The sequence below is a fragment of the Zootoca vivipara genome, chromosome 8 (genome assembly GCF_963506605.1).
Source record: "Zootoca vivipara chromosome 8, rZooViv1.1, whole genome shotgun sequence".
NCBI lineage: Eukaryota > Metazoa > Chordata > Lepidosauria > Squamata > Lacertidae > Zootoca > Zootoca vivipara.
Window position 1 is genome coordinate 13,407,045 of NC_083283.1, and position 286,113 is coordinate 13,693,157.

The 286,113-nt window shown below is 45.1% G+C and overlaps 9 protein-coding genes and 1 non-coding gene across 13 annotated transcripts; 6 read left to right on the forward strand and 4 right to left on the reverse strand.

Annotated features, from left to right (window-relative positions):
• Positions 1–3,427: 3,427 nt before the first annotated feature.
• On the forward strand, positions 3,428–38,580 carry FBXO32 (F-box protein 32). The gene is made up of 9 exons (XM_060277646.1): positions 3,428–3,783; positions 15,972–16,084; positions 17,707–17,756; positions 18,850–18,942; positions 26,804–26,897; positions 28,507–28,691; positions 28,800–28,982; positions 29,668–29,811; positions 32,401–38,580. The coding sequence occupies exons 1-9, from the start codon at positions 3,659–3,661 to the stop codon at positions 32,488–32,490; spliced, it is 1,077 nt and encodes a 358-aa protein (XP_060133629.1). The 5' UTR covers positions 3,428–3,658; the 3' UTR covers positions 32,491–38,580.
• Positions 38,581–40,469: 1,889 nt separating this feature from the next.
• On the reverse strand, positions 40,470–51,901 carry NTAQ1 (N-terminal glutamine amidase 1). Its single transcript, XM_035125666.2, has 6 exons — positions 51,658–51,901; positions 50,262–50,361; positions 49,202–49,252; positions 47,375–47,523; positions 45,541–45,665; positions 40,470–43,483 (listed from the first exon to the last, which is right to left on the reverse strand). Exons 1-6 carry the CDS (start codon positions 51,765–51,767, stop codon positions 43,377–43,379), a joined length of 642 nt encoding a protein of 213 aa, XP_034981557.2. The 5' UTR covers positions 51,768–51,901; the 3' UTR covers positions 40,470–43,376.
• Positions 51,902–54,721: 2,820 nt separating this feature from the next.
• ATAD2 (ATPase family AAA domain containing 2) lies at positions 54,722–85,092 on the forward strand. The gene is made up of 28 exons (XM_035125662.2): positions 54,722–55,064; positions 57,374–57,516; positions 59,415–59,464; positions 60,024–60,192; positions 61,997–62,099; positions 62,357–62,447; positions 64,057–64,161; positions 64,516–64,633; positions 65,604–65,711; positions 66,733–66,841; positions 67,071–67,186; positions 67,596–67,770; positions 67,850–67,938; positions 68,808–68,967; positions 69,957–70,047; positions 71,121–71,432; positions 72,517–72,643; positions 73,380–73,566; positions 74,442–74,627; positions 75,409–75,544; positions 75,659–75,855; positions 76,750–76,909; positions 78,955–79,077; positions 79,383–79,535; positions 81,195–81,578; positions 82,325–82,458; positions 83,605–83,733; positions 84,929–85,092. Exons 1-28 carry the CDS (start codon positions 54,852–54,854, stop codon positions 84,959–84,961), a joined length of 4,101 nt encoding a protein of 1,366 aa, XP_034981553.2. The 5' UTR covers positions 54,722–54,851; the 3' UTR covers positions 84,962–85,092.
• A 2,916-nt stretch (positions 85,093–88,008) lies between these two features.
• ZHX1 (zinc fingers and homeoboxes 1) lies at positions 88,009–106,229 on the forward strand. Its single transcript, XM_060277647.1, has 3 exons — positions 88,009–88,453; positions 94,861–100,169; positions 100,405–106,229. The coding sequence occupies exon 2, from the start codon at positions 95,097–95,099 to the stop codon at positions 97,695–97,697; it is 2,601 nt and encodes an 866-aa protein (XP_060133630.1). The 5' UTR covers positions 88,009–88,453; positions 94,861–95,096; the 3' UTR covers positions 97,698–100,169; positions 100,405–106,229.
• Positions 106,230–106,347: 118 nt separating this feature from the next.
• C8H8orf76 (chromosome 8 C8orf76 homolog) lies at positions 106,348–119,089 on the forward strand. 2 transcript variants are annotated; one of them, XM_035125462.2, is made up of 6 exons: positions 106,348–106,520; positions 107,880–107,975; positions 110,026–110,169; positions 111,032–111,540; positions 115,881–116,013; positions 116,975–119,088. In XM_035125462.2, the coding sequence occupies exons 1-6, from the start codon at positions 106,404–106,406 to the stop codon at positions 117,146–117,148; spliced, it is 1,173 nt and encodes a 390-aa protein (XP_034981353.2). In that variant the 5' UTR covers positions 106,348–106,403; the 3' UTR covers positions 117,149–119,088. The 2 variants fall into 2 exon arrangements, with proteins under 2 accessions (XP_034981353.2, XP_060133631.1); XM_060277648.1 differs by lacking the exon at positions 106,348–106,520 and having other exon boundaries at positions 107,880–108,442; positions 109,707–110,169; positions 116,975–119,089.
• Positions 119,090–121,102: 2,013 nt separating this feature from the next.
• Positions 121,103–130,436, reverse strand: FAM83A (family with sequence similarity 83 member A). The gene is made up of 4 exons (XM_035125487.2): positions 129,954–130,436; positions 127,873–128,040; positions 125,421–125,545; positions 121,103–121,889 (listed from the first exon to the last, which is right to left on the reverse strand). The coding sequence occupies exons 1-4, from the start codon at positions 130,434–130,436 to the stop codon at positions 121,340–121,342; spliced, it is 1,326 nt and encodes a 441-aa protein (XP_034981378.2). The 3' UTR covers positions 121,103–121,339.
• Positions 130,437–134,837: 4,401 nt separating this feature from the next.
• On the forward strand, positions 134,838–134,910 carry TRNAM-CAU (transfer RNA methionine (anticodon CAU)). Its single transcript has one exon. It is a non-coding gene; the product is annotated as a tRNA-Met (tRNA).
• A 3,053-nt stretch (positions 134,911–137,963) lies between these two features.
• TBC1D31 (TBC1 domain family member 31) lies at positions 137,964–163,639 on the reverse strand. Of its 2 annotated transcripts, none has more exons than XM_035126159.2 (22): positions 163,582–163,639; positions 162,275–162,421; positions 161,609–161,724; positions 160,633–160,811; positions 160,111–160,262; positions 159,444–159,603; positions 157,006–157,206; positions 156,125–156,301; positions 154,942–155,021; positions 153,780–153,926; positions 153,463–153,596; positions 152,463–152,596; positions 152,175–152,354; positions 150,123–150,355; positions 148,411–148,563; positions 146,398–146,533; positions 144,821–144,913; positions 144,202–144,342; positions 143,165–143,359; positions 141,715–141,865; positions 139,896–140,027; positions 137,964–138,247 (listed from the first exon to the last, which is right to left on the reverse strand). In XM_035126159.2, exons 3-22 carry the CDS (start codon positions 161,700–161,702, stop codon positions 138,108–138,110), a joined length of 3,012 nt encoding a protein of 1,003 aa, XP_034982050.2. In that variant the 5' UTR covers positions 161,703–161,724; positions 162,275–162,421; positions 163,582–163,639; the 3' UTR covers positions 137,964–138,107. The 2 variants fall into 2 exon arrangements, with proteins under 2 accessions (XP_034982050.2, XP_034982048.2); XM_035126157.2 differs by lacking the exon at positions 163,582–163,639 and adding an exon at positions 163,338–163,468.
• A 1,486-nt stretch (positions 163,640–165,125) lies between these two features.
• On the forward strand, positions 165,126–178,578 carry DERL1 (derlin 1). The gene is made up of 8 exons (XM_035124554.2): positions 165,126–165,413; positions 167,708–167,819; positions 170,031–170,095; positions 171,649–171,675; positions 174,257–174,352; positions 176,029–176,081; positions 176,972–177,082; positions 178,125–178,578. Exons 1-8 carry the CDS (start codon positions 165,261–165,263, stop codon positions 178,261–178,263), a joined length of 756 nt encoding a protein of 251 aa, XP_034980445.1. The 5' UTR covers positions 165,126–165,260; the 3' UTR covers positions 178,264–178,578.
• Positions 178,257–237,947, reverse strand: ZHX2 (zinc fingers and homeoboxes 2). 2 transcript variants are annotated; one of them, XM_035124552.2, is made up of 3 exons: positions 237,453–237,946; positions 186,534–189,103; positions 178,257–184,363 (listed from the first exon to the last, which is right to left on the reverse strand). In XM_035124552.2, the coding sequence occupies exon 2, from the start codon at positions 188,942–188,944 to the stop codon at positions 186,539–186,541; it is 2,406 nt and encodes an 801-aa protein (XP_034980443.2). In that variant the 5' UTR covers positions 188,945–189,103; positions 237,453–237,946; the 3' UTR covers positions 178,257–184,363; positions 186,534–186,538. The 2 variants fall into 2 exon arrangements, with proteins under 2 accessions (XP_034980443.2, XP_060133632.1); XM_060277649.1 differs by having other exon boundaries at positions 178,257–189,103; positions 237,453–237,947.
• Between the last annotated feature and the right edge of the window lie 48,166 nt (positions 237,948–286,113).

The window sequence follows — 286,113 nt, forward strand, 5'->3', positions numbered from 1 at the left end:
TTGGCCACCAAGAGAGTAGATGCCTTTCAAAGGAGTGGGTGGCGCTGTGGTCTAAACCACTGAGCCTCTTGGGCTTGCTGATTGGAAGGTCGGCGGTTTGAATCCATGAGACGGGGTGAGCTCCCGTTGCTCTGTTCCAGCTTCTGCCAACCTACCGTAGCAATTCGAAAGCATGCCAGTGCAAGTAGATAAATAGGTGCCACTGCAGCGGGAAGGTAAAAGGTGTTTTCGTGCACTCTTGCATTCGTCACAGTTTAGTCGTGCTGTCCACATGACCCAGAAAGCTGTCTGTGGACAAACACCGGCTCCCTCAGCCTGAAAGCGAGATGAGCGCCGCAACCCCATAGTCAGGGGCGTAGGAAGATAGGGGCGGTGGGGGCGGGCCGCCCCGAGCGGCGGGCTCCAAGGGGCGCCGTCGCGGGCACCCGCCCCAAAACTCGCGCCCCGCCCCCGGAATGTGTGTCACGCCCCTCCGGGAGCCAAGGCCGTCCGGGAGGTGCGCCCCACCCCCGGAACATGTGCCATGCGCCTCCGGGAGGCACGCCATGCCCCCAGGAGGTGCGCCACTGCCCTGGAATGTGTGGCCCGCCCCTCCGGGAGGTGCGCCCCGCCCCCAGAACAGGCGCCAGCCCCGCCCCCGGTGCTGGAGCATGAAGCTCCGCCACTGCCCATAGTTGCCTTTGACTGGACTTAATTGTCCAGGGGTTCTTCACCATTATCTTAGATCAGGCATCCCCAAACTTCGGCCCTCCAGATGTTTTGGACTACAATTCCCATCATCCCTGACTACTGGTCCTGTTAGCTAGGGATCATGGGAGTTGTAGGCCAAAACATCTGGAGGGCCGCAGTTTGGTGGTGCCTGCCTTAGATGGACCATTGAACTGATTAAGCAGGCCTCTTCCTATGTTCTTATGTCCAGCCACTTTTCCACCAAGGGATTCCAAATGCCTGATTTGATTTTGTTGCACACATATGCCTATAACGTATAGTTCAACTCTGTGGCAAGTAAAGCTTTGTTCCAGGAATGCTCTGAGCAGGCACTTGAGGACATTGTAGCTGATTTATGCTTTGCTGCACAGCGCATACAAGACCAAGCTCTCATTTTGACGGCTAGCTCAAACAAAAGCAAGACGCTTGATTGACAGAAATAAATATAAGCGGTTGGGTTGGTGGCTGCTTGGGGAGAGAACCCAAAACTTTGAAAGTGTTGAGAAATACAGACTGGGTTCCTTCTTGCATACCTAAAGCGTAAGAAACAGAAAGGACAAAGGGAAATTATAAACATGAGAAGCACTTGCATTGTTAGGTATTTCAAAAGTTATGGTGGTGTTATTGTTAAATGCTTTTCAGGGTGCAATGTGACTGATTAACCTTACCTCAGCTAACCTTCTCAGCAGCCCTGTGAAGGGGGTTGGGAGAGGAGGAGGAGGAGGTCTGCTGTTACACGATCACTTGCCCTAAGGCAGTGATTTACAAACTATTTACCTTCAGGAAATTCTTTCCACGTTGGTTGCCTGCCAAAGAATTTGAGTGTCTGCTGCATATTCCCTGTGCGTAGCAGGGGATCCTGGGGGATGTTCTAGACTCTAGAACGACTGTGTGCTGGAGTGCTGCCTTGCCCCTGCAACAGAGGAATACCCAGGGCATGCCAATGTCACGCACACATGTTGAGGGGGTGTCCTGATGTGACATGCAGACACCTCATGGCCTGTGTGTAGAACTGTTTTTATGTTTGCTTTTTATTTGTAAGTTGCTTTGAGCAAGCCCTTTGTGGAAGAGAAAAACATGGGATATATATATAGGGAGGGTGGCATTCAACTCAGTTTTACTCAGAGCAGGCCCAGTGAAAATGAATGAACGTGACTAAATTAGGCTCAGTAGGTCTACTCTGAGTATAACAGTTTCATACCATCCTTGGTAAATAATCAATGGAAAACAAATTAAAGGAGCAGGGGCTAATGTGCCCTTTTAGTTTACGTGGCTAATGTGCAGGTGCTTAAGTGCAAAATTCATGCTCAGAGCATGAAACTCAGGGTTGTGGGTTCGAGCCCCATGTTGGGCAAAGGACGCCTGGACTAGATGATCCTCATGGTCCCAAATCTAGAAGTCTATGATTAGGACACCTGTATTTCCTAGGCAGGGTTTTCTCTTAGTATGCTTAGGGGTAGTTTTCCGGTCCCTCCATGTGTGTGCACTGTAGGGAAATCTCAACAGCTACTTTCATAGATGTGCTGCTGGTAGCTCAGTAGGTAGAGCATGAGACTCTTAATCTCAGGGCTATGGATTCGAGCCCCATATTGGGCAGAAGATTCCGGAATTGCAGGGGGTTGGACTAGATGGCCCTCACGGTCCCTTACAAATTCTATGATTCTATGTACACAACTGTTCTTGAGTACAGGAAGCTACTGTTGGTGGAGGGAGTCCACAATTCCATGGAGCACCAGGGATGGGGAACCTCAGGAAATTGAGAGCAAAAGGTGCCCCCCTGGGTCTTTCAATGTGGCCTCAGAAGCCACAACAGGCTTTTGCCTGCCTGGAGTGTGTTCCTGGCTATTGCTTGCTACAATGCAGGGTAGAGAAGAGTTTATGAGCACATGTAGAAATTACTGTATCCTACAAAAGCAAATTTTAAATTTGCTGCTCTGCATGCTCTCCCTCCTATGCACCCACCCAAATCTCCTTCCAGAGAAGCAAGAGGTATTTATCAGATTTGAAGGACACACTCCAGACAGTCAAAAAACACCATGAGGGAGAAAAGCAAGGTCAGTAGCAGGTGTGGCCTGGGAAGACTTACAAGGGCCAGACAGAAAGGCTTTGAGGGCCGCATTTGGCTCCCAGGCCTCAGGTTACCCACCCCTTAGTTACAGTTTAGTAACAGCTGCACCCAACAACTCAGCCTGTGCCGGAGTGTCATACTGGATACCTGGTAGCCCTGGGTTCAAATCCCCACTGAGCCATGAAGCTCACTGGGTGACCTTGGGACAGCCACTGCCTCTGGCCTACCCTACCTCACCTCACAGGGTTGTTGTGGGGGACCAGAAACGAGCAGCGACAGAGCCCCTGCCTTGCCCTCCTTGGAAGTAAAAGGTCGGACACAACAAGCGCAATTAATGCATATTCCTGCTCTTTACTTCTGCTGGGGGTCTTTGCTGTTGTTCTGTGGGTTTGTGTTTTTTATATATAATTTGGCTTGGGGACCCTATAAATAAACCGAAGCCGGGCAGCTGAGAGAGGAGACCCCGATGCCAGAGCAGAAGTTTCCATTTCCAGGGATTGCGCAACAGTCAAGGAGCAGCCTGAGCAACAACCGCCGCTCCTCCCGAGGAAAGAGCGCAGCAATAAACAAAGCCACGTGTCTCTCCTCCCTCCCCGGGCGAGAGGCGGAGCTGCAGCCGCTCTTCCGGCAACAAAGAGCCCCTGCTGCCCGCAGATAAATACGGAGGCGGCCGGAGCGAGGGCAGAGACAAGGATAGGAGTGGTGGAGCAAGGGCGAAGGAGATCATAGTAGAGGAGGGGGAGAGCGAAGAATAATAGCGATAATTTCTGTGTAGCCCTTTGGCTAGGGACATTTCCCTTCCTAGGTATCTTCGCTTGGAAGAAGAAGGCGAAAGGGAGCGCAAGGACAACTTTGGTTGCTGGATTTCTTTGGCTGGCGAGGATGCCTTTTCTGGGCCAGGACTGGCGCTCCCCGGGGCAGAACTGGGTGAAGACGGCGGATGGTTGGACGAGGTTTCTGGCCGAGAGGGAGAACAGCAGCGGCAGCTTCGCCAGCGAGCGGAACAGGTGAGACCAGCGCGGAGAGAGCCCGGGTGCCTTGCGCGCTGTGTGTGCCTTTGGAGAGGTTTGCCCCACTTGCAGGTGGTCTGTCGTCCCCCCCAACCCCGGACATAGTTGCTAGCAAATGCTGCCGCTGTTGTTGTTGTTTTTGTTGGGGCTGCCAAGTGGTAGCAGGCACAGAGATACATGGCGGATCACACACACACCGGTTCGCATCTTTGCAAAATAAAAATAAAAATGGCAAGGCTCGCTTTTTGCAAAGAACGCGCAGACATGGCGGTTGTTTTCTTAACGAGGCCGTTGTTTCCCCGAGTGCATCTCTGCCCGTGCGAGGCTGCAACGCCTCGGTTTATGTTGTTCTTGGGGTTGTGGCGTCATTGCGGGAAGGAGGATCATCTGGCGAGCTAAAAACCCTCTCCAGGAACCCGGAGGCGGAGGCAGGAGCGAGAGCGCAGCGCAGCGCCCACCTCCTGCGGCGCTACCAGGAACGTGCCGCTTCCAGCTCTCCAGATGTGATCCTCGGCCCGTTAAATGCGTTCGCGCATTTGCTCCAGTTTTTTTTTAAAGCGAAATGACCTTCTTGCGCACCCGTCTATTATATTTGGGGTTGGTTGGAGAGTGGAAGCAAATCTGTGGGAATGTGGATCAGAGAACCACCATTTTATTATCGCGATATGGAGAGAGTGGAGGGCTGTATCTTAAGGTTGGTCTTACTCGGAGCAGACCTATTAAAAATAATGGGCATTACTACCTTGGGTCCATTAACTTCATTGGGCTTCTCTGAGTATAGTTGGATGGAACTGTGTGTAAGGGTTGTTCATATAATATATGTCCCCAAGAACAAGTTGACATTAAGTGGTCAGCAGTAGGACCAGATGTTTCCAGAAATCCTGAGCCCCCCCAAAAAAAGTCTCCATAAATCTTCAGTTGTCCTAGAGCAGGCATCCCCAAACTGCGGCCCTCCAGATGTTTTGGCCTACAACTCCCATGATCCCTAGCTAGCAGGACCAGTGGTTGGGGAAGATGGGAATTGTAGTCCAAAACATCTGGAGGCCCGAAGTTTGGGGGTGCCTGTCCTAGAGGCATATTCTGGCAAAAGCAACAGCGGCTCTTTAAAAAGCAGGATCTTGGCATAAACCTTCATCAGTTCTGTTTGGGTGCTCTTCTCTCATCTTCTCCCATTCTTTCCATGAGGTTGCCACCCACCCAGAATTTTTATTTGGCCAGTTTGAATTTAATCATTGGGAATGTCAGACTCAAAGCTGGACAATAAGCCCTTGCCGGACAGTTCTTGTTGTTAGCCATCTTAGATGTCCCCTGTTCTGGTCGTGTCTTTGGCAGCATGTCGCAACCTTTGTGGCCTCCAAAGCAGGTGTGCTGTGAACATAAATGCATGCATATGACCTCTGTTGCTGTTTCGAACTCTGCCCCTTGATAAGAGAATGATGGAGGTGGTTGTCTGCAGTTGGTTTGCATGCCGTGGCTCTGTCATGGTGTGTGTGTGTGTTTCTCCTAGCTGCTGTGCAGGCACACCAGCCACCCCAGAACCTGGGCCTCTCTCCCCCATGGCCTTCTGCCAGCCATCGTCTACCTGCCTTCTTATGAACACCCAGCCCAGGGGGTTCTACTGCCTGTCAGTTTCCTCCTCCTCAGTCTCAGGTTGTCCTTGCAGAACTCAGCAGGAAGCAGGATGGGGACAGAAGAACTAGTGAACTACATCTGCCACTCATTGGCTCTGGCGCCACCTAATGTTGGTCTCCCTGCCCTCCACTCTTATCAGTCGCAGTGGGCATCAGACACCACCTGCTTGCCCTTATGCATCATCCCCAAATTCGGCCCTCCAGATGTTTTGGGACTACAATTGCCATCATCCCTGACCACTGGTCCTGTTAGCTAGGGATGATGGGAGTTGTAATCCCAAAACACCTAGAGGGGCCAAGTTTGAGATGACCTAGAACAGGCATCCCTAATCTGCTAGTCTCTGGATGTTGCGGGACTACAACTCACATCATGCCTGACCATTGGCAAGGCTGGCTGGGGCTGATGGGAGTTGGTGTCCAATAATACCTGGAGGTTTCCAGACTGCTTTGTAACAGGGATCTCATGGGAACACTACCAGCAGATGGTGCGACACCAGATTCCAAAGCACAGAAGCAAAGACTGTTTCTTGAACAGGCAAGGAAGCATTCCCTTTGGGAAAATAATTCTGTGCATGTTCAGAGACACTCAGCCATAAAGTACCTTTTTAAAATAAGCACCAGTTCTGTCCCACCTCCACCCATTTCCTCACCTCTCATACTCTATCCAACCTTTGTCTTCTGCCCCAGGTTTTGTCCAGGATGCTGCTAAGTCTCTCCATGTCCCTGGAGACTCTTTGGTCTGATGCAACAACCCCCCCCCCCGCCCCAGTTTGTGTTGCTCTGCCTCCATCCCTACCCAAGTTCCCTCAGTCACAACATACAGCTGGGCAAAAGTGCTCGAAAGTCTAATATTCTCAAAATGTTGTTGCTTTGGTTCAGGGAAGCGAACAATCCTGCAAATTGTTTTTCTCAAAAACCAACTCCTCCTAGAACTTAATGAGAATCTTAAATAATAAATTGGCACACCAAAGAGGAGTTGGAACAGCAGCAGATAGTATGTCAGTTACTGAGGAAGCAGGTTATCTGCTAAGCATGAATGCTGGATAGCTCAGTTGGTATAGCATTAGACTCTCAGGAACCTCGGGTTCCTGGGTTCGAGCCCCACATTGGGCAGAAGATTCCTGCAATGTAGGGGGTTGGACTAGATGACCCTCTTAGTCCCTTCCAACTCTACAATTCTACGATTTGTATGAAGTTTATTCATGAATTAAAATACCCACCAGCCCCCATAGCCCATCAGTGAGGATTCCTTTGACGTGGAAGCATGTGCATGTTACATTCACAGTGAGAATTTTGCTTGGCGCACAGATATTTCCCCCGTGTCTGCCTAAAATGTGCAGCAAACCAGGATTTTAGATGGATGGCTTCTGTATGAGAGCCAGATTTTTTGTTATTGGGGTTTTGGAGCTTCTTGGATGGGTTCGCTGAGCAAGCAAGAGAATGAAGAGAAAACAGATACAGCCCAGTCTGCAGCCTAGTTAGGCCACAATGTTTGGATTTAAACTGACACAAATCCCCTTCCATTTAATGGGGCTGCAATCCTTTGCAGGCCAACCTGCCTGTAGATCCCACTGAACACAGTGGAGTTTACTTCTGAGTAATGTATAGAATTGCACTGCCAAAGCTGCTCACTTGGGTGCCATAGTTAGGCTTGCTGAATTTATTTTGGAATACCTGCTTTTTGGAAACCGAGTTGCAAAACTAGATGCGAGCACTGAATTTAGTGGGACTTTTAAATTAGCATTACGTTATCTGGGAAGGAAGTATGTCAGATGTAACAAAGCAATATAGATTGAGACCCCTGCCTGATAATTTTGGAAGGCTTGTTTCCTGTAAGTTCTGTTTATGCCTTCCAGGAAAACATCAGTTTGAGTAATGTATGGGTTAGTTTTGCAAAAATCCTCAGTGGGTGGTTCTTTAGTTGAAACATAAATTTGTGGCAACGGGAACACGGCGTCCCCATGAGCAGAGTTGTGCTTCAAAACTTTTGCTCAGACGGGTGTCTGTTTAATTACAAGAAATCAATACTGACAGTTCAAGTGGCTTCAGAGCATGCAGTAGTTGAGATGTGGAACTTAACAAAATGGGTTGAGTCTATTTTTAAACTCTGAGCTTTCTTGGTTTACTGTGTTTAGTTAACAAAAGCCTTGGCTATGGCAGGGCATTCTGGTTTATTTTGTTTGGCATCTAACAGAATGTTGGCCACTTAAGCAGAGGCCTGTATTCGTTGCATGTTAAAGGCTTCTGCACGAAAAAAAGAAAAAGAAATATTGTTAAGCAATGGGCCATCGAGTTCCGGCATCCTGTCTTCAGCAGGGACTGATACTGAAATGTCACAGTGCAGGGTGTTTACATTCCTGTCTGTCCCACGAAACTAGTGGCAACTGTGAACAAGTTACATGATAGATTTGGTCGGACCAACTATTCGTTTCAGCATCTTTCAATTTGCTTGTGCTTCATGCAGAGGATTTCACAACCAAATTAAGAATTCCACTGTCAGTAAGCTGTAGCCCAAGTTTTTTTTGTCTAGGCTGCTCATTTTGCTAAAAGTTCACATTGCTAAATATCGCTACTGCTGCTGAGTACTGAACCCAGGTGTTGTTGTGTTTTGTTTTTAATTCCTGGCTTTTGAAACTGCAGTGGCAAAACTGGATGCAACCACGTTTGGATTAGACGTGAGTGGCAAGAGTATGACATAGCACATGGGAACGCTGCCCTGATCATTTCTTTGTCATTCGCTTGGCATCTCTCACTGCTTAAATATGCCATCTGCCAAAGCGTGCCTTGACACACCAGTCTTTGAGCCCTTGTGTGATGCTCCACCGACTCCCTGTGTAACAGTAGCTCATCCATATGAAATAGACTGGAAGGAAAAGCCTTGCCTTGGGGCTGTGCTCGTTTTCACAGTTAAAAAAAAGAAAACTGGCTAGATGCGGGCTCTTGCACAAGAGAAGTTAGGTGTGCAGCTGCCAGAGTATTAAATCTTGATATCAAAGTTAAGAGTACATTGTGGGGACATTGCTAGGGATGAGGGATGAATTATGGCTGGCTGTTTGGAGAGACCACTGCCTGCAGGACAGAAGGTTGCCACTGGTTCTAACCCTCCTGTAGGAACAGGCAGCTAGGTGATCTTGGACCCCTGGCAGAACTGTCAAGATTGCGCCCCCTATGGAATGTGGCACAGAAAAAAATTGGGGAAAACAGGACCTCCACATATCATATAAAGACCCTCTATTTAAAACCTTTTCTTAGGAGGCAATAATTGATATTTTTATTTATGGAAATATTTTTAGCAGATTTTGCACACACACACCCTTGCCTGCGCGCCTATGGGGGGGGGCCTTCCTCGCCACCCCCTAGCTACGTCCCTGAGAGGCAGGATTGCCTCTTTGGAAATATAGGGAAAGGAACTGTAGCTTGCGGGGTCAGTAGAGCACATACTGCATGCAGAAAACCACAGTTTCAATGCCTGGCACCTCCAACTCGGGGAATCGGGTGACATTTGTTGGGAAAGGGCTCTCCAGAGTTGCTACAACCCCAAGTAAGCAATCCTGGGTAATTGATAGACGCTGCTCAGTCTGCTTCCTGTGATTCACGTTGCTTCCCTGCGTGCGCATTGAAATCTCAGTAGAAACTTTCTCTGTAACCTCTGCAGCATAAATTTGCCCCTGGCATCTCAAGATTGGGACTGTTAACAAGTTCCAGGTCACATCACATGACGTTGGGCAATAAAGCGCTGTTGAATCATCTGATCCGGTGACACTTCTATGTCCTAGTAACGCAGCCCAGTAAACAGAGATACAGTTTCTACTGAAGATAAGGAGTGGGTGATGTTTGCTTTGGGGAAAACCCAATGAGATGAGAAGGGATGGGGGGGTAGGGTGTGGGTTCCTTGGACAACTCGGCAGAACGGTAGCTCCTTTAGGTTTCAAATAGCACCTGTTATCTTCAATTGTTCTCTATTGCTTGCACGATCAAGAGCATGCAGTTTTTAAGCCAAGCCGAACAGTATATTACTGGACACTTCCAAAAATACCTCTGCTTTCTGGGCATTTGCTGAGGAGCTGTCTGAAAACAGTGCCATTCTGGATTAGCCAGAATCCATTCCTCACACCTGTGGCGTTAGGTATTTTCTGTTCTGTATTTGATCAGATTTGACTCCTCCTGCAATTGCCTAAACGAAGGGCTGGAAATAACCCCTGAACCCGAAACACTTTATGCAGTGGTATCTTGGTTTGCGAACTTAATCCATTCCAGATGTCCGTTCTTAAACCAAAGCATTCTTAAATCAAGGTGTGCTTTCCCATAGCAGCGGGGGACTCAATTTACAAATGGAACACACTCAACAGGAAGCAAAACATGTTCTGCCTCCAAGGCAAAGTTCACAAACCAAAACACCTGCTTCCGGGTTTGCAGCGTTCTTAATCCAAGTTGTTCATAAACTAAGCTGTTCTTAAACCAAGGTACCACTGTACTGTGATCTGCATATCAGGATCTTTCCAGTAAGGAGGCCGTTTTAAGTCTGTTACTACAAGAACGGCAGAGGTCTTGATTTGAAAGACCAATGGGTTCATTGTGACATAAACTTTTGTGGAATTAGAGACCATGAAAATATATTGGACTCTGGCACCTAAGAACGGAGGTGCATATCTAGTTGTGTCCAAGGGTCAGGAATCTCTGCTATAAATGCAATGCAATTCTGGGCTGCATCAATAGGAGTATAGCATCTAGATCAAGGGAAGTAATAGTACCACTGTGTTCTGCTCTGGTCAGACCTCACCTGGAATACTGTGTCCAGTTCTGGGCACCACAGTTCAAGAAGGATACTGACAAGCTGGAACGTGTCCAGAAGAGGGCAACCAAAATGGTCAAAGGCCTGGAAACAATGCCTTATGAGGAATGGCTTAGGGAGCTGGGTATGTTTAGCCTGGAGAAGAGAAGGTTAAGGGGTGATATGATAGCCATGTTCAAATATATAAAAGGATGTTATATAGAGGAGGGAGAAAGGTTGTTTTCTGCTGCTCCAGAGAAGCGGACACGGAGCAATGGATTCAAACTACAAGAAAGAAGATTCCACCTAAACATTAGGAAGAACTTCCTGACAGTAAGAGCTGTTCGGCAGTGGAATTTGCTGCCAAGGAGTGTGGTGGAGTCTCCTTCTTTTGAGGTCTTTAAGCAGAGGCTTGACAGGCATATGTCAAGACTCCTTTGGTGGTGTTTCCTGCTTGGCAGGGGGTTGGACTGGATGGCCCTTGTGGTCTCTTCCAACTCTATGATTCTATGAAATTCATGATTCTGCCTTCCAGCAGAACAGTTGAGCTACAACCAAGGTATATAAAGTCCGGAATTCCATTCAACTTCCAAAATGTCCAAAAACCAAAGTGCGGCTTCTGATCGGCTGCAGGAAGCTCCTACAGCCAATCAGAAGTCACATAAGCCCCATCAGACATCCAGGTTCCAAAGAACGTTCGCAAACCAGAATAGTCACTTCTGGGTTTGTGGCGTTCGGGAGCCAAAACTTTCGAGAACCAAGCTGTTCGAAAGCCAAGGTACAACTGTATTGTGAATATATTTCACAAGAACAGCTACATTCTGCAACTTGTATAAATTATGCAAATAATCAGAATCACATGGAATTTCCAAATTTGCATAATTTAGTCTGCTTCCACAGGACAAGACAAGGTACGGTCTTCCTCAGGAGCTTGTGGACTCTCCTTCCTTGGAGGTATTTAAGCAAAGGTTGGGTGGCTTTTTGTCATGGATGCTTTAGCTGAGATTCCTGCATTGCAGGGGGTTGGACTAGATGACCCTTGGGGTCCCTTTTGATTCTATGATTCTATTTTTCCTGACCACTAGAAATCTAGCCCAGCCCTCCTTTCCAACCAGGCATCTGAGATTTACATTTTATGCCTTTTCTTCTTCTTCTTCAGCCTTAAGGACTAGAAGCACTGGGCTTTTCCTGTTTTTCCTTTTCTCGTTATGTATTAAGTCGTGTAATTTCTGTGCTTTTTAAACAATTCGAATAAAAATTATTTTAAACAAAAGAAGAGCCAGTACCTCCCACCATTGTCCCATGCAGTTCCGAGCTTCACGGGCTTAATGCAGAAGTGGCCTTCTGCACTGCGGCCGCCTCGATATTGTTGGGCCCCAACTCTGGTAAGCCCCAGCCAGAATGGCCAGTACTCCGGGATGATGGGAGTTGAAGTCCACAAAATCTGCACAGCCACAGCCTAAAAGAGCGTGGCCGAAAATCTAGTTGCTCCACAGATTTGTATAACGGCATTATGAAATTGGTAGCTTTATTTACAGTTCCCTTCCTAATGATCCCTAGCAGAGCATTCGCCTTTTCCACAGCTGTCAATAGATTCACTACTACGACCCCGAGGTCTTGTTCCAGGTCAGTCGCTGTACACTTCAGACCCCGTGAGCGCATATGTGAAATTAAGATTATTCCGTTGTTGCACAAACAAGCAAGATCTTAAGTATTAGGTGACTGATCTCTGTTATGCTGTACATTAGTAAAGGAGCAAGTCGTTTTCTTTGGGCATTTGTTTGTATTACTTTGAGGCAGTCAAGAATGAAATTTAATATAAAACTCCAGCTCTGGCCAGGAGATTCTGCAATAGAGGCAGCTGTCTAAAGATGACTCTGAACAGGATCTTGTTACAAATACAAGAAGGAATGTGATATCTTTCTGCAGCGGAGCATTATTTTGTTGTACTTCCCGCCCGTCCCCCTCTCCTCCGTTTAGACAACTTTTTAGAATAGTTTACGACCCAAGCATTAAGCATGGGGCAATGAAACGGGTCTCTGTGTAAATAAGTACAACTTGTGCATGTAGCTGTAAAATTGTAGATAGAACTGCAATGTGGTTACCCTGACGCAATTATTCCGCTCCGTTGGAAAGAAAAGCCATTGTGGGGGTGCTGTGTGTGTACACAGATACACGGACACACATTTTGCAGGTGGTCAGCTGAAATCCTTGGGAGCAATGCTGCAGTCGAGGCTGTGTTGAAACCTTCAGTTCGGTCACTTTATCGGCTGAGCCTAGCTTCCATTGCAGAGCAATTCTTCACTGGCTTTGTAGTATAAAGTAATAAAGTGTAATGGAAAAGCGATGCAAACTATGGGTGACTCTCTGCCCCCTTGTAACATTAATCTATGGCAGGGTTCCCCGAATGACGGTCCGGGGGCGGCCCGCGAGGCTCATTTATGTGGCCCGCGACGACCCCGCCACCTGCTGTTGCCACCCGCTCTTACCGCCGCGGCGCGGCTGCCCACTTCTGGGTTGGAAAAATGCCAGAAATAGCTTGTGTGCATGTGCAAGAGTCATTTCTGGTGCACTTCTGGGTCGGAGGAGGCCCGTGCGCATGCACACAAGTTATTTTTGGCGCTTTTCCAACCTGGAAGTGCACATGCGCATGGGCACGCACTCTGGCCCACCACATGATCAGCGCTGCGGGCACCGGCCCGAAGCCGGGTAAGTTTGGGGACCCCTGATGTACGGGGACTCCGAAGGCTGGGGTGGTCTAAGAAAAGGACATTAGATTGAGATCTACTGATTGATAATTCCACCACACACACACCCCCGATAGATGATCAGCCACAGATTGGGAAAGATTTCAGACTTCCAATTGTTCAACATTTAGGAGCAACAAACAAAATCTTCCTGCCCCACTACCCTCTGGGAAACAATCGCTGGAAATCCTTTTCTGTAGTCTCCCAGATGTAGATTTGTACTGTGAACCTCCATTTTGCATTTGGCTCACCTGTCTACAACCTTGCTTTTGTTCCCGACTCCAGGTTGGCAGGATGTTTAAGACAGCCATGCTAGGCCAGATTCAGAGAGGTGTATAGAACTTTTCATATTCCCACATTGCTCTCCTTAGCCATCCTTGACCTGCTGAATCTTCTCTCCCAACACGGTATTATTTGCAGGCCTTGCAAAATATGTCTGACAATAGACAGGTGGCTGCATCCTGTCCCTGCCTCGGGACATCTCATGACACAAGCAGGAAGCGATGACATCAGGTGAGCCAGGAGGAGGCGAAAGAAAGGGCACCCAGGTCACGAGGTTCATTATGCAACTGCCACTTAATTATGGGTGTAATTGCCTCCTCATTCCATTTTTCATCAGGACAGTCTATAAAAGTGTCACTGGAACTTGTCCTGGTACATTTCCTGAACGTGCAAGGTGTGTACAAGGAAGTTTGCTCTACGGTTCATCTTGTTTATAAAAAATAGCATTTAAATACAATTCTTCCAGATGTGTAGGACAAGGTTGGTGCCCACACATAGCAGACTGAAACAGATTTGGAGCAGACTTAATTTCCTATAGAAATCTATTTGGTCCCTTGGGGTCTAATGTACCAACTTAAAAACGGTGTATATTGCAGTAGCTGCCCAGAAGCCACTTCTCCTCTTCCCATTCTACCCCAAAAACATTTATTTACCAACTAAGTTTCTGAGATAATCTATAGGAGCATCTTTGGGTGTCCTTCTGGATTGGCGAGACTTGCCTAATGACAATACAAAATTGAGCCTTCTGCTTTGTGGCCCAGTCTTGTGGAAAGCGCTCTTCCAACAGATTCAACCAGTATCTTCAGTACTTTACCCAGTAATTTACCCAGACCCTCTTCTCTTTTTTTACTCTCAATGTGTTTATATTAGGACCCGCCTTATTTCTATGATTGTAAGTTGTTTTAAACTGCTGTTAGTACTGCATTTTAATGCTGTGAGCGTAGGGTGAGGGATGGATAAATATCAAGAACAGCAGCAGCAACAACAACAACAACTTCTAAACATTTGATGGGAAGCTTCCTTGAGTTGGAGGGTGATCTTCTGAATTTGGGAGCCTCTTTCACTCAATGGAGGCACATTGGTGTAAACCCTGGAAGGAACTAGTCCAAAATCACACAGAGAGACTGAACCTTGGGGGGGGGGGAGTGGAGAGCAGCGCAGAGTGTCCTCCTTGCCCTTCTCCCTATTTGCATGTTGCTTTTACACAGGAGTAGAACTTAAGGACCGCCTCTTTCCACATGAACCTACCCAGACCCTGAGATCATCTTCTGAGGCCCTCCTTCGTGTACTGCCACCTCCTCAAGAGGTCCAGAGGGTGGCAACATGAGAACGGGGCTTCTCTGTAGTGGCTCCCCGTCTGTGGAATGCTCTCCCTGGGGAAGTTCGCCAGGCACCTTCATCACACACCTTTTAGGTGCCAGGCAAAAACATTCCTTTTTAACCAGGCCTTTGGTTGATCTGTTTGGCATCCTATACAGTGGTACCATGTTTTGAGTCTGGAATCTGTTCCAGAGCCCTGGATGCTTGCTGAAAAGGACGCTCAACGAAGCACCACTCTGCACACGCACGCAGAGCAGTTTGTGATTCCGCGCATGCGTGAAGCGCAATTGGCAAACCTAGAAGTAACCCATTCCAGTACTTCCGGGTTTGCTGCGGACGTCCGCTGAAATGGACGCTGGACGGGGCAGACTAAAATGTGGCTCTTTTCTTGGGGGGGGGTTATTGGGTTGTTGTTGTTATTCTGATCATATATGTTGTGATCTTTTCTGTGAATTATTATTATTTATTAATATCAAACTGGCAGAGGGAAGCATAGGGGGAGGTAGCCTCCCTGGGTGCTCTAGGTGGGGAATTCTCAGAGAGCAGTTGATGTTGATCATTAAAAGGCTGCTGCTGCTTTGATGATCCTTTAATGATCTCACCCACAAAAGTGACTGGAACACAGAGCCTCACATGAAATTCTTAAGGTGTGGGAGTGTTCATGAAGGAGGACATGTTTCCTCGAGTATTTAAAACCCAAGATTTAGGGAAGGGATCTGTTCTTCCTGGGGTTGCCGGACTGCAACTCCCACCAGCAATATAGGAGCAGGGGTCCAGAAATTTCTGGACGGCTGCCTAGAGAGATGGTAGAATTTGTCCATTTTGGTTTCTCTGGGTTTTCTCATTTTTCCCAGTCTTAAATTCGGTTCTTCACATTTCTGCATCAGTTTGCAATTATTATTATTTTTTAAAGAAACCTGTTTGAAAATTCACCAGCATTTTAGAGTGACTCTCTCCTTCATATAGGCAGGTTTGTGTGCAATTTTGCCTACTAGACACATTTTGGCAAAAGCCATTTCCCCGAACGTAATACATTTTTGTATGTTAAATTTCACTTATGTGTGCATTTTGATGCACGCTTTCCCCCCAGCATATGCATTTTTGCACACATTACTTGGCTGGAAAACCATGAGAACTGTGAATTTTGAAAGCTGATTCTGTAGTGCTTCTCGTATTGTTTCAGAAAATGTGAATTAGGTAGAGCCGGCTTTCAATGTGAACTGGATCCAGTTTCTCCTCCATCCCTAGCTTTTAGAAGCTCGATCTCTTTGAAACAGACCCAAAAGTTAATAGGCTGCTGAGGCAATCTTGTATCATATATTGACTTAGCTGATGTTTGTATTCCAGGCTCCTTTTAATGGAGCTGGGGAAGAGATTAGTCAGATTGCAGAAGAGATTAAACCTTTCTCCTTCATTTTCTGGTGTCATCCCCAGTTACTGCAGAAAAGAGGACTACAATAAAGAGAATATTTTGAATAGCATGAACTATGATGTTGCTGCGAAGAAGAGAAAGAAGGACCAGCTGAACAACAAGACAAAGATTCAGTGTAAGGCTGGGGAGATATTTTTTTATTTTAATAACAATAAACAGCTGTGTTTAGAGAGGGGGCGGGAGAAAACCCAAACTTCTCACTCAGTGAATTGACCTCTGACCCTGGAGAAGCTTTGCACTTCTGCTTTGACCCTTAGCCAGAGAACTTGCATCCATTGCAATGTTGAATCTTATGCCTGGGATCTTTGCTCTGTGTTTGTCACTTGTACAGTGGTACCTCAGGTTACAGATGCTTCAGGTTACAGACTCCGCTAACCCAGAAATAGTACCTGGGGTTAAGAACAGAAATCTCGTGGCGGTGGCAGCGGGAGGCCCCATTAGCTAAAGTGGTACCTCAGGTTAAGAACGGACCTCCAGAACGAATTAAGTTCTTAACCCGAGGTACCACTGTATTTTGCAAAGGGGGAAGCGATCTGTTTCCAGCTTCTTCTCCCCCCCCCCAGCCCACTTGGCACATTCATAACCCCACAGCTTGAACCGGTCCCCTTCCCCAATGTTCTTTAACATGCACCCCCAAACCACAAGATGGTGTCTAAAAACACATGGGGGAGAGGGAATAAAACCATTCACTTGAACCCTTTCGGAGTGGGGAGACTCCCTTTCTAATCAGACTGCCTAGAGCAGGCATCCCCAAACTTCGGCCCTCCAGATGTTTTGGACTACAATTCCCATCTCCCCCTGACCATTGGTCCCGTTAGCTAGGAATCATGGGAGTTGTAGGCCAAAACATCTGGAGGGCCGCAGTTTTGCGTGGCCTAGGGATGCCTGGCCTAGAGTCTTATTTAATGGCTCGTATCCAGTTGCAGTGCTGTGCAAGGATCCCCACTTGCGCAATGGGACTTCCCCGCCCCCAACCCTCCTTGCCTCCCCAAATCTTCTCCCAGGGGTTGGGGGAATTCCAGAAAATATGATGGGGATGTATTTGAGGAGAAGAGAGGAGATGGCCCCTTGTGGAAGCGGGAATCCTTGTGCTGGCGGTATGATTATTTAGTGCTGTGTTGGATATGCGCCAGTATGTGTCTGCAATTCCTGAGAGAGCTAAATATCTTCCAGCTTTGAGCTTGGCTTAGGGAGGGTTGACTCACCATAGAGGTCAAAGCTTTTGCGCCTACAACCCAGAGTGGGTTCCCAACACACCATGCCCAAAGAAAAAGTGCTTTCAAAGACCCATGGTCTGTCTTTGAGGAATCCCAAAGCCCTGCCACCTCTCCTGTTCATCATTATTATTATTATTATTATTATTATTATTATTATTATTATTTTGTTCTTGTTAAAATGTAAGTACCGGTACCAATGGGAATTCTGCAGCTAAGGTGTTGCCACAAGGAATGCCCTCTTCTAGGCCACTACTCCTCTCCAAATTTTGAGGGCAAGGGAACTATCAAGAAGGCCCTCTCTGGCAATCTAAACACCTGAGAGGGTCTATGTGGGAGGATGTAGTGGTCTTTCAGATAAGCTTCCGATTTGATCCATTTATTAAACTCATTCGTCCATGAGACCTGATGTAACCCAGGGTGGTGGTGATCATTGGCAACCAGTGACAGACTGAAGCAAATTGGGGTGAGGGTCATCATTTGCATGGCATTAAATCAAGAAAATGTGGTTTCATTTCAACAGATTTTCACCAAGAAAAGTGGATTTACGTGCACAAAGGAAGCACGAAAGAAGTGAGTATCCCTTATTACTTGAAACGTCGTAGCTTTGCTCAAAATTATTATTTAAAACTGCCTAAAATAGCCCACTTTGCTTCCATTTACAATAAGCAAAATGGCTTAGGGCTGAGTCAACAATCATTCTTGGCATGTTCTGGGTCATTTCTCAACAAACCTAAGTATGAGTAAAGGTAGATGCGAATGTGGCCTGTTGCATTGTATTTCGAATTTTGACTTGGCAAATCTTAGAGAACTGCCCAGTGCAATGAGATTGCAACTTTACCAGTTCAGTCCAGAAACACATTATTCTCTTGGTGCCTCTGAATTGCCTTTTTATCCTATTTGCTAAAATTATAGAACATCTGTTTAAGGGTTCATCTGCAGTCCTGCTTGACCCGTGCAAGCGGTTTCCTCCTTGTCCTGCTCCTTTCCCAGTGAAAACCCGCTCTTGAGCTCTATATCGGAGCAAACGTCAACCCAGAGAGATCCCAAATTGCTGTTTGCTCCAATTGAGCACTAAAGAGTGGCTTTCCCCAGGAAGGGAGCAGAGGAACAAGAGGAAGTGTGGCTATGCCTTAAGTTCATGGACACTAGAGGCTGATGTGATGGCACCATAGCTCAGGTGCCACATGATCTGCTTGCAGAAAGCCATGGGTTCAAATCCTGAAGTCTCCAATTAAATGAATGTGTTATGCAAAAGTTCATTCAGTATCTGAGATCCTGGAGGGCCATTTCCAGTCAGAATGAAAGATACTGGGCTAAGAGGACAAATAATGTCACCCATTATAAGGTAGCTTCTATTTCTGGTTTGACTCAGAGAAGATAAGCCTCCTGGTTTATATCCGATTGCTCCAGATGTGGAGCTTGAAAGAATATCTCTGCCCTGGGAATTCTTGGACCATATTAAGGTGTTGAGAGGTGGGAAAGGGAAACACAGGTGCTTGGTCAATCTCTGGTGAGGCCAAGCAAGGAATCCTATTCCTTTGGAATCTAAACTCAGCCTGTAGTGTTAGTTTTAAGAGCATGCTGTTACTGCCTCTGTTCCAGATTCTGAGTAAAAATAAATCACTTGTGGTATTGCTCTCTCTCCCACCCACCCTCCTCTCAGCGACATGGCTATTGCACTCTTGGAGAAGCATTCAATCGGCTGGATTTTTCAAATGCCATCTTGGACTCAAGGAGATTCAACTATGTTGTACGGGTGAGTGTTGGTGAACGGCTTGGACTGCTGAATTATTAAATCTCGCCACAGCTTTCAGGTAATCCAGGAGCGAGACAGAAAACAACCTGTGTCTGCAAATCATAGCCTTTTAAATTGTGGGTGTTTTTTTTTTCCTTTTAAGAGTAGTCTCGTTGATTTTTGTGGACGCCATCCTTGATTTAAGATCACCAGTGTGCGTTTCAGACAGACTTCCCATGTGTTGAGTCTTAACTGAATTGCCACAGGCTACAATTTAAAAAATGTTTCCATTGCCACTTAATTCCATCCTTTATAACCCTTCCACTTCCATTTTACCCATTTGTAGTATGTACCTAGTGTTGTCGTTTAGTCGTGTCCGACTCTTTGTGACCCCATGGACCAGAGCAAGCCAGGCACTCCTGTCTTCCACTGCCTCCCGCAGTTTGGTCAAACTCATGTTCGGAGCTTCGAGAACACTGTCCAACCATCTCGTCCTCTGTCATCCCCTTCTCCTTGTGCCCTCAGTCTTTTCCAACATCAGGGTCTTTTCCAGTACCTAGTAGCTGAGGGTCAAACTCCATGCATCTCATGAAGTGGGTTCTAGTTAACAAAAAGCTTTTGCCCATAATAAACTGTGTTAGTCCTTAAGGTCCACAAGACTCCCTCTTGCCTTTTGCTGCAACCAACTTAACATGGCTACCTCCTGGATTTTTTAAAAATATTCATTTCTTTTTGTGTGTTATGTGAACACAACGAAGTTGCTTACAGTGGAGAACTGCACAATATATACCAAGCAGGAAATTTGCTCTCTCCCCTTGTCTGACTCACCACCTGGAAACTTGCCGTGATAAATCTTGGGATGTCCCTCTGACTCTTAACTCTTCAGTTCAACTACTGCCCTTTTTTTACTGGCATGTGATCTTTTTTAAAAATTGAGTTGGCAGAACAACAGGAAGGGCATGGCATTTTAGGAAATGGCTTACCCGCCACCTGCTTTTCAGATCAGAATTGAGCAGAGAAGATTGGGTTTGGTGTAATAAGGGAACACGCCAGCCTTTCCCAACCTGGTGCCCGCTGAATGTGTTGGACGGCAACTCCCATCAGCCCTCACAGCAATAATCCTGCCTTACATGTCTGTCTGTCCAGTTTCTTAATTCTCCAGAATATGAATTTCTCTGTGCAGTGGGACCTTGGTTCTTGAACTTAATCTGTTCCGGGAGTCCATTCGACTCCCGGAACCGTTCGAAAATCAAGGTGTGGCTTCCGATTGGCTGCAGGAGCTTCCTGCACACAAGCGGAAGTCACATCAGAAGCTCGGCTTCCGAAAAACATTTGCAAACCAGAACACTTGCTTCCGTGTTTGCGGTGTTCAGGAGCTGATTTGTTCAGGAGCCAAGCCGTTCGAGTACCAAGGTACCACTGTATTCAAATGTATAGGCTGCCCCAAAGAGCCCTCAAAATGGCTTAGAAAACCATTTTAAAAAATATTAAATCAGCAGCAGTCATAAGAAACAGAATAGTATAGCAATAGAGAAAAATTAAGCTGCAGGAAAACGTTCAGACAAGATTAAAAAACAAAACTGAGGACAATATTAGCAGCATGTAATGTGCGGAATGGATCTTGGTTTAGGGCATTTCCAAAGTCCTTTACATCTAGAAATTGCAGCATTTAAGAACTCATAAAAGTTTGTGTTTCTCCACCCAATCCTCTAACTTCCTGAGTGGTACCTAGAAGTTAAAAACTCTAATTCAAACTGGCTGTTGGTTTGGCAGAGAGAAAACGAAACCTTCCACCCAAGCACCGCAACTCAAACAAGAACACTGTGTTAAAAATGAATTGATCCTATCAGCCAAGTCCCTGGTGAATAATAGCTCACATCATAGATTCCACATAAATGGCTGAGCAGGGGGTGTGGGTGCCTGTGTGCCTGTGCCTGGAAAACCTCTGCTGTGCCTGGAGTCATTCACTTGCAAGACAGAAGCAGCAGCAAATGAGTGCTATTTTGTGACTAGTAACCCTCCTTTGGCTCAAGCCATGTCTATGGGACTATTGGGCTGGCTTTAGGGAGCCAGCATGGTGTAGTGGTTAGGAACGGTGGACTCGTAATCTGGTGAACCGGGTTCGCATCCCCGCTCCTCCACATGCAGCTGCTGGGTGACCTTGGGCTAGTCACACTTCCCTGAAGTCTCTCAGCCTCACTCACCTCACAGAGTGTTTGTTGTGGGGGAGGAAGGGAAAGGAGATTGTTAGCCGCTTTGAGACTCCTTAAAGGGAGTGAAAGGCGGGATATCAAGTCCAAACTCCTCCTCCTCTTCTTTTAGCTGTTGGGCCAGAAGGGTTTTTTATGGGGGGGGGCAGAGTTTTAAAAAGAGCAAAGTTCTGGCACTTTTTTAGTGCTTCTGGTGCAATTAGGATGAGGAGTGTGATTTGGAGGAATGCAAATGTTTGCAAATGTTTGATGGTTTTATCTCTATGCAAACCAGTTTGAAGTTTCTCTCTTTCTTTTTTTACAATCAAGTAATGTATAAATTTTATGAAATAAATAAATACATTCCCCACCCACCCCACAACTAGAAGCTGCTTCTATATATAAAGATAGATAGATAGATCATACTTATAATTCATTTGTATGTTGAGCAGGGCAATAGGGAACAGTCCATGCAAGATTTTACCACTTCAAACATGTGCCTGTCAAGTTGCATGCTTAAAAGCATTCTTACACAATTTCCCTGTGCACTCATTAATAGCAAACATATATCTTTAAAGGCCATACTGCAGGTGTTAATATTGTGCAGCTTGAAGCAGTTGGATGCATGAAAACTGACTCCTTTTGGAATAAAACTTTGTCCAAAACCCACTAGATATTATTCAAAGGTTTACTTGCAGAACTTTCTTCAAAAGAGAACAAAAGTGATCAAAGATGTTTCCAAATAATTCCATCAGACACATGCCTTCCAAGGCATAGGTTCAGCATCTTCCTAGGAATAAAATTACATATAATCAGAGCTGAGAAACATAGCTCTCTTTCACACAGGTGCCATTAGCCTGCATTCCAGCCCCAAGGCTGTGGAGCTCCTGGAGTGATTCATTTGCACATCCTTCTCCCACGGAGCCCAGGAACAAAAGACAAAGACCAACTCCCCAAGATGGTGATTTGCAATTCAATACCTCTCATGTGATTTAAGGTTAAACACTCACGTGTTAGTTAGCAGAGAACAACAGTAGTCAATTATCAAACCATCTAGGAGCCCAGAGAACTTAATTGAAAATCCCCATGTTGAACCCTTCAGTAATACACACAGGCATGCCCCATTTCAGTGTGAATTGAACAATTATACTTAACAGGCCCGGACTAAAAGATGAAAGCCTGTTTGGCAAGGTAATCACACTCCATGCATATGCACACATATGTGCCTCTCCTGTTTTGAGTCCTAGAAATAAAGCCAGTTAGTTAGAATGGAGGCCACTTTATTTGAACCGGAGCCCAAGTGTATCCTTTTATTTCCTTCTTCCTCCTGCCCTGCAAAACTGTCCCATTTCAGACAGCTTTGGCTGTCTGGGGCATTATGTATAGGCAGATGACAGTGACAGATTCCTTACTCCAGAAGAATTTGCCGTGTGATGTGCTCTTAAGCAATGTTCTGCAAGTGCTCACTCGCCCGCACTGCAAAAGCAGGAGAAAGAATGTGTGTATTAATTTACAAGGGGAAATCCAAAGGAACTTATTCCAGAGGTGTTGTGTTACGGGGAGAAGGTCCTGGCTCACTTTTTGTTTACACGTAGGCTAACACCATTCGCTTGGAGGTGTCAGCCACATACCCCGGGATCCTGTGGGCCAAATTGGCTTTTAAAGTTTTACGGTAGGACAACAGAGGCGAAGAGCCTTTTCCATAACAAGGATCACATTCCCATTTGGACAACTTTCTGGGTACCCCTGTACCTGTGATGGGCGGGGCCAGAGGCAAAAGAAGACAATGGATGGGGTCTTTATCTAGCAGAACACAATATTTGCTGCAATGATCATACAGGGTATAAGAGAGAATAAAAATCTTGTTTTCATAGAATCAAAGAATTAGAGTTGGAAGGGACCACGAGGGTGATCTAGTACAACCCCCCTGCAATGCAGGAATCATTTGCCCAGTGTGGACCTCGAACCCATGACCCTGTGATTAAGAGACTCATGCTCTACTGACTCTTGTTTAAGGTTTCCCTTTTAAAAAAATTATTAATTTTATAATAACACAACATAATCCAATAAAAACATAACACAACACAATAAACACTAACAAATGAACAATACAACAAAAACAATACAAAATTTTCTTCATTTCAAATCTCTTAACATTTTAGGGTGACTTCCTCAGATCCCCCCTTTCTGAGCTTCATTGTATCTCATCTTTAGCAATTTCTAAATCATAATTTTTACCACATTCTATATCTTATCCTTTCATTGTTTCTTTCATTATCTATTTAATTCATTTCCATAAATTTTCTTAATTACTAACCACTACTTCTACACCTATAGCCTATAACAACTTTCAAATATAAGATATCCCTTTATCCTCTCTTCGGATTTGGTGAACTTGGAAGTCTTACTGCCTTAAGAAAGTAAACATTTTTAATAAAAAAAAATAACAAACCTATAAAATTTACTAACAAAATATCAGCGAGTAGCAGCAGAAAGAACATTAAAAGGTCTGAGCAAATTTAGAGATCTTTGTGTGATATGCAAAATTAATCGGGGAGGCTCCCCTTCAAAGGCAGGCTGTCATGGCTAAAAAGGCTCTCTGCTCATCTAACTTCTGATAGCTGTGTACCTGGAGAAGGACCTCAGGTGATGATCTTGGGGCTTATCTACACCTACCTTTTGCACTAATCTTTCTAGGCAGAGGTCTGTGCTTTAAATCCCCTTGTATGAGCACCCCTTCCCCCCCTTTTTTTTGCTCCGGAGCTTTCCCCACAAAAACCTGCTCTTTAAAGCTGAATTGGAGCAAACAGCAATTTGGTTTTTCCACGACTTGCTGTTTCCCCTGATTCAGCTGTAAAGAGGGGATTTTCACAGGGAAAGCTCTGGAGCAAAAAAAAGAGAGTGGGCACTGATATCAATAGGCAGGGAGTTCCAAAGTGTAGCTGCCGCAACAGAGGCAGGACAGGTGTTACGTGGCACCTGTAATAGTGCTGATTCCCCTTATCAAAGAAGTTGATTGGGCACGCATGGGGTAAGGCAGTCTCTCAGGTAAACGGACCCCAAGTTGTGAAGGGCTGTACCGCTTTGGATACGTACGAGTGTGTGATTTCGTGTTTGAAAGCATCTCGATGTCATGCGCCTGTGTATCACTCCGCTTGTCGTGTCTCTCTGTGTGCGATTAGCTAGCCCATCCGGAGCTATTTGAAAAATGCACACCTGTGTGCGTATTCATGTGTTTTTTTATTTTTAACTTCCCTGAAATGGTGAGTCATAGAAATGAAGCCGATTAGCCGGGGTTAGACGGCTTAGCAAATTAGCCAGGGCTCCTTTCCCCCCGTCTCCCTTGGTTTTTCTACCAGTCATGTGGCCGCACAAGGTATTAATAGGATGCTCACGTAGGAGAGCCATCTGTTGACGTTCAAAGTTGGCCGGGGAGATAAACAGAAGAGTGGATCAGTCACTCTCGGCCACTTCTCTGCCTTGAGCTGACAGTCACACGGTGGTGACAGCGCTGTGTAAGAGGAGAGAGCAGCTGAAGCGATCTCTTTCTCCTGTTCTTCCCCTCCGTGCGTGCCCCCCCCTTTCCTCCTTGTCCCATGTGTTCTGACTTTATAGAAAGGCGTTGATAAGTGCAAACAAATTCTTATCATTCTTCCCACTGGGCAAAGCACTTTTCAACCCATGACTTGATGTGTTTTATCATTTTAACATGGTCGGAATTTCCTTGCCGGGTTCATCGCAAGTCCAAACTGCCTGCCGTTGTTGTTGTTGTTCCAACAACAGGCAGCAAAGTGCCAATTCAGGAACAGGACATGGAGTTTGGGGGGGGGACATGAAGGTATACTGCATCTGTACATGCAGGTTCCTTTTAGCTCTTGTAGCAGAGATCTTGCCTTTTTGACACTGGCTCAAATCCTGTTCCCTGTTTTCCACTGCAACTATCTGTGGCTGCAATAGCATCTCTGGAGGGTTAAAAGAGAGGGGAAATCCCTTCTCACTAGGGATAAGTGAATCGGTCAAGTACATTTTCTTGTTTTTCTAATCGTAGCTTCATTATCTCCACACTTCCAAATCAGTTTGCGAGTTTTTTCCTTTAAAAGGTCCTTGTGGAAATTCACCAGCATTTTTAGTGCCTTACACGGCTCAGGGTCTCAATACCTTAAGGACTGCCTCCCTCTATAAAAACTGACCCAGATCCTGCTGTTCTCATCCGAGGCCCCTCCCCGAGGGGCTCAGAGGGTGGCAACATGAGAATGGGCCTTTTTTGCGGTGGCTCCCCATCAGTGGAATGCTCTCCCCAGAGAGGCTCGCCTGGTGCCATCATTACATGTATTTAGGTGCCAGGCAAAAACATTTTTCTCTACCTAGGCCTTTAGCCATTGAATAATCTATGCCTGTTAAAGGTGTTGGGAGGGGCTGTTATTTTGATTATTTTATCATATTGCTGTCCATTACAGTACTATGCTTTGTTTTATGTCTTTGTTATTACAACGGTACCTTGGTTTGCGACCGCAATCCGTTCTGCGGAGGCAGTCGCTCGCCAAAGGCATGCTTCTGCGCGTGCACGAAGTGCCGATAGAGCGCTTCTGCGCACGTGCGCGCTGCACAGATCACTTCTGCACATGCGCAAGCTGCACAGATCGCGTCTGCGCATCCGACGCCGTGGAACCCGGATGTAAACACTTCTGGGTCTGCGGCAGTCGCTCGCCGAAGCGGTCGCTCGCCGAGGTAGGCGTAAGCCGAGGTTTGACTGTATGTTCCATAAAACATGTTTTTAATGTTGTACACTACCCTGAGATATTTTATTAAGAGGTGGTGTATAAATGTCGTTGTTAACGATGTGGATTTCTCCCAATGGGCACACTTTTTAATGCAGTTTGGGCCAATACACACATTATTGCACATTCCCTGTGTCACAAGACAAATGAGAGGACCTATGAATAGGGATGGCAGTCACCAGCATCTGATCCATGCTGGCAATGTGTGCATGCCCTGCTGAATCAGGACCAGTATCTTCCATTGCCTTGGAATATCTGACTACCCCCTTAGTCCTCCAACTGAGTTTGCATATTCTGTCACTGCATTTGGCCACAACAATCCATTGCTACACTTGTCACTCCCTCCCCATCCTGTTGCATTTCCTACTGTGAAATTCAGATTGCAAGCTCCCAGGGGGCAGGGACCCTGGTGTGCATGAAGTTATGTTTAGTGCTATAGCAAATATCAAAGGATGTTTCGGAAACGAGTGTGTCCCCCAAGTTTTTTTTTTAATGTAGCTGCCTTTGGAGGCTGCAGCTGAACCTCAAAATATAGTTGCTTGCTGTAGCAAAATCACTCAATTGCCCACATCACTCTTTGTGGTTAAGATGCTTCCATGTTCAGCAAAGCAGCTTAGATGACCACAATCTATTTTTCTCCCCTGCTGTCAGTTTTAATGACTTAGCTTAGTAATTAAGCCAACGAGAAGAGGCAGAAAGATTGCTATCGCTTAAGCTCCTGCATCTGTCTTTCCTTTCTGGCGCTCTTGTCTATCCATTCCCTCCTCCAAGAGAGAGAGAGAGAGAGAGAGAGAGTGTGTCAAGCAACAAACAAGCATCTGAACTGTTTTACTGTGCATCACATGACCAGGAAGCTAAGATTAGAAAAGTGCCTTTGTGCTCTTTAAGGCTGAATGTCTTTATTTTTATCCACAGCTGTTGGAGCTGATAGCAAAGTCTCAGCTAACATCACTGAGCGGAATTGCCCAGAAAAACTTTATGAACATCTTGGAAAAAGTAGTGCAGAAAGGTAAAGGCAACAAGCGGCGAGGTGCAAAAACTAAGGTTACCAACTTCACAAGCAATAGGCTGTGGGTTCCTCCAGATGAGCTGGCTGTTGAACATTTGATTGGTTCAAATAGAGGTCCTTCAATGATGAACATTCGTCCTGGTTTGTTCATGCTATGGTTATGTCTTCCCTTATTCATCCCACACTTCTCAGTGCATTTCCCCGGAGCCAAAGTGTTGGGAGACCACGGTTCAAATCCCCACTTGGCAGTGTTAGACATTAGCCGGGAGCATGGCATGTTTTGCAACTGGCGCGGGTCCAGTTTGCGACCATGTGGAGATCTCGGGATGCCTGGTTGGCGACGGGGAAGCAAAATGTCAGTGAAGGATCTGAAATATTTTCCTTGAAGCTTGAGTTTGTTTTGTCTGGATGGTTTTGTTTGATGTTTTAATGTGTTGTAAACTGCTGTGAGATAAAGCGGTGTAGAAATTAGATGGATAATGATCATCATCATCCCGCTGAGGGGGGAAATGGCACCTAGACATTACATTGTGGTGACTCAACCTAGGTTTAAAATGCCATTTGGCAATTAGACTATATATCTGAGTTTCAAATGCTGCCATTCGGCCATGAAGCTCATTGGGTATCCTTGGGCCATTTGCCATCTCGTAGCCTAACCTACTTCATATGTTTGTTGTGAGGGTGAACTGGGGAGGAGGAGGAGAACCATGTAGACCACACTGAGCTCCTTGGAAGAAAAGGTGGCATATGAATATAATAAATAAAAAGAAAATAGATTTCCTAACTGCGTAAAAGTCCAGTATTCATTGAGCTAGGACAACGGGACACTTTTGTCCACTTCAATTGCGCAAAGCTAATTTTCAAGTATGCGCTTGGATCCCTCCCGCAAAATACTGAGTTTAGAGGTGACCTTGCATAGATCCCATAGAAGCCAGGTCTGGCCCATGTCGTTTTGCTGCATGACAAAGGATTAAGATGACAACTCTCCCGATTCTAAGGCCAGAAGCCTACCTGACTGGCTGTTGAATCCTGGGCATTGAGCATTTGAAGCAGTATCATACCACTTTAAGTAATCATGGTTCCCCCAAAGAATCATGGGAGTTGTAGTTTAAGGATGCTGAGAGTTGTTAGGATATACCTGTTCCTCTCTCACACAGTTCCCTGGGGAGAGGTTTGGATAATTAAATCACTCTGAGAACGGTTACCTTGTAAGAGGAGGGAATAGGAGCCTCTCAGTACCATTAAACCACAGTTCCCAGGATTCTCTGGGGGAAGCCATGACGGTTTAAAGTGCTATGCTAGCACTTTAAATGTATAGTGCAGATGGGGCCTTACTTAGTCCTGGTACCTGCACTACAGGCTCCCTTAGGATGTTCAGGGCCAGAAGTGTGGGATGCACAACTGTTTTTCATGGACAAGGGAGTTCAGGAGGAAAGGCTTTGGAATAGCCATCCCCTGCTGTCTGAGGTGGAGCCACATATTCCTGGAGTCAAAGGACAATAAGCAAATATGGTCTCACTGCTAAGAACAGAATGCGTGCTTCTTTACCATTTTTCGTCTTCTTTGTGTCTAATTTCACTCCTTCTCTTTTCTTTTCCTACTCAAAAAGTCTTGGAGGATCAGCAGAATATTAGGCTAATCAGGGAATTGCTGCAGACTCTGTATCTGTCTCTGTGCACTTTGGTCCAAAGCGTTGGCAAGTCTGTCCTGGTTGGCAACATCAACATGTGGGTCCATAGGATGGAGACGATTCTTCACTGGCAGCAGCAGCTGAACAATATCCAAATCACCAGGGTGAGTGGAGTATTCTGCCTTGTTTGTTTTCTTGTCGAAAATGTTGCCTCTTTGCTCTTTCACGAAGCTCTTTTCACACCTTATTTTTTTTTGTCTTTTCCTTCCCAGCCTGCCTTTAAGGGGTTGACTTTTACAGACCTGCCCTTGTGTTTGCAACTGAACATCATGCAACGCCTGACAGATGGGAGAGACCTGGTGAGCCTTGGGCAAGTAGCTCCAAGTCTTCAGGTGCTCAGTGAGGACCGGCTGCTGTGGAAAAAGCTTTGTCACTACCATTTCACAGACAGACAGGTAATAACAGGCTGCTGTAATCTTGTAATCTGTGGGGAAAGTGGTGATCACAGAAGCAGCAGAAATACTGAAAATAAGACCAGGGTTTTGTTTAGTTTTACTGCCCGGTCGGGAAGCAGGAGAAATTAGGCGTTTAAAGGCAAACCTATGTAACACTGGGGATCCAAAGAAACAAGATATCTGCATTTTCTGCCACCAAAGAGACAAGACCTCCCACTCATTTGAAAAAGCGGCTTGCTGCAGAACTCACCATGGCAAACAACTGAATTTCCCCCCTCCTGTGTAGGATCTGCTTTAGATTCTAGATTCCTACTTAGGCCACACTTGGGTGTTTTATTTGCTTGGTTGTGGTGTATATTCTCTGTGGGGGTCCTTGGATTTGCCTGATCCTTGTTTCACTGTTGTGTGGCTCATAGGAGAATAGGAAGCTGCCATATACAGAGTCAGATCATTGGGATCCATTCAGCTCCGAATTGCCTATGATGATTGCCAACAGCTCTTTGGGGCTTCATTCAGGGTCTCCGCCTGGCCAGACCTGGAGATGCCAAGGATTTGAACCTGGGACTTTCCGCATGCAGAGCAGAGGCTCTCTCACTTGAGCTGTGGCAGCTGCCCTAAGCTTAGCCAGTCCTTGGACAAATTTCCCAGGCCTGTGGTTCCATTGTGGGACTTTCTTTCATTTCAGATTCGTAAACGGCTAATCATGTCGGAGAAGGGGCATTTGGATTGGAAGAAGATGTATTTCAAGCTTGTGAGGTGCTACCCAAGGAAGGAGCAGTACGGTGATTCTTTGCAGCTCTGTAGACACTGCCATATCTTGTCTTGGAAGGTAGGTGGCCAGTCCCAAATCCTCTGATGGCTGGAGGTTTAAGCTTGGGGCAGAGGATATGTTGCATGGACTGCAATTGCAGCATCTTGCTTGAAGGGTCTTAAAGCTTGATCTCTTGGACTCTGGGTGAAATTCAGTGCTGCACTCTCCCAGCTGTTCTGCTTGCTAGATGAAATGATCTCCCCTCTCCTCCCCCATGCTTTGTTCTGAAGGTTCTCCTGACTTCCACCAGAGCCAATTTCATGGAGGTGCAAGGAGGGGGTTGGAGAGCCCCATTGCATGAGCATAAGTCCTTCTTGCACAGGGGCTGGTTAGGTGACTCCTGTCCTCTAGTTTCTTTGCCTAGTCTGCAAAACGTCAGTTTTCACGAACCATTCCTTGGTGTTACAACGGTGGAAGTGTTTCTGTTGGGTGGAGGTCTCAGCTATGCGATAAACTGAAAGCTAGACGGATCAGTGTGAGCTGGCAATCCTTGTCATGAAATTCTACTCAATATTGATCCAGAGTACCGTATATTCCGGCGTATAAGACGACTGGGCGTATAAGACGACCCAAACTTCTCCAGTTATAGTATAGAGTCTGGGATATACTCGCCATATAAGAAATACGACCCGTCATATAATACGACCCCTGACTTTCGAGAAGATTTTCCTGGGTTAAAAAGTAGTCTTATACGTAGGAATATACAGTAGATTCCAATGTATAGTTAGCAGGGTAAAAACTTAAACACGTTGCAGGATCCCCCCAAAAATAGACCAGAGGCAATTAATATTTCATCCAGCCGAGCTTTATTGCTACTGAAGGCAAATGAACATCATGGTCACAAATGCAATACATTCAGGATTGGCAATGTCCATAAGAAATCCAGTTGCAGCAGACTTAATTTAAACTGACGATAACTTCTAATAAGTCTAAACCTTGACACTAAGCATACTATGTACAGAACAGCACACCAGAAGGTAAAGAGAGAGGAAGAGAAAGTGAAACCCAGGCTCCTTCTGGCCTTACTTTGGTAGTCGGCATGACCTTGACAGAAAGAGATAAGAGAACTACAGTGGTATCTCATGTTACAGACAGGATCCATTCCAGAGGCCCACCCGTAACGTGAAAAGCCTGCAACTCAAAGTGCTGTGTCTGTGCAGGCGCGCAGCGCGATTTGGCGCTTCTGTGCAGGTGCGAAGTGCAATTTAGCGCTTCTGCGCAGGCGCGAGCAGCAACCCTGGAAGTAATCCGTTCCTGTACTTCCGGGTTGCTGTGGGATGCAAGACGAAAACACGCAACCTGAAGCAGACGTAACATGAGGTATGACTGTGGTTTAAGGCAGCTGTACTGAGCTTCTCTGAAGGAATAACCCAAACATCATGAACCTTCTGCTTGTTTCTTTCACACAGAGAAGCTTCCGGAACGCTCTTGAATTAAGTAGAATGGGAAAGATCGCTACACATCAGATCAGTACTTTCTGCACTAAGAAATGCAAACTGACAATCCCCACCATACATTTAAGAAGTCTCATACCACTTTTAACAGTCATGGCATCCTCCTAAGAATCCCAAGAACTGTAGTTTATTAGGAGTGCTGGGAATTGTAGCTCTGCGAGGGATTTCCTAACTCCTCTCAGTGTCCTTAAACCCATGTTTGTTACTGTGATGTGGGGGGAATAGCCCACGACGACAAGACAATGTGAGAGCTTTGGCGCACTTCCTAAAACTTAAAAGACCACGGTGTGGGAAAGGGAAGCCGTGGGCATGCAGCTGTTGTTGGACTCCAAGTCCCACCAGCCCCAGCCAACGTGGCCAGTGGTCTGGGATGATGGGAGCTGTAGCCCAGAGGCTCCAAGTTCCCCATCTCTGATGCATGTGGACCAACAGCCACTTGTACAGTCATACCTCTGTTTAAGTATGCTTCGGTGTGAGTACTTTCAGTTTAAGTACTCAGCGGACCTGTCTGGAACGGATTAATCCACTTTCCATTACTTTCAATGGGAAAGTTCGCTTCAGGTGAGGTACGCTTCAGGTTAAGTACAGACTTCCAGAACCAATTGTGTACTTAAACCATACCTGCCAAGTTCCGGCCTGAGAAATAAGGGACTGGACCGGAAGCAGCAGACCGGAAGTAGCGCTGCCACCATTTTGGAACTGGGGGGAGCATGCTCAGAAGCGACTTTTGATGCTGCTCTGCCCTGTTCCAAAATGGCCGTCGCACCAGAAGTCACGCTGCAGCCATTTTGGAACTGGGCAAAGCAGCATCAAAAGTCGCTTCTGAGCATGCTCCGCCCAGTTCCAAAATGACCACCGCGCCAGAATAAACCGGGGAAAAACAAAAAAATCACTTTTTTCGGCTGGGGGCAGCTGGAAAAACGGGGGTTCCCCGGGGAATACGGGAGACTTGGCAGCTATGACTTAAACCGAGGTACCACTGTACTACTTTGATGGCCTGAGTAACTTGGCTGAGCTTGCAGCTTGTGCCTCTAGCAGCAGCAGCAAAGCTCCTGTTGCTGCAAGTAAGCTGTTTTATTGTCGCTAAGCTACCTACAGATACGCCGTCTACATCGGTACCATCTCTATACATCCAGATTTTCTTCCTTTCCAGGGCACTGATCATCCATGCACAGCTAACAACCCAGAGGGCTGCTCGACTTCTCTTTCACCCCAGGACTTCATCAACTTGTTCAGATTTTGAATCCCCAAGTCATTTCACTGTGTAAATATTTTGCTATTCTGATGGGACACTTTATACCGCCGAGCAAGCCCGCTCAACCTGTATATTGTGTGTAAATATTACGGCCGTGGAGTTCCTGAGTCAAGAGGACAAGAGGATTTTTAGGAAGCGAAGGGAGTCATTCTTCAGTGGCGTTGAACTCTCTTTGAGAATATGGCCTTCCAATTGAACTGATAAATGTGTAAACACTGTAAATATGATGCTTTGTAAGAATTTGAGTGCAAGCAACTGGGGAGAATCCTTATTCTGCTTAGGAAATTCATTTATATATATTTTTTGCATCCGTTTGAAATGTCTCTTTGGTTTCAAAGCCTAGAGAAATTAAACACCACGATTAGGCTAAAGCTGTTGAACTACTTCCCACTGGGTTTTGTTTACAATAGATATTTATACTGAAGACATTTTTAGAATCGGTAGCTTACAAGGGCATAGCCCTTTATCCTTTAAGATAAAAATCAAATGTAAAATGTACACACCACACCATTTTCTACCTCTGAAAAGCTTTGCAGCCAACCTGATATGCAATGTGAATTGTACTTGATAGAGATTTAAAGGGGGAAAGTTGATGGCAAAAGTAGACTTAACTCCTTTTTGTTACTGCTTAAGAGTCTGCTTGCTCTTTTGTTTGAAAAGCCTGGTTCTCAGAAATTTAGAAAGGCTCTACCAAAACAGTGGGCCTGTTGTGATGGCTGGTAAAACAACAAACACAAAGAATGATGGAGATTCTGGAGGCCTGCTGTTGCTGTTGCTCTCAATCTCTCTCCAATACAGTGCCCAAGTTCACATGTCACACTGAGCCCAAACTGGCTTAGCATGAATGCATGGGATTGGGAGAGATCGCAGCTGCATTTCTCCTCTGGAGTCGTTCAGCTGCTGTGCTGAACTAAACCATAGTTTGGATTAGCATGTCTTCCAAACCTAGTCTTATGGCTAAGCTCTGTCCAGACCAGGCATAGGCAAACTCGGCCCTCCAAATGTTTTGGGAATACAACTCCCATCATCCCTAGCTAACAGGACCGGTGGTCAGGGATGATGGGACTTGTAGTCCCAAAACATCTGGAGCGCCGTTTGCCTATGGTTGGTCCAGACTAACCACAAACTGTACCCTAAGGTCTGCCCTGTGATTTACAGCTTACGGGTTGTGTGGAAGAGCCTTACCACAAGCCCGGGTTCAGGCAATATGTGCAAGCAAACCATGGCTTAGCTCTCAGCGTGATGGAACAGCAGCAGCGAGGAGCAAAGGAGCCGCAATGTCGCCTCCAGCACTGGTTGACTTTGAGCACGTACAAATACACTGTGCTGTGAAAGGGGTGTAGCCAGCCTTGCTTTTTGCAAAGAGACGTCGCTTGTCTGTTCTCCGGCAAGCTCTAATGTGCAATACATTCTGCTATGTGGGTTTTAAGCTCTGTGGAGCTTGAATGTGGAAGATCCAGCTGTGGGGAGGCACAGGGGTGCCTGTGACATGAACCCACCACCTCCTCCTCCCCACACACCACCAGAAACTTCCACATCACCTGCTCTCAAACTGTAGATCCTGCTGGGATTAAACATGAGGCTTCCGGTTTGCAAAGTGGATGCCCCTACCACTGCCCTTCTCCTTCCTTGCAGAACTGGCCCAGTATTAAATTAATGGCAGGGGAAACACTAAAACTCCACCAAAGGTGGAGGACTCGCCTCTGTCCCCCTAATAAGTGTTGATGTTGGATTCTGAGAAGTGTGTGGCCTAGAGAACTATAGGTTAGCTATTACCTTTTGCTTGAATAAGACCACAGGCAGCTGTGTGCATGAAGAATCTCTAAACCCCCATGAGGCACATGTATCTGTGCTTAGCCTATGTTGGTACCACACATGGTCTAAAGGGTACAGCTGCACTCAAACAAGCTACATTATCCAAAGAACCAACATGACAAAAGTTGCCCCGTGTCGTGTCAAAACGCTTCCCCTTTGGAGCTGCTTCTCCTGTATACTGTATTGGGTTTGGTGCTGAAACACAGGAGAAATTCCTTGCACAGGGATGGAAAAGATGATCATTTTATTGGTATTATTCAAAGCAGTAAACCAAAACAACGGTACAGTCTGACAGCAGGGTGCATGCATAAAATCCCTTTTTTCCCCCGGCTAAGATTTAATACAGAAACACAGGTTTTTAATGACGCTACCGTAAGGGTTGTTTAGGGGCATTGCTGGCGCCAGGAAGTTGCGGAAATGAAGTGAGGTTGGAGCAGGGAAGTGAGAGCAGAGGCAGTGGTGGTGGTTGATGCGAGGAGTTGGTACAATATAAGTTGTTATGGAACGGATACGTTTGCCGTGTGGTTGGGTCATTCAGGAATTGAAATTAGCAGCCTATATAGTTTAGGAGAGTAGAGGATGGGTCTGAGTGTAAGCAGAAAGTGGCTTTTGGTGTTTGGACGATGCGTGAAAGAGGGGGGAAGATTCAGTGGTCCCTTAGGGTGCATGGGACGTTGTCCCACCAACATCCTGTCTTCCCTCAGCCAATGCGATCTCCTTTCTTACTTGCATCCACTGGCTATCGGCATCCTCCTCCATGGTCTCGGCATTGCCATGATAGAACTTGGTAGCGGAGAGGGTGGGGGCAAACCTATAATGAGTTAGCTGTGCCTGCCATGGGCTCTGGCGCCACCTACTGTTGGCCTCCCTGCCTTCTGCCCTACCAGTACCAATGGGCGCCAGCGACCACTAAAGGGATTGTTTACATGTGGTGTGCCGATTCGTTTTTATCATGAAGCCCATTAAAATAAAAATGGTAGGGTAACATTTCTGGACCTATTGAGCATTTCCTACATCCAAACTAGCCTTTGGCAAACAAATTCCCCTGGTTTATATTAGGATAGGACTTTATTTTTACAAAATGTGTGAGTTGTATGCTAGAGAAGCACTTATTCCACCCGTTGTTTGCGGGAGTTTTGTACGCACCTTGTATATGTTATTGTTTAGCTACTGGATGAATCGGAATCTCTTTCATGTGTCGAAAAACATGCATTTTCTACCTGAATATGTGCCCAGGAAATAGGCTCTTTATAATGGGTTCTACGGCATGTGGGCACTCGTACGGCAGAATCCTCCTTACCACATGGCAATATGGTGCAGGTGACCCAAAACCCTCAGTGGCACCACAGGTCATTTTGGGAGCAGTTTGGTTGGCAAGTATGGACTCCTCATCTGTATGACATAAAATCAGATGCTAGGACACCTGTAGGGTGGATACCTTGTGGGTATGTAGTACTGTACAACTTCAGACACTCATCCTTGAGTGCATCCCAACAGTTAACGTAACTTTGCCTCCTTATCTGACCCTGGATGGCTTAAGCTGAAACAAACCAGGATCTATCCAAGTGCAGTTAAGTCTCTCGTAAAACTGACGTGATGTTCCTGGGCTTGAAACCATCCACTTGCTGTACGGGCGGGGGAAGGGGGAGGTATTGGCACAGATTTCTGTGCAACCTGTTGCAAGGCTCATTTTAACGACCCTTCTTGCCTCTTGCCATAAACCCATATATTTAATTGAAACCACTCTTCTCACTAGCTGACTTGTTGGCAAAAACAATGATTTGCTGTGAATGTGATGCCTTTATGACTTTTAAAGTCATGCTCCTTTTTTTTTTTTGCACATGAGATTAGCTCTTTCCCCCTACACCCCCATTTTAGAAAAATTGTTAAGCATTCTGGAGTTCTGCCTATGGCATACATGAGGCAAAATACTGACAAGGTTGTTTTTTGAACCCATTTTTTAATGTAACTGCTGTCATAAAGACAAAGAGCTGCTTTAGCTCTCAGATGCTGATGTGTCTGGGAAATGCACCCTTCTCATTCCATCATCAGAACCGAGTCAACGAGCATACAGTTGCTGGATTTTCACCCATTGAACAATCTCTATCTGTAACGACATAACTCTGGGAATGTACACTTGGAGGAGTACTGCTGTAAAAATGTGATGTAATGTAGGGAAAACCTCTTGAAGGCAATGGGCTTGATCCTGATGAACTTAAGGCCCACTGATTTCAGGGTTAACGAACTTGGGTGCACAATCACATGGTTCCTCGGAGTGTCCCAAGGGCCATACAATATGGCCGATCTCGTATTCTGTGGGCAGAGAAGGAAATCTGCTCTCAATAGAGCGGGGTACTCCCAGCCACCATGGAAAGTACTGGTGCTATTGCAGGCATAGGCAAACTCGGCCCTCCAGATGTTTTGGGACTACAACTCCCATCATCCCTAGCTAACAGGACCCAGTGGTCAGGGATGATGGGAGTTGTAGTCTCAGAACATCTGGAGGGCCGAGTTTGCCTATGCCTGTGCTGTTGCTCCCCCTCCCCCCAAATTGGAGCTCTGGTGGTAAAGAGGACAAAAAGGCAGAGGCGAATTAGGGGAGGGGTGCCATGGGTCATTCTGCGGACGTGACTTTGGGACAGTGAGGAGTGTTCACTGGCCCTGCAGCTGGCTTTCCTTCTTATTGGAATCAATGGGTAGGGTTTGTTCTCTTTGATGAGAGGATAAAACCATAGGCTTCCCTTCTGTAGAACACCCAGCAAATAGAATGACAATCTCAGATCCACTTCCACAAATTTCTCCCAACGGAATTCTCTCCCTGTTCCAGGCATATTCTACTTCCCATCTCCGACCTGGAAGGCTCATCACGTTAGCAGTCCTCTCCATTCCGGCCCACTTGTATCACACGGCTTATGTGCATTCCCCCCCCCCAACCTTAACCAAAGCCGGGAATTGGAGAGCAATTCGATCCAGTTAGCATTTAAAGGTAAATTTTCCCCATCAGCAAATATCTTGAAGCAATACGTGAACTCGGAACAAAGCCATCTTTTGAAATTTGCACTTTCCTGAAATTTTGCATTGTGATGTGTGCGGAAATACATTCTGTTAAGAGGAGATTGATTAGGGGGAGGGAATGTGTGCACCTATTAGGAGAAATTAGCATGGAAATACTGGTGGGTTTTCATGAGCATTTTTTAAAAAAGCAATTGCAAAATGTTTTGGAAGAGGGGAGAACTGAATTTGAGGTGGTTTTTTTAAAAAAGGAAGAAAGAAAGAAAACTTGGGAGAACCAAAATGGACAGATTTCTCCTTCCCTGAATGGATGGAGAACAGCAACCTGAAGATACAGCCATAAGACCCTTGTAGCATTCCTACATCCAGGGGCCTCCATCCTCATGTTCAATGTATCTTTGATTTTGGGTGTTTGGGATTAGTGGGTGTTGGGGAAAGCCCTCAGAACCCTTTACTCCAGAATGACCCTGTTGGTTACCTGCAGATCTTCTCCAGAAGACTTTGGCTGGGATTTGTGGCTGTACACTAGAGATGGAGAACCTGTTATCCTCCAACATGTCAAGGATAATCCAAAATCTCCTGAAGGACCACAGGTTGCCCATCCTTGCGCTGCACCAAAGATGCCACAACAATGCATGTTGGCATCAGTGGAGTTCAGTTGCAGCCTCTGTAAAGCAGGGGGGGGTAACAGCTCTTCGTCGTAATGCCTTATAGAAATAAGAATTGTTCCATCCGTTCAGAATCATGCATTGTTTGGAAACTGAGGAAAAGGGAGAGGCATCCGTTTGGCCCTCTGGCTCCTTCTGCCCTTTTCTCTCTCGCGTACTGTCTTGACAGAAAAAGTTTTATTTCACTCTACATCATGCCAATAGGCCAGCTCAAGAATGAATTATTTTCTTTTTAAAAAAAAGAAAAGAAAACCGTGGTGGTTTTTTTTTAAAGAACTCCATTGCCATTAATAATATATAGCTGCCTATATTTGTCTAAAAGAGGAAACTTAAAGGTTTATTTTGATGTAGCTCAATGGAGTGGTTCAGAGGTTGAAAAGCATACATTGTGTATTTAAAACCCTTTTTGTGTTAAGTATAATGGGGTGCTTAAAAATCTGTTCATATAAATGTCGCACATTCTTTTCTTGCATGTTCAGCCGTTTTTGATTTTTACAACTGTTTGGAACAAGCAGTGATGTAAAAAAAATTTTTTTGTAAACTTTTTTTGACACTGAATTATAAATAAAATGTTCAGAAATTATGAATGTTGTATTTTTTCCCTGTCTGCTTGACTCAAACCTGACCCAAGTCCCAAGGTTTGCTTCACTCCCTTTTATCTCTCCCTCTCCTCCCCCCTCCCATGCTCACCTAGCTATGGGGACAACTCAAATGTATTGTGTCTCTGCATTCTTCCGACTTTTATTTAAGTCATTCCTCCCCACTTACAATATCCATGAGAATCTGGTTGGCCACTGTGAGAACAGGATGCTGGAACTAGATGGGCCTTTGACATGATCCGCCAAGGGTCTTCTCATGTTCTTACATATCAGTCCAAACATTTCACAGTTTTAGATAAGCTGAAAATCTCTAATATTGCTCTTCTGCATTTTTTTTTAAAAAAAACTTTTTTGCTGTTGAAGAAATAAACTGCTTGCTTTCACGCTTACAAAGAAATGTTTGAAGAGCTAGATCTGTCCCCAAATGTGTGAAACACTAAAAACATGCATATTATTATTATTATGATTAAACATTTAACAATTCTCTCTGGGATTTCCTCCCTAAAATAACTTGTTTTAAATCAAGTTTTACCAGCTCTTTTATTCATGCAAGAGGGGAGGGATTTCTGTCAATCTCCCCATCAGCAGTCCGCAACTCTATGAATCTGTGCGGGCAGAGATTGGAAGCCGTAATTCCTGTCCTGTTCACAGAAGAGACATTAGGATAAAAGGTATGCAGCTTCAAAGGTAACCTTTACCAACTGTGTTTCACATTCTGCAACCCTTAAGTCAGAGTTGGGGCTGTGTTATATGTGATATTTCTGCACTTGTACAAAACGCATGTGCATTGTGTCAGATGTGAAGTGCACTTTTGGGAGTTGGTGTTTGTGTGTGTGTGTGGATCATTGTCCAAACCAATGCCTAAACGTGCATTGCCCCACCCTGAAAAGTATTGACTGAATCAAGATTTTTGGTGCAGATGTGATTTAATCCAGAGTAACTATATTTAATCCAGAGTAACTGTGGTTTAATCCAGAGTAACCATAAAGAAGGCTGGTTGCCCAAGAATTGATGCTTTTGAATTGTAGGGCTGGAAGAGACTCTTGAGAGTCCCATGGACTGCAAGATCAAACCTATCCATTCTGAAGGAAATCAGCCCTTAGTGCTCACTGGAAGGACAGATCCTGAAGCTGAGGCTCCAATACTTTGGCCGCCTCATGAGAAGAGAAGACTCCCTGGAAAAGACCCTGATGTTGGGAAAGATTGAGGGCACAAGGAGAAGGGGATGACAGAGGACGAGATGGTTGGACAGTGTTCTCGAAGCTACGAACATGAGTTTGACCAAACTGCGGGAGGCAGTGGAAGACAGGAGTGCCTGGCGTGCTCTGGTCCATGGGGTCACGAAGAGTCGGACACGACTAAACAACTATATTCTACAATGCTAATCACTCTCCTGCTGAAATATCTTTTTGCAACCTCGTTGTCAACGAGGCATGCTTTGCTGCACTCATTTCAGGATTTATTTTTTTTGCAAATTAAATGTTTCTTTCCTCAGAATAACTGGCTTGTGGGGACTGGGGCGCAACCTACCATTTTCCTGTCACCGCAAGCTTCATGCTTATACATCTGCTATTTTTAACACAACGACGGGACTCAGGGTTAATGGTAGTTTGGAGATGCGTCTAGACAGTTGTGATGGAGTGGGGGAGATCTAGGGAAGTATTGCATAGGAAATACCCTGCATTGTGGAATGAATGGATATATACTGTATATTCCTGCGTACAAGACTACTTTTTAACCCAGGAAAATCTTCTCAAAAGTCAGGGGTCGTCTTATACGCCGGATCATATTTCTTATATGGCGAGGGTAAACCTCTTTCTGCTGAGTCCACAGCCTACAGGGGTGGGGGAAGCAGTGTTTTGTTTTTGAGTTGTATTTTGAAGTTGCAGGAAATATCAAAAACACACACACCAAAGGAATGCAGTCTGCAACATGTTTACTTAAGAAAAGGCTCACTAAAGGGAAGGGAGTAAGTGGCATTTCTGCAATGCACAGAGGGATTTCACATACGAACACACATTTCTGTTTTCTACTGCTGCTCCCACATGCTAATTCCTGTACTCCAGTCCCCGTGGGAAAGCTCCACTTCACTTTATTTTATTCAGTTTTTGGTAACCGAAAGGTCCAAACGCATTAAATGGTATTGTCGCATGGGAGTTCCAGGCAACCACTAAGCAGATTCCAGGAAAACAATAAAAAAAACAGGGAAGGTGATGGTTCATTGCTGGTATTACTCATTATTAATAAACAAATTGAATATTTTGTTTAATTTGCATGCAATTTTCTTTGTAGATTGAACATACATCACTCATTTATTTTTCTGCATGTAATTAATTCATGGGTTTTATCCACTGCCACAACAGTGCTCAAATCATGTACATGAGGAATGGACAGCTTTATGCAGTCCCAGTGGTGTCCAAACTTTTTCCAAAGAGGGCCAGAGTTGATGAAGTGAAGGGCCGTGGAGGCCGACCAAAGTTGTTGAGCTTTTTTAATGGTTTTTCACCAGGAAATGAACTGCCACAGGAGCCAGATTAAACCAACCGGCGGGCCGGATTAAGCCCCCGGAATGGACTTCGGACATGCCTGGCTTAGACCTTTGCTCTTTCAATAGGAGACAAACTGCAAACAGTGACACCTAGTGACAGAACACAGTATTAGTCTTCCCGTCGAGAAGCTACAGGAGACCTTGAAAAACAGCCACTTCCCAGAATTATCTATGGCAGCGAGTCTTTTTCTTGTTGTTGTTGTTTGAGGGTTGCATTCACCCTAAACCAACCCTCTGGGGGCCACATGCCAATCAGTTGCCCCTGGAAGCCTTTAAGCAAGAGGAGCACTGGATAGCTCAGTTGGTTAGCGCCTAGTGCGGATGATGCCAAGGTTGCAGGTTCGATCCCTGTATGGGACAGCTACATATTCCTGTATTGGACTGGATGATCCTCGGGGTTCCTTCCAACTCTAAAATTCTATGATTTTACACCGAGTTTTTTTTAATAGGATTTTACCCCAGAACATATACTGCCACAGGGGCCGGATTAAATCGAACGGCAGGCCGGATTAGGCCCCCTGAAACGGACTTTGGGCATGCCTGTCTTAAGCCATAAAGGCTACTAGCTACTGATCAGCATAACATGCCTTCCAAAAATGAATCATAGTTGGAAGAGACCACAGGGGCCATCCAGTCCAACCCCCTGCCAAGCAGGAAACACCATCAAAGCATTCTTGACATATGCCTGTCAAGCCTCTGCTTAAAGACCTCCAAAGAAGGAGACTCCACCACACTCATTGGTAGCAAATTCCACTGTCGAACAGTTCTTACTGTCAGGAAGTTCTTCCTAATGTTTAGGTGGAATCTTCTTTCTTGTACAGTAGAAAGAAATCCTTCTTTTAGTCTGCACTTTTCCCATTTCAAAGGTCGTCGAAGGGAGGCTGAGAAAGGTTTCCTTGCCTATGGCGTACATAATTTCTTTCCCCTGCTGTCGCTTCAAGTCACACAAACTTTACTAGCTTTTGAAACATTTCAAAAATCCGCAACCCCTAAGCACCCAAGCCTCTGGAAATCTTATAATCTGTGCTGCCCTTTGTCCAATGCTAAAAGCACCCTCTGCTGGGTAAAGGTAGATCTGCACCCAGAGAAAATTTCGAGTTGCATTCAAAATGTTAATTGTATTCAATAATAATAAAACAATTATTACCTCTTATAGTAACTCATGGTGCAGCTCAATTTGCAACACATTTTTCATATGTATGAAAATAAACAGCCTCTTTTCCAGCCTTGGGGTGTAAATGTAATATAAGAGCTCCCGGATTCTGGTTATCACCCCATCTGAGAACATTCAGATTTAAATGAGAATATCATTTGGCCACCATCAATTTGTATTGGCTTAGGCGAGATCATTTATCCCACTAAACAAGGTAGCAGGTGGGTGCACAGTTTGGTACGATCAGCTGGGAATTACTTGCATCGTTTTTCTATTGGTATCTGACCCTTCTTTTTTTTTTTGCAATTTGCTAATTTTTTTGCCACAGCATTTGCTTCATAGCTCAGCTTTCCACATACTTGCTTCGGAGATATTGTGATTGAGCCTCCCAATTTTAGGCAGAATCTGCTGATCTGGATGTTCTAAACCAGGCATTCCCAAACTTCGGCCCTCCAGATGTTTTGGACTACAATTCCCAGCTTTCCCTACCACTGGTCCTGTTAGCAAGGATCATGGGAGTTGTAGGCCAAAACATCTGGAGGGCCGCAGTTTGGGGATGCCTGTTCTTTTATATTTCCCTCTTCTCACATGCCTCTCAAAGCATCCTTACCTAGCTACCTATTGCCCACCTCTGAGTGGCTTCATATCACTTGTGTCCTACAGGGGGCTGCTCTGCCGATGGAAGATCGCCGATAGAACAATCTAGAACATGAAGGATTTCACAAGAAAAATGGCATAATGTACTGGTAGAGTATGCAGAGGTTCCCGGAGTCAAACACTGGCATGTCCGAGAGCTCCTAGTCTGAAACCCTAGAGAGCTGTTGCCAGTCAGGGTAGACAATATTGAGCTAAATGGACCAACGATCTAGTCTTCCTATGCTATTTTGGCTCCTCTCAATATATATTAATATACATTTTAATTTTTAATTTTATTAAAAAGGTTTTATTCCGTTCAGTACATTTTCTTCTATTTCCCCAAGCCCAAATGCAACCAGTACTATTAGTCCAACTTTAAACATCTGAATGCAATAAATAGGAATGGCGCCCGTCAAAAGGATTTCTTCGCTGTGAGTCAAAAATCAGTTCTGGCTGCCGAACCCTTGCACAAATTCGGGGAGAGAGAGCACAGATCCCCATCCAACATCTGGATTCATACTGATGAAGTCATCCAGGTTCATCTTGAAGTCTTTTTTTTTCAAGAGAGAGAGAGAGAGAGAGAGAGAGAGAGAGAGAGAGAGAGAGAGAGAGAGAGAGAGAGAGAGAGAAGAGAGATGATGTCAAAAGTACATTTGAGCATCCCAGAAAGCTGTCTGGGAGATGATACATAATGAAATGAAAAAAATGTTGAAAATAACTTTTCTTAAGAAACCAGAACCTTTTTTATTAGTAATTACGGCTACCGATATACCAAAGGAGCAGAAAATACTTTTTTATGTATGGAACAACAGCTGCCCGGGTGTTATTAGCCCAGAGATGGAAAGAAGATAAAGTCCCTACCAGAGAAGAATGGCAAACCAAGCTGATGGACTATGCCAAGATGGCAAAGCTGACGGGAAAACTCAGGAACCAAGAGGATAAAAACTTAATAAAAGAATGGGGAAAATGTATAAGCTATTTAGGAGACCACTGTAAACAGATGGAAAGAAGAGCAGGATTTTGACTCACTTGTAGTGTAAAAAAAACACTATGGACAATATGGTTTGATATCAAAATTAGAGTTATGTATGAATATTCAGTTGGAGATTCTTAAAATGAGACCCTATGGAAGGAATGGGGGGGGGGGGAGTCCCGAGATTCAGAGAATCTCTTTAAACCGATATATCTTTACTAGTTTGTGTTTACTGTATTTCTTCTTTGTATCTGTAAAAGCAATAAAAATGATTTAAAAGAGTGAGTATATTTGAGTGGTGCAGGTTCCTAAATAGACCCTAAAAGACCTCTAGGCAATTTGGCTGGCTGCTAGGAATGTTTCTGCATCTGACAAAAGCATCTGTCCCACGCTCAATCCCCAGCATCTCTAGCTAAGGCTGGGAGAGACCCTCGTCTGCAAACCTGGAGAGACACTGCCATTCGTTGTAGAAAACGCTGAGCTAGGCAGACCAATGGTCTGCCTCATTCTTACAGGGAGACATGGACAGGTGTGCTGGCATGCATCGGGTCCATGCTCTGTGCATACAGAGGTTAGTCCGGGACAGACCCAAACCAGCAAATATGGAGGCAAAGAGGTGGGCTGTTAAAAAAAGAAGGGAAGACTTAAGAGGGGAATTTCAGCACTGATAACGGACTCAAAAAAGGTTGTGCATGTTGCAGCCACGGGAAAACTCAATCATATCTACGTGCAGCAGGGGTATTTGGTGGAACTTTATGGCATATCTTAATAATCACCCCTATCTCTATAAAATGCCCCTCAAAGTATGGACCCACCTGGAAGCAGCTTTAAGTAGCATTTTCCGTTTGTTTTCTTTGTCAATGACTTGCCCAGTTCTTCTATTCCCCCCCCTTCTCTTACTCTTTTCCTTACAACGGGACATTAATTCTGCCTATGGCAGAATTATACTCTTCACTATACTCTCTTTGGCGCCTGCTAAAAACATTCCTGTTTATGACAGGATGCTTAGGAAACGGAGGTAATTTTAACCTGTTTTAGCATTTTTAACTTTTGCATGTTTTAAAGTAGGGTTGTTGTTTTCTTTCTTTCTTTCTTGAGAGTCCTATGGACTGCAAGAAGATCAAACCTATCCATTCTGAAGGATATCAGCCCTGAGTGCTCAATGGAAGGACAGATCCTGAAGCTGAGGCTCCAATACTTTGGCCACCTCATGAGAAGAGAAGACTCCCTGGAAAAGACCCTGATGTTGGGAAAGACTGAGGGCACAAGGAGAAGGGGACGACAGAGGACGAGATGGCTGGACAGTCTTCTCGAAGCTACGAACATGAGTTTGACCAAACTGTGGGAGGCAGTGGAAGACAGGAGTGCCTGGCATGCTCTGGTCCATGGGGTCACGAAGAGTCGGACATGACTAAACAACAACAACAACAAAGGGGACTGAGAGTGTCCTAACAGCTCTCAGACTACGGTTCTCAGGATACTTTGGTGGGAGCCAGGACTGTTTAAACCGGTGTGATATTGCTTTTGACATATAATGCAGATGCGTCCATGCCGTCAAATACATAAAAGGCTTTGAGCCTGCAAAGGGAATGTTAAGACAGCAGATGTAACGGGAGTCTTAAACAGCTTCTTACCTGCGGTCTCAATGCACGGGTATAACGGAGGCGGTTTTTGCCAGTTCCCGCTGGCATCTTTCATGTGGGATCGGTCAGAAGCAAACGTCTTCAGGTACATGTCGGCTCGAACCAATCGAACTTTTCTAAACAAGCCAAACACTTATGTGATGGGGATTGCATAGTCCGCAACGGAAACGTCAGGGCTGACTCTGCTCCTAGTATTTTCAGCTACAGCTGGACCAAACACGGATCGTTAGGCATCAAACTCCTCAAATGTAATTAACCGTGAACGGTTTTAAAAGGAAATCCACTTTAAACACGCACATTCTGCAAATTACGTTTTTGAAGTCCGGTTTAAATCGCAATGCAGTGGGGCTTAACTTTCAGGTTAAGGCAGTGCACCCTAGGGCTCCAGAGCCCTATATGAGAATAAAGCCCCACTGAACACAGTTGAGCTTACGTCCAAGTAGACATCATAGAATTGGCCTGGTATTTGGTGTTTTGGACACAGAAGCAAAAGCAACCACATGACTCTCTCTCTCTGTGGCACTTTAAAAGATTAACAAGTGCACTGCTGCAAATATTTCTGTAGGCAAAAACCTGCTTTTGTAGTTCCTGAAGGAGCATCTCCACCCCCATTGTTCAGCCCGGACACTGAGGTCCAGCTCCAAGGGCCTTCTGGAGGTTCCCTCCCTGTGAGAAGTGGTTACAGGGAACCAGGCAGAGGGCCTTCTCGGTAGAGGCACCCGGCCTGTGGAACGCCTTCCCATCAGATGCCAAGGAGATAAGAACTATCTGACTTTTAGAAGACATCTGAAGGCAGCCCTGTTTAGGAAGTTTTTAATGTTTGATGTTTTATCGTGCTTTTAATATCCTGTTCGAAGCTGCCCACAGTGGCTGGGTAAACCCTGCCAGATGGGTGGGGTATAAATAATATATTATTATTATTACTGACAAAACAGGAGCATCTAAATCTGTTGGTGCCATAGAATGCTTTATGGCAGGCATCCCCAAACTCCGGCCCTCCAGATGTTTGGGACTACAATTCCCATCATCCCTAGCTAACAGGACCAGTGGTCAGGGATGATGGGAATTGTAGTCTCAAACATCTGGAGGGCTGGAGTTTGCCTATGCCTGCTTTATGGTTATGGAAGGTATCCCATTCTTCCTTTGCCCCCAAATAGTTTACATCCACGATCTACAAAAATGATGATGAGCAGCATTGAAATATAAAAAGAGGAAAAACAAAAACATTTTATGACAACTGCACTTACCTGTATAGCATTTATGCAAACTGTAGTTTGCTAATGGTGCTGAGAGTTGTTAGGAGACCCCCCCCCTGTTCTCTTCACAGAGCTATAATTCCCAGAGTTCCCTGAGAAGAGGGACTGGCTGTTAAAAACCTGGGAACTGTAGCATCCCTGGGCACCCTTAACAGAGTAGTTCCCAGGGTTCTTTGGGGGGAAGCCATGATTTATAGTGGTATGATACTGCCTGAAATGTGAAGTGCAGAGGTTCAACAGAGGTCAACTAAACCTGTAATGCGTCATGCCAGCTTTGGGTAGGCCCAAAACTTGGTTGTTATTATAGTTGCGCTCATGAGAAGAGAAGAATCCTTGGAAAAGACCCTGATGTTGGGAAAGATTGAGGGCACTAGGAGAAGGGGACGACAGAGGACAAGGTGGTTGGACAGTGTTCTCGAAGCTACGAACATGAGTTTGACCAAACTGCGGGAGGCAGTGCAAGACAGGAGTGCCTGGCGTGCTATGGTCCATGGGGTCACGAAGAGTCGGACACGACTAAACGACTAAACAACAACAACATAGTTGCGCAGGCAGTGTTCTGCCCTCACCTTTGAAATTCTGGACGAATAATGCTGTCTGATTTAAAAGCCTTTTCAATATAGCTGTCGATGGGGCAAGGGAAAGGCAGCAACGTATCGAGGTCGTAAATGAAATTCTGGTCTCCGCTGGCCACATGAAGCAAAACAACATGGTAGTCCTGTAAGTAGACAGTATTACAACTTCTTAACTGTAAGAACCTGTGACAAATGGCTGAGAGAAGTCTTCATCTAGGAATAAAACAATTCAAAAACATATGCAATCAAATTTTTTTCTTAATTTTTTTTTAAAAAAACCTTATTGCATTTCCCCCCTCCAAGAAATCGAGTTGGTGTAGTACATACTTTGAGCCCTGTGGTCTAAACCCCCGAGCCTCTTGGGCTTGCCGATCGGAAGGTCGGCGGTTCGAATCCGCATGACTGGGTGAGCTTCTGCCAACCTAGCAGTTCGAAAGCATACCAGCGCAAGTAGATAAATAGGTACCGCTGCGACGGGAAGGTAAACGGCGTTTCCGTGCGCTCTGGCCCTCATCATGGTCAGCAGTTTTTAGTCATGCTGGCCACATGACCTGGAAAGCTCTCTGTGGATTAACGCCGGCTCCCTTGGCCTGAAAAGCAAGCCCATAGTCTCCCTTGACTGGACTTAAACGCCCAGGAGTCCTTTACCTTAACCGTACCTACTTCTCCCCCTCTCCATTTTATCATCACAACAACCCTGAGAGGTAGGTTAGGATGAAAGGCAGTAGAGTCGGAAGGGACCCCAAGGATCATCCATTCCAACCCCCTGCAATGCAGGAATCTCAGCTATTGAATACCACCCAGTGGTGTCAGAATATACATTTACCTGGAAATATCACCAGACAGACGCTGTTGAACACCAGCTCCCATCAGTCCCAGCTATGGCCAGGGATGATGGGAGTTGTAGTCTTAGCAACATCTGAAGATCCACAAGTTTCCCACCTCTGGCTAAAGGAGCATAAATTAGGATCCATATTATACTGCATTGGCCAACGTGTTGGGCATGGACACACAATACAGTACATATATTTAAATTCCTGGCAAGGCCATATTTCATTGACTGGCCTAGCGCATGTCACATATTTGAATGAGGCGCAGCCATCTTTAGACTGGGCGAATTGCATTAGAATTAAGTGCTTTAAAACAGGCCTCCAGCCTAATACTGGGTAAAATCTAGACATATCTTCAGCTTTTTAACTGTGGGTTATACAGGGAGGTTGAAATGGGGGTCACAGAATTCTCTTTCTCTAGAGCAGGGGTCCCCAAACTAAGGCCCGGGGGCTGGATGCGGCCCAATCGCCTTCTCAATCCGACCCGTGGACGGTCCAGGAATCAGCATGTTTTTTACTTGAGTAGAATGTATCCTTTTATTTAAAATGCATCTCTGGGTTATTTGTGGGGCATAGGAATTTGTTCATATTTTTTTCCAAAAGATAGCCCGGCCCACCACATGGTCTGAGGGACAGTGGACCGGCCCCCTGCTGAAAAAGTTTGCTGACCCCTGCTCTAGAGTGACACCTTTTTTTTACGCAATAGGTGCATTCAAAAAGAAAAGAAAAGTAGCAGTAACAGTTGTTAGCAGAGCGACTATGATAAAGCAGAGGAACTCCAGAGAGAGAGAGAGAGAGAGAAGAAACAGGTAATACTTTACCGAGGTAAACAGTACAAAAACAGCATATGAGAAGAAAGGAAGAGAGACGTTTGTCTTTCTTAGGTCAAGCTTACACAGGGGGGGAAACTCCTTCAAAACTACATTTCCAGCAACAGTGGAAGGGGCAATTGTAATATTACACGTAGAAAGGGAGCTCTGAATTTCCTCACCCAAATCACAGGTTGACCAACCATGCCTGCCCGCTGCTCCCAAAGGGGCACCTGTGGATTACAAGAACGGGTGACTGCATTTCAGTACGGTAAACCAACATAAGAGTGTTCAGATTACTATTGAGTTAGCCTTTAAAAAAATATCTGATGCAGCTAAGATTTTTTTTCATTGGAATACAGGATGAGACCCAAATATCCCCATGCCAAGTGCCTGAAAAGCTCTTGAAGACCCATGGAAGATTTGCTGCTCCTAACATGAACATAGTTTAGCCATTTCAAGTTTAGCATTTCACAGCGAACCTCAGGCTCAGGCCCTCCCTTCTCCACCTCCGGGGTGGCCAGGATGAGCAGTTCGAAAGCTTCTGCTCCCACTTAGATTGACCTCATTTTAGCATGTTGTCCAAACCCCTAAACTGCGGTTTGTACGTTCAAGCAAGCTAGTTTCATCATCCATGATCTGAAACTGGCTGACCTGAACAAACCATAGTCAGTCTCGACTAAAACACTGACTTGGTTTGAACAGAACACACACAGCGCATAGGTGAACTTTGGAATTTGCTCCCACAAGATGGGAGCGATCAACACCAACTTGGATGGCTTTAAAAAGAGGACTGGACAAATTCATGAAGGATAAGGCTATCCATGCTTGCATCTGTCATAGGTGCTTTAGCTGAGGTACGTGCATTGTAGGGGGTTGGACTAGATGACCCTTGGGATCCCTTCCAACTCTACAATTCTATGATTCTATCTGGTTGGCCACTAAGAAAACAGGAGGCAGGACTAATGGTCATGGGCCTGATCTTCATTGTCTTTCAAATTTTATTTCTCTTTGGCCTGTCTACTCAGAAGAAAGTCCCCTTGATTTCAGGTAGGTTTAGCCCCAAGAGAAGTGGGTATAGGACTGCAGCCTAAAACAACCGCCAGGATCCTATTCTGCATGGCAATAGCAAGTAAGCCATTTAAGTTATCGCATATATTCCACAGAACCCAGCTTCTGATGCTGCCGTGGCAAATGTCATTTTGCATTTCAGATTCAGTTCAATGCCGCAACGCAACTCACCGTCCTCCTGTCGTTGGAAATGAAAACCGCATAAAATTCTTCTAAAGGGTATAAATTCTGGTTTCGGATGTATTCACAAAGCTTCCACACATTTTCCTCACTGTAACAGAGAAAACAAAAACACAACCTACTACATTTCCATTCCACGTTCTCCCCAGTACTAAAATTTCAACATTGCATGCATTCACCGATATTATTAGGACTTTATGTTGTTTTTTAAATAGGGAACCTTTCCCAGTCTGAGAGCCCCACACTCGCTTCCAGACAAGATTTTGAGGTCCACTTGCTAGTGGGGTGTTTGGGTTCAGAGGGAAAAGTGGTCTAAGCAATGAATGTAAGATTTTCTTTTATACAGTAGGCTTTTATACAGAGTTTCCACATACAACACCCCCCCACCTCTATTCTCCAGTCAAGCACAAGCAAGAAGGAGGCACTATCAGGGTTCAAAGAAACATTCCAGCCAGGCCAAAACATTTGGGATGAGAAGCGTGGGCAGTGAGGGAGAGTTTCAAGGATCAGATTGAGGACAGCAATTGTCCCCTCAGGGCAATCGGGAGCCACAATTGCCCCAGGGTTCTTGAGGCAGTTTAAGGCACAGGGTTTATTCCTCATTCCACTTTCATGCTCTACTGTACTCTGAAAATCTTGAACCAATCACTTTTAAAAGCACTTGCTTAATGTAATCAGCAGCTATTTCTGGAGCCCTTATTTCTAACAGAAATGCTATGGTCCCTTATTTCTATGGTCCCTTATTTATGGAGCCCTTATTTCTAATGCTATGGTCCCTTATTTATGGAGCCCTTATTTCTAACAGAATGCTATGGTCCATGGGGTCACGAAGAGTCGGACACGACTAAACAACAAAATTTCTAACAGAATCTATGCCCACTCCAAACACACACCTTTGATTCCAGGTATGCTGATGGACGTTCATAACTTCCCTATGAAGTGTGGGGTGTGTGTGCAGCAGTGATCAGGTAACCTCAAGGAGAGAGATCCTGTGTCAGCAAGGCGGGGGTGGGGTGGGGCGGTATTGTCACTAATGCAGCAGTTTGACATCACCCCCCGAGGCGCGTTCCTTTGTCTCTCGAGACAGACAGACGCCAGCATCAACCAACTACAGTACAATTTCCACAACCTCCGGCCACTACGTAGCTGTCTCAACTTCCTTCTGGCGTTAAGGGGAAGATTTCTGCGGAAGCAATTCTCCAGGAATCAACTTAGGAGAGGCTTGTAATATTTTGGAGAGCTCCAGATATTCTGGAAAAGGTTACAGCTGCTGCGATCCTCTCTAGAGCTGCGATGCTCTAGAATTAAGTGGTCCTTATGTCCCTTTTCTATTAGGGGCATTGCAGCAATCGCCTCCTCTCCCCCGTGCAATTGCATGGTTTCTTACCAGTAGCAGCCGGTGTAGACGCAACCGGGCCGAGCAGGCACCGCAGGCTCATAGCCAGCCGCTGCTGCCGCTGCCGCATCTGCTGCAAGACCTGGCTCTGGCTGATCCATTCGGACTCTCACTCAGGTAGCAAGGGGGAAGGTTGTGCGGGGCTCATTTCCCGAAGAAAGGCTTGGTGCATTTCGCCGCCGCGGCTCCCGCGGCCGCTGCAGCTGCTTAGACAGACCCGGGAAGCACCGCGCGGCTTTTGCACAGACGGCTGGGTGTGTTTCAAGCAAGTCCTTCCCCGGGAAACGCGGCAGCGTTGCAAGGATTGGAAATCCGAGGGAAGTGAAGAAGCTGTGCACGGAGGGGGAAGCTTCAGCAAAAGCTGGTGGAAGGTTTCAGCAAAACCACCTTGGCGTTGCTAACCCCGATCCTTGCTTTGCATGCATGCTGTTGCTCGGGGGCCGTCCCAAACAAGTTCGTAACCAAAACTAATCTGTATGAAACTGCCCCTCAAAGATACAGTACTGCGCCCCAGGCTGCTGCCTAGTCGGTCTAGTGAGAACACTGGCCCTGGATGCAGGGCTGCAATCCTGCACCCGCTGATGAGAGGGTGGGACACACCCACCCACAATTGCACACAAGCGGATCTTGCTTCTGACGCAATGTTGAGAAGCCCAACGACGCACCATGGGAAGGGAACTCAAGGCTGCGTGCAGGTCAGCGGCTGCAGAAACAACAGAAAAGCATTATGTGGCCCTTGCCTCTACATTGCAGGGGGCTGGACTAGATGACCCATGGGATCCCTTCCACCTCTACAATGCTGTGATTCTAAATGGACTGTAGTCCAATCCAGGAAACCCGATTCCGTCGTGAATTTGCCAGCTTTTAAGATTCAACCGGGGTCTTCTTGTTTTTGCCATTTTCAGATGATGTGCGCCCAATGTTTATTCGCAACACATGATCCTTCGTTTAAGTACGGCTGGCTATAAATGGGCGTTCAGTACGCTTGTGTTTCCACCTTCTCATTTTATTAATCGCTGAGTCTTATTGGTGCTTTTACTGCTAATTTTAGAGGGGTGGAGTTGTACATCTTCAACTGTGGATATGATTTCCTACTGCTGTTTTGTACGCTGCCTTATGAGAAAATTTGTGTTGCAAGGCAGGATATCAATATTTTAATAAAAAACAACATACATTTGTATTGTGCCAGGTTTCATGGGGTGGGGAGGTAAAGACCCACTTTATCAAATAGGCATGAGACTATTAATGGAGAGCAAACTTTTTATCATGAGTAAAGGGAGGTGTGTTGTGTCCTAGTATTTTTAGAAAGCGGGGCCAAAACTGCAGGAATGAACAGCACAATTTAATCCTGTTAAGTGCATAAGATCCAATCACTGTGGATGTGGCCCATTCTGGAAGGGAGGACTATGCAGAGCATGTCAGTAAGTACCCTTAAGTACTAGATAAGAGGTCAAATTCTTAGTCGATAAAAAGATGGGGGAAACCCCGCACTCTTCCTTAAGAGAGCGAAAATCTTGCAGGTCTTGTCTGGAACGTAACCTGACTCGGGGCTGGAGAGAAGAGGCTGGTTTTCCATCCAGGGGAGGCGAGCATCTCCATTTGGGATCTGCTCCGAAAGTTACCTGGGATCTTACCGGTGAGAAAAGCTTCCCATCTTTTAATACGCTTTGGGGCAGGGCGTCCTTCGTGTTAAAGTCTAGGGGCAGGCATCCCCAAACTGGCCCTCCAGATGTTTTGGCCTACAACTCCTATGATCCCTAACAGGACCAATGGTCAGGGATTATGGGAATTGTAGTCCAAAACATCTGGAGGGCCGAAGTTTGGGGGTGCCTGGTCTAGGGCAACAGGGATGAAGGAAATGCAAGATTCCTGGGAAGAGCCACGTTTGGAAAAGCCTGCAGGATCAGGCCAATGACCCATCATCTAGGCCAGCATCGTGATCTCACAGTGGCCAATCCGATGCCCATGAGAACCCCCCCCCAAAAAAAACCAAGGCTTCCAAGTTGGTGCCCCTCTTATAGGCCCGCATTGTTTTATGACGGCGAGCATGCATTTCACATGCTCTCTTCCTATGTGCGTGAAGGGCTTGCGGTTCGCTTGCAGTCTGCCGTGCATGTTGTTGGCTTGGAAGCAAGTCCCGCTTTGCTCAAAGGAGCTTACTCGCGGGTAAGCGGAATAGGGGGGGGAAAGGGTGCTGGTTGCGCTGCTAGGCAGGGTTTTCTCTGCAGAAAAGCAACGGCCTCTTGCACCTTATTTACAGAAAAGCGTTTGTTTTCCTGCATTCGCTCCTTTGCCAACAGCTTACTTCGTAGTAGTCGGCGGCGGATCGCTCCCACACGAACAAGATCTTTTAGAAAGTAGCCTGCTGGCTGTAAAAAAATAACAAAGGTGCGGTTCCAACCCACCGTGGTGACTGCTTTAAGGCTTTACGCCGTAATGCACTTAATTAGGATATGCAATACTTTGGGCCGGTGTTGTGTGTTGCTGCAGGATACCCTTCCAGCAAAAACTCTTTAGTGGCGAGTAGAGATATAACATGCATTATTTAAAATAAAAATCGGCAACGCGTTGCATTTGCAACAAGGGCTGCGCGCGCTCCTAGTTATTGCGCAGTGTTTATTCTGTTGATATTCTTAAAGTTTGGCCCCTCCCAAACCTACGCTATGAGCGCGGTTTGTTTCCCGGGCGCCGCCGCAGCAAACTGGTTTCGGAAAGGCGCGGGATTTGAAGCGGGGGGAGCCTGCGAGGCAGAGCGGCGCGCGCCGGACCCCACCAGCCAATCGCGTTGCAGCAGCAGCAGCAGGACAAAACAACTTCGCGCGCGCCAAAACTTCCGAGGAGAAACACAGCGAAGAGAACGCCGTGTCCCTCCGCCGGTTTGGGACTACTTGTCCAGCGGCGAACTCACTAGCCCTTAGGATTTTTCCTTTAAAAAAGTGTTCTGTAGTAGAAATAGGGAAGGAATGGGAATAGTTCAGCGCCCATGAGGTTTGGCAGGGGTGTTGTATTTCCCTTTCCCCCCATGAGGTTGAGAAGCAGGCGCTGAGGTGCGGAGGGATTCGAATGGCGGTTGGGTGAAGCGGCTCCTCCCGGTTTGTGGCGCCAGAATTCGTCGGCGGCGAAGGAGCCTCGTCTGTGGCGGCCAAGGCCTCGTCCAGCTGTCAGGGCGACGCGACGGGAGGGCCATGGTGATGCTCCGAAGCGGCTCGGGCGGCCTTAGCCGTCCAGGTCCGGGCGGCGCTCCCGGCAATAGCAGCAACCCAGGCGGCGGCCGGCGGGACGCGACGCCGGGGTCGCCTTACGACGCAATGGAGTCGAGCTCCGAGTTTCTCTCATTGGACCTCCCGTCGGCTTCCCCGGCAGCGGCCGGCGGGGACTCGGCCCGGAGACCCGTCGCGGTGAGGAGAAAACTGGGAGGGGGGGAGGCTCACCTTTTGCTTTTATTAAGTCCCTTAGGGAGATTCAGGCTCCTACCTCAGGAGGGACCACCCCCAGGCGGCAGAGACTGTTTTATGTGTAATGAATTAATTGTTATTATTATTATTTATTTAAAATTGCTTGCTGCTGCTCCTTGCCACTAGACTAGAGGCCTTGGAAGCAGCTGCCAAGAAAAACCGGAGCGCGCGATAAAACCACTCCAAAATAACGCGGCTGGGCAGCCAAAGTTTCATAACAAGCGTCGAAACGCTGCATGAAAATCTTGTTTTTTCGGCCAAAAAACAAAACAACCCAACAACTATTGGATCTTGTATGCGGGTTTTTTTTGGGGGGGGGGGCGGGCGGATAGGGTGACCCAGAAGCTGGGAAGTCGTTGTTTTGTAAATACTATTTCTTGCATTTTTTATACACACCAGAAGCTACGAAGTCTTAAGCGTAGGGAAAACCGTCCTGGATTAGAAACCGAAGTTGCCCCTCTAGCCCAGCATCCTTTTCCCACTCAGCCTGCTGTTGATAGGCACAGGGAACCCAGAGCACACAGTCATTAGTTAGACGGGGTTTGTGGGGGGCAAGCTTAATAATTCCCCTTTTAAATTTGCCCACCTCAATCGCCCATATCGCATGGTAGCGAGTGCCACGGGTTTTGAACTATGTGAAATACTTTTTTTCCCATCCCGAAACTCCCCCTACGATTCAGCTCCTTACATGACAATGCCTTCCAGCAAATTGAGCAATCCGCCCCCTCGAGCTTGTCTTGGAAGCAGTTTCTTTAACAGCAGGCTGTGCGCTTGACTTGCCCAGAGGGTATATCGTTGCCTTGTTTCGTTTCCTTTGTCATGGAGAGATGTTTAGAAAGGCACTCTGCAAGTTGGGCAGTGGCCCTGTCCCTCCCCTCTTTCTCTGATTCTAGCTATCTTTCATTGCCTATACTCACCTTGGCACTCAATCGCTCCTTTAGAGGCATTCAAACATACACACACACACACTCAAATCCAGCACGGTTGCTCACATTGATCAAACTACAGAGGATGACAATAGCTTTGTTCTTGGTGATGCTGATGTGGCTGATGGTTGGGAGTGTAGCCAAGTCAGTTCCACTGTGAGCAGACCTGCTGAAATTAATGAATGTAAGTTGTTAATGCCTGTTACTTTTAGTGGGTCTATTCTGACACGACTAAACGACTAAACAACAACAACAACAACAACAACAACAATTCTGAGTAGAACTTAATACAGCCCATGATCTTCTAGCATTCAGGAGGGGTCTTGAGTACCAGTGAGTACCTACCTACCAACAACCTGCCTTGTCTGAATTGAATCTGCTTATTTGACTTCATCCTGCCTGGTGGTTTTGCATTTCTTGGGTATCTTGGCTCAGATGTAATGGAGCAATACTGTAGTTTGGTATTGTCAACACATTAATGATTCTTGACTTCTAACCTCCAAACTATAACACACTTGTATTTTAATGTACATATCATAGTGGACAGAATAGAACTGTGTGGATCACGCCATGACTATAGTGGAGAATAGACCCAATTAATTCTTCATTGGAACTTTGGGATGTGTGTGTGTATGGAACTACATATCTATCTACTGTACTTGTAAATACAGTGGTACCTTGGGTTGCGGATCCAATCCGTTCCGGGGTGCTGTTCGCAACCGCAAAGTCCGCGGCCCGAGTGACAATATAGCGCTTATGCGCAAAGTGCGCAGACCGTTTATGCGCATACGCGCAGCAGAACCCGGAAGTAAACACTTCCGGGTCCACCGCAGACGCAGCCCAATGTATGACTGTACAGCTTTTTACTATTTGTGTACAGTTGAAGAACATTCGTTGAATGCTTTCATCTCTTAGTTTTCAATTGATGTTTCATGCTCTTGTTAGTTGCCTTAATAATCCTTCCTTTTTCAGTCCACTAGAACATGCAGGTAGGTGTTTGTGAAAGCTCACTATTGTAAAGTAGTTAGTTTAATTTAGGCAGTACATTAAAACATATAATGTGTGATCTTTGCTGGAGTGCCAAGTGTAATGGAGGAGCTGATATGCAACTACTAATCACAAAATATGGAGAGGTTTTTGTCAGTTGTTAATTTATATACCACTTGAATGCCAAATTGGATTTTAAGTGGTTTACAACTATTCAAACATCCGTAATTTAAAATACACAATAATATTAAAGCATCCTTAATTAAAATATACAATAACACAAAAAATAAAAACAAAGAGTACAATATGCATGTTCCTAATTGGTTTTTATTTCTTCAGGAGTTTTCTTCAGATAAAGAATGTGAACATTTACATTCCTTAAGATCTATGAGGAAAAATAATCAACATTATTCAGACTCTAGTTTTGACAAAAGTGTGACAATGCTGAGTGAGAATGGTATTAACAGGAAACACTTTACAAGGTAATAACTTTTTCTACTTCTTGCAAATAAGTGTGTAAGATCATTTTATGTTCTACCTGTATTACTTGTAGCTTAGTTTATTAAGTCCTACACTCTAAGTACCAGAGGTTTTTTTATATACGTTCTGTGCTCCATGCAGAGTAAATTAGTGCTTATAAATCTGACTGCATGTAGAGCACCTCACATTGCAAGAACTTAAGTGGTCCCAATTATGCTGATTGCTATTTGTATCCCATGCCTTAGAAATTGTCTGCTTGAGTGAATTTGTCCTTCAGTCATTGTTAAAGAAAATTGTGGTGTAAAAACTACAGCTTTTCTGAGGTGGATTTCAACTAAAGTTCTTGGCTTGCTTGAGGATGATGACACTGGCTTATATACTTTAAGATTTAAATATCCACATCTTGGACTTTTTGAATGATCATACATTTCTACTACCATCATGTGAAAAGATTATCTCTTTCAGGGTTTCCTGTTAACTTATTGTGTATGTGAAATACATATCCGGACAGGCAGCCACTGCATTGACATATGGTGGGCCTTGACTTACGATGCACCAGTGAATTGTGCCCCATTTTGCTCCTCCCAGCTATCACTGAAAAGTAACCACAATCCATGGTGAAGTCTGAATTAGGATTGCAGTTTGTTTCACTGCAACAAACCACGTTCAGTAAGCCCAAGAACAAATATTTGCAACAGAATGTGTTTAAACATAATGCTAAGCCAGAGGTGGTGGTTTGTTTCCTAAAGCCAGGAGGAGCGATTGACTTGATTCATTCATGTGGTAAGCAATGGTTTATGACTATCACATGAGAATTTGGCCAATGCCAACCAAATAATGGATGTATAATCATCCTCAAACTAAACACCTGATTCTTGTGGAATAGGGCAACCCACTCTAGAACTGAATGAACAGTCTCTCTGAACATATGAACCACCCACCAATAGTTCCTACACCTTGGCAGAATAGAACTTCATTGAAAATATAGAAATATAGAAATATAGAAATACATTTAAAATGTATTATTTATGGACTAAATACCTCAGTATTATACTGCAGCCTGTGGAGGGCAATCTCCACAGTTAACACAGAAATGTAGTAAGACTGGAAAAATACAAATAATTTTGGTACTAGCGTGCAAAGCCCTAAACAGATTAGAACCAGGGTATCCTAAAGAGCACCTCACTCCCTATAGGCTGCCTAGGTCATAGAGCTTCGGGGCTAGGTCATAGAGCTTTGGGTGGTGGATCCCGCTCTAGAAATCAGATTTATTTTTACTCAGAAGATAGCATTTAGCATAGTAGCCCCTGCACTGTGCTACCCTTCTAGCAGAGGCAAGACCCATTGGTGGAGGTGAGAAGATTCTGACACTGGGTTTTGGCATGCCATAAAAACATTTTTATTTAATGTTTGCTTTTGTACAACCGGTAATCATGTAGATATCTATGGTTGTAAGCAATTCACAAAAAACTTTTTTAAAAAGGCTTATTGTCCAAGCAACATTACATTTTAAAATGATTTTTGCACTACCTTTTGTTAACTAGAGCTTTTAGAATTGATACTTTTATAACTGAAAATTGAAAAAATTAACAGGATTTCATAAACTAAGCAAATTCAAATTCTCAAGAACACCAGTCCTTCTGAAACTAAAACATTCCCTCAAGCTTTGCATAAGTACAATTTTTCCTTTTGGGTGGTGGGAGAGAACAAAAATAGCCTAGTGAGAACTGAGCATGTTCATTAGGAAAAACATATTGGCCGGTGGATGGGTGAAAATGGGAGCATTCTGGAAAAAGAACATATTAAGAACCCTAAAGAAGAGTTGCAGGTCCCAGAGTTCAACTCAGTTCTAGTACTGAGCCAAATAAAAATAACTTTGAATCTATTTGTTTCTATGCAGGCAGTTGGCTAGACAACAAGCAGATAAAAAGAATGAAGATTGTGAATACGGTAAATCTAGTAAAATACAAATCTTGTGAATTATAGAAATGTAGAGTTGTAAAATGATCCAGTGCACCACTGATACCATTCAACCACCTAGCCTGGGGAAGGTTGACATTTGTATACCTTTGCAGTGGAAGGACATTCCATAGCTTTCATAGGCACTGTGTTCTACTTTAGCTAGAATGATCTGACCTAAAACTATGCCACTTATCAATACCTATTACTCCTTTTGTATTTTTAGAGATAGGGTAAATGAATTGTCCTGTCAGGCACCATTTCACAGGGCCCCTCTACCCTTGGTGGCTTGCAGAGGTGACAGGGCAGCAGTAACAGAAGGTGAATGGGTCAGGATAACACTTTTGAACAAGGGGAGTTTAAGATTTTTTAGGGTTGGTACTAAATTTTAATGTTTTCTTTTGATAATGAGAGCTACCTAGGATTACTGCATAAATACTAAACTTATTTGCGAAACAATTCTCAACGCCAAAGAATAATGCGTAAAAATCTGTTCTTTATGTAAGCCAACAGACTAATGAAAATAATGTTTGTTTGTTTTAAAACATAGGAACTGTAGTTCGTGTCACTAGGTCTTTGAAAACAGAAATAAATTCGAAGTCTGGTGAACATGTTGCAGAAGAAAATGGGGATGTTGAAGTCCGCCGCAGTTGCAGAATTAGGCGAAGCCGCTATAGCACTATGAATCAGTCTGTTTTGTTTGACAAGCTTATTACAAAGTAAGGACTTTTTATAGTGCCAAAAGGCCTTGAAAAAGCATTTTCTTGAACAGCTGTGGTAGAAATGAAAATTTTGTGAAGCACATGGTATTTCCCTACTTATAATTTCTGATTGCAGCTTCTTGTATTATACTGGATAGCTCTATAACCACAGGAGTAACTGTTCAGGGATTAAAATGTTCTGTAGTGGAAAGAAGGAACTTAATACAGTGGTACCTCGCTTAACTAATGCCCTGTAAGACGAATTTTTCGCTAGACGAATGGATTTTGCGATCAGAGGTTGCCTCGCAAGACGATGAGGTTTTGTATGACCGCCGCTTTGTCTTGCGAAGCGTGGCCATAGAAAAACAAACCTCCGACTGCAAAGTCCAGCATGCAGCGAAAAATTGCCAGGGCTTTTTGCCGCCTGCCTTCCCCTTGGCTTGGGGAAGGCAGGCGGCAAAACACCGCCACACTTTGGAGGTCTCCGAAGTTGCTAAACATGAAACTGGGTGGGAATTTTTATTGAATTTTACTATTTTGATGTTGTCGTGTTTCATTATTACCATATATTTTTATTGCTGTGAAGTGTCCTGATGCCAAATATGATGGAAAATAGTATAGAAGCACTCAAAATATGCGTAAATCTTTTAGTTCAAACCTTAATGCTAAATAAAAATAAACATTCATTAACACATACGGATTCATGCTCTGATTTCCCACTCAACCAGCAACTGCAAAGGGCCTTGCCTTCCTCCCCCGACATGGAGCAACCTCCGAAGTTGCGCACCATGCCGGCTGTGCGCGGAGAGAGGCTGTGGCGGGAGAAGAACTCCCGCTGCCGCCTCCCACCTGCCTCCCCCGACATGGGAGACCTCCGAAGTTGCATCCCATGTCGGCTTTTCGCGGCGAGAAGCGGCAGCGGGGGAAGAGCTCCCGCCGCCTGCCTCCCCCGACATGGAGCGCAACTTCGGAGGTCTCCGAAGTTGCACCCCATGTCGGCATTTCGCAGCGAGAAACGGCGGCGGGGGAAGAGCTTCTCCCGCCGCCACCTCCCTCCTGCCTCCCCCGACATGCCTTCCCTCTCACCGCGAAAAGCCGACATGGGGCGCAACTTCGGAGATGTCCGAAGTTGCGCCCCATGTCGGCTTTTCGCGGCGAGAAGCGGTGGCGGGGGAAGAGCTTCTCCCGCTGCCGCTTCCCGCCTGCCTCCCTCGACATGGGGCGCAACTTCGGAGACCTCTTCCGAAGTGCCGTCTCATGCCGCTGGTGCGCGGCGAGGCGGCGTGGGAGAGAAGCGCTTCTCCTCCCGCCTGTCTTCCCCGGTGGTGCGCGACGGTGGTGCTTGCCCCCGCTTGTCTTCCCCGAGCCAAGGGGAAGACAGGCAGGGGCAGCCGCCGCACCACCGCATTTCGGCTCTGTCCCCTCTCGCAAAGGAAGATAAGCTGTCAGCTTCCCGCGCTGACAGCTGATCTTCCTTTGCTGCTTTCTATGGCCGTGCTTCGTAAGACGAAGCCGCAGTCATAGAAAATTTTGTCGTCTTACGAATGCCTCGCACAACGCAAAACTCTTTCGTCTAGCGAGTTTTTCGTTGTGCGAGGCATTCGTAAAGCGAGGCACCACTGTACAAAGTTCTGCTATTTCACTTTCAGGTGGGACTAGTAAAATTATTTTATCTTGCTGCCATTCATTTCAAACCTTGTATGTATTTTTTAAAAAGTTAGTTTCATATTCCCATAACCTGTTAGCAGCTTGCTCTGTTTAACTGATTTGTGTTTTAAGATATTTTTATGTTCTGTTTGATTACATCTTGCACTTTATCAAGCACTGCAGAAGCTGTACTACAAAAAATGGATGATATGAAGAAGATGCGCCGGCGACGAATGCTGGATTTGGAAGATCTTGGAGTGTTTAATGATGGAGAAGAGGTACATGTATATACAGATTGTGTAAAAGAATAATATTTCTTGCTATTATTATTCATTCTTTATTAAATATGTATTTTGCAATTTTAATTTCACCTTTGCTTACACCCTGAGCAAGAGGGATGGAGATGGAAAGCTTAAACATTTATTCCATTGTGTTTTGCTACTTTTATTGGAATTGGCCTTGAAGCTGATAGTTTCATTGCATGTATGATACATGTTTGATACTTGAATTACATGTTTTCATTTGCTATTACTAGGAAAACCTTAATGTGTACTCAAGAGGAAAACCAAAAAGAGCAATCCAAAGGATTGATGAAGAAACCACTGATAATCAAGATGGAAGTGCAGGTTATTGTGCTACTTTTAACTTTTTAGAGCTATATTCTCTTTTATTATTTTAATACAATGCAGTAGAATGTAGCCATTTCATCATCCTTTTGGATTTTGAGCGGGTGACTTAGTATACTCCAATAGGATAAAACCATAGCTTTAACTACATGGACCTTTGTCGGCAAGGTGATGTCTCTGCTTTTTAAGATGCTGTCTAGGTTTGTCATTGCTTTTCTCCCAAGAAGCAGGCGTCTTTTAATTTCGTGACTGCTGTCACCATCTGCAGTAATCAAGGAGCCCAAGAAAGTAAAATCTCTCACTGCCTCCATTTCTTCCCCTTCTATTTGCCAGGAGGTGATGGGACCAGTGGCCATGATCTTGGTTTTTTTGATGTTGAGCTTCAGACCATATTTTGCGCTCTCCTCTTTTACCCTCATTAAAAGGTTCTTTAATTCCTCCTCACTTTCTGCCATCAAGGTTGTGTCATCTGCATATCTGAGGTTGTTGATATAGTTAAAGCTATGGTTTTCCCAGTAGTGATGTATGGAAGTGAGAGCTGGACCATAAAGAAGGCTGATCGCCGAAGAATTGATGCTTTTGAATTATGGTGCTGGAGGAGACTCTTGAGCAGGCATCCCCAAACCTCGGCCCTCCAGATGTCTTGGACTACAATTCCCATCTTCCCTGACCACTGGTCCTGCTAGCTAGGGATCATGGGAGTTGTAGGCCAAAACATCTGGAGGGCCGCAGTTTGGGGATGCCTGCTCTTGAGAGTCCCATGGACTGCAAGAAGATCAAACCTATCCATTCTTAAGGAAATCAGCCCTGAGTGCTCACTGGAAGGACAGATCGTGAAGCTGAGGCTCCAATACTTTGGCCACCTCATGAGAAGAGAAGACTCCCTGGGAAAGATTGAGGGCACAAGGAGAAGGGGGTGACAGAGGATGAGATGGTTGGACAGTGTTCTCGAAGCTACGATCATGAGTTTGACCAAACTGCGTGAGGCAGTGGAAGACAGGAGTGCCTGGCGTGCTATGGTCCATGGGGTCACGAAGAGTCGGACACGACTAAACAACAACAATAGGATAAAAAAATATGCTTCATTTTGGAACCTGTTTCTTTTTCTCAAATGTTTTTATTGTTTTTCAGTATAACAAAATACAAATTAGACCAACATAACTTGGGGAACCTTTTTGTTTATAGAAACGTCCTTCACCTTAGACGTTTAGAAAATGACATGTGGAGATGGTTGTTAATTACTCCAAAAATCCATTTAGTTTATAGTCCTAAACTCACAAAATTTATTGGGATTTTTTAGGAGATGCTATTACAGCAGGCATCCCCAACCTTCGGCCCTCCAGATGTTTTGGACTACAATTCCCATCATCCCTGACCACTGTTCCTGTTAGCTAGGGATCATGGGAGTTGTAGGCCAAAACATCTGGAGGGCCGAAGGTTGGAGATGCCTGTATTACAGTCTCTTAAAATAACAGATTGTAATAGCTTTTCTGTAGGGAAGCTATTCCTAATCCAAGACTGGCAGTGTCTAGCTGCATTTACAGCCCTAGAATCTGCTGTAAATCAAGTAAGTTTCTTTCTTTAAGCTAAAGAGAATTCTGTTGTTTAGAATCTTCAGAAGAAGGTGAAGACCATGAAGATGGAGAAGATAATCAAAAGCGTTACGACCTTAGACAGCGGAAAACGGTTGTGCGTTATCAGGCCTCACCAGAAAGTAGGTGTCCTCTATACCATCTTTCCCTCGAGTTTATTTACCCTTGCATATTATATTTGGAAAGCTTTGTTATTTTGGTATATCAACTCCTGTTTTGTTTTTGCTTTGTTTTGGCCGTCTTTACGTTTTGCCACACAGTTATACATGCTTTCACTAGGTGACTACCAGAAAATCTTCCAGTTTGAATGACTGAAAAGTCTTGTCCCAGAAATGAAAACACAAAACATAGTTCATGTTAGAACTAAACTTAGCATATAAATGTGTGAGATTCCAAAATGTTGACATTTTATATTCTCATCAATTAATATGTAAGGGAAAACATGTAACTGTTCTAACTTGGATGTTTGTTAATAGAACCAAGGCACCAGAGGAAGCCCAAATTATTTTATCCTGATGCTGCTTCTCCAGTGAGACGAAGATTTTCCTTCAGCCCTGCAGGATCAAGGAGTCCTTATTGTAAGAAGATAAACAGGTTTGTTGATTTGTTGTGGACAAATGTTGGCTCCCTCAGCCAGTAAAGCGAGATGAGCGTCGCAACCCCAGAGTCATTCGCGACTGGACTTAACTGTCAGGGGTCCTTTACCTTTTAGTGCTCCAGTATTATCAGTGGATGAATGTTTTCTCTTCTCCTGACTTACTTAAAAACTAGGCTATATGGTTTCAAATCAGCTGCACTTTCCTCCAGTTGTACTTGCTGTTGTGACTTCATCATCTGTAGCAAATTGTGTAGAGCAGGGGTGGCCAACTCCCAATAGACTGTGATCTACTCACAGAGTTAAAAACTGGCAGTGATCTACTCCCTTTTTGGGGTTTCAGGTCAAAGTTGTTAGGCTTTTTTAGGGAGGATGAAGGCCTGTATTTTAGGGGTTTTTGTCAAAGTCGTTGAGCTTCTTTGGGCAGGAGCCGGTGATCTACCACAAACGTCCAGTTATCTACCAGTAGATCACGAGCTACCTGTTGCACATGCCTGATGTAGAGCATGGTAATTTGCCTTTCTGTTCAGAAAGGGAGTATGTGTTAGCTTTCTGCTCTCTGAAAATCAATTCATAGTGTTGGCTTTGACTGAAAATCTTAATGGCTTAACCCTAATGTAAATCAGAAACTGGGAAAGAGGTATTATCTGACCAGTGAGAGTGAGACATGTAAACATTGGTTGTATTCCAGTGTTACTCAGCGCAGGCAGGATCATCTATTAATATTTCTACACTGTCATTCAGGAGTCTGCCCCTCCTTGAAACCATTATCAAATAATTTATGGTTGTGTTAGTAGATGCTGGTCTAATCTGTGGACACGAACTCCCGCCTTTTCCCTTTCACACATCTGCATGCAGCTTTGCTGATACATGGAATAACTGGGATGCCTTAACTGGCTGTGTAAATTAATTGTGAAATTTTTCACAGTGCCTATTTACTTAACAGTTTTTGTCTTCCAATTAAAACAGACGAAAGCATGCAATTCATAATAGTGATTCTACATCTTCGTCTTCTTCTGATGATGAACAACACTTTGAAAGGCGTAGGAAACGAAGTCGGAATAAAGCATTAAGCAGGTATCCTGCAACCTTTGGACCCAGAATAACAATGTACATATTAAACATTCTTATCTAGCTCAGTGGTTCCCAAACATTTTCCCAATAGACCACCTGAAAATTGCTGAGGGTCTTTGCAGACTACTTTTTCTGCCTGTTGCGGCAGTTGAAATGCCTAGAGCAGGCATCCCCAAACTTCGGCCCTCCAGATGTTTTGGACTACAATTCCCATCTTCCCCGACCACTGGTCCTGTTAGCTAGGGATCATGGGAGTTGTAGGCCAAAACATCTGGAGGGCCGCAGTTTGGGGATGCCTGTGCTAGATCAAGGTTTCCCAAACTTTGACCTTCAGCTGTTTTTGTACTACAACTCCCATCATTCCTAGCTAGCAGGACCAGTGGTCATGAATGATGGGAATTGTAGTCCAAAAACAGCTGGAGACAAATTTGGGAACCCTTGTACTAGATGTTGCATGATTTTTGATGTTATTTTTACAGGCACACCACAAGCCATCTGAATTTAACTTAAGATCACAGTTCGGGAGTCCCTGATCTGGATACTAGATGATTAAAACATTGTTAATGGGAAACCTAGATAATTCTGGTTCCTCAGATTAAATATTTGTTCAGAGGAGACACAGGACCGGATTTGACTTAATAATTGCACTAGCACGAGGCAGGACAATGAGTCATGCTAGTGCAGCAGGGCTCCCCCCTTCCCCTGTACCCTTTGAAATCAGTGTTTTGGGGGGTGCAGAATAAAGAGTGGGGGAAGGAGAAGAGATATTGTTCCGTCTGGCAAGCAAAAATGCTTTCACGGACAGAATGATAGTACAGCATTGAATTTCAACCACAATATTCATAACTGTTTCATGTTTAGCAAATGTAAATTCTGCAGTATTTTACAGATAGTATGGAGTAGATTTCTAATTTGAAATTACATTTCATGGTACTTTTGCTAAATTAAAGGCAACCCCATTTCCATATTTCAATATGAACTTATTACTTCTCTATTACTTAAAACAACTCTTCATTCAAATTAGGTGCCTTCCACTAAACTTTAGGAAAGATGAGTTGAAGGGAATCCACAAGGATCGAATGAAAATTGGAGCAAGCCTGGCTGATGTTGATCCAATGCAAGTAGATTCTTCAGTGAGTGTTTAATTTCCTAGTTTCTTAAGTACATTTTGTTATTGACCACTCTCTTAAAATAAGCACAGCTTTTCAAGTTTTGCTGATTAACCTGAATGGGAGCTATGTAGCTGTTTTGTTCATTTAAGTACCAATTAAATTTTTTTTAAGACTTACGTAATAAGGTTTAATTATATTCACTTCTGTGTTTTGTTGACCTTCATTTGTTAATTCTGCCTCTCCTTCTTAGGTCCAGTTTGATAGTGTGGGTGGACTCTCTAGCCATATTTCAGCTTTAAAGGAGATGGTGGTTTTCCCACTACTTTATCCAGAAGTGTTTGAGAGATTCAAAATTCAGCCTCCAAGGTAGGAAGCAAACACTTTGTTTGCAGGATGACAGTGAACTAACACCAATTATAAACTTTCATCTTCTCTTCATGATTGCTAGGGTTTTTTTTAGCCTGCCCTTCACACAATATTACTTCTTGCATAGTTAATGCCTTTTGCATAGATGCAGCATGTTCATACATTTTTTTCAACACAATGCCAGCAGACTGCAAGTTACCTTTTTAAATGGGGAGAGAGGAATATTGAAATGAATAGTTGGTGGGGCCCAGAGGAGGGGAGGGGATGAAATCTCTTGTTAGGCAGACAGAAACTCATAAGCATATTTTATGAGGTTAGCTTATATTATTGTTAGGTAAAGTATGATATACTTTTGAAAATTATGAAACATTCTACTAACCAAAATATTGCAATGTCATACTTTTAATAGGGGCTGCCTCTTCTATGGTCCACCGGGTACTGGAAAAACTCTTGTTGCCAGGGCACTTGCTAATGAGTGTAGTAAAGGTGATAGAAGAATAGCATTTTTCATGAGAAAAGGTGCTGACTGCCTCAGTAAATGGGTGGGAGAATCTGAACGACAGCTTCGTTTATTATTTGATCAGGTAATTATACTTTTATCTTACTCTTTAGTGTATTCTGTATAGCGCCTTCAGAATTTCTACATTTGAGCTTTTGTTTTAGGCCTTTCAGATGCGTCCTTCAATTATATTCTTTGATGAAATAGATGGTCTCGCTCCTGTACGATCCAGTAGGCAAGATCAAATTCACAGGTACAACTTCATTTGTTTGTTTTCTATGTTTGTCTTCAAATCTCCTGAATTTTTTTCCTAAATACATTACTTCTTGTACAAATACTCTTATGACAAGTCACTGTTTCCATTGTAGATTTGTAAGCTTTAAATTTTGTGTTGTGCTTAAAGCACCTTTGTATTTAATCAATTGCCTAAAGTTAGTAACAGTTCTTCCTGGCAAATGATATGTAAGCCTCCAGGTATGTAGGTAAATTTTTGTGTGTATACTGCCACATTGGTTTAGTACACACATACACACTCCGTGAGTTGTTGTGTTAGAGCACAAATTTGAGCTATTCTGTTTCTCATACCAGTTCTAAGAACTGGTTTATGTGTTACCTATGTGGCATCATGACAGGAATATAAGATCTGCTAATGTGGAACATTTTGACAGTGTTGCCAAGTGGTCTTGAGGAAGTAACTAATTGACTCTCACATAAGTTATTTTATCTTTGATGAGTCAAAACTTCATTTGAAATTTCAATGAGTGTTTATAGGTTGAGAACAGCTTTCTATTACAAAGTAAAGTTATGTTTCCTTTTAATTGGATCTCTTCAGTGGGTAGAAAATGATGCAGGCTTGGACCCGAAGTTACTGCTGCACAAGCCGAAATGCCTTCCACTTGCAGATTAAATATGAGGGTTGCTTGTTTCTCACACTCAGTCCTCATCTGTATGCTGCCCCATAGACATGAAAAAGTTGAGTGTCCCCTGGCCCAAGAGTCAGTTTTCTAGAGCAACAGGGATTGCAGGTGGGGCTAAGGACCATGGTTTCTTCCTTCTGGTTGTGCCAGCAGAATCTTGCCCAAACCACAGTGGATAAAATTATTTTTGTTTTGTTTTTGAAAGTTCAATCGTGTCTACATTGCTTGCACTGATGGATGGCTTAGACAACAGAGGTGAGATTGTGGTGATTGGAGCTACCAATAGATTGGATTCTATAGACCCAGCTTTGCGAAGGCCTGGACGTTTCGATAGAGAATTCCTTTTCACCCTTCCAGATAAAGATGTAAGACTCAATTTTTTCATGCATATTTGGCTTTAACCTACCCAGAGTCTATGGCAGGAGGTGGAAGTTGATTTCTCCTGAAAATTGTTCTGATAGGCTAACGTGAGAGGAGTGGAGAACACTAACATGTGAAAAGTGTTGGCATAGACAGCTGATGCGACTTCACAAATCCCAAATACATGCAGATGTAATAGGTTCTGCTGTAGCAACTGGGAATTTGGTTTTCTATAACAAAAATGAATGAATCTTATGATAGTAAAAATGGAATCTTATGATAGTAAGGTACAAAGCACCATGTACTTTGAATTCCCTGGAAAGCCCTTTATCCCAAAATAACTTTAAAATATAGCTTCCAAGAAACATTTTTAGAATTGGGTTGAAAAAGAAGTGTATGTAAGGCAATGCTGGCTGGAACTGATTGAGTCCAACAACATCTAGAGGGCCACAGGTTCGCCATCTCTGCTCCATCCACTATTTACACCATGCATGGTTTTATAAACCTCTGTCAGGTACTCCCCCTTAATAACTTTCTCAAATCTGAAAAGCTTGACCACTAACCTTTTTCTGGAATTATATATGGGAGCATGCAGTAAATAGTGGGTTAGCATCCCACTGCTTAGGACAGGCAGATTGGGGTCAGAAGAATGATTGCATCAGCTAGCTCTTCAGTCTGCCTCTAGTTCCTTCCTTGTTTTGTCTTTTGACTGAGCCTTTCTGAACTCCTCCTTACTCCTTCATAGTTGTTCATCATAGTTGTTCATTTTTTCCTTGCCATCTTCAAATTCCTTATTACTTATTTTTGTTTTGCTTGTTTTCTGTGTTTTCCTTTTTAAACCAAATTTAAAAACTCCCCACCCCAGAATATTTGTAAATAGTGTCATATTGAAAATGTTGGTTACTGTAATTAGAAAGGAAGATATTTGAAAGGGAAATATATGGGTAGTCTTTTGAAACTTAGATGTATTTGAAATACATGTCTGTGTTTCTAGGCAAGGAGAGAAATCCTTAAGATTCACACCCGAGAATGGTCGCCTAAGCCATCGGAGATGTTCCTTGAAGAGTTAGCTGAAAAAAGTGTTGGTAAGATGATGATGATGATAAAATTTTTGACGGTTTGAAAATAGACTTCTGCCATCTCTGCAGAACCCTCTTAATAATATTTTTTATTTACTTACTTATTAGCCAAAACACTGGTTTGAGCATTTTTTTTTAATTAAAAAAAACACCTTGAAATTTGCAATTTATGCCATCTTTTTCAGATGCTTAAGTATAACAGCGTTTACTCCCACTGCACAACATAGGTCTCAATAGAGTACAGTCAGTCTTTAGGACACTCCCCCCCCCCCCAAAGAATAACAACAACCCGGAAACAGTCCAGTGAGGACTGAGCATGCTCAGTGGCCATGGAATACGTTGTGTACAGAATGTTGTTGAATACTATTTAATCAAAGAATACAACTGCTACATACAGTCATACCTCTGTTTACGACCGCTATTCATTCCGGGGAGCCAGTCGCTCCCCGAGTACTTCGTAAACGGAGCGGCTCTTCTGCATGTGCGCTGCGCAGATCGCTTCTGCTCATCCGCACACCGCGGAACTTGGATGTAAACACTTTCGGGTTTGCGGTGGTCGCAAACCGATTGGACGCAAACCGCAACGGTTGTAAACCGAGGTATGATTGTATAACAATGTCTGGCGTGCAAAGTAACACCCATTCTTTGGGGATTGCTTTTATATTGTAGCTTACCTACTAGGCTAGTGTTACAAATGCATGGTAGGCATCAGCTGTTCATTCTTTACATAAGCACTATATGAAACTTCTATAAGATATAGCTAATAATAATATAATTTTTTTTCTTATACCCTGCCCTCCCCGGCCAGGGCCGAGCTCAGGGCAGCTAACACCGACTATAAATTACAATAAAACGTAATAGAAAAAAATGAAAAAAAACCAATTAATTAAAATATGGCTTAAAATAGCCAACTTATGATCTGTGTTTCTTATACTGCATGGAATTGGCCTAAATAACCTCTAGTTTTAAGACAGAAAGAATTATGTAATCTTGTATAAATCATAATTAGATGTTTGTGTGGCTTATAAGGCTATTTGCAGGCCCTATAATTTCATACAGATGTGCTTTTCCTTTTGTAGGGTACTGTGGTGCTGACATTAAGTCCATATGTGCTGAAGCAGCTTTGTGTGCCTTGCGCCGACGTTACCCTCAGATTTACACCAGCAGTGTCAAGTTGCAGTTGGATATCTCTTCTATTAACATAACAGCTAAGGATTTTGTGGTGGCTATGCAAAAGACCATACCTGCTTCTCAGAGGGCGGTGACCTCACCTGGCCAAGCACTCTCCAACATTTCCAAACCACTACTTGAAAATACACTTCAGAGAATCCTAGAAGTCTTACAGAATGTCTTTCCGCATGCAGAACTGGCACAGAAAGGAGGAAAGTCAGGTATGTGCACATTTATTTACATTGGGGGGGGATGAGTGAATATTATCTCTGTCCAGATAGGGGCACAGCTGGGCCAACAACCAAAGCTGGTGGAAAGCACTCTGTGCCAGCAGGGCCATTGAACCTCAAGCAACAGTAAAGGATCCAGGAGTACCACCTGCGCCTTCAGAGGCCGTGTAACCTCACCGAGAGCAGGCAATCTCGCATCCATCCAATCTAGGGAACCACCCACTAACAGTGCCTCGGTCTTATCTGGATTGAGCTTCATTTTGTCATGAATCATAGCATACTTTATTTAAAACATTTCTTCATCAACAATAGGTTCAATAGTATAAAAAAATTACAAGATAAGATTAAACAATTTAGTGCAACAATATACAACAAAATAAAAATAGATAAAAACCCATAAACTTAAAAAGCACAGTAAAGCAAAATTCCAACAAAATGTAATCCAAAATTCCTGGGCAAATGGGAAGGTGCTGAAATAATTGATGTATAGAAGAAGAGGAAGAGGAGTTTGGATTTGATATCCTGCTTTATCACTACCCTAAGGAGTCTCAAAGTAACCATCTCCTTTCCCTTCCCTGCATGTGGAGGAGCAGGGAAGCTAACCCAGTTCACCAGATTACGAGTCCACCGCTTTTAACCACTACACTACACTGGCTTCATTGGTGGTGTTCTTCCCTCGTTGGGGAGGGCATTCCATAATTTGGACACTGCCAGCATTTCATAGAATCAGTGATGTAATGCAGGAATTCTTTTGTACAACATGGGGCTCGAAGCCTTGACCCTAAGATGAAGAGTCTAATTGTCTACTGACTGAGCTATCAGTCCAGAAGTTCCTTTATATTTGCTCTCCATACACAGAGTTATTCTGTTTGTTTAATATCACTTGGCTTGTTGACATTATTAGTAAATTTTCCTTAAGCATTTTAGGTTACTGCATTTATGCAGAGTTGAATCACTTTGATTCAGTGCACATAAAATGTTATCAAGAACAGGAATGTTTAAATTAGTACCAGGCCTTAGAAATCAAACACAATATTTCAAAGGAAATAATGTATAGTTTTATTTTCTTTTTAAGATTTTGCTGGTCAGGTATTTGACCATGACTTGCTGTACAGTGATGAAGAGGAACTACCTGTTTCTGAAACTGGACCTTCTCAGAAAATATATGATAAACGAAAAGAAATGTTCCTGATTTTTAGCAGGTAAGTGATAAAAGGTTGCAGTTGTTGGTTGGTTGGTCTTTAAAGGAAGCTTTATTATTTTCACACTTGAGGTGGTTGATGTCTTATGCTTGCTCCCTCATTCTCCCTGATGAGCAGTACTGAGGCTTGAACAGTGGGCCGTCATTCAGTAATGACCTCCCTTCAGTGCCTACCGTAAAGTGGGGTGGCAGGTTGGGCTCTTTCTCCTTGTCTCCCCTTCTGCCTGCCACGGGGGCGGGGGGCTTAGCAGATGCCAAGGGGAATGTTGAATGCCCTCCTGAAAGTTTTGGAGAAAAGGGAAGTTCCTTACTATGAATTTCTGTTACACAAATCATTCCATGTGCCATTTCTGGGATCAGCTCTGGTGATTCTGTTTTGCCATAGCTTTGTAACTTCTTCCAATGGCATACGTGTGGGGGAGATAGCTCCCTAAATCCCTGCCTATTTCCTTCCATGCTGTATATCACTTTATTTATTTTACTTGTACTAATTTATATTAAGCTGTGGCTTACTGTGTTTTTGTATTGTAGTTGGGGGTTGTTGGTTCAGGGGATTTGGAGCAGCACCTTTCCCCCCCCCAAAAAAAAATATATATATATATCTAGGGAAATAAAAATTTGTTGGCTCTGGCTGTGGGTTCCAATAGGCTGTGTCCTCCTGAGGATGTGAGGTGCCTTCCAGGAAACCCAAAGGAAGATCTCATGATAGGAAAAATCGATTTTCTCACTTCTTATAGAAATGCTTATCACCAGCCAACCTCTTGCCGACCAAGACTTTTAATAGCAGGAGAACCAGGATTTGGACAAGCCTCTCATTTGGCTCCAGCAGTGATACATGCTTTGGAAAAGTTTGCTGTGTATACACTAGACCTTTCCATTCTATTTGGAATCAGTGCCAAAACACCTGAAGAAACGTGTGCGCAGGTATTTCAGCTTTGTAGTATTGCTACTTAAGTGAGGCTAACAGAACAGAATTTTTCAGCAAATGCTGAAAACATTTCCACTTTCTGGTGGAAGAGAATTCTAGAGAACTGGAATGCCAGATCATCTTCCATGTGTGGGTGGGAAGCTTCTTTGCTCCAGAGGAATTGTTTTTTTCTCTATATTTTTTAGTTTGGTCAAGGTTTGAGAATTATAATTATCGATTATGGTTAACAATATGAATGCTGCTTTTCTTCAGTCATGCTTCATTGTTTGTTTGTTTAGCTCATTCATATCATGCTTCTAATATGATAGAGCTCAAGGCAGTATTTCCATCCTAGCAGACCCAGAAAAACTTACAGTACTTCAGCGTTGCTACATATTCCTTCAGACAATGCCTCATATATTTTAGTATTGTACTGTTTGCATCTGAATTGTTTATAATTAATCTGGTTAACAGATGGCTAGTATATTTGATTTCAAGTGCCTTCCAGAAAATAGTGATGAATTAAAATAAAGATGAATGAGAGAGGCAAGAAAAGGGGTATGGACAAGTGACTATTCCTCACTTTCAGAAAATACCCCTGAGAAAATGTGTATTGCTAAAGCAAATTTGTTAACATTTGGCATTATGCTATCAGCCATTTTTGGGACTTAGTGCAGATAGGCAGGCTGTAACTACACAAACTAAAAGTACCTTTTTGATATTGGGAATCTGAGAAAATCTGGTGGGGGCTGGTTCCAAAATTAACAAAGTTGGGGAATGGGAGCGGTTAATGGTTTTGATTTTGGTGTCTTTCAGGCAAAAAAGTCATGATTAAAGGACAAATGTGCTAATGACCTGTCAGCTGATCATTCTTCTTCTTGTGTTTTACTAGTTAATATCTGAAGCCAAGAGAACAGCTCCAAGTATAATATACATTCCAAATATTCATTTGTGGTGGGGGACAATTGGGCAAACGCTGCAAGCTACATTTACTGCGCTGCTACAGAACATTCCATCTTTTGCTCCAATTTTGCTCCTTGCAACATCAGATGTACATCTTGCATCTTTGCCAGATGAGGTACTTTATGTCACTGAATTCACAGGGTATCTCTTTGATCCAGAGTTTTCTTTTTCTAACTTAAGCATTTGATTTCTTTTATGAATCATAAACATAAAGATGAATGAGTATTTGATGTTTGCCAAATATTTCTAAACATGAAAGCAATTAGGGAATACTTGGGTTATCAAGAAAATTGTAATCCTCCATTACTGCTGACAGAACAGAAGCATTCCAACACAACTCTGGTAAATTTCCAGGTATAAATAAATTGAAATTGGATTTATATCTGCCAAGTTTTGAGCTAAAAGTTTTTTTGTTCGGATCCTCAGTATTAAGTATTAGTAGTTTAATAGGGACCCAGGTGGCGCTGTGGTTAAACCACTGAGCCTAGGGCTTGCTGATCAGAAGGTCGGCGGTTCGAATCCCTGTGACGGGGTGAGCTCCCGTTGCTTGGTCCCAGCTCCTGCCAACCTAGCAGTTCGAAAGCACGTCAAAATGCAAGTAGATAAATAGGAACCGCTACAGCGGGAAGGTAAACGGCGTTTCCATGTGCTGCTCTGGTTTGCCAGAAGCGGCTTTGTCATGCTGGCCACATGACCTGGAAGCTATACGCCGGCTCCCTCGGCCAATAATGCGAGATGAGCGCGCAACCCCAGAGTCGGTCACGACTGGACCTAATGGTCAGGGGTCCCTTTACCTAGTTTAATAGTCCTTGAACTCAGATCTGTCTGTCACTTTCAACACTCTTATTTCCTTCTCACAAGAACTTGTACATTTCAGTATTATTCATTTATTTAAGGTACAAGAATTGTTTGACAAAGCGTATGGAGAGGTTTTTGATGTCCACTTGCCTAGTGCTGATGAGAGAAGAAAGTTTTTTGAGAATTTAATTCTTCACCAAGCTGCTAAACAACCTGCATCAAAAAAGAAAGCAGGTTAGTATGTGCAACAGATAAAACTAAAGGTGATCAGATGTTGAAAATAACTGCAGTCAAAATATCTGCGCTATAACTCATCAAAATGTTTTCTTTCGTCCCGTCCCCCCACAGTTTTGCAGGCTCTAGAAGTACTACCAGTAGCAGCAGCACCTGAACCACGACAACTAACAGAAGAGGAGGTCAAACAACTTGAGGGGCAAGAAGAAGATACTTTACGTGAACTCAGAATTTTCTTAAGAAACGTTACTCACAGGCTTGCTGTTGACAAACGTTTCAGAGCCTTTACAAAACCAGTTGACTTACATGAGGTAATGCTTAGGATTTTATCTCTGCTTATCAAATAAATAAACAATGATGTGGCCCAAAGTAATCCTCTGTGTATGTTCCTGCCACTTCATTTGGAACATAAATGTTTTATGTTGCAATAATTAACATGCTCTGTGATGTAGTAAGGTAGTTATCATTTTGTCTAATGTGGATCTAACAGGCTGTACAAGTGCAATCAAAAACTGACACAAAATGGCATCCTAAATGCCATCCCAAAGCTGATACTGCCTTTTCTAGGAATTAAATAAAATTGCAATGGAAGGCAAAGCCTTTTTGAAAAACTTCAAATTTAGAAATATCTTATGTTCAGTGACAGGAAGGTGCCATAAATAACTTACAAATACTGCCCAAGCCCCTGAGGACTTGGTTGAATACTTCCAGTGTAAAAATAACACTCCTATTGCGTTTAAAGTGCCTCTTGACTTTTAAAGTGTATGTGAGAGAAAAGGAGTTGTTTGTTTGTATGCACTGCTTATAATGCTGGGTGTGGGGTGTATCTCTTCAAAATATAAAGAGTATTTTCAGTGCTCAAAAGGGGGAGGGGCACAGGGAAAGCATTTTCCTTGAGTGGCATGTAGGAGGCACCCAAGTTCCTACAGCTGGCAATAACAGGAACTAAACCTCATCTGATCTTATTGAGAGAATTTTAACATGTTACAGGCAGTCTGACATGTAGCTAATGAGAAGTCCAGTTGATTGGCAAATTATTTACTGCTGCTTCCTGCCAGTATCCTGATACTTAAGTTACAGTTTTAAAGCAAATTTAGTAACATTAAGACCAACATAATGAGATGTCAGACATTCTTAAAAACATCAAGAGTTCTGTTTTCTAGCTTAAGTGAGACATTTCTAAGTTTTTTATGTTACATTTGTAGGTACCAGACTATGTTACTGTCATCAAACAACCAATGGATCTTTCAACAGTTATTTCAAAAATTGACCTTCACCAATATCTCTCTGCCAAAGACTATCTAAAAGATATTGATCTGATATGTAGCAATGCATTAGAGTATAATCCAGACAGAGACCCTGGAGGTGAGTACAAAAATACTACTGTATTTGTTACAGAAATAAATGTTATAAACTTACTGTGATATCCAAATCAGAAATGTTAAATGACAGTTAATGTTTTAGAAGCTGTTTTTTTCTTTTTACAGAACTCTTTTGTTGTAACATACTTTTATTTTGATAAATCACTGTACAGTGGTACCTCGGTTTACGAACACCTCGGGTTACGAACTTTCGGTTTACGAACCATCGAAACCCGGAAGTAAGTAACCCGAGGTTTCCGAGGCCTATGGAGGCCTCCACGGAGGCATCGGAGCGTCCGCGACTGGGACGCAGCCACAGAAGCGCTCCGATGCCTTCACAGAGGCTAACTGCGTCTCTTTCAAAGCGGGTGGGGGGTCCCTTTGGAAGCGCTTACCTTGCGCATAGAAAACAGCGGTGAGAGGCTTGGCTGCGCGGCGGTGGCGCTCGCAGCTCTCCTTCCCTCTCTACGTGGTGCCAGCCGGGCGACCTTTCTCCTCCTCAGAGCAGCCGCTACCACCACCAGGCGCCAGGACTGGCTGGGGTGGCTCGCGGTGCGCCTGGCTCTGGTTGGAGTGGCGGCGGCGGCAGCAGCAGCGGCGGCTTCTCTCAAGCCCGAGCCTCTCCACTCTGCAGGGGCGCAACGGTGAAGGCCCGGCCTCGCTTCTCTTGACCCCTCCGCGAGGCCGGGCCTTCACCGTCGCGCTCCTGCGACGTCTCTCCACTTTCGCCGTCGCGCTAATGTGAAGAGGCGTCGCAGGAGCGCGACGGCGAAGGCCCGCTTCTCTTGAGCCCTCCGCGAGGCCGGCTCAAGAGAAGCGGACCTTCGCCGTCGCGCTCCTGCGACGCCTCTCCACATTAGCGCGACGGCGAAGGTGGAGAGACGTCGCAGGAGCGCGACGCTGAAGGTCCGCTTCTCTTGAGCCCTCCGCAAGGCCGGCTCAAGAGAAGCGGACCTTCGCCGTCACGCTCCTGCGACGCCTCTCCACATTAGCGCGACGGCGAAGGTGGAGAGACGTCGCAGGAGCGCGACGCTGAAGGCCCGCTTCTCTCGAGCCCTCCGCAAGGCCGGCTCAAGAGAAGCGGACCTTCGCCGTCGCGCTCCTGCGACGCCTCTCCACATTAGCGCGACGGCGAAGGTGGAGAGACGTCGCAGGAGCGCGACGCTGAAGGCCCGGCCTCGCGGAGGGGTCAAGAGAAGCGAGGCCGGGCCTTCACCGTTGCGCCCCTGCAGAGTGGAGAGGCTCGGGCTTGAGAGAAGCCGCCGCTGCTGCTGCCGCCGCCACTCCAACCAGAGCCAGGCGCACCGCGAGCCACCCCAGCCAGTCCTGGCGCCTGGTGGTGGTAGCGGCTGCTCTGAGGAGGAGAAAGGTCGCCCGGCTGGCACCACGTAGAGAGGGAAGGAGAGCTGCGAGCGCCACCGCCGCGCAGCCAAGCCTCTCACCGCTGTTTTCCATGCGCAAGGTAAGCGCTTCCAAAGGGACCCCCCCACCCGCTTTGAAAGAGACGCAGTTAGCCTCTGTGAAGGCATCGGAGCGCTTCTGTGGCTGCGTCCCAGTCGCGGACGCTCCGATGCCTCCGTGGAGGCCTCCATAGGCCTCGGAAACCTCTTGGCAGACAGTGAAATTCATGTTAAATTGAAGCTTTAGGGGGTGTTTTTCATCGTCTGGAACGGATTAATCCACTTTCCATTATTTTTAATGGGAATGTTTGCTTCGGTTTATGAACACTTCGGTTTATGAACAGACTTCTGGAACCAATTGTGTTCATAAACCGAGGTACCACTGTAGTTCAGCAAGGAGTATAAATGTTACAGTATACAGTCATACCTTGGTTTAAGTCCGCTGCGGTTTGAGTACTCCGCGGACCCGGAAGTGTTTACTTCCAGGTTCCATGGATGCGCAGAAGCGCTCTATCAGCACTCCATTAAAGTACTGCTCGGGGAGCGAATGGCTCCCCGGAACCAATTGTGTCCTTAAACCGACGTGCCACTGTAATGGAAATTACTGATGTACTGCTAAAAGGTATTTTTCTTGTGTGTTCATTGTTAGATCGCCTTATCAGACACAGAGCCTGTTCTCTAAGAGATACAGCATATGCAATAATTAAGGACGAAATGGATGAAGACTTTGAACAACTTTGTGAAGAAATTCAAGAATCTCGCAAAAAAAGAGGTGTGTTATAATATGTACTCAAAAAGCAACTACATTATAGTTTATCTAAGAAGAATATGCCAAATTTCCATTTCCTGCTGCAGCCCCTTAGACTATCAAATTCCCCTTTCCAGGATCCCATATTCTTTAGGAGCCAGTGCTGTGTGTGCATGTGCACACAAACGGCTGGGGGAGATCTAAAAAGTCTAAATGCAGCCCTTTGGATTCCACATTCTCCCTCCCCCTCTCATCTTGAACATAAAATATTAGTGTAGTTTAGTAATGTTTAATAAAAGATGCCTACAAAAATTCATTTCTTTTTAAAGGTTGCAGCTCCTCAAAATATGCTCCTTCTTACTATTATGTAATGCCAAAGCAGAATACCACCTTGGAATACAAGAAACTGGATTCTGAATTTGGTGAGAAACTGAAAATCCATTCAATGCCTCTGGATTCTAGTTCTCCTTGCCCTTCTAATGGTAAGTGTTACTTACATTATTTCTTACTTAACAAACAAGTATTGAACTGATTTTATGTTGTCAGTCTTGTCTTTAAACAGGAGAGATAATGGGGTGTATCCAATGTGAGTCAGAGTAGACCCATTGAGATTAATAGACATGACTTAGATCCATAAATTTCAATGGATTTACTCTGAGTAGAATTTAGCTGGATAGTAGCCCAATGTAAGGACAACACACATAATCAGGAATTTTAATTGTGTTAAGTAATGCTTAATGATATTTGTATGAGATACAGTCACGGGCATACCCAGGATGAAAACTTGGGGGGGGGGGCAAGGCAAGCCATGGCCGTTCAGGGGTGAGGGGGTGCCAGGATCAGCCCGAAATCAGGCTGCTCCGACCCCCTCTGCGATCGCCGGGACGGGTGGAGGGAAAGCCAGCCAAACACTTTGCGCGGTTCTGGGGCTTTCCCTCCACCCGCCCCCCACAGCCAGCCAGGGAGAAGGGAGACGGCACCAGGCGGGCAGCGGGGCAGGCTGGCCAGCGGCCCTGCTTCTAGGGGGGCAACTGCCCCCCCTGCCTACGCCCATGGATACAGTGGTACCTCAACTTACGAAGACGATCCGTTCTTTGGTTGTCGGAGTGCCCGTTCTGCGCATGCGGTGACCGCGCGCAGCGAAAAGACTTCCGGGGTTGTCGACTTCGGAGTCGAAACCTTCGGAAGTTGAGTCGTTTGGATGTCGAGGTACCACTGTAATGAATTCTGGTCTCAGAATATCTTTACTTTATGCCATTGTCTCAAGTGCCATCTCCTATTGTTGTTATTATTCCACCCATCTGTCTGGGTTGCACCAGCCACTCTGAGCAGCTCCCAACAAAGTATTAAATGCACAATAAAACATCAACCATTAAAAACTTTCCTGAACAACTTCCCTGCTTTCAGAAGTCAAATAGTTGTTTATCAGTCTGACATCTGATGGGAGGGCATTCCACAGGGTGGATGTCACTACTGAGAATGCCCTCTGCCTGGTTCCCTGTAGCTTCATGTTTCACAATGAGGGAACTGCCAAAAGGCCCTTGAAGCTGGACCTCAGTGTCCGACCTGGACCTTGGAGACACTCTTTCAGGTATACAAGGCCGAGGCTGTTTGTGGCTTTAAAGGTCAACACCAACACTTTGAATTGTGCTCAGAAACATACTGGGAACCTGATCCTTTAGGACTGGTGTTACGTAGTCTCGGCAGCTGCTGCCATCCACAAGTCTAGCTGCTGCATTCTAGATTATTTTAGTTTCCAAGTCACCTTCAATGGTAGCCCCAGGTAGAATGCATTGCAGTAGTCCAAGCAAAAGATAACCAGAGCATGTACCACTATGACGAGACACTGCGCAGGCAGGTCTCAGCCAGTGTACCAGATAGAGCTGGTAGACAGCCACCCTGGACATCTGTGAGCTCCAAATGACTCCCAGGCTGCACAACTGGTCCTTTAGGGGCACAGTTACCCCATTCAGGACACAGGGTATCCCCCATACTTGCCCACCTCTTGTCCCTCTCTCCCACTTCTCCACAGGAAGACTCTGGTCCTCATAAACAGCATCATTGTGTTTATTTAGGAAACATGAAACTATTTTTAATATCTTGAATATGTTTTTATATTATGATTTATGCCTTTGCTGTAGTCTTATCAAAGAGAAAACTCAGAAGAAAGAGTCGATGGTGCCAGGGTAACCTAGCGAAGCGGAAGAAGACTTCTCATTTCAATAAAGAGAACAAAGCTCCGGGAGAAGAGCAAGATGAAGTGGAGAGTGAAGGAGAAGAATGCATTGGAAATCATGACTCCAGCATGGAACAAACGGAAGTGGAAGAATCTGAAGCTGTGCTTCCGGACCAGCACACAAATAGCTCTGAAAACAAATCTGATACAGAGAATGGGAGTGATCAATCTGCCAGTAATGGTGCTAAGTGTAGATCTGAGGAGAACAACAAGGATACTGACTGTTCAGAGCAAAACAGAGGATGTAATGGAGATCTAACAGAGAATTCATTAAATAAGGATATTAATGGTAAGTGGAGAGTCATCTGTTGGCATTATCTGAATACATAATTTCCTTTAGTTACTTAATTATTCTCCCATCCCCACATACATGCAATTATGTGAGATGACCACACCATCAACTCTGGAAATATTTGCAAAACAGTTAAGCAAGGTGAAATTTTCAGTGAAATTTTGATCATGCCAGGCTAATTGGAGCAGACATTTCAAATGCATCAAATTTGACTTGTTCAAAACCTTATGTTTGAATTCTTGTGTTTTTTAAGTTACCTTTCTTGCGACTTTGCAGATACAGACTCCCTAGCCTTAGATTTGAATGGCACATTTTCTCATTTAGCTGAGAGTAAATCCTATTGTACTCAGTGGGAATTGCATCAAGTAAATGGGCACAGGATTGACCCTGTTATAGAACTAATGGGTTTCATAATTACCTGGCAAAATCTTAGCTGTTGTGACCTAATAGGGAACTTAGAACAAGGCCAACATATTACGTAGATAGATCAAATTACAAAATGAAACAGTTGTATTTAAAAATCTTCTGGTTTGAATCTGTTTCTGCTACTCTGTGGAAATATTTTTTAGTGAGAAAGAACATGGGCTCGGTTTTGAGTGTCTCGGAAGCCAAACATTTCAGTTTTTGAACGCCAAAAACCTGGAAGTAATTGCTTCCATTGTCGAACAGCTTCCACTGAATGTTTTTCATTTTTCTTAGATTATTTGGTTGTTCTTATTCTAGCTTCGTTTTTGTTATTCTAGATGTATGTATGCTTCGCATGACTCGTGCAAGGCGTTCTCAAGTGGAACAGCAACATCTCATTAGTGTTGAGAAAGCTATGGAGATTCTTTCAGAGCAGACACCACCACTCATTGTTGACCATGGAAAACTTAATGTATGTACACATTCTCTTCCTCCTGAATACTAAATAAGAGATTAAATGCATCTAAAAATTAGGTTAATGTGTGGCTTCAGATGCCATGGGTGCATGCTTTGGGGCAAGTAATATGGCAAAAACTGGCAGAAAATTCCTTTCCAGGAGTTGAGCAATTAACTTATTTTAAATTATCTTCAAGTAGTATTTTGTTGCTAATAAGCTCCAATTCCCAACCTTCATCAGAGCTGGAAAATAAATGCTGCAATTCATTTGTTAAGACATTGTTGCTAGTCTGTTGTTGTTTTGTTGTTTAGTCGTGTCCGACTCTTCGTGACCCCATGGACCATAGCACGCCAGGCACTCCTGTCTTGCACTGCCTCCCGCAGTTTGGTCAAACTCATGTTTGTAGCTTCAAGAACACTGTCCAACCATCTCGTCCTCTGTCGTCCCCTTCTCCTAGTGCCCTCAATCTTTCCCAACATCAGGGTCTTTTCCAAGGATTCTTCTCTTCCCATGAGGTGGCCAAAGTATTGGAGCCTCAGCTTCACGATCTGTCCTTCCAGTGAGCACTCAGGGCTGATTTCCTTAAGAATGGAGAGGTTTGATCTATCCATGGGACTCTCAAGAGTCTCCTCCAGCACCATAATTCAAAAGCATCGATTCTTCAGTGATCAGCCTTCTTTATGGTCCAGCTCTCACTTCCATACATCACTACTGGGATAGCTTTAACTATATGGACCTTTGTCGGCAAGGTGATGTCTCTGCTTTTTAAGATGCTGTCTAGGTTTGTCATTGCTTTTCTCCCAAGAAGCAGCCGTCTTTTAATTTCGTGACTGCTGTCACCATCTGCAGTGATCAAGGAGCCCAAGAAAGTAAAATCTCTCACTGCCTCCATTTTTGCTCTCACTGTTGCTAGTCTAGTGAACTGAAATTCATGCAAGCTTAGTATTTCTTTGACCCAAATTGGAATCTAAATTTTAAAGAGCTTGTAGCAGTGTGGATGGGAATAGAGAAATTAAGATACATCATGCTTATATATGCACCAGCCACTTAGACTTCTACATTGTACGTCATGTCTCAATGTGTTCATTACAACACTGTACAATCAGTGGTTAAGAGAATAAAGAAAAAGGATTGTTGTTGTTTTAATCTCATCTTTTCCAGGTATTGCTGAAAACTGTTACTGAGAAAAGTAGGAACTACACTATACTTCAGTTGGAAAAACTTTATGCCTTGCTCAGCCAATGTATTTATCGACATCGCAAGGACTATGACAAAACCAAATTGTTGCAGGTATGATATGTTACGGGTGTTTTCTTGTGATCCCATTGCATTGCTTTATAGATACCAAGACACTTCAATTTGTTGTGTTTTACATTAAGTTTACTACTGTTCTATTAGTCTGTTTTAATGTACTTTTTGTATGCAGACTGAGATTAAGTCAAACTTCACAAATATACTGAAGCATTTGACTCCATGTTGCAATTTTCAATTGAGGTTATAGTCGTTCATGCCAGTTTTTACTTAAGATGTTTGTGTTACTTACAATCTATGTTGGCTTCTGTTGGCTTCTATAGTACCACTCAGATTAGCATATATTGTGTCCTTGTGTGATGGGTTATTCCATGGCAGTTGGGTTTTCCCTGTGAATGCTTTTCCATTACCACTGATTCCCCTCAGTTTTAAAGCATCACTGAGAACTGGAAATACGACTGCTTTTTAAATAAGCATTTTGTATTTCATATGCACAGACACACCACTCTGTCCCTGTTAAGTATCCTGATCTAGACAATATGGACCAAATATTTTGAATGTGGGGGTGTAAAATTGGCATTGGCATTCATCTGTGTCTGGTGACAGTGGAAGAATGTGCCTTTGGGGGTGAGGTCAAGCTGTTGGAAGGTTGAAGCACCTGCTGTGTCTGTAGAGACCAACGCGAGAGACATATTTTGTCATAGGTGGGGCAGGTGAAGGCATCCAGTTGTGCTGCTACAGATGCACCATGATGTTTCTTCTCTTGGTGCAATGTTTTAGGCCTTAATGTATTATAAAAGAGCAATTAGTTCAAACATAATGTAAAGCACAATATAGCTACTAAAGTCCAGTGATCTAGCCTACTTTACTCCTGCCTGCTAGCTTGTATGATAAATGAAACACAGTTCCTGGTATTTGTTGCTCCCCCCACCCCTAGCATGTGGGGGGAAAAGTGACTCAAATCTGTGCAGTCACAGTAAGCTATTAATAATGTTTTATTTTGATACGTGAATGAAGCCTAAAATACCTAAAATAAGAACTCTCCCAACAATTATTGTTCCTCACCTTAAATTGAAATACAATAGATGAGACTGCTCTTTCCACTGAAAGCTTACAATGTAAATCTGCAAACATCGCATCTGGAGAATATAATTAGGTTATAAATTCACTTTGGAGAAAAGTACCTAATAAAATGCTGTTCAGTTTTGTCACTGATGCTATTATTCATTTTCAGGAAATGACAAGAGAAATTGCAGCCTTTACTTAAACCTGCTAATGAAATCTTCTAGTTTGAAATGTTATCCCCTATTAATTTGGGATCAAATACCTGCATATAACAAGCCTAAATGTTCTTGATTCAACTCAATATGGGTGTAAAAGCCATAGACATTGAACAAGCTGGATGAATGAGCTAAAGGATGCAAGTGATCTGTCCACCCTTAACAGTCTTCATACAGTATGCTTGGGGTTTGAAAATAAGTTTGTAACTTTCTAGTGCTAATGTGTGTTCTTTAAAGAAAGAAGAAGTTTGGTGGAAGTTTTCATTAAAGTTTTGAAAATATTTACACACATTACACTACTTTTCTCTGTAAAATGAATACTAATTTATGTCAAAATGTTTTTCAATCAAATCATGTATATATGTTGAACCTCTATTAAAAATATATATAGTTGGTCTAATATCACATGGGTTTTAAATGAGTGATGGACATTCTAGTTTTCTTATTTCCTCAAGTTTTTAACACAATCTATATTTCTATCACTGCACTAATTCTCGTGTTAATACAATCTGTAATCTCTTCGTTGTATAATACAAGAATATGTTAAATCTTAATGGACAAAATAAATTTCTGTACTCTTTAAAAGTTGGCTGGTATACCTTTTTAAAGTTACTATTACAGCTTAAGACATGGATCAATCCCTTCTTTTCCCCCCTCCTGTTTGTAGTTTCTCTTTTTTCATAAATCCCAGCTCTTATCAGCTTCCCCCCTTCCCTCCCCCACCTTGCTTTTACTGTTGTGAATGGCCTTAGTCAGGATTGATTACGTCTTTTTCTTTTGGGAAAGACCTCAACTCCCACGTGCTTTAAAGCTCCTGCTTCTAGCCAAGCTAGTTGCCTCAGTGACAGGCAGCACCCAGTCAGATGCACTTCTCTCTATGGCTATGTTACGACAGAAGTAGAGGAGGGAGAAAGGTTGTTTTCTGCTGCTCCAGAGAAGCGGACACGGAGCAATGGATTCAAAGTACAAGAAAGAAGATTCCAACTAAACATTAGGAAGAACTTCCTGACAGTAACAGCTGTTTGACAGTGGAATTTGCTACCAAGGAGTGTGGTGGAGTCTCCTTCTTTGGAGGTCTTTAAGCAGAGGCTTGACAGGCATATGTCAAGAATGCTTTGATGGTGTTTCCTGCTTGGCAGGGGGTTGGACTGGATGGCCCTTGGGGTCTCTTCCAACTCTATGATTCTATGATTCTACATCTGCTTGGCATACTAGACAATTCTCTCCAGAGCACCTACAGTATTTGAGGGAGCTTTGGGTTTTGGCAGGGACAGCTCAAGCAGCAGTGATGGAGCGTAGTAGTAGCCACAAAATTGTTCAACCCTTGCTAGACAGATGCTTGCCATCCTCTTTCTCTCTCCCCCCCCCCCCAGCTTTTCCCATGAGTCCGATGGAAACTGGAGTAGCTGTTTTTGAATGAAGGGAGGGGGCATGAAATTTCAACTCATCCCACTTGCATATGTGTTTTGCCTGATCGGTTTATGGTAACACATTAGCCAAAGGGAGAAATGGCAGTTTTGTGCCACTCATATATAATACACTCTGTATATGCTGTACTTGTGCTGGGTGAGCACCACATGAAAAATCAGTCCTAGTTTGAGAAAATGTGTAGAAAGCATAGGAAGACAGGCATATCTTAAGGCATTGTTTCCTGTCTTACTAGTTCAGATCTTACAATTCCTTGGTAAAGAAATCAGATGTAGGCCTAACAGGTGTTAAAGGTAAAGGGACCCCTGACCATTAGGTCCAATCATGATAGACTTTGGGGTTGCGGCACTCATCTCGCATTATTGGCCGAGGGAGCTGGCATACAGCTTCCAGGTCATGTGGCCAGCATGACTAAGCCGCTTCTGATCTGCAAGCTGATCTGCTCTGTGGTTTAACCCACAGCTACACCCGCATCCCAGGTGTTAGTTAAGCTTTAAACTTTGGATGTGATGCCTATGAGCTGATGGTAAACAATCCTATCAGTGGAATGGGGAGAGGAGATTTTTAGCAATCCATTCTGTGGAGGCAGTATACCTTCCTGACATTGGGGGGACTCTCCACAGCAGGGAGGGATTGCCAAATATTGCCTCCCCTGTTCTGCAGCCAAATTCCTTTGTGTCAGCTGACAATTGCCAATGGATACTCTTAGTATTTCTGCCTTTGTTTTTATTTACAATGGGAATGCAATAGAAAAAAGCAGCTGGAGAAAGGCTACACTGGGGATTTTTTAGCAGAGAAAAAATGAGCCATGAAAGGTATATAACATGGAGGGTGTGGGGAAAGCCAGTAGTGTTTTCCTCTTGAGCAACAATACTAGAATCTGGAACAAAGGGAAATGCTTCACACAATGTGCAGTTAGTCAAACCATTGGATAGCGGGAGAACACCAGCATATATGTGCTCCATATTCAGCTTGTGGACTTCCCCAAACTTGAACTAATGAACCTAAGATCCGACCCCGCATGGCTCTTATGTCAAACGACGCTCCCTCCACCCCTTTGCAAACTGATCTGATTTTTGCGACGGCTGAAAACCAACAGAGTCCTGCATTGCAGGGGGCTGGACTAGAGGACCCTCAGTGATCCCTTCCAACTGTAATTCTATGGAATATAGATAAAGCAGGGCGCTCATCGCCATCCAGCGCGAGCAGAGCGCTTTCTTGCCACCAGTTTTGTTTTTGCTTTTTAACCACCCTAGAGAGTAGCACACGAATTCCCAGAAAGGCTTGAGCTGCTGCACGCCTCCTCTTAAGAAACTTAAAAGGCAGACCCTCGTGCATGTGCGTAAGAGGTGGCGCAAATAACGCAGGTGCATTAAGTAGAAATAAAAAAATATCACGTGCTGCTCCGCTTTTCACCCTCCCCTGCCCTGGCGGCGCAATTCCCTATGGCCAGCGCCAAGTCTCTCTGCGGCCAATCAGAGGGTTGCTTTCTGTTGGGTCCGCTGCTTGCCACTGGGGCTGTGACCCCACCCACTCCCTCGTTTCCCACAGTTCGGGGAGGAGGAGTTGAAGGGGGGGAGAGAAAGGGAGTCTCTTGCAGGGCTTCCATTGGCTCCGCCCTTTTTCCTCCGTTCCTTCCGGCTCCTTTCTCTGGGTTGCCTATGAGTGAATGTGAGACTTTTGCACACATTCGCAGTTTGCTGCGGCGCTTCTCTCCCCCCCCATCGCTTTTATTTTATTGATTTTTTAAATAGAAAATATCCATTGGTGTCATCGGGTGTAGAGGGAGGGAGAGGAACGAACCTCTAGTTTTCATGCTGCGTGGGGGGAAAGTGAACGAGGGCGGTGGGCTGCGCTCTCTCTCTCTTTTTAAAAAAGTCTTATTCTTTAAAGTGCTGGCTTCCAGTTCAAAGTTCACAAAGCATCGCTACTCCTCCTCCCCCTAAAAAGTGCAGTAGGTCTCTCTTTTTTTTTAATGCAAGATGGCGGACTTGCACTGAAGAAGCAGAAATGCAGAGGTCTCTAAAAGCTGCTTGCAAAAATATTGCAAGGTAGGGATTTGTTTGTTCTTTAATAATCTTCCGGGTGAGTGTTGCGGGATGGCGAGAGGGGTGGGTGTCCCTACAGGCGTGAAATGGCCAGCAGACTTTAAAAAGAAATAAATGATGGGCTAAGTTACAAAAGCGTTTTCTTCTTCCATGCACGCAGTCCCACAGCCATCGCCTTCGAACATGGCATTTAGGAGATGCGAGCTGGCCTCCCCTGTCCTTCAGATCTTCAAAAAACACTCTTTTGGAGTCATGGGGCGAGGAAATGAGAAACCCTCTTTTCTGCTTGGTGTCCCCTTTATTTTATTTTTATTTTTTGTGGGGCACTGTGTGAGAAAATGGGAGTTGCTCTAATTAGGAGGATAAATCTTTGGGGAAATGTAACTAAAAATAATAATAAAAGAAAACCACATTGAAGTGATGGCTCTCATCGCAAATGGGAAATAAATATTGTTGGGAAAGAAAGGTGGCAATCTTTCAATATTTGTTGAGGCTTTCTGGTCAATACTCCTGGCCTCTATTGTTTGCATGTGGTGTTTTGGCTTTATGGGGCTTCTGAAGGAGTTAGGAAACTGGGTAGCAGAGAGGTGAAGGTGGTAGTCAAAATTTGGGCCCTGTGGTGAAAAGAGAGAGCTTCTTAACTTAAAAAAACAAAAAACAAAATACCCCCCCCCATCCTGTAATGATCCTTGACAGTTCCATTTCTCTTTGCATTTGCCCTGCAAAAACACAGCGTGCAATTATTTCATCTAGCACAGATTGTACAGATAACCGTTGTGTCTGTCTATATATATATTTTAGGTTGGGAGTCAGGGAGCTTTTTGGTTTTTTTACTTGCCCCTTACAACATACATTGAGGAGGGAGTGGCTCACGAAGGGGGGAGCATAGCTGTATGTGTGTGTTCACCAACAGGCTACGGGGAAATTAAACGAGCCAAATTAAATGTGTCACATTTGTGCTGCACCATTCCTCCCGGGGTGGAATCTGGGGCGATCTTGCAACAACCCTCTTGAGGGTGAGGTCAGCCTGGCTTGCTCAAGCGTATTCAGCCTTATGGGTAAGCAAGGATTTGAACCTCTAAATCTGACCTCCTAGCATCTAGCCACTGTACGAAAGCGTACAGGAATCGTAGGATTTAGAGGCCCAATTTGCGTGAACAAGTTATCCTCTTTGGTTAACTACTTGGAGGTTTGTGGAATTGTGTGCAAGCCTGCAGAGTTCTCTTTCCTTTTGACTTGAATTAAATCTACACTACAGCACCATTTGTACGGCGAGCACATGAAGATTTTTATTTTTCAGGCTGCCTTATACCTCTGCCCTTGTCGTTGTGTTAGATGACGTTCCTCCTCCTGCCCCCAAGAACAGATGGATGTAGCGCTGGAGTCTCTAAGGAGACTTAAAATAAGTTTATAATTGCAGACAATCCCCTAGGCTTCCGAAAGAACACCTGAACTCAGCAATAAGCACTTTGCTGCTTGGGCTGGTTTAGCTTTTGGGGTTCCTTAGCCGCCTGCCCAATCAGCTAAAACCTTTTATCATCTCTCGCCTTGATTTTTTTCTCTTCCCTTGTGCATCTGCCACTTCTTCCCAGAACTCTGCTGTCAGATTCACTTGCCTAACCCTCTCCTGACACCCCATTTCAAATCACCATTCTGCCTTCCTGTCCCCTTCTTCAAGCAACACATGAACCCCCTTAAAAAACACACAACATTGGAGTCAGACGTATTGGTCCATCTGATTATTGTTTACTCCAAGGCTACATTGACGCCATACAATTCAAAGCACTATGGTATCATTTTAAGTAGTCATGGCTTCCCCCCACCCCCCGAATTCTGGGAGCTGTAGTTTGTTATGGGTGCTGAGAATTGTTAGGAGACCCCTGTTCCCCCCCCCCAACAGAGCCAAAGGTCCCAGAGTGTAAGTGTCTCCACGGAGAATCTTAGGAATTGTGGATGCTTCTAAAGGGAGGTGTTAAAAATGAGCGCATTCAATGCACCCAATAGCCTCAAATCAGTGGGCCTCCTTAATCACTGTTTGAATGAAATGCTCTACTTTGCTTTGATATAAGTGGGTAGGCTCTAGATCAGGGCTGGAGAACCTCCGGCCCTGCAGATGTTGCTGGACTACCTCTCCCAGCATCCCTGACCATTGGCCCTGCTGGCTGGAGCAGCTGGGTGTTGTAGTTCAATGACATCTGAAGGACCACAGGTCGCCCCTGCCCCACTCTGAATAGAGGAGGGAACAGAGATTGAATATTGGGCTTTGATTGACCTCTGGGGCTACTCTGGACATTTGCCACGGAACTTGATGGCAAAAAAACCCACACCCACCCCACCTCCCATTGAGGCCCACCTACATTTCCTACTGGGTCTCTCACATTTCAGCCAACCATTGTGTTGTCAGATGCATCCAGTGAAATAAAACAGAGTGAGGTAAATAGCCGTGTTGGTCTGACACAGTCGAAATATATAAAAAAATAAGAAAAATTGTCCAGTAGCACGTTAGAGACCAACTAAGTTTGTGCTTGGTATAAGCTTTCGTGTGCATGCAAGAAGTGTTTATCTGAAGAAGTGTGCATGCACACGAAAGCTTATACCAAGCACAAACTTAGTTGGTCTCTAAGGTGCTACTGGATAATTTTTTATATATACAGGTGAAACTCGGAAAATTAGAATATCGTCGAAAAGTGCATTTATTTCAGTAATGCAACTTAAAAGGTGAAACCAATATATGAGATAGATGCATGGCATGCAAAGCAAGGTATGTCAAGCCTTTATTTCTTGTAATTGTAATTATTTGTCGTTAGGCAGGTCAATTATAAATGGAATGTAATTAATGAAATGTAATAGCGATGTTTATTTTTTGTATTATTGTAACTATTTGTTTTATTACTGTGGAATTTCCAAAAGAAATTTGTAAAAATTAAAAGAAAAATAAATAATAATGAGTTGCATTGCTGAAATAAATGCACTTTTTGACGATATTCTAATTTTCCGAGTTTCACCTGTATAAAACAGAGTGTGAGCTTTGCAGTTTGGTATCTCTAAAGTGGTACCATGAAATTATCTAACCTGCAGGTCCTGATTAGATGAACTTATGACAATCGTTCCCAATTGATGGTGCAGACCCCAAGGATTTTTTTTATTTTAGTCTTTAAAATATAAAGTGGTATAGAAATGAAATTAATAAAAATAATAAGAAACACTATTGGGGGGGGGGGCGGGGCGGGAATGGCACCTAGACATACCATTGTGGCAACTGCAACCTAGGTTTCAGCTGCTATTTGGTGATGAGCCTTTATATATGAGTTTCTAACACGGCATGTAACCCACCCAGGGGATCCCCATGGCACACCCCTGTCAACTGTCTGGGACGTCCTCTTTTGGGGGGCACGCACAGCACCTCCAAACGTGCAAAATCGCAGCCAGGCATGCATCTTGTGCGAGATTGCAGGGTGCCCAAAAACTAACAGAGGCATGCAGTCTGGAAAACGCACAGCCCAGTATTGCGCTGGGACATGTTGGAGGGGATGATTGGCACCACTCACATAACAAAAACTACCAACATTTTCAAAAGCAGGGGGTCCGTGGCTTGGCTTTTGAAAAACGGGGTTCGCCGTATGAAACTCATTGGGAACCACTGTTCTATGACACCTGTAACAGAAATCTAACAAGAATGCTTTACTCACCTGTATGTGGAATTAACCTGAACCACTTCTCTCGGCCATAGGTTGAAAGAGAGTGACGGGTGGTGGGTTCTGAGCCATCACCAGTTCCCCAAATTCATGCCCTCCCTCCTGTTAGGGAAGGAACAATAACTTGGCATTAGAGCACTCATTTTGCATCTGTTTGCGACCAAGTGAAGATGCCTGGGTGTCAGGATGGGGATCCTTGGATCTTTACTGTTTTCACACACTAATACCTCACCCTGTAGAAGTTATGTTTTATTTGCACAGTCAGAATAAATTTCAGGAACCAAGATGCTTTTCCTGTGCAGCTTAAGCAGGAGCAGTGACCAGCGTTATAGTTTATTATTGTTGTCGCTTGTCTTCACTTACCCCATCCTACTGCCCTGCTCACAGTTGTGAAGAATATTCTTAGGTTGTGAATGATCTGTGTCACCATTAAGAAAAAGAGGTCAGAATAGGCCAATATCTATGTGGACTGTCCCTGGATCAAGGGACTTTTCTTCTTTAAGTTCTCAAAGTTCTTAACCGAGCTCAAGGTTGTGATGTGAACTAGCCAGATGTTTAGCTGATAATCAATCACAGTCAGTCCATCATTTGAAAAATAAGACTTTAGATCCAACTTGCCCCGAAATGGCAACTAGAAATTGAGTTTGGGCGACTGTAACCTTATTTTAAGGAGCCATTTGGCCCTCTAGCTTATATATCGTGAGTTTATTAAAACTGTTTCCCCTCTCCCTCCTCCTCCCACCCCACGCCCAACTAAAATCAGAGCCTTGGTTTCATGCATACATTGGTCCAAAAACTGACCTGCAAACAGCATCCAGTCGATAGAGATTGCTTCATATTGAAAAGTATTAAGCATCACTTTCTGCATAAGTAGAAATTGTGACAATTAGGAGTTTGGTCACTTTATCTTGCATATTAACCATTTGGTGGTGATGGAGGAGCAAGACTTTAGATCAGGCTTCCTCAGCCTCAGCCCTCCAGATGTTTTTGGCCTACAGTACAACTCCCATGTTCCCTAGCTAGCAGGGTCAGGGATGATGGGAATTGTAGTCTCAAAACATCTGGAGGGCCGAGGTTGAGGAAGCCTGCTTTAGATGAAAAAATTGGTAACTGGTTCTTGCAAACAAGCCTACAAACGTTATGAACCCACAGGGTTTGTTTATTATTATTATTTTTACTTTACTGTCCTGATTCCTATACGTACTTGGCCTGGAGCATATGTGAAGAAGACGGAGTTTGTAGGATGTTCAGCGGTGCAGCAGTGTGGTTTGGGGGTAATGCCCTAAATCAGTGTTTCCCAAACTTGGGTCTCCAGCTATTTTTGGACTACAACTCCCATCACCCCTAGCTAGCAAGAGCAGTGGTCAGGGATGGTGGGAATTGTAGTCCAAAAGCGGCCGGAGAAGGAGACCCAAGTTTGGGAAACATGGCCCTTATGGGTGGGAAACAATTTATTTAGTCCAAGGACCGTGTTACTCTCTAGGCACATGTGCCAGCGGGGGCTTGGGCCAGAGCAAAAGTGGGGGGAAGTAATTAACGTAAGATTTATCCTTGTGCACAAGGCTGGTTTCTACACCCACTCGCACACTGCTCACTATCTGCTGTCCTGGCAACCCAAGAGGTATTATCATTGCGCCAAGGACACATTCCAGCCAGACAAAGCATTCAAGGAGGGTGCAGAGCCATTGCTTAGTGGTAGAACACATCTTTTGCGCTGGGTTCAATCTGCAGCATCTCTAGGTAGGGCCGGGAAGGACTATGTGTCTGAAATCTTGGAGAGCTGCTGCCATTCAGTGCAGACAATACTGGCCTAAATGGCTTATTGATCTGACTCTGTATAAGGCAGCTTTCTATGCTGCTAATATTAATAAAACAGTAGCTAAAAGAGTTGGATCTGGACTTATGAGTGCTGATGAGAGAGAAATGATCTAGCTGAAAATTATGCTAAACAAATGGTCAAAAGGGGTGGGGTGGTATCTGAAGCATAATCTATGCCTGGATTTTTATTTCAATGAGTTCACGTTCTATGTCCTTTTAAATGTGTTTGTGTGAGCAGGGGTTATTGGTTTGGTTGGTTCTTGTTTGTGTTTTTTATTTTTATGCTGTAAACCGCCCTGAGATCTTCAGACAAAGTTCGGTATACAGTTGTACCGTACCTTGGATCTCGAACGCCTCAGCTCCCGAACAAATCGGCTCCCGAACAATCGAAACCCAGAAGTGAGTGTTCCGGTTTCCGAACGTTTTTTTGGAAGCTGAACGTCCGACAGGGCTTCCAATTGGCTGCAGGAGCTTCCTGCAGCCAATCAGAAGCCGCACTTTGGTTTCCAAACATTTTGGAAGTTGAATGGGCTTCCGGAAATGGATTTTGTTGGACTTCCGAGGTACAACTGTACAAATATAATAAATAAATAAAAATACATTAGGCATTCTTGGAGGTACTGTAGGTCCATTGAAATCAAGAGGGTGTTAGTCCTGTTGGGGTCATCCCTGAAGCCCCATTCATTTCAGTGGGTCTGCTCTAAGTATTGCCACGTTGGGCTCCAATGCAAAATCCAGAAAACAAATACAACAAATTGTAATGGTAGGGCTGAACCGAAATGGATTGAAAGGATCAGCAGGAAGATACAATTCCAGAGGTACAAGGGCCTTTGGTTTCACACAACAGAAGCAATGCATTTTAAAATCACCTTTCTTTTTCTTTCTTTCTAAATGCAGGTGGTAGACACCGAAGTTAAGAAGCTGCTGCTTGTTCTTTTATCCTTTGCACTGCAAGTCGCCGTCCTGCCTTGTTGCACTACAGGGATGCTGCTAACGGGCTGAAGAATGCTGAGAACCTGCCATGCGTTGACGGAGAACCAAAAGCCATTACCGTAACACAATCCTCCAGGAAGCTTGACACGGAGTGGGAGCCGCGTCAACTCAAACCTGCCAGGTCTCTTTGCCGCAGCAGAATGGCAAGTAAGCGGAAATCCACTACGCCCTGCATGGTCTTAGCAAGTGAGCCAGACCCAGACTTGGAGGTGGTCTCTGACGTGGAAGAAGGTCCAGCTGCGATCACGCCAGCAGGGAGCGTCTCGAGTGACGAAGACTCTCAAGAATATGCAGACTCGGACAATCAGCAAAAAAAAAAAGTCGAAGGGGGTTATGAATGCAAGTACTGTACCTTCCAGACTCCAGATCTCAATATGTTTACTTTCCACGTGGATTCCGAGCACCCGACCATCGTACTGAGCTCCTCCTATGTCTGTCTTGAGTGCAAGTTCGTCACCAAGAGGTATGACGCCCTTTCGGAGCACAATATGAAATACCACCCCGGAGAGGAGAACTTTAAGCTCACCATGGTGAAGCGAAACAACCAGACCATCTTTGAGCAGACGGTGAACGATCTCACTTTTGATGGGAGTTTTGTCCAGGAGGAGAAAGCGGAGGAGTCGGAAGCTTCCGAGGGCCATTTGTCGGGCATCTCGATCAGCAAGACCCCAATCATGAAAAGGATGAAGAATAAGAGCGAATCGAAGCGGATCGCCGTTTTCCACAACGCAGCGGAGGATGGTGCCACAGAGGAGAAAGATGCCGAATCGGACCCGGAGTGTGAGGAAATCCTAGAGAAACCGGCTCCTGCCGTTTCGGACCCCAACCCGAGTAATTCGCTGGCGGCGGAAACCATTAGCACGGTTGTGAACCCCACCGCAGTGATCCAGCCTGCGCAAGTGATTACTACCATCACGTCTCCGCAGAACTCCAACTTGATTTCTAAAGTCTTGATCCCTATCAATAGCATTCCGACCTATAACACTGCTTTGGATAACAACCCCCTCTTGCTCAACACCTACAACAAGTTCCCGTACCCGACGGTGTCGGAAATCGCACTTCTAGCCACGCAAGCGAAATACACCGAGGAGCAGGTCAAGATCTGGTTCTCTGCCCAGCGCCTGAAGCACGGCGTCAGCTGGACGCCGGAGGAGGTGGAGGAAGCAAGGAGGAAGCAGTTCAACGGCACTGTGCACACTGTCCCCCAGACCATTACGGTCATTCCGGCACACATCTCGGCAGCCAGCAACGGCCTGCCTTCCATTCTGCAGACCTGCCAAATAGTTGGCCAGCCGGGCCTGGTGCTTACGCAAGTCACGGGCGCCGGCACACTTCCGGTGACTGCCCCGATCGCGCTGACGGTGGCCGGAGTCCCGAACCCGGCCCAGTTGCAGAAGGCGCAGGTGCAAGCGACTCAGCCCGTTACCGAAACCAAGCAGGTGGCTGCCGTCCCGGCCCCTCAGCTTACCAAATCGGAGGTGGCGGCGGCGGCATCAAACGTGGACATGGTCGGGGGGCGTACGAAGAAGACCAAGGAGCAGCTGACGGCGCTGAAGATCAGCTACCTGAAAAGCCACTTCCCTCTCGACTCAGAGATCGTTCGGCTCATGAAAGCGACAGGCCTGACCAAAGGAGAGATCAAGAAATGGTTCAGTGACACCCGGTACAACCAGAGGAACTCGAAGCACAACCACTATAACCATCTCAGCAACGACTCCTGCACCATTGTGATTGACTCGAGCGACGAGACAAACGAGCCCTCGACAATGGTGCAGCCGCAGCAGAAGCCGTCCTGGAATGCCTCTGACCTCAGCCCCCAGAAATTTAAGGGGAAGACTGCCGAGCAGCTGCAGGTCCTCCAAGACAGTTTCCACAACAACCCTGCTCTTACAGACGAAGAACTGAACAGGATACGGTCGGAGACCAAGCTGACCAGGCGGGAGATAGACGCTTGGTTTTCGGAACAGAAGAAGCCGAACGTTCCGCAGGACGAAAGCGAGGAATTGGCTGAAAGTAATTCAGGAAGCTTGAAGGAAGCATCTGCTGAGGCTTGTGGTGGGGAAGGAACTGGAGCCCAGAAGTCGGGGAAGCTGTTTAAGAAGTCGCCAGAACAACTGCATATGCTCAAAATGTCCTTCGTCCGGACGCAGTGGCCGTCTGCGGAAGAATACGACAAGTTGGCAGAAGAGACCAGGCTCCCCCGGCCGGAGATCGTTAGCTGGTTTGGAGACACGCGTTACGCCTGGAAAAATGGCGGCTTGAAATGGTACTACTACTACCAAGGGCCCAATGCAAGCAGTATGAATGGCCAAGGCTATTCGAGGCGGAGGGGGAGAGGACGGCCAAAAGGCAGAGGGAGGGGAAGGCCTCGTGGGCGGCCGAAAGCCAACAAACGGACCAGGCCTTGGGAACGGACGCCGATCATCAAATTTAAAACTGGAAAAGCCATCCTGAAGGACTATTACCTGAAACACAAATTCCTTAACGAGCAGGACCTTGACGAGCTGGTGGCCAAATCGCACATGGGATACGAGCAGGTCAGGGAGTGGTTTGCGGAGAAGCAGAGGAGAGCCGACTTGGGCCTTGAGTTGTTTGAGGAGGAAGACGACGAGGAGGAGCCATTGGAAGAGCAGGACGATGAAGAAGAAGGCGAGGCTGAGGAGGAGGACGAAGAAACAGATGACAGCGACAACTGGGAGCCTCCTCGACACGTTCGACGTAAGCTCTCAAAATCGGACTGAGGTTCCAGTTCTTTGGTCGCGGGACATGGCTGTGCGGTGTCAAATGATTGACGCTGTCCGTCCAGTCCTGGTGGCCCCTAAAGATTCCCTCCACTTTTGGAAAGGGGGAAGTGAGTCACTGACTCCTGCAGCAATCGCATATTTGCTCCTTGGTTGGCCGAAGTGAACAAGCAGTTCCAGGATTTGGAATTTACAAATTTGGCTCTCCTCCACATCTCTGCTGGCGAGGCTGCACCACATGAGGGACTGTTGGTTTAATGGCCTTATGTTTGATTCCAAAAATCCTTTAAGGGTGCAGATGCTTTTTTAAAAAAATAAAAATAAAATAAAGAATCCTCTTAACCGCAGTAGGAAAATTAACTGAAAAACGATGTTTGAAAAACGTGCTTCATGTTGCAAAACTGCATGTCTATTTTCCTCCCTCTGAGCAGAAGGACAATTTTATTTTATTTTTCCAGAGAAAAACAAGATGGGTTGGGGTAAAGGATACCAAAGGGCAAATAGCAGCAAAAATGTGCGAGGATGGCTTGCGGTTTTTATGTGTTTTCTTAGGACAATAGAGGAAAAGGAGTACCTTTGTTACATCCGAAGCCTGTGTGCTAGGTTTACAGAAGTCCTATTGAATGTGTCTCTCTAGCTGTGTTCAGGGAGCTTGGGTTGGAAGTATGCTTTTATATTAAAAACTAATCAGTGTATATCATATTTAAATACTAGATATGATTAATGCAGCCAATACCAAAACTTGTCTTTGACCGTGCAGTTCTTTTGAAATCGCCAACAATAATGGGTTGCCTCCGTACAGAAAGGTCCCCAAAATATGTATAGCAGGCTTTTTTTAAGGAAAAGAGCAAAGCTTATAAAAAAACAACAACACAACAGCTGCCTTGGTTTTTAAAGAGCAATGGCCAAATACTTTAGCCTGGAGGAGCCTGACAGTTCCCAGCCTAGACATCATCTCTTCTACTTCTCCATTGTGACTCTCCCAACCCATCACACCGTCAAGCAACTTTGACTGGGGAGAATCTGCCTACACAACCTGTAGAACAGATATTGTTGGGACTCCCAACTCCCATCAGCCCCAGGCAGCATGGCCAATGGTCAGGGATGATGGGAGTTGTAGTTCAGCAGCATTGGAAAGCCACAGCTGGCATCCCGTCTATCGTGGGGAATATGCCAAAAAGCATCCTGTGAGTCACAGTAGCTTGTGGTTACAACGTGGTGCTGATAACGCCAAGTTTGCAGGTCTGATCCTTGTAAGGAATGCCTGCATGCATATTCCTGCATTGCAGGGGGTTGAACTAGATGGTCCTCCGGGTCCCGTCCAACTCCAGTGATTGAAGATATGCCACTGTTTGCCAGCTTAGAAGGGGCGCCATTTGCTTTCTGCCAGGCACAGAACGGGTGTAAGGGGTCGAATGGGAATAATGACAAGAATTGGATTGGAACTTGCAATCCTTGCTTGAGAAGATCGGTGGTTCCCAAATTCCCTCTGTCAAGGAACTCGTGGATTTGAAGTCTCCCGCCCAGTATAATATATAAGACCAAGCAAAGCAGTTCAGCTAGCGGAACTTGCTCTGGGTCTGTAATCCTGCAACCAGGCAAACCGAGCAGATAAGGTCAGGTGGAACCCAAGGTGTCTTTGTCTTGTGTGCTGTGCTTTAAGCGGCATAGAGCGAAAAGAACGCAACAAAGGAACCAGCGGCCTGTCTCCTTGTGGTCCAGCAACATTGCCCTGCAAATTGTGTGGTCCCCTGCAAGCCACGTACAGATTGGGAGTCAGTTGCAGAGCAGGCAGGCGGTCAGAAATGTGAGTTAACGGGAGCTTGCAGTGTGTCCAACCCCTCCACTTTAGGGACTTTGAAACAGGTTTGCAAGCTGGAGAGAGAGCGCGCAGCCTGAGATCCATATAACTTCAGGTTTATTTTTACAGCCTTTTTTTTGCTTTGCCAGTGTTTGAATTCATACACGGTTTAAAATTGTGACATTTCCTGCCTTTCCAGCACTGGGCGTGTGGCTAAATCTCCTGTGTGGTTCAGCGTTGCCTCATTTGTCTTCCTTTGCAGTTGTAGCTCGAGCAGATGAATTTGAACAGCTAGTTGAACCAGACTTCACAGTAACTAATTCAGGCAGCCAATTACTTCTGCAACTTTGCAGCGCAGCCAAGCATTCTTCTTTCCAGTTCAGTTCTTTACCTTATTTATTTCCTTTAACTTGCTAGGGGGGAAATCCTTTGTGGCGTTCAGTATTAGCCTCCAGAAAGCTGCCTTTTCCCAAGCGTTTGACAGGCCAACTTAAAAACCGTGCACTGGAATTATTTGTCAAAATTAGCCAGCTTTCAAACGGGCATGGTCCGATGCAGTGCTAACGTCCTGCAAACCATGGTTTACAACTTCAAAACCAGCCTCAAATAAATGTGTTCCTCCACCCACCCACACCTTCCATGTTTAACCATAGTTAAACACAGTTAACCAGGTTACAGGTAGGTAGCCGTGTTGGTCTGGATCGAAGTAAAATAAAAAAATTCCTTCAGTAGCACCTTAAAGACCAACTAAGTTTTTATTTTGGTATGAGCTTTCGTGTGCATGCACACTTCTTCAGATACAGATCTGAAGAAGTGTGCATGCACACGAAAGCTCATACCAAAATAAAAACTTAGTTGGTCTTTAAGGTGCTACTGAAGGAATTTTTTTATTTTACAGTTAACCAGGTTTTCTTAGGACCAACTCATTCCAAACTATCGTTTCAAACTGTGGTTTACGAGAGGACTGTTGTTTTGTATTTGCACATATGAAATGCTAAGTCATGGTTAAAGCCAGTCAGGGAAGGGAGATGGAGAGTTGCTGATGTGCAAACCGTGGTTTACAGGGAGCCAGTGTTTCATTTTCACTTGTTTCCAACATCCAAGCCCTTCTCTCAATGCTTTATGCACAGGGGCTGGTGATTGTGGTTTTGACACAGTTGACTTGCGCCGTTTTTGTGGAGAGGGCATGATTCCTGTGTTTTGTGCTTTTAATGTGGGAAAGTAATCACAAAAGTATTTTTCCCTTAGTCTTTCATGTAACAAAAATTTCCCCTCCTCAAAGCAGAAGCAGGTGGTTTGATCTTAGGCCTCCCCCCCCCCCAGCATGGTTTAAAAAAACCTGCTGTCTTCACATTAGGACACATCTGCATGAAGAGCATTGTGAAAATGATGCAGTTAAAACCAAACCTTCCCGAGGATTTTGCCATCTTTAAGGGGGTGGGACTTAAGACTGGGTCCCTTCCAACTCTATGATTCCAGTTCAGTGGAAGCGAACATCGATACTGGCACTTGTTTTTGAAGCTATTTTGGTTCTGGCAGCATGCCATAGGAAATAAATCCTCTCTGTGGCATTTCTTTATGAGCGGCAATTTTTGTTTGTTAAATTGCAGGCTGTTTCGCACTTCGGCATCTCGAGGGGGGGGGGCGGACCTGTGTTGAGCTGTTGGGAATAGGCCTATGTATTTAAAATGTAGTCAGTCGGTTCAGAAAGCGGGTTGAGTCGAAATCTCTCTCTTGGTTGACAAGACAGACTACAGCCCACCTATTAAGACATTTTGGGCGCTTTTGAAAATTGGGAGGCAATGTATGTCTGTTCCCCCCCCCCCTAAGCATCACCACCAATTTAAGAGCAAGTTTAACAGAGGGGCACATGGATTTAAAAATGCCAAGTGGAGAGGTCCATGTCTTCGCTTCTTTCATCAACCAAAACAGGAGAGGGTTTGGAGGTCAACGGGGAACTCGCACAGAACTGTCCACTCTGCACTAGAGAAATCAACCCCATATTTGAAGTCTGTTGCCTTTCGTTTGCTATTTTTGTTCAAGTGTGTTGTGGGACCCAAGCAACTTCCCTTTCCAGCAGCAAAAGCATTTTTAGCACTGATTAAATAAACCCTCCAATGTAGTGATGGCGTTTCTGTTTTTTAAAGGGGGGGGTGGCGTTTTGTTTTGTTTTGCAAAGCTGCTTTGGCCTGGCGATAACTGTAGGATGTTGTTTCAGCTTGCATTTGTTTACAGCCCAGCTTTCCCCAACTCCGCTTAAAAAGGAAAATATTGAAAAATGATAGCGTTGCAAGCACAAGGTTGCGAGGTGACGACCAGCACTGTGACGAGATGAAGCGTGGGGCTGCCTGTTACGTTGCTCTTTTTCAAAGTGGCTTTCTTCCTAATTTCTGGGAAAACTCTGCTCAGCAATTTGCTGTTTTTCCTAGGAAATGTTTTGGGGTGTAATACAGGGTGAGAGAATTGCACTGAGTGCCTCAAGGGTTCCAAGATTTTCCTTCCACGAAACTGCTGCCGCTTTTCCTGTACGTACATTAAGCATATTATTTATCCTGATTTGCAGTTTGCAAATACTGCGTTGGGATTTTATTTGGGATACGAGAATGGTGCTTTGGTAATTGCCAGTAAAGAATTGAGCAAGTTGCTAAATCTGTTTTTCCTGGTTTATCATAATAGCACTGCTGTTACAAAAGTTTTGGGGTTTTTACTTGACTGGTGCACAGTTTTCACCCTTCCTTGCTTCCCAAAGTGATGAAGGGGGAAACAAGTTTTTTAGGGGGGGGGAGGCAGGCTTGCTCTGGTTTACTGTGAATGATGGTGGTCAGTTACCTGACCTTTTGTGAAAGCAAGAAAGGAATTGGACAGACTGAACCCCAGGACTGGAATATGCCACAAGGATTGGATCGTCCACGATGTGCCAAAGTTTTTTTTAAAAAATGAACACTTCTTCAGAGCCGGCAAAAGTTCTGCACTGTAATATGACTGGTTCAATGACAACTTGTACAAAGGAGGGTGGGGAGAATCTGGTTTTAATACAGACCATTTTTATTCTGCTACATAGAAGGGAAGTTTAATGTTTTGAAGACATTTAATTGAAAGGAGAATTGGTGACCCATTTTTCATCTGGCTTGTACCGATAACGATGTTCTTGGTATATAAAGATGGGCTTTAACCGCCTGTGTTCTTTGATAATGTGATTTAAGCTTATAGCTTTGAGTGACCAAACATTTTACAGAGTAAAAGTTATTAGAAACAAGTAAACTTGATGGCTATTTCTGTGTCTTATTTATCAGGATTTGCACAGAGGTACATACATACAGGTTTTTTTTAATAAAAAGGTGGAAGCTGCAGTGGACTTTTATACACAAGCATCTGCAATACGATGAATTGTGTAGGTGTGGCTTGTTTTCTAGAGCGGATGTCTGTCGCTTTAAGAGATTTGTATTATTTCGAACCCTCTCTTGATCCACACAGCTGAAGAAAACACGACATGGCTGGCAGCTAGAATCGCAGGAAGAAGTGCCCAAAGGCAACTGCAGGAATAATAAAAAGTCTGCGCCAAATATGTTGACAAAGAGAAATCGGGAGTTTTGAATTTCTGAAAGGGATTTGCAGTAGGTAATTATCCTGGTATGGGCTTTTGCTACTATAGATGGTAATCCCAATTCTAGTCTCAATTGGGTGGCCATGGTCCCATTAGGAAGGCCCACGATCTTTCTTGCCAGGAGATTTTGCAGAGACTCCAGTCGCTGGAGTACATTCATGTTCCATCCCCATATTTCCACCCCGTATAGCAGCATTGGGGGAAATAATATCTGCTTGCTGGTGGCGTGTCCCCCTCCAAGATGGAAGGACAGAGCCAGAAAACATGTTCATACAAACAGGTAAGCCTTCCATTCCTCCCAACATGTTCTTGGGATGCACAAACTTGTATGTGCCTGGCAGCCAATGTGATTTTTAACGGGTGTGTGTGTGTGTGTGTGTGTTTCTTAATGGAGCCATTGCCTAAGGGCTGGCAACACTGACCGCCCATTGAATGGTCTTCCTAGCAAGGCACACTGACCCCCATCAAAGGGCTCTCTCTCCCACCTACTTTGGCAGAGCTTTCCATAGGGCCTGTGAGTGGCACGGGCATAATTGCCTGCAAGCAAAAGTTGCAATTCTCAGCAACTGGCGTTCGGAGTCACAGTACCTTCGACAGCAGAAAAGGCAGGACACAACCATTGGGGGTACTAGGCACTGCTAGTCTTGCTTTCCATGGCTGAGGTGCGATGGAGGAGGGGGGGGCTGAAACCCCTCTGGCTGTTCACACTTGGAGGGCGTTAAAAGGGCCCTGTGCCTGTGCCTTTGCTTTTTGTTGCCCATAATAAGATGGGGAGAATCCTTGGGCTTAGACGTCAGGCTGTCCAGGAGCGAGCCTAGTCTTGCCGCAAAATTCTGCATGATTATTTTTCAATGTCAAAATAAATAAAATAAAAAAATTGTCCAGTAGCACCTTGGAGACCAACTTAGTTCGTTAAGCTTATACCCAGAACAAACTTAGTTGGTCTCTAAGGTGCTGTTGGACAATTTTTTATTTTTTATTTTTTATTTTTGACTGTGTCAGACCAACACGGTTACCTACCTGAATCTATTATTCTTCAATGTGTGAATGAGAGAGAGAGAGCACTTCAGTTCTTAAGGCGCAAGTTATTGAAATGCCCAATTGCTACCTACGTGCCGTGTCAGTTGGCCTCGAAGCGTTTTGCAAAGAAAAAGCCTAAATTGGATATATTGAAATGATGCTGAAGAAGACTGGCATGTTGAACTGGAAATTGGGATAGTTGGCTTTCATATGTATGAACGCACGAGTGCTTGTGAACAGGCCCACTGTCCTAACAAGAGCCTGTGCACGAATGCTAAATATTTTGTAGAATCAAGGCTTTATCTTTGCTTCAAAATTATCCATTTTAAAAAAAGTCTGCTGGCTGTTAGGGTTGGCCCTCCCCACCCATGAGGCAAGATGAGGCGACTGCTTCGGGCAGCAGGATCTATTGGGGCAGCAGATCCTGATGTAGCTCTTCACCACCTCCTTTTCCCCTGGCAGGGAGGGGCGTACCATTTGGTGGTTTGCTTCAGGTACCAATATGTCTTTGGCTGGTCCTGGCAAGTGGACTTTATCTATAGTGCTCTGCTTACATTGTGATTCTTCAGATTTGTAAAAGAAGGTGCAGGATGTTAAGTCCAGTTAGGTTTCCCAAGATTTATTATTATTATTTATTATCACCAAAATTGCAGAATAAATTATGCAGTTTTGCATATACTACATTGTTTGCAGTATTTTTCATCTTTTATTTATGCAGACTATGGATTGCAGTATTCACACAGCTGTCTGTTTTATGCAACTTGTTGAACAATGATAATTTTTGCCTTAAAAATAAATAAATCCAAGTATCTGTTTGTTCACAAGAGAGTTCCTGAACAAACTTGAGCATGCACAATAGTTTTCTTTTATAAACTGAATACAATGGGAATATGTTTCAGCAACATGTTTTAAGGATCGAGCTATCTACTGAAATGTTATTTGGTGGTTGAGTTGGTCTTGCCAATCAGAAGGTCAGCGGTTCAAATCCCCACAACGGGGTGAGCTCCCGTTGCTCAGTCCCTGCTCCTGCCAACCTAGCAGTTCGAAAGCACATCAAAGTGCAAGTAGATAAATAGGTACCGCTCTGGCGGGAAGGCAAACGGCATTTCCATGCGCTGCTCTGGTTCGCCAGAAGCGGCTTAGTCATGCTGGCCACATGACCTGGAAGCTGTATGCCGGCTCCCTAGGCCAGTAAAGCGAGATGAGCACCGCAACCCCAGTGTTGTCCGCGGCTGGACCTAATGGTCAGGGGTCCCTTTACCTTACAACAGGGTGGCAGGTAGGTTCTATTGAATACTTGTAATTAAAACAAAAACTCCACCATGAGCTATGATGGATCCCCTTATAATCTTAATGCATTTGTGTTTTATTTTTTCTTTTGGCCAATTGTGATCTTAGATCAGTCTGTAATTCTTAACATTTTCAGCACTTCAAAAGTTGGTTTGACATGTTTTCATATACTGCAAAATGAGGCCTTTTAACACATTTATATATTATTACCCATTTCCACTGCTGTAATAACCACCTGCCATTGTAAAGAGTTTTGCATCTGCATTTCTTTTCACAGGGTGCTGAGCTGACTTTTGCTAGCTATGAGATAATTGGGGAGGGGAATGTACAAAACATAATAAAAAACCAGCAGCAGGCTTCCCACAAGCATCTGGTCTGCCGCTGTGAGAACAGGATGCGCACTAAATGGGCCACTGGTAAACAAGGCTATCCTTATGTTCTCCCTATATTCCAGATTAGGGTGGACCACGGTTTACAGCAGCCCGCCCGTGTCAGGGAAAGTCAAGGCTGGTTTGGATTTGCAGACCCCCCCAAGAGAGTGGAGGAGGAGATGCAAAACACCCTTCAGGTGGCAGCTAGGACTCAATCCAGAGCTCGGTTTCGCATGCAAGCCGGCTTGCTCCATCGGCAGACATACTTGACGTTTAACTGCTGAAACACCGAAAAGAGAGTGGGATATATAAGGCTAGGGAGTAAGGGTGGCGAGGGCGACACAGATGCTGTGCAATCGGTGCTGCCCAAGCCGCGCCTCCGTTTGCCCGCGCCGCGTTCCAAGCGCCAGCGGACGAGGAATGTCTTCCCAAGCCGACCCGGAAGCTCGCACCTTGCGTAAGCCTCTGTACTTCATTTACAAGTCTACGATATGTCTCCGTCAGCCCGCCCCGTGACTCAGGCCTGTCTAGCTTGCGGCGTCCTCTGTGATCCGGAAACGGGACTCTCTCTAGGAGCGTGAGCTTCCGGCGAGCGAGCTCGCCTCTCTTCCTAAGGCGGCATGGCGCTACCTTTCGACTTCGAGGAGTCGGTCTTCGAGGGGCGCTGCCGGGAGGGGAAGGGACGCGGCTCCGCCTCTCCTTCCGTCGGCTACAGCCCCCGGTGCTGTGAGCCCGAGGTGAGGGGGAGAGAGAGCAAAGGCTGGGGGTGGGATGGAAGGACCCCCCCCCATAGAATCCTGGGAAGTGTAGTTTTTAACCCCCCTCCCCCCACAGAGATACAATTCCCAGGATTAATTGGGGGAAGCTATAAATGGGCTTTAAGCCTCGCAGCTCCCAGGGCAGGTTCTGTCCATGATTCTGCCTTCCCTGACCTGGTGCTTTCGACTGAAACTCCCAACAGACTGAAGCTGGTTGGAATTGCCATCCAAAACATCTGGCGATTGCCACCTTTGTTCTGGCAAAATGTGGGGCAAGACGGTTGGGGGTGATTCCCCCCCCCATTTGGCATTCATTAGTATTATTATTGCAATTATTTATTAATTATTATTATTATTGCAATTATTATTAATATGCCGCCCATCTGACTGGTTGCCCCAGCCACTCTGTGTGTCTCCCAACAAAATATTAAAAACATAGGGACTTTAAAGTGATCCATTACAGTACAACTTATTGCAGCCTAGCAGGATGGCCCCTCTGGAATTTGTCACATGCACACATGAATTTGTATACCTGCCTGTGGCTAGCCAGAGCTTAAGTACATGATCTTTCAAACACCCTTTCAAACCAACACATGTGGAGAGAATCCCTACCTTTTTTTGGGGGGGGGAGTGTAGGAAGAGAGAGAGAGAGAATGCGAGAGAAAAAGAAGACCTGAAATACAGGATGAAACTGTATCAATACAGGACATAGCATTTTACATCGAAATACAGGACAATCCTGTATTATACAGGACAGGTGGCAACCCTATCTGGAGAGGACCAGGTTGGGGATGGCTGATTTATGAGGTAGAGGGGAACTCAGTATCATAGAATTGTAAAGGGACCCCCAAGAGTCATCTAGTCCAACCCCCTGCAATGCAGGAATCATAGCCAAAGACTTTTTTAAAAAAGTTCAATGAAGGAGATCTACCACCTTTCATGGCAGTCAGTCAAACAGCTCTTACATTCAGAAAGTTCTTGCAAGCCGTTCGACTCTTCCTAATTGTTTAAAGAGCCTTGTATGCCTGTTGCAGGGTGTGTGTGTGAAATCAGAGTCTTGTAATTCTTTGCAGGAGGAATGGTGGAATCTGTGGCTCACCAGATTATTGCTGGCTGGAGCTGATGGGAATGAAGTCCAACATCTGGAGGGCCACAGTCTTCCAAGCCCCGCTTTGAAAGTAGGCAGTTTATTATTTTGGCATGAGTTTTCATAACTAAGAGCCTGCTTTGTCAGTCTGATGATGGGTGCATCCAGCATGCAAGAGTCAATTGATATTTATGGAATCGATTGGTAATCCAAGCAACACAACTGATTTTCTCCCCTTTTCCTCCCTGCAGTGGTTTTGTGAGGAAACAGACTGGGATGATGATGCCGAATGTGTCAACATTAAAAAATTCAGAGGAGATTTGGCATACAAGCAGCGAGAATTTAAGGTATTCAGGATACTATTATTTGAATGTGTGTCTTTCAGGCACATGATAAAATCTTGCACATGAGAACATGCTTAAATTGTTTATCCCCATGACATTTTTGAATTAATAAATAAAATAAATACTGACTCAAATCAGAGGGTTCCCCTCACTGTTTTTTCTTTGATTTTTTTTTTAAAAAATTGTACATTTAAATTTTGCATCTTGCCCACTTTCATTTTCATATTTTGGTGTTATTGCGATTGGTCCCAGGAATTTGGTAAAGGGCAAGTTGACAGGGAGATGGCAAAATGCCAGCTGGGTGCTAGCCTGGCATTACAGCAACATCTTATGCACATCAATGGGACTTGCACCTAGGTAAGAGTGTATAGGATTGGACACTTTAGTATTTAAACAAGGAACCTCAGAGGCCAAACACCACACTCCACACTTTTCTGTCTCACCTCAAGTCTTAATGGCCCTTAGGAAAGGTCTGCACCCCTGCAGGCGGAAACCGGAACCGGTTTCCGCCTGCAGGAATGGCGGACCTGTTTTCCATCCCTCTGACCTTCGTAAGGAATTTGGCGGTTGCTAGGGGAGTAAATGGCAACCCTCTACACTCTCCGGGGGTTACGGAGAGGGGCCGCTGGCCCGCGATGCCCCCAGACCCACTCCGACTGTTTATGGAGTGGGGGGAGCTTGGGCTGAAGCACTTACGAGGGCCAGGACTCCCGGACGCTAATCTGCATGGCGGGGATTTCCATGATTAAAGAAGATAATTAGGCTTAAATCTATGGACATACTTCAGAAGGAGGGGCAGAAGTGCTGTTTACTGCCGAGAAATCTATGCTGCTGAGGGTGAGGAGTTAAAGGCTGTATTTCATCTGGAAGAAGAATTGATGGGGACGGAGCGATAAGGGAAGCGAGTCTTTTTTATTTTTTTTCATATGAGTTACTTCGTACCTTCCCAGACGTGATGTCCTGGCTTGTTTGGAGTGAAAGAGAAGCAAAAGACTGTGTGAGTTGAACTTTATAAACTGTTGTTATTGAGCATATTTTTTGAAGATGAGGAGTTGTTGACGAGAAAAGCCCCCCTCTAGTTGGATGGGAGGAGTGCCTGGACGCGTTCGGAGGATTTATGAGTTGTGACGCACTTTGAGTTGGAGCAGCGACCTGAAGCTAAGTTCAGCTATAGGGCAAGGAGATCCATTAATTTACCAAGAGTCTATGCATGGTGTGAGGTCTGGTTCTTCTGCCTGGAAAAGCTGTAAATTTTATAAAGATTGTTAATCTATGAGAGAAAACGAAAGTGATTTGAGTTTTTTTAAGATGGCGCTGCTTCGTGTTGAGAGTCGACGCAATAGGGACGCTCCAGACCAAGAAGATTTATGGGGAGGCTGGACTGATTAACTCACACAGGAGAAAGAACATTTGTGAAACTTTGTTTGACATTTATCTCAGCAGCTGGGAAATAATCGGTTGAAAGAGGAAAACATCTATGTGACTGTAAGGGAAAGATCTGGATTATTATGAACTCGGAGAGACGATTTGAACTTTAGAAAAAAGACGGCAGTGGACGGTTGCGAGGAATCCCCAATTTCTTGAAGCATGGGAACCCAAAAAAATTTTCTAGATGATTTGGCATAACATTCGGTTTGATTGATATATATGTGTATAATTTGAAATAATGAATGTGATATAATTGGTTTTAATTGGAAAAATTAATAAATATATATTTTTTTTAAAAAAGGAAAGGTCTGCACCCACCTCTAGTGATCTTATCTGGCAGGAACGCTTCCTTGAACTGTGACAATGCCTCTTGTTTGTCGTGATGGAAGACAAGAAAGTAGTGTGTGTCTGGCCATACCCACCGCTGCCATGTGGCCCCCAGGTTACCTAGAATTGAATGTGGCTCTCAGGCTGAACGGAAAAGGTTCCCCGTCCCGCTTTTCTTACCCTAGAACTTGGGCCTTGATCTTGCTTTATGCCTAATGATTGCGCACAGATCTCAGGCCACTCAGTCTTCCTGAGTTGCACTAAGTTCAAGCTCGGTATTTGCAAAATCTCGTTTCAGAAGGCTCTGTGCGAATATTCCGGCTGCCTCGCGTTGCTGCCTCCCAGCAACGCTGCCATGCGGAGAGACGTGCAGGAGAGCCAGGCTCGTTGCTTTGCTCACCTGGGGAGACACAAGGAAGCCTTGGAGATCGCAGAAACGCTGGTTGGTAGTTTCCCCACTTCCTCCCTCTTTTTAATTTATTCCCTCTTTCCTCCGAGGAGCTCAAGGTGGTCTACCTTGTTATCCCTCTCCCTGCTTTCATCATCACAGTGACCCTGTGAGATAGGTTAGGCCAGGGTTCAGCAAACTTTTTCAGCAGGGGGCTGGTCCACTGTCCCTCAGACCTTGTGGGGGGCCGGACTGTATTTTGAAAAAAAAAAATATGAACGAATCCCTATTCCCCACAAATAACCCAGAAATGCATTTTAAATAAAAGGACACATTCTATTAATGTAAAAACACCAGGCAGGCCCCTCAAATAACCCAGAGATGCATTTTAAATTAAAGGACACATTCTACTCATGTAAAAACATGCTGATTCCCGGACCATCCACGGGCCAGGTTTAGAAGGCGATTGGGCCGCATCCGGCCCCCGGGCCTTAGTTTGGGGACCCCTGGGTTAGGCTGTGAGGGAGACTGAGGTGGTATACAGTATACACAATATATTTAAAGCTCATGACTTCCCAGTAATCTTTGGGGGGTAGTAATCTGCTTCAGATTTATGGCATATACTCATTAGGGGAGTGCCAGTTCAATGAAAACATCGGCCCAGTATGTGAAAAAGGCAAAATCCTTGTTGGGGGATCATTAGGAAAGGAACTGAAAATATGATTATATCAATATTGTAATGCCATTATACAAATCTGTGGTGTGACTGCATTTGGAATACTGTGTACAGTGCTGGTCACCTCACCTCAAAAAGGAGGAACTCCTCCATGAGGAAAAGTTGCCACTTTCCAGATTCTAATAAAAAAAGTCAATACTGCATCCTTTTAATTCTCGATTTTCTTTTCTTTCTTGCTAGAGACTAGGAGCAACAAACACTGACCACATAACAACAGTACTAGGGCTGCAGCTTGCCATTTACCAGACTCTGGAGCGTGTTGAGGAAATAATTGGGTGCTTACAGCGGCTGATTTTGTTACACCCCTTTCACCCGGGGAACTGGAAGCTGCTTGCTGAAGCTTATGCGAAACTTTTGCAGTTTCCAGCCCCGTTGTCTCTGTCGGAGGCGGATCTCTTGCAACCCGATGACCTGACTGCAGATAACTGTTTCAAAGCTTCGGCGGAGGAATCCAGATCCCAGTGCTGCAAAAAAGACAGCTCGAGGAAGGGTTCCTCTTTGCAGTTTTCTCCCTGGACAGACAACAGCTTTGGATCTTGTGAGGAATGCCAAACTGAAAAGGGGCATTTTGGTGCCTTGGGAAGGACAGGGGCATTGCATGCGGCGAAGACAGCTATGCCCGATTCCTTGGGACAAGAAGGGTCTAAAGATGTTTGGATATATTCATGTGCTTCCTTCATCAGAGCAAGGTAATGTGCAACACTGTCTATAAAATTACCACTGTCTGTGTACAAAATATTCCATGCAGTTCTCCTCTTGACATATATTTATTAGGAATATTTATATCCCACCTTCCCAACAGAACATTGCTCAGGGTGGCTCACAATAAAAGGAAAACACATCAGACTAGAAACTGAAACCTATTAAAATACACACTGGAAATCACACACCATAGAAACAAACTACACTTGAAGGTTTCTAAAGGTCACCTACTTAAAAAAGAATGTTGGTGTTGAGTGAAGCCATCTCTTGACTTCTTCTGCGACAGACACAAGGTTTACGTGATTAGTAAAAAAAATATATAGCAAAGCCCCAACTGGCTCAAAATCATGTAGTATTACGGTAGCAAGAGCAGCTTATGATACAGTGGTACCTCGACTTACGAATAACCCTACTTACGAAAAATTCTACTTACGAACGATACTAATTGGGGTGCGCTTACGAATTTCTCCGCTCCCAGCGGCCTCGCACCGCCTCTGGAGCTCGGCCCATGGCCGGATCGGGCCCGCCTCCGCTCCCAGCGGCCTCGCGCCGCCTCTGGAGCTCAGCCCATGGCCGGATCGGGCCCCGCCGCCACCAATAGCGGCCTCGCGCCGCCTCTGGCGATCGGCCCACGGCCAGATCAGGCCCCGCCTCTGCTCACAGCGGCCTCGTGCCGCCTCTGGAGCTCAGCCCACGGCCGAATCGGGCCCCGCCTCTTTTCACAGTGGCATCGCGCCGCCTCTGGAGTTCGGCCCATGGCCGGATCGGGCCCCGCCTCCACTCACAGCGGCCTCGCACCGCCTCTGGAGCTCGGCCCATGGCCGGATCGGGCCCTGCCGCCACCAATAGCGGCCTCGCGCCACCTCTGGCAATCGGCCCACGGCCGGATCGGGCCCCGCCTCTGCTCACAGCAGCCTCGCGCTGCCTCTGGAGCTCGGCCCATGGCCAGATCGGGCCCCGCCGCCACTCCTGCCGCCTCTAACGCTCGGCCCACAGCCGAATCGGGCCCCGCCGCCGCTACTAGCCGGCCTACAGCTGCATCAGGCCCCCACCGCCACCACTAACCAGTCTCCCGCAGCCTCGCCGCCGCCGCCCGCGCTCTCTGCACTGCAAGGTAATGTTGCTGTGCAGGTTCCATGCCTTAAAAGTCTTCAAAGTCTCTTTTAAAGTGTATTTTCCCTAGGCTCCGGAACGAATTAATCCATTCCCAATGCATTCCTATGGGAAACATCGTTTCTACTTACGAATGTTTCTACTTACGAATGTGCATTCGGAACGGATTAAATTCGTAAGTAGAGGTTTCACTGTACTGGGATACATATCACCCTGGCTGATAAATTTTGGTCCAGGTTTCTACATTGTTCACAGGAGAAATCATCTGTATTGCTATCTTAGGGGTGAAAGAGACATGAGCCAGGAAATCTATGATTAGATCTCTACCCCCAACTCCCACTTTCCCCCCAATTTAAACTGCTCTGTTTTGGTTGGTGAAGTGACAGGAAATAGCCCCTTGCTCTGAAGTTAGTATTTTCCTTGCTGGGAGGAAGCATACAGATACTGTACTTGTACAGGCAGCAATTTAGACTAGGAGAATGGCATAGAAGGCAAGTGTTTAATAACAAACAAACTCCAACCCTCCCCTGAGTCTCCCATGCCTGTTGTAAAGTCACCCAAGAAATGTCAGAATCTGGTCATAGTTGTTCCATGTCTAGCTAATGACAGAACTCATGTTGTTAGTTGTACTGCTTTCTCTGGAGGGGTGTGTGTTTTCACACTGCAGCAGTGTTGCAGATAAGTTACTGGTCCTCAACACTTTTTACTAGCCCACCATCTGTTCTCACATATCTGTGCTCATTTATAGCTTGTAAACTGCTTCAAACCACAGTTTCAGATACTGGATTGGTGGCCTCTCTTGAACCAAGGTTTCTTTTTTAAAATAATGATAATTTTATTAGTTTTCAATTACAATCCAATAATAGCCTCATTGTAACAATACCAGTCTGTATAGTTAAAGCTATGGTTTTCCCAGTAGTGATGTATGGAAGTGAGAGCTGGACCATAAAGAAGGCTGATCGCCGAAGAATTGGTGCTTTTGAAATTTGGTGCTGGAGGAGACTCTTGAGAGTCCCATGGACTGCAAGAAGATCAAACCTATCCATTCTGAAGGAAATCAGCCCTGAGTGCTCACTGGAAGGACAGATCGTGAAGCTGAGGCTCCAATACTTTGGCCACCTCATGAGAAGAGAAGACTCCCTGGAAAAGACCCTGATGTTGGGAAAGATTGAGGGCACTAGGAGAAGGGGACGACAGAGGATGAGATGGCTGGACAGTGTTCTTGAAGCTACGAACATGAGTCTGACCAAACTGTGGGAGGCAGTGGAAGACAGGAGTGCCTGGCGTGCTCTGGTCCATGGGGTCACGAAGAGTCGGACACGACTAAACAACAACAACAATACCAGTTTATAATACCAGTTATTAATACCAATCGTTCAATCACCAATAGAAGCTTCGTTACTCAAACCGCTTGGCAAAAAAAGGAAAATGGCCTACATATAGAGATTTATTGGAAGATCAAGAAGGAAAATGGAAATTAAAAGATTATGAAGAAATTAAAGACCACTTTCAGAGTTGGTTGCATTACAGACAACTAAATGAGGTGTTTAAGGACGATTTAAAAAAGGGTTTAGTTATACAATTTCTAGATTTCAAAAGGAGGTGATAGGAGATGTGAAAATAACTGAAGAAAGCATATAGCATTCTTCTAAAATGGGAAACGAGGGATGAAGAGGTCAAATTGGTTATGATCAAGTGGGCAAAAGATATAGGACATAATATACAATTTGAGGACTGGGAAAAATTGTGGAGAATAGATTTAAAATTTGAAGGAAAATTGCATGAAAATGATTATAGATGGTATATTACACAGTAAAAATGGTAAAAATGTACAAAACCGGGTTGAACATATGCTGGAAATGTAAAGAAAAAGAAGGCACTTTATATCGCATGTGGTGGGAATGTAGAGAAGTCAAAACATTCTGGGAGATGATATATAATGAATTGAAAAAAATGTTTAAAAGGGCATTTGTAAAAAATAACAAAAACAGAAGTCTTTCTGTTAGGGATTCTAGGACAAGACCTGCCAAGGAAAACTAAGAGTCAGCAGCAGCAAGTCTTGTTAGCACAAAGATGAAAGAATGAGGAAGTCCCAACGAAAGAACAATGGCAAGAAAAACTGAGAGCTATGCGGAACTGGCAAAGTTAACATACAAATTACGAGAGAAGGACAACCATGACTTTAAGGAAGAATGGGAGCTTTTCACAAACTATTTCAAAAGACAACAAAAGGACTTGGACTCCTTGGCAGGTTTTGAATAAACATTCACAATTTATTAGTAGAACATAGGATAGATAGGGCAATGATATGTACAATTTTATAACATGCAGAGAATAACATGTGTAAACAAATCAGAGGGGGGAGCTGAGGGAAGTCTCTGGAGGGTGGGAGAGGGAGGGGAGGACATAAAAAGGGGGAATGTAATTGGTTATATTGATTGGTAATGTGTTTTGTTAAATTTGTTCAATAAAAATATTTTTTTAAAAAAATACCAATAGTTCAAATACCGAATTCTATAATTTAGATAAAGTGCCCCCCGTGTGCTAGATTTGATGATTTGATTATTTTCTTCATTTCTGCGTTCCAAAAATCTTATAAATTTCCATTACATTCCACTCATAATAATCCCTTATACAACAACTGCAATACTAATAACTTCTATTTGTGTTGACACATTCAATGATTTATAAAACTACAAGTGAGGAACTCAAACTATATCCTTGTTCTTCCTGTGTGTGGCAATTATTCTGTCCGTGGTGATTCTTCCTGTCCTTTTAAGATGTTATGTCTTTCTTTCCTCCGGTTGTTGCTGTTATCCGTCATGCCTTGGGTGGAGCTGATATCCCACTGTTGTTCCAGAAATTTCTCCATTGCTCCATCCCGTGCTTCATTGTTTTGCAGCTTTAACAACAGCTGCAAAAGTCACACTGCCCCAATAAATAACCTGTTTCCTCCAAGGTTTCTTTTATGGTTTTGATACTGTGTTAAACCGTGTTTGGGTGTTACATTTGAACCTTTTCTTTTAACACTCTTTTCAACTTGGACATTTGTAAAGAAATAGCTCAACTGCAAAACACTCGCACTTCCCATATTGGGAACTCATCCTGTGAAATCTTCTTTAAATTCAACAACGTTGTCGTGTGTTCATTTTGGCTGTCAAAACTCTTACGACTCCGCTGTGTACACTCAGCTTTAGTTTTCCTTTCCCTCCAGGCTCTTGTTGCAGCTCATGCAGTTGAATCAGTCTTCCTTTGCGTTAGAGCATAACTTAAAGGCTCAGCAGGAAATTGAAGACCAAGTGGCATCCTTCGGCGTGAAAGGCAACGCCTTGCTTCTGGTGACTCAGGTGAGTGGAAGTTCCGTGCCAGGTTAGGAAACCTGTGGCTCTCCAGCTATGGCTAGACTGCAGCTTCTATATCCCCTGATTGTTGGTCATGGTAGCCGGAACGGATAGGAGTTCAAGATCGAACAAGATCTGGAGGGTCACAGGTTCTCCACCCCTGCCAGAAAATGTCAGAAGCCACCCTGAATGTATAGAACAAGGCTGGGGAACCCTTTTCAGCCTGAGGGCCAGCCACATTTCCTTCTGAATACCAGTTGCTGGAAACCACAGGAGGGGAGGGCGCTCTTGTGTTCAGGTCCTACTTGCAGGTTTCCGACGGACACCTACAGGTGAAACTCGGAAAATTAGAACATCGTCGAAAAGTGCATTTATTTCAGCAATGCAACTTATTATTTTTTTCTTTTTCTTTTAATTTTTACAAATGCTTTCTTTCGGAAGTTCCACAGTAATAAAACAAATAGTTGCAATAATGCAAAAATAAACATCGCTATTACATTTCATTAATTACATAAATGTACATAAATTGCATTTATAATTGACCCGCCTAATGACAAATAATTACAATTACAACAAATAAAGGCTTGACATATCTTGCTTTGCATGTCATGCATCTATCTCATATATTGGTTTCACCTTTTAAGTTGGCGTTACTGAAATAAATGCACTTTTCGACGATGTTCTAATTTTCTGAGTTTCACCTGTAGTTGTCCACTGTCAGGACAGGATGCTGGTCTAGATCAGGCATCCCCAAACTGCAGCCCTCCAGATGTTTTGGCCTACAACTCCCATGATCCCTAGCTAACAGGACCAGTGGTCAGGGATAATGGGAACTGTAGTCCAAAACATCTGGAGGGCCGAAGTTTGGGGATGCCTGGTCTAGATGGACCATTGGCCTGATCTAGCAGATTCTTCTTACATGCTAATGTACCTCCCCTCTTTTTTTTCTTTACCCCCTTCCCTGCAGGTCATGGGAGAGGACCTTGTCCCAGAAAAGCTCAAGGAGGATGCTCAGGGAGAGGTGAAATGCTTAGGTGCTTCAAGCCTGGCATCCATGATGACTGTGACTGCTGTGGAATTTGAAAGGAAGTGGTTTCAGAAGCTCAGAGGCCACTTGTTGCACTTGGACTGTCACACATAACACAGTGTTTTGTTTTTCCTGGTTATCAACATGATTTGTATGTAAGTGCCTAGAGGAGAATTCCACTCCCGAAGCTGATTCCATCTATCTGAGCCTGGGATGGTGGCCCTCTTCAATGTTACATGAGAGTGGCTTGGCCGGCATGGGGAAGGTTATGAACTTGTTTTGGGCAAGGTGATTGATGAATGGCAATCCATTTCCCATGCTGCCGGTTCATGCCCCATTCACTTTTGTGTCTTCCGGTGCGTGGATCTGCTCCGTGAAACGGTAACAGAGCAGCAGGGGCCTTAAACTCTCCTCCCAACCACATTGCCCATTTGCAAAAGGGATGTCCATGGGAGAAAGTAACCCTGGGGGATCTTGAACAGGGCATAGCTGCCAAGTTATCGCTTTTTTAAAGGGATTTTCCCTTATGCTGAATAGGCTTCCTCGCGAGAAAAGGGAAAACTTGGCAGCTATGGAACAGGGGTCTGTCTTCCATTTGTCTATTGCATGTGCTGCGATCCTCTTCTTAGAGGTTGGTTCTCTGTAAGTATAACTTGTTGTGAGCAGCTTCATGTCATTCCCCAGATCAGAGCAGGGGGGAAAGCAACATCTACCGTATTGGCCTGAATATAAGCCTAACTTTCCTCCCAAATTATGATCATGAAAAATTAAAGTGTGGCTTATATTCGCAACCAAGAGCGTAGCAAAGTGGCGTCCTCCCCATGTGTAGTCAGTCCCCTGTCCTCTCCCCCAAGGCCGGGAAGGCAAAGAGCGAGGAAGGGGAAAGGCTGCTGGCAATGCAGCTCTGCTCCCCCCCACCCCTGTATGCAGCCAGGAGCAGCGAGGAAGGGAGTGGCTTATATTCTGTTATTCCCCCCCCACACCTCCAATTTTAAAGGTGCGGCTTATATTCATGCCAATACGGTATTATGCTTCCCATCTCAGAATAGTCTGCATTCCAGATAGTTAATAGTTCAGCCCCTGGTATTTTCCAGCTAAATGTTCAGGTAACAAGTGACAGGGAGATCTTGTTACCTTCACATTCTACATAGCAGCTTTTCATATATAAGGCATCAGGCAAAAACTTTAACCAGGCCTTTGGCTGATTGACATCTAATGCCCTTTTAAATGCGTTGTGGAAAGGGGGATTATTGGGTTGTTTTTGTTTTTACTATGTATTTTGTGTTTTTATGTTGTGATTTTATGTTGTAACCACCCTGAGATCTACAGGTGTAGATCTTCAGGTGTAGCTGAAGTGTAAAAACGGGTGTGGTTGAGGGCCACAGCTTTAAAAGCTGCCTTCCAAATTCTAGTTACAGGTAGGTAGCCGTGTTGGTCTGACGTAGTCGCAACAAAATAAAAAAAATTCCTTCCAGTTGCACCTTAGAGACTAACTAAGTTTGTCATTGGTATGAGCTTTTGTGCACACAAACTTAGTTGGTCTCTAAGGTGCTACTGGAAGGAATTTTTTAATTTTGCCTTCCAAAATGTTTTCCTATCAGCTAGTGGACACTGTTTTTAATGATTTTATATTATCCTATATAATAAAGTGCAAGTGTCTCTGCGTCCAGATTCCCTGTGTCCCTGGGTTTCCGCTACTGCGCATGTGCCCCACGGACACAGGGATTGGATGCAGAGACTGCACGCGCACACGTGTGTGCTCTCCCCACCCACCACCCACCTACTGTTTCCCTGCGGCCGCCAACCCCCGCTCCTGGCCGGACTGAGCGTTGGCGGCGGCGGGGGGGGAGCACGTGTGTGTGTGCGTCCAGCAAGGACAGGTCCTGGGGTTCGGAGAAGCTCCCGGGACCTCTCCTTCCTGTCGGCAGCTGGGGGAGAGGAAGGAAGGAGGAGAAAGAGCTGCTTTCTCCGCCTTCGTTCCTGTCCCCCTGCCACCGACAGGAAGGAGAGGTCCTGGGAGCACCAGATCGAGGAGCCGGTCTGCAGAGTCAGCGCCCAGCAACGCCGTGCTGGATTGAGGAGGCGATGCTCCGTGCGGCGATGCTGGGCACTGACTCTGCAGACCGGTGCTCCGTGCAGCGCTCCTGGGTGCCGACCCGGCAGGCCGCTTCCTTTATCCGGCGGCCTGCCGGGTCGGCGCTGATCAGCCCTGCGCGGAGCACTGGATCGAGGAGCCGGTCTGCAGAGTCAGCGCCCAGCAACGCCGCACGGAGCATCGCCTCCTCAATCCAGCACGGCGTTGCTGGGCGCTGACTCTGCAGACCGGCTCCCCGATCCGGTACTCCACGCAGCGCTCACATATGTTCTAGCGCCCGTTTATTTAACGGGCTGAACGACACTAGTTATTACATAAATGCAGAGGGAAGTGCGGGGCAGCTGGGGCTTGTCAACCTGGAAAAGGAGCCCATTTAGGAGAAAGAAAACTGATCCTAAACTTCTGCTGCCTTTGCGGGGATATCTTTGGGAGAAGAAACAGCTAAGGATTAAACCCTACACAAATCCGGAGTGGAGTCTCTTAGTTAAAGACTGTTGGATGGCACCGTGTATGCCATCCAACTCCTGCAGCCAAGCTGGTGCCAGACATCTTGCTTTCCTTTCCTTTGGGCCACATCTTGTCGTCTGGGCAGCCCAGGATCTCCATACACACACATGCCCAGGCTTGCGCCCCGGGGAGGTCACTTCAGTGCTGCTAACGCAGCGGTTTGACTTCACCCCTGGAGATGCACTCCATTGTCTCTCGAGACAGACAGATGCCGACAACATATATAGGGTGGAATTCAATGCACCACTATGCCAAATGTTCCATCTGAGCAAAAAATTTCAGCTTGCTGGGCAGAAATGTTTCCTGCAAGGTTTTTTAATTTTGCATATGCTGAAACATGATGTACAAATGAAGAGCAGATATACATGAAAGCAATATACATGAGGAAGATGCTGTGGATACCCAGCCCCAGTGACCTAAAAGGATACAGCACCAGCCTCCTAAACCAGGGATTGCAGGTTTCTGAGTGGGTAACAAAAGATCCTGCGAGTGGGTGTTTTGCCTAAATTAGCATCACTTGGAAATGCAGCAAGGTTCTCTCTGCTTCCCCTCCCCAATGTTTTTTTCCCTCTCTCTAGCCCCCAGAATAGATGAATATGTAGTAGAACTTCTGAATAAAAAGGCATAGGATTGTATTTACAGTGATCTGGCCTAGTTCACACAGATGTCTAAAGAGTTGCTGAAATGTTTCTCTGGGTTACCAGAGCTGGCTGAGAGGGCCTGAGTGAATGCCTTTACAAAGCTTGACACATTCAGGAGAGGACAAGGTTTAGAACTCTCCCTGACACCTGGTTTATAAAGAGGGATTCCACACACACCCCTTTTAAATTCACGGGGCCTCTTTCTCATCATTGATCTTCAGTGGCACACTCTGCGAACAGCTCTAAGATTTCATGTGTTCTCCATTCACTTGCCATTCAGCATTTGGTTTTACAGACTCCTCAAAATCATGAACTGCATACTCTTCCTGATTAGCTGTCTACTACAGTGGTACCTTGTTCTGAAACGTAATCCGGTAGAAAGAAGATTCCACCTAAACATTAGGAAGAACTTCCTGACAGTAAGAGCTGTTCGGCAGTGGAATTTGCTGCCAAGGAGTGTGGTGGAGTCTCCTCCTTTGGAGGTCTTTAAGTGGAGGCTTGACAGCCATCTGTCAGGAATGTTTTGATGGTGTTTCCTGCTTGGCAGGGGGCTGGACTGGATGGCCCTTGTGGTCTCTTCCAACTCTATGATTCTGGAAGACCGTTCGAGTTCTGAAATGTTCGGAAACTGAGGCGCAAAGAGCTGTCTACAAATTCAATTGAGAAAACTGAAAAAACACGCAGCGGAAGCCGTTCGACTTCTGAGGCATGTTCAAAAACAGAAGCATTTACTTCTGGGGTTTTCAGTGTTCAGGTTCCGAAACATTCGTCAATGAAGATGTTTGAGAATCGAGGTACCACTGTATACTTTTAGGATAATTTTTATTCACACACACACACACCCATTTCCATTTCTAATGCATCTAATGCAATGCTGTGGTGTTTTCTCATGGTGCTTAGCCACCCTGAGGATTATCACTTTTCAGCTTAAAAAAAAAAAAGACAACTGAGATTCTCAACCTGCGGAAAGAGCAACCGGGTCACACATTTGGGCTACTGTCTCACCGTACTCAAGCCATTCCCGCTCATCGCAATGAAAAGACAGCAAACCCCTGGCCCCAGTCATCCAATCAGGTTGGCGTTGTGAAGGCACCTCCAGACTGGGTTCATCTGTGCCCTCTTGACATCCTCTTGCCTCATCCTCATAGGCCTGTAGATGTTGACTTTGTTGTAAAGGACCGCCGGCGAGTCGTTGATGTATTGCCGGTGGTAGTAGTTGACCTGGATGCCGTTTGGCGGCGGGGTCATGTAGGTGGTGTAACCGTGGAAAGAGTGGACCCTGCTGAGAGGTGACGGCGACGCCGGGTGGCTGCTGCGGACGGGAGCCTTGGGTGGTTGCCTGTTTCGTGAGCCGCTGTGGTTCGACGGGCAGCTGAAGGGGTCTGACGGGGTGCGGAGGCTGCCCTGGTTGCTGCTGTTGGTGAGGCTGCCTTGGGTGGCTGCCGTGCTCTTGTTGAGCAGGAAGAGAGACGTGTGCGGCGGAGGCCTCAACCCGGCCACAGGCTTGGATAGGGCGTAGAGGTGCCGGAACTCCTCGTCAAAAAGCTCCACCACTTGGCCCGTGAACTTGGAGAGGAAGTTGCGGTGGACTTGGCCACACAACCACGTGAAGCTTGGGAGGCAAGAGGAGGTGGGTGGTTGGGTGCAAAGTGGGGGAAAGATGGGGGAAATATCCAGGTTAACAACTTGGAAAGGCATAGTAATAATCATTATTATTTATACCCCGCTCGTCTGGCTGGGTTTCCCCAGCCACTCTGGACAGCTCCCAACAGAATATTAAAAACATAAAAAAACATAAAAAAATAAAAACTTCCCTAAACTGGGCTGTCTTCAGATGTCTTCTAAAAGCCAGGTAGTTGTTTATTTCCTTGACATCTGATGGGAGGGTGTTCCACAGGGTGGGCGCCACTACCAAGAAGGCCCTCTGTCTAGTTCCCTGTAACCTCACTTTTCACAGTGAGGGAACTGCCAGAAGGCCCTTGGAGCTGGACCTCAGTGTCTGGGCTGAATGATGGGGGTGGATACGCTCCTTCAGGTATACTGGGTCGGGGCCGTTTAGGGCTTTAAATGTCTGCACCAATACATAGCCTCTTCTACACATAACTCAAGGGACTGGTGTGGACTTAAGAAGAGAAGAAGAAGAGTTTGGATTTGATAAATCCACTTTATCACTACCCGAAGGAGTCTCAAAGCAGCTACCAATCTCCTTTTTCCCTTCCTCCCCCACAACACTGAGGTGAGTGAGGCTGAGAGACTTCAGAGAAGTGTGACTAGCCCAAGGTCACCCAGCAACTGCATGTAGAGGAGTGGAGACGCGAACCCGGTTCCCCAGATTACAAGTCTACCACTCTTAACCACTACACCACACTGGCTCTCTTAAGAACGTAAGCCCATCTAGTTCAGCATCCTACTCTTACTGTGGCCAACCAGATGCCTGCAGGAAACCGGTCAAGTCATAGACTCGTAGATTTGGGAGGGACCACAAGGGTCATCCAGTCCAACCCCCTGAAATGCAGGAATCTTTTGCCCAAGGTGGGGCTCGAACCCACGGCCCTGAGATCAAGAGTCTTGTGCTCTACCGGTTGAGCTAGCCCAGGCTATATAAGAAAAAGTGTTTTGATTTGCAATTTTACTAGACTAAAGAAGTGCCAAGTGTCCAGGTTTTCTTCTTACTGAGCAACTGGGTGGGAAATGGCTTGCATGGGTTTATAGATGTTGCTTTTTTTACCCCTCTGCAAGTAAAACTGGCTAGAATTGTAAGAGATCTGGAATCTCCCCAAGAGCTGGAGGGTTTTTCCGCTTGCTTCCCATCCCCTAACCGGCTCTGCCCATTTTTAACCAAAGGAGAAGAATCCTGATTTCAGCTTATTTTTTTGTTTTTTTTTTACTGTCACCAGCTGTTTTTCAACAGGCATCGTTTGGGGGCTTGAGGGGAGATTTTAGGTTTCTGCATAATTTAGCTTTGCATAGCTAAAACACAGGCAGGTGTGCCAGATATTGCTTAATGCCGCATATCAATGTCATGACGAGGCACATGCATTTGTGTGTGTTTGTAAGGAAATTAATTGGGTGTGAAGATCGCTTCTAGCCCAGAGCTAGCATAGTTCTGTTTAAAGCTGGTTTCTAGGGAAAAGAAGAACCAGCACAAGGCAGGACTTCGTTTTGGAGAGTACACCTCTAAGTCACGCTCCTCAATACCCTATGATCGCAAGCAGGGATTATTATTATTAATATTATTATTATTATTATTATCAGTGCTCACTGGTACCTCTATTTCCCCCCATCAATATATGTGTACTAGCGCTGCATTTTTATTATTTTACCCCAAAAGAGCACTGATTGCAAAAGTTCAGGCACAAATAATTACACCTGTATGAAGTTTGTCTGAACATTGAGTTAACTGTTCGGATTTAATACTGCATGATGTTAAACTCTATTTGTGCTGTTGCTTCAAGTATGCATTTAGGAATATGATGGGGCTACTTGTTTAATACAGCATATGCTTTTTTTGGGGGGGGGGTGCTCTCCTGAAAGGTTGCCCACGAAGCGGACTGAAAACTGTTGCTGTCCTTGTTACAGGTAGGTAGCCGTGTTGGTCTGCCGTAGTCGAAACAAAATAAAAAAATTCCTCCCAGTAGCACCTTAGAGACCAACTGAGTTTGTCATTGGTATGAGCTTTCGTGTGCATGCACACTTCTTCAGATTCTCTGAAACAGAAGTCACCAGACCCTTATATATAGTGAGAGGGTGGGGAGGGGTATTACTCAGAAGGGTGGTGGGAATGGGTGATTGACTGATAGATGTGGTAAACCTGTGGACGACTGTTAATGACTGCAATTGGTCTTACAGGAAAAAGCAAGGGGTGAGATGGCTAAAAATAGCTTTATCATGTATAATGAGATAAGAATCCAATGTGTCTATTCAGACCGACCACGTCTCTCCATGGTTTTAAGTTTGGTAATAAGTTGCAATTCAGCAACTTCTCTTTCCAGTCTATTTCTGAAATTCTTTTGCGATAAGACAGCTACTTTGAGATCTTGTATAGAATGTCCTGGGAGATTGAAGTGTTCTCCTACTACTGGTTTCTCTGGCTTGTGATTCCTGATGTCAGATTTATGTCCATTTATCATTTGGCGTGGGGACCCAGGTGGCGCTGTGGTTAAACCACTGAGCCTAGGGCTTGCTGATCAGAAGGTCGGCGGTTCGAATCCCTGTGACGGGGTGAGCTCCCGTTGCTTGGTCCCAGCTCCTGCCAACCTAGCAGTTCGAAAGCACGTCAAAATGCAAGTAGATAAATAGGAACCGCTACAGCGGGAAGGTAAACGGCGTTTCCATGTGCTGCTCTGGTTTGCCAGAAGCGGCTTAGTCATGCTGGCCACATGACCTGGAAGCTATACGCCGGCTCCCTCGGCCAATACTGCGAGATGAGCGCGCAACCCCAGAGTCGGTCACGACTGGACCTAATGGTCAGGGGTCCCTTTACCTTTACCTTATCATTTGGCGTAGGGTTTGGCCTGTTTGTCCAATATAGAGAGCTGAAGGGCACTGTTGGCATTTGATGGCATACACAATGTTAGAAGATGAGCAATTAAATAGTCCTGAGATGGTATGTTTGGATGTTGTTGGGGCCAGTAATGGTGTTGTCCGGGTGTATGTGGCAGCAAAGTTGGCATCTGGGTTTATTGCAGGCTCTGGTACCAGTGTCCATGTTAAGTCTGTTGTGGTTGTATTATTGTGGGTGAGGAGTTGTTTAAGATTGGGTGGCTGTCTGTAGGCAATGAAAGGTCTTCCTCCCAGAGCTTGAGAAAGAGTACTTCAAACATGATTTTAGTAAGTTGGCAACCCTAATAAGCAGAAGCACTCAGACCAACCTGTGCATTTGGCAGCCTACTAAGATAATGTTTATTAGAGATATGCTTGTAATATAGTCACATAGAATATTTTTTAAATGTATATAGCAGCAAGGGAGGTGCAGTAGCTTGGAAGCAGTTGCTGCTGCTCATCTGCTTGAATTCTTCCTCTCGCCAGCCAAGCGGCACAAATGAACTGTCAAGTTATTCTTTCCTACAAGCTTCAGCACAGAAGACAGCTGTGAGCACAACCCTCTTGCAATGGAGTGAATGGCTGTCGCAGGTGAGCTTACCTGTACGATCCAGACAGAACGTATCTCCAGTCTGAGATGATGAATTTTTCTTGGATTTGCCCGGAGAATTTTCGGCCCGATTTGGCACAGTAAACCTCCCCTGTGACGCTCCGCACGGAAATATTCTGGGAAGTTATCAAAGAATGCTACAAGTTAGTCACAATCTCTCGGCCTGATCTACCACACACTGGGTGGTTGCGTGGTTAAAATGACGCAAAGCCATCAGCTCCTTGGAGGAAAATATTGACATATAAATATTGATGGTTATCGTGCATCTCATGAATCAGACTAAAGTCCACAAAAGCTTATGCATTTTTTTTAAAAAAAATTGTTAAGGTGCCACAAGATTCTTGATTGGTTTTGCTGCAAAAGGACTAGCGTGTCTGTTTCTCTGGAAGCTGTTATTAATTGTTTCCCATCATTTATTGTGTATAGATACTTGTAAATAATACCACTTGTATTCTGATGCACTTCTGAGTTCCACTAGAAACCTGCCCCATTCCAGCCAGAGGATTATGAAAGTATGTGGAGCCCCTCAGATATTTTCCAAGTTGCTTTCCTAGTTGCCTCTGCTACCTCACTACCGTCCATCTCCCCGACAAATCCGACGTTCCTTCAGGTGTATGAAGGTGAAATTCCAGCTCCTGGCGCTTTATCCTTCAAGTGGGATCTGCAGCAAAACGCCGGGTCATCCCAGGCTTTCAGCACACATACGATGGGTTTGTAATATAAGGTACACAAGCATCCCATATGAAGCTTGACGGTTGCAGGCTAGAAAGCTCTCCGTACGCCCCACTTCTGCCATAAATCTAAATTGTATTTTTAAATCTAAATTGTATTTTAATCTGCATTATAATCAATTGTTTTTCTTTCTTTTACGTTTTATTGTAATTTTATTGATGTCAGCTGCCCTGAGCCTGGCTCTCATTGGGTAGGGCGGGGTATAAATAAAAAATTATTATTATTATTATTATTATTATTATTATTATTATTATTATTAAGTTAAGTATGCACTTGACCTCATCTATTGCTCTCTCCCATCGATCTGCTTTCCAAGCTCCTCTTCAAGGGTTTGTTTCCTCCCCACATTAAGCACAATTAGAAACCAGGGTTACAAAATGTTGTTGATGCAGATTTTAGGGCTTGATCTATTCACTACTTAAATCCCCTGACATATTATCTCCTTGCTCCTACAAAAACAGACAACCCCAAGAGCTGACGGTTTGCCATCCTTTAATCCAGGTGTGGTTTACTCCTAAGGCCTACCTAACCCAGCAATTGTGCCAACGGTCCAAAAACTGGGGGGGGTGTATCTTAATTGCCCCCTCCCTAGTCAGCAGATGGGTCGTTCGATGAGCAGCTGTTGATTTGGGCAGTTGCATGTCCTGTTTTGTGCAAAGGTCCAAGGGGTCCACACCTGCTTTTTGGTCACACCCACTGTGGGTACGTTCCTCCAGCCCCAAGGGCTGGTTAAGGGTGAACCGTATCCCTTGAGCCAAAGGAAGATTATCCAGCGTTGTGATGATCCCATCAAAAGTATCTGCTACCTTGAATTGGCCACATATAGGACTGGCCTTAACTACAACCAGATACCCAGAGGAAGCCCACAAGCAGGAATCTGAGCTCAAGAGCATTCTCCCCTCCTGTGGTTTCCATCAGCTGGTGATCAGAAGTGTACTGTCTCATTACTGGCTGATGGGCACTAGCTTGGATAGCATAGTTCTGTTTTAAAGTTGGTTTCTGGAGGAAACAGAACCAGGATAAGGCAGGACTTTGTTTTTGGAGAGTACACCTCCAAGAAGTGTACTGTCCCTGACAGCAGAGGTAGAACAAAGCCACCAGGGTTGGCAGCCACCGATAGTCTTAGGGCAGATCTCCACCACGCCTTTAAAGCACATAGGATTGCAGAATCAGAAGGACCTCGAGGATCATCTAGTCCAACCCCCTCCAATGCAGGAATCTCAAACAAAGTATCCAACCTCCGTTAAAAAACCTCCAATGAAGGAGAGCCCACAACCTACCGAGGGAGTCCATTCGACTGTCAAACAGCTCTTACTGTCAGAAATGTTTGCCAGCACATGGCAACCCCCAGAGAATCCTGGGAACTGCAGTTTGTTAAGGGTGCTGGGAACTGTAGTTCCGCGAGGGGAAAACTGTGGTTCCCAGGATTATTTGGCTTTAAACTTGTGTTCAAAGTGCTTTTAAAAGCATGATGCGGATCTGCAGTGATTCTCCATGAATTGGAGCAAAACAAGTCCTCTTTTAAAGACATCTAAGCTGGCGGCCATCAGAAAATGATGAGGACGAGATTTCCCCCCACTCTTTTACTTAAAACAAGCTAAGCCAAGACAACAAACATACACCAAAACAACCTTTGTATTGCTGTGTTTTGGTTCAAGCTGGTTGGGGTTTAGAGAGGAGGACGGACAAGAGACTGCAATACCGGTAGTACCTTGAAGTGACCCTCGGCCACATGGAGCTTGTCGCACATTTCGGTGAAGAGCTTTAGGTTGCTGTGGTCGAGTAGCAGATAGACAAACACCCTCCGCTTGTTTGCAGCTTCCAAGACATCGCAGAATATCTCGGTGTCAGTGAACACATCCATCAGGATAGCCAGTACCTGGGATCGGGATGGGGTCCAGAAGGAGGAAGGAAGGGAGGCAGATGAAGGCCAAGCCAAAATACACTATGAGGACCTGGGAACGTCGTACCTGCCAAGCAGACCGATGGCAGTACAGTGGTACCTTGGTTCTCAAACTTAATCCATTCCGGAAGTCCGTTCCAAAACCAAAGTGTTCCAAAGCCAAGGCACGCTTTCCCATAGAAAGTAATGCAAAATGAATTTTACTATCTAACAAGACCATTGATACATAAAATGAAAGCAATAAGCAATGCACTGCAGTCAATCAATCAATCAATCAGTAGCTGAACTGGGTTCCCCACATGCACACAAAAAAGAGCCAAAAAAATGCAAAAAAAATAGCAAAAACAGACAGACTTCAGCATAACACTCAAAATGGAAGTGTAGTACTCAAATCGGAAGCGTAACCCTCAAAATGGAGCACATTTGGCTTCCAAAAAAAGTTCGCAACATGGAACACTTATTTCCGGGTTTGCAGTGTTTGGGTTCCAAGTTGTTTGAGTACCAAGACATTTGAGAACCAAGGTACCACTGTATTTATTCAGAACTTGCCGAGTGTTCGAAGCAAGCTTTAACTCAGCCATCCTCCCAGCAACCCTGCAAAGTAGGTCAATACTGTAAGTCCAAGTGCCTGTGGATAGCGTTCTGCTTAAACCGCAGAGGCCAGAGATGGCAAAGGATCGCCCCGCTCTTTTTCAATCCGTATGGGTGCCACAGTAAACTCAAAGAAGCACACGAAACCAAGACCCATGGCTTGAATGGGTATCATAAAGCACATTCTGGGCACTGTAGGGTCTTCTGGGAGCTGTAACTCTGTGATGTGATCTACAGCTCCCATAATTATTGGACGGAAATAACGTGCTCCAGATGTGCTTCAAAGATATCGTGTGTATTCTCTGCAAATGACCACCTCCGGGGAATCCTTGCAAAATGCTGTAGAGAATGCTCTCCCCACCGTCTTTCTAGCTAGCTCCTGAAAAGGCAAGCACCAGGTCCTTCCCTGCCGAAAGGAAGCTCTGCATTCATTCAGGTTAAAATGTAAGAGGAGATAACCATAAATCTGAAAGCAAGATTCTCTCAAAGATTATCGTCCCCCCATCCACATATTAGGCAGGAAAGGATGGGGACTTCGCTGCTTCCATGCAAACGGAGCACACCGTACTTCAGAGGTAGAACATCTGCCTTGCAGCCGAAGGTCCCAAATTCAACCCCCAACATCTCTAGGTACAGCTCCCTTGAACCCTGGAGAGCTGCTGCCCGTCAGTGTAGACAATGATTCAGTTTAAGGTTCTTCCTGTATCCCAAATGACCTGCGGCATTGCAGAGGGTACAACGTCCACTGTGCTGCTGACACGTCAAACTCATAAAATCATACAATCATGAATCAATTGTAGAGTTGGAAGGGACCCAGAGGGTCATCTAGTCCAACCCCCTGCAATGCAGGAATCTTTCGCCCAACATGGGGCTCAAACCCACAGCCCTGAGATTAAGAGTCTCATGTTCTGTCGACTGTGCTATCTGCTGTCCTTCTCACCACATCAGAAACCATACAATAGCTCTGGACTCTGACACAGCTTCTGGCTTATTTATTATTATTGAGTTTGGCTCATTTAATGTTTTATTATTGTATTCCTATCCCACCTTTCCCGAGATGGTGTACCTGGCTCTCCCTTTCTCCATATCATCTTCCCAACAACCTTATAAGAGACAGCTTGGGCTTAAGAGTTGGTGACTGGCCCAAGGTCACTCAATGAGCTTCACTTCTGAGTGTGCTTTTGAACCCGGGTCTCCTTGCCTGACACACCACAGCTCTTGAGCCTTGCCTCTCCAGGCCTAGCCTGCCTGCGCATTCAAGCTTGCCCATTTGCCCACCCAAATCCCATCCGCCATACCTGACTGGTCTTGTTGATGCAGCGGCGTATGAGGTCCCGGATATTGCTGTTCTTATCCGTCTGGAAATACACCGTGGCGCTGGACTTCTCCTTCAGGTATGGCTTCTCGGACGCACTCCACGTGTGGAGAAGAGCCGGTTCGCTGTTCTCCGAGACGAGAGGGAAGTATGTCCCTGACTGGAGAGACCTGGCGTCATTATTCTGCCTCGGCCCGGCTTCGCCATCGGGGTGCGTGTCGCTGGCGTAGTAAGGCTCCCTTGCGTTCCTCTTGATGTACTGAGCTTCCACTGTGGACAAGAAGTCCACTTCTCCTTCTTCGTCCAAAGCCTTGAGATAAGACTGGAGCCCGCCATCCAAGAGGGCGTCCGTGGCCAGCCGGACACTTTCGTTGTGACTGAAATCCAGTTTCGCCAGCCGGAAGGACCAGTTTTTGACGTCCTCCAGCCGCCTCCGAATCTTGCCCATGTGTCTTGACCGATTCATGATTCTTCACCAGGCCCATGCGCTCGAACAGAGGGCTGGATCCGGCCTGGCCTGGCGTGGTACTGGCTTAGGCAAGCAACAACACACCGCTTGCGAGCTGCGTAGGGTCCCACCTCCAACACCTGGAGGTCCCGTGCTGCAAACTCTCTTTTGTTAAAAGCATAATTTGTTAGCGAAGAAACACACAAACCGCCAGTGCCTAAGGGGAATTGTCCTAACCATCTCTCTTCTTGATTCCACAGTGCGGGTGTTTCTCTAAAGAGAAGAAGTCGAGCAAGCTTAGCAGACGCACTTCGGTAACAATTATGCTCCAGGTGTCCCAAGCTGATGAGTTTGCTCATCTGAGAAAGCTACACCTTCTCCTCGGGGCCCAAGAAAGTGGGTGGACCAAGAAAGAAAGGGGGGGCAAACCCACCACCAGATGCTCATTATCCAATTTTGATTTCATCATCTGATTTCCTTTTCTCCTGTCATCCAGTCAGGCAAGGCAAGGCAGAGCTCAGGCGAAAGCAGAAGAAGCATTTCTGAATAACATTGGAATAGCTCAGGCTTGACAGACACCTACAGATTTAAAGAGGTGGGGTGCAGGTCATATTTAGTCCAGCTCCCTGGCAAGGTGTCCACAGCTAGAGCATCACCCAGAGATGTGGAAACTTGTTTCCTGAAAAGCAAAAGTTCGAAGACCACTCACTACCTTCTCGATTCATCCAGCCTTTGCCAAACAGGTGCTCTTCAAATGTGTTGGACCATAACAGCTTAGTGACCAGGCATCCCCATACTCGGCCCTCCAGCTGTTTTTGGACTACAACTCCCATCATCCCTAGCTAACAGGACCAGTGGTCAGGGATGATGGGAATTGTAGTCCCAAAACAGCTGGGGGGCTGAGTTTGCGGATGCCTGGCTCAGTCAGCAAAACCAATTGCCAGGGATCCAACAGCTATGTCTTCCAAAATATATGGAGGACACCAGTTTGGGGATGGCCAGACTAAATCATCGAAAGTTGCAAGTTTATTCCATGCATACCCATGTCTGCATAAAAGCTTGGTATTAAGGTTACAGGGGATCTGGTTTGATTTATTTTTTTTTAAAAAAGGTTATACCACATGGAGGGATAAACTATAGGAAAACGTGTCTGTTCTCTAATGAAGAGCATTTATGTTTAACATACGTCAGTAGGTTATTGTTATTGTAATTAATAGCAACACGGGGGTGGACTGTGCTGGGCTTGTTGGGTCACAAGTTGAGCAGGCCAGTTTTAAAAAGGAAAGGCATTTGGCCATTCTAATCATTACAGCCTGCGGTAAACAGTTGAGCAGAAAGTCCCAGTGCAGAAGTGTATGCGAGGAGCAATAAACGAAGATTCCCTTCCCTGCCATTTTCAATCATGCACCAGCCTTTAAGGTCCAGTTGGTTAACTTGACATTAACGAACCACAGTTTTGCCCTCAACATCTGCTTGCAACTGCATCAGGAACAACAAAAAAGCAATTAGCCAGCAACCTGCTAAGGGTAATTACACAGGAGAGAGTCATTTGGCATCATTAACTGGACGGGTAAATAGCGGCCTGTCGGCTCGTATCAGACCAGCTGAAACGTGAAAATGTATGACATATGCCTAAATTACTGGGGCCTTTTTTTGTTTGGTCTTTTAAAATTGCTAGATGCTCTTGTATTATGCAGGCTGTATTATCATGCATTGCTCATCAGTGAAAAGCCGTAAGTAGATATGAATTTCTAGGTGTGCCCCCCCCCCTTCCTACACCTAAGAGGAGCTTGAAAGGCAAATATTCAAATGCGAAATATTTTCCCAGCATGGAAAGGCAGGGGTGGAAATGCTTTGCCTGTTCAATTGCTGTCTGTGATGCAGCTGTTGAAGGAAAGCCCAGAGGCTTTGTCTGTGATAAATACATAAAAATGCTTCGAAAGTTGCAAACCTATTGGGGAAAAAACATCGGGAGACTAGGAGGCCGCTTTGTTAGCAAATGCTTCCCCCACAGCTGCATAGAAAAGGGAATTTTGTCCTGAAGAAGAACGAAAAGTTGCATGTGTGGAAAGGGTCGACAATAGTACAATGCTAACTTAGTTCCAGTACAACATCAATACTGCATAAATAATACAGAATAATTAATAATTCACCAATGAAGCAATTTCAGTCTGTAAGACATTGCTAACAAAGCAGCAATTAAGAAAACAAGCTAAACATCACAATTAAAGCAAATGCCATATTAACTAATCAATACAGCTTTGATAATCTATGAAACAATTTTAACGTTAGCAAAACCGCAGCAGCCACAAAAATTCAGCCCTGTTATACACATGCTCTCCACACAGGCTCTGACTCAGAATCTTTCCCCTTTATCCAGCACTGATAGGGCTCTGAGTTCAGGCACATTTGAACCCCGCTTCCCCTGATCAAAGGTCTGGGGGTGGTCCTTTTCCAATTAGTGTCACCAGGACCGGATTTAGGTTTGATGAGGCCCAAAGCTACTGAAGGTAATGGGGCCCTTTATACTTTATGTCCAAATTGTCACTGTTTTTTGTGTTGAATATATGCTATGTGATAATTCATGGATCTAATAGGTATCTAAAGCCATTTGCGCATGTTGCCATGCAAGCAGTCCATGCAGAATGTAGGCACCCTATATATAGAAATGAGCAAACCAGTGATATTTTAGGGAGCTGGCTAGCAGGCAGGGCCCATTACTTACATTTCCGAATACGTTTCCGAGCACAATTCAAAGTGTTGGTGCTTACCTTTAAAGCCCTAAATGGCGGTCCAGTATACCTGAAGGAGCGTCTCCACCTCCATCATTCTGCCCAGACACTGAGGTCCAGCACCGAGGGCCTTCTGGCGGTTCCCTCGTTGCAGGGCCGTCTTGAGCAGATCGCGCGCCCGCCCCGCCCTTGCAGGGTGCAATTGGTTTCCGCGCGGCAAAGCCTCCTTGCCAGGCCAGCGCCCAGCTTACCAGCCCCGCGCCATGGTGCACTGCGCCACCGGGCGTCTACGAAGAGCCGGCCCTGCCTCGTTGCAAGATGCCAAGTTGCAGGGAACTAGGCAGAGGGCCTTCTCGGTGGTGGTGCCTGCCCTGTGGAACGCCCTCCCAACAGATGTCAAAGAGGAAAACAGCTACCAGACTTTTAGAAGACATCTGAAGGCAGCCCTGTTCAGGGAGGCTTTTAATGTTCAATAGATTATTGTGTTTTATTTTTCTGTTGGAAGCTGCCCAGAGTGGCTGGGGAAAACCAGCCAGCTGGGCGGGGTATAAATAAATAAATAAATTATTATTATTATTATTATTATTATTATTATTATTATTATTATTATTATTATTATTACATCATAGGTGCCTACACAACACACAACACTGTTGCTGTATGTAGGTTATATTTTATTTGTTTTTTTATCTTGTATTTTGGAAATGTACATCCAGTTTTCCCCCCTTTAAACTTTTTTGGGGCCCCCAAGAGAGTGGAGCCCTAAGCTATAGCTTGTTTCGCTTATACTTAAATCCAGCACTGAGTTGTCCTCCACAGATTCTACAAAAGCCTTTCAAAAGTTCATCTCCTGTATTAATGCATTAATGGCCAGGCAGCCTTGGGGGCTTGCAATAGGGCAGGGGGAGCAGGATTAATATAAGCTTCTATCCTGCCCCTTCTTCCCAAAGCAGGAAAAAAATGTGATTAAACAAAAACGAAATTTTAAAATGCAATTACCCATCCCCCTTCAACTTTTAAAACATTAAGGACATCTAAAGCCATGCAAATCATTGAGATCTTCTGAAAGCAAGATGGAATCCCCCCCCTTGCATATATCCTACAAGAACTGGGCTCCATCCACTATGCATTCAGAACCAGCAAAATAAAATATTCCACACAAGGTGCAAGTCGCTCATTCTCACAAGGTATGTAGCTGGCTTTAAAAGGGCGAAGAGCAAAGCCGCGGAAGAGAAGGTTGTCTCTGACTCTTGGCTCAATGGAGCCTCCCGCTCAGGAGCAGTCTACCTCCGGATTCCAGTGGGAGGGAGGACAAACATGTCCTGGTTCGTGGACTTCCTGGCAGCTTCTGGTCTCGGATACAAAGCCACAAGGTATGCTCCTTTGCAGATCTGCCTGATCTGGAACTGTTTTGCTAAGCAACGATTTGGAGCAGCAAGGAATTGGCAGAACTTTTGCACATCGTGCATTTGTTCATTTCAGGGCTATCTTTTTAGTTTTGCATTTTATTTTATCTTATCTTAAACCAGTGGGAGAGAGGGTTTTGGGCTGGGAAGGGAGAGAGCACTCCTCTTTGTAGCTTGCAAAGATCAGTACTGTACCTGCCACCTTATAGGACAGGATTGCTCAGCTGACGTGGAGGGTTTTCCCGTTTCACATAGAGATTTGCAAAAACACCGCTCCGAGCGCCTCGTTAGCGCAGTAGGCAGCGCGTCAGTCTCATAATCTGAAGGTCGTGAGTTCGAGCCTCACACGGGGCAACGGGAGCATTTTTTCCTGAACCCTTAAAAAAAACCAACCCAACCCTTGGAAAGCCTTCGCTGCAGCACTTTGTCCCCCAAATTTCATTTTCTAGGGTCGCCTGCACCAAAATTGACATAGATTGCACGGTATCCAAACGACAGGAGCGGAAATACGCCCGCACAGCAAACTGCTTGGACCGTTTTAGACTCCCCCCCCCCTCGTTTATTTAATCAACTCACATGGATTGGATTCCTGCAGCCCGGGTCCTGGGCACGTGCACGGAAGTAGTAAATCCCACTGAGTTCAACGGGACTCCCCAGAAAGTATTCATTATGTAGGATGCAGGGAGGATGCATTTAAAATTGAAGTTTGCAGCACCTCTGCACCTCTTTTACCTGGGAGCAAGCGCCATTGCACCCAATGGGGTTAACTTCCGAGTAGACATGTGCAGGATCCTCTCTTGCAATTTGTCAGCCGCTTTATGCATGCTCACTTAAAAGGCGGGTGGATTTGATTTAAATCAAATCGATTTAAATCACGATTTAAATCACTAGTCAGTAAGACTTGATTTAAATCATTGTTTTACTCCTTGCTGGTATAATCTTAATATTTACAACCAGATGAAGGTTTCATTTTTGGAATAATAAAATTTCAGAGTAGTTTTTTTTACAGTTGTATCAAAAAGTACTGATTTGGTTACACGATTAGAAATACATTGACAGATAATTATGAAATTTTTGTGAGGTTCAAAAAGTTAACTTTATATTTGGACAGCTTTACTGCTGTACTTCATTGGAAAGAGAAAAATAGTCATTTCCTTAATAGCAATTTAAACAATTTATTTAACTAAAAGAATAACATTATAGCATATGTATCCATGTTTGTTAACTGATGTGGTTAAACTTTTTTTTTAAACTTAGACTGAGTTTTAGCACATGTTGTAAAAATTTTTGCAGAGCTACACGGCCCTAGAATTAAGTGGATCCTTGACCCAGGAAGAGTCCAGGTATCCTGGCAAGCAGACAAAGTTTAAGCGTCTCCTGCCCACCAAATAACAGAGACCAAACCAGGACGTGCGAAGCAAGGCACTTTTATTTTTGCTGTTGCAACAGGGTCCTTCCTCTCACACAGGAGAACAAGGAAGGACCCCAAACAAAGATGTCTTGCCCTTAAAAAGAGATTTGAAATTGGTTTCAGCCCACCCCCCAGAAGCATCATCCATATGTCACAGAAGGGGTGTAGCCCAAGACCCCCCCTCCCTAGATTCATCATAGGTACATCATGAAAGGGGAGGTCTGGTGGCAGTAATCTGAGCACCCTGGACCCTGCCCCCTGCCCCCAGAACCTAATCAACAAAATTGAGAGATATTTACATTTCCCTGTTTCCCAGCCAAGTTAATCACACCCTTTTGTCTGGCAGTCAGGTATCAGGATGCCAGGGATTATCACTTTAATTCCTGAGACAATGAGAAGGTTCCCCCCACCCCACTTCTTCCTTGCAGAGGAACACCTGGTCAGAGAGAGTCGAAATGGTGTCAGTCAGGCCTGTTTTCCTGTGCTGCTTCAGACATGTTTCTGTACATTCATGTACATGTTTTATGAACAATTATTATATATATATATATGACCTCAAAATTCTTATAACACACACATGAAAAACTTAAAACAAATCCTTATTTACTGATGAATAGCCTTTGGACTATAATGTAACTTAAATGAAAAACTATCTTTAGAAAGATTTTCTCTCCAAAAGCATTTTATTTTAAATTTTAAAAATCCATTTTTAAAAATCATTTTTTATCCACTCTTCCCATGCATCTGGTGAATAAGAAGTCTGCTGCTTCCTAGGTGTACTGGATACTGCCACCTTTTGCTTTGGAGAGAAATCAGCATTATTTAAAATGCCACACTGCCCAACGGTTTTAAACACCCAGTGCTCTTCTGTCCTTCAGACAAGCAGCTCCTAAACATTTCTCATTCACCTCCCACAAGCCCCTGCACCTACCTTCTCAAAACAAAACCGAGCCATGCATTTAGGAATTTCTCCCCCCCCCCAGCATGTTGATAGGCAGGAGAAACGGGGGCTTTTCTGCTGTGTCTCTTCCCTCCTTCAAGAATCCCCTCCCTATGGAGGTGTGGGTGGCCTAAACTCTTTAAATTTTTAAATAAGGTTCAAAAAAACACCCATAATTTTTTTTGAGTTTGAGCCATCTCTGTTAACCTGTTCTTTGAACCCATCTATTTGCAGTTCTTAAGTCATTTTAAACTGGCTTTTCTGTTTTAAAACGCTTGTGGCATTGCTGGGTTTGAAATGGTTAGTTTTCAAAATCAGTTTGCTTTTACGAGATGCAAGTTGCCTAGGGTTGCCATAGGTTCAGGATACTGCAATCGGTAGCAGTGTCCGGGCGGAAATCGGAACAATCCGGATGCATGGCAGTGCCATTTTTTAAAAGGAAAAAAAGCAGCTCAACTTTTCTGTCCGGATGTTCACTGTTTGAAATATGGCAGCCCTAAGTCTGCCCCTCTTAGGTAGGCTGTGCCTTAAAAGCTGGCCAGCAAATAAATTTATGAATGGGGTGTGCGTGTGTGCAATCTATATTTATTGTTTTTAAGCAGTGAGTATTGTATTTTCCGATCTGGTTTTATCTTCCATGGCATGAAAGTTTCTAAAGGAAGAGATAACTGGAGAACACTCAAACCACACCCCGCCCCATGTGTTATGGGGCTGAAAAAACGTGGTTTCTCATTGTGACATGTTTCTGTTTGGCATCAGTGAACATCATTTTTGTTAGTAATATAAGAGATTGCACATAGACTCCATTAAGGTGGGTTACTGGAATTTGTGCAGATTTAGTCCTCTTTATACAATCAGTGGGGCGAAATAAGCTTGTATCTAAGCGCTACAGTATTGATGATTTGGTAGAATTGGTCGAAATATGTCACCAGACGTATTTCTGATAGGGACACCGGGCTGCATGCTTTTATGCACCATGTATTGCCGATGGTTTTGTTTTTTTAAAAAACACTTGTGTCTTTAAAGATTTGCTTTAAAAAACAGTTACACCTTTCATTTGGTATTTTATTTTATTTTTATGTACAAAAATATTTCTAACGGCATTTAGAATAAAAATGGTCTAAAAAAATCAGTCCCGTTGATCTCTTTAAATGCAGCTCCTAAGTGGAAAAAGTCCATTTGCAGGCAGATGTTGTCCCTTCAGCTGCTCCACTGCGCATCTGTTGGTGGGGCTTGCTTTCCCCGAGCCTGCGACATGACCTTTCGCCTGAGCTGTCTAACTTCCATCAGCAACTCCTGCTCTCTGGATTCCAGCTCTTGCCGTCCTCTGTCTAAAGAAACTAACAAAAAAGGAAAGATGAGAATTAAAACCCCAGGGATTGCAAGCGTGGAACAGCAACTTTTGGGGGATCAAAGCGGCACAAAGTTATGTTTTATCTGGAAAGTGTAATTGCATGTGTGAAAAGAACATAAGACGAGTGTGCAGGATCGGGCACCTCGTCTGGCATCGTGTTCTCTCAGTGGACAGGATGCGGGTGGTGCTGTGGTCTAAACCACTGAGCCTCTTGGGCTTGCAGATCAGAAGATCGGCGGTTCGAATCCCCGCAACTGAGCTCCCGTTGCTCTGTCCCAGCTCCTGCCAACCTAGCAGTTCGAAAGCACGCCAGCACAAGCAGATAAATAGGTACCGCTGTGGCAGGAAGGTAAACAGCATTTCCGTGTGCTCTGGTTTCCATCACGGTGTTCCGTTGCGCCAGAAGCGGTTTAGTCATGCTGGCCACATGACCTGGAAAGCTGTCTGTGGACAAATGCCGGTTCCCTCGGCCTGAAAGCGAGATGAGCGTCGCAACCCCACAGTCGCCTTTGATTGGACTTAACCGTCCAGGGGTCCTTTACCTTTTTACCTCTCTCGGTGGCCAGCCGGATGCCTGGGGGAAGCCTGCATGCAGGACCCGAGTACCCACAGCACTCTCCCCACTGGTGATTCCTGGTAACTGGTATTCAGAGGCATAATGCCTCCAACAGTGGAGGTAGAAGATTATGTTTTAACAGAGGCATGGGAACCTGTAGCCCTCATCTGCCCCAACTACTATGGCCAATGGTGTTGGGGCTGGGGTTCATACAATTGTAGAGTTGGAAGGGACCATGACAAGTCATCTAGTCCATCTCCCTGCAACAGTGAAATCGAACCCACAACCCTGAGATTCAGAGTCTTACACGCTACTGACTGAGCTATCCCAACTTGCTGCTGCTGCTGCTGTGTGTGTGTGTGTGATGTGTTGCTGTTGCTTTTCTGTATCTTTATTTTAGATTTCGTTGTGATTTATGTGAAAATTGTTCAGTTTGGTTTTGCATGTTTCATTTATTGTTTACGGCTACTTTTGTTATGTTGTAGCTATGTCTTTTCTTCATGATGTGAGCCTCCTTGAACATGGTTTGACTTGCAGAAAGGCAGGATACAAATGAAATTGTGCATGCATGAGTTTCAGACCAGCAACAACATCTAGTCAGCCAAGGGTTCCTCCGGCCCTGTTTTTAAAAGTTTAAATCACTTGGCTTCTTGAAAATAAGCCACCCCTTTAGAAACTTATTCTGCCAGTAAACAGGTACAGTAGGTAGGGGGAAAACATTATACACTGAATTCTCAAAATATTTTGACAAAGTCCCTTGCCAAAAGCTGCTAATGAAACCTGATGAGAGATGTTGTGCTGAGTGTACTCTTATCCGATACAGACAATCCAGCGCAAGACAGAAAAAGATTTAACTGCTTGAATCTCTCTCCCTCCTTTGCCTTCAAGAGTGCTGAGACACATAAGGTGCACAAAGTTCATAAAACAAACTGGCCAACCTCCTGCAAATCAAGTTGAATCACCACATCTTTATTGGGGGAGGGGGAGATCGCATCCATAGCCATTCTCATCCACAGGATGGAGAACAAGCTATTCGTTTGTTCGGAAGGAGCCCAGAAGACTTTGCTTAGCCACTTACAGTGTTTCGATGCTTCTTCTGCTGGCGAATCATTTAAGCAGACGTTGCCAGGCTGTGATTGAGTCTTGCTGGGTGACTTGAGGGATTCTGAACTCTTTCGGGTCTGGGAGGCTCTCAAGTCGCGCAGTCTCTCTGCAGAAAGGGGGCAAGTGGGGGAACCAGGAAGTTCTTGCTAAGTTACAGGCACACTTTGAGCCAATGTATTCTTTTATCAATTTTACACCAAAGCCACCTCAACTTAATACCCTGAATCACAATGAAAATGATGCCATTTTTTGAGCTGTCACACAAAAGCACTTCATTTCTTCATAGAACATATTATCTGAATAATAATAATAATTTTATATCCTGCCCATGGGTTATCCGGAACTGTGTTTTGAACACTATCAGGATACTGAATACAGGCTTTCATATGCCACCTTGGTTCATTCCTACACTAGCCAAGACCTGAGAACAATCTTTAAGAGCAGGCATCCCCAAACTGCGGCCCTCCAGATGTTTTGGCCTACAACTCCCATGATCCCTAGCTAACAGCCAGTGGTTGGGGAAGATGGGAATTGTAGTCCAAAACATCTGGAGGGCCGAAGTTTGGGGATGCCTGTTTAAGAGCAACTCCATCATGTCAGTCTAACCTCAAGGCTCACAGAGTTAGTCTAGGTTATCTGTGAAGCAGGATGACCCAGGAATTATCAAATCATAGAGTTGGAAGGGACACGAAGGGTCATCTCATCCAACCTTCTGCAATGCTGGAATCTCAGCTAAAACATCCATGACAGATGGCCATCCAACCTCTGCTTAAAATCCTCCAGGGAAGGACAGTCCACAAGGATTATCCAGCCCCTAGTCTGTACACAATGAAGTAATGATGGAGAGATTGATAATGTGAACACATTGAACATATTATCAGCATGATTCCAGTGTACTACTGTTACCAAATCCCCTTCTTCCTCCAAAGAGCGCAAGGTGGTGTGAATGGGGGTTATCCCCTTTTATTTTCATTATAACCTTGCCAGAATCATTTAGGAAGTTTGAATCTGGGCTCAAGGTAACTTAGTGAAACTCAGGACAGTGGGGACCGCAAGTGCCTGGACCAAGGTCAAAACTTGGAGGGATGTGACTTTCCTGAAGTTGTGTAATACAGTGGTTTATGAACTTAATCCATTCCGGAAGTCCGTTCTTAAACCAAGGCACGCTTTCCCAAATGAGGCCTTCCGCCGCCGGTGCCCTTCCACCATTTGGATTCCATTCTTAGACCAAGGTAAAGTTTGCAAACTGGGATAATGCTTCCGATTTTGCTGAGTTCGTAAACCGAATCCTTCGTAAACAGGACTGTTCTTAAACCGAGGTACCACTGTAGTTAAGACAGTTGGACTACAACCTGGGAGTTCAGGGTTCGAATCCCCACGCGGCCATGAAGCTCACTGGGTGTCCTTGGGCCAGTCACCATCTCTTAGTCTGACCTACCTCACAGGGTTGTCTGTGAGGATGGAAGGGGGAGGAGGGGAACCATAAACGCCACCTTGAGACCCTTGGAAGACAAAGGTGGCATATAAATGTTAAAAGGTCTGCCAAAGCACTGTCAAAGGTCAGGGATTATGCGACCTGTTGCCCAAGGACATCTGGACGGCCACAGTTTGCTCACACCTATCGTATCCATGATATAAGCACACTAGCTTTCAAATGGACCACAAATGTTACCATGTGCTTCAACTTTGATGTTTGAGGTAGTATTAATTGGGGTGGGTGGGTGTGTTACAGAAATGCCTGAAGTAAATGAACGAAACACATGGACTGCATGCAGGAGGGCTTAGGCACTGACCAAAATAGCTGTCTTCGTCTTGGAGCTTCTCAGCCAATTCTACAGCATCGTTCATTTCCCGTTCTAGAAAGCGCTTCCTGTTGGCATCCAAAACAGCGGTCACAGCCTGCTCTGCTGCTAGCTGCTCTTGCTTTTCCAGGAGTTCATCCCACTGAAAGAAAACAGGGAGAGTGTCAGGGGTGTTGCTGGCTACCCTCGAGCAACGGCACTCCAAATCATCTTGTCTTTAAGACCTTTATTGTGGATATTATTTACAGTGCAAGAGCTTTATGAAAACATGTCTACTCAGTATCATCAGATTCTCGCAATGGCGCTTTTTGGCTCCTCCGCCAGCAGAGTAGTTTGGGGACCCCAAATCTCCGCCCCCTGCATTTGCGAGCCGCTGATCGCCTCAGTTCCAGGGTGAATTTGAAAGGACGCCCCTCTGATGTTTCCCCGCTAGAAACCTCTGCTGGCCCCTCCTCCCTTGCTGGTATCCAGTGCTCCTGGAAGCTGCCTGAGCCCTGCACCACTCTGCTCATTTCTTCCGTCCTGTCTCCTGCCCCTCCGCTGTTGTCAGAGCCGTTCGAAGAATTGGAGTTGATGAGGGGTGGCTGTTCCCTGTAAGCCCAACCCCTTACACAGAGAGAGAGAGAACAATTGAAGAAGGAGGGAGCAGCATCAGGGAGCAGCACTCTTGGGCAGTTGCCCATGGCCTCGGCCTTGAATTCCTGCAAAGCTTTCTACGAAGGCGATGGAAGGAGGTATAAGTGCAGGGATCCCAGCTGGGACTGCAGCGAGGAAGCCAACGGGCTGCTGCATTTTGAAGGAACAGGAAGCAACACACCATAGAATCATAGAATCATAGAGTTGGAAGAGACCACAAGGGCCATCCAGTCCAACCCCCTGCCAAGCAGGAAACACCATCAAAGCATTCCTGACAGATGGCTGTCAAGCCTCTGCTTAAAGACCTCCAAAGAAGGAGACTCCACCACACTCCTTGGCAGCAAATTCCACTGCCGAACAGCTCTTACTGTCAGGAAGTTCTTCCTAATGTTTAGGTGGAATTTTCTTTCTTGTAGTTTGAATCCGTTGCTCCGTGTCCGCTTCTCTGGAGCAGCAGAAAACAACCTTTCTCCCTCCTTTATATGACATCCTTTTATATATTTGAACATGGTTATCATATCACCCCTTAACCTTCTCTTCTCCAGGCTAAACATACCCAGCTCCCTAAGCCGTTCCTCATAAGGCATCGTTTCCAGGCCTTTGACCATTTTGGTTGTTTCCAGGCCTTTGACCATTTTGGTTGCCCTCTTCTGGACACGTTCCGTTAGCCGCCCAACCAGAGCGACGCAAGAGGTTCATTTTGGCCCACGTGAACTGAATGAGTGGTCCCTCCCCATGCCCTGTGACCCAACTGCGTGCACCAGCAGAGGCACAAACGACTCTGGCTCAACCTCTCAGCACTCACTTTTCTGGCTTCCTCCTCTTTCATTGCCCCAAACAGCTCTGACTCCGCCATTCTGTTGTTACGGAGGTGCCTGGCCAGCTCTCGATATCGCAGGTCGCGATCCAGGTCGCCGCTTCGTTGCTTGCGCAGGATCTGAGTCCGCCAGTCCGTGTTAATGTGCTCTTGATCGGCTTTGGCCAAGCATTCTTCAACCACCTCAAGAAAAGAAAAGAAAAGATACCATTTGCATCAGGGAGAGAGACTGGCTTTCAGTCCGTTCCCTCGAGGAATGCGCCAGGCTTGTAAACAGCCACCACCTCATTGCTTGCCTATGAAGGGTGAAAATTGTCTGCAGGCAATCAAAAAAGGAGGCTTTGCAAAAAGGAACCACCACCACCCGGCCATTATCTGCAAATCACTAATAAATGGGTATATGTGGGTAGGTGGAGCAGAACTTTTGTGAACTTTCTGTGTAACGCTGAAAGTAGCCTGCTTTGCTTAAAAGACATCTAGAGATGAACAGGCATGTGAAGCCAGGAGAGACTGGCCTGGTTGGGGGCACAGAGTCACACTCCCCGACAGTAGCGTCACTACCATTCACTGATACAGTGTGGGGCAAGGGTGGGCACAAGATGCGGGTCACAATATTGATTATGAGTACTAGTTACAGGTAGGTAGCTGTGTTGGTCTGAGTCGAAGCAAAAATTAAAAAAATCCTTCAGTAGCACCTTAAAGACCAACTAAGTTTTTATTTTGGTATGAGCTTTCGTGTGCATGCACACTTCCTCAGATACTCTTGAAACAGAAGTGTCAGACCCTTATGTATATACAGAGGGTGGGGGTGGGTAGGGGAGAATGGGTGATGGGCTGATGGGAATGGTAAACCTGTAGATGGCTGTTAACGACTGCTGATGGCTGCAATTGGTCCTGCGGGGAAAAAGCAAGGGCTGAGGCGCTAAAGAAAGCTTGAACATGCATATTGATTATGGATTATGGGAAGTGTTGTGTGTTTCAACAGGAGGTTAAAAATCAGGAGCTACAACGATTTCTGCTCTTACTTGCTTTGAGTTCGATTCCCCGTCCTGCTCAATTTCAATCAGCCTCTGAAGGAAAAGGTCTTCGTGATCAGCCTTTGTCCGGCTCACATCCAGCTCCCCTTTCACTTCCTGAGCCACACTTTCCTGCTCTTTGAGTAGTTTCTGCCGAGGTAGAAACTTTGGTTAGAAACAAGGATGGCGTGGAGGAGTGTTTTTATCAGCTAGAGTTCGTTTTGTATCAGAAGCACTAACCAGGATAGATCTTCAAAAGGTACAAAAGGGACTGAGCGGCCACAGATCTCCCTTGCCGAACAAGAGGAGCTGGAGTGATTCTGCAGGTTAGATCAGCCAGATTTCTAGCCCGTTGCCAATTTGAAGCTCAGATCAGGCAGCACAGAATCAGAGAGGTGGAAGCGATCCCTGGGGGTCATCAAGTCTGACCCCCTGCAATGCAGGAATCTCAACTAAATCATACATATTTTTACCCTGCCCATCTGTCTGGGTTTCCCCAGCCACTCTGGGCGGCTCCCAACAGAATTAAAAGCACAAGAAAACCTCAAACATTAAAAAAACCTCCCTAAACAGGGCTGCCTTCTGATGAGATACTACTGCATGGTCCCAGCAAGTGAAGTGCACAAACCTGCTCAAAAAGCCGCCTTTGTGCCGTGAGCTCCATCTGCCGCACTTCTGCATCCTGAATTGTAGCAGCAGTTTCTTGCTCTCTCATAGACGCCTAGGACAGACAGAGACAGATATTGTTAGCCCAGAAGAGGAAGGATGTCCTTCTTTCGTTGCCAGCATCTCCATAGACAGTGGTACCTTGGTTCTCGAACTTAATCTGCTCCAGGAGCCCGCTCGACTCCCAAAACGGTTCAAAAACCAAGGTGCGGCTTCCGATGGGCCGCAGGAGCTTCCTGCACTCAACCGGAAGCCGCGTCGAACGTTCGGCTTCCAAAAAACGTTTGCAAACCAGACCATTTGTGGCATTGGGGAGCCAAAATGGCCGAGTATCAAGGCGTTCGACAACCACGATACAACTGTATATATAAATAAATACCGTATATTCCGGCGTATAAGACGGCTTTTGAACCCAGGAAAATCTTTTCAAAAGTTGGGGGGCCGTCTTATACGCTGGGTACAAGAATCTGCGGGCGCTGCATACGGTGGGGGGAGCTCAAAAACGGTCACGGCCACATCCCTGCTCTCCTCTCTATGGCTTTTCCCTTTTCGCTGGCTCTCCCAGCCTCGATTCTCTGCCTCTCTATGGCTTCTTTTCTCCTCGATTCTCTGCCTCTCTATCTCTCTCTCCTCTCTATGGCTTCTTTTCCCCTCGATTCCCTGCCTCTCTCTCTCCTCTCTATGGCTTCCCACTCTCCCACTCTCCCTCTCTCTCTCCTATGGCTTCTTTTCCCCTCGATTCCCTGCCTCTCTATCTCTCTCCTCTCTATGGCTTCCCACTCTCCCACTCTCCCTCTCTCTCTCCTTTCTATGGCTTCTTTCCCCCTTGATTCTCTGCCTCTCTCTCTCTCTCTCTCTGGTTTCTTTCCCCCTCAATTTTCTGCCTCTCCCTCCTCTCTCCGGCTTCTTTTCCCCTAGATTCTCTGCCTCTCTATCTATCTCTCCTCTCTCCTCCCTATGGCTTCTTTTTCCCTCTTAATAACTAAAAAAAAAACCCCAAATCCACCATTTCCCTTGCTGCAGACTTGAGTGCTGGAGAAGACAGCCTCCCCTCCCTGGCGATTATATCCCAAACTCTATATTTTAATTTGAAAATTAGGGGGTCCATACGCCCAGTCGCCTTATACGCCGGAATATACGGTAACAACACACACACACACACACACACACACCAGGGTGGAGGGAAGCGGTATAATTAACCAATACAGCCTCTTGTAAAAAGGCATCTTCCACCTCTCAGCCTCCTCTTACAGCTTTCCTACTTGGATCTAGACCAGCATGGACTAACTTTTCAGGTCTGGATGAACCCAACCCCACAGCAAAGTTGTTTGGGGCTGGATCCACCCACTCAAACGATGGCTAGAGAATGCTCCATCAGCCCTCAAAGTAGCGACACCTGCTGGTTTCTGCACTCCACTTTCGGCTTGGTCCATACCCAAGCAGGAGAAAGATGCAGGAGAGGAGTTTAAAGGCAGAAGAGCAAAGCAGAGATGGGGAGCCTTAGGCCCTTCCCAGTGTTGCTGCTGGACAGAGCTTTACCTTTCTTGCAATTTCATCATCAAGCCGTTTCAGCTCCATTTCCCGCTGATCTTGCTGGTGCTTCAGGAAACGCCTCCTGGCGGCTTCCAGTAATTGCAGCTCCTTCACTTTCAGCTCTCGCTTCACAGCGGCTAATCTTCAAAATGCAAACAAAGAGGAATCAAGGAGGACAGGGAAAAAGGGAACCTCTTGTGCAGGCATCCCCAAACTTCGGCCCTCCAGATGTTTTGGACTACAATTCCCATCTTCCCCGACCACTGGTCCTGTTAGCTAGGGATCATGGGAGTTGTAGGCCAAAACATCTGGAGGGCCGCAGTTTGGGGATGCCTGCTCTTGTGATACAGAAGTGACACTGTGCATTAGCAGCCTTTTCTAAGCAGCTGGCCATCAGCCCCAGCTACCATTGCCAGGGATTAATGGGAACTGTAGCCCAAAAACTGATGTAGTGCAAAATTCTGGAAGCAGTTTCCTGCTGCCATGATTATTATTTTTCTAAATTAAAAATCAGATTTTAAAATTTTTAATCGGATTTTAAAGATAAAATGCTTCTGGAGGAAGAATCATAGAATCATAGAGTTGGAAGAGACCACAAGGGCCATCCAGTCCAACCCCCTGCCAAGCAGGAAACACCATCAAAGCATTCTTGACATATGCCTGTCAAGCCTCTGCTTAAAGACCTCCAAAGAAGGAGACTCCACCACACTCCTTGGTAGCAAATTCCACTGCCGAACAGCTCTTACTGTCAGGAAGTTCTTCCTAATGTTTAGGTGGAATCTTCTTTCTTGTAGTTTGAATCCATTGCTCTGTGTCCGCTTCTCCCTGCTCCATATGACAATATTTCTCCCTGCTCCATATGACATCCTTTCATATATTTGAACATGGCTATCATATCACCCCTTAACCTTCTCTTCTCCAGGCTAAACATACCCAGCTCCCTAAGCCGTTCCTCATAAGGCATTGTTTCCAGGCCTTTGACCATTTTCGTTGCCCTCTTCTGGACACGTTCCAGCTTGTCAGTATCCTTCTTGAACTGTGGTGCCCAGAACTGGACAGTTTAGAAATCTTTCTAAAGGTAGTTTTCTATTTAAGTTACATTATAGTCCAAAGACTATTCATCAGTAAATAAGGATTTGTTTTTAAGTTTTTCATGTGTACTAAAACTCTAAGGTTGTTTTTTTTAATCGTTTAACCACATCAGTTAACAAACATGGATATATATGCTATGATGTTATTGTTTTAGTCAAATAAATTGTTTAAATTGTTATTAAGGAAATGATTGTTTTTATCCTTCCCATAAAGTACAGCAGAAAAGTTGTCCCAATATAAACAGTTAACTTATTACAGTGGAACCTCATGTTACGTACCGTCCTGCTTACGAATGCTTCAAGTTACAAGCTCTGCTAACCCTGAAGTAGATGCTCCCGGTTGTGAACTTTGCCCAGGGATGTGAGTGGAAGTTGCGCTCCGATGGCGCAGCAACAGCGGAAGGCACCATTAGTGAAAGCACACGTCATGTTAAGAACGATTTCGGCTTAAGAATGGACCTCCGGAACTAATTAAGTTTGTAACCTGAGGTACCACTGTAAACCTCACAATAATTTCATAGTTATCTGTCTATGTATTTCTAACAGTATAACCAAATCAGTAATTTTTGATATAACTGTAAAAACTACTCTGAAAATTTATTATTCCAAAAATGAAAACCTTCACCTGGTTGTAAATATTAAGATTATACCAGCAAGGAGGAGTCTTTCTGCAAAAAATAATAATGATTTAAATCAAGTCTTACTGACTAGTGATTTAAATTGATTTGATTTAAATCAAATCTACCCTGCTCTATGACCCAATAACGTAGAGCTTTTTACAGATGTAATCTGAAGAGGGAAAAGATATTTTGCAAGGTGAAACATTATTTTTTTTGCAAGACAAGTTCATCTGTGGAACAGCAGTTCTTCCAGTAATATTCTCAAAAATTCCTGTGTTCAGTACCAGGGATGCTAAAATGGAAAATACCTCCGCCTTTGCTCTGCTAGTTTCTCCTCTTCCTTAAGCAGAATCTTCCTCCTTTGCTCCTCAGCCTCCTGAAGCAGCTCTTGCTTCCGATACCAAGTCTCATCTTCCATTCTGCGCTCGGCTGCTTTGGCCTCTATCTCCTGGGCCAATTGTCTGCAGAGAACAATTATAGGGAAGTTTTCAAATGTTTGATGTTTCATTTTGCTTTTACATTTGTTGGAAGCCGCCCACAGTGCGTGGGGTAATCCAGTTGAATGGACAGGGTCCAAAAAATAAAATAAAATAATTCTTCTTCTTATTAGGATTATTAATTTCAAACTTGACTGTTTAATGAAGCAAGAGTTCACGCAAGTCCATCATGCTTTCAGTTCAAAGTACAAAATAGTTCTTAATCTCAAATACTATACGTAGGCAGTACAGATCACTAGACTGGCCTAGATTATAAAGCAATGCAGGCTGAAGAGGGGAAAAAGTTTGCTGTACATTTGAAAAAAAAAACCATTGTTCCAAAGGCTATACATTTATCTACATTCGTACCTCGGAAATCGAACGGAATCCGTTCCAGAAGTCCATCTGACTTCCAAAACGTTCGGAAACCAGGGTGCGGCTTCTGATTGGCTGCAGGAAGCTCCTGCAGCCAATCAGAACCCACGCTGGACATTCAGGTTCCAAAAGAATGTTCGCAAACCGGAAAATTCACTTCCGGGTTGCCAGCGTTCGGGGGCCAAAACGTTTGAATCGCAAGGTGTTCGACATCTGAGGTACGACTGCACTGGCAACAGATGGGCAAGCCCAAAAACCCAAGTTATTTTTCTCTTCAAATGTTCAGCTCTTCCCTCTCACAGGGGCACCCGCCTGTCAAAATGACACAAGGATGTCGGGTGGCCTGTTTACTTTTGCCGACATAGTTAGAAATCAAACCACATGGGCTAAGGAACAGTGATTTGCAAGTGTCATTAATCAATGGTGGCTGCATCTCCTCCCCTTTCAGCCAAATAGCCACCCAACCTTTGCAAAGGAGACCTCACTATTTCCAAAGGGCAGGAAATAGTTCCTGCCGTTTGTTCCACTGTCAAACTGCTCTTGCCAAATGTTTAGCTAAAATCTGCTTTCCCTGCAATTTCCACCCACTGCTTCTAGTCCGGAGCCACAGATAAATACAGTGGAACCTCGTGTTACGTACCGTCCTCCTTGCAAACCCTTCGGGTTACAAGCTCCGCTAACCCGGAAGTAGATGCTCCCAGTTGCGAACTCTGCCCCGGGATGCCAGCGGAAGTCACGTGCCGGCAGCAAGAGGCGCCATTAGCAAAAGCTCATCTCACGTTAAGAACGGTTTCGGCTTAAGGACGGACCTCCAGAACGAATTACGGTAAGTTCGTAACCGGAGGTACCACTGTAGGACCGCAACATCCCCAAACTGCGGCCCTCCAGATGTTTTGGCCTACAGCTCCCATGATCCCTAGCTAACAGGACCAGTGGTCGGGGAAGATGGGAATTGTAGTCCAAAACATCTGGAGGGCCGAAGTTTGGGGATGCCTGATCTAATGCAACTGATCTCCAACCAAGATGGTCCGAATCCTGCTTTACAAGATTGGGCTAGATTGCCCCCTTTAAGGGCAGTCCAGTTTCCCATCCCCCCCCCCCGAGTTGCCAGTCATCTTTCCATCGGAACAGGCAGCCCAACAAATTCCCCGCTGCCACCCATTCAATACCTCTCTCTCAGGTACTCAATCTCATCCTGTCGGATTCGCTCTCGCTCCTGAGCCTGGTAATCCACAATGAACTTGGGGTACTTGTTAAAGACGGGGTACTGGCCCTTGGTCAGTGGCACAAAGTCCTCCAGCATGCGGCGGGGGTGGATGTCGGCCGGGGTGCATTCCATTAGATGGTAGGCCTCTTTCAGCACAGCGCCGATGTCGAGGTTGTTCCGATGGTGGAAGAAATACTGCAACAAAGGTGGCCTTTGGTTTAGGACAGAAATAAATATGGGGAGAATCCTATTTGGAGCTGGCTCAACTTTCCTGGGATTCTGGCAACTGGACCTCAGTCCTCTAGGCGCTGCTAAACTACAACACCCATCGTCCCCAACTGTCAGCGAGGCTGATGGGAGGTGGAGGCCAACAACATCTGGAGGGCCTTGAACCTGACGGAACCTGCACTAAAAGCATCAAAAAATTATACAATTTTTGTGCCCCCCGCTGCGTGCTAGAATTGATGGTTTGATGATTTTGTTTCTGCGTTTCAAAATCTTATAAATTTCAATTATGCTCCAGTCAAAATACGAAACCCTTATATCGCAACTGCAGTTTCAACGACTTTCATTTGTATTGACACATTAAAGGATTTCAACACCTACAGATGAAACATTCAAACTCTTTCTTTCCTGTGTGTGTGACAATTATTCTGTCCATAGTGTTTCTTCCTGTCCTTGTAATACATTATATCTATCTTTTGTCAGTTGTTGCTTTCTCCAGCATGCCTTGGGTGGCGCAAGTGTCCCATTGTTGTTTCAGAAGTACTCCATTGCTCTGTCCCTGGTTCATTGTTTTGCAGCTGCAAAAGTCACACTGTCCCAATAAATTTCCTGTTTTCCCTCATAAAGGCCCTGTCCCATGCCTTATAAGAGCTGCATGAGGGCGGAAATCAACAAAAGAGGGGGGAACTGCAACATCTCTCCCTCTCAAAGAGTCACCACGTGGGGGTCCTGTCCTCCTCATTTACATTTATTTAGCAGATTTAAATCCTTCCTCTCCAAGGATGGCAGTAGCATACATAGGGCTACCACCTTCTGTCAATGACACAAAACAGTTAGGATGAGAGGTGACCCCTCTTGTGCTCTGGATTTGCGCTGTCATGCCACACAAGGATTTATGGTCCACAGTTGGGGCCCCCTTCATGCTAAGTGGCACTGACTTTCACCTAGAGCAGTGATCTTCAGCCCTCAGTACTCAGATATTGTTGTTAAGACTACAGCTCCCATTATCCCTGACCATGGGACTAAGCTGGCTGGGGTTGATGGGAGTTTTAGCCCAACAACATCTGGGGACCGAAGGCTGAAGAATGCCGGTTGAGAGCAAGGGTGGTTAACCAGGGTCTCTCCAGATTAGGGATGGATAGACACATTAGGATCTGGTCTGTCCCAGTTCTGTCCACTCCAATGCTGAGCAGAGTCTGAAAGGAAAATCCGTAAGAAATCTGCACAGAAACATAAAGGCAATGAATAAATACAAGCACAAATAGTGCTTACATAATGGTCTGAGGGCTGCAGAGCTATTTCTTGCCTTTTAGGAGGTTATAAAAACAGTTTATCTGCCTATCTACAGTCTGGGAGTGGCTGGGCGACCTCTTTTTTGAGAAATACCTTTTATCAGAACAGAGGCAGCCCTGCAGCCATCGGCCTACCTTGTAAAGACTCTGGCAAGACTGCAGATTGTGAAGTGGATCCGCGATCTGATACAGGTTGTAATCCACCCAGATCGAGTCAGGCGAGTATGCTTTGGAGTACCAATTTGGTGGATTCCTCCCACACTCCCTACTCCAGATGTTGCTCCACTATTCCTCCAACGAGCTCCAGACAGCATGGCCATTGGCCAGGGATTATAGGAACTGTAGTTCAGCAACATCTGGAGGGTCACAGGTTAATCACCCCGATATAGAGCTTAGCTTAGCTATCTACCAGTGTGGACTGGGTCGTGCAGCAAGATCTCGGCTCCCAGGTGAACAGAGCCGGCCCCATGAATAGAGACCACCAGCAAGATGCTCACCTCAAAGTCTTCCCTCTGACTGCAGTGAAGCAAAGGAGCTCTGGAAGAGATGATGTAAGCAGCAACCACCATCAGAAAGTAGGAAGGGTGGTTGGAGAAGATGTTATCGAACATTTTCAGCCATTCCTCCCTTGTCAGAACCTCCGAGAACATGGTTTCCAGAAGAGGCCAGGCGTAAACCTGGTGTCAGGCGGCAAAGACAATTAATGGTCACCTAAGCACAACACATCGAACAATCTCATCCCAATACCGTTCCATGCGAAAGTTGAGTACGTATTTATTTTTAACCTGTGATGTTATATTGTAGCTCATGAAATGCTGGAGCAGCTCTTTGTCATGGTGTGCCAGTATGTTTTCCACCATGCCGAGGACGTTGATTGGAGGGTTGGGGAAAAACTCGAACCAGTGCTGACACCAATTAACTAAAAAGAAAAGAAAAGAGCTCATTGCATTAACAGCAGCACACAAATGCAATTTCATCTGCAGTTTTGGTCCCACCAATGACTAACTCATGTTGGAGAAGTTGGTGGATGCAACAAGGGGGCAGTGATATTGAATCTTTCTCCCGAATGTGCCTTCCATTCGACATTTTTCAATGGCAGCGTTACACGGCGTGACATTTTGATGCAGCTCCCGCTAGGATGGGAATGGCTGCCATTCAATCTTATTGGGAAAAGCCACCTGCTGTGCTTGGGGACACTTTTGAGCAGTGCAAAACCTCTCCCACCCATTCCTAATACTGGGTAGCCCAACCCTTATTGACAGAGGGGCTCTTAGGGGTTGAATGTGCCTCTGTTCGGGGTACACAGAGATATGCAGCACATCCCACAGAAGTCCTCAGCATACCAGCCCTCCCTCCACCCATCGCAACAAGGGGCATTTTGCTAGCTGGTAACAATTCCCCCCTTTAATGGACTCACACATCCTTTACTGTGGAAATCGAGTGGATGCTGGACCCCATAGCTGCGCCAGCAATTCACAGCTCTCTGCTATTTGCATGCGGTCTCTTGGAAGCTACTTCAAAGGCAGTGCCTGTGCTTGGACAATCGTAGCTTGGCTGAATTGCAGCGTTTCCCAAACTTGTGTCTCCGGCTGTTTTTTTTGGACTACAATACCCACCATCCCTGACCACTAGACCTGCAGGTTATGGATGATGGGAGTTGTAGTCCAAAGACAGCTGGAGACCCAAGTTTGGGAAAACCTGGCTTACCGGAACCAACGTATAATTATTCAAAGACAGCCCACGGTACAGGAAGTGTGTCGTCATTCAAGAGCGCTCCTGCCTTACCTATTACAGTAGCAACCACTTCAAAGCAGATGAGCTGATTGTTCTGGAAGAGTTTGACAAAAGGGAAGGCCAACAGGGGGACGTAGGGCATCTCACCAAAGATGGCAGACCAGTGAGCTAGAGCAGATAAGGTCCTGTGCTCAAAGAAAAGTTGGCCAAGAAGAATCTCATTTAGTGAAGAGTTAAAATCAGCCTTAACCAAGCTGGCGCCCTTTGGACGGTTTGGACTATAACTCCCACCAGCCCTAGTCAGCGTGACTGAGCTAGCTGGGGCTCATCTTCCCTTCCTTCCCACCTGAAAACATGCCCATATTTACCTTTGTAGGACTCTCAAGAGTTTCCTGCTTTTAATAGGGTATTCATTCTGGAGGTGCACAAAAGCCGAATGGGTCCCTTTATCCAACAGGCTGCTAAAGGCCAAGTGGTTTTCTGGGAGATGAAGTAAGGACCGCCAAACAAACATCCTGTAACGACAAGGGAGATTTGCAGACACAGGCCAGTTTGTGCAGAAGCGGCAGAGCCACCATGCTAGCTTCCCAACAGGTGTGGTCACAGTTGCTTACTGCAGCGTTTCTCAACCACTGTTCCGCGGCACATTACTGTGCCGCGAGATGGTGGCTGCTGTGCCGCAACGTGAGGCAACGAGAAGGGCGATTTGCGGCCGCCAATAGGCAGCGCTGACCCACCGGAAAGGAAGCTGGCCGGGTCAGTCTGGAGGGCGCGAAGGGTGTTTCTTCGTCATCTCCTCGCGCTCGCTCCCTGAGCGAGGCAGCGCTTCATGGCTGAGGCCGCCTCCTCGCGCTCTCCCTGCGCGCTCAATGGAGAAGGCAGCGGCGGCAGCGGCGCAGGGCGGCGGGGACTCTGGAGCAGCAGCAGCCCCGTCCAGTGGCGGCAGTAACAGCAGCAGCCGCCCCACCTCGGCGGGCTCCTCGCCGTCCTCCTCCGCCAGCCGGGGAGGGCTCTCGGGCCGCCAAGGAGCAGTGGCGGCGGCTACACCAGCGGGGAGGCCGGAGGGAGGCGGCGGTGGCGGCAGCAGCAGCAGCCCCAGCTCAGCCGCGGCCAGCCCAGGAGGGAGCGGGGGGCTGGCGGCAGGCAGGACGACGGAGGCGGTGTTCGAGGGCTCTCTCAGCAAGTACACCAACCTCATCCTCCCTATTCCTCAGTCCCCCACCCATTCCCAACCCCCAGGATTTGCCCCGTCTTTTAATGGTGGTGTGCCGCGTGATTTTTTTGACGGAACAAGTGTGCCGTGGCCCAAAAAAGGTTGAGAAACACTGGCTTACTGCGAAGGATGAGGCAGCGGAGAGATCAGCAAGGTGCAAATACATCGGCAGGAGTGTCTCCGCCAGAGCATATGCACCGCGCTGGCTTGCCCACTGCCTTGCACTTGTGGTAAGCAGCAGCAACCCCCCTGCTGTGGGGCTGGTGTAGTGGCTCCACCTCTGGTTTGTACAGACATCAGGTTTGTACCCCACACACCTGTATTTTGCAGGATACTCCCCAAATCCTTTCAGCAAGGTTCGCAGCCGCTTCTTGTTCAGTCCATCGGGCAGCTCATTCTGGAACAGGAGCCACAAAGTTATTTCTTGCACCGAGATGGCATTTTCCCGCCCTGCTTCTCTCTCCTCTCCAATCTCTTTCCTCCGTTTTGAATTCTGCACCTTGCAGTCACTTACTGCGGGCCTTTGTTATGATCAAGCTGCCCTTCTTTTCTGTCCTTTGCACTTCAGATCCCCACCTTGAAATGCCATCTATTGATTTTCAAAACCAGCTGGGTGCTGCCCTAGAGTGGCCACGCTGCAAGGCACAACTTTTGAGTGGCGAGAGGGGTGTTCCCAGACTGGGATGCTTGCATCTCTCAGGCGGAACTCATCTCGGCCAAGTTGTAAGGGAGAAAGAATTGGGAATTGGGAAGGAACGAAATGTGGAATGTAATATGTATCTTCCACTTTTTTTAAAAAAAACTCAGAAACATACAGGTGAAACTCGGAAAATTAGAATATCGTCAAAAAGCCCATTTATTTCAGTACTGTAATGCAACTTATTATTTTTTATTTCTTTTAATTTTTAAAAATGCTTTCTTTTGGAAATTCCACAGTAATAAAACAAAGTTACAATAATACAAAAATAAACATCGCTATTACATTTCATTAATTACATTCCATTTATAATTGACCCGCCTAACAACAAATAATTACAATTGCAACAAATAAAGGCTTGACATATCTTGCTTTGCATGTCATGCATCATATATTGGTTTCACCTTTTAAGTTGTGTTACTGAAATAAATGCACTTTTCGACGATATTCTAATTTCCCGAGTTTCACCTGTATATTGGGGAGGAGTGCCTGCCTTGGCTTTAGTGGTCGTAGCTGAGCAGAAATTTGAACCCTGGGTGCCCTATTTCCAAGGAGGACGATTTATACTAGCGTCCTCCACCATGGTGGCATCCAGATGTTGGACTCCAACTCACAATGGCCCCAACCAGCATGGCCAACACGTCTAGAGGGCATCAATGGTAGGGAAGGCTGTTCCATACAGTCACAGTAGTGACGGCCTTCTATTTCTTATTATTTTATTAATTCCACCCTTCCTCCTAAGAAACGCAGGGTTTCCTACTCCAGGAATCAGATCCTGGCCCTGCCCTGCCAAAGGTTCTTACCTCTTTATCCTCATGCGACACATCTGACTGCGGTTTTATAGTTTTGGTTTGGATCTTTCCCCTTTTTGATTGCCAGGGCCTCTCTGAGATGCCGGGTGTCACCCTCACGGTCAGCTTGTTAGTGTCAAATTTGCTTTTGGATGACTCTTCAATCACTTTAAATAGAGGTGGGGGAGGCTAAAAAAAACAGAAAATCCAGGAAGGAGATCCATTAAAAACCTTTCAAGGCCGGAATACAGAATGTATTCTGTAAAACCCAGCTAAAAGTCTAAATAATCCTGGTCACTGCCTAAATACAAACCAATATGCTGCTGAGTAAGAAATGTAGAGGTTATCTAATTCTAGAAGCCTGCCTAAATTCTGCCCTATAACTCACAAGAGGCATTAGTGGGTAAGGCAGTTTCCCAAAGAATCAAATCTGGGTTGATCATTTTTAAGCTTTTAAAGTAGATATTTCCCCCCTCGATTCATTAGAATGGCGTATATCGATGTGCAGACTAAATTAAGTAGTTACCAACCCACTTTAAATTATAAATCAACTCGTAGCCATTATCCTCCAGGGAGAACTCTTTACCTGGTTTGAAGTCAGAACTCTGAGGTGTATATTTGCTAAAGTAACACACATGAGATATTGCTTGCAGGGGGAAAAAAACCACTGGTTGGGCGGAAGGGTCCTGTGCCCATTGATTTTCCATTGCAACCCCCTCCTCCCGCACTCAAGCCATAGCTCTCCCACAGCAGAGCATTGGAACCAGAAGCAACTCGGACCAGGGGAAAACACATTCAATTGCAGGCCTAAAGCAACAGTCGGCAGGGACTTCCTAAAGAATGCTGGACTGGATGGGCCTTTGGTCTGACTCAAAAGGATTTTTATGATGTACCTTGTTTACTTCTTTTGTCAGTGCCTGGACACTATATATGTTAAGGCTGCCGTTCTCCATGACCGCTGCAATGTACCTCCCATTAGGGCTCACGGCGACAAGGCCGATTCCCTCCTCGTGGCTGCCGACTTCAAAGAGTAGCTTGCATGTCCTTATGTTGATGACTCTCATGATATTATCTTGACTCAGCACTCCAAGAACCTAGAGGGCAAAGAAAAGGGTGTAAGAGAGCTAATGTGGAACGGACAAAGAGCTTAATTTGCTTTATTTAGCAAACAGACATAACAACGCTGTGATCCTAAGTAGGACTTCTATCTGGGTAGGCGTGTGTAATTACTATGCAGTAATATTTTGTAGGCAAGAAAATGGTTTTCATTTACATATGTAGACTCTAATGCAGGCACCCCCAAACTTCGGCCCTCCAGATGTTTTGGACTACAATTCCCATCATCCCTGACCACTGGTCCTGTTAGCTAGGGATCATGGGAGTTGTAGGCCAAAACATCTGGAGGGCCGCAGTTTGGGGATGCCTGCTCTAATGCAACAGGTTTTTTTAAAAATTATGCAGTAGAACTTACCCAGCCTCAGAGGAGGCTGCCCACAGCATCTCTTATCATAGAATCAGTCTTGGAAGGTACCCCAAGGATCATCTAGTCCAACCCCCTGCAATACAGGAATATGCAGCTGTCCCTTATGGGGATAAAACCTGCAACCACAGCATTATCAGCACCAGGCTCTAACCAACTGATCTCTACATAGGTCCCAGCTCTCAGCTTGCCTCCTTTCAAGCAAGGATATAAGATGAGGCTGCTGGATCAAGCCAATGGCTTTTCTAGTCCAGCATCCTGTTCTCACTGTGGCCACAATGTTCCTCGGAAGCCTGCAAGCAGAACTTGAGCGCAACAGCAATCTCTCCCACCTATGATTCACAGCAACTGGTGTTCAGAGGCATACTGCCCCCAACTGGGGAAACAAGAGCATTGCCATTCATAGCCTTATTGGTACACTATCAGGTGGCACATCCATAGCACACAAAAGGCTTAAGAACGCTTAACATGCTTAAGAAGAAAAATTGCTGAGCACACTTCCCAATTTCAACTCAGGATGGAAAAAAATTTATGTTCCCAGGTGTCAAAAAAGGGTTATTTATGTATGCTTCTACTGCAGCCTGTGTACGGTTATCCCTCAAAATGGAAAACGAGCGAGGTCCCAACCAAAGAAGGATGGCAACTCAAGTTGACAGAACACGCAAAATTTGCAGACTTAATGTAAGAAGAACATACGTTTAAAGAAGATTGGAAAATGTTTATTGGATATATGGGAAATAATTGTGTGCAGCTGAAAACACTGGAAGCATTAAGATAAATGCAACCGTGTAAATAAGTTTGGATGGATGCAGTAATGGAATACTGATTGGCAGTGCTTTTTTCTAAAAATAAATAAATGTTTAGGGCTTCTCTCAATGAGGCCAAACTTAGATTCTCAAAATGTTTAAGGGTATGCGTTCCCCTGCGTACCCCCAGAAAAAAAGCACTGCTGATTGGTATAGTTTTTGTAAAATATGCAGGGATTTATATGTAAAATGAACCATGGGAAGAAGGGAAGTCACTGATATCTTAAGGATATCAGTGTTATATTTTGTAAGAGGATTTCTTATTTAAGTTTAGACAAGCCTTTTGTACGCCACAAGCAGTTTAAATCCTTATTTAGAAAGCAGCCTATAAGGTTGAAGGTTGGTCACTCAAAGATATATCAGTAATGTTTATTTGAATACAGTCTCTGTCCTTTTTATGTGTTAAAACTTTATATCCTAAGAGTTAGATAATTTCTCATTACAAACATTTATGTTAACTTTTACATTCCAGCTGATGAAGAATCATCGAAACAGGGCCTTGTCCTGATGTTGATATTTACTGGAAGTTATCCTGAATAAAACTTTGTGAATATTTTTTGAAATTATCCTTTCTGGCCCGAGTTCTTGCAATTTTTCGTTTACTTCTTTAAAAAAAATTAGGCAAAAAATGGGTGTTGTCTTATACAAGGATAGCGAATGCAAATTGGGGACGTGCAATTAATGGCAGCAGCAAGCAGGAGATTGGCAGCAGTGATTGGGTGGGTGATTGGTGGCTGCAGCAAAGCCTACTGGCGATTGGCTGTGGCAAGTGGGTGGGTGTTGGTGGCAGCGAGTGGGGAGACACTTGGTGGCTGCGGCAAGCTGTGTGATTGGCAGTGGCTGGGGTAAGCGACTGGCAGTGGCGGGCAAGCGATTGGTGGAAGTGACCTCCCCCACCCCCACCCCAAAAGCTAAACAACTTAATTTCTTAATTGTGGGTTTAAAAAATAGGGTTTGTCTTATACATGGGGTGTGTGTGTCTTATACACAGAAAAATATGGTATGTGCCAGCTATCACCATTCTGTTTTGAACTCTGCCACCCACCTGATTAGAACCACCGTCAAAGCTGTCTGGGAGGAATTCGAGGTGGCGAACAGCTCGCACTTTGGTGGGCATCTGGATGATCCTTAGAAGCTGCTTGGATTCCAAGCACCACAAGTGAAGGTGGTTTGATTTGCCCCCCGCTGCAAGGACACGGCCATCTCTGCACCCCAAAACAAGACATAGTTGACGTGAATGGAGGGGAAGGGTCACAGCGCAGCGGTAGAACATCTGCTTTGCATCCAGAAGGTGTGCATGTCTCCCACCTGACTGTCTGGATAACCGACAGCCTGACTCAGTAAAAAGCACCTGGCTCTCCCAGGTGATTGGAGGCAAGCACCTCTGCTCAACAGCAGAGGAAAAATAAGTCAAAAGGGATGAGACATTGACCAGAGGAGGAATGACTACTGGGAGGAGTGCAGAGAGAAGAACCCCCATGGTACATCTGTAGCAGCAAAATGAGACGCTTTCAACTGCCCCAGCTACAATAAAACAGGTCTCTCCCATATCAGTCTCTACAGCCATAGTATAAACTGTAACCTTCCAACAGTTTGACTTCATCACCGAAGGCGCAATCTATTGTCTCTTAAGACACACGGATGCCAGAAAACCTAATCATAACTCAGCATTACTTAGAAGGACCTCTGCATGGTTGAAGAGTGTGAATTACCTTGTGACAGCAAAAACTTTATAGCTCAACGAAGATCCTTCGACGGGCGAAGGCAGCTGAAACTTGCAGTGAAGCGTATCAAACTCCCAGGCAAAAATAGTGTTATCTTTAAAGCAGCTGAGGATGGTGTTACTTAGTGGAAGAAAGAAAACCTGAAATCACAGGGAGGAAGACTTGGAAACAGTCCTTGCATTAGAGCAGGAAGCACCTCCAAGGTACAGGATTCTAAAATATGTGCTTCCAAATTTCAACTGATCTCTTACACTTCTATAATGTGATAGGACCACGTGAGCTTCAAGGTACCCGAGTACTAGGGCTCCAGGAGAACCTGGGAAATTGTGGAAGTCTGGCTTGAGTTTGGGCAGCACAATCAAGCTCTGGCAAAAGGAGGAAATATAGAAAGCAAATACTTTGCAACAATGGCTGGAGCAGACCATGTGGTACTGTCTAAGCCTCTCTGAAAGCTTCCAAGTGCCAAAAAGGTTGGCAACCTGGGCAAAGGAAAGATTTCTTTGGACTGACCTTCTGAATGCCCACAGACTGGCGGACTTGCAGCTTTCTTTTCCTCTGAAAAGTGTCGAGATCCCAAAGCTGAGCTGTGTCGGTAGATGACGTGATGGCATATCTACCGGAACCATGAATGGAGATCGAGGACACCGAAGATTCATGTCCTCTCATCCAACTAACAAGTTCTTTGGTATCTAAGGAAAGAAGAAGAGCAAAGAGATAAGACCTAGCACACAGTCTAATTCAAGCCTCTGGGGGAAGTCTCAGCGGTGTCCGGTGCAAACAGGGGAAGCCATATGAGAGTTGGCTGTGGCAGAGATGGTTCAAAGACAGCGTTTCCACCCAGATTCACTTCCAGCCTGAAAGGTGAATCACCTGTCAGATGATAAGCGCCCCCCCCCCCAGTGTCAAAAACGACCAGTGGAAATACTATCATAGCACATATTTTGTTACGTTTTCCACCTTTGGTTTATTAATAAAAATGTGTTATTGTTTTAAAAAGGAGAGCAGTGGAGGTTGGGTCAGTTCTGGATCCTGCCCTCAGGCTGAAAAAGGTTCTGTACTCCTGATTTTATTCAAAGATAATAAAACTCCAATTCTGAGGTTCCTAAACTAGTCCATGGACCTCCAGTGGTCCACAAGGATCATTCTGGTAGTCCATGGTATATTAGAGGATTTGTGACTGAAGACAAGAGATGGGACACCTCTTGCATTAAACATCAACGTTGCTTTTTAACTGCTGTATGGTTGTTTTTAAAATAAAACAACTAAAAGTCACACAGCATCTAGATCACCACATTACAACTGCTACAACAGGCAGAAAAGCCATTAAAGTGATCCACCAAGATCCTCAACAATTTTCAAGTTTTCTTAATTTTCTGCGAGGAAAAGTTGAGAACGACAGCTCTAGTTTTATCATCACACACATGAGATGAAATAAAGAGACACTGAGAAGCAGTCATATATAAGGAATGCAGGTTTTGCCCAATACCTGTATCGAAGCATTTAATGGAATAATCAGCCAAAGCCACAAGGAATTCTGTTTTCCTGCGGAGATTAAATGCCAGAGCAGTACAAGCTTGCATTGTTCTCTGCACCAGTTTGAACCTATTTGAACAAATCAAAATTATTACTTCAGAGGACAAGGAAAACTCATTGCAGCCATAAATCAAAGAGTGATTGTGGGTAAGACACATGCCTCAATATGGCCTTTGTGATTATATCACAGGCTATATAGTAACCAAAAGACAATCCTATGAAATGAAGAAGAACAGTTATTAAAACCAACCAAAGTTTGTGAGGTTAAAATGACACAATAAACCATGGTTAGCAAAAACCAGAAGCAAAAGCTTCCAAACTGCTATTTGCGCCTGTTCTTGGCAACAGGGTGGGCAGTGTTTGAGATAAGGCTTCCTTAGGCTTGCTTTTGCAATACTAAACTATGTTTTAGAGTTACGTGCAAATCAGCCCAGTTTTGTGAGTATATAAACAGCTGGATAGGAACTTACTAGGGCCAGGAGGGGTAATCTAGAAAGAGCTCACCTCTCTACTTCATGCTTAAAACTCTGCTAGTGTATGTATCCCTCTACTGACCCACGTTTTATATATTTTTAATCAGAGGACACTAAAAGATCAGAGATAAAGAAGCAGCACTTACCTGTTGCCCAACAAGTCAAAAACATAGATATTCCCTTGATGATCTCCGGAAAGCAGTGCATCTCCGGAAGTGTCAAAAGCCACATTCAAAAAGCGAATGGTCTTGGAATGATAGCCTGTGGCACTGTGAATAATATTTACGATGACTCTGAAAACAAGAAGCCGTCATCAGCATGGTATTATGAAGCGGTGAGAGCACCTTCCCCTACTAAATAGATGCAGATGGGCCTAACTCTGCAGAAGAAACAAGACGCATGCAGTCAAAGCCTCACTTCCAAATCCGTCTCTCTGGTAAATACAGAAATGTGGTGTGTACAAAAATATGGACTTTATCCTTCCAACTTTCTTAAAGCCGTTACAGAACGTCTGCTTAGATGGGGCAAAGGTTCAGAACAGAAACATGCCGCATGGGTAAGGCCGTTTAACGTGAAAAACACCAACAGATAAAAATGCGATAAAAAGAAGGGCCAAGTAAAAAGTGACATAACAATAAGAAAAGAGAATTAGGCCAGGCATAGGCAACCTTGGCTCTCCAGATGTTTTGGAACTACAACTCCCATGATCCCTGACTACTGGCCCTATTAGCTAGGGATCATGGGAGTTGTAGTTCCAAAAACATCTGGAGAGCCAAAGTTGCCTATGTGTGAATTAGGCTGTCTGGAGCTATACAGGGATTGAGAAGGAACCAATCCCATCTCCCAATTTATTTTCCTAATTACCCAATGTTCTTTAACACGCATTTTAGGCTTGCTTTTATATAAAGCACGCTGGCAAACGAAATGACTCAATCCTGCAGTTCTTTCTGCTCTACTTCATTGATTTCCTAGGGAATAATAAAAAAATGCACCCAAACTTTCTGGGATTAAGGCTTACGTCGTTCTTTTGCCACTGACCAACCGTGCAAGACATTGGAAAGGCCAATTTAGTAGTGATTGCATTGGAACCGAAAGAGTAGCCTGCTCTTGGACATGGGAGCTCCACTGATGACACCCAAGGACAGGATGCCCCCCCCCGGAAAAAAACCCCCACAACCACCCTAAAGCCAGTTTCCCCGCACGGTTTACCCCTGCTGCGTGGCCGGGGAGGGCTTGCGGTGCCAGATCTTGCCCTCCTCCCGGTTCCCCAGGTCCGAGCTCTGCATCCTGACAGTGGAAGAAGAAAGAGGCTAAGCCGCCGCCGCCTCCCGCTCGAAAAGGTTCCAACCGCCCTGGCCCCGCCCCGCGCCAACCGCCGCTCGCCTTCCATGGCCCCGCCTACTTCGGAAGGCACCCAAATCCCGCCGGGGGTGGTTTTTTTTTGAGTGCCTACCTCCCCTTCTTTGAAGGCTCCCGGACGCCAAAAGGCAGGAGAGGCTTCTATCTCTTGCGTCCCCCGCTTCCTTCTCAGGGTGGGCTAATCCACCCCGTTGCATGCCGGGAGTTGTGGTTTCTTTTCAAAGAGGGAGGAACCCGCACAGGTGGAAAGTGGGCTTGGCTGTGGGGATAGATTCAGGAGTCTTTAAAGTTTGTCTTTATTGTTTAGCTAGCTGCAATATTCCTCCTCTTTGTGGTAGAAACCGATTTAAATATATGTATTCTGTGTTTTTATATTCTGATTGTATCCTGTGAACGTCCTTGAGATCGGCTGGTGTGGGGCGGTGTATAAATGTAATAATAATAATAATATCACTTGCTTTAAAAATAAAGCGGACTTAACCGCCCAGCGTAATTAGAAGGCATCTCATGGTGCAAGAATAATCGATCGGAAGGGATTCCGCGGTCATCTAGTCCAACCCCCCTGCAATTCAGGAATATCATGGAATGCATACATGGCTGAAGGCCATGCAACCTCTGCTTACAATTATTATTATTTATTAAATCTGTATACCACCCTTCATCCAAAGATCTCTGGGCGGTTCACAGCATAAAAAATACAAAACACAAAATGCATAATGAGAACAAGAACAAACCAAACCGATAACCCTCCCTCCAAGCAAGGAGAGTCCACCATCTCTCTTGGAAGTCTGTTCATGCGCCTTTTAAAAATGCATTGTGGTAGGTAGACATTCAAGAGGGGCAGCTTCCCAGTACCCACGCAGAGGTAGAGATTTGCTAGGCTTGCTACACGTCACGAAAAATCCTGACATGTCCTGGCTTTCGGGTGTAAAATTAGGGTCGGGGAAATTTTGCCGAATTGGGAAAATATCAGGGAAAACCCAAATGTATTACAATGTGATGGAAAAAGCAGCGGAAACAGCTCCAGAAGCTTAAAACCACTACCGGTATTTGTAGCTGAGGTTTCCCCCAAAAAGCAACGTTAGTGGTTTCCTTAAAAAAGGTCAACTCTGCGGGTGTCAAGAATTGCAGTTTTTGAAATATGGCAACCCTAGAAATCATTTGCGGTTAAGTTATAATCACCCCTTCAAAATGTTTTACATATTTATACTCATCCAGATCGGCTTAGAGAAGAGAGAGAAAAACTAATGCACTACAATTGAAGTGTCACACCCCCCTCTGATACTAGTCTAGTAAGCCAGTCTGGGATATTATATGCTTGAAAATGGCATTTAAATAAAGCGCACTTATTGAACGTTAGTGCCGCCGCGGCTTGCAGCAAACAGGGATGAGTTGGGATCAGGATAAGCAGTTAAAAAAATAAATTAAAGCCTCTGTATGTTTACTTCCGCGTTTCTATTTTTTCCCCAACACGCTCCCACGTGTATTGGAAAACAGGGGTGAGAAACGGCGCCCGCTTTCCCTTTAAGAGCCGGAACTTCCGGCGACGCTCTTCCGCCCCGCCCCTCCTCAGAGAGAAAGGCGGAAACCGGAAGCGGCCGTTGCTCGCCGAATTCGGCGCAGCCACGTCGGAGGAAGGCGGGCCCCTCCCACCGTACGCGGCTTCGCTGTCATAGGAGCGGCTCCGGCGAGAGCGTCGGGCAGCGGAAGGCCCAGCACCGAAGGCGCCCGGCGCCCAGGCCTCGTAGCGGCTAGACCGGCGGCGGAGGGGAGATGTCGGACCTCGGGGAGTGGTTCCGGAGCATCCCGCTCATCACCCGCTACTGGTTCGCCGGCGCCATCGCGGTCCCTCTCGTCGGCAAGCTAGGCCTCATCAGTCCCTTCTACCTCTTCCTGTGGCCCGAGGCCTTCATCAACCGCTTCCAGGTAAGCTGGTGGGCGGACTGCGGCTCCCGACATGCTCAGCGCGAGCCGGGCGCCTAAGAATCACCCGGCGGCGCTGTGCTGTGCATGCTGGGAGTTGTAGTTAATGATATCTTGGGAGGAATCGTGGGGCTCGGCAGCGCTGGTTGTCAATGGATCGCAGGGGGTTGGAAGGGACCCACAGGGTTCACCTAGCCCGGCCCCCCTGCGATGCAGGACGCCTGCCTACCGCCGTCCCTGGGTGGGCTCGAACCAGCGACTTTCTGGTTGGCAGCCAGGCGCACTGACCCGTTGTGCCACCCGAGGGAGCCACGCGGGAAGTGTCAGTGCTGTGTCATGACAACTTGTTAGGGGGACAGGACACCACTTGTAAACGGTTTCTTCATTCTTTTGCTTTCTCCCTTACTTCTTAAACGGGAATGGGTGAGGAGCTATGAAAAGGTGCCTTGTTTTGAGTCCCTGCCTCTTTCCTGAAAGCAAAGCACACCACCACGGTTTAGTGGGGAATGTTTGGGTCTTTACCATCGTGGGTTCAAATTCCCACAGTAAGTCCTGAAACTCATTCTGGAAGCTTGAACATCATAATCATCATCATCATCAAAAACTGAAAATCAAACACTGTTACTTTGTGTGCAGCCACTTTACCCCCTCCTTTTGTGCAGATGAGCGAACAATACAGTATCTGAAGCCAAGTGTTTAGTGTCGGCATCTTGGTTTGTTCAGAAACCATTATGCTTAATTGTTTTCTGGTTTGGATATAATAAGGAACTATGATGGACGGCTTTCTGGTTTGTTTGTTAGGTTGTTGTTTTGCTTCCAAGATGGTAGGAGTAAAGCAGGCATGTGATGCTTGTTCATGTGTGCAGCGCTTGCTCTTCAAGTGAGGGAGAGTCTGGGCTAATGAAGTGCCTTTGCCCTCGTATTGAAATGTCAAGATAACAGCTCCATTAATAGGGTGAGGAGGCCAGGGCAGAATAGTTTTCCATCTGGACCTTTGCTAGGCCTACAGGACTGCCATCTTCAGCAAGCAGTAAAGCAGCCATAAATGGAACAACTTCAAGGTGGTGGTCTCTGAAATGTTACCCACCATACATACATGGCCAGCTAAACATTCTCAATGTGTTTGTGAGACAAGAATCTGGATTTGTTAGGCACTTAGGAAACATCATGGAACTATCTGGGCTTCTATGAAAGGGACAGGCTTCATTGAACCAGGGAAGAACTCTGTTCTTAAAATTAATGTTGTAACAGAGCAGCTGGTTTGGGATATGCGAGGATGAACATATTGGATTGTGCAAGGGGGACATTATAGGAATTCAAAGAGGCCAGAGTAAAGTAGGAGAAAATGCATGTGCCAGATACGTTTGGAAACAGAGATCATGAATAGACGTTCATTTGTTAATTATAGAAGCCTCCAAGCCAGAATGGGTGTGCTGGAATGCTTGGTTTTAAAAGATGTATTGGGCATAGTGGGCAATGGTAGCACACAGTTGTCTCCGCATCTGGGACTCTATAGGAAGGACAGAGAAGGCTAGTGAAATGTAGGAGAAAGCTGGTCCTCTCTTCTCTTGGGCGGGATTAAGTGGATGACTTCTTTGTGTGTCAGAAATGCAAGCATGGTCAGCCCCTTGTGGCAAGGCTGTTTTTTGTGGCTGCTGCTACTCAGAGTTAGCAGGGCTGGAAATGTCATAGGCAGGGAGTTCGATAGAACAGGTGGAGATGTGCTCGTTTTTTTGTGTAATTTTTATGCTTGTGCAAGTCCTACAATATAGCGTTGGGAACATAGCCACCTACCGCTTAGAGATTTTTGAAACATAGAGTGATATTTAAATGCTGTTAAATATATGAAATAAACCACCCTCATAGAAATACACTACTTCATTTCTATAGCATGTATAAATTTGGGTCCTCCAAGGAGAAGTTACTTGTGCAATGCCATGCTCTTGGATCAGAGCTTTCCAAACTTTTCACGTCGCTGACATACTTTTTAGACATGCATCATTTTGCGACACAGTAATTCAGTTTTACAAGCAAGCTGGAGGTTTAACTAACCCCTTTCCCGCCCCAAGATTAGTATGGGGAGCATTCGCATGACAAATGTACGAACTGCAGTCGACATACTAACATGTCGATACCGGGTATGCTAGTCAAGTGAGGCTTGCATGCCATGCATCATGTGAAGTTGATAAGCTTATGCTATAATAAATTTGTCGGTATTTAAGGTGCCACAAGACTCTTGGTTGTTTCACTGTAATAAACCTCTGAATTCATACTCTCTCTTTAAAATGTTTGAACAGATCTGGAGGCCAATCACAGCAACCTTCTATTTTCCGGTCGGCCCAGGAACGGGGTTTCTTTACCTGGTGAACTTATATTTTTTGTATCAGTATTCATCACGATTAGAAACAGGTAATGTAGCATCGAATATATAACATACTATTTAGTTTTCACATTCAGTGGCACTAGTTACCTTCCATTTTCTTTGGGTCCATCTTGTGGAGATAGATGCTAATTTGGATGCATATATAAGAACATAAGAAGCTGCCCTGTTCTGAGTCAAGGCATTTGTCCATCAAGCTCAGTATTGTCTGCACTGACTGCCAGTGGCTGTCCAGGATTTAAAACAGAGGGACTCTCTCTCCCAGCCCTACCTGGAGATGCCAGGCATTGAATCTGTGACCTTATGCGTGCAAGGCAGGGGCTCTGCCATGGAGCTGTGAGAATCTAATCTTGCTAAGATGCAGAACTCGCAGGGTTGCATCCAAACTCCCACCAGTTCTTTGTGCAGGCCTTAGCACTGCCTCCTAGCTGTCACCTTCTGGGGCAGCTTTCTGAGGGGCATGAGGCTGCAGACGGAATTTGTGAAAACAGCCTCTCTCCTCTAGTGGGAGAGGTCCCTGGGCAAAGTACCCATGATAGTCTGGACTAGAGATGTAATAATTCTGGAAATTTTGAAGCTCGGGAAAAAACAGAAATTTTCGGAAAAATTAAAAAAAATGCTACATTAGCACTTCTTTTTTCTTTTCCAGATTGAAAGTCATTCTGTTACTTTAGAAACATAAAATATAACTATGGATAATTTTAATGGGCATAAAATTATCACAACTAGCATATTAAAAATATAGTGTATCCAAACAGGAACTGAAATTTAACTTGTCATTCATCACTGTTTGCTATGCAACATGCTTACTCCACCTCCCATGTTTTGCCCATGAGACCTTATGTATTTCCTCACACTGATGTGTGTGGTCTGTTAACCACTTTAGCTATTGCTATATGCTTAAATTAGTTTATTTCACTTTTTAAAGACTGTTTTACAGCATTTAATGTTTAAAATATTTTCATTTCTTTTTTTCTTTCATAATGCTTCTTTGATTGCCACGACAGCACATATACTTTCAGGCCCTTTTTGTTGCTCTATATTTTCTTCCAGTGCTTTGAGGCCTAGTGAAGAGGAACAGAACCAATGCATACCACACGTATGCAAACACAAAACTGAAACCTTTTTCTTTTCTGGTGACAACAGCACTTCCTAAAGGAAGAAATGAATCTTGTTCTTGCAATGGAGAGTTCAGTTTGTAACCTAGAACTTGCTTGTCCTCACAGAAATTAGAATAATCTGATACCATACATATTTTTTAAAAATGATTTATAAAATATTTGAACCCCTTATCTTAAAATATTTTATTCATCATGTTAAAAATAAAACATTCCAAAATCTATTTTTTTATCCCCCCCCCAATTTTTCCAAAAAAAAAAATGCTTCAGGAAAACTGGTTTCCCCCCCGAATTTTCCCGGTTTTTCCCCGGGCCTTCATATCTCTAGTCTGGACCCATCGGAGGTTAATGAAAATTCAAGTGTGTGTGTGTGCGCATGCACGCAATGCTGGTCTTTGGGGCATGCTTAGACACTTTCCCTGTGAGGGTTTTGGGAATGAGGAAAATGGAGGCTGGTTATTTTGAATCAAGGTGCTGTTTTGAGGCTGCTGTCCTATTCCTGCGTGGTCTGAATTCACTGGTACAGTCGTACCTTGTATCCTGAACGCCCTGGAACTTGAACATTTTAGCTCCTGAACGCAGCAAACCAGTTTTTGAGTGTTCTTTTGGAAGCCGAATATCTGACGCAGCTTCCACGGCTTCTGATTGGCTCCTGCAGCCAACCAGAAGCTGCAATTTGGTTTTTGAATGCTTTGGAAGTCGAATGGACTTCTGGGACGGATTCCATTCGACTTCCAAGGTACAACTATACCTGGAAGATGCACTGCAGCATTGTTTCCTGTATTTTTTGCAGAAAAATAATGCTAGATCTAAAGCTGGTACTCATATTGAATAAAGAGAATTTCCCCTCCCCAAATGTGGAGATGATATATTTTGTGTCTATTAAAACAGCCAGTTTTTCTTTCAAGCATTTCTTAATTGGCAAAAATACCTTCCCTGACTCTTTCTGCGGGCTCCTAAAACGGATCAGCCTCTCGTTTTTTCCTCTGAACGAAAGCCGCAGTTTGTGTCGTGCAATATAATCATAGCCCTTAAGATCCACCCAGTGTCTCTGGGGGGGGGAACAATGCAAAACAACTGCCAAGGTTTCAGCTCGCTCTAACACCACTCTTTTGTTCACAGGCGCTTTCGATGGAAGACCTGCTGACTATATGTTCATGCTTCTCTTTAATTGGATCTGCATAGTTGTATCCTTTTTATTGGCTACACCAACGTTTTGGCATGTTTGAGTCCTGCAGAGGGGGTGGGAGTGGGGTGTGCGGTGCTCATCTGTGTTCAGTCACACATCCACTGCATGGCCTTAGTCGTCGTAGTAGAATTCATTAAATGTGTATACCACCCTTCATCTGAAGATCACAGGGCGGTTCATAACGTAAAAATACAAAACGAGAACACAAAATATATAATCGGAAACAGAACCCAATACCGCCCACCCCCACCCCCCGCAAACATATCCAAAAGGCCATAGATTGTTTAATCAGCCGAAGAGTAATATTTTCGCCTGGCAGCGCCAAATGAGTCTCCCTTGGGGGACCATTCCACAAATGGGGAGCCACTGCAGAAAAGGCCCATTCTCGTGTAGTGGACCTCTTGTGGAGAGGGCACATGAAGAAGGGCTTCAGGTGATGATCACAGGGTCCGGGTTGGTTCATATGGGGAGGCGGTCCTTGAGATATTGTGGTCCTGACCCGTTTAAGGCTTTACAGGTCAAAGCCAGCATTTAGTCAACTCAGTATCTGCTTCACTCCTTTCTGCCCCTTTTGTACTATGATGTGTTGTTAATAATAATTATTCATAATGATTTTATTATTTATACCCCATCCACCTGGCTGGGTTTCCCCAGCCACTCTGGGCACTTTCCAGCACATACAAAAACATAGTAAAACGTTAAAAAACCTCCTGATACAGGGCTGCCTTCAAGATGTCTTCTAAATGTTGTGTAGTTCTTTATCTCCTTGATATCTGGTGGCGTTGTGTTTGTCTGTACGTGTAGGAATAGCTGTAAGGATTGCAGGTTAAAAAAACCAACAACTCAGAAAGATGCTGTCTAAATAGTTTTATAATATGGCATCATTGGCCCTGTACTAAACCCCGATTGAGTGGCTGAGCCTTAATGAGCTCAGAGTGAAGTGTTGGGCCTGTGCCTGTCCGCTTCTTGTGTAGCTAGAGGAAGGACTTCTGCCAAGTTGAGTTTAGCTTTTGAGGAATCTTGGCTTCGCATTCTGTAAAAAAAAACAATACAGTACTCCTGGCTTAAAATGACCAATTGTTTAACAGTGGCAGCTTCAAATTTGGCAACTGTGTTACACCAGGGTACCTCATTCGTACCTAATGCTAAGATGAGATTCTTTGAAAGGAGAACTAAACTTTGCAGAAGTCTTCCTCCTGGTCCTGCTGGGTGAGAGGTGAGGGGGGAGCAGGCACATCCTAGGTTGCACTTGAGTCCATTGAAGTTTGCCTGCAGAACAGTAATGGCAGTGTCTAGTGTGGCCTGCAAATGTAGCCATTCCCAGCCAAGAAGACCCCACATTATGTCTGGCTAACAACATTTTCTTCTGCCCTGTACTGTGTTGAATCTGATTCACTTCCTCTCTCACCAGCAATCTTTCCACATGCTGGGGGGTTTCCAGACAGATTCTGTCCAGCTCTTTTAGTCCCATGAGTTAAATGTGCCTCATCACAAGGTTGCACTTCTTGTCTTCTGTTTTAAGTTTGGTTTTCCTTAGTGAAACAATGAAAGATTACTGGTTTGGCAATGAATATGCAGGTAAGCATGTCTGTTTTCAAAGCGACCTGGCTTCTTTCGTGGTACTTGTACAGAATTCATGTGGGCCAGATCAGATCAGAGTGGATTATGTGTCGTTCTGTGTATTCAGTTCTCTAAATCAGTGTGCTGGCAGGGAGAAAAAGGGTCAGTTTGTGTTTCTGAGCACCTGGAAGGAAAGAGCACTGAGCAAAACACTCATCATTCCTGTTCAGCAAGATTGGTGTGAATTTTGTGCTGATACCCAAGTGCAAAACTGTAGGAGAAATAACCCTGAGAGAAAAGTTTTAACAATACTTTGCTGCGACCCTCCATGTCTCTCAAAACATCCCCCACTCCTCTCACACAGCTGCAAGGAGGAGAGATTGGAAGCTTTCCCTTCTGTTCTTATCTAACTGCAATTTTGCATCGTGTCCACACAGGATGTATTGTGCCTTCTCTGTGGTGTGACCGAAAGAAGCAGGTTTAGGAAGCTGACCGCAAATTAGGCATTGTACATTGAAAATAGGGGCAAGGGTTTCTGATCTTCTCACAGGCATGCTTTGGAAGGATTTTTTTTTGCCATATCATTTTTATTAATTTTACAATAATGCTTTCCATTACAATCTCTCCTCTTATATTGTACATGTTGGCTTTTTAGGGCCATGACTTCCTTCAAACCTTCCTTATGATTTTCTATCTTTCATTTCACATTTCGGCATTTTCACTACTTAACTATTGCTTTCAAATCAGAAACATCAAAACATCATATTTTCTTATTCTTCTCTGCAGTGAATTTTATACCTTTCCTTACAAAGCTTCTTGCAATCCTGCCAACGTGTTTGATTGACTACAATTGTCTTTCAAATAATTTACAAATTTAGTCCAGTCCTTGATGAACTTCTGGCCCCGCTGTTCTCGGATTCTTCCCGTCATTTTGGCCAGTTCCGCATACTCTATGCTGACTGTGACTGATGGGAGTTGGGGAGTCCCATGCGGAAACTACCAATTTTCCATCCCTGATGTAATGATGATAAACCACATCATACCCCTTGAATGCATTTTATGCCTGTTGTTAGCCAGACAATGAACAGTCTTACCAATGTCAACAGTGTGCCGTAGATGCATTCCTTTTCAGCCGAGTTTCAGCTGAAGCTGCCGTAAAGCTTTTGCCCTTTGTAGGAAGGAGAACTTCTGGGACGCTCCTGGAGCTTCAGGCAGAGTTTCCAAATGCACCCTGTTCTCCTCAAACTCAAAATCCCATATTTGGGCTCTAGGGAACTATATGACTTGCACCTTTTGATTTCCAGGAAGAGGGAGAGAAGTGCATTCTTGCTTTAGATTACGTCTCCACTGTGAGACTTTGAGGCTGAAGCCTGGGAGTTTCACAAGAGCACCTCTTGGGATCACATCTGTGAACTCCTGCCAGCTGCATTGGGCCCACCCTCACCCCACTCTCTGCAAGGGTTTCCATCTCAGGCCCTTCCAAGCCGCTCCTTATGCCCAGTTCTCCCAAGTGTGTGTGTGATATAACTTTCAGGTAATTAAGCAAGCCTGGTGCTGACATCTCGGTCAAACTGTCCTTGCCAATCGCACAATTGCATCTCTCAGTCACATTACGGTAGCTTTTTAAAAAAGATCTTGTTGTGAAAGTAAATCAACACCATTTTTTTCTTGCGAAGGAGCTCATTACGCAAGAACCAACACGGATGTTATGAATAAGGAGGCCTAAAAACCTGCAAGCCCCCTGTTTATGCTCAGTTCTGTCAGTGCAGAATCAGGAGGGGATCATTGGACTTAATTTTAAAGTCTACTTTTATTTCTATAATTTGAGCAGACTCCTGTAATTTTGAGGGCTGCAATCCAAGGTATATTTGTGACCCACTAAGCTGAAGACAGCCCACAAGCCACGTATTGTGGTTTGACCGATCTTGACAACAGACCTTTGTATTTGCTATCTGGGACAGGCAGCAAAACCAGATTTCCCACGCCCCAGCATGCTGTCCTGTCTGGGGATAGGCTGCTTTCTGCTTGGCGGATCTCAAATTAGGGAGCCTGGGGCAAAGAGGAAAAACGCCTTTCTAAAACATTTTCTCAATGGCGATGTGCTGTCAGGTGTGGAGAGACCTCTCTGTGACAAACATCCATGAAAGAGCCACAGCAAACTTTGGGCTTCTGTACTCTCTCTCTCCTGCTTGCTCTGGCACAGCTGTTAGAAGATCAGAAACTTCTTCATCTGTTTTATCTGAACCACAGCTTAGTGTGTTGGCTGAACTCTAAGCTATGGGTAACTGTAACTATAGTTAATGATAACAACTCAAGGTTATAACCAGTTCTCAGATTCAAGTGACATGCTGCAGTTAATCAAAAACAGAAGGCAAAGATTTCAAACTCCCCTGTGCAACCATGTCAGGAGTGGGGAGGGGACATGCACCAGAGTCTTGTTTCCATAATACTAAATCCAGGTTTGAAGTTATGTGCAAATTGGAGAGAACACTAAACAGGCCTCTGTGTTTCTTTTTATTGTGAGCTTTCTGCAGTTGCTTAGGTCTCCTGTACTGAATCTCAATCTTTTTGTCTCTCCATTCTCTTGCTTCCCTTGTAGTTGCTGATGATTCCCTTGATCATGTCTGTACTTTACGTTTGGGCCCAGCTGAACAGAGACATGATTGTGTCGTTTTGGTTTGGGACACGATTTAAGGTAAGGCCAAAGGGCTTTCCCCTTTCCTCAAGCCTTTTGCCCATATCAAAGGAACTTTGCTCGCTCATTGGGGAAGGGAGGCAGTTCCCCCCTGTGACTACTTGTCCCTTCCAGATTCTTAAAGGGATCCTGGCATCAGAGGAGCTTTTTTGCTGCCACTAAAGGTGCTCCACTTCCAAGCCTTTCTGCAGGGTAGCCTCTGAGTTGGTGTCATGTGCCTTGGCCACAATAGACGTAGACCCATGTACAGTGGTGCCTCGCTTAACGAATGCCCTGCTTAACGAAATTTCCGCTTAACGAAAGGATTTTTCGAGCGGAGGTTGCCTCGCTAGACGAATTTGTTTTATGAAAAATTCGTCTAGCGAATCGCGGTTTCCCATAGGAATGCATTGAAATTCAATTAATGCATTCCTATGGGCAAAAAAAATTTCAAAAAAATTTCTATGCATTCCTATGGGATTCGCTAGACGAATTTTTCATTATAAGAAAAGACCCGTGGAACGAATTAAATTCGTCTAGCGAGGCACCACTGTATGAGATGGCAATGTCTTTATACCACATTGTATGCTCTAGAAACACCTTGAGATGCTGCAACCAGGCATGGGCTTGTAGCAGAGCTCCTTGACCTTTAGTGTAGTGGTTAAGAGCGGTAGACTCGCAATCTGGGGAACTGGGTTCGTGTCTCTGCTCCTCCACATGCAGCTGCTGGGTGACCTTGGGCTAGTCACACTTCTTTGAAGTCTCTCAGCCCCACTCACCTCACAGGGTGTCTGTTGTGGTAGGGAAGGGAAAGGAGAATGTTAGCCACTTTGAGACTCCTTCGGGTAGTGATAAAGCGGGGTATCAAATCCAAACTCTTCTTCTTCTTCTTCTTCTTCTTCTGATGCTACTAGCCACCTCATGTCAGATCGCCATGCTTTCTTTTGGCTGCCAGATATGTAGTTGTGGGAGCTAATGCTACCGTGGAACGTTAGGATTGGAGAAGGGGATTTGTCGTCCTTGTGGTCTGGTATGCAACGAGGATGTGTACAGACAAGGAAAATGTTGGCAAAGGCAATGCAGGATGGGGGGGGGAGGCAGAGTCGGGAGAGATATTTTGTTCCAGCGGAGACAAGGGATGGAGCAAAAAAGCTGAAGGACATTTAACTGCAACTTGGGGGCTTGAAAGGTGTCCTGATAGCATGTTGCAACCCAGGAAGAGGTACTTCTAAAATGTGAATTACATGTTGCTGACTAGGTAGAGCAAAACCTCCATAGTTGAGGGTTTCCAGTGATGAGAGAAGAGCTCTGTTTGATCCAACAGGAGCCTGCTGGATCATCCTAATAGCCCACCTAGTTCAGCAGCTTGTGGTCTCAGGGGCCAGCCAGCGACTGACTTTGCCTTTTTCTGCTCCTCAAATATGCTCCAAAATGGACCCCAACCCTCTGGAGCAGATTTTCAGGGTGTGCAGTGGGCTTCAGAGATGTGTAGAGCAGTGGGATGCTCTGTTGCACAAGTGGAAGTCTTGCCTGAGTGGAACAGCAGCATTGGCTGCAACCCCTATACATTAAATGCTCAATAATGTACTTAGCTATATTTCTGGTGGGGCATTGTATTTGGAGAATTCTGAAGCAGGTGGAGACTAAATTGCGCTCTTCAGTTTTCTTGTTCTCATCATATGCTATTGTTGTCCTAGGCATGCTATCTACCATGGGTTATCCTGGGATTCAACTATATCATTGGAGGCTCGTAAGTATTCCCAAATACCCATTTTGTATTACAGTAAATACCCTGAAGGACACCTGAAACATCTGGATAATTAAGAGGAATGTGTGTGAATGCAGTAGCTTTTTTTGCAGTGGCAAGGAGACGCTCTTTCCCTTGCATTGCCCAGCTCTTCCACTGACCCAACCTGCAGATCTTCACTGGCGGTTTTCTCAGTGAGCAATTTCTTTGGTGAAAGGTCCCAGCCATAGTATCAGCCCTGCTCAAGCTGCAATTGCTCCTTCATGAGCAGCAGGCTCCTGTGTCCTTCTCTCTCCAAAAGAAAAGGTGAATGCGGGAAGGAAAGGAACTTCCTGGGCCTGTTTGATTCTTCCGTCTGCCTTATTTTTTAGCCTGTCCCTTGAGCATGGTGACTGCTAGTTGTGGCTTTGGGCATGTATGGTACATTTTTTGCTGCTATACAGGAGTATAGCAATATAGGAGTATTTTGCTGCTATACAGGAGAACCAGCATGGTGTAGTGGTCAAGAGCGGTGGACTCGTAATCTGGTGAACCGGGTTTGCATCTCCACTCCTCCACATGCAGCTGCTGGGTGACCTTGGGCCAGTCACACTTCTCTGAAGTCTCTCAGCCCCACTCACCTTGCAGAGTGTTTGTTGTGGGGGAGGAAGGGAAAGGAGAATGTTAGCTGCTTTGAGACTCCTTAGGGTAGTGATAAAGCGGGATATCAAATCCAAACTCCTCCTCGGGATAGGAGCCCAAGGCTGTCCCTCCCTGCAGCCCCAGCTTAGTCTCCTTGGCTGTATGTTGGGGCAACCAAGGTTCAGTGTGCATAAGATTGCCTTCAGGTCAGCAGCAGAAAATGCTTTACTACAGAATTGTTAAACATTGATCCCATTCTCTTCTCTCTGCAGTATCATCAACGAGCTGATTGGCAACCTGGTTGGGCACCTGTACTTTTTCTTAATGTTTAAATATCCAATAGACTTGGGAGGAAGAAATTTCCTATCAACGCCTCAGTTCCTGTAAGTTGTTTCAAAAGGTTTTCTCCTTTTTTTAAAAGGAAAATCAGGTTGCTTATTTAGAAACACTGAGTTACCCTATTTGAAAAAAAAGGTTTAGAACAGCAGTAACTAGAGAATTTAGGTGACCCAAGCAAGCTTTTCCAGTTTGGTGGATCTATGATGGGGTCTTCCACATTTATCAGAGCATGCATCTCTGACAGAGAAACCAATAAGGAGAGCTTTTCAACTGAAACTTTTAGAAGCCATGAATCAAAGAAGGGAAGGGAGAAGATGACAATAGACTTGTGAAATGAAGTTTGAAAACAAGTAATTCAACTTAAACAGGACTGGCTTACGCATGCTTACTAAAAAATGTCTTTCTGAATTAACGTGGGCAGGAAGAAGCAGCGGAGATACATTTCAGACATTGTGATATATCAGCATATACCAATATTTAGCTGTTGATATATCACAATGCTGAAAACCAGATATTGCCCAGTCCTTGATGCAAGCACACATACTAAGAATCTCTCTCTTTCAGAAAACGTATTGGTTCTTTCCCAGTTCAAAGAGATACACCCACAGAGTTTCAAGGAGAGAAATAATAGCTGTATCTCTTAAGAGAGCTGCCTAGTACTTCCTGGAACCCTTAGGTGACACATTTGCAGTTGCTGCCAAATGTGACAGATCTTCCGTTTTAAACTGGGGCATTTAACACTTCTTAATGTATTAATATGCAATGCTTTCCCTCCCACTAAGCTAGGAAGGGCAATGCTTTTGAGATCTCCCTGAGTGTTTGATAAAAGAATGTAAACTAACAAAAGAGCTTCAGACTTGTTAGGGGTCTGCCAAAACAGTCCCAATTAGGTTAAAACTGCACTTGAAAGGACAGGATTGGGATTGAACAGTATCTTAGCCATATGTCATCCAATCATGTTGCTGTTTGGCCAGCTTATAGCTCTTACTGTGTAGATTCTACATGCACAATGCCACAAAGCTGGAACTAGTCCTGATTTTAGAAAGACCAGGCATTTTTGAACAGCTCTTTTGCTTGGGCCCCCAGGTACCACTGGCTGCCGAACAGGAGAGGAGGAGTCTCTGGATTTGGTGTGCCCCCTGCCAGCATGCGCAGGCCTGCAGAGAACCGCCAGGGCGAAGGGAGACACAACTGGGGCCAGGGTTTTCGGCTGGGCGATCAGTGAAAGAACTTCCTGCTTTCTCTCTTCTTCTTTTCTTTTTGTGTGTGCGGGACATCTTCAACCATTCATGGGAATGGCTCCTACTGTGGAGTGCACTCAAGGACTGGGTTTGCTCTAGGGCAATTGGGTCTGGCCCATTAAGAAATCCTACTTTTTCTTTTCGTTCCTGGTGGAAGATGACACAACTGAAGGCACAAGATAGATTTTACTCCAGGCTGTTGAATAGTGCTCAACTCAACTCAGTGCTGCCATTAAAAAAAAAAAGAACACACATTTTTAATATTGTCTAGCACAGTGTATTTTCTTTTACCAACCTCTCCTCAGGTGAATTTATGTCGTTGCATCTGAATTTCAGGCCTCAATTTGCATAAGAGCCTTACAGAGTCCATTAAGAATCTACTCCTTGGGTCAGAGAATTGTCCAACATAGTAACTGGTAAAAAACAATGGGTTACTTCAGAGTTTGCTGTAATACTAACTAGCAGGAGCTCTTCGGGTATTGAGAACTATGTTGGTATTTATTTAGCAGGAACAGATCCTAAAATTTCCCGTGTAAGGCATCAGATACTTGTTTTGACTGGAGGAGATGTGAACCTAGGCCACTGAGGCAGAGCGCTAGCTCTCTTTGGGGAATTTTTTGCTGCTTGGTGGGGCTTACTTCCGAGTAAATAACACTCATAGGTCCGAGACAAAACTCAGTTCTTTGGAATCTGTAAGGTAATCATGCTTGGGTTTGTATCTTGTAAAGGGGAAGGCAAGCTGTGAAAAAACAAAGTTGGAGGGTTAGCAAAAATTATTCTGTGTTTTCAAACAAGACTCCCTACCAACCGGTGCGTCAGCATTTCTCATTCTGGAAGAAAATTTGGGTACCTGAGAATGTTCAGTAGTAACCTTCATTGCAAGTTAAGCTGCTCGATCATAATACGAGCAATGGGTATCAAACAACTGATGATTGTTTTATGTGGGGTGACATTGGAGATATTTGGATAGAGGGAGGAGAAAGCAGACCTAACCTTGTCCTCCCAATCCGCTGGTTTGTTCCTTCTCCTCTTCGTCTCTTTCTCCCTTATCCCCAAGCAAACCACATCAAGTTGTGCTTACCTGTGTTCCCACCTGCAAAATGGGACTGCAAAACATTTCACCCAGCTGCGCAAGTAGGCACTCTTTCAATAGCACTGCAAACATGGAAAGTGCTGTAGAAGTGATTATGAATGTTTTGGGTTGCAATCGCTACTGATATTTCTCCGTGCATCAAAGGTGTAGCCAATGTGGCACCCTCGAGATGTGGTCGGACCCTCATCAGGGCCAACTGCATTTGGAGGGCACTGTGTTGTCTATCCTTGCTCTGTGTATATTTGTATACTGAACTGGGGTTGGGTGGGATTGGCGAGGGAGCGATACTTTCACCGGATTCCGCTTTCTCAAAGGTGTGAACCTACTGTGGCAGTCTTCGTTGAGGAAAACAGAAACCTTGCAATTATGTGTCTTGATAGTGGGAAAAGGTATAGATTAAGAAATCATTTAGCAGCACCCTCATGGTAATAAACCTTCCGGTGGCTCTTGCTTGATTTAAATATATAGATATATATATTTGTCATAAAAAGGATGGCAATTCCCCAAGGTCAGACTATATTTGTCATTAATTCTGGCTTGTAGCACGTGGGGACCCAAATTCCTATAGCATATTGTCATGAATTAATCCTGGTGGTTTCGTGAATTGGCTGTCCCCATGTGCACAGGGACAGCACAGCTTTGCTTGCTGTTCATTCACACAACAGGTTCCACTGGCAAAGAGTCAAGCAGCTTCTCAACACTGCACTCTAGGCTTGCCTCTTCAGCAGTGGGAACAGTTGTACCGAAACCAGAAAGGAAGAGTTTCAGCTGTGTATGCAGTTCTTTGCCCAAGGCTGCTTGTTCTCTTTTCATACACTGCCTAAGTTGTGTAAATTTTGAATGTTACCCCAACCCAGGTTCTGAAAACAGGAACTCATTGTGAATACTTTAAGGAATGGGATTTTGTCTTCTCTGCATTCTAGGAGAAATTGGTCTCTGTATTGCTTGAGGTGTTGTGGTTGGTCTGTACAAAAAGCTGAGTTTCTTTCAAAGACCATTCTGTAGAATGGAACACTGGATTACAACCAAAGTGAAATCCATGAACAGACATGACTAATTTGGGTCCATTAATTCTGATGAGTCTACTCTGAGTCGAATCTAATTGGCTACAACCCCATAGCTATACTGATCATAGAGCTAATCAACGCATCAATTTTAAGCCGAGGTGCAGCCAACTTCATAATGTAGGTGGGAAATCGCAGCTTTGAATATGTTCTTATGTTAGAAAGTACTCCATGAAAGGGAAGAGGGGAGTAAGAATAGCTTTCCATAGCTTTAATAATTGCTCCCTGACAAGCTAGCATTCCAAAGCCAGGGATATTTTGGGGTCTTTGTAAAGGTGGAGGAATCCACTCATTCAGTTCTCCACAATACTACTTCTACATCTCAGCTCTAATTTAAGAGATCTCTTACACTGTTTTAGCAGATTCATTTCCCCCAATGCTGAATGGCAGCAGCCCTGCCGCAGCTGAAGAGACCTGCCAATCTTGCGTAGCCAACAAGGACCATCATTAAGCCTGCATTGCGCAGCTTCTCCCTTGAACACTGGTAGCAGAAAGGGGAAAGCAACACCCCTCATCTGCTTGCAGCGGTTGCTGGTGCTCAAAGAACCGAGCACGTTTTTAAAGGGAACCTGTAGCTTGGCTCTAAGCCACGAGAATTGCTGGCCTACCAACCCCAAGCTCCTAGTTCTGCAGGAAGCTGCTAGCTCATCCTGAACGGAGCAATGATTTCCATCCCTTTTACAAGTATAAAGCACACCAGAGAATAGAAGGGGGCAGGTTCGGTGTCTGAAATTTCTGTCTGCACCATAATCTTAAAGCAAAAGTCAAATATTCAGGAAGGGCATACGGTACAGCAATTTTACCATGTTGCAGTGCATGTGAGGGGTGGCTTGGTTAGTGAAAATCTAAGCCAGTGATATTCTCCTTTTTTCCCCTGACCCCATGTTGATTTTTGCAGTGGTCTAGTCTCGTGGAAGACCAGTTCTTCTCAAAGCTGGATTTGGCTATCGGAATGTGTCCCTTCATCTCTCTGCACATGGGGAACACAGCAGGGAGATTTCTAGTCTGCCTTCTCACTAGCATGTTAGCCGTCCACATGCAACTGGTGCATATCCAAGCCTGGTGTCCATCCTAGATCAATACCATGTGCCTTTCCTGGATGGTAAAAACTCACTTTTGGGCACTTCGCACTACTTTGGTTTTTGTTCACCTGAAGCACTTTTCCCTCCCCACTCTCAAACTGCCACCGGCAGCTTCTGTTATGAAATGAGTACTTCTTTTTGTAGATAACTTCTCTTTTTTTGTAACCAATTTTTTGTTCTTGGCAAAGTTTTAAATTAAAGATGTAAAACTCTAGAAAGCTGTCTGACACTGAATTTGTTTCAGCTTTGCATGCCTTTGACTTTACTGTGCAACCTCAAGAGAGCTTTGTAGGTGCTACTCCAGCCATAAATTGAATACAGTGGTCCCTCAACTTACGAAGTACTCGAGTTACGAAATTTCGAGTTACGAATGAAAAAAAAATGGCCGCACGCTTACGGTTTTTTCGACATCTGAAAGGAAAACCGTTGCAGTTTAGATGGGGTTTTCTCGACTTACGAATTTTAGATGCGGTTTACTCGACTTACGAATTTTTCCATTTCCAATTCCTATGGGAAACCACTTTTTTCGCCTTACAAACTTTTCGACCTACGAATGTGCATTCGGAACGGATTAAATTAGTAAGTCGAGGGACCACTGTACCGCTGTTCTCACAAGGGCAGTAGATTATTGTTGCTGACTTCTTGGGGAGCTCCTCTAACATTGTGTCTTGGTCAACAATGCAAAACGTCCTATGTAACCAAGTAGTAATATCGGGTCATTAAAAGACACATCATCTAAGGCCATCTATGAGCAATCACAGCATTGCTCCATCTGTAGACTGTGAGAAAAACCCTTCCTTGTGCCAAGCCTATTGATGAGAGGGCTTGTGGCAGTATCCATAGAATTCCTGCCACTAGGACTTCCACAGGTGCGATCCAGCATCCTTTTCTGTGTCCGCTCCCAATCCTGGGCAGGAGCAAAATGATATACCTTTGTATAGTAGCCTAGTTTCTTCACATGCTCCTCTACCTTCCATCCAGGCAAGCAAGAAGCACCAGTGTTTAAGGAAATATGCTAACCAGGCAGAGACTCTCAAGAGGGTGCAAAGCAGGGCAAGGGGAGAGTACGTGACCCAGAGATAGGGCCAGGCAGGTGTGGAAGGCTCAATTTGGCCCTTTTGCCTGAGGTTCCCCCTCCATGATGCAAAACATGCCTGGGAAACTTCTGGCCTGCCAGGCCTCATCACCTATCCAAGCTCCTATCCTCACCCTAAATTTCACCCTGCTTGCTGCATGCTGCGTGACGAGGTTGAGACCTCCTTGCATGCTAGACTGAGGGTGAAAATTGGTCCTTCCTCATTCATCATCCAATTGGAAACTTGGTGTTTGTGCACTTAAGGGGGTGTGTGTGTATCTATCATTTTAAGCGTGTGGGCACATCCATTTTCCATCCCTGCCCATTTTCTCCCAAGGCAATGGAAGACCGAGAGAGGGAGAAAAGGTTCTTCCCTCTGAATGTAGAGAATGATAGCAGTGGGATTTCAATGTCTCTAAATCCGGCTGGCAAAATAATGGCTGTGAATGACAGTAGGCCTTGCTTCTTTCCTGGATAACTTTCTTTAAGCTGCTACTCAGCATTCAAGAGCAGGCACACTATGCTGTATTTAAAGCTACTTAGCAGCGTGAGGAAGATTTTGCACTTTTTTAAAAAAGAGAGAGAGAGACAAGGGGAAAAGCTTACCAAAAACATTAAAGCCTTTGTTTTACTGAGTTACAACAAACAAGCAAAAAGTTAGAAAAGTGTTTTGTTTTAATTCAAACTCCCTAGCAATTAGATTTGTGCAGCGTATGGTGGGATGGGAAACGGATCCGTCTCTCCAAACCAAAGCAACTTCACCATTTGACCTGTGCCCATATGACAGTTCGTCCACTCTCTCAGCAGTTATTTGGAGAACAAAAGTGCATTCTGAGGACCTAGAAACAAATGAAAGATGTAGTGGCTGAGGCTTCAAGAAACCATGTTGTGTACTAGAGCATCTAAGGCTGACAAAAATAAGTCTCTGTCTTTGCACCGAACAAAGAATTGTGAGCAAGTTCAGTTATCAAGAAGCTTAAGCCCTCCATTGTAAAGTCTTTTTTTTTTTAGGATTGTACTACATGTAGTAGAAAAAGGTGCTTGGAACAAGCAAAGGCGTACTGCCAACAACTCTGGAGCTCCATAATCCAGATGTTTTGGCAAACGGTGAAATGCAGGATGTGTTAAAGAGATCGGCTGTCCCTCCAAGACAAAAGTTTTTGCTGCTTTTTCCTGCATGCAGAGGAACAAAAGGAAACCAACTGCAAATAAAAGGCTCTTGGGAAAGTCACAACGAGCAGCTAGCCCTAGACTGAACAGGTAAAAATGTGTTGAGATGGGTAAACTCTCACTGCGAAAATAGAAACACATCTTTAGAAACGTGCAGCAGGCCAAAAAGGTTTCCAAGTCATCCTGGATGTAGATGCAGCGGTAACTAATTTTCAAGAAAACCAATAAGCCAAATTGCGATCTCGAGATGGTAATGAGAATGCACAGCATATGCACCAGCCAGGAAAGGCAGCAAGACGTCTCCACGTTGTAAATGGGAAGTTACAATGGGAGGCAAGCAAGTTGGACGCTGTGGGAAAAAAACCTATGTACAAGGGCCCTTGTTGGAAAAGTCCCCTGGTGGAAATTTGGCACCGTGAGATCTGTAGTGACGCTCCACAGGACTGTCCTTTCTCCACCACAACTGTACCCACGTGCCTTGAACCGGGAGGGAAAACCCGTTGGATTTTCCTGCTTCTGAAGATCCCGCTTGCTCCCAGGGTCAGTGACGCCGTACTCCCCAAAAGTGGAAAGATAGGTCTAGAAAGCTGAAAGATATGCCTATGACAAATAAACAAATGGAGTGCACAGAATACGGTTATTATTTCGCAAAACAGAACATAGCTTTTGTTTTAATTCAGCAACAACCCTCCTTTGTGCTTTTTGGCTGTGGGGCAATAACTCAGGTGTATGAAATTCAATGGGTCTTCTTACTTGGAGTGAAACAAATACAGCTATGTGTGTAGGGGAAGGCTTTGGAGTGGCTGGATTCATTCATTCATTTAGAAATACCCATAAATATTATGTTTGCAGGGGAGGGAGTATGCCAGCCCTGGAAGTGACGTACTTAATTTTCCCTTGCACCAAGACCAGTGGTAAGGATTTTTAAAAAAGCAAACAAACAAGGGCTGCAGCCCATAAAAAGCTTCCATAAAAAGAAGTCGCCCCAGCTCATCTTAGAATCATAGAGTTGGAAGAGACCACAAGGGCCATCCAGTCCAACCCCCTGCCAAGCAGGAAACACAATCAAAGCAATCTTGACATATGCCTGTCAAGCCTCTGCTTAAAGACCTCCAAAGAAGGGGACTCCACCACACTCCTTGGTAGCAAATTCCACTGCTGAACAGCTCTTACTGTCAGGAAGTTCTTCCTAATGTTTAGGTGGAATCTTCTTTCTTGTAGTTTGAATCCATTGCTCCGTGTCCGCTTCTCTGGAGCAGCAGAAAACAACCTTTCTTCCTCCTCTTCATTCTCCCTTACTTGGTCGCTCTGCCTGTCTGCAAACCTACACACACTTACCTGGGAATTAAATAAATCCCTGTTGAACTCAGTGAGGCTTATTTCTGAGCAACCTTGCAGAGGAGTGTACTTGTAAGAGACAGCATCTCTTCTCACCCCCAATAAGTTATCTGGATGCCAAATGCTTGCCAAAGGATAGGCCTGCGCAACACACCTGGCGTATTGCATGTGATCTGCACCCGTCCCCTCTCATTCCCTGCATTCTGCGCTTGCCTTATTAAACCATACGGTGCTCACCTGGACACAGAAAACTCCCGATTTTACTAACGAAAAAAGTAAGGAGAATGCTGAAGCTAACCAAATTAATTTTTCAGATTTCTGTCTGGTACTAAGCAGCCCTTTACAGGGGTCCTGTGTGTGTAGTGCCTGTGGCAAGTGCTTTAAGATACCTTAGAATAAAAAAAGAAATCTTTAGTACCTGACCCCAGCTTACAAACAATACAATATTTTCAATAGCAAACCCGCTGACTTTAAGTGTTACCAATTCTTTGCTGGATGGTGTCCCGAAAGCAAGATGAGACCATGTTAATAAGCATCTCAAAGTTTGTATGTTTTTTCCCACTAGAGGGCCTAAGTTTGCGTTTTCAGCAATGAGTGTTTAAAAAGACACTAAGCCCAGGGACAGATAAATGAAATCAAAATACACACAGAGAACTGGGAGACTCCTTGGATTATGATTAATCAGTGAAGGTGGTTCTGAAAAGCATGCAGAGGCTGCTGTTTCCTAAGCATATAAAACAGGTCAATATTTTCCTCTATTCCAATCTAGAGCCAGATACATGCGCCGTTCGAAATTTGCCAGGTGTGTTGACGTCACGTGCATGAGCATCACGTCTCCCTAAGTTGGACAGAAGCTTCCTGGGCTTTGGGAAAGAGGTGCCAGGCCTCTGAGAAGATGCTGGCCTCCTGCCTACTTCCCAAAGCAGGGCAGGCTTTGGGGAGGTGGCAGAAGGGCTCTTGGACCCCGTTGACGCATCACACAGAAGCTTCCCAGGCTTTGGGAAGGAGGTGCCAAGCTTTAATATTTTAATACTCTAATTTACCAGGAACATTTTGGGGACGAGCCTAGTTCCCCTAGTCCGGGCTTCCTCAAACTCGGCCCTCCAGATGTTTTTGGGCTACAACTCCCATGATCCCTAGCTAGCAGGACCAGTGTTCAGGGATGATGGGAATTGTAGTCTCAAAACATCTGGAGGGCCGAGTTTGAGGAAGCCTGGCCTAGTCCACTGACTGCACACCCACCACTGTCTACAAGTGTGTTGATGTTCCTCCAACACTTCAGAGCAGATTTGGGAACTGTGGGGGGGTGGGGAGGAGGAAGTCCTGCTGCACAAGTGGAAGTTGCTATAGCTGGACGCAACCCTAGAATTAGAACGCTGAGCCAAGGAGGACCACGGCCAGCGTTAGGTCAACAAACAATCCCCATCGTTACCTGTCTTAGGTGTGAGAGGTATCGCCAGGTATACTTTCAGAATCAAAACCTGCTTTGCTTCCAGGCGCTGCTTGACCCCAGCTGTCCATACAGTCCGAAGCGTCATCATCATCGTCGATGGTGACTTCCACCCAACTCACATTTCCCTTGTTCTCGTTATTGCCTTGACTACCCCGGTCACTGCATTCAGATTTCTCCATGCCCTCTATGTCCTGCTTATCCAGCTTCTGATGCTCTTGACTGGGTTGCTGAACCCCCTCGCTACTGCTACTTGCCGTCTCGGGGGCTGCTGGTCCTTTTGCCTCATCATATCCGTCAACAGCATACTGCTGCTGGTATTGGTCCAGCCATTTTAGCGTCCCGGTTCGTAGGCAGCTCCTGTTCTCTTTGAACCAACGCACTATTTCAGTCCTCGTGAGCCCCGTCTGAGCCGCCAACTCGTCATACTCCTGCGGAGTTGGCCACTGCGTCCTCGCAAACGTGCTCTTCAGCAAGTGCGCCTGCTCTTGGCTACTTGGGGCAAATGCTGTCGAGCACCTGGACAAAGAGGTCGGTGCCTGGGAGATGTCGAACTGCTCTGTTGGACCAATGGCACCGTTGGAAGCCCCTTCCTCCTTATTCTTTATGCTCGGCCCCATAGAGTCCAAGACGGCTTGTTCCATATTATCCCTGAGCTTCCTGCGCTCGGAGAACCAGGCCTCAACCTCCCGTCCAGTCATGCAGGCTTCGTTCCGGAGCCTTTCCAACTCGCTTTGGGTTGGGAAAGAACTCTTGATAAAGCTTTCTTCAAGGATCCCCAGCTGTTCTCTGGATTTTCCTTTGAACTTCTGGAAAGTGAAGTCTGGGTATGGATTATAGTTCCGCCCCTGCCTTGCAGCCACCAGAGCAACCTGGTCCTTGGCTAGTGACTCGCTCGTGATGTGGACAATCCCTCGCTGGCTCCGGTAGCGGTGGTCGCTGAACCACTTCTTGATCTCGCTTCGGGAGAGGCCCGTGACTTCTATCAGCCTGTACACTTCCGCGTTATCTGGGAACTGGCTGACAATAAAGCTCGCCTTCAGGGCTGCTATTTGCTCCTTGGTCTTCTTGCGGTCATTTGCCAGCAGCGCAGGAGACAAGGGCACTGCAGTCGTGCTCGTCGGAGCAGCAGGGGCGATTTGTTTGGACAAGACCTCCGCGGCGACAATGTGCGGCCGTTTGACTTCCGGGACAGCCGCCTGGGCCTGCATGCTCCGTTTCTGCCCTTGGTTGGCCGCCACGGCAAGGGCAATGGGGGAAACATGGGACCCGTTTGAGACTTGTGTCAAAACCAGGCCGGTCTGGCTAAGTATCTGGCAAGGCACAGCCGTCTGGATCATTGGCTGCGGCATTTTTGCAGCGGCGACGTGAGCGGGCAGAACGGCAATGGTCTGGGCTGCTGGCTGGATAGTGCCGTTGAACATCTTCTTCCTCGCCTCCTCCACCTCTTCCGGAGACCAGCTGATGCCGTGCTTCAGACGCTGGGTGGCAAACCAAATCCGGATCTGCTCCTCGGGGTGCTTGGACGCGGCCGTCAACCACGACAACTCCGCCTGCGTCGGGTACGGAAACTTGTTGAAGGAGCTGATCATGGTTGTGTTGGTGTCCAGTGCGGAATTGTATTTGGTACTGTTCAGCGGCACGGGGACTTTGGGAACCAGGTTGATGTTTGGCGGGAGCTGCACAGAGGGCATCACATGGGCCAGGATATCGTGGAGAAGCTCTGCTCCGTTAATGCATGTGATAGGCTCCGTGGTCTCCGTAACCAGGTGGGGGATCCCATCCAGGTGGTTCTCTAAAGAAACTTTCCTGGCTTCGACTTTAGGCTTCCCAACGTTGATCACTGGGGTGGTCTTGCTTGTACCACTAGCCCCGGCAGGAACCACCTCGATTTCAGGGGTTTCCAGGGCAACTGAGCTGCTCGCCGCCTCAATGGACTGCTCTAGGACAGTCTGGTTGTTGAGCTTGATCAACTTGAGCTTGAAGTTGTTCTCTCCCGGGTGGAGTTTGGCGTTGTGTTCGGACAAGGAATCGTACTTTTTGGTTGTGAAGTTGCATTCGGCGCACACGTACAGGGGGTTGAGGATCACGTTGGGGTGCTGGGTGTCTATGTGCTCTGTGAACTCGTTCAGATTCTGCGTGGAATAGGGGCAGTACTTACATTCGTAGCCTCCGAGGGGTTTCCTGGCCGGGTTGGCCGGGGAGGATTTCCCTTCGATCACCTCACAGTCGTTTTCGCAGCTCTCCTTACCGGCCACCAAACCATTGCTCACGTCCTGTTCTGGAGTGCCGGTCGCTGCCCTTCCCATGCTACAGTCCTTGGGAGCTTCCTGCTCCATGGCCTCAGATGCTCGAACCATACACGGAGTGGTCGATTTCCTTTTGCTAGCCATGGCAGCTGTGCAACTGTCCTTGGCAAGAGCAGCTTCTTCTCCTGGGCAAGATGCTCCCCAAGATGGCTTATTGTGTGATGTTGTCCAGGATGTGTGTCCTAAAGAATTCCAACCATGGCGTTTAGCTTTGGCCACCACACCAATCGGGCTGCATGGCACCTGCAAGACAAGACATGCACCGTTAAAACACATCATCTTAAATACACCCCCCCCACACACACATAAATAACTGTTTTTAGCGTTGTGGCATTTTTGCATTCTACTCAATATTGTTTTTAGTGTCGTGGCAATTTTTGCATGTTACTTGGTATTGATCCAGAGTAGATTCCAACGTATAGTTTTAGCAGAGTAAAAACTTAAACCATGTTGCAGGATTCCCCAAAAATAGACCAGAGGTGATTGATATTTCATCCAGCTGAGCTTTACTGCTACTTGAAGGCAAATTAGCGTCATGATCACAAATGCAATACATTCAGGATTGGCACTGCCCATAAGAAATCCAGTTGCAGCAGACTTAAACTTACAATAACTTATAATAAGTCTAAACCTTAACACTAAGCATGCTATGTACAGTGGTGCCTCGCTTAACGAATGCCCTGCTTAACGAAATTTCCGCTTAACGAAAGGATTTTTCGAGCGGAGGTTGCCTCGCTAGACGAATTCGTTTTATGAAAAAATTCGTCTAGCGAATCGCGGTTTCCCATAGGAATGCATTGAAATTCAATTAATGCGTTCCTATGGGCAAAAAAAAAAATCAAAAAAAAAATCAATGCATTCCTATGGGATTCGCTAGACGAATTTTTCGTTATAAGAAAAGACCAGTGGAACGAATTAAATTTGTCTAGCGAGGCACCACTGTACAGGACACCACACCAGAAGGAAAATAGATAGAAAGAGAAAGTGAAACCCAGGCTCTTTCTGGCCCTACTTTGATAGTCAGCATGACATTGACAGAAATATATGAGAACCAGTCTAAACCAGCTGTACTCAGTTTATCTGAAGGAATAACCCAAACATCATGAACCTTCTGCTTGTTTCTTTCATACAGAGAAGCTTCCAGAAACTTCCAGAACCCTCTTGAATTAATAAGAATAGGAAAGATCTATACACATCAGATCGATAACTTTCCGTACCAAGAAACGCAAACTGACATTTAGTTCCTATGCAAGTGCATACACATTTAATAAACTGGATTAACTCGATTATTTGCCAGCTCAACTTTTGTTGGAATGGGTGTCAGTAACCTAAAGAAATATATTCTAGTTTGGATACAATATAGAAACAGTGATTTGTTCAAAACTCCTCCCCAAGGAAAGCTGGCCCCCAAACCCTGTGTCATTAAAAACGTTCATTACCAAGGATCAACCATTTATTACAAAGGATCAACCATTCATTGCTTAAACACTGGCTATTTGCTGGAAACGTTTCTCATTTTTGGACACAAAAATGCAAGTGAAGTGCCCACTAGTTATTATGTCAGCATAAGTATTTCAACTTACACATGAGAATCTTTGCTCTCCCCGCTTCCCATGCATGCCCTGGGTCTTCCCCAAATCTACTCCAATCTACAATCCCAAGCATAGTGAGAAATGAATAAATTACCTCCTTGCATGTAAAAAAAAAAAATTCCTTCCAGTAGCACCTTAGAGACCAACTAAGTTTGTCATTGGTATGAGCTTTTGTGCCCATGCACACTTCTTCAGATACCCATGCACACGAAAGCTCATACCAATGACAAACTTAGTTGGTCTCTAAGGTGCTACTGGAAGGAATTTTTTATTTTTATTTTAACATGCAAGGAGGTAATTTATTCATTTCTCACTATTGCCGTGCCCGGGGGGTGGGGGTGGGACGACGCTATGTAATGACGCATGCGTCGCTACGTAACGAAGCTGTGCATGCGTACAACGTAGAGGGGGATCACGCCCCCGACTTCAAAACGGAGCCTAAATGGAGCGTCCAGCCTCCAGGTAGAAAGCCTCACTTGGTGCGGCGGGCGGGTGCCACCCTGGAGCTGGAGGGGGGTGACAGTCAGTGCCCCCCGACTCCCGAGGCTCCAGGTAAAAAGCCCGCTCGGTGCTGTGCGGCGCACGGGTTTTTTACCGGGAGGCTGGAGGGGCTCGGCTTTGGAGTTGCAGAGTGGAACCCAGGGCGGATCGCCCCTATCGCCCCCCTTGCTACGCCACTGCGACTATGGCAGACCAACACGGCTACCTACCTGTTTAAATCAAGTTAAACAAACCTACTTTGCGCCTGTTGCCATTCTTAAAATTCTTAAAATTATCTTCCTTACAAAATTCCTACCATGATGTAAGGTTGTCCTGAATTCCTTTATTCTAACATATTCAAATCAAATGAATGAAAAGGGGGTTGTCTCCCTCTCTTGCTCACTGTTAAATAAGCATATTTAGTTAAATGTCTTTTATGCTAGTTAAGTCTATTTACTTAAGTGGTTTTTAATGCTGCTCTTCGGAATCATAGATCCTGCCAAACTGGCTTACAGTAAAATGACTGCAATAGAACAACAAAAACAGAGTTAAAACTCTATACATAATTTAGCCGATTAACTAGACAAGTCAAGCTGATAAGAAAAGCAGCCATCGCCCTCATTTCTGGCACAGAATACCAGCCACTCCAGCTTATCTCAGCCAAATGCCAATTGGAAAGGAAACGTATTTCGGGCTTGTCTTAAAGGAAACAAGGAGAGAGTCAAACACAGCTCTGGGGGAAGGGAATTCTACTCTTTGCCCCCTACCGAAAATGTCTGCCTGGACACATGGTTATCTCACATTAGAAGCATCAATCTGACCAGAGGTGTCTTTCCCATAGAGCATAGTGGTGCGTTGCACCACAGCGCTGCCCTCTCAGGGGCGCCCCAGCGAGTGGGGGAGCTGCGTGGCTTTGCCGGCAGCCTCCCCTTTCCTTGCACGCCCGAGCGTGCAGCTTGCCTCCCTAGCCTCTTGTGCATGGCAGGAACGCGAGAGGGGAGCCTCGAAGAGGCGTGTGGGAACGGTTTCGACGGGGAAGCTGGAGCCTCGCCCAGCAGCTCCCTGTCAAAGCTCTCCACCAGCAAGCGAGGACCCCGCCTCTCCCTTTTCAGTGCCGTGGCTTCCCGGCAGGCAGAAGGGAATTCCAAAGCATTTGCAAAGACTCTTCTCCTCCTCACCCAGGAGCAGAAAGAGCTGCTTTGGCTGCTGCCCCTGTGACTCAATCCATGCTCTTTTCTGGAGACCAAGCTGAACTCTGACTGAAAGAATTATTTCATGGGGTCTGCCCAAGGCGTTTGGCTCTCCCCTCCCCAAAGACCCGTCCTTTAATTCTCCCTTTAAGTAGCGTTGCGAAATGCAGCGGGCTGCATGTGCACACTCCATACGCTGTGTGTGTAGTCATGGACGAGGACAATCTGCTACTGTCCCGCCGCACCCACCCACTCACTTCAAGGGGATCAGGGAAGCATGCGTGGGCGGGAGGAGCCACACTATTTCTGCCCCAGCTCAGCTTTCCAACCATCACCCTCCTCTCCTCTCCGTTGGTGGGTTAAATGCCCTCTCCTTCCTGCTTCCCCCCCCCTCTCTCTCTCTGTAGTGAAATCTTGTGGAATTCCCAAGTTCAGGTCAACAACTCTGGGGAACCTTTCCGAAAAAAGGTCAACAACTTTGGGGTCCGTCCCCCCCTTAAAAAGGTTGACAACTCTGGGAAACATGGGGGGAGGGGCGGTGGCAGAGGGATCTTTGCACCACGGCGCCGGATATGCTCAAGATGGCCCTGAATCTGACAAACTTTTACAAGTGACACATAGTGTTTGTTCCCTACCTTCAAGTAATCAACCCTTCTGCAACTAAACTGCCTGTTTTTGCTGCCCAATAAAAACTTTTTGTGTTTTTACATTATGTTGGAAGCTGCACAGAGTGACTGGGTCAACCCAGTTGGATGGGTGGGGTATAATTAATAAACAATTATTAATATTATTATTATTACCCAGACGGGTATTTTAAATATGTCATTTTATAGTATGTATTTTTAAATCTGCTGATTTTATTTCCAAAATGAAACAGGGTGACTTGTTTTGGTTTCAATTATTTCTGTTAGTAGGCTAAGTTGTTTCAAACATCTGGTTTTGTTGGTACTTTTAATGTAGATTTTATATCAACCACTAAGATGTTTTGATGGTTAACTGGTATATAAAGCCTGTTAAATAAATATAAATGAGTAAAACCAACATTTCCCATACTCTGGACACCCACCCTCCTCCCAATTTGTAACTGAGGAATCTGCAAGCAGCAGTCAATGAATGTACCATCATTTTGACATTTTCTGATAAAACCAAATTCTTAGCCTAACGTGTTGGATCTAAATGGTGATTTGCTTCTTGTAGTATTCTTTACTTTCATTTATCATAGGGATCTAAAAATATTTTTTTTCTTAGGATGCTACCAAAACATATCAAACAGTATCTGCCAGTACCCTGTTTCCCCTTATTTTAAGACGTAGTCATAAAATAAGCCATAGCAGGATTTTTAAGCATTCAAGGAATATAAGCCATACCCCGAAAATAAGACATAGTGATAGGTGCAGAAGCAATGCCGGCCACGGCAGGAGGAGGAAGAGGAAGAGGGGAAAATATAAGACATCCCCTGAAAATAAGCCATAGTGTTGTTGTTTTTTGAGGAAAAATAAATATAAGACTGTGTCTTATTTTCGGAGAACCACGGTATCTTTTATAGTGAGCTGCCTCCAAGGACAGTCCATTGGAGTTTAGCACAGTTGGAAGGTAGTTTTATTTATTTCCACTGTGCAAGGTAGTTAAGGGTTTTAACAACACAGCATGGTCAGCTACTACTTTGAAGTTAGCTGTCAAAAACCAATTAAGCAAATATGATGATCAGACGATGTTTTAAGTAGTTTTCCTCAGCATACTAATCAGCGAGACAGATATGGCTGCTTAAGAGAGAACAAGTCCTTGAGGAAACCCCCAACTCCCAGGAAGAATTCTTTAAGGACGGTCCAGTAATTGCTTTACTTGTGGTTTTTTTTTAGTTTTGTGGAAATGTATTGAGAACTGTAATTGGTCAAAAAGTTTTGCACAGAAGCAGTTTTGGATTAATTAACTGTGCATATTAAAGAAACAAGATGTTTGCTACCTCCCTGGAGGAGCCCGGAGAGCTCAAAATAATTGGGCCACCTACAGAGTTCTCTCTTGCGTTGAGGGCTCCCAAGGAAATCCCCAAAAGGCTTTTCACTGATGGGCGAAGCAATTCCCTGGAATCTGTGTTCGTAAGACTCTTGTGGAAATGCATAAAGCTGTAGATATCCCAGGATCCGTTTCCGGCTTCAGGAACCCGTTGGCCGGCCAATTCTGCACTACAAAGATGTCTGCAAACGTCACATGAAGCCTCGCCAACCTCAGCCCTGCCGTGTGGGAATCCCTTGCAGATGGTAGCAGTGCCTGGAAACCGACAGTGATGGAGACCACTGGCCATGCCACCTACAGAGTCCGTCAACATCTTGGAGGTTGGCTGTTCATACAAGGAGACACAAATACGTTTCTCTACAGCTGCCAAGTAACCTGCCTTAGTAGCACCGCAAAACAAAGGGATTTATTTCCCCATTGCTCTCTGCATCCTTTCAGGCCTGGCTGGACTCCTGCTGGCAAGAGGAAGGGATAAACAGCGCCCAAGGTCTTTACGGCCTCCAGAGATGTGCATTTCAAAGGCATCACTAATCTGTCAGTGAATGTGCAACCAACCTCCTCACCACAAACATGTTGCCTGCAAGGCCTGGAGACGAATGTCAAGGTGTCAAGCTTTGGGATATTGCAGTTCACATCTTATTAGGGCAAACATTTATCAAGATGGTAAAAGGTGGCTCTTGCAAGCTGCCCTGAAGGCGCCAGTCGGTTCTGGCAGCAAGGATAAAGGGCCCGTATGCCAAATCTCCAGAAAATCACCTTATGGCTTGGGAGTGGCTGCCACATTTAATTCCAGAGCTCTTTGCAGGGGATGCCAGCGAAGATCAGTGTTCTCTCTCTCTCTCTCTCAGGTGGAAGCATCCTGTTAAGGCATCAAAGCCCGAGAAGGGCAGCTTTGTTGCTTCTCCCGACAACAACACGGTTAGAAAAAGAGCCTTTGCCACAGGAGAGGGCTGCTCTTCCCAGGTTTCAAAGTCAGCCTGCATAATGGGCAAGGAAGGATGCCAGCTTTTTAGCATGAGGCACCACACACCGCCTGCTGCTTGGCTTAACGATTTGTGGAAAAAAGACAAATGGAGGATCTAAGCTCTACCTGACTTTGTGAAGCAGGGCTCTTGTTTTTGGAGAGCATTAACAAGAGCCTGGAGATGAAGCCACCCCATTTGAAATAAAACCACAGGCTGGTTAAAACTGCTACCTGCAGTAGTGCAAGAAGTATATGTAAACCACCCTGTGATCTTCAGATGAAGGGTGGTATACATTTTTTAATAATCAATAATAATAATAATAATAATAATAATAATAATAGGTGGCGCAGTGGGTTAAACCACTGAGCCTAGGGCTTGCTGATCAGAAGGTCAGCGGTTCGAATCCCTGCGTCGGAGTGAGCTCCCGTTGCTTGGTCCCAGCTCCTGCCAACCTAGCAGTTCGAAAGCACGTCAAAATGCAAGTAGATAAATAGGAACCTCTACAGCGGGAAGGTAAACGGCGTTTCCATGTGCTGCTCTGGTTTGCCAGAAGCGGCTTTGTCATGCTGGCCACATGACCTGGAAGCTGTACAGCGGCTCCCTCGGCCAATAATGCGAGATGAGCGCACAACCCCAGAGTCAGTCACGACTGGACCTAATGGTCAAGGGTCCCTTTACCTTTACTGTGGCTTTTACACAAGCCACACTAGTTAATTATGACCCAGAAGGTACTTGGAGAAGTACCAATGATATATTTATTTATAATTCATTAAATTAAGGCCTGGCTTTCCCAAATAAAGCTCCCTTTATTGGGGAACGGCTGCAGCTCAGTGGTACGGCAGCATTTGCTGTGTACTCAGCAAGTCCCAGGTTCAATCCCGGGCATCTCCAGATAAGAGCTGGAAGAGAAATGATGCCTGAAAGCTGCTGCCCGTCAGGCGGGCCAATAAGCATTATCTGGTGCCATCGCGCGAAGCTCCTTCTGGTGCGCCCCCCAATTTTCCCAGAGTTGTCCACCTTTTTTTAGGGAGGATGGTGCTGCTGGCGGGGCTGGAGGAGGCCGGCAGAGGCTAGAGGGTGGCTCCTCCAGCAGGGAAGAGGCGAAGGCTGAATGTGATGCCTCCCGGCTCAGCTGGCCGCTTTGTGCTGTGGTGGCCACGGCAGACAGAGGCTCCGGGTGCGGTGCTGCTTTGGCGCAGCATGGCAGAGGCGGACGAGGGCGGTGGGCTGATGCCGGGAGGCGCAGCGTCCAGCCTCTGCTTCTTCCCTGGCGCCCTCCTGAACTTGGTGCCCCGGCGCCCCACACCACTAGCCTCTTTGGGTAAGACGCCCCTGGGGCCAATGGTTGTTGGCACCTGCCCGTCTCAAGAAACAATGGGGTCAGAGGCCAATAGTATTATGACTCGGTATAACACAGCTTCCTATCTTCCCAAGGATGCATGGGGACTGCCAGTGATGCACATCTTAAGGAACCTCACAGGTTTATTTTGTGATGGAGATGAAATGGGAGTGGAATACAACAGCAGTCAGGGCACCTTGAGGTGGGGGATACAATTAAGATATATCAATAAATATGGGAGACGCTAAACGCCAGCCTAAGCATACAGTGTCAACAGCATCCGGGAAACAATGAGCAAACTGTTACATACGCTATGTCCCCAGATTGTCAGTTTTTATATTTCTGTGGGTTACTGAATAGACAGGCTCTGATGGATTGAGCTGATGAGACCAACAGTCAAGAAGGTGGTTTTTGCTGTAGAAGGAAGTGAGGGGCAGGTGGGGTTCGTCCACATGGGAAGGCAGCCCATCTAGGAGGAGGAGAACTCTTGACTCTAAACCTCCGCTGCCTTGCGGGATGTCTTCAGGAGAAGAAAAGGCTAAGGAGTAAAACCTACACAAATCCAGAGTGGAGTCCCTAAAGCGGTTGGATAGCACCTTGCACACCTCCTTCTGGCAACTCCTGCAGCCACACTGGTGCCCACTATCTTGTTCTGCTTTCCTTTGGACCACATCAGTGAGGCTGAAAGGGTTTTTGTTGTCATCTGGGCCTCCATACACACTGCCCAGGCTCGCACCCTTGGTGCTGCTAATGTAGCAACAGGACTCCACCACAAAAAATGGCCACCGCCGGCTTCAAAAGTAGCTTCTACGCGTGACCGGAAGTGCGTCGACGCGACTTCCGGTGTCGGCGGCGGCCATTTTTGGTGCCCATAGATGGGCGAAAACGGGAGACGAAGTGATACGGGGGACCACCGGGAAAAGGTTAAAAACGGAGGTTTCCCGGGGAAAACAGGGTACTTGGCAGCTATGGACTCCACCTCAGAGGCAGACTCCATCGTCTCCCGAGACAGATGGATGCCCATAACAACTGAAAAGGTGCACTCAGAAGCGAGGAATTTGTGGCCTTTTAGATGGCATTGGCCAAAGGTCAGGGATAGTGGGAGCAGCAGTCCAGTAAATTCTGTAGGGCCACAGGTGCCCCACTGCTAGCATAGATGGACACACATCACTTGACAGCTGCAGCGTGACCTGTATGCCTAAGTGAGCCGTAAACGTTCAACAGAACTCTCGCCAAACCTCTCACATCAAAGACGGTGCTCCCTAAAGGAGCTGGTCCAGACATTCAGTGCCGCGTCATGAGCTGATGATTTACCAGCCTTTGAAAATCATATCCAGCCGTACTTCAAAAAGGAATCCAAGGTGGCTCGTGAGTCACCAAGTGAGGAGCCGTCAAGTGATCACGACGACTCACGATGCCTATATTACCTGCCGTATCTGAGTTCCACTTGGCAGGAGACACAAGAGGGAGAGGGCTGTAGCTCTCGGTGGGCTTCCCACCTGGATATCTGGTTAATACCCGGGTCTTTGGTCCGGTCCAATAGGGCTATTCTGATGCACGTGCAAATTTCACAGAACGAAATCTCTCTCAATCCTTGGGCTTTTTGAAATGGCAAGGAAAGCCACACCGCTCTCGGTTTCCTCCTTTGCCATTTCCCACTCTGCTGCCACTATTTCACCACTTAACTTCCTTTACAGTGTTACACAGCAAGGGGTAGGGAGGGACCTTGGGGCCCTGTAGACATTGCTGGACTACAACTCCCATCATTCCTGACCACTGGCCATGCTGGGCTGGGGCTGATGGAACCTGGAGTCCAACAGCATTTAGAGGATCACCCTTGCTTTAGGGTGTTGCTCACAGCTCTTCTACTACGTACTTAAGAGTGACTGGCCCATTCAAATCCACCCCTATGTAAGGCAATGACCATGTGCACACTATTCATTAAGCATTCCCCCTCCGAATAATCACGGGAACCATAGTTTACCCTTTACAAAGCTCCATTTCCCAACAACCTTAACAAACTACAGTTCCCAGGAACATTCTTTTTGGAGAGGAGGGGAAATGTGCTTGAAATATATGGTGTGTATGCAGCCGATGTTGACTCCTTAAAGCAGGAGTCAGCAAACTTTTTCAGCAGGGGGCCGGTCCACTGTCCCTCAGACCTTGTGGGGGGCCGGACTATTTTTTTTTGGGGGGGAGGTGAACGAATTCCCATGCCCCACAAATAACCCAGAGATTTTAAATAAAAGGACACATTCTACTCACGTAAAAACACGCTGATTCCCGGACCGTCTGCAGTCCGGGATTTAGAAGGCGATTGGGCCGCATCCAGCCCCCGGGCCTTAGTTTGCCTACCCATGCCTTAAAGCTGCACATACTTCAGGTTGTGGCGCAAACAGAGATCGGCAGATATACCACCCACATTTTTGCAATTAAATCTGACAGAAATTCTAACCAGAAGTTGATTATCAAGTTTGCAGCTCCTTGTCACTGTAGATTAGTCTTAAGAAAAACTGGTACACGATTTCCTGAGTTCACTACAAACTTAGTGACACAGTTGTACAATACATAACGAACACAAAAAACAAACATTAAACTTGTATGCTAAGCTCATAAGAAGAGAGTTCATTGATTTTACTTGCCTTTTTTTTAAAAGCTCTTGTCATTAAAGAGCAATAAATTATTTTGGTGCCCAACTCCCTGAACCTTTGTATTCAGATCTAATGTTATTTAGAGCACTTAATGAAAAGAGAAAAATGTCAACTGTAAGACTAAGAGCATAAAAAAATCTAAAAATTTCATTCACTTAATGTATCATCTTTAAGAGAGTGTGTAATAACACTTCAACATTTGTCAGCTGTTTACAAAGCAATAAGAATCTCATTTCTCCCTTTGCTACACCCACATTATTTCAGATGTACTTATTTCAGATGCATATCCAAACATCTTTGTTCCTTGTGGTACAGTGGTACCTCGACATACGAATGCTTCGACTTCCAAAGGTTTCGACTTACAAAGTCGACAACCCCGGAAGTCTTTTCACCACGTGCGCCCCGCACGTGCTTTCTGCGCCTGTGCAGAAGCGCCACATCGTGCTTCGCGCATGCGCAGAACGGGCGCGTCGACATCCAAACACCTCGACTTACGAAGAGCGCCATGAAACGGATTGTCTTCGTAAGTCGAGGTACCACTGTATGTCCCACTATCTGTCTTAATTGCCAGAAAGCTTGCATGATGGGCTTGAGAGCATCCTGATCAAGTTTGCAGACGACACCAAATTAGGAGGGGTGGCTAATACCCCAGAGGACAGGATCACACTTCAAAATGACCGTAACAGATTAGACAACTGGGCCAAAGCAAACAAGATGAATTTTAACAGGGAGAAATGTAAAGTACTACACTTGGGCAAAAAAATTGAAAGGCACAAATACAGGATGGGAGACACCTGGCTTGAGAGCAGTACATGTGAAAAGGATCTAGGAGTCTTGGTAGACCACAAACTTGACATGAGTCAACAGTGTGATGTAGCAGCTAAAAAAGCCAATGCAATTCTGGGCTGCATCAATAGGAGTATAGCATCTAGATCAAGGGAAGTAATAGTACCACTGTATTCTGCTCTGGTCAGACCTCACCTGGAGTACTGTGTCCAGTTCCGGGCACCACAGTTCAAGAAGGATACTGACAAGCTGGAACGTGTCCAGAGGAAGGTAACCAAAATGGTCAAAGGTCTGGAAACGATGCCTTAAGAGGAACAGCTTAGGGAGCTGGGCATGTTTAGCCTGGAGAAGAGAAGGTTAAGGGGTGATATGATACCCATGTTCAAATATATAAAAGGATGTCATATAGAGGAGGGAGAAAGGTTGTTTTCTGCTGCTCCAGAGAAGCGGACATGGGGCAATGGATTCAAAATACAAGAAAGAAGATTCCACCTAAACATTAGGAAGAACTTCCTGACAGTAACAGCTGTTCGACAGTGGAATTTGCTGCCAAGGAGTGTGGTGGAGTCTCCTTCTTTGGAGGTCTTTAAGCAGAGGCTTGACAGGCATATGTCAAGAATGCTTTGATGGTGTTTCCTGCTTGGCAGGAGGTTGGACTGGATGGCCCTTGTGGTCTCTTCCAACTCTATGCTTCTATGAAAGTACACGTAAGTGTAAGAACACTTGTTTAAATCATACCCGTTGGAACAGGTTCAGTCCTTAGACAAAGGGGCTTAATACAGACCCTTATCCCAGAGGTAGGGAATGTTTTTCAGCACTAAGGGCCACATTCCCTTCTGGGCCACATTTTGAGGGACATATGCCAGTGGTGGCTGGGGCCGTGGCAAAAGTAAGACTCAGCAAGGCCTGAATGAAAAGGGGCCTGAATGAACAGGCAAATTCAACTGAAATTCTGAAGGCCTGACCACAATGTTAGAAACTCAGATATATAAGCTAGGAGCCAAATGGCTCCTTAAACTAAGGTTACAGTCGCCAAAACAAAATGACTAGTTGCCATTTGGGAGTAAGACAGCTCTGTTGTTGTTTTGTTGTTTAGTCGTTTAGTCGTGTCCGACTCTTCGTGACCCCATGGACCATAGCACGCCAGGCACTCCTGTCTTGCACTGCCTCCCGCAGTTTGGTCAAACTCATGTTCGTAGCTTCGAGAACACTGTCCAACCATCTTGTCCTCTGTCGTCCCCTTCTCCTAGTGCCCTCAATCTTTCCCAACATCAGGGTCTTTTCCAAGGATTCTTCTCTTCTCATGAGGTGGCCAAAGTATTGGAGCCTCAGCTTCACAATCTGTCCTTCCAGGGAGCACTCAGGGCTGATTTCCTTCAGAATGGATAGGTTTGATCTTCTTGCAGTCCATGGGACTCTCAAGAGTCTCCTCCAGCACCATAATTCAAAAGCATCAATTCTTCGACGATCAGCCTTCTTTATGGTCCAGCTCTCACTTCCATACATCACTACTGGGAAAACCATAGCTTTAACTATACGGACCTTTGTCGGCAAAGTGATGTCTCTGCTTTTTAAGATGCTGTCTAGGTTTGTCATTGCTTTTCTCCCAAGAAGCAGGCGTCTTTTAATTTCGTGACTGCTGTCACCATCTGCAGTGATCAAGGAGCCCAAGAAAGTAAAATCTCTCACTGCCTCCATTTCTTCCCCTTCTATTTGCCAGGAGGTGATGGGACCAGTGGCCATGATCTTGGTTTTTTTGATGTTGAGCTTCAGACCATATTTTGCGCTCTCCTCTTTCACCCTCATTAAAAGGTTCTTTAATTCCTCCTCGCTTTCTGCCATCAAGGTTGTGTCATCTGCATATCTGAGGTTGTTGATATTTCTTCCGGCAATCTTAATTCCGGCTTGGGATTCATCTAGTCCAGCCTTTCGCATGATGAATTCTGCATATAAGTTAAATAAGCAGGGAGACAATATACAACCTTGTCGTACTCCTTTCCCAATTTTGAACCAATCAGTTGTTCCATATCCAGTTCTAACTGTAGCTTCTTGTCCCACATAGAGATTTCTCAGGAGACAGATGAGGTGATCAGGCACTCCCATTTCTTTAAGAACTTGCCATAGTTTGCTGTGGTCGACACAGTCAAAGGCTTTGGCATAGTCAATGAAGCAGAAGTAGACGTTTTTCTGGAACTCTCTAGCTTTCTCCATAATCCAGCGCATGTTTGCTATTTGGTCTCTGGTTCCTCTGCCCTTTCGAAATCCAGCTTGCACTTCTGGGAGTTCTCGGTCCACATACTGCCTAAGCCTGCCTTGTAGAATTTTAAGCATAACCTTGCTAGCGTGTGAAATGAGCGCAATTGTGCGGTAGTTGGAGCATTCTTTGGCACTGCCCTTCTTTGGAATTGGGATGTAGACTGATCTTCTCCAATCCTCTGGCCATTGCTGAGTTTTCCAAACTTGCTGGCATATTGGGTGTAGCACCTTAACAGCATCATCTTTTAAAATTTTAAATAGTTCAGCTGGAATATCATCACTTCCACTGGCCTTGTTATTAGCAATGCTTTCTAAGGCCCATTTGACTTCACTCTCCAAGATGTCTGGCTCAAGGTCAGCAACCACACTACCTGGGGTGTATGAGACCTCCATATCTTTCTGGTATAATTCCTCTGTGTATTCTTGCCACCTCTTCTTGATGTCTTCTGCTTCTGTTAGGTCCTTACCACTTTTGTCCTTGATTATGGTAATCTTTGTACGGAATGTTCCTTTCATATCTCCAATTTTCTTGAACAGATCTCTGGTTTTCCCCATTCTATTGTTTTCCTCTATTTCTTTGCATTGCTCATTTAAGAAGACCCTCTTGTCTCTCCTTGCTGTTTTTTGGAAATCTGCATTCAGTTTCCTGTATCTTTCCCTATCTCCCTTGCATTTTGCTTGCCTCCTCTCCTCCGCTATTTGTAAGGCCTCGTTGGATAGCCATTTTGCTTTCTTGCATTTCCTTTTCCTTGGGATGGTTTTCATTGCTGCCTCCTGTATAATGTTACGAGCCTCCATCCATAGTTCTTCAGGCACTCTGTCCACCAAATCTAAATCCTTAAACCTGTTCCTCACTTCCACTGTGTATTCATAAGGGATTTGATTCAGATTGTATCTTACTGGCCCAGTGGTTTTTCCTACTTTCTTCAGTTTAAGCTGGAATTTTGCTATAAGAAGCTGATGATCTGAGTTACAGTCAGCTCCAGGTCTTGTTTTTGCTGACTGTATAGAGCTTCTCCATCTTTGGCTGCAGAGAATATAATCAATCTGATTTCGATGCTGCCCATTTGGTGATATCCATGTGTAGAGTCGTCTCTTGTGTTGTTGGAAGAGAGTGTTTGTGATGACCAGCTTGTTCTCTTGACAGAACTCTATTAGCCTTTGCCCTGCTTCATTTTGAACTCCAAGGCCAAACTTGCCAGTTGTTCCTTTTATCTCTTGATTCCCTACTTTAGCATTCCAATCCCCTGTAATGAGAAGAACATCCTTCTTTGGTGTCATTTCTAGAAGTTGTTGTAGGTCTTCATAGAATTGGTCAATTTCACTTTCTTCAGCACCGGTAGTTGGTGCATAAACTTGGATTACTGTGATGTTAAAAGGTCTGCCTTGGATTCGTATCGAGATCATTCTGTCATTTTTGAGATTGCATCCCATTACAGCTTTTGCCACTCTTTTGTTGACTATGAGGGCCACTCCATTTCTGCTACAGGATTCTTGCCCACAGTAGTAGATATGATAGTCACCCGAACTGAATTCGCCCATTCCCTTCCATTTTAGTTCACTGATGCCCAGGATGTCGATATTTATTCTTGTCATCTCATTTTTGACCACATCCAGCTTACCTCCACTCATGGTTCTTACATTCCAGGTTCCTATGCAATATTTTTCTTTACAGCATCGGACTTTCCTTTCGCTTCCAGGCATATCCGCAACTGAGCGTCCTTTCGGCTTTGGCCCAGCCGCTTCATCAGCTCTGAATCTACTTGTACTTGTCCTCCGCTCTTCCTCAGTAGCATGTTGGACGCCTTCCGACCTGAGGGGCTCATCTTCCAGCGTCATAACTTTTATATGCCTGTTGTCTTTGTCCATGGAGTTTTCTTGGCAGGGATACTGGAGTGGCTTGCCAGTTCCTTCTCCAGGTGGATCACGTTTAGTCAAAACTCTCCACTATGACCTGTCCATCTTGGGTGGCCCTGCATGGCATAGCTCATAGCTTCTCTGAGTTATTCAAGCCCCTTCGCCACGACAAGGCATTGATCCATGAAGGGGAAGACAGCTCTAAAGTCTTCCTTTTCAAATGATGGGCCGACTGTGATTGATTCTCAGTTAAAACATCTGGCTAGTTCAGATGACAACATTGAGCTCGGTTAAGAACTTTGAGAACTTAAAGAAGGAAAGTCACTTGATCCAGGGACAGTCCTCACAGATATTGGCCTATTCCGACCTCTTTTTCCTTTATGGCTCCTGCTCAGGCTGCACAGAACAAAAAGCACTTTGATTCCAGAAATTCATTCTGATTGTGAAGATAAAATACAGCTGATAGAATTCTACAGGATGGGGCATCCCTGTGTGAAAACAGTCCAAATGCAATGCTCCCCAGGTGGTGAAGATGCCAGGTGCCATCCTGGCAGCCAGACATCTTTACTTGGGTTGCATGTAGGGTTGCACCTGAAGGAGCGTCTCCACCCCCATCGTTCTGCCCAGACACTGAGGTCCAGCTCCAAGGGCCTTCTGGTGGTTCCCTCGCTGCGAGAAGCAAAGCTACAGGGAACCGGGCAGAAGGCATTCTTCCACCCTGTGGAACGCCCTCCCACCAAATGTCAAAGAGAAAAACAACTACCAGACTTTTAGAAGACATCTGAAGGCAGCCCTGTTTAGGGAAGCTTTTAATGTTTAACAGACTATTGTATTTTAATATTTTGTTGGAAGCCACCCAGGGTGGCTGGGGAAACCCAGCCAGATGGGCGGGGAATAAATACCAGTAATAAATTATTATTGTTATTATTAAGTTGAAAGCCAGGTACAAAATGCACCTGGTGCCCGGCTAATTTTGAACATTGCCCATGTATACTCATACGGGCTGTCACATGAAGATGGAGCAAGCTTGTTTTCTCCTGCTATGGGTTCAAGTTACAAGAAAGGAGATTCCGATTAAACCTCAGGAAGAACTTTCTGAGAGTCAGAGCTGTTTGACAGTGGAGCAAACTCCTTTCAGAGGTTGTGGACTGTCCTTCCTTGGAGGTTCTTAAGCAGAGGTTGGATGGCCATCTGTCAGAGATGCTTCAGTTGAGATCCTTGCATTGCAGGGGCGTTGGACTAGGTGACCCAACTGTACGATCATGAAGCACTTTACAGCAAGTACAGTCGTACCTCGGTTTAAGTACACCTCGGTTTGAGTATTTTCAGTTTAAGTACTCCACGGACCTGTCTGGAACGGATTAATCCACTTTCCATTACTTTCAATGGGAAAGTTCGCTTCAGGTTAAGTACGGACTTCCGGAACCAATTACAGTCATACCTCGGGTTAAGTACGCTCCAGGTTGAGTACTCCGCGGACCCGTCTGGAACAGATTAATCCACTTTCCATTACTTTCAATGGGAAAGTTCGCTTCAGGTTAAGTACGCTTCAAGTTAAGTACTCCACGGACCGTCTGGAACGGATTAATCCACTTTCCATTACTTTCAATGGGAAAGTTCGCTTCAGGTTAAGTACGCTTCAGGTTAAGTACGGACTTCCGGAACCAATTTTGTTTGTAAACCGAGGTACCACTGTACATAGCAGCAGTGGTCCATAACTTAAATTTCAAAGCCCCCATTTGGGCCTCGAAAGAACTTATAATTCATGTAAATAAGGTCGAAATCCAACCAAGAACAATCTCAGACCATAACCCGGTATGGGTATGGCTGAAAGGAGATGAGAAGAAAGCAAGAAGATGGCGACTAAATGAAAGTCTGTTAAATGATGAAACTGTCCTGCAAAAAGCGAAGTCAACACTAAAAAAATTCTTTGAACTTAACCTGAACCAAGGGACTGACATTAAAACCGCATGGGACGCGAGTAAAGCTGCTATAAGAGGTTTCTCTTTATACAACAGAATGCATACCCAAAGAAAATCAGAGAGAAGAAAAAAAATGGAGATATGGGAAGAAACGGGAAGAAATGAAAAAGAATTATTTGATAATCTGGATAGCGAACCTATTAAACAGAACATAAAAATGTTACAGACACAATTCTCGATTATTATAAATCAAGAAATTGAATGGAAAAATCAAGCGCATAAAACACAGGAGCTTCGAGTTTGCAAACATGCCTGGCAAACTGCTAGCCTAGTAACTTAAGAGGAAACAAAACAGAAGAATCATAAACAAACTTAAATTTCAAAGCTGTACAAAAGTCACCATCACCACCCAAGGAGGTGTAAAAATTGTGCTTAAAATAAAAATCCAAATCACATCATTGAGTTCAAAGCCTCTGCATGGTACAATGTAATGTACCAAAATAAAATCACCTTATTTCTGACCGGCTCTATTGGGGTAGGGGTAAGGGTGGGATGGAAGTCACATAAAATATAATCGGAAAGTCCTCTCCTGTTGCTAGTCATACAAATTAAAAGTTACATCTTGGCCTCATGTTAGTGATTTTGAATCATTAATCACTCTGGTAAAAGATGCTTTATAGGACAGGCTGGCTTTCACATTTTGAAACATTAAAAATACAAGACGTGTGGCAGCTGCTGGTTTTTTTACCTCGCACCATACAATTGCACCTAACACATGGAATCCCTGAGGTGAGCTGAATTGGGCCACTAAACCACTCACTTCCTGGGTGCAAACTGCAGCATGAGAGGCCGCATGGAAGAGTGTTTAATGGGAGAACCCTTGGGAGACCAGGGTTCAAATCCCCACTCTCAGCCTACCCTACCTCACAGGGCTGTTGTGAGGATGAAATGGGGAGGTGGAGAACTGTGTACTCAGCCTTGCCTATCTTGGAAGAAAGTTGGGATATAAACAATGAGCAAATACAGGAGAAACTCGGAAAATTAGAATATCGTCAAAAAGTGCATTTATTTCAGTAATGCAACTTATTTTTTATTTTTATTTTTACAAATGCTTTCTTTTGGAAATTCCACAGTTTTTCTTTTGGAAGTTCCACATTTATTAAACAAATTGTTACAATAATACAAAAATAAACATCAATATTACATTAATAACATTCCATTTATAATTGACCTGCCTAACGACAAATAATTACAATTGCAACAAATAAAGGATTGACATATCTTGCTTTGCATGTCATGCATCTATCTCATATTGGTTTCACCTTTTAAGTTGCGTTACTGAAATAAACGCACTTTTTGACGATATTCTAATTTTCCGAGTTTCACCTGTAAACCAAGAGTTTGAAAGCCAACATGATAAACTGCTAGCTCTCAAAAAACCTACAAGAGAGTCTGCAACGCAACTCAAGCACAATGATTGTTGACATTTTCACTCCAGCAACCCCCCTGCTCCAGACAAGACGGGATACATTCTTAATTGTCCAAAATACAGTGAAGGGTGGGATGTGAGGGGTGTAGCCTGGTGTGAAAATATAAACAAAAGCATTTCCCCCCTGCATTTCAATATCTTCCTCCCCCCACCCCGCCCCATGTAACCTGAACTTGGAATTCTGGTTTTTTTAAAAAAAATGACAGCCTGCATCAGGCCAGCTAAATAGAGTTTTGGAAGGGAAAACCCCAGGGGATATGCCTGCAAAAAAAAACTACTCACTTTTGCACAGTGTGCTGAAAGGGCATCTCTCTTTGAAGAGAATGAGAAATTAATGATATGCCAAAGAGCCCTGGTGGGAATCATAAAATCCGAAAGTAAAGCATCAGAGAGTTGGCACTAATGAAGAAAAAAAAGGCCTAGAAGCCTGACCGAATATGTTCAGGTTTTGCCTCAGAACGAGCGCTTGTCTGTTCTGCTCCAAGGTTTTTCCTTATCTCAGTGCTTCTTCAATTTCTTTCTCTGGGCCACACTTTCAGAATAAAGAATTTGCTCATGCCTCACCAAATTGTTTTATTGATAAGAAATGGATGGAGAAACAACACCCAGACCAGGGTGGATTTGATTTAAATCACGATTTAAATCACTAGTCAGTAAAACTTGATTTAAATCATGCCCCCCCCAAAGACTCATTCTTGCTGGTATGATCTTAATATTTACAACCAGATGAATGTCTAATTTTTGGAATAATAAATTTGGTTATACTACTGTATTAGAAATGCATACAAATAATTATGAAATTGTTGTGAGGTTTATTAAGTTAACCCTTTATAAAAAGTACTTTTCTGCTGTACTTTGTTGGAAGGAGAAAAACAGTATTTTCCTGAATAACAATTTAAACAATTTATTTAACTAAAAGAATAACATTATAGCATATGTATCCATGTTTGTTAACTGATGTGGTTAAACATTTTTAAAAAACCAAACCCTTAAGACTGAATTTTGGCACACATGAAAAACTTAAAACAAATCCTTATTTACCAATGAATAGCCTTTGGACTATAATGTGACTTAAATAGAAAACGATCTTTAGAAAGATTTTTCCTCTAAAAGCATTCTATTTTAAAAATCCGATTTAGATAAAAAAACATCGTTTTTTTAAATATACAGTAGTACCTCGGGTTAAGAACTTAATTCGTTCTGGAGGTCCATTCTTAACCTGAAACTGTTCTTAACCTGAGGTACCACTTTAGCTAATGGGGGCTCGCGCCGCCACCGTGCGATTTCTGTTCTCATCCTGAAGCAAAGTTCTTAACCCGAGGTACTATTTCTGGGTGAGCAGAGTCTGTAACCTGAAGCGTCTGTAACCCGAGGTACCACTGTAAAAATCATTGCTTTTTATCCACCTAGTCCCAGATGCTGCCTTATACCAAGTCAGACCATTGGCTCATCTAACATGGTTTTCTTAAAAATGGAAACAGCTCTCCAGGATTTCAGACCAAGGTTTCTCCAAGCCCTACCTGAAGATGCTGAGATTTGAACCTGGGACCTTCTGCATGCGGGGCAGAGGCTTTAGCCCTGAGCAATAACTCTTCCCTGACTGCTCCAACCCAAAGAGAGCATCAATCATGGGAGGCTCTTTGATAGCAATACCTGGAGGACCACCGCAAGACGTTAAAACTCGCCTAAAACACCTGTGATTTTGGACCCATCACAGGAAACCGAGAAAAGGATGGTGGAGGCGAACGGGAGGACACAGAGGATTTTAAACCAAAGAAAGGTGAACAAGGAGGACATGCTTTCCTCTAGGCCCAAAGTGAGGAATCGTAAAGGCTTCTAACAAAAGGAATCATGTTGCCCCCTTGCTCCTCAAGGTTGTTAAAAAAGAAACATTAAAATGGAGGTGTCTAATAATAGTGCCTCTGATCCGTCGTTTGCAAAAGGTGGAGCCCCTCAAGCATGCGGGAAGTGAAGGACGACGAGGTATGCGAAGAAGAAGAGACGGACTTTTAACTTAGCCTCCTGCTTTTGCTGCTGACCTCAGAGCAGCTCAAAGAGGGCTGCTCTCTGAAGATGCGCCGCAGAAGGTCAATCTTTCTCAGCGGGCAAGCCAGACGAAAATCAATGGCTTGTAATTGGGGCTTGCTAAAAAGAAGAAGGTAAAGGTGGGGAATTTGGGGATGAAAGACTCTTGGATCTTTATGTACCACAGCGGCAAGCGCTTGAAAAAAATAAAATAAAATGGAGAGGAACAAAGAACTGTTATTTAAACAGAAGGGAGAGAGAGAGAAACCTTGCTCCCTTTTCTTTTCAAAAAAAAGATTGATGCAATTTCTGCACTTTTATCTACAGTCTTTCATCAGCGCCTCGGTATTGTTGCAGACCAGATGATACTTTTCCAATTCCTAATAAAATTATCCTAGCAGGGACTTTCAGTCTGTCTCCATCGTGTGACACCTGTATTTCTCTTCCTGCGAGGCCTACCCTAAGGTGTCCACGTGTCCTAATTTAAAGGCGACCGTTTTCCGTTTGCAAGAGTCGAAAACAAAGAACTATGAGAATGAACTGTGGAATTGGCCACAGTTTAGGACGTACGTGCAAGTCTGTGCACTCTTTATTTACCGATACAAAACATTTCCTCCTTCACGTAAATGGCAATCTCAGGCCTACTGACCAAACCCTTGAGCAGGTGTACTTAGTATGACCAGGTGGCCATGGGAAGCACACATTTTGGCTGGCTACCAAGGCCAGCAAAAAATGCATATACTGTACCCCGATTGCAGGCTATGGAAAAAAACAATGTGTCGAAGACTCCCTGGCTGGATTCTGGTAGAACTAATATGGTGATGTCAATGAGATGCGGCCACACTGTACCAACGATCATATGACTAGCCTCAACAACCCCTACCGCTAAAAGGAGCTTTATAATTACAGTGGTACCTCTACTTACGAATAACTCTACTTACGAATGTATCTACTTACGAATGGATCTCCGTCCGCCATCTTGGATGTGGTTCAGATAGGATTTTTTCTACTTACGAATTTTTAGATAGGGTTGCTTCGACTTACGAATTTTTTCCTCCCAATGCATTCCTATGGGATTCGACTTACAATTTTTTCCGACTTACGAATGTGCGTTCAGAATGCATTAAAATCGTAAGTAGAGGTACCACTGTATCTGTTCTCACAGCAATGTCAAAAGCTTCATTTGTTACAAGTTGCCATGAAGGCAAAAGTGCCAGTGAGTCACTCATGAGCCAGCAGATTCTCAATATTCCCCATTAATCTTGAGGAGAAGATTCTGGAGATGGTGGGTCTTTGGGAGTGAGTCACTAGAGTTGGAAATCCCTTTTCCGGGATGTATCCAGCTATGTGTTACTCACAGTAAAGCCACTGAAATGAATGGATCTCAGCTAGTCATGCTCATTAATTTCAATGCGTCTACTCTGAGGACGACGAGCGTTGGATGCAACCCTATGACCTATGAAGTTTTGGTGTCTGCTGTTGGAAACGGAACCTAGGACCAAATGGACCTTGATTTAATGCGGCAAAACTGTTCTTATGATTCAGCACAGCTTGATGCCTGATTACCCTTATCTTAAGACAAGGGATGAAGATCTTGTGGCCTTGACCACTGGCCACGCTGGCTGGGTTTGGGAACCGACAGTCCAACTGCATTCTGAAGGTCACAAGTTATTCATCTCTGCTTTGTAACAGAACCATCATGGTCTCATACAACATAAACAGGCATCCTTTAGACCCGGGGTCAGCAAACTTTTTCAGCAGGGGGCCGGTCCACTGTCCCTCAGACCTTGTGCGGGGGCGGACTATATATTTTTTTTGGGGGGGGGGGGGAATGAACAAATTCCTATGCCCCACAAATAACCCAGAGATGCATTTTAAATAAAAGGACACATTCTACTCATGTAAAAACATGCTGATTCCCAGACCGTCTGGGGGCCGGATTTAGAAGGCGATTGGGCCGCATCCGGCCCCCGGGCCTTAGCTTGGGGACCCTGCTTTAGACTTTACTTGGAAGCCATCCAAATCACAAAAGCTTCCAACTGTGTTTTCATTTGTTTTATGGCAAGAAGCAGGGAGCCTTTCTCAGTCTGAGGGCCGCATTCCCTTTCCTCTTGGCACAATAACAGCATCACCACACGTGCAGGTTTTGCAAACAGACCTGGAAGAGATTTCAGGGATCCAGCCCCTCACACTGCATTGCAATGCACAAATGGGTCAGTCTGTTAAGTGGTCTGATCAGGGTTGAGAAATTCTTGGTAGCTTTAAAATATTGCTGTACTGGAATTTTATTGGAGGGTAGGACCATGTATGTCAACTTAGGCTCTTGGAAGGCAGGAGATAAATAAACAATCAACTAATTTAAAAGACGCCCCTGGGCAGCAGACTTTTAAAGACCTTTAAAACTATTTTAATGCAAGAAATTACAAAAAGCCTGAATACCTTGCACCACTAGAAGCATTTCTATCTTATAAACGACGCTACCCAATCCTCTGCATGTTTACTGACAAATAAGTGCCACTGGGACCAGTAGGACGTGCTCCCAAAATAAGAGTGTGTAAGATTGTGTAATTTAGTTTGGTTTACAAGCTTCCTTTTGCAGCTACAATTCACAACATGTTATCACTTGGGCATTCATATCAGATTCAAAATTAATTTCACTACATGTATCTCAGCTGAACTAGAAACAATAACTAATAAAAGATTTACAAATCCACACAGGGCAACATCAAGGCAAGACTTGGCAAGGGAACAATATCAATGCCTTGCTTAGGAAGATGAGCAGGAGGACCACCCCACCCCACCCCCCCAAAACCAGCAAGATCATGGGCCTCTGCAGAACTTTTTCCAGCAGGGGGGAAATCAAAACACTGGAATGGGTGGTTGCAGCACACAAGCTAGTTTCTCTCACACACAAAGAATCTTGCCTGTGCCTTTTGCCTCATTTCAGGTTCTACAAATGCTAGAAACTTAGGTCTTATTTTTAAAATGAAAACTGGGAATCTGGGGGTTGTGGTTCATCCTTGGGTGAGAGACCTCTCTCCTACTGCTGTGAAAGCCCATGGCTACCACTTTGAAGTCCCGTGAGTATATACGTTGCCATCTAAAAAGGAATGGAAATGCAATACTATTGATTCCATAGTCTTCCAATGCAGGTGTCTGAGCAAGCCACCTGGAGAAATATGAGAAACCAGGTTTTATAGAGTAGAACACTATATTGCTACAGTGGTACCTCGCAAGATGAATGGCCTGCAAGATGAATTTTTCGCAAGACGAATGCGTCTTACGATCTGATGGTGACTAGTAAGACGAATTCGTTTTGCAAAAAATTCGTCTTGCGAATTGCGGTTTACCATAGGAATGCATTGAAATTTAATTAATGCGTTCCTATGGGCAAAAAAAGAAATTTCAATGCATTCCTATGGGAAACCGCGATTCGCAAGACGATTTTTTTTGCAAAACGAATTGACTCGCGGAACGAATTAAATTCGTCTTGCGAGGCACCACTGTATTAGGAGCGGTTCTTCCACAAAACCAGAGATGTGGAATCTGTGGCCATGAAGATGCCATTGGGACTCCCAACTCCCATAAACCTCAGCCAGTATAGCCAACAGCCAGGGATGATAGGAATTACAGTCCAACAGCATTGGGGAGGGGGGGCATGTGTCTCCCCACCCTTGCGCTGAACCCATGAAACAATGAAACCTTTGAAAAACACGCATGAAGGAAAAAGTGTCCCCCTCTTGCTACGGCAGCGGCAGTCAATGAGGCAGAATGAAATCGCCAAATCAGGCCACGGTCTGAGCTGGCGGACTTGAAGTGCGGCCGATATGACAGGGCGAGAGTTTTTCTCCCTCCAGTTCAGTCTCTGTGAAAATCGCCACCGCTTCCCGGGAGATCAGAAGTGCACTGAACCTCATTTCTGGAACTGGGTCACCTCCAGGTCCTGCAGGATATCTCCAGGCTTAAACAGCCCCAAGAAACATGGAGGATACACAGTCTCCTTGGCTAGGCACAGAGATGCACGGTTGAAAGTCAGAATGTGTGCAGCGAATGCTAGGTCTAATAGCTATCATACGAAGGTCCACAACAGACTCCAGGGCACATATAGGACCGGGGGGGGGGGCGAAACAGTCAAGAAAGTAACCCCTCAGTTTTCCCAACAGGTTATTTTCTTAAGTTTTTTATTTGCAAATCCAACAAGGTAAGGAAAAAATAAAACAAAAACACCCAAATAACATCTGAATAATACTAATAAGCGTAGACTACCACCAGTTCACACTGTGGATACAGTAACTATCAGTACACAAATCTTAAAAGTAAACATAATTCCACACGAGATAGACATTTATATGAAATATGTTGCCAAAGCTGTCAGGTGCTCTGTGTAATAGACGGTGGGTATTTATCTTTTCCAGGCCAGAAATTTAAGTCTCTTAGCCACCATAAGGGCTCCCAAACCCCACTTTTGTTGCCTGTCTGATAGTTCCCATCCCACAGGGATATAGTTTAAAAGCACATGAGCGCCTGCAAATATCAAGAAATTTTTCAGTACAAAATTGATGTAAGTAACAACCTCAGTCCGAAAGAAATATATCACTGGACAAACCCACATCTTATATCTCAAAGACGCATTTCTCAGCATTACACTTTCCAACATCTATCTGCATTAGACAAAGCGTTCCTATACAAACGCTGTGAAGTCCAATGTACTAGAAATATCAATTTGTGTTGTATCAATCTCAATTTCAGGTCCAAGGAAACCATTCTGTATGGTTTCTAAAGCAATTTCCCATTGCTTATCTTCCAATTCCCTTTTCCGCGCTTCTCTCAAGTTCCGGAACGTCTACCTTACCAAAATCCATTAAGAGTTCATCAACAGTGGTTATAGGTTTGGTTTTCTGTAAGTAGTCAATAATTCCCTCTAACAGTTTAGGAAATGTCAAAGTACTCAAAGCAGATGGGCCATAAATAGATGTACCAGCAGATGTTGTAATTGAAAATATTGCCACTCTTGCACTCATTGATAATTGACACTTAAGCTGTAAAACAAGAAATAAAAAAACTTCCTGCATCTGAGTCTATCAGCTGGTCTAATATATGTATCCAACATGCCACCCATTCCTTGCACAAAAAAAGACTGCCTGTCTATCTGCAGAACTAGATTACCACATAAAGTTAATTTAGCGTGAGCGTGTGGATCATATTGTAGCTGACAGGCCAACATACGCCATCTCTCTCTCACACACAAAGGTGCTACAAGTCCTTTTACCATATTTAGACACTATTATTAGCCATCCAAGAACAAGCGTGAAATAAACTATCTCTAGAATCACTTAAGCTGGGGCACTGATAGGAGGAGAAACTTGTCAATCATTTGTACATGCTGACACACCTTAAGATGCATACTAATATCTGGAAAATTAAAACCACCTTCAGATACTGGTGGTTGCATTATCTTAAAGTATTGTCCCAAATTAACTTCTCAAATCAATATTTATTCATTTTTTTGGAAAATATATTTGGGGAATAGATAACAAAATACCACTAAGTACATATATTATCCATGGCAATATTAACCTGCAGTATGTTAATCTTACCCCAAATGCTAAATTTAAGTAATGTGCATTGCTCTAAATCGCTAGAAACCTCCTTCATCAACTTGTTCAGGTTCAGTTTAATCCTTTGAGAAATATCTCTTAGAATCATAGAATCATAGAGTTGGAAGAGACCACAAGGGCCATCCAGTCCAACCCCCTGCCAAGCAGGAAACACCCTCAAAGCATTCTTGACATATGCCTGTCAAGCCTCTGCTTAAAGACCTTGAAAGAAGGAGACTCCACCACACTCCTTGGCAGCATATTCCACTGCCGAACAGCTCTTACTGTCAGGAAGTTCTTCCTAATGTTTAGGTGGAATCTTCTTTCTTGTAATCAAAGCACCTAAGTTTGTTAAGACCTCTGCACCAACAAAACCACCACTTTGTACACAAATAATCTATTGCCCACTGGCATTATTACCCATTTTGACCAATTATTTGTATACCACAAAATTTTACCCAAACTATTAATTATTATTATTTTAACTCTGGTACAAATGCCTCGGGCCTACTAAGGACTAATAGTAAATCATCCACATACAAGGCTTGTTTAAATTCTACTTGCCCGTGAACAAAACCACTAATTCTCCTATACTGTCACACTGTGATGCCAGTGGTTTGAAACATAAATCAAATACCAATGCAGACAGAGGAGAGCCTTGTCTTGAAACTCTCCAAACCAACCGTCTGGAAGAAGTCTATTTGTCCTTGCGATTTAGGAGAGAGGTATAGATTTCTAGTCCATTTGGCAAATACTTGAGAAAATCCACATTTTTCCAAAGGAGTAATCACAAACCGCCAACATGCTTTACCAAATGTTTTTTTTCCAGCACCCAAATAAATAAACCCATTCCATGACAGCTTAAGGCCACCAAATTGGTTACCAGGCTTTGATGGACAGCTATGCCGAATGAAATCCACTTGATCTGAACGTCCCACTCCATGAAGTGTCTTAGCCAAAAAAATTGACATCTACATTTAAGACTATAATTAATATTATTAAGATTCTTTTAATCCTTTTGCTGTGATTTGTCGTAATTACACTGTGTAGTTTCTAAAATGTTGTTCATTACTGTGAGCAACATATTTCTGAACTACAAGACTTCCTCTGTGTGGTTAGGGGCTCTGCAGTACATTTCATTGTCTCCAGGTATGCGTTATTTATTTTCATTTATTAATTATTTTTTAAAATCATTTTTTAAATTAATTTTCCCATACAAACAGCCAATTGACATGTAATCATATTCCAATTAAAAACAATAAACTAAAAAAAAACAAATTGTAATCCAAATTATTATTATTTTTTTCTGGACTTCCCATAGTCTCAACCTCTTGAAGAATGTCTCTCATGTCTCGTTCCTGCCTTCTTCTGTTGTTCTCCTGTTTTCCACATTCCGATTTTATCGCTTTAAAGTTCTCCATCCCTGGCTATACGATTCTCAATCATGTCCAAAATCATATATCCTTACACCCACCGAGTACAGCTTTATTTATAAATATATATTTCTCCAAATGTCTATTTGCCAGCATAGCTTTTCCTGACTTCACTCCAATTTCCGATCTGGGCTGTTATCCAAGTCCTCATCCAAAGTTTAAGGACGCAGCAATTCCCATGTCGTTAAATTGTTACGTTATTCCCATCCGGGCTGTATTTTCATTTATTCATTCAATTTACATCCCGCCCTGCCTCCTGAAGGACCCAAACTAACTAGAGGCTTTGCCGCCATTATCATCATAGATTCCCTGCTCTCAATGGAGGAGGGAACTCCTGGGAGCCAGGACAGAACTCGAGAATTCTCCTAAGAATCATGTGACCACAAAGATCCACAAAGAACAACTGCATATTCCTGCACTGCAGGAGGTTGGAATAGATCAGGGGTGGTGATCCTATGCCACGTGTGCCAGAGGGGGGAACTCAAGAGCTCTCTCTGTGGGTACGCATGCAATCACCCCAGCACAGAGTTTGTAGGGGCAGCGTGCGCTGAGTAGAGCAGCACATGCGTGAGTAGCGGGTTTGCCGCCCGCAGGCTGCAGCAGAAATGTGAATATTCCATTCCGCTGTCTTAAAGTGCTGAAGTGCAAGTAAGCCCAGCAGCATTTTGCTCCCTCCCGCACAAGCGGGCTTCAGAAGTGCAGCCCGGCAGGCTAGCCATCAAATCATAGGATTGTGGGGAGTTGGAAGGGAACCCGAGGGTCATCTAAGTCCAACCCCCCCCCTGAGATGCAGGGATCTCAACTACAGCATCCATGGCAGATGGCCATTCAGCTTCTGCTTTGAAATCTCCCAAAGAAGAGTTTCTTGAAGGGAAATGATCAAAACAGCCATGTTGTCTGGGAGTAATTCCCCTTTTCATGATTTCCCAAACAATGATAATGCCAACTTTTACCTTTCAATAACAAGTTGTTTGTATCATTGAAAGCTCTGTTATTGTGTTTTTCTTGTAAGACAAAAGATGTTAATATATGAGTTGGTTTTTTTTTCTAAACTAAAACCTCAGTATTCAGGTTAAATTGCCCTGTTGGCACTTTGCGATAAATAAGTGGGTTTTGGGTTGCAGTTTGGGCACTCGGTCTCTTAAAGGTTTGCCATCACTGGAGTAGACGATCCTCAGGGTCCCTTGCAACTCTACAATTCTATGATTACTGTACTGTTGCTTTCTCAGAGCTTATATTGCTGCTGCCAACTCCTAGCCTGCCCGGTGGTCTCCTTGCCGCAACGAGGACAGGGCAAATTGGGCTACCCCTTTGTCAGTCAGACAGGTAAGCTGGAAAACACAACTGGCCTACCGGCCTGTTCCAGTCCTTGCCTGCCCAACTATTTGACCTGAGCATCAAGCACCTTGGGTCCAAACAAACTTAGGCTTTAGCAGTTTGCTCACCACCCCCTGCCCCCAATGCAACGACTGCAAAGTCCGTTGCAAGCTGGACTTCCCCCAGTCAAAGCTCGTTGCTCTTCACCTTCGTTACTCAGCGACCGCAACAAAAGTCATGACTCCCAGAGGAGAGGGAAAGGAGATGATGACCTATTGTCTGGGACACAATGTTCCGAGCAAAAGTTCCTGCATAGAATATGAAAGCTGAGTGAATTATTCAGGCTCCGCGAATATCTGCAAGAACTAGCCCAAAGTCCTCTTTCTGCTGTTTTTAAGTCTCCAGCAAAAGATTCGTTTCCCTAAATATCACGTCTACAGATTGAGGCTCTCCCCTTGCCCTCCACTGCCTCTCTTTCCAGCCGCACAGCAACCCACGCTTTATGTTCAAGCAGAAAAATCGATGCGGCAAACGAAGAAAATCAAGCCTAAACTAAACCCAGCTCAGAGTTTAGAAAACAGGAAGTGGCAGGATGGGAATCCCAGCTGCTCTCAGTAAATGCTATCAGAGGATCCATGCATTAGTTTTTTTTTTTTAAGTAACTACCATCGACTGAGGAGTACTTGTGTTTTCCTTTAAGTTGCATTTGGTCTCTGGCTATGAGACAGGCATACATTTTCAAACAGCTAATGAATTGCAGCGATTCGTCAGGGGAGCCGAGGGTTTGATGCCAAAAAATTTGGCTCCGGAACCTCTCTTTGCCACTAGCTCTCATGCAGCAGCAAGACAGCGCCTATGTGCGGCCTTGCCAGAGGCAGGGCTTCCGTTAAATATTAAGAGGCTGTTTGTTAAAATAACATTGCCATGGCAACCAGGGAAAGCTCAAATAGCGCCAGGTGGCTGTGCTGGAGCTGCTGACTCATGACGGCATGTTAAAACTGCCAATCAACTCCTATCTGGATGATCTCGCTCCCTCTCTCAAGACTCTCTGCATCGACAGGAAGGGCGGTGGGAATGCAGGCAGTTGCTGAGAAAGCAACAGGGATGTGGGGAATCTATGGACGTCTGGGTGTGATGCACCCAAACCAGCCCCAAACCAGTTGGCCAACGGTCCAGGGTGATGGGAGATGTTCTGGCAAAGGCTCTCCCACTGTAAAGTAATGCAAGACTCTTGGGCTTATTCCAGCAATAGGGGAGCAGGGTTTCTCCTCTTCCACAGTTCCCCAATCCCCTACACAACAGTCTTCCCCAACCTGGGGCGCTCCAGATGCTGCCGGAATTCCAACACTCACCAGCTGCATGGCCAATGGTCATTTATGTTCTAGGCTCCCATCTGTAGCACTTCATGCTCAAAGTGGTATCCTTGGCAACAGTTATGGGAACAGTTAGGGAAACAGTCACCAAAGAAACCTGGGAACTGTAGCTTTTTAAGGGTGCTGAGAGTTCTTAGGAGGCAGGGGCGTACCCAGCATCTGGCAGGTTAGGGCTCCTGCCCCCCTCTAGAAGCAATAAAATTAAAATAAAATAAACACCCGACACGGCAGCTTGCCGACCAGCTCCCTGAAAAGCGGCTCCTGCCCCTCCCCGCCTGACTGTCGGGCAAGGCAGCGGCTCGAGTCCGGAGAAGCAGCCTCCGCAAAGCTGCTGTTCTCCCTTTGGCTCCTTCCCTATCTCGCAGCCCCAGCGGGGCTCCTTCCCTCCCAGAAAAGTGGCTTCCCCTCTCCCTCCCCACCCGGCAAGGCAGCGGCTGGAGTTGTGAGCAGCAGCCTCAGCAAAGCTGTTCCTCTCCCTCCCTGACTCGCTGTCAAACTGAAGGAGGTTTTCCTGCAAGCTCTTCCTTCCTTCTTCTTCTTCCTCCTTTTTAGTTCACTTTGGTCTGGCAAATTGTGAAAATTATTACTGTATGATAAATGGCCTCAAAAGTTTTGCTTTTTAAAATATCTTTTTTGCAGCAGCTCCTCCTGTGCCCAGCCCATTGTTGATCTTTGAGCTCAACAGCCACATAAAGAAGGAGCTGTGAGCTCAAATACAATTCACACCCCAAGTAGATTTGCCTGGGGGCAGGGATTTAATTTGCATCTTGAAAATCCCTGACATTCTTTTGTTTCAAAGGAAGAACCTGTGTATTTCAGTTCTTCACCTCAAAGAAATGCAAGCCCCTCTCTTGAGCTGGTTTAGGTATCCAAAGCTTGCCAAATTATAGCAAACTGTTATTGTCATTTCTTAAGTGCTCCTCTGGTTCCTGGTTTATGCTTTCTGGGCTGTAGCTCAGTATAGATCAACCGCCTTGCATTGCCTTAGGACGGTTCAGTTGCAGGCATGTCCAGGTAGAGTCAGAAACTCTGGAAAGCTGCTGCCAGTCAGTGTAGACAATACTAAACAAGACTGACCAATTGACTTAGTATAAAGCAACTATAAACAAGCAGCTAAGCAGTTTACATTAAATAATAGGATGAATGGTTGACTCAGTGGATCATGTACCTGTGAGTACCATATTTGCAGTTTATCAGGTAGTAATTGACAGCATGTACACGGAACAAAACTGAAAGGCTATGTTGCTGAAGGTTGGGTCTATGAGAGCATACTTATTGCTATGGCAGCAAAGCACATTATTGGCGGGGCGGGGGAGTGACCAATATGATCCAGGGGTTGGAGCAATTCCCCTATGAGGAAATGTTACAAAACCTGGGGCATTATAACTTTTAGAAAAAAGGCAAGTAATTGGGGGTGGGAATGAGAGATTTTTATCCTTCTCATAATACTAGAACCAGGGAATATCCAATTAAGTGGATGTGAAATTCAATCTATTTCAGCATTTTAACTTTTTGTACGTTTTAAAGTGGGGGGGGGGAATCAAGTTTTGTAAGAACAGAAGGCACCTCACCTATCAAGTCTTTGCTGGAGAGAAAATATGTCTGAAGATCTGCATATGACCTTCTCCACCTGCCCCCCTTATTTCTCTTCTTCCCAGGAGGGGTGAGGGGTTAAAATTAGGAGCTGGGTTTGATTTGATCACTGGCAGTTTATTAATCTTTAAATCCTACCTAAGATAAAATGAATCAGCCCTATAGATAGGTATAGATAGATCCCCAGCCAAGCTCTCCTGGGCAGCCCCATTGCCACTGCAGAGCACTCCTTCAGCTCACCAGGTCTCACCTGGTGAATGGGGATTGGGCTAGAGGGTGGTTTGGCAGGGCACATACCAAACTTTCTGTGGGATGGCCGCCCCTGGAGCCCTTTCCAGTGACTGCCACAGAGAAGCCTGTTTTTATATTTATTGGAGTATTTTAATCATAGGATCACAGAACTAGATGGTTGGAAGGGACCCCTGAGGGTCCTCTAGACCAACCCCCTCCAGTGCAGGAATCACAGCACAAGCATCTCTCCCAAAACAAGTTTGCTCTATCTTTCCTGTGAACAGCCCTTCAGATACAACAGAATCATTCACATAGTTGGATGGGAACCACCAGGATCATCTAGTCCAACCCCCTGCAATGCAGGAATATTTTGCCCAACATGGGGCTTGAAACCACAACATTAAGAGTCTCATGCTTTACTGACTGAGGTTTGTTTATGTTTCCTGTTTTATTTTCCCAAGCAGAGATAATGTGTAAGCGTGGTGTCAGCTCCCTAAAAAAGGTCAGTTTCACCTGGGCTCCGTAGCCCCGCCCACATTCCCACTTCGTGGCCCCTCCCCTCCCGTGTCTTGGCCCCGCCCCTGAATGACCATGGCTTGCCCCCCCCTAGTTTTGATCCTGGGTACGCCCCTGTTAGGAGGTGCCTTGTCTCCTCACAGAGCTACAAATCAACCCCTCTTCTCAAGGAACTCTGGGAATTGTAGTCTTCAGAGGGGACATAGGGTTCCTCTGACAACCCTCACCCAGCTTTGCAGAGAAAGATGTACAGTACTGTATACTGTTTCTGAATTTTAGATATCCTGCTGCTTATTTCCCCCCTCATTTTTCAAGAGGCTATTCCTATTACATGTGCATTATGTTTAATAGTTGCATCCAATTTAAGTGGGTCATAACATGTTATGAGGCTCTGTATTTCACAGGGTTGTAAAATTTACTGCCGGGATGATACTGCGCATAATTTGGACACTGCTGCTTCGTATTTAGTTATTATGTTCGTTATATATTATGCACTATTGTGTATTATCTATTGGGGTGCATGGTTCATATTACTGAATTGTATTTGTACTGCATAACTGTTTTAATTTGCATCGTCTGGATGTTATGTTATGTACTGACATATCAAGTTTATTATGTTGTAAATGTAGAGCCTAGAACTGGTGGTCTTTTGACAAAGTTCGTGATTTAAAGGTTAAAATAAATAAATAAATAAATAATGAGAGTGCTAGCCACAGGACCCCCATCCAGATATCGTGAGAAGATATTGCTTACTTTTAGATGACATATGATGTCCTTGAGAGTCCCATGGACTGCAAGAAGATCAAACCTATCCATTCTGAAGGAAATCAGCCCTGAGTGCTCACTGGAAGGACAGATTGTGAAGCTGAGGCTCCAATACTTTGGCCACCTCATAAGAAGAGAAGACTCCCTGGAAAAGACCCTGATGTTGGGAAAGATTGAGGGCACAAGGAGAAGGGGACAACAGAGGGCGAGATGGTTGGACAGTGTTCTTGAAGCTACGAACACGAGTTTGACCAAATTGCGGGAGGCAGTGGAAGACAGGAGTGCCTGGCGTGCTCTGGTCCATGGGGTCACAAAGAGTCGGACACGACTAAACAACTAAACAACAACAACATGATGTCCTAGTTGCTATGCTCTAATTACTGCATATTTGTGCTGTTGTTAGTGTTTTTGGCAATGTTAAAATGTCGTTTTATATTAGTTGCCTTAAGATTTTTGCATGTTTCAAAATTGTTGTGAGTTGCCTGGAGACCACTCGGTGTTAGGCAACTAACCAACAGAATAAACAATAACATTGTATTTTAACCATCAATGTATCGCCCTTCACCAAAATAGGTTCCAAGGCAATTTGCACAATTAATATATCAAATCCATAAAAACCATACAGTAAAAGCAATCGGCTGATACACCAGCCATCTAGAGAGCTACAGGTTCCTTAATCCTTGCTAAAGTTTCCAGGTACAGACCCCAACTTAACAAAAGGGATTCTGCCTCTTGTTGCCTTAAAAAGTAATCTATGCTTCTTATACCCTTAATGAGTTTATAGCTCTCTATTATGACAGTTGAGCCCTTTTTTATGATAGTTAAAACATTTTAAGCACAAGGTAATTACACTTTGCAATTAAAATCCACATCAGGCCTATGAAATCAAAGAAGTGATATGCTGTAAGTCTTTTGAAAAAACAACAACAAATAAATATATGCTAATGAGTCAGCTAGTCAGTTGCAGAATGAGAATTTTAGTGTTCACAGTATTTGGCTGTGCTGTCTGGGGTGGAGAAAAGTTGTAGTTTGAAACAGCTGGATGACAGGCACCCAGTTGCAGAAAACCAAGCTATAGCTCCTTGTTGCTGTGTTTGGGTGCTTCAACTCATGTGGCTATGACAACCGCAAGCAACGGCTGCACTGAGGCAATGCAATGGTGTTTGGTTCAGGGAACAAAAGCCTTTAATAAACCTGGTTTGGGGTTGAAGAACACATTTTTCTATAAAAGAGTCTTCTCAAATCTCACTCCAATTGACTTGTCAGTTATTATTCAAGCAATAATCAGAATCACAGAGGCAAAAGCAACTCTCGGTGGAGCGATAACAAAATGGAGACAAAGAACGACTGGTGCAACACTGCCCAGCAATTTTTTTTTAAAGATTTCAGACACAGAACTGGGACTTGCAAAGGATTTGAAAAGAGTGAACCCTGTTAACTTTACCTTGACTGATGTGGAAACTCTGTCCTTGCGGAGAGAAGAGAGGCCTTCTGGATACTAAACAGCCCATCCCAATCAACGAAAAGTTGGATCTCCCTCCCTAGAGAAGCTAGACTGGCTCCCTCCTTGCTGTCCCTCCGACTAGTCAGACCTTGGAAGTTGAATGGAATCTGTTCCGTAAGTCCATTCAACTTCCAAAACCAAAGCACAGCTTTTGATTGGCTGCAGGAAGCTCCTGCAGCCAATCGGAAGCCATGGCAGACATTCGGCTTCTGAAAATCGTTTGAAAACTGGAACACTCACTTCCGGGTTTCGATCGTTCAGGAGCTGATTTGTTTGGGAGCCAAGGCGTTTGAGATCCAAGGTACAACTGTATCTTGTTCCATCAGGCTTTGGGTAACTGACTGCTCTTAATGAAAAGGCTGGTGCCATGTTGTTTTGATTGTAATAACATGTATAGTGGTACCTCTATTTACAAATTTAATGCGTTCCGAACGCACATTTGTAAGTCGAAAAAAATTGTAAGTTGAATCCCATAGGAATGCATTGGGAGAAAAAATTTGTAAGTCGAAGCAACCCTATCTTAAAATTCGTAAGTAGAAAAAATCCTATCTAAACCGCATCCAAGATGGCGGACGGAGCTCCGTTCGTAAGTAGAAACATTCGTAAGTATAGTTATTCGTAAGTAGAGGTACCACTGTATTTTTTAATAGACCTTTAATATTTATATAGTTTTAGTTTTATTGATGTTTAATGGCTTCTTGTGCCGTCATCGTCCCCACAATGTTTTTAGTTGTTCCTATTTTATCTGTAAGCCACCTGAGTCTCTGTCAGGTGCAAAAGGCAGGGTATAAATAAAGAATAAGAATAATTTATCCCCCTAAATTGGACTGGGTGTGTGGTGGGGGAACCCAGGAGTGGATGAAGCTAATTGTTTATATAGAAGGAAAAGATCCTGGGTTGAGAATGTGTTGAGGCACCTCGACCCTTAATTCTATGTCTTCCCTTCTGAGCCTATGTTTGGCATCTGGTTTGATTGATAGCTGCCAAAGTTTGCCTTTACTAAGCAAACAGCAGACTTTGGAGGTCACTGGCATGCATCAACAGTGTGGCAGTGGCTGCCAGTCACTCATCTCCCCAGCTGTAGCATCAGGGGCGGAGCAAGCAGGGGGGCAGGGGGGCGGTCCACCCCGAGCGACGCCCTGGGGTGTGTGTGACAGACACTCGGCCTCCCTAGCCCGCCCCTCGCCTCCGCCTGCAAATGCGCAGTCCGTTCGGGGTGCCGCTGGCATGTGGCGGCTCCACGGTGTTCCGCACTCGCTCGGTGGCCCTTAAGGGATCCGGCGCTACGTAACGACGCATGCATCGTTATGTAACACGCATGCGTCGTTACGTAGCGACATCGCGCCCCCGGATGCATGGCAATTTGCCGCCCCGGGTGTCGCAGCGTCTCCCTACGCCCCTGTGTAGCACTACTTGGCTCTGTGGTGGGAAGACTATATAGCTCTGCGGCAGATTTCCCAAGATGCAATGCCTAACATTGACACTGGTGGGTATTGCATCTTGGAGACTTTGCAGCTACCCAGCCAAGGAGCAGCTCTGCATCCAGAAAATGCATCGAGAGAGAAGAGGTGGTAAGCGACTGGTAGCAGAAAACAGGCGGATCCATGTCATGTGAGGTATCTAGTGGGGCCAAGGGAGGCCAGGGTTTCGTGGCAGAGGCAGCAGGAGCAGCAACAACAGGTCTCTCCAAGGCCCAGCATCCCTGCCAACTCCAGATGCTGGCCCTGAACAAAGTAGGCCATGCAAAGCTGCTACCTGCACCCCTGCCCTAGGAGAAGCCACCCAACATTATCCAGAGCTGCACACAGCCGAGGAAGAACAGGAAGAATGATGCTCAATGGCCAATGCCTTGCGTGATCCAATTCACAAATAAGGCAGCTACCCAGTAGTAGTGACTGTTTTGTCAGGGAAGCACCTCTCTGCAGTCAATCATCTTTTCACTGAGAATGCAGTTTGAAAAACAACTCCCGTGCATTAAATATCACAATAAAATAATCAGTATGGGGGCAAGGAATGCATGCCCCAGGCACCCCTCTGTACACACCGGCTTGCAATACATCAGAATGATTTTTCATCTGATGGCAGTTCACATTAGAACTGCATTACATGATCCAATTTCCTTATCGATTTATGTATCAACAAAAGGCCTGGGTTGCCAAAGTGGATGTGAATAATTGGGGCATGTGTTTCAGAGCAGAAGCAACCCCAGCTCCCCAGCACCAATGAAAGTAAAGAATGGCACCTGTTGCAAGGAGGGGGGCAACAAGAACGCCTTTGAGATGCTACCTTGTTGCACCTCCCGTTGCTATGAAAGGAAAGGAAAATGTTAGAAGGAAAATGATAAAAGTGAAAGGAAACAGAACAGGGAAACTTACAAACACACTGCGTAGATTTTAAACACTGAAAGCATTAGAACTCTTTTTGAGGAAGGCTGTTTTTCCTCCAGAAACATGCCCAAAATGAGAAACTAGGGAGCAGCATGGGAGAAATACACATTATCCGTGATGTCACAGACACTATCCAATAGGTGCCCATGGCAGATCCACAAGCAGAATTATTATTATTATTATTATTATTATTATTCCCCGCCCATCTGGCTACGTTTCCCCAGCCACTCTGGGCTGCTTCCAGCACATATAAAAACATAATAAAATGTCAAACATTAAAAACTTCCTGATACAGGGCTACCTTCAGTTGTGTTCTAAAAGTTTTGTACAGTCGTACCTTGGTTCTCGAATGCCTTGGTACTCATACGTTTTGCCGCCCGCACGCCGAAAACCCGCAAATAAGTATTCCGGTTTTCGAACGTTATTTCTTTGGAAGCCGAATGTCCGACGCGGCTTCCACAGCTTCTGATTGAGTGCAGGAAGCTCCTGCAGCCAATCGGAAGCTGTACCTTGGTTTTCGAATGGTTTTGGGAGTCGAATGGATTCCTGGAACAGATTAAGTTTGACAACCAAGGTACCACTGTAGTTCTTTATATCTTTGACATCTGATGCGAGGGCATTCCACAGGGAGAGTGCCACCACCGAGAAGGCCCTCTGCCTGGTTCCCTGTAGCTTCACTTCTTGCATTGAGGGAACCGCCAGAAGGCCCTCGGCGCTGGACCTCAGTGTCCAGGCGGAACGATTGGGGGGGGGGAGACGCTCCTTCAGGTATACAAGGCATTTAGGGCTTTAAAAGTCAGCACCAACAGTTTGAATTGTGCTTGGAAATGTACTGGGAGCCAATGCAAATCTGCAAGGCTGATGCGATGATAAATGTGTGAAGTCTAGAATGTGCTGTGGTATACTGTACCTTGTTATTTTTCACATGCTTTCCCCACAGCATTGTACCTCAGTGTTTGGGCTGAGGGATGGGGGCAGAGATAGTGGTATGGGGTAAGAAGGAGGGACTCTAGGGGGTCAATAGGAGGGAGTGGCAATGGGCCTGGGGAGAGGAGTGAGCAGGGACACAGCCCCTAGTTAATCACATTCACATATTTGTGAAAAGGGAGACAAAAACCATTGCGACAGTGAGAAAGTGACTCTTGGGGAAAACAATGGGGGGGGGGTAATTTTGGGTCTTCAACTCCCACATCATGCAGCCCAACATCAAGAGGGCCACAGACCCATGGTTCCTGGTGCAAAGCAAGCTACGGTTGGATATAAACAACTATAATGAGTTAAGATCAATCAACGAGGCTGCTGCTGCTACTAAAGGCAATATGAACTTCCAAAGTAAAATTAATCAAAAATTGAAGCTGGCAGCTTTGAGGGTGGGGAGGCGGGGGAAGAGAGGGGGGGAGAGATTTTAGGGGAGAGAGGCAATCTAATTAATTCGCCACGGAAAGCAAAGAAGTAATGAACTAGCTCTCAAGTACTTTTCCAATCTACAGTTCCTTTAGCTGAAAGAGATGTGCTTGCATATTTCTGCCAATGGTACAGCACCGAGAGAATTTAAATGCCGGCCAGGAATCTAATTAAGAGCTGTCTTTCTCTTTAAAAACAAGATTTGCGGTTTGAGTAGAAGTTGCTTGCTGGAAGAGGGGTGAGGGGAAACTGTAGCCCACCCTAGTCTCCCATCCCCTCCTGAAAAACACATGGAAGACACATGAAGACAGACATCAGTTTAGCAAGGCCAGCAATGTCTACTTTGAGCAGCGCGGCAGCAACACCCTTTTCAGGATTTTAAGCGGATGTCTTGCTATCTGGGGGTATTGATTATTGAACCGGGATCTTCTGCATGCAAAGGAACTCAAAGCTACCATAAACTGTAGCCTGGAAGAAGCAGTAACGCTCCAACAGTCCTTCATTGCCCCCTTTTTCAGAGCTGCATCTCAGGGAAAAACGCCACCCTTCAAATATCCTGGTTGTCAGGGAACAACTATATCTGCTCGCCTCTCCGTTCCTTTATTAGAAACTGGGATAGAAAAGCTAGGAGTCAAATTGCTTCTGGGACCTGGGTTGTGGGCACCAAAAACAGACTGTCTAGTAGTCGCCACTGGGTTGTGTGTGTGTGTTGTTGGCAACACTTTTTATTTCTTATTTTGATAATCATGAACCAATACGCAATTCATGTAAGTGACACCTTGTTAATATCAGGCTTTTAGCAGAAATTGTTAATACATGTTTAATTGGGTGCTTCCTTGCACTAAAAAATATTGGTACAATACTTCAGTTTTCCAAACACTCTACTCTTTATTGTTAAACTCCTTAATGCATTGTCTATCCTTAACATATACTTTGAGGCTATAAAGCACATACATTTCAGTAATTCTTGCATGTCAGCCAGGTGCAATAATAATAATAATGGCACCCAGACTTTTTGAGGTGCTCGCAAACAGAGAATCCTTAGGTGCAAAGTGTGCCTGGCGCCCTGCTAATTTCAAACCACGATTATTATGCATGCCTATGGCATCACCATGATTTGCCTGACACAGCCCTGCCCACTTCATGAGGCTTCTTTGAACTCTGGAACAAAAATTCACTCCCCATTTCCTTTAACATGGGCAGGGAGGAGCGAGTACCGGTAGTTCTTTCCTGGAAGCTGGATGGCTTCACCACCAAAGAGAAATCCGAGGCTATTTCTTTTTCACCACGCCAAAGCAAGTCAAACGCACTCGGACTTTAGCCCAACACCAATTTGTTGGCCTTGCAAACAAGTCTACAAAACCACTGTACCTGCCCATATATTCAAGTACAACTTAATAGGTGAAAAACTTCTGTAGAGCTTCCCTGTCTTGTCACCTGGAGGGAACTTTTGCTTGCCACAGATTACCATCTAAGTGGCTATTTAAGTCTGCATTAAATGCTGAACAACAATTTCTCCAGCACTCCCTAGGCTGCAGCTAAGTGGCAGAAGATAGAAGTTTCCATATTCAGTTCCTGGCACCTTCAATTAAAGTGATATTGGGTAACAGGTGGTAGGGAAGACCCTCCCTCTGAGACACAGAAGAGCCAGTGTCAATCAGAGCAGACTGGACTGGACTAGACAGGCCAATAGACAAACTCAGTACTGTATGTGTTCACAGGATGCCACCACCTCTCTCTTTCCTGCTGGCTGCAGATGACCTAAATTGCATTTCGCCTTGGCTGTCTGTTGTTAATTGATTTCTTGGAGCTTTGTGGTTTTTGCAGGAAGGGCTCGTGAAAACCGAGGGCTGGGTAAAATAACCTGGGACAAAAGAAAGAGGCTAACCGATTGCTAACTAGGCAGGAATAAAGAAGCAGTAAACCTATCTAGGCCAGAGCTCTGTTTACAAAGTATCACACAGTAAAAGGATACTGTAGATCTTGATAAAATGCACACATTGTGACAAAGCCTGCGGCCTAATGAGAGTTTCATCTGCTTAAGAAATGTGAAACAGTCAATTTCAAAAGGTATTTGCTTCCAATTAAGTAACCTTTTCTCTGTTACTTGGGAGGAAGCCCCAGTGAACTCAGTAAAACTTACATGCCTAGGACTGGTATGTCATAGCTGCCAAGTTTTCCCTTTTCTCGCGAGGAAGCCTATTCAGCATAAGGGAAAATCCCTTAAAAAAAGGGATAACTTGGCAGCTATGCTGGTATGTAGAGGCATTAATTAGCCTTGCATTTTAAAACCACAAAATATTTAGGTTAAACACAGTTTAGTGTGTTGTTCAAACTCTAAACTGTGGTTAGTTTTAACTACAATTGGTTAAAATAAACCAGGTTCAGAAACCAGTTTGAAGCTGCCCCAATTTCCACTGACTTCAGTTAAAATTATCCATAATTTGTCAGGTTCGGATGATCCAAAACAGAAACAAATGCTTTTGAGCATCTCCTCTCAGCCACACTATAGGAAGGATGTGGGTAGCACAAGTCCAAGGCTCCCCCTACACTAACTGTCATCACAGTAAACTATGACACCCAAGTCAAGCTAACTGCTTAGCTGAATAACAGCTAATCTTCTCAAAGAGAAGATCATGGGATAAAACTGGTCCTCAATGGTATTACTTAAGACTGGAGGTCAGGAATGCATATTTGAATGTTTCCCCATGTTACAAAGACAAATAGCCTACTAGGACAGCCCAATTTTATACTTCCAGTTATAAGCAAAAACAAGTGTTTTATAAGTTATATTATAGCTGTTCTCAAAAACAAGCCAACAGGAATAACAATTACGACTCAGCCATTATGACCCCAATTACAACATAAATTAATTTCTTAAACATATAATATTCCAGTCTTTTGCACTGGGGGAAAATGAATTCGGAGCAAACAGTAATTGAAGCCTGTAACTGGAAACATTACAAAGGGGGGGGGTTAAATTGGTTAGAAAAGTAGCATGTCACATAAAGAAAGTTCTGAGCCTAACCTCTGTAATATTGGTTTTCTACGTGTCGTGATTCATATAAATATGCGTGTACAGTGGAACCTCGGTTTATGAACACCTCGGTTTACGAATTTTCGGTTTACGAACGCCGCGGACCCATCTGGAACGGATTAATTCACTTTCCATTACTTTCAAAGTTCGCTTCAGTTTATGAACACGTCAGTTTATGAACAGACTTCCGGAACCAATTACACCCATGCTTCGGGTTAAGTACGCTTCAGGTTGAGTACTCCGCAGACCCGTCTGGAACAGATTAATCCACTTTCCATTACTTTCAATGGGAAAGTTCGCTTCAGTTTATGAACGCTTCAGTTTTATGAACAGACTTCCGGAACCAATTGTGTTCATAAACCGAGGTACCACTGTATAAAAGACAGAGCTGAGTTTTGTCAACTCGCTCTGTCTTGTGAGGCGAGACCCTGTTTATCCTTACCAATTTCCACTTTTCCAACACCTTCTCCTGCCATTTCACATCTCTGCATAAAACCAGATGTAAAGTGGGTGGAATGACACAAAATATTCCGACTGGACCAGACGTCAGGGAGCAACTAGGGCAAGCGCTAATGAAATCACCTCAATCCTTGAAAACAGATGGAAAAGGTGCAAACCTTCATGGCCTACATATCACCAATTCTAGGCAGTGTTAATTTCTATGTCAACAAAGACACAGTTCTATATTGATAGCTCAGAAGCTGGGGAGGCGGAACCAGAGAGACAACTGTGGAAGAGTATACAAAAAAACTGCAGGTTCCCCCCGCCCTCACACATTTATAAGTTTCTCTTTTTTGTTTTTAAACCTTCTTGGTATATGGAATCATCTCCACAGGGACCCCTGTTTTTGCTAGATTATGGGACCCAAGTCAGACATACAACAAATTGCTTGGTATGGAGAGCCCTTGTTTAGGGTTCCAGCAACCCAGCTAAGAAACTCTGTTCCGAGAGTAGCCAGTGTGGTTGCCTCCAGATGTTTTGGTCTATAACCTCCATCAGATGGAAGCTGCAGTCCACATCTGGAGCGTATTCCAGCTCTATTCCACCTCCCTCCTAGTTTTCTGGGGTTGTCCCCCCACAATTCTCCATAGCACTGTCTATACTATAAGAGGCCACAAGACTTTTGCCGTGACCTATACAGTAGCTTTATCTGAAAGCTGCCTTGAGTTTGATTTTAATCACAGAAACGTTGAAACATATCCATTTATAGAAATAATATTTGGACAAACTTATTCATGTTGTTTCCTCGTTTCATCCCTTTAGCTTGGGGTACAGAATCTGTTGCCTTCTAGATGTTCTTGGGAGCTCCTACTTCCATCAGGTCCAACCAGCATGGCCAATAGTCAGGGATGATGGGAGTTGTAGTCCATCAACATATGGAAGGCCAGGCCACAGATTCACCACCCCTGCTTTAGCTACATCCAATGACACGGAGAAAGAGCAAGGGGAAGCAAAGTGTGAAGCCACTTGCTATTATATACGGACGCTTCTTCACTTATTTCTACAGTGCTACCTTGGTTCTCAAACTTAATCCGTACCGGAAGTCTGTTCCAAAACCAAAGCGTTCCAAAACCAAGGCGCGCTTTCCCATGGAAAGTAATGCAAAATGGATTGATCTGTTCCAGACTTTCAAAAACAACCCCTAAAACAGCCATTTAACATGAATTTTACTATCTAAGGAGGCCATCAATCCACAAAATGAAAGTGATAAGCAATGTACTGCAGTCATACAATCAATCCATCAGTAGCTGAACTGGGTTCCACACAGTCACAAAAACAAAAACGCAAAATAAATAGCATAAACAGACAGACCTCAGCGTAACACTCAAAACTGAAGTGTGGCACTCAAAACGGAAGCATAACACTTAAAACGGAGCACGTTCGGCTTCCAAAAAAAGTTCGCAAACCAGAAGGCTTACTTCCGGGTTTGCAGTGTTTGGGTTCCAAGTTGAGTACTAAGGCATTTGAGAACCGAGGTACCAAGCATTTGTTGTGAGTAAATGCTTCTTGAAGCACGTCAGGGAAAGTTCACATTTTTTAAAGAACTGCTTGGAACAGTAAAAGTGTATTGTAATTCCTGATTTTACACAGCTGTTGGCAGAAATAAAAATGGGGAGGGGGAATGGTTTATTCTTTACTTTTACACAGAATGATAGAAAAGTTGAATATTATGTTGGAAAGCTGTTTCTGTTCAGGAAATGGAAAATTCCAGGATATGATAGCGATTTCCAGAATGACTGGAAAAAACCTCAATTCTATTAAATTTAAGCTATAATTGCCGAACCCTCTTAGACATGCTCCTGTCCTGCTGGAACCAGAGGGGTTTAAGACAAGCCGAAGTGGGTGGTGTCCTCTTCTTCTATGGCTATGGGCTTTTTAAAGGGTCAAGAAAACCCCCTGGCTTCTGACACCTCACTCTCCCATCAGCTACGGCTTCCATGCTTCATAAATCTCAGTTCCTCTGTTCCCATTTTTTAAAATGATTGTTGTTGTTCTTATTGCCAGAGCAACAATGAATTTAAGCACACTGTATTAAAAATAGCTCAGTAATAGGAAACTTGGAACTTAGGACTATATAGAAGCATTTGAAGCTGTCCTACATGAACACCAAACAGACAATGATGTTGATGGTCAGACTTCCTGTATCTTTGCATTTCTCTATAGCCTAGCTGTCTTGTTTGTGTACGGTATGTCCCCTGTTGGGACCACAACTTCTTTTCTGTCCTTTCCTTTCAGCCATCCCCCCCTAGAAAATTGCTCCCTCTCCTCTGAAGTTTCTACAGTATTTTGTCCTGTTTGGGAACAATTATAGGTACCCACACATTTCTCTTAATGGAGCAAATGACAACTTTGGAGCGTGTAGTGAGAAACCACAAGGGTTTCTCACTCCAGTAACTTACTCCAGTGCTGATGTGATTCAGGGACCTCTACTGACCACCCCTGGGCATTTAAAGACTGTCTTGTGAACCATTGGTCCATCTCGCTCAGCTCTGTCAACTCCGACAAGCAGTGCAATCTCCATAAACTCAGGGGGAGATGGTTCTCAGCTCTCTACTTGAGATTCCCTTTAACACAAGATGATAGAAACTGAACTTGGGACTTGCAAAGCATATGCCCAGCTTGGGACCCAATGCATACCTGCCCACAAAATCTCTATAGTGCTACCTTGGTTCTCAAATTTGAGCCGTTCCAGAAGTCCGTTCCAAAACTAAAGCGTTCCAAAATCAAGGCACGCTTTCCCATAGAAAGTAATGCAGAATGGATCAATCCGTTCCAGACTTTTAAAAACAACCCCCCAAACAGCAATTGACCATGAATTTTCTTATCTAATGAGACCATTGATCCAAATGAAAGCAATAAACAATGTACTGCGGTCACACAATCAACCAGTAGCTGAACTGGGTTCCACACAGTCTCTCTCTCACACACACACACAAAAGAGAGCCACAAAAACACAAAATAAATAGCAAAAACAGACAGACCTCAGCGTAACACTCAAAACAGAAGTGTGGCACTCAAAACGGAGCACTTTCGACTTCCGAAAAAAAGTTCACAGACCAGAACACTTACTTCTGGGTTTGCAATGTTTGGGTACCAAATTGTTTGAGAACCAAGACGTTTGAGAACCAAGGTACCACTGTACTACAGATCTGCACAACTAGTGCTCCATCAAGGCGTAAAAATCACAAGAACAGTTGTGCCGGATCAAACCAAAGGCCCATCTTGTCCAGCACTCTAGGGTGGTTACAGTGGCCAACCAGATGACCACAAGCAGCCCGCAAGCAGGACCCTGAACACAGTAACACTCACTCTACCTGTGATTCCCAGCAGCTGGCACTCACTGGCTTTCTGCCTCTAACCGTGAAGGTAGAACACTGTGATTAGTAGACATAAATGGGACAATGCTAAAGCTCCTAGGTTTGTTGCCTGTTAAGAACGGCAGCACAGTGGGTCAATAGTTGCAGAGTCCTGCTTTACTGAGGCTTCGGCCCTAGACACATAAGTTAGCGTTCAAATAAACATGCCCAGGATTGAGCTGTGAATACCAAATCCAGCAAAGTTCCCGATTCCGCTTTCAGAATGTAAGAAAAAAAAGACCTGCTGGATCAGGCCAAAGGTCCAGCATCTTGATCTCATGGTCCCCAACAAGAAGCCTGTGGGAAGCTTGCAAGCAGGACCTGAGTGCAGTTTTCAACTGGGCAAAGTGGATTTGATAGCTGCAGAAATTTCAAACTGTACAGAGCTGCCGTTCACATAGAAAAGACAAGTCCTGTGCAACTCAAAACCTGGCTTGATTGCATTTAATCCAAATACTCCCACTCATTTTTCCCATCACACATTTTTATTCCCCCTTTTTTGTGGGGCTGGAAACTGCCCCCTTCCTGTTCCCCCATCTAGCTACAAGTGTTAATTAACATAGCAAAACTGGGGTGATTGATTGTATTAGCACCAATTACCACTACTGTGCATGGTCACAGTTTATTTTACACAAATTTAAGCTTTAACTGAATCGTCACAGACTGTATTTTTTTTGAAGGTCACTCATCACTATTTGACCCTACTGTTTACATCAGGCATCCCCAAACTTCGGCCCTCCAGATGTTTTGGACTACAAGTCCCATCTTCCTCGACCACTGGTCCTGTTAGCTAGGGATCATGGGAGTTGTAGGCCAAAACATCTGGAGGGCCACAGTTTGGGGATGCCTGGTGTACATCCTCCCCCCTTTATGCCCATGCATATATCAATCAACTGAGGACGACACATTATACATTTGATTACTGGAGTCTAGGCCATGAAAGCTATTCGTCAGTGGAACGGTCTCCCTCGAAAGGTTGTGGACTCTCCTAACTTGGAGGTTTTTAAGCAGAGGTTGGATGGCCATCTGCCATGGATGCTTTATTTCAAATTCCTGCATTGCAGGGGGTTGGACTAGATGACCCTTGGGTCCCTTCCAACTCTACAATTCTATGAGAGCACACGCCGTAATAACTGTAGATTCCTTTAGGGTGCAAAAAGATTATTTGTTGTTGCTGCAATAGGCTCACACCTGCTCTGACAGCTGCCTGCTTCTTACTGCTCTTAACTAACAAGTGCATTAGGATCGCCACAATTCAGGGTTCAAAACCTGAAGCTGCCAAAAGTACAACGTGCCCTTTAAAAGGAAAGACAAGACAACCAACTACACAGCTTTTGGGGGGGGGCAGACTAAATTCCTCCAGCAGGCAAACAAAAGGCAATCAGGAAACAAGTCTAGGGCTCCAAACCTTCTCACATGGCTTTGAAGTCAATCAACCAGGTGGAACTTCACAGCAAATCAAAACTTCACTTCCTCAAAAAAAACCAAGCCTCTCCCACAGCACTTTATCTCAGGGGTTGGGGTAGCCTTTGTTGCTTTCTCTCTTTCCCCAGTGAAAGGAGCAAGTCCAATTGAAATCCTATGAAAATAAAAACTGATGGGGGGGGAGGAGAGGGGAAGGGGAAGGTTTTTTGTGTGGAAAAGATAGAACTGGAAGTCTCTCCAAAGGAAATGTGGAATGACGACCAGAACACGTTAACATTTCCCAGGATTGTGGAGATCTTTGGACACAGGATCAAATCGGAAGTAAAACCAACAACGGTTAGGAGTAACCTTTTTTTTCCCATTTCGGGTTTTGTTTCGGTTTTTAAACAGGGCGTTGGAATACACCAGGCGTTTGGCAAGATATTTTAATTTCTTAGCAAAAAGAGAGAGATTATCGCCCCTCCCCACCCGCTATCAGAAGATGGGGTAGTGGTGGGGAAATGGGGGGGGGAGGGTTAGCCCGATGCGTGGCTTCCACAGAGCCATTATTTCCTATTAATAGAGGAAAAAACACGTCTCCTGTCAATTTACAGATTTTTTCCGGGGTTGCAGGGGGGGCGGGGAGAGAGAGAGAGACTGCAGCCCAGCGCGTCATGGTGCCTGCATGAAAGACAAATCTGGCGTGTGCGTGGAATTGCAGCCCAAAACCTGTGCTTACTCGGAGCCTGGGGGGGGGCTACCCCTCCCCATTTCCACCCCCCTCCCCATCTTAAAACTGTGACCCCGTCTTCCAGGAGGCGCGCTGGGAACACAAGGGCAAAGGCGTCCGGCCCCCCCACCCGCTCCACCAACGTTGCAGTTATGGGGGAAAGGAGGGGGCGGGGGAGTCCCTCTTCTCCAAGCCTGGATTTCCAAGATCGCCTTCCTCGCCTCTACGTAACGCCTTCTCGAAAGCGGACGCCATATTTTGTGTGGCTGATGTCGACATAGGGAAACGTAGACAGATTTTTAATGTTTTTTTAAAAAAACACCACCACCAAACCCTTCGCCTTCTCTCCTTGTTTTGCCTCCCCCCCCCCGCCCGGCATGCAGCCCCCTCCTCTCTTAAAACAACAACAACTTGAGATCGGCTTGAAGAGAGGACGGAGGGCCTCCTTTCCAATACTCGTGCATGTTTTCCTTTTAATCCGATTTTTTTATCCCTAGTACCCTCCCGGCTTGCCACCTTCCTCGCAATCTTTCCTCTCTTCAACGCCCCTCCCTCCCTGCCTTCCTCCCCTCCCCACCCGCTCTCAAGTCCTCTTAACAAACAGGAGCTGTTTTTTTTTTTCCTCCCCCGGAGGAAGCAAAAGTTAGGTCCGAGAGTGGCTTGCCCGATCGGTCGGGCTTACAGGGCAAAAGCAAAGAGCATCTTGAGTCCATGTGGCAAAGGACTTAGCAGCAGGGTGGTTGTTTTTGGTAAAGAACCGCACTTCCTTGTTCCTTCTTCCTTAAAAAAACAAACAAACCAAAAACCTAATAATAATAAGGGCGGAGGAAGGGAGGGCGAACGTTGTTTTCTTTTTCTTTCTTCCTTCCCCTTCCTTACCTGCGATCAAAGCTTTGGAACGCCGAGACACGAACTTTCCCCGGAATGGAACTCTCGGTGCGCGTTCGAGAACGCGGGGGAGCCGGTCCGGGACTCTCGGTTTTAACACTCGGCCCACCGCACCCCCCACCCCACCCCCGCCGCGAAAAGAAAGCAACCACCACCACACGCACGCACGCACACACACACTCAAGCACACACACAAAAACAACAACCCCAGTAGCAATTTGGGGAGAAAAAATTAAATTTTTTTTTTTTTAAAAAAAAACCCCTCTCCGATCGGTGGTGGTGATCTACGCCAAAACCCACATGATCTCTTACGTCAGCTTGCGTATTTGCATACGATACAACCCGCGGCTCTTGTAGCAGGGTCCTTCGATTTGGGACAAAGTTTTCATCCTCTTTCTTGTTTTTTTTTTCCCCCAACGTGAAAAACCTGCAGCTACTTTTTCTACCCTCACCACCCCTCCTTCCAAATGTCCTGCCTCGCTTAAAAAGCATGCCTTCACCTTCTGTTAATTAATCAAATCATGTCTTCATTCTGTTCACATGCGGGGTTTTTTGTTGTTGTCTCCGCGTTCTTTGTTACTTGCATTTTGCTCTTAACTTTAATACAGTGTGGAGAAAAAGAAGAAGTTTAAATTTGCTGGCGGAGGAGGGGCGGTCGGAAGAGAAGGTTGCCTCTGATAATACCAAGGATGCTTTATATTTATATATATATCTAATCAATTCACTTCGATAGTGTTGCAGTCTTTCTTTGGTTATTAGTGCATGGTCGGGTCCGAGGCTGCAGTAAGCGCTGAGCCTACTCGGGAGTAACTTCCATTCTGGGGTCGAGCTGCAGCCTCACGCGCGATGCTTGGGGACCAACCCCACTGGAGCTCCGTGGGACTCCACGTGCATGCTGAACTCGGGAGAAAGTCCTCACTTCGTTCCATGGGTCTTGCTCCCTCGTAAGCGAGCGTGGGACTGGAGCCTTCGGACCTCGATCTTGTGCACGTTTGCAGAAAGGAAACCAGACTGCTTATGTAGAAATCTGGGGAACAGTGTTAACACACTTGTTCGCTTAAATGACCTCGATGTAGCTGTGCGCTTTATCTCCTCCGAAAAGTCTCTCTGGCCTCCCATGCTGTATTTCCAAAGTACAGCAACCGCGCAAGTTGTCGTAATGGATCCGGACCACTTTCTCATCCGCGCCCCCTAACTTCTCATTGCAACGCCGGCGCAAAATGTTTCTGCATTACGCACGCGCGCACAGGTCCCCAAATCCGGACGCTGGATCCCCTAGAGTACTGTATAGGTAGAAATCATGCAGGGGGGGGGGGTTGCAGGACTTCCTATGGAATAGAGTCTAGATAGCTCCTTTTCCACACACACACACACACACACACACACACACACACACACCTACACACCAAAATAAAAATCATTCGGAGCCTTCGATCCTATAATCAGAAGTCCCGGGAATTCAGTGGTACAGCCCAGAAATTTAGCTGAAATCAACAGAATTGCCTTTCAGTGAGTGCAGGATTTAAGACGGGTGAATGCCCTTTGGGGCTGGCTATACGGTCGGATATCTTGCTCACTGCTACCCCTCGCGCCGGTTATGCTGTCGGATATTCCTTTTAAATGGGGGGGGGGCGGCGGCGGGAGGAGGAGGTCTCCACATCATGCTATTACCCGCCCAGGAAGACTCCGAAACAGCTGCACCCTGTCCTATAATGTGAACCCCAGTTAAATCTAAGCCCGCGCCATTATGGTTAAGACCCTCTGCCCTGTGATTAATAGACAAATTAACGCTCTGGTGGGTGAGATGTGGATTATTATTATTTTTTGGGGGGGGTGCACTGAGATGGCAAAATCTGAGAGTCCAAAAAAAGGGGAAAAAACGCTGCTCGCGTTCACAGCCTCAGGCTGTGCGACGGGGCGGCGCGTAATTGTGTGTGCCGTCACTTGTTCCCTCCCCTCTGATCTAATTTTAATTGTTAAAAAAACCAAAAACCAAATCATTGGAAGAAATAGGCAGAGAGTAATCCACAGCCCCAGCCCAGTTGCTGTTCCACGTTCATTGTTTCATTGCCATGCTTCAAATGGAACTGTGCGTGTGGGTGCGGAGAGAGGGAGACAGGCAGGTGACCGTGTGTCGAGACGCGCCTATACGCATCTGACTGGCGTCCCCCGTCTTCTGCAAAAGGGGAAAGTTCGAAGCGCCTCTGGTGACTTCGACAAAACTCTTGATCGCGGCCACGTGGGAGCTGCGAGAAGTAGTCCTGAATCTGACGGTTGCGGAAAGAGCAAACGCTGGCCTGAGACTCCCTCCCGCGTTGCTCCATCAGGTGGTGTTTTTGTTAGCTTTTCCTTACCTCCTTTTCATTTGTTTGGAAGGGAAGAATGAAAAAAAAAAAGCTCATTTGGGGAAAGGAGGAAATACTCTAGCTGCTGGAGGAAAGTCAAATCCACGGGGTGACTCAATCGCTGGCTGCTCATGTCTGAAGTGCAGCAGAAGTAGATTGACAGATCCGCCTGATTTACATCCCTGTAGAACAGCGGCCATTTTATATTAATAGATTAATATACTTTATGTGGTGCCAGACCATTTATCCATCAAGGGTAGTTGTTGTTCTCCTCCTCCTCTCCTTGTGTCTCCCCCAAAGCCACCCAGGCTCCTGTAACAGCTGCCCAAGAAGCCAGCTGGTGTAGTTTATCCCAGAATAGAAAGTGATGGGAGACACTTCACCTGTTGCATTTCTGCCTGTCCTGCACAGCTTTTACACTGTTCTATGTATTACCCTGTTTGCTGGGGGACACTCCACCCCACCTGTCATTTGGCATGGGAATCTGTCTCGTTTAAAAGTGCAAGGATATAACAGCTGAGATCACAGAATTGCAGAGTTGCAAGGGACACAGGACCACCTCGTCCAACGCCTGGCTGCAATGCAGGAATATGCAGCTGTCCCATATGGGGATCGAACCTGCGACCTTGGTGCTATCAGCACCTTGCTCTAACCAACCAAGCTAGATCATCATCATAATATTTTCTCACGATTTTGGAAAGTTTTTTTTTAAATGTAGAACTCATTTACTGCATTGCTTGTCCTAGAGAGCAAGGTTCAATCTACTAGACAAACAGCTGACTTTTTACTGGTAACAAGTAGTGTTTTAAGTTCCTTGGCTGACTGGCTGGCTTCTCGGAGATTCTCTCTCTAGAGAGAATAGGAAAAATGGGAGTTGTTGTGAGGGTGTGTTAAATATTTTGCAGATTTAAAAAGTGAGTGGGTAGCAACAGGTCTATTACTGATCTGCATGAAATGTTACCTTTGAGTGCATATGCTGAGGTTTGTGCTGCAAAATGCCCACCTTTTTAATTGGCGATGAATGAACTTGGCGATTATTGCGCTTGGCTCTCATTCTCCCTTCCTCAATAATGCCTTAATTATATTTCAACTGTGCAGAGCATGGTGCTTTCACTGTTTCAAATTGCTGCTATGGGCACATGCCCTTTTGACTTTAAACAAGAAGAATACCTTTCAGCAGCGTTTATTTCACACTTGCTTATGTTCATTGAGCTTTAAAATCACCCTGCTTACTGTTTTGCATTTAATTTTTTCCTAAATACCAGGCTCCATGTTCTTATGGCCTCTGAGAAACACATCAACAGTTTAACATTGGGTAAAAAGTAATTATATAGGGCACCCCTCAGCAGAGGATAATGAATAGCTTTGTTGCGCTATCTTTGTAAATCACAGGAGGACTGGAGTTTAGACTTGGAATCTAACAACACACTTTAAACTTATCAGATTGGTTTGTGCGACGGTATATAGCTCTGTTTTCTCATGTGCCTTCTCATGTGCCTCCCCAACCATAACAACACAATCTGTAGAATTTTACTTTGTGTAGACTGAATTATTAGCACACCAGTCTCAAGTAAGTGAGATAAAATCCGGCTGAAATCAGTGGGATGCAGGCAGGACACAGGGTTTCAATCTATAGTGAAAACACAGCATTGGGGAGGGGGTGGGTTTCACAGTTTATGTGCTTAGTATTTTCCTTCTCATGGAAGAAAGAATGGAGCACCCATGCCTGGCCAATTAGGTAATTTAGCATGAAGGTGCAAGCCAGGTTTGCATTTATATATCGATGCAACAGAGTTTGATTCCCCACTTGCACTGATGTGTAAGAAGCAAAGGGGAGATGGATCTTGTATAAGCAGGAATTGTGATGAGCTGAGTGTCTTTACTCTGGCAAGGCAAATTGTTCTTGCCAACATTTTCTGTACAAATAAGTAGACCCTTGCCTTCCTTTATTTCTGGTCACCATGCACATTAATGCAAGCTGAGAATCAAGAACTGTGTTTCAGGAACAGAGCAGATTCGTATAGACCCATTTCCCTTGCAAGGTAAGAGGTGTTCTACTGGAATGGACCCCCTTGGGAGGTGGCGGACTCTCCTTCCTTGCAGGGGGTTGGACTAGATGAACCTAAGGATTCCTTCCAATTCTATGATTTTATGATCCTATGAAAATGTGCAATGTAGGTAAATCTGCATTGCCTTTCACAGTGATCTTGTTTGGCTATCATATCTTGGGCTTAACAAACAGGTGCATGAGTGCAGCTCATTCCCTTTTCTGTATGCTGTCATAAACCAAGTCTTCAATGAGCCATAGTTTCATCTAATTCAGAGGTGCAGAACCTCCAGCTTACAGGCCAAATTCAGCCCAGCACAGGACTCTATTTTGCCCACCAGGCTGTTTTCTCCAAACTGAACCCACCAGCTCCGTACTTGACACCTCATGTGATCTCAGGTTTGGGGCAAGCAGAGACATGATTAAATCATCTGGGTGGCCAGGTTCCCCATGGAATTGATTGTGCAGCAGATCCTTGCAGAAAGCAGGCCTGAAGTCACCGCCCATCAGCTCGCAACCAATAACTTCAAGCTTACTGACTCACCAATCCTGGTGCGGTGCTTTGAAGTCCCAAAGATCATAATCCTAACCCACTTGTTAAATTTGGCCCATGATGAGGATGAGTAGGGGAGATAAGGATCTGGTCCTTCGTAATCCCTTTAACTGCAGATTCCAGGGGCGGAAGATAGGACCATTTTGCCAGCCTTGCAGCTCAGCATTGTTGCTGGAAAAGTAGAATACAAATACTGTAGTAAATCAAATATGGCTCGCAAGTGTTAATTCGATGGAATCCTGCAATGGAATCCTGCAAAAGGGGCTGGCTGCCTGGCAGACACTCTGTACAGAAGAATTCCACACTGCAACATTTTGTTGCAGGTCTCACTTGTTTGTTCATAAACTCGATTTGTATATAATTCTTCCACCAAAGAGCTCAAGTATAGCTGGCCAACTGGAACCCTGTGCATGTGCAACAAACAGCACAGGCTCTCTCAAGTTTTGAGCCCCGTAGCCATAATAAAAATAAAAAATGTCAGCACTTAAAAACTAAAAAAGGTGCTGGTAAAAGAAGAGAGTAAGATGTGCCTTGTTTTTTTTAATTTAACAAACGAATTTCTACCCCTTTTCTGTGCAAATGCAGTAATTATTGAGGGAAAATCTCACTTTCGTGCAATGTCACAGTTGGTATTAAGCATATGACAAAATCTATATCATTTAACCAAAAAAAGAAAGATTGTCTCTTAACAAGTCACACCTTTTATTTGCTTTAATTTGCAGATTTAAGCTTAGGAAGTATGTCATGTTTTAATAAGATGCACATAAAAGTAAGTTGTGAAGCTTATTAAACACCAAAAATTAACAGGTGTCTGAATCCGAGGTCCCATTGGAGCCCGAGGCCGCCTGCGCCAAATGGCCCTCCTGGCCCCCACTCTGATTGGCACTGCAAAAGCATTCCACATAGCAACACTTTTTTGTGGATTAAATTTGTCTGTTTAAAAAATTGGATGCCATCCTTCCTCTGAGGAGTTCAGGGTTGCAAGGAAAGGGGTTCTCTCGCTGCATTTGAGCCTCAAAGCAATCTCTTGAGACAATGTCTGTCCTGTGAGCATGCAGTTTAACAGAGGTGTGGATGTTTGAACATGGTAAACCTGCATCTGAAGCCTATATTATAATGTTGCTATAAAAAAGGTAAAGGTAAAGGTAAAGGACCCCTGGACAGTTAAGTCCAATCAAAGGCAACTATGGGGTTGCGGCGCTCATCTTGCTTTTCAGGTTGAGAGAGCCGGCGTTTGTCCACAGACAGCTTTCCAGGTCATGTGGCCAGCATGACTAAACCGCTTCTGGCATAATGGAACAGAGTGCACGGAAACACCATTTACCTTCCCGCTGCAGCGGTACCTATTTATCTACTTGCACTGGCATGCTTTCGAACTGCTAGGTTGGCAGGAGCTTAGGACAGAGCAACAGGAGCTCACCCCGTCGCGGGGATTCGAACCGCCAACCTTCTGATCGGCAAGCCTGGGAGGCTCAGTGGTTTTTAGACCACAGCGCCACCTGCATCCACATTGGCTCTCACATATGATACAGACAAACTAAATATTATAAAGCTTTCACTTTCATTGTTCCATCAGGCTAAGTATTGCCTATTGATGGGCAGTGACTGCAGAATCTCAAGCAAGATATTCCTTTAACTGAACTTAGGAACATCCTGCATACAAATGTCACTGAGCTATGAAACAAACCATAGTTGTTTATGATAATAGTACTACCACTGGTTACTCCTTTAAAAAGTTTGTGTTCTCAAAGGTATGTTTGACATTTCCTTCTTTGTGTTCTGAGGGTTGTGTCCATAGCTGCCAAGTTATCCCTTATTTTAAGGGATTTTCCCTTATGCTGAATAGGCTTCCTCGCGTGAAAAGGGAAAACTTGGCAGCTATGGTTGTGTCACATAAAGCCTTGACAGCCATTGGCTGTCTGTAATTTGATAAAGCAAACTGTACCCCCAACAACAACAACAACAACAACAACAACAACACAAAACCTTATTGGAGGGACTTAGATTTTTTCAGAGTGGGCAGAAGATATTACTTGGTACAATAATAACATCCACTTTCTTTTCTTTCTCTCTCCTTTCCACCCGTCAAATACTTAGCATGATGTGGAGACCTGTGTGACTCAAAAGCTTGCCCGCAGCATTCCAAACCCTAGCTAGTCCAAATAAAGATGTTATCTCCCCAATTTGGTGTGTGTGTTTTACATTGTGTATTTTTCTTGTACTTTAGAGGCAGTAACCAACCAAGAACCAAACTACTGTACTTAAGTACGTATTTGGAGTCCAAATGCATGATCACATTTAATGTATTTGTTAAATAAAAAACATCAGCTGCAGGGAGAGAAAACAGGATCGGGACTCTAGCACATGGGCCGGGCCAGGACGATTAACCCTCTCTGTCTTCAGTGTTAGTCATCAGTTGACGAAATTCACCCCAGTAAGCTGCTATTTGTCCCAGGACAGAAGTGGTTCCAAGTTGCATGTGTAAGGGATGGTGGAGGAGGAGAGTTTCCCTTGCATGCCCATTGACCCTGCTGTTCTCCACGAGGGGCTTACCAGCAACTATGCACCGTAGAGAGCTAAAACTATTGACTCCAGGTTGCTGTTTGCTTCTTGAGGATTGTTCTGCTGGGATTTGTTCAAGCAGAGCAGGCTTGGGGAGGCGAGAGAGAAAGAGGCTCGCAAAAACGCTCTGAATTTTTATGGATCATTAAGCACTTTGCAAGGGCTGCCTCATTAAAATGACAAAGGGGTTGAGCCCAGCGGTTAACTGTATCCCTTATGGGAAAGCCATTTCATGAATAGCACATACATGCACATACATGCATACCCCTGAGTCCAATAGTCCGTTTTTGATCCAAGGGCGAAAATAAAATAAAAACCCTGAATAAGACTCCAAGCATTACCATGTTTCAGGGGCATCCTTTTACAGCAGAAGTAGCCAATATGGCACCCTACCAACGCATTGGACTACAGCTTCCATCATTCTCAACTACTGGCCATTCTAGCTGGGTTGATGGGAGTTGGAGTCCAAAACATCTGAAAGGTACCCTGCTGCCTAGCCCTGTGTTTCAGGGCCCATTCTATTGTAGATAAGATAGGCGTTGCTTTTTTCGTGCTTGCTATCTTGCTCATTTGCAAGGTATATGTTTTTCTATTTACGTACCACACTTTCTGTCTGAACGCGTCTGAATGCCAGGGTAGCACATTATTATTATTTTTTTAAAAAGAAAAGGCTCGAATGCCATGGGCGTACCCAGGATCAAAACTAGGGGGGGGCAAGGGGAGGGGCCAAGGCACGGAAGGGGAGGGGCCACAAAGTGGGCGGGAACAGCGAACTCGCGCTCCGCCGGGCTGTGCCCCTCCCTAGCAGCAGGGCTGGTGGGCGGAGGCGGAGCCCAGCCCAGTGGAGCGCGAGTTCAGCGTTCCTGCCCGCCGCGCTGCGCTCTCTGGTTCCCCGCCGCGCTTGGCCTTGCCTGAGGGCGCGCCGGGGAGCTGGAGGGAGGGCGCAGCGCGGTGCGGCGGGAATGGCGAACTCGCGCTCCGCCGGGCTGTGCTCCGCCTCTGCCCACCAGCCCTGCTTCTAGAGTAGGGCAGCTGCCCTAACTTGCCGCATGGTGGGTACGCCCTTGTCGAATGCTACAGATCCTAAGAAAACAAAATGGTGAGATACCAGCAGAGCAAGTGCTTTGTATGAAAATCTCCAGTCCTGTGGTTTCTAGCAACTGGTATTCAGAAGCATTATGGCCTTCAACTGTGGAGGCAGCAAATAGACATAATGGCAAATAGCCATTGATAGTCCTCTCCTCCATGAATTTTCTAATACTTTAAAACCATCTAGGTTGGTGGCTATCACTACCTCTCCTGGGGAAGTGAGTTCCATTGTTTAATGATCAGCAGTGTGAATATTTACTTTCATTTATCTACCCCAAATCTTCTAACATTCAGTTTCATTGGATGTCCATGAGTTAGAGGGGAAGAAAAACATTTATCTATCCTCTTTCCCCATGTGGTGCATAATTTTATAAGCATCTATCATGTTACCTCTTACTCAACTTTTCTCTAAACTTGAACGTCCCAGACGGACTCCCCTCTTTAGTCATTTTGTTGGCCCTTTTCAGAACCTTATGTTCTGTCAGTCTTTGTTCTACATCAGATTTAATGTGATGATAAAGGGATGTCTTGGGACCTGCAATCAAAAGAGAGACTCAAGAAGAGGGTCATTTAAGAGTGCTTCCAGACCGACACTATTTTGGGGTGGGATTCAGTCACATGCTGGCAAATTCAGGTTGTGCCATTTAGCACATTAGCTTTCGTGCATCAAACTTTCCCCAAGGATCGGGCTTTTTGGAGGAAGGAAAGTGACAGGATGTGGTGCCATACATTTAAAGCAAAGCAAATGCACCTTTAAAGCATATGACTTAGAATCCCTAGAACGGTGGTTTCCCCTCATTGTGCTCACATTCCCGGCACCTGGAAAAAGCTGCAGTGCCCAGGATTCTTTGGGGCAAGTTGTATGCTTGAAATGTGTGTTGGGTGTGCTTTAAATGTAAAGTGTGGCTCTGCCCCAACCTCCCCACAAAGAAATCAGATAAACACATTGCCTGAAGATACCATAAGTCACAAGATGCACCCACCCACCCCACCTTTAGCTTTAAAGCATACTTAAATTACAAGGCTTCCCCAAAAGAATAGTGCCAACTCTAGTAAGGTAAAGGTAAAGGGACCCCTGACTGTTAGGTCCAGTCACGGACGACTCTGGAGTTGCGGCGCTCATCTCGCTTTACAGTACTGGCCGAGAGAGCCGGCGTACAGCTTCCAGATCATGTGGCCAGCATGACTAAGCCACTTCTGGCGAACCAGAGCAGCGCACGGAAACACTGTTTACCTTCCCGCTGTAGTGGTACCTATTTATCTACTTGCTCTTTGACGTGCTTTCGAACTGCTAGGTTGGCAGGAGCAGGGACCAAGCAACAGGAGCTCACCCCGTCGTGGGGATTCGAACCACTGACCTTCTGATTGGAGAGCCCTAGGCATTGTGGTTTAACCCACAGTGCCACCCACTGTTTGTAATTCTTGGTGAGCTCCCTGTTGAGGGACAAGCTGTTCCTGCTTTGCTGACATGGTATAAAATGTATATAGCATCTTGGGGGAGCAGGACCCTGTCTTTAACATATAATTCAGTCCAGCTAGAGATATAACATGCACTGTTCTGTTTCCTATTACCTATATCAAGAAACCCAAAACAACAGGGCTCAGCAAACTTTTTCAGCAGGGGGCCGGTCCACTGTCCCTCAGGCCTTGTGGGGGGGCCGTACTATATTTTGAAAAAATATATGAACGAATTCCTATGCCCCACAAATAACAAGCATTTTAAACAAAAGAACACATTCTACTCATGTAAAAACATGCTGATTCCCGGACCGCCCAGGGGACGGATTTAGAAGGTGATTGGGCCGCATCCGGCCCCTGGGCCTTAGTTTGGGGTCCCCTGCAATACAACAATAATTTTACCCCTAATAATAATAATAAAATCCCCATATGAAACAAAGCCTAAATGCATGCAGCTGCATTTACTCAAAACCACTCCTGGCTATTCGTGATATTTATTGTTAAAATTGCTCCGAGATGTTTCATGAGAAGCAACTCATAAACGAAATGAATATCCTTCTCTCTCTGGCCCATTCAACTTTATTTATTTCCTGCTTTTTCTCCAAGGAGCAAAAAAGTGGAGAATGTGTTTTCCCCCCACCCATCACCCCACCTGCCCCACCACTCTATCCTCACAACAACCCTGTGAGGTAGGGAAAGCTGAGAGATGGCGAGTAACCCAAGATGCTTCATGCCTGTGTTAATTCGAAAGCTGGACTCGACGGTCCTAGTTTGACACTCCCAAGCACTGGATGCAGAGAAACCAGCATGTGCATGGAAAATAACCCATGATGTAGAAGTGTTAAGGCGGGAGGAAGGAACCATACATTTTCTGTGCCATTTGGTGGCTATGTATTTGATCTGTTCCTTTGTCTGTAATGGAGAACACAATGCAGATCTCGACTTCTGGGTTGCTTTCCCTTTGTTTAAACTATAGGGCCCACCTGGACTTTCCCACAAAATCCACAGTTTGCATAATCAAGCTGTCCCCTGGCAGTCCGTACCTCGGTGGGTTATATGTGGGTGGGGGTTTTAATCCGAAGTTTCCACGTCCTTTCACCTTGTTTCCCAACTATTTCCTGTTTTGAGCAACCCCACCTCAAAATACACCCATATCAAGAGCTAAACTACAACAACAAACAGACCAAGGTGTCCACAGAAAGTTGGTAGGAACACTTTTAAAGGAGAGGAAATGCTGTTTTCGGATTCTTTAAATATAGGGAAATTCTGGATTTAGCAGCAAGAAGGCTTGGGAAAGCATGTATTTTCAAGGAACCAGAGATCTCGTGGTGCGCTCAAAATTGGGGGGAGGGCGCTGGTGCTCTGGGCTTGTCAGAGAATCATGCCAGAGTGCTGGACCTTCAGTGGATGCATGATGGCGTACGTTGCACTATTATGGAATAGGGTGTCCATATTTTAATCGGAGAAATACTGGAGAGTATGAATTATGGGACAAACAACATGGATGAGCCTGTCGAGACTATGAAGTTATGATCTAATATAGAATCCCTGTTGAAGGAATGGTGAAAATATGCACACAAACGAACAAGAATGATGATCAAATAATAAACTATGGAAAGGAATACTTACCAGGCTTCTGATCTGAGGTGGGGTGCAAATGAGGAGACCTACATTTTCTCTTCGTAAGGATTTTTGAAGTGGGTGGGGGGAGCGGACACCCCTGACACTAAAAACCCCAAATCTGCTTTTCATTCTGCTCCTCGTTTCTAACAGCCAAATGTATGTTTCCTGATTAACTGTTTTCTCTGCTTGATTGTGTTCTCCTGCTGAAGTGGTCCTCGCTCAAAGGCCAAATGCAGAAGAGTTCATTAGCAAAGGATAAGCTTATTACCCCCCCCAAAAAAATATTAATGAAAAGTTGCCACAATTGATTCTGAGAGTGCATGAGGATTTTAAACTTGATATCGTTTGTCAAAACAAGCCACTGTTTGGGCAGTCGAGAGGTTTGGATGGGAGAGATATCTGTTCCATCCTCTTGGATTAAATTAATATTTATAGAGCAATCTTTCGAGGTACACGAATGCCGCAAGAGAGTAGTAGGACATGGAGAGAAAGAGAACGTCTCCCCCTCACTTTTCTGCAGAATGCATTCTGTTTCTGTTCCTCATGGGAGCAGTAAAGAACAGTCAGGGACACATGGAGCACTGGAAATCGTACTCTGTTACCCCTTTGCCTTCTGAGATTCACCAGGTATTGCCCCCTTACTTTCAGTACAGTGGTACCTCGGCTTAAGAACTTAATTCATTCTGGGGGTCTGTTCTTAACCTGAAACTGTTCTTAACCCAAGGTACCACCTGAGGTAACAACCTCAGATATGCAGATGACACAACCTTGATGGCAGAAAGTGAGGAGGAATTAAAGAAACTTTTAATGAGGGTGAAAGAGGAGATGGCAAAATATGGTCTGAAGCTCAACATCAAAAAAACCAAGATCATGGCCACTGGTCCCATCAGCTCCTGGCAAATAGAAGGGGAAGAAATGGAGGCAGTGAGAGATTTTACTTTCTTGGGTTCCATGATCACTGCAGATGGTGACAGCAGTCACGAAATTAAAAGACGCCTGCTTCTTGGGAGAAAAGCAATGACAAACCTAGACAGCATCTTAAAAAGCAGAGACATCACCTTGCCTACAAAAGTCCGTATAGTTAAAGCTATGGTTTTCCCAGTAGTGATGTATGGAAGTGAGAGCTGGACCATAAAGAAGGCTGATCGTCAAAGAATTGATGCTTTTGAATTATGGTGCTGGAGGAGACTCTTGAGAGTCCCATGGGCTGCAAGAAGATCAAACCTATCCATTCTGAAGGAAATCAGCCCTGAGTGCTCACTGGAAGGACAGATCCTGAAGCTGAGGCTCCAATACTTTGGCCACCTCATGAGAAGAGAAGACTCCCTGGAAAAGACCCTGATGTTTCCTTGTGTTCCTGTGGAATTATATTCAGGGGACTGATATCTCCTCTTCCTGGTTTCCAGTGCTACTGAAGCTTAGAGCTGCAAATTCTCGTTCTTCTCTGGCAGTGCTCAATGCTCAGTGGAGCATGCACCAAAAATCCACAGGAACCGTTTCCATTGTTGAGTACACTACACTGGAGGAGACAGCTATTTCCATAGCAACCACATATGGCAGGTTGCATGGTGACTCTTCAGGTCCCACCCCAAGCAATGGTGTTGATGCTGAATTAATTATATATTGAACTTATTTTTTCCAGTCTTTAGTCTCCTGTTTTCGCTGGTTGATTAATGCAGTTTTTGTGGGGAGGGGGCAGTATGCAATGGGTGCCATTCAGCTTTTGGGACATGTTCAAAGACTTGTTAACATAGGGCTGCCATAGGTCCAGGATTCGTCCATCGAAAATGATGTCCTGGTGGAAAACCAATTAAAATGACCATAGTGCAACCGACTGTTGGGTTTTTTTTTTGTGTGGCGAATTTCCTTTTAAAATAGCTTAAAAACCTTGATTTTTCTTGGATATTTTGCAAAAAAAAATCTCAACAATCTAGCCCCCACCCCCCCAAAAGCTAAACAGACTTATGTCCAGATTTTAACTTTTTGAAATATGACAACCCTAGTTAACAACTCTGGACCAGGTGCCTCCCTCTATATAGACAAACAAGATCACCTAGAGCAGGGGTCAGCAAACTTTTCCACTGTCCCTCAGACTTTGTGGGGGGCCGGACTATATTTTGAAGAAAAATATGAAAGAAATCCTATGCCCCACAAATAACCCAGAGATGCATTTTAAATAAAAGGACACATTCTACTCATGTAAAAACACCAGGCAGGCCCCACAAATAACCCAGAGATGCATTTTAAATAAAAGGACACATTCTACTCATGTAAAAACATGCTGATTCCTGGACCAAAAAGAAGAAGGCTCTTTCTACCACATGTGGTGGACATGTCCAATAGTAAGTGACTTCTGGAATAAGATTTATAATGAACTCAAGAAAGTGTTGAAAAACACATTTGTTAAGAAACCAGAAGCATTTCTATTGGGCATTGTTGGGAAGGAGATCCCAAAGAAAAAGGTATCTTTTTTTCTGTATGCTACAACGGCTGCTAGACTACTGATTGCTAAGAACTGGAAACTACCGGTACAAACACTACCAACGATTGATGACTGGCAGATGAAGATGATTGAATTCATGGAGCTGGCGGAGATGACCGGAAGAATCTGCAACCAGGGAGAGGAAGCGATGGAGGAAGACTGGAAAGATTTCAAACTGTATTTTAAAAAATATGCTAAAGTAATTTTTTAGATTAGAAATTAAGTTGTAAACAAACTGTGGAATATGTGAACATGATATTTTAGAGGGAAATAAGTTTTTACAAGGTGAATAATCTGATATAGAATTTGCTAACTATAAATGTATCTAAGAACCACAGGGAGGGGAACCCGAGGAGGTCCCAATATACACTGTGAGGTGAGATAAGATCTAATGATTTATATGTACTTGTTTTTGTCTTTTTTCTTTTTTTCTATTTTTTGTCTTTAATGTTTTGTATATCTTTTTTTTTTTGGAAAAATTAATAAAATATTACCATAAAAAAACAACAACAAAAAACAACCATCCCGTCCTCTGTCGTCCCCTTCTCCTAGTGCCCTCAATCTTTCCCAACATCGGGGTCTTTTCCAGGGAGTCTTCTCTTCTCATGAGGTGGCCAAAGTTCAATCTACTCATGTAATTGATACTTTAAGGTTGCTTAAATGAATATTCTAAAATGTAAAACAGAAAATTATAGAAAAATTATAGAAAAAAAGAAGAACCTCTGTTGGAGACACTGGAGAACCACTGCCAGTCAGAGCAGGCAACACTGGGCTAGATGGAGAAAGGCTATATATACATCAGTGACTTGAAATACAGATCTAGTTACAGGTAGGTAGCCATGTTGGTCTGACATAGCCGAAACAAAATAAATAAATTCCTTCCAGCAGCACCTTAGAGACCAACTAAGTTTGTCATTGGTATGAGCTTTTGTGTGCATGCACAGTTCTTCAGATACACACTGAAGAAGTGTGCATGCACACGAAAGCTCATACCAATGACAAACTTAGTTGGTCTCTAAGGTGCTGCTGGAAGGATTTTTTTTTATTTTTTATTTGAAATACAGAGAGATGGTCCTCCTGCATTTCAAGTCACCTTCCCATGTCACTACACACCAGGGAAGTGGTGGGGATGTCTTCACTAATGCACATTACCTGATTTGTTTCCCCGTGGGCCAAACTGCAATAAGGCTTTCATCTGCATGTGTGCAATGGCTGTCTGAAATGTACACCCCTCAGCTGAACCCTGGTTGGCACTTTCAAAACAGATGCCTCAAATCAGGATATTTCAATCCTTCCATCTAGGTTCAGGCTGTATAAATGCGCAGATTAAAAAGTCACCACAGCATTTCTAAGCATCTGGGTAGGCTTGTCTAAACCAGATTGATTGTAGCAGCTGCCAAAAAGGAAACAATGATGGCACCTGCTTGATCTCAATAGGCAAGGAGTTCTACAAATGTAGAAAGGCTATTCTGTGATGCCTGTACTAGTGTGAATTCTGCCCATTGAAGCGCTCAAGTAGGCACATTTAGGGTAAGGTGATCTTGTAGGTAAACTGGTCCCAAGTTATTAAGGGTGTTGTGTACCTTGAACCTGGCCTAAAAGCAGATGGGCAATTGGTGCCATTCTCTGAGCACAGGTGTTACGGTACATGCTGACAATTGGTTGCATTTTTAAAATATAAAAATTCTCACAACAACAACAAAAAAGTCAAGTTTGTGCAAGTGATTGTGAGGACATGTATTATGAATGGCATGGATTATAAAATTCCTAAGCTTCTCTCTCTCTCTCTCTCTCTCTCTCTCTCTCTCTCTCTCTCTCTCCCCTAGATGGCACCAAACCCATTTAAAAAACAAGGACACAAAAGCCTTCTTTGCTTTGCAGCTTGCATTCATTTCCTACTTTGCTTCTGGTCACTGATTGTTCTATTATCCACCCCAATTTACCCTATTTTAATATGTACAGTAGTCATAAAATAAGCCATAGCAGGATTTTTAAGCATTCAAGGAATATAAGCCATACCCCGAAAATAAGACATAGTGATAGGCGCAGCAGCAATGCCGGCCACGGCAGGAGGAAGAGGAGGAGGAGGAGGAGGAGGAGGAGAAAAATAAGACATCCCCTGAAAATAAGCCATAGTGTTTGTTTGTTTTTTGAGGAAAAATAAATATAAGACGGTGTCTTATTTTCGGAGGAACACGGTATTCACCAGGTAACTCCCCAACCTTCATTTCCACTATGGACTGTTTTCAAATTTTAGATCCCAGTATGGATGGCATAGGGACGCGGGTGGTGCTGTGGTCTAAACCACTGAGCCTCTTGGGCTTGCTGATTAGAAGGTCGGTGGTTCAAATCCCCACGACGGGGTGCTCTGTCCCAGCTCCTCCCCACCTAGCAGTTCAAAAGCATGTCAAAATGCAAGTAGATAAATTGGTACCGCTCCAGAGGGAAGGTAAACGGCATTTCCGTGCGCTGCTCTGCTTTTGGTGTTCCGTTGTGCCAGAAGCAGCTTAGTCATGCTGGCCACATGACCCGGAAAAACTGTCTGTGGAAAAATGCCGGCTTCCTCGGCCTGTAAAGCAAGATGAGCACCGCAACCCCAGAGTCGTCTGTGACCAGACTTAACTGTCAGGGGTCCTTTACCTTTTAAAGATGGCATAGCCATACCCCCACCTCTGTGGGTCTCCTGAGCTTTTAACATTAGCATAAATCCAACAGGTGAACTCCCCTAAATGCTTGGATAAATTCAATGGGCACACATAACCCTGCACAAATTTTAGAGTGCAGATCTAGGACTTGAGAGACCTGGGTTCTGATTCTCACTCAGATTGAAGCTCACTTGGTGGCTTTGGGGCACTCACTGCCTCTCAGCCTCACCTGCCTCGCAGGGTTGTTGTGAGGAGAGGAGGAGAACCATGTAAATGACCTTGTACACAGAGTTGTAAGCACACTCAACCAAATATGTGCTGGGTGGTAGCCAATGTTAGACATACTCAGAGTAGAGCACAGCATTGGAAATAATGGGTACAGCTCCAAACGGAACTGTCCAAGGTGCTGTCTTCAGCTCAAACTTTGCCTTGCTGAGAATGGAACATTGCCTTGCAAACTGAACTTTGCCTGGCTTGGCTTGCTAGGACCTGAGTGCCTGCCTCGAATGCCATATACATACTGGGGCTGGAACCTCATCTGACTGTTATGAGGAAAAAAAAAACCCTGCTCCTTTTCCTTTATGGGGTATCCAAGAGCCCGTATAGAGTCCTTAAGCGGGTTCCCTATTAGTAGGAGAAAATAACAGAGGTCAACCAGAGTATACTGAGAAGCAAAGCAGCTAGTAAGCCTGATCTTTATTAAACTGTTGCAACAGGGTCCCCACTCACCACACGCAGGAGGGAGGAGAACCCTGAACAACGATGTGCAAGCCCTTACCTGTATATAGACTTTTGAAATTGTCCACCCTGTAGCCCAAGACCCCCCCCCAAAAAAATCATGCATACATCACAGAAGGAGGTGGTCTACAGCAGAAACCCTGCCTGCCAGGATACCTGACAATGGTCACTGATTGCATTACCTGGGCAGTCTGGCCATTCTTTTGTGATGGTTAATACTTTAGTTCCTGAATCCAGGTCACAGGCTTACCCTATTCATACACAAATATGCGCTTAGGACAGGATTTGCCAGCAAAAAGACAATGGGAAGGCTTTCCCCATTTGCCTCCCTTACTGCAGAGGAATATTTGAGGTCATTGGGTGAGTCAAAATGGCTTCAGGATTGCTCTCCTGGCCAGATGGGTGGGGTATAAACAAACAAACAAACAAACAAACAAACAAACAAACAAACAAACAACAACAACAACATGACAGAGACCACCACTTAGGAGAGAGAGCAGCTGCAGGGGATCTGATGTGTGCTCCCTAGCCCATGTCCAAGAGCAGAGACAACAACCAAATAACCAAGGGAGGTTAATAAAGGCTGGCAAACCATCTTCCAGGGATCTTCACACTGAGAAAACTCAGGACTCCCTGGAACACAGCTTGAAAGCCAGAGATGTAGTATGAAACACATCTCGGAGTCACTCACATTGGGAAATCTTAAGCAGCAGCTGATTTGACCAGTGCACTGTGGGCTTTTTCTTGGGGCTTGACCTACCGCAGCTGAGCAGATTGCACACCACAAACGTTTCATTCATAAGTGCAGAAAAGGCTCCAGGCCACCACTGTCATTGTCAGCGGCCCATGCTGAGCAAGGCTTTAAGCGCCTTTCTCAGAATGACTTAGCAATTGTCTCATGGCTTGCTTCCTTGCCAAGATCGCTCATTCCCTCCCTGCAGTTCCTCTTTTAAAGTGTCTCAAGAGAATGGTTCAGACAATGCCATATGAATCTCGGGGAAAGCCCCCCAGTTCATAGGCAAGGGAGCCAGGAAGTTGGGAATCAAAGGAAAACAGCCACGGAAACATGCAGGGCAGGTATGGTGCTGTTCTAGCGAAGGGAAAGCTTTCCTAGGAAAACAGGGAGAGATTTTAAGGTTTATCGTGGAACTGCACAATCTACTTACGTGTGCAGAGGAGGGCGACCAAGAAGATAAAAGGTCTGGAAAGCAAGCCTGATGAGGAACGGTTGAAGGAGCTGGGGATGTTCACCCTGGAAAAGAGGAGACTGAGAGGAGATCTGATAGCCATCTTCAAATATCTCAAGGGTTGTCGCATGGAAGAAGGAACAAGCTTGTTCTTTCCTGCTCTGGAAGGTAGGACCCAAACCAATGTTTCAAGTTACAAGAAAGGAAATTCTTCCAACTAAACACCAGGAAGAGCTTTCTGACAGCAAGAGCTGCTCAACAGTGGAACAGATAGCCATCTGTCATGGATGCTTTAATTGAGATTCCTGCATTGCATGGGGGTTGGACTAGATGACCCTCAGGGAGACTTCCAACCCTACAATTCTATGAGCCTAAGACCTTGTCACACAGGTGGCATGCAACGTTTTAATGGATGCAGCTAACTTAGGTTTGTTAATTTCAGTGCTCTGAGTCACTACAAATAATAATAATAATAATAATAATAATAATAATAATAATAATAATAATAGAATTTATATACCACCCTATACCCAGAGGTCTCAGGGTGGTTCACAGAAGAAAATCAACATATAAAACTACAACATATAATGAAAATAAAAACAACAACCCAATAACTCCCCCACTATAATGAAGCTCCAGTAAATCAGTTATCATACATAGCGCCTGATGTTTAAATTTTGTTGGGTGGCTTCTTAGGGAAGCAAAATTGGTTGGTGAAATCTACGTGATGTATTTTCCTCCCCCTGCCTACAAAGGAAAAGAAGAAAGGGGTTGGAAAATGCATAGTCAGGTTGGGTCTAGAGAGAATTTATAGAAGACACATGAATAAAGACTCTACAGGACAAAGTGTACCTGCAGTCTTCCGTAATAAATGGTTGAGTTAACATCTTCCTTTATTTTGACATCAGCAATTTTCACACTCTCTCTTCACTTCAGTGCTTTGATGACCTTTACTGTTATTATTGAGATCTAAACTATGCTTTTAGGTTGGGTAAAAGTGGGGTGGGAGGTTCAGCTTGTCCATTTCTTTTCACTATGTAACAATATTTTACATACATACATACATACATACATACATACATACATACATATATGTGTGTGTGTGTGAAAATTCCAAAAAAGAGAAAAGCAAAAGACACAGCTGAGAATGTGCTGACAATTTCTCCTAGACATCACCTTCAGGAGCTATTTCTGACAGCCACTTCCTTCTTCCTTAGCTGGAATTGATAAGGGTCGTTGTGAAGTGGGTGGGTTAAACTGCTCTTCTGACTGATCCCAGGAATTACTATTTATCAGCCAGTGAAAGGGGGGGGGGGAATACAATCTATTGACTAGTGTTACCAAGAAGTGAGGACAATAAAAGAAAGAAAGACAAACTGCCTTCCTATACACTTTAAAACATTTCTCTCCATAGTCACTCTAGGAACAGCATGTTCTAAGACCTGGGTTCATATTCCCCTTCAGCTCAGGACTGATTTGGGGCTCACAGCCTTAGTAATAATTCATTTGTAAAAAGAGAACATTTCAAAAAATGCTTTTATATCATTTCTTCTTCTTTGGCAATCACTCGTAGCCGAGTAAGATAGTCTCCCATAAACATGGTTTTATTTTTTAATTTTTTTCAGTTCCAAATACCTTTATTATATTATTCCTCATTGTACATTGTTAATTGCTTACAATATTGATCATTTGTTAAATTTTTGCTACAGATATTAATCGTTTCAATCTTCCTGTGTTATTTACATTAGATCAATTATATGTGAAACATATTACCTAAATTAAGCATAATCAAACCTAATTTATTAAACTAAAAATATTGACTTCCCAGCACCTCCCGAAGTGCGTCTCGTTTGTGTTATTGATGTACGGACTTAACTCACCGTATTCTTACTATCTTTTTTTGTACATCATATATCCAATCATACCATCATTTTGTTATGTGTTATATATTACATTAAACACGAGTCATTCTAATGCTGCCATGGAGATTGCGTCATTTTTGTTATTTTCTTGTAGATACCTTTTATACATATCCAATTTTTTCACAAACGATTGTTTTGATCTCCCCCTCAAATTATATGTTAATTGAGCCATTTCCGCGTAGTCAAGAAGTTTGTTTTGCCACTCTCTTACGGTTGGGATTTTGTCCGCTTTCCAATTTGCTGCTATTAGTAAGCAGGCTGCAGCTGTCGCATACAAAAAGATTTCTCTTACATTAATAGGGATATCGCTACTCAAAATTCCAAGAAGGAAGGCTTCTGGTTTCTTTATGAAGGTCACGGTTTTAACAAGTCCGTAAGTGACTGTGGAGGCCAATTCTGGACCCACACATCCTTCCACAGTGGGGACATAGGTTTCTGGGTGGGAGTTGATCATGGTGTGGATTTGCCAAGCGTGCCTTCCTCTTAGCACATTTCTCCCTTTCATCCTGAGTTCAAAGCCCATGACACCTTTAGTAAAGGCTGTTTTCCAGCTGGAGCGCTCGCAGGCCAGTGTTTCCCAGTTGTCAGTGTTTATACTACATTTTTTTTTAGATTTGCCTTGAGATGGGGCTTTAAACCTCTTTTGTTGACCACCAGCATTACACTTCCCATTTTTAAGTTTGGAATAGAGTAGTTGCTTTGGAAGACGATCATCAGGCATCCGCACAACATGACCAGTCCAACGAAGTTGATGTTGAAGAATCATTGCTTCAACACTGGTGAACTTTGCTTCTTCCAGTACACGGATATTAGTTCGCCTGTCTTCCCAAATGCTGTGTAAAAATTATCGGAGACACCGTTGATGGAATCTTTCGAGGAGCTGGAGCTGGCGTTTATAAGTGGTCCATGTTTCACAAGCATATAGTAAGGTTGGTAGTACAATAGCTTTGTAAACAAGCATTTTGGTTTCCCTGCGAATGTCCTAGTCCTCAAACACTCTGCACTTCAATTGGGAGAAAGCTGCACTCGCAGAGCTCAGGCGATGCTGGATTCCGGCATCAGTGTTGGCCCTTGGGGAAAGATAACTGCCTAGGTAGGAGAAGTGATCAACATTTTCCAATGTTACACCATTGAGTTGGATTTGTGGTGCTGCAGAGGGGTTATTTTGTACTTGTTGGTGCAGTACTTTGATTTTTTGGATGTTGAGTGATAGGCCAAGCTTTTTATAAGCTTCTGCAAAGATATTTAGGATGGTTTGGAGGTCATCCTCTGAGCGTGCGCACACTACGTTGTCATCAGCATATCATCAGTGAGATGGCGAAAGCAGTGAACTCTAAGCAAACATGCTAAGCCAAGTGTGGGGAACCTGCTATAGCAATGGCAACACACTGTTCTAGATGCTGTATGGTTTTTAAAATTGCATTTGAATTGCCCCCTTTATTGCCCATGCTGCATTTTATTATATTACAATATGAATACAGAGAATTATTTTCATGGCAAAAAGTACAGTGTGTGGTGCAATAAGCAAAGTGTCTTCACAACGCTGGTGATTGGTGATAAAGCGCAACCATCGCAGCTTTGGTGTGCTAATTAACACCTACAGCAGGACAGGATAGCAATGCTAGCATCTCACTTGTAGCAATGTTTAACAAGGCAAAACTAAAGGCAAAAATCAGGACAGATATTTATTAGGGGAAAATAGGGACTATTCCTGGCAAATAAGGGGCAGTAGGAACATGTAGGATTGTGTATTTTTTTGTTTAAAAACAACTTTTATTGTCATTTTCTTATGAGAGAAGACGCACAAGTTACATAGAGACTTTTCACAATTAAGGAAATGCAATCATGGAGAACCACTGCCAGCCTGTGTAGGCAATATTGAGTTATACAGACTGATAGACAGCACAAGGCAGCTTTCTATGTTTCTATGCAGACGAGGGTAGGAAATATCTGGTTGTGCTCAGTGTTGAATTGTTATGACTACTCTCCACCAAAGCGTAATCTGAGTGCAAATTTGAGCCAAGAAATTGACTGATGTTCGGCTCAAACTGATAAAGCCGTTGAATTGTCTCTTATTGCATTGTGGATGAATGAAGTTTAAGCAGTCAAAAATGTTAATGGGAAACACATCGCATGGAACATTCGCTTTGACTACAAACGCCGGGCCTTAAGCCAAACAAAATACTCTTTGGGATTTTCTCAGCTTTCTCAGTGTGTGATAGATCCCTCCTAGAATGCTAGTCTGGGGGCATAATTCTGCAGCTCAGTGGGAGGGGGAAGAGTTTAAATGAAATATTATATTTGGAGCACCTTTAAGTGACAGCCAAGTTAAGTACATAGACTACAGAAGTGCTTTTCAAACTGTGTTTCACCAAACTCTGGGATTCCTCAAGGGATGATTGGTCAAGGCAGATAAACGTCCCTGAAAGAAAGATTACTCACTAAATCCAGGCTTCTCCTACAATGTGCTGCCACAAAGGGACTTGCTCTGTGCACTCTGATGGCATGTGGAGAGGCCTAACGGGGTCTGGGCATTGCCCAGCAGGAGGGCAGGTCTAGAACAAAAGGGCAGACATGAGAAGGCAGATTTTGGCAAAATCTCAGGAGAAGCTTAATAAGGACATAAGAAGACCACAATTTTGGAAGGACGTTGACAAGCTGGAACATTTGCAGAGGAGGGCAACCAAGATGTTCAAGGGCCAAGAAGCCAAGCCCTACGTGGAACAGTTGAAGGAGCTGGGTAGGTTTAGCCTGGAAAAGAGGAGACTGAAAGGAGATATGATAGCCATCTTCAAATATCTCAAGGGATGTCACATAGAAGAGGGAACAAGCTTGTTTTCTCCTGCTCCAGAGGATAGTACCCAAACCAATGGCTTCAAGTTACAAGAAAGGAGATTCTGACTAAGGGAGAACTTTTGGACGGTCAGAGCTGTTCAACAGTGGAATGGATTCCTTTAGGAGGTTGTGGATTCTCCTTCCCTGGAGGTTTTAAAGCAGAGGTTGAGTGGCCATCTGTCATGGATGTTTTAGCTGAGATTCCTGCATTGCAGGGGGTTGGAAGAGATGACCTTTGGGCTACCTTCCAACTCTATGATTCTATGATCTCTGCTGGATCAGGCCAAAGGCCCACCTAGCCCACCATCCTACTCCCAGAGCACCCAATCACATGCCTATTGGAACCCCAAAACAGGAGTTGAGTGTTTGGGGAAGGCCCATAGCTCAGGGGTAGAGCATTTGCTACTCCCAGGTTCAATGGCTGCCATCACAGGTTGGGAGAGGTTCCTTGCCTGGGAGCCACCCAGAGCACGTCAGTGTGGACACTAGCGAGCTAGATGGACCGATGGTTTGACTCTGTATAAGGCAGATTCCTATGTTCCTAGTGGCACTGGAGCAGACAGCCCTGGGAAGTGGTGGGATCTCATTTAAAAAAAATTTTTTATTGGGTTTTTGAGAATTTTATACAGTGGTACCTCGGTTTGCGACTGCAATCCATTCCGCGGAGGTGGTCACTCGCCGAAACGGTCGCTCCCCGAAGGCACGCTTCTGCGCGTGCACGAAGCACCGATAGAGCGATTCTGCATACGTGCACGCTGATCGCTTCTGCGCATGTGCGAGCTGTGCAGATCGCTTCTGTGCATCCAACGCTGCGGAACCCGGATGTAAACACTTCCGGGTCCGTGGCGGTTGCTCGGCAAAGCGGTCGCAAACAGAGGTAGACGTAAACCGAAGTTTGACTGTACATATAAAACACAATCATTTCAAACATTAAAAAACATGGTTCTTTTGAACCTTCGGACCTCCTTCCCTCCCTCCATGGGTTCCATGTTTAAGTTTAAATTTGCTGCATCTTTTATCATTATCCATAATTGCCATAAATAATTCCACATTACAAGTGTCATTACATCCCTGCCAAAGATTTCAATTGCTTAAAGTGGTCTTTTAAATTTACTCCAGTCTTTAGAAAATACTTCATCTTCCTGGTTTTGGATTTCCCCCATCAATTTTTCCATCTCTGCATATTCCATTAACTTAGCCTGCCATTCTTCTCTGGTCAGTACTTCTCCCTCCTTCCATCTCTGGGCTAGTAACATTCTTGCTGCCATTGTGGCATACATAAAAAGTCTTTTATCTTCTCTTGGTAACTCTTCACCTATTATACCTAGTAAGAAAGCTTCTGGTTTTTTTAAACAAATGTAGTTTTAAACATTTTCTTTAGTTCATTATATATGATTTCCCAGAAAGCCTTTGCTGGTGTCAAAAGTGCTTCCCGCTTGCGGATTTATATATTATTTAATGTGCCATTATGAATTGAAGTTGTTAATACTGCAGTTGTTGTATAAGGGATTGTTATTTTGACTGGAGGGTAATTTAAATTAATAAGATTCTGGAACATAGAAATAAATTAAATCATCAAACCATCAATTCTAGCACACAGGGGCCACCTACATTATATAATTTGGTATTTGAATGATTGGTATTAGTAATTGTACTATAATTTGGCATTGTTATAATGAGGCTATTTTTGGGATGTAATTGAAAGCTAATCAAAAATTAAGGTGCTTCCCCGCCAAAGGAATAAACATGGCACATAGTTAAGTATTTATTGCCAGAGATAACAAAGTCATTTCTACAGCTCTGGATATTTATGGTCACCATTCTAATTGCTATGCAGCTGTTCCCAGCAGGTCCGTGCTCTATGGAGCAGTTGCAACTGCAGGGGACCACTCCCCCTCTACCGGTTTATGTATCTTGTCCCTACAGGTCGCATGCATGCAGCTGGAGACTGCGCCTGCGTGGAAACTTCCTTTGCTCATCCCTTTTCAATCCCCTACTGGTTCTGGGAGATGGTGGAAAAAGAGACGGTGGGGATGCAGCTGGACCTTCATTTGCCTGACCTGCCTCTTCCTCCTCTTCTTCTGTCCCTTCCTGTGCTCCACCCTCCAGCTGTGAACCTCCCCCTGCCTCTGAGTCTTGCCTCCTGGTTGGGCCAGGTCCCCACAAATCACTGCCCCCCTTGCCCGAGCCAGACTCCAGCCCACCTTCCCCAGTGCACACTTCTCAGCGTCCTGCCAGACCCCGACGTCTGGAGATAGTGAGAGGCTGAAATAAACAAGGAGATATCTGCATTTGGAGATTCAACATTCAGCCTAGATGAATGGTGCTCTCCAGATATTGGAAGCTCCAAGGGCTTTCTGGTGGTTCCCTCACGGCGAGAAGTGAGGTTACAAAGAACTAGGCAGAGGACCTTCTCGGTAGTGGCACCCTCCTTCTGAAATGCCCTCCCATCAGATGTCAAGGAAATAAACAACTATCTCACTTTTAGAAGACAACTGGGCAGCCTTGTATCAAGAAATTTTCAATGTCTGATGTTTTACAATTTTTTAATGTGCTGTATGTGCTGAAGGCAGCCCTGTTTAGGGAAGTTTTTAATGCTTGAAGCTTTATTGTGTTTTTAATATTCTGTTGGGAGCCACCCAGAGTGGCTGGGGAAACCCAGAGAGATGGGCACAGTATAAGTAATAAAATTATTATTACTATTCCTATTCCTATTACTATTCCTATTATTATTATTATTATTTGTGAAGACAGCTCCAGCCAGCATGGGCAATGCTTGGGAATTATGGGAGCTGAAGTTCAAATAATCTTCCTTCCTTCCTTCCTTCCTTCCTTCCTTCCTTCCTTCCTTCCTTCCCTCCCTCCCTCCCTCCCTCCCTCCCTCCCTCCCCTTCTTTTTCAGCCTATCATGGAAATAAACTGAAGCAGCAGAGGGAGCTCTCATCTCAAAAACCAAAACCAAGGATCACAGAAGTTTGGGATGGAGATTAATATATATATATTTTAAAAACCTCCATTGATTTTCCAAATTAATGGGGTTGCCAATGGATCCCCTCTGCCCCCAGAAACAATAAGCAAAGAAATGAGAACTAGACTGGCACTAGAGTTTCAGAAGTGGCTTTTAAGTCCTGTGAGTGTCCACATAAAGTGCAGAAATTATCAGGAAAGGAATGGCTGCCTCAGTTTGTTAGAGTGTGGTGCTGATAACGCCAAGGTCACAGGTTCGATCCCCAGAAGGGAAGCTGTATATTCCTGCATTGCAGGGGGTTGGACTAGATGATCCTCAGGGTGCCTTCCAACTCTACGATTCTATGAAATAGCAAGAAAACACACACCAAAATGTGGTCTGAATGCAGAGTGAGCAGCAGCTACACAACTGAGGCAAAGTTACAGGTAGGTAGCCGTGTTGGTCTGAGTCGAAGCAAAATAAAAAAATTCCTTCAGTAGCACCTTAAAGACCAACTAAGTTTTTATTTTGGTATGAGCTTTCGTGTGCATGCACACTTCTTCAGATAAGTGTGCATGCACACGAAAGCTCATACCAAAATAAAAACTTAGTTGGTCTTTAAGGTGCTACTGAAGGCACTGAGGCAAAGGTAAAGGTATGTGGGTGGCGCTGTGGTCTAAACCACTGAGCCTCTTGGGCTTGCCGATCAGAAGGTTGGCAGTTCGAATCCCTGCGATGGGGTGAGCTCCCGTTGCTCTGTCCCAGCTTCTGCCAACCTAGCAGTTCGAAAGCACGCCAGTGCGAGTAGATAAATAGGTACCACTGTGGTGGGAAGGTAAATGGTGTTTCTGTGTGCTTTGGCTTCCATCACAGTGTCCTGTTGCACCAGAAGCGGTTCAGTCATGCTGGCCACATGACCTGGAAAGCTGCCTGTGGACAAACACTGGCTCCCTCGGCCTGATAGCGAGATGAGCCCCACAACCTTTTACCTACACAAGGATTGGTAAATTAAAACTTGTATTTGCTCCTTATATGAGTGTTCTTAGCTAGACAGCATCTTAAAAAGCAGAGATATCACCTTGCCTACAAAGGTCCGTATAGTTAAAGCTATGGTTTTCCCAGTAGTGATGAATGGAAGTGAGAGCTGGACCATAAAGAAGGCCGATCGCCGAAGAATTGATGCTTTTGAATTATGGTGCTGGAGGAGACTCTTGAGAGTCCCATGGACTGCAAGAAGATCAAACCTATCCATTCTGAAGGAAATCAGCCCTGAGTGCTCACTGGAAGGACAGATCGTGAAGCTGAGGCTCCAATACTTTGGCCACATTATGAGAAGAGAAGAATCCTTGGAAAAGACCCTGATGTTGGGAAAGATTGAGGGCACTAGGAGAAGGGGACGACAGAGGACGAGATGGTTGGACAGTGTTCTCGAAGCTACGAACACGAGTTTGACCAAACTGCGGGAGGCAGTGGAAGACAGGAGTGCCTGGCGTGCTCTGGTCCATGGGGTCATGACGAGTCGGACACGACTAAACAACTAAATAACAATGAGTGTTCTTGGCACACACAGAGGCTTTTATACAACCTAAAGCAATGGAGAAGTAAGCAATTGAGACTGGGAGGGTTATCCAAGCTATTTATCAGCGAACCTATTCATCTCTTGGGACCAGAGGCCAGGAGGATGCAGTGAAGCAACTGTTTTCACCCATCCAAATGATTGATGGTAATTAGGAACAAAGTTAAGTGCCCCCCTGCCTCCAAATTATTAATTTAAAGAGAACTCCCCTCAGGTCCTTCAATATATATCTCCCTTGTTCTGCTGACTTCCCTCTGCAGGGATGGCTGAGGATACTCCATGTTGGGCCTGTGATCCAAGCTTTCCAACATCTGTTCCTGCTTTGGAATGCTTGAGCACAGCTGACCGGCTTGCCAGAAAATATTAACCGTAATCCAAAACACTAGATCAGACTGAAGGAAAAGTTGCCTTTCCTTTTATCCATTATAAATCTATAGAGCGGCAAACTGGGACACGGGGCTAGTAGTTTGCCAGTAGGGGGTTGTCTTAGCCTTCTGCATTTGGTGTTTATTAGGAGAGGCGTTTGGAGGACGCGCCTGTAAATCTTGCTTTTATTTTATAGGGCAAGTTTATGTGCTGCAGAAGAGGGAAGAAAGCCCATCACTTAGCCTGCTTCTATAGAAAGCCGCTGAGAGCCAGTTTGGTGCAGTGGTTAGAGTGCCAGACTAGGACCTGGGAGACCAGGGGTTCCAATCCCCATTCAGCCAGGAAGCTCCCTGGGTGACCTTGGGTCAGTCACTGTCTCCCAGCGATAACCCAACCAACAACAAAGGGTTGTTGTGGGGATTAAATGAGGAGAGGATGGACCAGGTGGATCGCCTTTGAGCTCCTTTGGAGAAGAAGTTGGGATAGAAATGCAATTAAAAAATAAAATAAAAAATGGAATACTGATTCAGAGCCCCTTGGGAAGAACAGGGTGGTGTGTGTGTGGAAACTTAGGGGGTTCCTGGTGGTAACTTTAGTCAAGACATGGTTAGATATAAAACTCTATTTGTGAACTTCAGTTACCTGGAATTGCCTAGTTTCCAGAATGAATTACCGTATTTTTCTGTGTATAAGACTAGGTTTCCCCCCCTTTAAAATAATGTCAAAAATTAGGGGGCGTCTTATATATGGATACAACCCCCCATTTTCTTAAATCTGAGTCCTCCAAAACAGGGGGCGTCTTATACATGGGGGTGTCTTATAGACGGGAAAATACGGTAAGCAGTGGGGAGCACTAAAAAGCCTCTAAATCACCATTTCCCCCTGCTCTCCAGCTCCCTCCCTCCGTCTCCATGCAACTCTGTCCTCAAGTGAAGTTAAAGCTCTGGCGCCGACTGGCGGCTGGAGCATGTGCAGAAATGTGGCGCTACCCCACAAACCAGCTGTTAGACAGGGAGGCTGAGCAGCCTAAACGAAGTCCCACTGCACCTACAGTCTCTTCTCTGCCCTCACAGATGTCAGGCTTCAGGGAATCCGGCCCCCCTCCCTCACGGCTGGCAGCCAGAAATGGGAAAACAAGAAGTTCTTACCATGGTATTTTATTCAATATTCACAGAGAGAGATGGATGATACTGCCTCTCAGATAATGGCGTTGCTCTGAGTAAAGTCCCACCCCCTCCGTCTCTCTTATCATATTTCTAGTTACAGGTAGGTAGCCGTGTTGGTCTGAGTCGAAGCAAAATAAAAAAATTCCTTCAGTAGCACCTTAAAGACCAACTAAGTTTATATTTTGGTATGAGCTTTCGTGTGCATGCACACTTCTTCAGATACCAAAAGTGCATGCACACTTCTTCAGATATCTGAAGAAATGTGCATGCACACGAAAGCTCATACCAAAATATAAACTTAGTTGGTCTTTAAGGTGCTACTGAAGGAATTTTTTTATTTCTCTTATCATATGTCACCCCTGCACTGGCTGAACTGTGCTTTCGGCTTCTGAGCTTTCTGTTCTACTACTCTCAATGCTCGCCGGGACCTGGGGGGGGGGTCTGGCATGCTGCCCAAAGACACTGAGTCTGTCAGCTGTCTCTCCCCTGGTGCTGCTGCTTCTTCCTGTTGTTCCTCTCCCAATATCTCCCAGCTTTCCCCCTCTGCAGCCCCTGAGCTATGGCCTTCTGCAAACCACTGTTCTGAATCTATACTGTCCTCCTGTTCTCGGGAAGGTTCAGGAGGAGAGTGGGCAGTCCCCACCATTCCTCCTCAGTCCAGCCCCTGACATATGAAGTCTTCCAGGAAAGGGTCTCCTCGTGAGCCACGAGGACTCTGCAGCTCTCTGCTGCTGTTTCCGGGTATAATTATTTATTTCCCAGCGCCGTGCGTAAACATGGCCCTGTGCGAGTTGAACGCTCGTAAACGGGGCTGTGTGTGCCAGACCCTCTGTGGCAGAGCACCAATGGAAGCAGGTTGAATTGTGGCAAAGGAATATTGACATTCGAAGACTGTTCCGAGTCAAGGAGGACCACCTGAAGATAGGCATCGCTTGGTAACCGTTTAGCAAATGAGCCCTGAGAAGTCCCTCTAGGCTAGACCACCCCTCGAACACCCCAAGGTGCTATTTCTTATATATGGGTTTTGACTGCATGACTGTTCCATCTGTTCTGTGAAGCCTTTTATTATTTTTTTGGAAGAGAATAGCAAATAAATCACGGTAGCCGAGAATTTCCTAGACATTTATTCCCACTTCGGATGTCTCCATTTTATGGAGGCATTTCCCCGTCTGCCTCCCAGTCAGAAAGATTTAGTTGCAACGCAGCCGTCAGGTCCAAACACATCACAGTCTTTCTTCTAAACGCATCCTTGATTGTGACGAAGAGCCGTGTGAAAAGTCATATTCCATGTCATGACATATTTTTACACTTTGGGTTGCATCTAACTAAGGCTGCAGTCACACTGCAGTTGGGCTCAGTTCTCTGATGTTTCCTTAACTGTTTATTCCTACATTACATTTGAGGCTTCACATGACATAAATGCCTCTCCTGGAAATCTAGCAAAATAAAAGGGAAGTTTAGCACTTATTTTTATGTGAATTGCTTCCAGAAAGATTGATTTGCAACCCCATTAACCCAGAAAATTGTGAGAGTAAAATTACAAAATTTGGGGTGGTAAGGTATCCTACCATTTTTTGTGGGTCAACCATGGGGGAACAGAAAACATGCATGCGCGGAAAGAGTGGGCAATTAGCAACATTGTCCAATGACGTATGTTACCATTCCATTATGCAACAGGAACATGTTAGAGGAATATTAGAAAACACGACAGAAGGTGCTATCATGATAATCAGGAAAGCTAACAGAATATTTGCCTGTCTCAATGAAACTAAGTTCTACTCAGAGTAGACCCATTGAAATTAATAGATCTAAGTTAGCCACATCCATCAATGAATCCACTCTGAGTATGACTAACAGTGGATACCACTCCCTGATTCCAAATGTCTTTGATTTCCTTGCATGGAAATTCATTGGAATCCTCAGAGTTCCCTGGAAAGAAAGACTGATTGTTAAACCTCTCTGGGAATTGTAGCTCTGTGAGGGGGAATAGGCATAGCTGCCAAGTTTTCCCTTTTCTTGCGAGGAAGCCTATTCAGCATAAGGGAAAATCCCTTTAAAAAAGGGATAACTTGGCAGCTATGGGAATAGGGGGTCTCTTAACAACTCTCAGCACCCTTAACAACAGGGCTGTTGCATCCTGTTTTGCCACCCAAGGCGAAATGGGAAAATCCCATCGCTCTCCGCTGCAGCCTCCCTTAGCTGGGCGTAGTTGTCAAGTTTTCCCTTTTCTCGCAAGGAAGCCTATTCAGCATAATGGAATTTCCCTTTTAAAAAGGGAGAACTTGACAGCTATGTTAGCTGGGTTGTGTGGTGGCCTTACCTTCCCAGTCCCGGACTGCAGAATCCGGGACCGGCAGCCGTGTGACACCGGAAGTTGCGTCGGCGCAACTTCCGGCTTCGCTCCGCCCATCTATGGGCACCAAAAATGGCCCCCTGCTGACACCGGAAGTCGTGTCTATGCACTTCCGGACATGTGTAGATGTGACTTTTGAAGCCTGCGACGGCCATTTTGTGTGCCCATAGAAGGGCAAATTGGAAAGAAATAAATGGCCACCGGCAGGAGAAAATAACGGAGAAAAACGGGAGACGAAGTGATACGGGGGACCACCGGGAAAAGGTAAGTAAAATCAGGGTTTTCCCGGAGAAAATGGGGTACTTGGCATCTATGGTGGTGGCACCCATGAAGCAGGAATGGTGACAGTAGAGGTATTGCGAGATCTTACAGAGCACACAAAATCTCATGAGATTTTGGTGATATCTCATGAGATTTCAGTGATGGTTCACAAAAAGTGGATGCCACTGCCAGCGCCCAAGACTGCTGCCTCAGCCTGCCTCATGGGTGGGCCACTGGGCCAGCCTTGCTTAACAAACTACAGTCCCCAGAATTCTTTAGGGGGGGAAGCCACGACTGTTTAAATTGGGATCATACTGCTTTAAAAGCCACGGGCAGGTGGGGATATTTTTTTGCTACAAGTGAGGAAATTTATGGTGCTAAGGAGCTGTTAAATTTACAAATTTATTCTGATCAGGGGCAAGGCATTCCTTTATTTTTTCAAAACAAAAATCTGGGGAGAGGGTGAGAAGGGAGCCTAATTAGCCCCCTAGAAACAGCCCCGTGGACTGTTGAGAGCAAGGAGCGAAGCACACCATTCTCAGGTTTCGCCCCCGTCCTTTTACCTCCTCAGACTTCTGAAGGCAAAATTCGGCTGCAAATAAGAGCGACCAAATCAGAACCACGTTTGTGTACATTTTAAAAAACCTTAAAAAATCACTCAAGCTGGGAGTTCACCAGCCGAGGTCCTCGCGGGAAAAATAACACAGGTCTTTTCAGTCATCTGGATGGCTTCCGTCTTGTACGGGTGCCTTTTCTCTCTCTCTCTTCTTTCTTTCTTTCTTTCTTTCTTTCTTTCTTTCTTTCTTTCTTTCTTTCTTTCTTTCTTTCTTTCTTTCTTTTGGTGCAGTTCTGTTCTATAGAAATGTAATGTGTGTTCTTGGAACACATAAGCGCTCCATGGCAAATGCAGGACCAGTCCGCGACGACTCCCTCTCTCCTTGGATGCCACCAAGGAGCCAGGAAAAGAATGGGGGACAGCGGAGACATTTGAAAGGCCTCCTAGCCACGAAACACCCCAAATCAACTGTCATAGCCTATTTAGAAAATACTAAAGCAAGTCTGAAGAATCATACAGAGAGGTAAAGCCACAATGGATCCCCACGGGGGGAATTCATCAGAAGCTACAAGCCCGAAAACAGATGTGTTTGGAGAGAGAAGAGGGACGCCCTCCTTTAGCAATTGCCTTTTGTGACTTAACTTCCATCTCTGCTTGTTGGACTAAGAGGCACTCTCAGGAGTGGAGAACCTTTTTCTCACCTGAGGGCTACGTTCATTCATGGGTGGGGCCAGAGGCAGATTTAGGGAAGCACAACCGGTTCAGGAGACGCCACAACCATTATGTTAAATGGAAGGCAAGAGGTGAGGGGGGCAGATTTCGGCACTAATGAAATTTGAGACTCCGAGGTCTGCCACTGGTGGGGCAGATGGACCAACAGGAAGAGCAATGGAGGAGACGTTTGGTAAAGTAGGTTCACACACATTCCAGGCAAGCAAAAGGCATTGATGGTCTCTGTTTAAGGACATATTCCTGCCAGGCAAAAGCACATAAGGAGTGTGTGAAGCAGGGCTGGTGAGCGGTATAGCCTTGAAGAGGGGGAAAGGCTGAGGAGGGGTGTGGCCTAGGGTAGGGTTGTCATACGTCTGGAATTCCCCAAGATGTCCGGGATTCAAGCGTCCAGGGGGATTTTGAAAAATCGCCAAAATGCCTAGGTTTATGCCAATACAACCAGGAAGTGTATGCTTGAGTAACCCTGGCCTAGAGAGAGTCCCAAGGACGAGTTCAAAAGGACTAGAGCAGGGGTCGGCAAACTACAGCTCCCGGGCCGGATCAGGCCCACCTGGGTCCTAAATCCAGCCCACGCCACAAAGCTGAGACTCCCACAGATCGCGACGGGAGGAAGAAGTCGAGTGGCAGCGGCTCTGCCAATCAAATGCCACACCTGGTTTACCTCAGCGGCGTTTGATTGGCAGAGACATCCCTGCGCCGTGCTGAGGTAAACCAGGTGTGGCGTTTGATTGGCAGAGCTGCTGTTGCTCGGCCTCCTCCTCCCGCCTCTACTGCCGCCCCTGCCCTGGTGCTTCTGTGGGCCAGAGAGCGGAGCGGATGAGCTCGCTCTGCCTACCTGTTTCACGAGAAGAAGCAGCAGCGGTCTTGGTGTTGGCAGCCCCTGGGAAGATTAGAGCAGCGCCCTCTTTCTCTAGGCAGGGAGGAAGCCCGTTTTGCGCCACCGCTGCCAGCCCTTCGGTGAATGAGGCAGGTGGCAAACCGAGAAGGCAGCTAGGGCTGGGGCTGGGGAGGAGGAGTACTTGCCCCCCTCGCAGTGTGCATAGGAATTCGTTTGTGTTTTTTTAAAAATAGTCCAGCCCTCCACAAAGTCTAAGGGACAGTGGACCGGCCCCCTGCGGAAAACGTTTGCTGACCCCTGGACTAGAGGACCATATTTGGCTGCTAGCAAAGGAGCATCATGATATACAAGGCTTGTACAGCCTCAGATGCAAATAGGGAAATATTCTACATAGGTGTCCCAGCTCTGCCTCTTCCTCAGAGGCTGGAGCTCAGAGGTTGGGACACAAATGGAGGCACAGTGACCAGACAAAGCAAGCTGGATCGTAGCAACTGTAGCAACCACTCTACAGCACCCCTTGCGGACAGGCCCTGCTCCCTTCGCTCCCTGACCCACGGCTTTCTTTATGGGAGACTGACCAACCGAGGAGCCGAAAAATGGTGAAAAAAACCCTTCCCTAGGGGCCCAGGTCTTGTTCTCATAAAAACAGGAAGTGGCGCCATATTGAGGGGCAGCGGCGGAAGGGAGCAGGAGGCATAGATCTAAGAAATGCATTAGAGGGACGCACGGGTCTGAACTTCCAGTAACACATTGAACCACTGTACTAAAGGCAAGGTCCTTTGGGAATTTGGGATTGTGGATGAAATAGCGAGAAGCTGTGATGGCTTAAGGGTTTTTCTGTGACGGTCCCAGTGTTTTCAGGGCAGCTGGAGGGCATGCAGCTTGCGATCTACAGAGCTAAAGACAATGCACCAAACTTGTATGGTGAGCCCCCCAGGGAGTCAGAGACCACCCTTTTACTGCAGGGGAACGAACCTGCAATATGGATGCACAGGAGGAATTCTATCACCGTGCTTCTCTAAACAGCCCCTTGGCATGCTCCCTTGCGTAACCTACGTCCATGCTTCACTCACTCCAGCCCTTTTACGCGGGGAGCAAGGAACCCCCCAGCCCCAGTTAGCTGTGCTGCAGTCTCTTTTCCTGGATGCAGCCTTTCAATTTCCTGCAAGCAGAGTAACGGCAGGTGCAACACCCCACTCTGCGCCCCCCCTCGGACTTCTCTTGCACAGTTCCATATGGACATCTGGTAGGCAAGTAAAAGACCAAAGGAGTCATAACTACTCAATGCCGCTTTGTTACCAAGTCAGTTGTAATGTTCTATTATTACAACGTGGCTTTTGCTTTCACGGGCAGCAGGCACTGAACTCTTGCCAGGTTTCCCCAAGAGCGGATGCCCTTGTAGTAAATGGCCGGATTCCACGTGGTTGTTTGCTGTGCAGACGTGGTGAGCCTTGGCTGGTGGAGGATGTCCTAAGCATCGCCCAATTTCCTTGTTTATATCCATGTAAACTCAGTAAGCCACATCCATGCTAGCTGGCTCTATTTTGTTCTGTTTTGTTCCTGAATTCTGCTTTCTCCTTTCCTCGTGAGACCTGCTGTTTACTCTCTGCAGTGCTCTTTGTTCCAAAGTGGTCTATTTTTTTTTAAAAGTATTAAATTAGGATTAGATCTGAAATCTGAACTATTTAGGTGCCTCCGATTTAGCAAAGTTCATCTTAGTTTGCACAGCAGCTGACGTCTTGCAGAGAGACCGAGCGCCTTGAGGCCTATTAAGTATGAAGGTCCTTCGGCTCACCTTGCTAAATCAAAGTGGAAGCACTTTGCAACCTTTGCACGAGAGCCGAGGTGTTGCACCTTTTTTGGGGGGGCCTGATCTCAGAAGGGCTGAACATCTACAGCTGTCATGGACCAGGAGTCAGCTTGGCCGGCTGGACAGCAGTGAAGTGACCTTCTCCCCTATCAGGCTACTGTACTTTGCTGTGCAAATCAGCACAATCACTGGTGGAGGAAGAGGATCCTGGTAAGGTGCCATCGCGGCTGCCCCCCGCCCGCACTGGGCCCCCGCCTCTGCAGGCGGTGTTTCCCACCTTCAGGATGTGCACCAGCCCCGCCACTGCCTGCTCCCTCCCCCCCGGTGCCAGAGCATGAAGCTCCGCCACTGTGCACAATCAGAGTTCTAAATCACATGGTGAGTCTTCACAGGGACAGCCAGATCTCCACTGCAGACATTTGCCCTGATGTGATGGAGAGGGTGGGACCAATGACCAAGACCTCAACCCCCCCCATGAACTTTACATACAATCACTCAAGGACAGGGATGGGGAACCTTCGGAATCCTTCAGCCTTCCAGGTGTTGCTGGACTCCAACTCCCATCATCCCCAGCCAGCAAGACCAAAGCCCAGGGATGCTGGGTGCTGTAGGAGCGTCTGAAGGAGCGTCTCCACCCCCATCGTTCACTGAGGTCCAGCTCCAAGGGCCTTCTTGGTAGTGGCGCCTGCCTGTGGCACGCCCTCCCTTCAGAAGTCAAGGAAATAAACAACTATCTGACTTTTAGAAGACATCTGAAGGCAGCCCTGTATCGGGAAGTTTTAAATGTCTAATGTTTTACAATTTTTATGTGCTGTAAGCTGACCAGAGTGGCTGGGGAAACCCAGCCAGATGGGCAGGGTATAAATAATATAAAATGATGAGGATGAGGATGATGTAGTCCAGTAAAATCTGGAGGGCGACTTGCTCCCCATCCTTGCTCAAGGAGAACCTTCTTAAAGCCTAGGAGATTTATTCCGTCTGTTCTGTCAATAAATGATTGAGAAAATACCATGAGTTTACAATGATGTAAAAAAACCTAACAAATGGTGTTAGAGTGGAAGAACGAAGACAAAATTCCCCCTCAAATGACTGGCTACTGTGTGAACCAACTTACGGATGAGCTGGGCCTTTGGTCTGATCAAGAAGACAGGCCCTAGGAATATGACAAGACAAAATTATATTCAGCATTCTTCCACCCCTTGTCCCCCCAGACTCTACTTCATTGATTGCTGTTGCAGGAGGGGGGCGGTCAGGAAACAGTGAGCATGATGAGGTCACATCATTTGTTTCTACAACTAACCCAGAATGCGGCAGCTAGACTGGTGACTGGGAGCGGCCGCCGAGACCACATAACACCGGTCCTGAAAGACCTACATTGGCTCCCAGTACGTTTCCGAGCACAATTCAAAGTGTTGGTGTTGACCTTTAAAGCCCTAAACGGCCTCGGTCCAGTATACCTGAAGGAGCATCTCCACCCCCATCGTTCTGCCCGGACACTGAGGTCCAGCTCCGAGGGTCTTCTGCCGGTTCCTTCGCTACGAGAAGCCGAGTTATAGGGAACCAGGCAGAGGGCCTTCTCGGTAGTGGCACCCACCCTATGGAATGCCCTGCCACCAGAGGTCAAAGAGAACAATTATTACCAGACCTTTAGAAGGCATCTCAAGGCAGCCCTGTTTAGGGAAGCTTTTAATGTTTGATTTCTGTATTTTAATGTTTTGTTGGAAGCCGCCCAGAGTGGCTGGGGGAACCCGGTCAGATGGGCGGGGTATAAATAATAAATTATTATTATTATTATTATTATTATTATTATTATTATTATTATTATTTTGGTAAGCACCAATGAGGAGATGCATTGGAGAGATGTGCTGCTTGACCGTGGTAGCCCTCTGTCCCCTCCATCATTTCTCGTTAGGATCATTCATGGGCTCCTTAGCAGCCGTTGCTTGGCTTGGTATTGGGGCTCACTGTTCCTCACTCCCGCCAACTTCCTGCAGCTTGTTAAGAGGTTGTCTGAAGGGCAATAAAATTGGAAGTATGGAAATTAAAATTCATATTGAGTGGCATTTATAAATCTGGTCTCCCCTTCCTGCTGTCCCAAAATACCCTATACGTAGAGCTCGCTTGCTGCATATGTATCTCGTTGCAGGAGGGGGATACAATCGGAGGCGATTTTACAGTAAGAGTTCCTCTTGATGTCGGGAGTGAGCCCTGGAGGTCAAAAGGCAGCTTTGCAAATTGACTGTTTCTAAAAGTGGTTCTCAAATGCCTCATTGTTGCTGTTTGAAGTGTGATCGCCCATGTGCGGTTGAAAAAAGGGAAGGCACAATAACTGTGGATAATAAGAGGACAAGTAAGACGCGTTTGTGAGTTTTCCTCGTGTGGAAACATTCCCTTCCGAAAACCTTAACAGCTAATCTTTTTAGCCGGGGAAGCAATAGGCAGAACTGTAGCCTTAAATCAGGACCTGGGGGAGATGATGACTAACAGATTTTGTGGGTCTCTCTCTCTTTCTCTCTCTCCCTTCCCCAATGCTCCCCACTCCTTATTCAGAGGGGATACGTAAAGTTTTCAATTTGGTACCAGCTGTTCCTTTGAACAATGCCATACTTATGATTCAGATCATGGAAGCAGTGATTCTGATTATTTCCCTCCGTACTCTTACTGAAGGAAACATTAGGTGGGCTTGAAAGATAGGAGAGCCTCAAAAGCACTTGTGAATCAGTTTCCTGGTCTAACTGCGGCCACATGTGACTTTTATTGAAAACACATGCGACTTTGATAAAAGACTGCATTTGAAAGAAGGGGCTGGAGGAGGGCTACGGACAACGAGGCACTGTTCCTCATCAAACGCTGCGCTCCACACTTGCGCATGTTTCATGTTAATGGGCTCGGGGCAATTTTCGAAGCAGTCTTTTCTCTCAGTGACTTGGGCTGGCTTGGCCAAAGGATGCTGCAGACACTGCAGTCTTGCTACACGGGGAAGAGCTTTCGTGCAGGACCGCTTTGGAGGGGGAGAGCCTTTTTCAGACCCGGGGCCACATTTCCTTTTGGGAAAGCTTCTTGGGGCCGCATTCTAGAGGTGGGTGGGGCCCCAGACAATAATGGGCAGATAAACAAATCTGTTTCCCCCCTTTGTGCAGGTGGTTAGTTAGTTTGTACACACACTTGAAGAAGTAAACACATGGTCTCAGCATCAGCTCAGTTTACAGGATGCATGGTTCAAAAGTCCATAAGCAGAGCTCTAGGATACATGGCTTGCTGACATCCATTTATCTTGGGAGTCAATAAGAGTGCACCTCCAGGGGTGAAGTGAAATCGCTGCATTAGCAGCATCAAAGTGACCTTCCTGGGACACAAACCAGGGCAGTGTGTATGGAGGCCCTAGGTTGCTCAGGTGAAGGGCTCCCCCCCCCATTTGGGCTCATTGATATAATAATAATAATAATAATAATAATAATAATAATAATAATAATAATAATAATAATTTATTATTTATACCCTGCCCATCTGGCTGGGTTCCCTCAGCCACTCTGGGCGGCTTCCAACAAAACATTAAAATACAGAAATCCATCAAACATTAAAAGCTTCCCTAAACAGGGCTGCCTTAAGATGCCTTCTAAAGGTCTGGTAAAGGTCTGGTAATTGTTGTTCTCTTTGACCTCTGGTGGGGGGGCATTCCACAGGGTGGGTGCCACTACCGAGAAGGCCCTCTGCCTGGTTCCCTGTAGCTTTGATTCTCGTAGCGAGGGAACCGCCAGAAGGCCCTCGGCACTAGACCTCAGTGTCCGGGCAGAACGATGGGGGTGGAGACGCTCCTTCATGTATACTGGACCAAGTCCGAGTCCAAAGGAAGGCAGAGCAATAATGTTTAATAGATTATTGTATTTTGTTTTTCTGTTGGAAGCCTCCCAGAGTGGCTGGGGAAACCCAGCCAGATGGGCGTGGTATACATAATAAATGGTTATTGTTGTTGTTGTTGTTTAGTCATTCAGTTGTGTCTGACTCTTCATGACCCCATGGACCAGAGCACGCCAGGCACTCCTGTCTTCCACTGCCTCCCGCAGTGGATCACTGCCTTGTCGTGGCGAAGGGGCTTGAATAACTCAGAGAAGCTATGAGCTATGCCGTGCAGGGCCACCCAAGATGGACAGGTCATAGTGGAGAGTTTTGACTAAATGTGATCCACCTGGAGCAGGAACTGGCAAGCCACTCCAGTATCCCTGCCAAGAAAACTCCATGGACAAAGACAATAGGCATATGAAAATTATTATTATTATTAGTTGGGCACCAGCTTGGCTGCATGAGTTGCCAAAAGGAGGCTTACAACGCACCATCCAACCATCTTGGGGACTTCACTCTGGATTTGTGTGGGTTTACAGCAGGCATCCCCAAACTTCGGCCTTCCAGATGTTTTGGACTACAGTTCCCATCATCCCTGACCACTGGTCCTGTTAGCTAGGGATCATGGGAGTTGTAGGAGAAAACATATGGAGGGTTGCAGTTTGGGGATGCCTGGTTTACACCTTAGCCTTTGCTTCTCCTGAAGATATCCCGCAAGGCAGCAGAAGTTTAGGATCAGTTTTCCTGCTCCTAGATGGGCTGCCTTTCCAGGCTGACGAGTTCCAAGTGTCCCTCCCTTCCCTCTACAGCATGTGCAGAAACCGCCTTCTTGACCATTGGACCCATTATTGGTCTTGTCTGCTAGTGGAAGACCCTAACTCAGCAAAGATTTGAGACCTACTGGTTTAGCTGACTAGTCGAAGCTATTCCTTGGGTGTAGCTGCTGACAGATTCTAGGAGCCACAGGTGAGTGCTGAGTGTAAGGAGAGGACCAAAGGCAGACAAGCTACCTCAGAAGGAGCACAACGTTTCTCCCACCAGAGGTACTAGGTAAAATGTAAAGGTAAAGGGACCCCTGGATAGTGAAGTCCAGTCAAAGGTGGCTATGGGGTTGCGGCGCTCATCTTGCTTTTAGGCCAAGGGAGCCAGCGTTTGTCCACAGACAGCTTTCCAGGTCATGTGACCAGCATGACTATGCTTCTGGTGCAACGGAACACCATGATGGAAGCCAGAGTGCACGGAAACACTGTTTAACTTCCCGCAGCAGTGGTACCTATTTATCTACTTCCACTGGTGTGCTTTCGAACTTCTAGGTTGGCAGGAGCTGGGACAGAGCAATGGGAGCTCACCCCGTCGTGGGGATTCAAACCACTGACCTTCTGATCGGCAAGCCCAAGAGTGGTGCTGTGGTCTAAACCAGAGGTACTGCCCCTCTCCTATCACCCCATATATGGCTGGGCATAAGCAAATATGTTGTTCTAACACCTGACATGCCCTTCCCGCTCCACTTTTAAAGAGCAGGGCTGAGTCCACCATTTGTACTCTTCCAATCCTATGCAAGAAGACTGAACTTGCAAACAAGAGTTTCTATGGGGAAAGGGAGGCTACTGGGTTTGTTTGCACCCATGCAAACAAGGATGGTGCATCCTTGGCAATGGGAGCCCACCCCTCTAGTTCTCACTCACCTTCAAACTCAGCTTGCTCCACCGATTGGATAGGATCAGCTACCATGGAAAGCTCATTCTCTGGAGGTGGACTGACTCAGCCGGTTGGAACCCTCTTCCCTGTCACTGAGGAACCCCCTCCCCATTCCAGCCTTGGCGTCCTCCTCCTGTTCTGACAGATCCTGCTATCCCAATCCCAGATGGTGCCATTGGACCAATGTTCCATCCATCTCTCCGCCTGTCCACCCACTGCAATTTATAAAACTTACGCTGGCAGCTTGTGGAAGACGGTACTTGCAAACCCATTCGCTACCGAAGAGGCCTATCTCTGGTGCCTTTTATTCATTGTGTAAAGGCTTCCCCACCATCTGGACCACCTATGAGGAAATGTTTTCTTTCAGGCGGCAAGATTAAGGAATAGGGATTTACACCTCAGCCCCAGAGGTAATTACCAGATGGCAAATGGCTTGTTTTCACTTAATGATTCAGAGCAACTGACTCAGGAATATAGACTGGAAGGCTGGATCTAGTTTCCAAGCAACTTTCCCCCCTTTCAAACAGCACGGTCCCATCGATCCTTCCTCTAGAACACTAGGGCTGAAGGCCACAATTCCCAGGTTAGAAGTTTTAATGCTGCTGAACAATGCCCTTGTATGAAAGTCATTGTGTGATTTGTTCTGATTTTTCTAGCAGAACATTTTCTTCTTAAGAACATAAGAAAGCCTGCTGGATCAGGCCAATGACCCATCTAACCCAGCACCCTTTTCTCACAGTGGCCAACCAGATGCTTGTGGGAAACTAGCAATCAGGATCTGAGCGCAAGAGCCCCTCTCCCCTTCTGTGGTTTCCAGCAACTGGTATTCAGAACCACTTCTGCCTCTAGTGGTGGAGGCAGAGCATTGCCATCTTGGCTAGTGGCCAATGGCAGCCCTCTCCTCCATGAATTTGTTTAGTCCCATAAAATTCTGTCATGCCACCTCTTTCTTGCCTTTTCTCTGAACTAAAATTTTCTTAAAGTTGTGACTTTTTAAAGGGTGTAGGTGGGACTTAAAATGTTACATCATAGAATCATAGAGTTGGAAGGTACACGGAGGGTCCAATGCAGGAATCCCACCTAAAGCATCCAATGGAAATGAAATATACTCGGAGTCGAGAGTGAATTTCATGCTCTTTATTCAGCTTGTAGTAGCAAAGGAGAAGAAGAAGAGAAGAATGGCTCTTTCCCCAAAATGTCTGCTTATATACATTATTTACACAATGGGCCTTGTGTGATTGGCTACTTCAGGACTGCACCTGTAGGCCAATCAGGTTGCAGATTTACTTCTGCCAGCAGCCTGATTGGCTGCTCTTGCGGGCTAATCAGGTTGCGGATTCACTTCTGCTAGCAGCCTGACTGGCTGCTCCTGCAGGCCAATCAAGTTGCTGATTCACTTCTACCTGGAGCTGGATTCCGTGGCTCCTGCGAACCAATCAGACGGCTGCATTTTGGATCCAGGATTGCTCTCCTATACTATTTCAGACACGTGGTTTATATACTTATGTATGTGTTTGCCTTGTAAATTTATGAACATTTTATTTATATATTTGAGACCTTAAATTCTTATAACAGAAACACAATTCGTGGAGATTGGGATGGCGTGTAACACGACTGTTACAAAGAGAAGCTCTGTGATCAGCACCTAGTGAAATCTTAAGAAGCCAGAGGAATGGATTAATATGGTTTAACAACCAGACCACTTCCAGTATAGCTCCTGATGTCTCCTCAGAATGAGCAGAACTGGCGGCGGCGGCGGCGGGGGGGATATGCCAATAAGAGCAGAATGTTTTACGCAAAAATCACACAAGCTTGCTTACATAATTTATGGAGGTTGCAGAATCCACACAGAAATGGGGGTTTCCTGCTTCAGAACGCAACAGATTTTTTTTTAAGTGCAAAGTACATGGGTGCCTCTAATTTTGGCTTCCTTTTCTTTTGGTTTGTTTCAACTTCTGGAAGCTTGGAAGTTGACTTATACCAAATCTGTCAACTTATGAGCTAGGTTTGCATTGTTTAAATTAAGAGGTAGTAGCCAGGGCTGTCTTAAGCATATGTGGAAAGATGAGCCTGGTCCCCTCCCGGTTGCCCAGTCCCAGGGGTGCAGGAGGGCGGAGCCAGATGGCCACCTCAGCATCTTGCTGGCTTGGTCGCCCCTGAACTTGCAGCGCAGAGCTGCCCGCAGCAGAAGAGCCTGTTGCAGCACTCTGACCGACGGGCGGGCTCTTCCCTGGACTCAACTCTAGGGCCCCGGACTCTTGGCCTGGCTCCCCTGAGAGCCTGGGACCCGGGTGCCCCGCACTCCTAGCGCCTATGGGTAAGACGGCCCTGGTAGTAGCTAGATGCCTGGAGATACAAGAGACTGAACTTGGTACCTTTCGATGCAAAGCACATGCTGTGTCCTCCCTTGTACATTATTGTTAGCAAGCACTTTATGTCCTGTGGGAAGTCAAACAATAGTTTTGTGAATAATGCTGCATTTGTCTCCCATCCAAATTTTGATGAGGGGAGCATTCTGTCCCTTCCTTTTACACTCCTGGCCATTTGCTATATACCGTAGTAGAAGCCTTCCCACAGCATCAAATGACATAGGCCTTCCATATTGCTGTAGGAGAAAATGCTGAGTTTTCTTGGTATACAAACTAGCCTGTCCCTTTGGGAGCTGGAAGAGGATATGGAGTCACATTACATGCAAGATGGGTTTCAGAGAATGAGCTGCCCTGTGTTTGTCATGTGGTTTACAGGCAATATTTATTTTTCTTAAAAAATAGAACAGAATCTTACGCACATATATCCCCTTTTCAAAAAGATCAGACGGGGAATATGATATTAACCTAAAGACTTGTTAAATTGCACTGTGGTTATAAATTTGTTTTCCAGATCCTTCCCTCCCCTTTTTCGTAATTGACAAAGCAGATTTAATCCACTGAGATGCACATTTTTTTATTTGGTTAAGAGACCCTCTTTTCTGCCACATACTGGTGACACATTATAGTTTCCATCCAGATTGCTTAGGAAAAAGCAAATAGCAGAGCTTGAGACTCTTAATCTCAGGGTTGTGGGTTTGAGCCCCACATTGGGCAAAAGTTTCCTGCACTGCAGGGGGTTGGACTAGATGACCCTCACGGTCCCTTCCAACTCTACAATACTATGATTCTATGTTTCGATCATAGTGTGGATGTGGGTGTATACTAGGGGGACATACCAACCATAAAATTTGGTTTGGACCCCAATTTAGTACACCAATGCAGACTGGAATAGTTCAGAGGCTGCCTGATTCTCTTACAGGGTCAGAATCCAGTTTGTACTGTAATGTTCAATGCACATTTACAGGTCAAGCGTAGGTGGAGGTACACCTTAACCACTCCCACAGCCAGCCAATTGCTCTTTTCGCCTGCAGACACCTCGGTTACAACACCCTTAGCTGGGGGTAGGTGGGTAAAAGTCCGCCCCCTTCTTTGATCGTTTTGTTCTATTCAGAACATTCCAGAATGGTCCTGCATCAAGAAGCAATTGGCTCACAGTTAGTTCCCATGGAAACACATCACCTGTAGTTTCCCTCACAAAAGGGAGTGAGTGACCTGGCAACTGTGCTGTGAAACCACTTCTAAAGAACACGCTTGCCACCCTCCTGTTCCCATGAACCCAGCCATAACCCAGCCCAGTCACAATACCTTTTGGATTTTAAAAGTTTCTCCAATGTTCAGCCTTTGGAGGCACACATACACTGAAAATACATCACAGCAGATAGAGTGTTATGGGGTTAGATGGGTCTGAGATGGATTAAATAATTGAAGCTGCATTTTTGTTTTTGGAATGAGGGACATTCCCATCAGATAGCTGCCAATTGCCTGTTTTGAAGAGACTATTACTAATGCATCCAATATGCTGATTTCAAAAAAGAGCAAGTCCGACATTTCCCCTATCATGAGAATGATGCTCTCAAGCAAAAAAGTTGAAATCCACAGCAAAGATTTCCCCAAGGCTCAAAGTTCTTTCTTAGCTCCCAACCATGCCCCTTCATAATTTTTGGTCTATATCCAGTGAATATGGGATGCATCAAGCCTGCTAAGAATTTGAATTAGACATTGTATTTGCTACTTTCTTTCCTCTTCTCATCATTTGTGTGCTATTATCTGCCCTGTGAAAATATTACTGCTTGATCTTAACTCAAGCACTGTGGGTTGTATCCAACAAAGTTGCTGCAGAACAGAGCTTCCCTACCCTCTCTTTCTGCTGCTTGCCCCCTTCTTGCAATCTGTTCTACCGCCCAGAGTATATTTTCGGGGGCATAGGGGCACACAGAGAGAGGAGTGAATCATAGAATCATAGAGTTGGAAGAGACCACAAGGGCCATCCAGTCCAACCCCCTGCCAAGCAGGAAACACCATCAAAGCATTCTTGACATATGCCTGTCAAGCCTCTGCTTAAAGACCTCCAAAGAAGGAGACTCCACCACACTTCTTGGCAGCAAATTCCACTGTCGAACAGCTCTTACTGTCAGGAAGTTCTTCCTAATGTTTAGGTGGAATCTTCTTTCTTGTAGTTTGAATCCATTGCTCCGTGTCCGCTTCTCTGGAGCAGCAGAAAACAACCTTTCACCTCTATATGACATCCTTTTATATATATTTTTATATATACTTTTATATATTGGTGGGGAAAGTTCTGTTGTTCAAGCATGAAGATGCCTTCTAAAGGTCTGGTAATTATTGTCCTCTTTGACCTCTGCTGGATACAATTCTGTGTCGAAATAGAAATAAAAAATAATAAAAAATTGTCCAGTAGTACCTTACAGACCAACTAAGATTGTTCTGGTATAAGTTTTCATGTGGATGCACAGTTCTTCAGATACTGCTACTGGACAATTTTTTTATTTTTATTTTGACTGCGTCAGACCAACATGGCTACCTACCTGAATCTACAATTCTATGTGTTCCCAAAGAGGATGAATATCCTGAAATGAAGGCAGAAATGGAGACAACTAGGGATGTATGAACATGTTTCTTTCTGGTCTGTATCAGTTTTACCTGGGTTCATTCAAAGGTCCATTCCATCATGTTTCCACATACAAAACCCATATTTAATCTCAATATACATAGTTTGAAGCATGCTTTATCACGAGATACACATTTTCTAATGCATTTGGGTAGGGTTTTTGTTGATATCTTAAGGATGTAAAAATGAGTACAATACTTTAAATTGTAAAACAGAAAATGTGTGTTACAGGTAGGTAGCCGTGTTGGTCTGAGTCGAAGCAAAATAAAAGAATTCCTTCAGTAGCACCTTAAAGACCAACTAAGTTTTTATTTTGGTATGAGCTTTCGTGTGCATGCACACTTCTTCAGATACACTTGAAACCAATGTGTGTGTGTGAATTTGGTTTGAGAGTAGATTCCCCCCTTTATTTTATTTATTTGTACATATATGCTACATATTAAATTTGCTTAATTTAAGAGTTGTTGTTGTTTAGTCGTTTAGTCGTGTCCGACTCTTCGTGACCCCATGGACCAGAGCACGCCAGGCACTCCTGTCTTCCACTGCCTCCCACAGTTTGGTCAAACTCATGTTCGTAGCTTCGAGAACACTGTCCAACCATCTCGTCCTCTGTCGTCCCCTTCTCCTAGTGCCCTCAATCTTTCCCAACATCAGGGTCTTTTCCAGGGAGTCTTCTCTTCTCATGAGGTGGCCAAAGTATTGCAGCCTCAGCTTCAGGATCTGTCCTTCCAGTGAGCACTCAGGGCTGATTTCCTTAAGAATGGATAGGTTTGATCTTCTTGCAGTCCATGGGACTCTCAAGAGTCTCCTCTATTCAGATGCTTATAGTGTGAGAAAATGACAGTTTATTATAGGAAGCACAAGACTTCTAATTCAAACCTAACCAAGTGATGCAGAGAAGAGAATGGCAGCCATGTCTGCTCCTTTGTTCTCAGAGGATGGGTCCAAGGTGACCTCACATCTCGTGAGCCGAAGGAGGAAGTTGTAAACAGGATGCAACCTAAGACCAACAGTCTAAACATCAAAACGATAGGGAGGTCAGCAAAGAGGTCAAAGGTACAGGGATTGTCTGGGAATCTGGAGGTCCCTTAGTCTATTAACCTCATGCAAAACCCAGTCTTCACCAAGCTGAGTTGCACCCAAATGTTCAATAGAAGCTCTTCTCCCCTCTGTACTGGTCCTCTTCTTCGAACCAAAGCATTAGTGACTGGGGAAATTATCAGCCTCCAGAAGTAATAATGGAACACCATGTAATGTTCAGTTAGGCCAGGCACCCCCAAACTTCGGCCCTCCAGATGTTTTGGACTACAATTCCCATCATCCCTGACCACTGGTCCTCTTAGCTAGGGATCATGGGAGTTGTAGGCCAAAACATCTGGAGGGCCGCGGTTTGGGGATGCCTGAGTTAGGCCTTTAGCATCTTCTGAGAAAGTGTTGCAAGACTGGTCAATTGGGGACAACTCTTTTAAGACCGAAGGCTAAGTAGTTAGTGGGCTGGAGTTTTACGACCGTTTCATTTTTGGTGCTTTTAAGTGGGATCTTTACAAGGTATTTTATATGAATTTCAACTTGATTTTTTTTTTAAAAAAAAGCCGCCCTGGGCCCTTAGTGTGTGTGCATGTGGGCAAACATAAATAAATACAGTTGGATTCCAAGTATGTGAAAACGATCAGGGGCCCTTCAGGGCCAGAGATGATAACTTGCTTGGCAGGAAGCACACTGTTGAGTTTATTGCTTTTTATCTGTCCAAGAGGGGTGATGACTGCTTTATCCTTACAACGTGTTCACTCAAATAATTAAGAAAAGGAACGCACTGTTCCCAGAGTACTTCAGATTGAGAAGCATGCTCAGGGAAGGTGGCATGCCGCTGCACTTCTTAATGCACTGGAAAGTGGCTCTTGAAACATCTTTCTAGAGGGAATCATGCCTGCCCCCAAAGATGCATATTGCAGGAAATCGTCTGTCCAGTAAGACGTGCGTAGCAATCCTGCTCTGTTGGTCACACAATGCCATACCCTCCAAGATTTC

Bases quoted from the DNA above. Each gene is read 5' to 3' on its own strand.
- FBXO32 (XM_060277646.1), top strand. From the start codon at position 3,659: ATGCCTTTTCTGGGCCAGGACTGGCGCTCCCCGGGGCAGAACTGGGTG. The intron at 18,943-26,803 runs GTGAGTGTTGGT...TTTTATCCACAG, and splicing joins GATTCAACTATGTTGTACGG to CTGTTGGAGCTGATAGCAAA. The intron at 26,898-28,506 runs GTAAAGGCAACA...CTACTCAAAAAG, and splicing joins GGAAAAAGTAGTGCAGAAAG to TCTTGGAGGATCAGCAGAAT.
- DERL1 (XM_035124554.2), top strand. From the start codon at position 165,261: ATGTCGGACCTCGGGGAGTGGTTCCGGAGCATCCCGCTCATCACCCGC. The intron at 165,414-167,707 runs GTAAGCTGGTGG...ATGTTTGAACAG, and splicing joins CCTTCATCAACCGCTTCCAG to ATCTGGAGGCCAATCACAGC. The intron at 167,820-170,030 runs GTAATGTAGCAT...TTTTGTTCACAG, and splicing joins TTCATCACGATTAGAAACAG to GCGCTTTCGATGGAAGACCT.
- C8H8orf76 (XM_035125462.2), top strand. From the start codon at position 106,404: ATGGCGCTACCTTTCGACTTCGAGGAGTCGGTCTTCGAGGGGCGCTGC. The intron at 106,521-107,879 runs GTGAGGGGGAGA...TCCTCCCTGCAG, and splicing joins CCCGGTGCTGTGAGCCCGAG to TGGTTTTGTGAGGAAACAGA. The intron at 110,170-111,031 runs GTTGGTAGTTTC...CTTTCTTGCTAG, and splicing joins TGGAGATCGCAGAAACGCTG to AGACTAGGAGCAACAAACAC.
- ATAD2 (XM_035125662.2), top strand. From the start codon at position 54,852: ATGGTGATGCTCCGAAGCGGCTCGGGCGGCCTTAGCCGTCCAGGTCCG. The intron at 59,465-60,023 runs GTAAATCTAGTA...TTTAAAACATAG, and splicing joins GAATGAAGATTGTGAATACG to GAACTGTAGTTCGTGTCACT. The intron at 67,939-68,807 runs GTACAACTTCAT...TGTTTTTGAAAG, and splicing joins AGGCAAGATCAAATTCACAG to TTCAATCGTGTCTACATTGC.
- ZHX1 (XM_060277647.1), top strand. From the start codon at position 95,097: ATGGCAAGTAAGCGGAAATCCACTACGCCCTGCATGGTCTTAGCAAGT.
- NTAQ1 (XM_035125666.2), bottom strand. From the start codon at position 51,767: ATGGATCAGCCAGAGCCAGGTCTTGCAGCAGATGCGGCAGCGGCAGCA. The intron at 50,362-51,657 runs GTAAGAAACCAT...TCTCTGTTACAG, and splicing joins GTCTACACCGGCTGCTACTG to TGAGGAAAATGTGTGGAAGC. The intron at 47,524-49,201 runs GTGAGGAAATTC...GTCTACTTACAG, and splicing joins TTGGTCAACCTGTGATTTGG to GACTACCATGTTGTTTTGCT.
- ZHX2 (XM_060277649.1), bottom strand. From the start codon at position 188,944: ATGGCTAGCAAAAGGAAATCGACCACTCCGTGTATGGTTCGAGCATCT.
- FAM83A (XM_035125487.2), bottom strand. From the start codon at position 130,436: ATGAATCGGTCAAGACACATGGGCAAGATTCGGAGGCGGCTGGAGGAC. The intron at 128,041-129,953 runs GTATGGCGGATG...TCCCGATCCCAG, and splicing joins GCATCAACAAGACCAGTCAG to GTACTGGCTATCCTGATGGA. The intron at 121,890-125,420 runs GTAAGCTCACCT...TTGCCTCCCAAG, and splicing joins GTTCTGTCTGGATCGTACAG to CTTCACGTGGTTGTGTGGCC.
- TBC1D31 (XM_035126157.2), bottom strand. From the start codon at position 163,414: ATGCAGAGCTCGGACCTGGGGAACCGGGAGGAGGGCAAGATCTGGCAC. The intron at 159,604-160,110 runs GTAATTCACACT...TTTGGGGTGCAG, and splicing joins AAAGTTTTTGCTGTCACAAG to AGATGGCCGTGTCCTTGCAG. The intron at 141,866-143,164 runs GTGAGTGCTGAG...GTTTTCTTTCAG, and splicing joins AAGAGGAGGAAGCCAGAAAA to TGGGATGAACTCCTGGAAAA.